The sequence below is a fragment of the Vidua chalybeata genome, chromosome 1, assembly GCF_026979565.1.
Source record: "Vidua chalybeata isolate OUT-0048 chromosome 1, bVidCha1 merged haplotype, whole genome shotgun sequence".
NCBI lineage: Eukaryota > Metazoa > Chordata > Aves > Passeriformes > Viduidae > Vidua > Vidua chalybeata.
Genome location: NC_071530.1, coordinates 4,714,538 through 4,999,695, shown reverse-complemented (window position 1 = coordinate 4,999,695; position 285,158 = coordinate 4,714,538). Strand labels below are relative to the sequence as shown.

Sequence of the window (285,158 nt, the reverse complement as noted above, 5' to 3'; positions counted from 1 at the left end):
CAGCCCCTTGTCTGAGCCCAGAGTGAGAACAACACTTCTTGCAAACTGAGACACTCCCGGGTGAGCAAATATCCTGGACTCCCCATCATTCTCCCTCCCTGGCCTCCCTGGCTGTCTCCAGCTATCCCAGCCCAGCCCCTCCATGCCCTGTGAAGCAGGATTTTCCCTCGGTGCTGCGGCATCCTGAGCCTCCCGGCGGATTCCCCGCGGGCCGGGGGGCAGCGTGCCCGGGGGGCTGCACGGGGCTGGCACCGAGCGCTCCGGAGGCGCTCGCTGTGAACCGCCCTGAATGAAACGCTGTTCGCTCACGGGCCTGGCTCCCATTGTCACCCGGTGATGAATGGGGCATCAGCGCGCCGCAATACTCTATTTGTTTTAGAGGTCAGTGTCACACTGAAGGGTATTCTTCACACACCCAACCGGGGGGCTGGCGCTGACGTGACCAGAGTGGTAAGTGCACCGGAGCCCCCGGTAGCTCCCATTGCCCCGAGAGGGAACAGAACTCCTTTGAAGACCTTGCCCATAAATTATCTGACACACACCCGCTCCCCGTGTTCACCCCACTCTCTGCCAGCTCCCCACTCATGCTCTGATTCAAACACCGGCTCAGAGGTGATGGGCTTGCGCTGTTGTTTAGGGCTTGCTGCTGTCTGGGGCCACAGCTTTGCTCCTGCGGGAGCTGTGCAGCCCCTGGTGTGAGCCCCCAGCCCTAGTGAGAGGATATCATCAGCTGGGGGGTGAAATTCTTTCTTTGTCTCTCTTTTCTCCCCCTCCTACCTCTAAGCATCTGTCTGATCTGACAGCCCACAGGGGAATGCACAGTGCAGGGGCAGGGAGCAGTTGCTGGGAAGTCAGCATCAAACAGGACAGGAGACCATCATTTTGCCTGGCTTTGGAAAAAAAGGCTGTTTAGATGTTTCTTTCTTTTCCTTTTGCTGGTGCTTTTGAGATTCCCACAGGAGCTACAGTCTGAGAGACCACGTTGGGCTGTTATTTCCAGACCACAGACAGGACTGGCTTGGTACAGGTATGTTTAAATCCTCACCTCTCTCCCTTCACAGGCAAAGGGAGGACCTACGTGCTGAGCTCCACCCGTCTAGCCAAATTTTGAAGAGGTTCTCCTTTCCCCAGTCTTTGTCTGTCCTGGCTGCAAGGGAATACACTGACCAGGGACCATGTAAAGCAGAGAAGGAGGCATTGCAGAAATAGACTCAGTTTTTTTCCTCATTTGGCCTGAATGCAACAGGCAGACACACAAAATGGAGGCAGAGGTCAGTATTATTGAGGACGAAGTTGAGACATAAAGCTTTCCAGTTGCCAGACCCACATTTCTTTGTTTAATTTTAGGATGATGCAATGCCAAGTCCATATGCCCATGATGCCTGGGGCAGGAATGCCTACAGATGGAGAAGACTCCAGTAGGCTTAAGCCTGATTGCAGTATATATTTATTAACATTGACCATACCAATCACTTGTCATGGCTCTCGTGTGCAGAAAGTCATGAGCCTTTGCAGTCAGACAGGTTAGAGCCAATGAATTTCCCTGGATTTTTCTGTATATCCCATCCTTGGAGAAGAAATGACCTTGATTGCCAGCAAGACATCCATGGTTCCAGAGCATCTTCCCCATTTGGCACAGCACACCAGAGTTATTGGAGCTTTCTGCTCCTTTGCACAGTAACATTTCTGCCATGTTTCTTATGTCAGGAATTTGTGACCTTTTGTAGTGCAAAGATCTGGAGAATACTTACCAAAAATAAAATAGTCTATAAACTCCAAAACTGCTGCATGTGCATTGCTGATAGAGAAGAACAGCGAGGCACCTCTCAGTCCAGCCTGATAGGATCTGTGGTTGGGGAGGGAGTGTGTGTGTTGCACAGCAGATACTCGGTGTGGGGACCATGAAAAGCCTTTTTTCTTTTCTCTCTGAGTGGCTTGTCTTGCTTCAAATGAGTCTTTCTGTCAAAACAACCTGGCCTGGTGGAAGTGTGATTAGATATGGCACCTACCCCAGTGAAGATATCTGCACGAGGGGTACAGGCTGTGGTGGGAAGGGGAGGGTGTGTGCTAATCCTTCCATTGCTGGTCTCTTCTCTGGGGCCTCAAGGCTGGCAGAAAGCATGGAGTAATCAAGTCCATGTCACAATCAAGTCCTTTCTCATGTGCCTGGCTTGTCCAGAAGAAGTAAAATGTAAATGAAAGTATGATCATGGTTTTTTTTTTTTTTTTTTTTCCAATACAAAAATGGAGTAGAAGGAAGAGTGGAAGGAACAGAAGATCTGTTCAAAACAAGCAGCAAAAAGTTCTTCAGTCTGTGCAGAGCTGGGCTTCAGGTCACCCAAACCCATGCAGTCAGCATACCCCTGTTCAACTAAGGAAGTAGTTTATGATACATTGCAGCAATGTATCAATGTATCATAATTCTCTTAATTCTCATCCCACAGCACTAATTCCAGGAGGGTCCACGCTCTTGGTGGATTAAGCTAGAATGCAACAAAAAATGAAAATTTAATCACTCTAGATAGCCTGTGTTGACAACATCAATCAAACAGATGAAACAGGGAGAGAGGAGCAGGTAATTAAACAGATCAGTGAAGAGCTCATGGCCCACTGAGGCTCACGGGGACAATTCTGTGCAGTCACTAAAGGGATGTAGGTGATCACAACTTCCCCAGATGTGTGGAGGCAGAATGAATTTCCAGTGCTGTGCACTGCTCAGAAGGCAAATATTAATGCTGGGTGTGTAAAAAGCGGGAAAGATATGACAGGTTGTAAAACAATGAGCATTGTCTTACCTGCACACGAGCAGGTCTGGGAACCCAGGAGATCAGGGAAAACCTCCAGTGATAAGAAATCTGGAAAACAGTCTGAAATATCAAACTCTTTAATTTATCCAGGACAGTAAAAAGTGACTTGAGTGTCCCTTCTGTTTCTGTGTGGGGCTGCAGGTGAATGCCAAAGAAAGAGCTGGCAGCAGCCAGAGGTTAGAGAGATGTGTCAGGCAGCATTTGCCTAAGTGTAGGCAAACACATCTCAGTTTAATTAGCCCTGGTATTGCAAACAGATCCCCAGCCAAGAGTGAGATTCCTCCCAGCCTAAAGCAAACAGGTGAAATGGGGAAGACAGAAACCACGACCAAGTGGGTCTTTTCCCCCTTTGAATCAGAAAGGATTCCCAGGCAATCAGTTCAGCTGTGGAGATCTACACTGTAAACACCCAGATTTAGGTAAGATGAATCCCACCAATTCAGGCTAGAAATGATGTACACACCTTCTGATGGCAAAGGTAATGAACCATTGCGACAACGTATCTATGGATACATGGATTCTCCATCATCCAGGGATTTTAAATGAAGACTGAGCATGTTCTTACAGAAAGTGCTGTAGTTCAATCAGATGATGAAAACCAGACACAAAGTGGCCCTGGACCATAAACCTTTCCCCTGTGTTGTGTGGGGGTCTGGCAAGAACCATCTTTTCCAGTCTTAAAAAGATTTTGAATCAATGTCACAAAGAACTACTAAATATTTCATCAGTTCAAGATCTACAGATCATGTTTGATATTCAAATACACCTTGCACAAGGCCACTTGGAGAATTAGTATTTTCAGCCTCTCACACACTCCTTTTCCTTTTCTAAATAAGAAAGCAAAGCAAGCAAGCAAGAGGACCACTGTGCATAACTATGGCTTGGGTCTTTGCTAGAGTTGAAATTATTTGTGTCTTGTCAAAGGTGCAGCAAAAAAAAGTAGCAGTGGTCTTGTAAAAGCCGACATGAAAAGAGCATTTGGTTCTGTCAGGTTTTTCCTGTGGTGCTTTGTTTTCAAAAGTTGCCTTGTTTGAAAGAGGGAAGCTGTTTGGCCACAAAATGCAACTGTCACCCCTTGCAGCCCTGAGACTTAGAGCTAAAAACATCAGTGGGAAGAGGGGGAGGGGAAAGGATAGTACAGCCTGATCTTGAAAAGTGGTCTATTTAAATTCTCCTCCAAAACCACAGGGGAAGGGGGCAGCCATCTCCATCCCAACAGCCAGAATTGTGCAGAAATGCTCTTGGCACAAAGGACTTTTCTCATTTCTGGAGTGTCCTGTTGTGGGAATCACACCCACACTGTGCCTGGATGCAGATTATCTGCTAATTTTTTTTTACTTAAAAAGTGCCAGTTAATTGCACCTCTGGCTTTCAAGGAAGTATCTTAATAAGCATGTCCTCTCTGCCAGCATGGCTTGTCCCACAGGTGTCTCTTCAGCCACTCCTCTTGGAACTGCTCCACTGTGCTGGTGGCTCAAAGCCCACTGGAGGTGGGACTGGGATCTGCCACACGCTGTGCTTGAAGGAAAGAGGAGCTGACATACACTCCAGCTGTCCTCTCCTCCCAAGTTTATTTGTATTTTTCTGAGGTCAAAACCCCAACATATTCAGATAAAGCAAACTCAGAGGGCTCTTTAGTGTAGCATCAATTCCTGGCTTACAGATAATGTGATTGCATGTAAAAATCGTGCTTGGCTCACCACATTTTTCTTGCAAGCATAACAACAACATGATGGTGAGGAGGGACCACAGTTGGATCCAGAGCAGCAATGCTGTGGTGAACAGTGCTGGATGCAGTTATCTTTTGAGTCACCCTTCCTGTCAATATTTATAGAGAAATAAAAGGCTCTGGCTGGAAATGAAGAAGGTTATTTTACTGGAACAACAGGCACATTTTGGCTGCTAAAATTATCCACAAAGCCTTTTAAAAGTGATCACAGGCTGTGAATCTATCACTGGGCATGGTGACTTAAAAACAACCTCCACAGCTTGAAACACTGAAATGTGGATGGAAGGCTTTTTTCTGTATTAGTGGGGAAACCTCACTCAAGAGGAACAGTCAGTCCTGCACCACCTTTGCTCTCAGTTTCCTGGTCCATCATTTTCTTCCCAAGGTATGACTTTCCTCACAGGTTTCAGACAAGATTAGCAGATCTGAAAGCTGGCTGAAAACTTGAATACCATAGAATCATAGAACTATCAAATTATTTGGGTCAAGGGACCTTAAATATCACCCTGTTCCAGCCCCTCTGCCATGGCCAGGGACACCTTCCACTAGACCAGGTTGCTCAGAGCCCCATCCAACCTGGCCTTGACCACTTCCAGGGATGGGGCATATCTCTTTTCCTCATGTCAAGGGGTTCAAGTAGCCCTGAACAGGGGAAGAGGGAGCTATTAAGACACCTGGCTGTGACCTTGCATCTTTGTTGCACTGATTGCACACCTTGGCTGGCAGGTTCTTCTAAGGTGGTTTCTCAGAGTCTTCTTTCAGGACAGTTTCACTTTGTCTGACTGTACAAGCGTTTTGCATTCAGGAGTTCCAAGCAGAAACAAGAGTATAAGATAATAGAAGATGAATATTCTACCATGCCATGTGAGAGACCAAAGTGAACAGAAGAATACAAATAATTCCTCCAAAGATATTAAGTGGAGAACACGCCTCTCTTACCAAGTAAGCAGGAGAGGAGTAAAATATGCTGTTTCTGGCTTGATCTGTGGTAGTAAGTTAGGCAGTGCCAGGAAATGTTCCCTGCTCATGGAACTCGATGAGCCATACTTTTAGATCATCAGCACAGTCCCTGGCTGGTTTATGCTCATGCAAACAAGCACTGTCCCAAACAATTCCTGGAAAGACCCATTTCCAACAGTCAGCTGTGAACTCCCTTTTCTTCAAATGCTAACTGAGATTACTAAAATAAAAATGAGGTGTTCCAGGCTGGTAAACTTTGCTATCTGGGTTTGACTCAATAGTGCAGGCAAGCTGCTAAGACCTTTTGGTTTCTTGCCCAGATCCACCCCCTTCTGTCAGGAGTGAAGAAAGCACAAGACCCAGGTGGTTCTGGAGCCTCTCACATCACGGGAATTCCTTCCAGAAGATGGGTATGGGTTGTACCCTCAGCATCATTTTAGGGTCAGGAAAAAATAGAGCAGGACAGACTATCTTCCCCCAAGGTCTAGTAAATAGTGTCAGCAAGGCCTGGGAGCTGTTCAGCCCATCAAATATGGGCAGCTGTGGGCTCAATGGAATTGCTCACATACAATGTGTAAATGTCCAGGGGCACAAACACCACATTGGTTCCAGAGGTGGATGGAGAAGCTGCTCAGTGTTGGATCCCAGGCAGAGCCAATGCACTGGAAGGCTCTTAGCACTCATCTGTTTGTGCTGTTGTATCTCTAAAAGACACAGGAATTTAAACTCTTCCAGTTACCAGCTTGATTCCTTTTGTGCATAAATATCCTCATTTATTAAAAAAAAAAAAAAAAAAAAAAAAGAAAAAAAAAAGTTTGTTTATTCCTGGAATAAATCTATACTGGTATAACCAGTATTTCATAAGGGAGTGCTACTGGTAAAACAAGAGCCAGTAGCAATTAAATCAGCATATCAGAAAAACTAAACTAAACTAAACAAAACAAAACAAACAAAACAAAACAAAAAAAAAAAAAAAAAAAAAAAAAAAAAAACCAAAAACCCAACAAAAAAAACCACCACACTATGCTTATCAGCTGTGGAAGCAAGAGACAGCTGCTGCTCTCTGCTCTCCTAACCAGAGTGGAATGAATCATGGCACTCAACCTGGCTTTGCATCTAATTCAACTCTCCTTCTCTTCTCTCCCAGTGACTGGGTTGAAGCCCATCCTGCTCCTACACAGTGAGAACGTTTTAGCTTCACCCAGCAATTCCTCAAGCTAGCAGTAAACTTCCCACTGCTACAGAGGGCTTTAATATGTTTTTTAAATGACGAGCAAAGCTCTGCAGAGCAGCAGCAGCAGTAGCATGGCATCTGCAAGCAGCCAGTCTTATCCCTCCAGCTCATTTTTCAGCTCTAGTATGCTTCTTGGCAAAATCAACTCAGCAAATGTCCAGATTTATAGAGTTCAGCCACACAGCAACCTTTTTCAGGGCCGCATGAACAGCTATTATTTAAAGCCTTTTACTGTGTTCGTAGAAAGGAACAAAGTGCACTTTCCCGTTAAAGATTTAGAGCCTTTTTGTGGCAAAGCACATGTCACCCTGAAGGACATCTTGGGTCTTGCATATAGATGCATCCTGTGCAACTTCTACTGCAGGACAAACGGTTTGGCTCCTGGTAGTGGGAATTTTTGGGAATTCTGATCTTACCATTAGGTTGTAGGACAAGATCTTTCGCAGGGCATTAGGAAGTGTCTCCCACACTGGTATAAAAGGGGTTTGTATTCTGCATTGTGCAGAGCAAAGCAAAAGCACAAGAAATATCTTGGGGACATGAAACAATTCCCCATGTCAATGCAGTGCTCTTCCCAAGGACTTAGCGGTCAGCAGCAAGGCACAGACAGACATTTCTGGGCACGTAGAGTTAGGAGGCATTAATGTGCTGTCACTTCTTCAGCAGTTTGTTACACCCTCTGCTGAAGGGCACTGCTCCCCACCCCTGAGACCTGTGAGCATCTTTAACAACATCTCCTGGATTATCCTGGCTGAGCAACCTTTACCTAGGCCAGGCCAAGGCAAATGGGAAGAAATGCAGCTGAGCTGACCCTGCCCAGGAAGAGAGGACAATGGAACAGTTCTGCTTTTCTGGGACTACAACCAGAGCTTGAGCCTGCAAACTTGGCCTCAGGCAGACTTTCAGCTCACCTGGGCTTGAGGAGCCTGTCAAGGTGGGCTCTGAGGGAGGATACAGGGGTGGATTCTATGCTTGGCAGAGACAGCATCCCCCTTAGGAGCAGAGCTGACTTAACCTGGGAAAGAGAAAGGGAAGGAGAAGGGTTTTGGGCAAGAATAGATCCTGCTTATCCTTGTGTTTTGCCCCCCTCTGTGTACAAGCATCCCTGTGGTCTCTTCATTCCCGAGGAAGTTGCTGGCAAAGGGAAAATCTTCCCTGCAGTCTGCTTCCTCCCAAAGGCATAGATAGAAGTAAACCACATCCCCCCCACCACACACTCTTTATCCTTTCCACCTCCTATTCCACAGCATTTCCTATGACAGCTTGATGGGAAGGTGGGGGGGATGTTTTTGTAGGGCTTTTTCCTTGAAGGCAGCTCAGTCCCCATTTATCTGCATCCCCTGGGCTTTAGTGCACACAGTGCTAATGGAATGCTCCCATGAGGAGATTATTCCCGGCTCTGCACAGCGGACACAGTGGGGCAGCAGGAGCAGGCACTGGGACAGCACCTTGACTGATCGCCCCTCTCCCCATTCCGTGCCCGGGTGGGATTGTGGAGGGGAGAACTCTGCTCTGCTATGAACAGACTCCCTGCCATGCCAATAGTGATGCCAGTAGGAGAGCTTTAGTGATTTAAATGATGTACGTGATGGAGAACAGCTTGATTAATTCATGTGAATTGTAACTACTTAGGGCTCCATTCATCTGGAATGATCTGTGGCCCTGTCTGCCCGCAGAAGTCACAAAAGTTGCCTGGCTCCAGCTGCAGGTGATGCATCAGTCACCCCCTCCCCAGGACAGGGAGCACAGAGAGCTGCTTTGTTGCTGCATCAGTCACTGAGAGCCAGACAAGCACCAGGGATCTGCTCCACAATGAATGGTGAGCCCCACCAGGCTCCTCTGCAGGGAAGGGGCTGCAGTCTAGGGATGTCTAAGCCCAGCTGGATCCTTCCAGGGTGAATGGTTTTTCAGAAACGCTGCTGACTCTATCTGAAAAATCAGCTGGCAGCACGTACATCCTGTGTGAGGACATCTGGCTGAGGCTGAACCCTGGGCCAGACACGGCTTCGACACAGTGCTCATGGCATCACCGAGTTTGGTCTCATTACTCCTGCACTGGAGGGAAGAGTTTGGCCACAGACCCCAAGTGAAACACGTGCATGAAGGATGGGGCTGTTTGGGTGAAGAAGCCAAGGTCACACACAGACCCTCACCTCTATCCAGAAGCTGCTGGGCCTTCTGGTTATGTGGAGGACACAAGGTCTTCATCCTCCTTAAACTTAAATCTCTTAGCAGCAGCAAAAGCAGCAGTGGGCACGTCCTGGTCAGCTGCTGAATCCAGCACGTCCCTTGTGTCACCTGCAGCTTGAGGAAGATTTGGCTCTTGCTGGCAGCACTGGTGAAGACAAAGCCAAGCCCTGGAGAAGGCTGGTGCCTTGGTGGAAGGTGGAGCCGGGATTCCTGCTCCCAGCACGGCCCAAGGCTCACAAAGCCGGGGTGAAGCTGTCGCACACCAGCCCTGCAGCCGGGTTTGTACCTCCCGGCACCCTGCGACTGCGGTCACCACCTGTCCCCACAGAGAACAATGGTGGCAGTCCGGGACTCTGGGTCGCAGTGCCACCGTGTGGGCTCTGCCAGCTCCCAGAGCACCGAGAGAGAGACCTGGGCTGTTCTGACCTGGAGCTGGGCGCCTCCAGCTGCTGACTGATGGACCAGGGAAACAAAGATACCCCGGCCTCCCTGAGGATGCAGCGCTCGTTGATTGGGATCACTTTTCCCACTCAAGTCCTGCGTGCTAAGGTCAAACATTTGCTTTTCTTCCAGGTTTCTTTCGGTAGTCCATGAGGCAGGACCCTCTTCAAACTCTCCCAAAATGTTACCACCCTTCTGCACTCGCTGGGCTCGGTGTCTGCGGGGCAAAGGCCCTTCACCACCTGCAGGTCAGCTGTAGGAAGCTGTACAGCTGTAGAGCTGGGCTAAAAGGAAGCACAAACCCCCTCACACCTTTCAATGTTTGGGACTTTTCTGTCACCACCCCATCTGCATAAACCCCATGCATGCTCTGAGGCAAAAACACCCTTCCCTTGTGATTTTAATACCAGCCAAGTGAAACCATGTGGCAATGCCTTCGAGCTCTTGTGCTGCTACTTAAGGGGCCTGCACGAGAGACTGGGAGCAGTTTTCTTCCCAAACCTTCCAACCCTGTGCATATGTCTGGTGAAATCCTGCTGCAAAGCTCAGCACCTCTGGGTGGGCCCCAAACACTCTTCAGAGCTGACACCCATCTCTAAAGCCACCAGAAGACCTGGGTTTGCAGGAGCTGGGAATCAAAGTAGCAAAATGTAACAAAACAGAATGGAGCAAAAGAGATTAATTTTTTAGGTCTTTTTTTGGTGGCAAAGAATTACTCTCCACTGACCATTGCCTTTGTAATGGATGGCACTTCCCCTCCTCTTAGCCCCCACTGTCAGGACAGGCTGCAGAGTGCCCTGGCCTGCAGCTTTCCAAGGACCTGTGTCCCCTCTTTGGAGCCACAAGAATGTCAAAGTGTCCAGCCTGCTCCCTGAGATAGCTGCAGGAAGCCTTCAGCCTTGGTGACAGTGGCCTTGGTGAAGGGAAATGACAGAAGGTGCCTGGTCCTGGGCAGGAGGGTCTGCTGCTGGATCTCCTGCCACTCTTCTCATCCTTGGTGCAGCAGCTCTCTCTGAGCCTGTCATCACCAGGATTTTGCTGGAGGGAGTCTCTGGAGACAGGAGCAATGCTCGCCATGCCACAGCGCTGAGTCAGCAGCAGGATTCCCAGCCAGGGCCTTCCAGGGGACACAAAGCTTTCCTTCCCCAGGCCTTCCAAATGTGTCAGCTTCTTGGAGACTCTCAAGCCTGGAGCTTCCCCAGGAATTTCTCAAGGAGCCTGGCTGGGCTGGGACTCAGCACCTTCAGATGATACTGACAGCAGAAGAGGCTCTGCAGCCCCCCAAACACCCCTTGCCCTCGTTGCCACTGGCACCTGAACAGCCTCAATGCAACCATCAGTGAGGAAGGAGACAGCAAAGGCAGCTTTTACCTCCAACCCAACCCACTCCCACAAGAATTAAATGAAAAGTGTGTGCTCCATGGCTGACACAGCTTGTGTCTGAGCTGCACCTCTGGGAGATGCCCCCTGGAAGTTCTTCAGGGCACAGCTCCAGCTGTGGGGTGCCTCTGGCCAGGTGGCACAGGGAAGATGTTCTGGGCTTTCAGAGCTGCAAAGACCTGCCTGGTGCTGTCCCTCTGTTCTCATGGACAAGCTGGGCAGTCCCCAGGGACCCTGTGGAGGAGCAGAGAAGTGGAATTGGGGATGTGTCAGCAATTACTTTGCCTCCTCACTGCAGAACAGGCCAGTGAGTGACAAGAATGAGCACTCCTTGGAAGTTTTGACCCAGTGGTGTGAGGTGGGGCAGAAAGTGAAGGGCAGGAGGACACTGAACTGGGAAATTGAGGGCTTATGCTAATATTAGTTGGGTGTGGAGTGTCCAGACTGGTGACCCCATGAAACTCAGGGTTGAGGCTGAGCTCTCCAACATGCCTGGGGCTACCAGCATCAAACACAGCACTCAGAACGGCTCCCCTGTGCCCATTTTCTCATATTTTGGCATCCATCAGAAAATTCCCCACTAGGGAACATAGTAGGGTGTTTTTTAAATTATGAAAAAGTATATTGTGGTTACAACGACCATGACTTAAGACCTCAGCTCTCCCCCCTGGGGCCCTGTGGTGACCAGCCCCCACAGCTGCCTTGCAGAGTTGTGTCACATAAAGTGAGCTCTCATGAGCAAAGAGGTGGCCTGGAGGTTCTTGTGGCCAAGTTAAACTCAGCAGCTGCCAAAGCCCTTGGCATGCACAGCTACAGGTGAGTCTGCCCTGCAGCAAGCCCAGAGAGCTCTTTTGGAGAGCAAGCAAGCCAAGTGTGGGATGTGGCAGAAGGCACAGCAGAGAGACAAACTGCACCAGTCCAGCAGGAGTGAGAACAGACTTCACTTGACATTTGCATTCATTCAGCTCTCCTTCCCAGTAACTGCCCCTGGAGAGCTCCACACACAGACCAGAGCACTGTGGCTTTTTTCCCCGCCTTGATCTCTCTGCTCTGGAGTTCTGTCCCTTTCTCACCTGTTCACCCAGGACTTCTTGTTGGAAAGGATCACAGCCTGAATAATGGATCCAAGGTCACTTTCCCCAAACCTTCTGGCAACAGCTCTCACAACTCATCCTTTAAACCTGCCCATTCTTACAGTCCTTCCTACTTAGCCCTTAATCAGGCTAAACATCAGATCCCATCCTCACCCCAAGACTTTATCTCCCAACTTTTCCTGCCCATTTCCCTACCTTGTGTCCACCTTACCTGCTCAAGCTGGGAGTGTTGCAAGGGTTACTGACAGCTGTAGCTGTGTAGAGCTCACCAGCACAGAGTTCAGCTGCTTCTTCTTCAAAAATATGGGTGAATAATTATTTTCACGTTACTTTCTTGTTAAGATGTTTACAGCAGGCCAATAAACTTCAGAGTGAAGCACAAATAGGCTTGAAAGTGTTTACAAGCTTCTCCAGGCATCCACCACTCTGGCTTCTGTATGTCACCTCCTCCTGCTGGGGACAGGACTTGTAGGGAGGTTTTTCACCAGTTTGGATGGCATTTCCCTATGGAACAGAACAGTAGCACTGAATTAGGGCTGTGCAAGACAGTCCTGCTGCAATAACACCTTTAAAATCCCCTCTCTCTGTGACCTCCTGAGAGATTATTCCATGTTTTGTGGTGACTTGCAGCCAGGACTAAGGAGGCATCACAGTAGGTTGATGTGTGGCCCTGCTACCATCCAGGACTCCTGGCATCCCTGTCTCTCTCTAGCAGTGCAGACAGGAGCCCTGATGCAGTATTTTGTTAGTAGAAAAGAAATACACCTCCAGAAAGCTTCCAAAAAACCTAGGGATTTAAGATGTTAAAGAAACCATAATTCATAGGCAACAAATGCTGGCAGACTGAGTGCCAGAAGTGCCATCTAACAAGAGAGTGATGGAGCAACTGCTCCCATTCCTCATCTCCAGCACCCAGGGGCTGTTGCATGCTCTAATTGAAAATGTGAGTGTAGAGGAGTCTGTTCTGTACAACCTTCTCAAGAAAAGGCCTATTAAGTTTAATAGATCTCAAGTGGTCCCAAAATCTATAAACAATGAGTCCTCAGGGAGCAGGGGGGGAAAGGGTCCTTTAAAGCATTGATCACTGGAACTGTAAACCACAAAACACAAATCGTGAGTGCTCTATTTAATTTCATTCAACTCTTTGGTAGAAGGAGACTTCACTGAAGACTTGTGCCCACAAACCTACCTGGTTTTCCCAACAGTATCACATGGTGTGAGAAAAACTTATCACTTCTGTCCCTGTTGTGCTGTTGGAACAGCACAAACCAGTGCTGAGCTTTCCTTAACTGCACCCTGGCATCCTTGTGTCATAGCCTGAGAGCTGAATCCTCCAGGGGATGGTCCTTTGCACTCCCTGTGGATACTGCAAACCTGAGAGTGTCCCAGGAGCTCTGCAGCCCGTGCTTAAAGCTCCCACAAAGTGCTAATTTTGCCAAGGTTAGGGATGATGCTGTGAGTAGCAGTGGTCAGAGATGAGCAGGTTGAAAATGCTGAGCTGCCCATAGTGTGGAATCCAGAGCAGCATGTGATATATGCAACCCTGATGCATCCAGGGGTTTTGCTTTCCTCCAGAGGGTGCATCATAAATGAGGTTGTTCCAGGCTGTGAGCTTTGCTGGAGCTGTAGCTCTCTTCAAGGACAACTGAGGAGTGCTCTGGGTCACATGATGGAAGAGTTAATGGAGCTGCTCTGTAGAGTTGGTTCAAAAGAATCCTTTTCCTTGCCTCATTTGGGAAAATGAACATTTGTTCTACTTTAAATTTCCCATTAATTTAAAAAAATCTTATTTAATTTACAGGACAATGTTCACAACTCTTCAATGGGAGGACAAAAAATGCACAGGGAAAATTGATAACAAATGGGCTGTGTTGCATGTGTTATCACATGGAATGTGATCCTGTGATCCCTGTTCTCCATAGCTCTGCCAGCACATGGATACCTACAAATCAACCTCAGGGGCTCACACCTCGGGCAAAGGTGCTTTTCATTTTGCCTGACACGGGTTAGAGGGAGTTTTCACAGCTGGAACCAGGGGTGGGTGAGCAAACAGAAGGGCAGGAACACCATGATTTGGGAGAAGACAGCTGTCCCCAGCCTTTTATACTGGGACATTTTTCACTAGCATGTGCAGCCATTCCTTTTATTGACTGGGAAGCCAAAGATAAATCAGTCCTTGGGAGTCCCTCCTGCATTATTATAACACTGCAGGCTACTGTTTGAAGCAGGAGATGGATGCGAAGGCTAAAATCAAAGGGTGGAAGAATAGTGGGAAATTGCCATATTCAGAGACTTTTAAAAGAAATAGGTGCTGAAACACAAAGCACTGTAAGGGAGCTGCCAGTGTCACCTTGGCAGAGCAGGCTGGGCAGGGAGAGCTCTGCCTGGGGCAAGTCAGGTACCAGCTGCAGAGACTCTCCTCACTCTTCCCAACACCAGGAACCACACAGGGCTGCTGCCTCCAGCCCTGGTGCCACAGTGCTGGGCACAGCATGGATGGAAAACAAATGGCAAGATCATTTATTCCAAAAAGACCTCCCAGTCTAAACGCCCGGAGACACAACAGGGAAGAAATTCCTTGGCTGAGCTGTAATCCTGTGCACAGGATCTGGCCACACAAATGCACTCCATGTGGCAGTGCTGCTTATGAAAATGATGGATGTCGCATCCTCTCCTTTGCAACACACCAGAAGCAAAGCTCAGGTGGATTTCTGTGCTGGGAAATCTGTGCCTGCTGCCAGGCAAGAGCTGTACCTGAGCAGATGTGCTCCTGCCATCCCTCACTGTCAGACCAGAGGGAGCAGAGCTGTGGCTGAAGAGCATTTGCAAGAGGACTTTGCAGCTTGTCCCCAAGGCCCTCCCTCATGTCTTTGTGGCTTTTCCAGGGTGGGACATCATTGTTCCTTACAGAAAGGCGTTTCACATCTCTGAGTTCACATACATGCCATATATTTGCTCGGTGAGCAAAGACTTCAGCTTCCTAAGGCCACAACTGTGTTGGCAGCTGGCAGGGAGGGGCAGAGGGCAATGTGAAATATGGCCATGGTGGGAAACAGTCTTCACTTCACCAGAGCAAACCCAGAAAGGCTTCTCAGGCACCCAGGCAGTGCTAGGCATTTTCAGAGCCTGGGGGCCCCACACCAAGACCCTGCTCTGAGTCCACAGCACCAACATCTTCCACAGGAGGAAAAGCCTCTTGGGTTTTCACCCTCTTGCTTTTGGTTCCTTTAAAATTCTAGGGAAAGGGGATTTCCAAAGAACTGATCATGTTCCTGTGTTATCATATATTCTAGCCAGTGTGCAGCACTACCCTTTTTTTTTTTTTTTTTTTTTTTTTTTTTTTTTTTTTTTTTTTTTTTTTGCCTGTGTTGGAATTTGTGGCTCTTTCCCTTGTATTTCTTCCAAATTTTCATTCTAAAATCCCTTCACTGAAAAGACTGGAATCTGTTAGTCAGGTAGGGTTATGTATATCCAGCAATCCTCTCTTTCATAAGCATCCTTGCCCTGGTGCAGCTGCTTGGACCATCACCAGGAATATGTCCCTGTCTATTTGGATCATGAGGGAACATGATCTTTCATGTTGTAGGAGATTTACATATGGCATTTTCTTTACAGCAACATAACAAAACCCCACCCAAAGTCTCAAAGCTTCCAGGAAGTTCAGATTTTACAAATTTTACAACTTGGGACCTATTTTTGTTTGGCTTTGTTTTTAAAAACCCTTTATTTTCTCCCTTTGATGATTTTCCCTGCTGTTGAGGACAGATGAAAAGCCATCAGAGACAGCACTTTATGGCCTGGATTTGCTCTCCAGTGCCCTGGTCCAGCTCTGCACCCCATCCACACCCCAGCTGTGTGCTGGGAGGAGGCAGGGAGTGGCATGTCCCCTTCCCCAGGCCACAGTGGGGAGGTGAAATGTGTCCTCACGTCTGGATGATCAGGGGACCACAACTGCACTTAACCTGCACTCTGGATGCCACCACTTCAAATGGGAAAGCAGGAGGGAAATGATGGCATTTGCAGGAGAAAAGTATCCTCTACCCTGGCAGGGTAGCACAGGTCTGAGCTCATTTTCAAAATATGCAAGACACAGAGAAAGCCCTCAGGATTTCTGTGTCAACAGCTTCATCTCCAGAGCTCTCCAGAGTGGAAAAGCCTCAGTGTGAGGATGTTGTGACAGCACTTCACAGGAGTTAGGCCAAGATTAAGCCGTGTGTCCTAAAGCCATCTCACCTGCAGTTCCCCCTGGTTCAGCATCACCTGGGGCTGTGCAGGACCCTCCAGGCTGGGGTGCAGGTGTGTGGGCAGCCAGCAGGAGATGCACACCTGCCTCAAGCTGCTTCCTCCCCCATTTTGCACCTCCTGGCACAGGAACATCTGTCATAGGGAGAGCAGCTAATTTGTCACAGATGAAAGCAAACAGAGAAGTGTCCTCTCCCATCTCCTCCTCCCTGGGGATCCTCACAGACTGGGACTGTCTGCAGAGGTGCTGAGAAAAGGAGCTGCTCTCTCATTGTCTGAATGAGAGCATCCCCAAGAGAAAAAGAGGTGGGGAGTCCAGATATCTGACACTTGGTGTGACTTGGCTGTTCCCCTGTGGCCTAGACACCAAGAAGACTCTTTGGCCCATGGAGCTGGTGTCCACAGGTGTCTATTCTCAAGTGACAGGGTCATAAAAATTATTCACAGGGATTTGTCAACAGTCTGTGAAATCTCAAACAAGCCCAAACCTTGGAGACCTGATGGCTTCATGCAATTTCCCTCCTCTCACAGAACCACTAGGATTAGCTCAATAGTCAGGCTGAACCAAATCAGAGCTCTGCCTGGGCTCTATGTAAGCACAACTACAGAGCAAGTGTCATAAAGTGACATAAATGCACCAATAAAGTAGAGCCATCTATCTAAACACATGCACACACACCCACAGAAGATTTTTTTCCCCTGACATTGTATCTGCACATCATCAGCATTTGGCTTATAACATTATTTCTGTTATCAGAATCTCACTTGTAAAGTAATTTGTCTGACCGTCGTTTCTGTGGAGAATAAAAATGCAACTTGGGGAAATGAGAGGGAGGAGGCAAAGTGTTTTCCAAGTGATCTCAGTGGCTGAATTTTTTTTTTTTTTTCCCAAACTCAGTAATGGGTACTGCTAGGGAGAAACCTTCAAGAGCGCATGAAAACATTAATGAAGGCTGGAATGATGTCTAGTATCCAACCCAATAATTCTCCTCCCAGTAATTTCTTTAAGCCTCATACTTGGAGTTCAGTAGGTCATAAATTTTGCCTGCTCTGAAGTTAACTGGATCCACAAGATGCAAATGTATTACTCATACACTGGTTAATTTGTATGCTCATTGCTTTCCAACCTCTCCACAAATTGATTTTTAGATTCGTTATTTAAGCCAGGAAAATATTTCCTGCCTCGTCCCTCAGAAGGTCACAGCACAAAGTGGTGCTGCTGGCTGCCACGGGGAAGCAGAAGCCAAGCAGAGGGCTGGAGAACAACTTTCCCCATCTCAGGCTCGGACAAAAGTCAATCAAGATGCCAACTGCACCTGGGAGATGCCTGTTTGGACTTGTGCTGGGGCAGGGGAGCAGAACTGCAGGGAGTGGCTGGGCAGAAGGGAAGCAGGGCAGTGAAACAGCTGAGCAGCACAGGCCTGGCTGAGAGGGTGCAAGCTGACAGCTCCAGGTGCCTCCTTTCCTCTCACTTTCATCTCTCTTGATTCATCTGCCACCTTGAACCCCACTGGAGGCTTCTGTCCTCTCTTTTAGTAGGGATACACCGATTTTTTAACCCATTTGAAGGGTGTTGTGCAGGCTGTAAATGTCCTTGCTGGCACTCTGCTGTTGTCCAAAGTCCCCCTCTGCACATTTAGAAGCTGGCTTGAGATGCTGCCAGGCACTGAGGTGAGATGTCACTGCTTTTCTCAGGCAGGGACTGGGACCCAGGACCATGGTGTGACCATGGGGTCAGCTCCAGGGCTGCCAGCTTCCAGTGCCTCTCCATGAAAAGCTGTCAGCACTTGGAAACATGCAAGTCCACCAGCTTGGAAGCAAGGCTGGAACATGGCCCCATTCCAGGCCTGACCTCCCTGGCTCTTAACGGTGCTTTGGGATGATTAACCTTCACCTGAAGCAGGAGATTGTAACAAAAGGGCACAAAGGTCCAGAGTATCTTCAGACTTAATGAACTGAGTCATTAGCAGAGTTCACCTCTGATTTGCCTCAGACACAGACCCCTGGAAAGATCTCCTGCCTGTCCCTGTGTGTTCTTATTAGAGAAGTTCCTCAAATACTTTAAGGAGTGAGTTTCACCTTCTCACAGGTTCTCATTACATTCCTCCCTCACCCTCTCCAGGCTGTCACATCCATGTCTTGGTCTCTGCTTTTGCTTTCTTTTCTCATCTGATTACATTTTCACAGTGATTCTGCAGCCTTTATGTACTGGCTCCCGCTCTGTTTGTATTCTAGGAAACATTTAGTGCCTGTCTGCCTTGCCAGCACTAGGATTGCTCACCATCCCTTGGGAACAATGAGAAATGATGTGTCAGGACTCACCCGCTTCCCAGCACTCCCTGTTTACTACGAGGACCCCATGGGCAAGAGAACAAATAGATTACTACAATTTATATCTCTCTGGATAATGTCTTGCAGCTTATCTTCCCAATTGGGATATTGTTCACTCTGTTGGGCCCCTTTCAGCTATGGAATTGTGTGGTAGTGGCATCCATGGTGGTGAAAAATTGCTGGCTTGAGAGCAACAGCATTGTGGGAAAACCAAGATTTCCCCCTTTTTTCTATCCTCAGAGATGCTTGTTATAATGTGGTGGAAATTAGGGCTTGGTGGGAAACGGTTTCTGGGTCACATTAAACCTTTTTATTATTTCCAAAGGTTCCCCATTCTTCAGTGAGACAAAGCACAGAACTCCCACTCCTTACGATGGAAAAGAAATTATCCTCCTGGCCAGGACCCAGCATGGTGACAGGTTGCTCCTGCCCCACTTTAGGATGCTTGGGCTCAAGTCCCTGTTGCTGATATTTCCAGGCCAAATGATGAATGGACCAGGGTGGCTTTTGGTTGTCCTGAAGTGGCTCTGCCTCTTAAACTGCCTGCTGGAGGTGCTTCATTTTGTATTCAAATGTCCTTTTGAAACCATGACTTGATGCTGGGATTTCCACACCCCTTGGCACTGAAGTTTTGGAAAAAATATAACCTGGTCAGTGGTATGCAGATCTGAGCAAGGTCCTGCCTGTTCCTAAAATAATTTCCAAGACTGCATAAATTTGTAGTTGGGCTCAATGTTCTTAAGAGTCTTTTCCAACCTAAATGATTCTATGGATATATGTTTCTAAATCTGATGAAAAGTGGTTTATGACCATCATAATTTTCTGCATAAAAGAGGTTTGTCTGAAAAATTCCCAACCCACTCCAGCAACAGTATAGCACAGAAGCTCAGCATGTATTGAGTGATTAGCAAAGTCCTCCTCCCCTTCATCTTTTACCTGCTGTCTTTATTTTCCAAAATCTTCCTAAAACTAAATCAGCAATCATTCTCAGGGTCCCCTTCACCTCTCAAAATACCTTCAAGGTCACCAAGCGACCATGTCATCATGTTCTGCCCTAAGCCACCACCGTGGTGGTCTCAGGTGATGTCACAAGCCAGGTGGCCTCAGTTCTTTTCATCTCAGACCTCAGCTGGGTCTTTGGCTATTGCTGCCTCCATGGTAACTGGACTTGGGAGTTCTTTGACTGAGGACTTTTTAATTAAACCCATTGTGCTCTGCCCTGCCAAGATGGGCGGTTTGAAGGAAATGGTGAGAAAGGAGGTGGCTCTTCATGCCCACAGAAGCCGCTGCTGCTTGTTTAGCCTGCAAATCCCATAAAGAAATTTCACTGGGAGAGCTCAGATTCCCATTGTTAGTCAGCCTGCCCTCAGTGAACACCAACAGCTTCTGCACCTCCCAGCCTGCACAGCACAACTCATCCCTCCCCACACTCACCTGGAAAGGCCTGAGCATCCTTGTCTGAAGGCTCCTGATGCAATCAGTTGGCTGGAAACCCTCATTTAGCATTCCCCTTCCTGCTGACAAGGGCAGCCTGCCAGGCCGACAGCCCTGTGTGTCCCTGAAGGGCAGCACTGACACCAGGAACCCTCTCTCCCACAAGAGCCATCTCCTCTGGCAACCTCATTCGCTCTGCCCAATCAATCCCAACCCCATTCCCAGCAAGGAGGCCTCGTTAATCCTGGCTGGATGGAGAGGGAGGTTTGTGGTCCAGAAGATTTTCCTGTAGGAGCAGGAGCAAGACCACCAAGCCTTGCCCAGTGACCACCCAGATGGAAATAACCTTTGGCCAGTGTTGGCGTGGGCTGGGCTGGATGTTGGACAAGGTGCTGCTGAATAGAGGGGTTGAAGCTGTCTGGGGATGAGGATGCAAGGAGACTGTGGGGAATTGTTTAGGAGAGCTCTGAGACATATTGGTTGAGTGCTTCCATTTAATTATTCACTCTGCTTAATTTGCTCTTGGACAAGATGAATCGTTCATTGACTGTGCAGTCTGGAAGCAAGTCCTTCCTGACTAAACAGACTCAGCATTAAATGGTAAAATAAATGAAGGCCAAGCAAAGAAAATTCCTCTTCTGTGACTGATCACGTCAGAGCAAGATTCTTTTAGGGAAGCCAGAGGTGATAGAAATATAAACACAAATCCTACCACTTGGCAGAATAACTTTCCCCAGTTTTCCCTTTATTTTCCAGTAATAGATTTTTTTCAGGCAATTTTGGTTTTTTTCAGAAAACACTGCACTGACAGTGTTGTCAATGTCACTGCAGATGATGTCAGCTGGAGGTCTAGATGGCTGAGTAGCAAAGGCAGAGCCAATCTAAAAACGCTGGGATTTATTTTAACTGGGGTGTCAGGAGGCATGGTGGGAATCCCCTTTACCTGCTTCAAAAACCTGGAAAGTAGAATTTTCAGACTGTCTTCAGAAATTCTTTCAGAATTTTCCTCCTGTCTTCATGGTCTTCATCATCTCTGCTTACAGAGAAGTAGCACCCCTATGGGGCACCTCCTCTGACCCTTCCACCTCAGGGGTCTGTCTGAGGACAGGAGGAATCACCTTCTGGCTCATCTCAATGGTCTTGGCTGCAACCACACAGCTGCAAATTTCTGGTCCTGTCAGCCCTATTTTGGGGCTCCCCTTCTGGATCAGGCACTGGCCACCCACTGGCAGGATATGGGCAAGTTGATTCCACCTTCTGCTCTGTCCTAGGGAGTTATGAAATATTTCAGGGCATTTGCTAAATAGCTGCAGGTACTTATGGGCTCTCCAGCCCAGCAGGATCCCCCTCTACACTTGGCTTCAAAGCAGTAATTATATAAGTAATGGATGGGTGGATTTACACAGGAGTAAAGCAGCAACATCTTCAGCCCTTAATTTTTAACCACTGACTACCAACAAAGACTTCTGGCAAACTGGAATTACTCATTTACTAACCTCAACCCTTGAACTAAATGACTGGCAATCATAACTCCAGTGTGAAATCATTCAACCCTCATTTTCAGGTTTTTAAAATAAACAGGACCAAGCTTCACACAATACAGATGTGAAAATTCTTCCAACACAAATGTCTGAGCCCAGCACATGCTACATTAATTTTATTTTCCTTCTTTCATTCTGATTAAACTGTCCACTAGTAATTCTTTGCCTCTGGCCAAATGCAAACACAACTCTGCCACTAATAGGAATTGAGCATGTCTGCATAAAAATACAATTAAAGTAACAGTACACTTCACATTTCATGCCAGTCAAATTCTCAAGTAGGTCTGTTATTACAGGATTTCTCATGCATTGTTAGAATTTTTTTGCATTACACTCTAAGCAACTGATTTTCTCCTCCGGTCAATCAGCATTAAATATAATGTCATGCCTTATCTTGGCTTGAAATAATAACAATTAAAAAAATCCTGTCCCAGATGTTTAAGATGTTTTTTCCTCTTCTGTGAAGGGTTTAGAGATGTGAAAAATTTTCCCACCCAGCATTTCAAGAGACCTATGGATTTTTACATTTTCTGGCAAAACCCAGAACAACCCAGACAGTTACACACTAAGGAAGCTCTGATGAGGGGAGTGAAGGCTGATTTTCAAATCACTGCTCTGAGCAAGACAGAGAGGAGGTTTGATCCCAGCACCTGTAACTGGAGAGGAGACTGCTTTCAGCCCTGACCCAGTTATCACACCACAAGAAGGGAAAGGGACGAGCCTTTTCCTCCAGCTTTAATTCCTACTCTGTTCCCAAAGCCAGTTGGACTCGGGAGCCAAAGCTTTGGCTTTGAAAATGATCATTTCCTAATGAAAAAAAAAAGGGCTGTTCAGAAAACTCCTACCCAGCAGTACTGCCATCTGAACTGGGCCTGGCAACACCAGCACAGCCAACCCAAGGGTCAGGCCTGTCCTTCAAAGAAAACTTCTCCATCCACCAGGGAGGAGAGCTCAGCCTTCAGAGCTCTTCTTCCTGAGCCAGTTCACTCTAACTCAGCATTCTCCAGTGCCTTTCCATCACAAAATCATTTGCACCCTACTAAAGTGCTGCCACTTGGGCTGGGACAACCCTGCATTCACACTTTGCAGCAGGGGCAGGTCGATGTGTTGTGGACAGTGCAGAAAAAGCTGCATTTATTTGGGTTTGGAAAGGTCTTTCTTCTAAGAAACTTTCAAACATGACACTGAACAGCTGTGAAGGAAGAGAAAGAGCTGGAAAACCAAGAAAAGGCTGGTTGAATGAGCTGAGTTGTAAGAAGTCTTTGGCTCACATGCATGAGGTTAAAGGCCAGAACCTCTGCAGTGTTTGTGTCAGCCCGGTGTTATTTAAACACTTGTGGAAAATTGTAGGTTTATCTGTACTGGGTGCATTAAAAAAAAAACCTTGATGCAGCAACTCATCTCACAGCTCCCTCTAAGCAACCTCTGAACCTCATTCTATAGCCAATTAATTCAATTGCTTCTTTTATATCTGCTGGAACCAAACTTGAGCAAAAAAAAGCTCAGCCACCCTTTTCATCGCCTGCCAGCACACAGCAGTCATCAGAGAAGGTTCCAGTAGGTCATAATTTAGTCAATATTTTACTTTGCAGAACACATGAAAACCCTTTGACATCAAAAGCAGTAGATTTACAGATGCTGGGCATTTACAGATATGGCTGTTCTGCCAAACTATGAGCATGATCAGATTAAACGTCTGGTTTTGCCTCGGAGTGGAAATTGGCATTCGTCCATCGGTTCCCCAAATTCAATTCAACAGCTCCTACAGATTGCAACCATGTTTCCTCTCTGGCTGGCCTGTACCAGGGTCAGGGGTACAGATGCAGGGGTCAGATACCTGCCAGCCCTCAGCATCACCCAGAACTGTGTCTTGTCCTTAGCTGCTTCACAAATGCATCTGTCTGTAAGTTCACATGTCATGGAGTAACGGGGCAGGATGCCTTAACTGGAAGCAGACTCACAATTATCTGTCCTCACATCCCCAAGGACAGACCCTCCCAGGTATCTGGTGGTGGTGGGGAAGACTCAAGGGATCAGGACAATGGAAAAATATTTCTCACCACATCAGGAGCTTTTTCCCAGTGCATTTTTCAGAATGAAAGTGAATAGGGTGGGGAGGGATATGGATGGCCCATCTAGCACAGCCTTTTACTTACTGCACTTCCATTAAGGCATGCAATCGAAGAGTTTTAATTTTATGGTGTCTGCATTGGGGACAGAAAAGCTTTTCATTTCCCCTTTTTTATTGATACTTTGTCTGTGAACCAAGCATTAACAAGTAGGTTTTGCTGAAGATGCATCCACCAGTAAATTGCTCTGCTACAATATGGGACTAGAGTGGATGGATTTCAATTTGCAGAACTCCTGGCTTCTGTTTCAAAATCTGCATTAACTCCTGAGTTGACCCTTGGCCTATCATGAGCTGAAATCTTCTTATCTTATTGAAGTGGCAAGGAAGAGAGTGCCAGTCTCATTAGACCCTTTCTGAAGTCATTTACTCTGGGTTCTGCCTGCAATATTTCTCTCTCAAGTCTCTATTTTCATTACATTAAATTTGTCTTGGGAGGGAAGAGCTCCTTTAATTCCTCACTCGGCCCAGTACCACTGGGCTTCCTTTCCTCAAGAAGGACAGGGGATATTCCAGGTCTTTGCCCTGCTCTTCAGCAGTCTCACCTGCCAGCTGTTTTGGGGGAATGATCTCAGAAGATGAAGCTCTGTCAGTGGCAGCCCAGCACCACTCTTTGCCCACAGAAGTTTTTAATGATGCTTCTTTGAGCCTGTCATCTTTTCTGCATGGAAGCAGAGACCCCACCAACCCACCAGCAGCACCCCAAAGTACCCTTTTGGGTGCCTGCTCCTGGCACTTGATGAAGAAAGGCAGGATGCTTCTCCTCCAAACACTCAAAAGTACAGGAAATCTTGTTCCACCAACCCCTGCAAAGCTAAAAGTCTCATGTTTTACCTGCAGGTGCTACCCCAACCAAATCCCCTCTGCCACCACTTTTGTGAGAGCTGAGATGCTGTTTTCCAGAGGTGCTGTGTGGTGAGGCACAGATCTGCTCTGCCTGGTCTTCAGTGGATCACAAGTATTGTAAATGCAGGTGAACTTGGTGGGAAGAAATGCTGATGTCTGACTCCAGTTCAGAAGGCTGAATGATTTCTTTATTATAACTATGCTATAATACATTAATATGCTATTTAAAGGAGATACTAAAACTACAAACCTACTTTTCTAACTACCAAATCTAACTCACTCACAACTCGTGACCCTCTCTGAGAGTCCAGCCACAGGTGGGTTGGATTGGCCATCAGGCTCAAACAATCCTCACCAGAATCCAACCAAGCAATCACCCCAGGTAAACAATTCTCCAAACACATTCCACATGGGAAAAACAAGGAGCAGAAATAGAAATTGTTTTCTCTTTCTTCTCTCTGTGCTCCTCTATGAAAAATCTTGAGAGAGAGAAGAATGTGCCTGCCACACACAAGGGCTTGTGCAATGCTGCTGCAGGATTTATTCTGCTCTGAGCTTGTTCTCAAAGTCCCTCAGCCTCACCAAGCAGGAGACTTCACACCTTCATGCCTCTCCTAAACTTCATGCGTCCATTTCCTAGACACCCTCTGTCGTTATTGCTGCCCAGATCCCCCCCAAGAAGGGCCCCTCCACCCCTTGAAAACCTCCTGGTCCTTTAACAATCAGTTCAAAGCACGAGGCACCGCTGAAAGCCCAGCGATGGAGCGCGGTGCCGGCAGAGCAGATGTGCCGGGAGGCAGCGGGGCAGGGGGCCCTGGCAGAGGAGGGGATGGCAGCTGGAAGACAGACGGCCTCTCCACAGCCTCGTGCTGGGGACGGGGGAGCCCCTTCCAGCCTGTCCGTGCTGCCGCTGCACGCTCGCATCCTCGTTAATAACATCCAGAGGATGTGATGGATGGGTAGCGCTCGGGGATGAACTGTGGCCAGCTGCCTGGAGTGCCCTGAAAAACCATATTTAGCCAAAAGGCTGGCAGGATATCGTCCCCATCCAGCCAGGTTTGGAAGTACAAGGGACATCCTCAATGATACTGTCCCCATCCAGCCAGGTTTGGAAGTACAAGGGACATCCTCGATGATACTGGCCCCATCCTGCCAGGTTTGGAAGCACAAGGGACATCTTTGATGATACTGTCCCCATCCTGCCAGGTTTGAAAGTACAAGGGAAATCTTCAATGATACTGTCCCCATCCTGCCAGGTTTGGAAGTACAAGGGACATCTTCAATTCCCTCGCTGAGATGAAGTTATTTGAACCGCCTCGTGTTTCCCGTGGGGTGATGCTGTACTCCAGAGAGCAGAGAGGGATGCAGCTGGATCTCTTTGTGCCAGAAAACAAGGAATAGCTTCTCCTGAGTGGATGTGTTGCTGTTACCGAGGTGTTTTGCCTCTCAGTACACAAAAACGCCTCTTAACTGGGAAAATAACCCCCAAATTTGAATATTGCAGTTTCAAGATGTTTGTATTTGTACCTCTGATTTTTGAGCTGCAGCTGGGTGGGTGAAGACCAGAAAATAAAAGCAAACCAAGCAACTAAAAACCCACACAGGCACACAAACTGGAAGATGCAGGCATAGAAATGATAGAAAATGAAATCCATAAAGGCCTCCTTGGTCTCAACCAAGTGTGCTATATGATGGGTGAGCATCATCCTCCTATGGGTCTTCTAAACAGGGATGTTTTTAAAGTTCACAGTTTCACACAGGAACTGGATATGATGCCAATAGCATGTCAAATTGAAAAGATTCATTGAAACAGCTTTAAATGTTTATTTGCTTCTCTGAAACAACTCTGAGGATATACAGAGTTATTTCTGACATGAGAGTATCATGGATTCAAGTAAATATAGTCCTGCTATCAATAAATAAAGAAATTAAAAAAAAAATAAATAAACACAACAAGTGCATCAAAGCTCCCCTAAAATAAGATATTTTAGAGGAAATGGGCCAGATCTTCCAGTGGTGTAAATGAGTGCCTGCCCACTGAAGCAAACCAGCCTGTGCTGATTCACCTTAGCTGAGTACCTGGTTTTAATTTCAATATATTTTATATATGAGAGTGGCAGACACTGAAAATAGCTGCCTGTCTTTAACAAGGGGTTGTCATTGACCTGAGCAGATGGGAAGAAGCCAAGCAGTGCTGCAGAGCTCATTGCTCCTACCTGGGAGAGGCACAGTCAGACACAGTTCTTGGCATCAGCTGGGGTGTTTTGGCATGCTGGGGCTTGGGTGGGAGCCCTGGAAGGTTTATAAAAGCAAATGGATGTGAGTGGCATTGGGAATGACATGATATAAATCACCCTCCTAGCAAAGCTGATTTAATTGCTGCTGAGTCTCTGCTTCCTCTCTGCATTCCCACAGCCCCTCACCAAGGGGCTACAACAACCTTAGCACCTCCTCTGTGGAGTAGGAAATGGTGGAGATAAGGACATGAATTCCAGAGCTGGAAACAACTCCCTCATGTCAGGATAGGACCCTTTGGGGAAGGAGACAGTCTGTCCACTCTGAAGTTTGGGAAACTGAGGCAGGGATGTTATGTCTTGCAGGTTCATCCACCAGAAACTATTCCATTTCCCAGGGACTCTCTTCCTCTGCCAGGAAAAGTTATTTCTTTTAATGTCATCCCTGCCAGACCTTGAGGGAGAGGCCAAGGGGTCATGATCACATGGGGTTTGATTTCATGGGAACATAGGATAAAAACACACCGAGATTTGTATTTGATTCCTTCATTTGCAACTGATTTTGAAACCTTTGGAGTTGTATTTCCAAGCTTTTCCCACAGAGAGCAAAGCTGTGAGATTTCTTAAAATATATATCACACAAAGCAAGGAAACAGATAGTCCTCGAAAATCTCAAGACTCCAGGAGGTGGGGATTGAAAAAAGAGAGAAACTTTCCTTTCTTACTGCTCTCTGAAAGCTCACACTGTAACCACCACATCTACCAAAACAAGCAGCCCTGCAACACATGGTCCCACCACCCCATCTCAGGGATGGGGATGATGCTGGGGGCTGAATGCTGTCCCTAAACCCAGCTGGCAGCTTTGGGACACTCACTTTATCCAGACAGAGGCTCCCAAGGGTGACAGGTTTAGTGACAGCCCACACTGGGTCAATCCCTTTCTTCCTTCCCCTTCCACCTGTGTGGGATCACACACCTACACCCACCTCTCCAGCGCAGCGTTGTGCAGACAGTGATCTAAAATTAGCTGGCTGGATTTCATGTCACACAGCTTCCCTCTGCTTTCGAGTGCTCGGCTTCCTGCTAAATTTAAATCAAAGGCAACTGGTAAACAAAGGTTTGGTGCGCTCTGCTCTGACAGAAATAGGCACTGCAGCTATTTTTATCCTGCAGACTACACACAATGTGTGTCCAAGTTACAACCAGCAGCAGTAAAAATATCCCAAAGACAGTCAAGACACCACTGTGAGCAGTGAACAGCAATGAAACCACTCTGCTCTCTGAATGCCAGCGAGGCAGCCTTATCTAGACCCTAATTTCTCCCTTTGAGGCTCATCACACAAAAGCCTCACAGGAAGGAGATGGGGTTGTATGTCATGCTTTGCATGTTTGGGTTATTTTTTCCCCTCAGGTTTTGTATTTTAGTTTAAACTGAATGGTGCACTGGAAATATCAAAGTATCTTGATCATAGGCTGGATCCACAAGGGCTATTTCAGCTCTGTGCAGTGCTGACACACATGGATGAGATGCTCAAGATGAAGATAGAGTTTTTGCCTTTGAGGTGACTTTCAGGAGAGGCTCAGGCTCAGATGCTCCAAGGCAAAGGCAGGAAGTGGTGTTTATAACACTCTTAGGGTTGATGATGTTTATTCTGCTAACCCTGGGTTAGCTTCCCTTGTGGGACATCACAGGCAGTGCTGAGCAGGACAGAGTGCACTTACCTGGTGAGTCACACACAGTCACCTGGACACCTGTGACAGGAATGGACACTGGATTCAGACCCTCTGGGAGAGGGTACAGAGCACGGATCAGCTGGCCAGGACTTCCCATCCTCAGAGTCTGCCCTCCTGTCTCAGTCCCCATAAGGTTTTTATGTCATGTCAAGGTCAGGCACATCCCTGGCCTCCAGCAGGGCTTTGTGGAGCATTGCAAAGGGGTCAGACCAGACAGTGCTGTGTAAAGATGTTTAGTTTTCTTCCTATTAGCTGGTATAGGACTGTGGTTTTGATTTAGGATGAGAATAATTTTGATAACACACTGATGTTTTGGTTGTTGCTAAGCTGTGCTCACCCTAAATCACAGACTTTTCAGTGCACAAGAAGCTGGGAGGGAGCCAGGACACTGACCTGAATTCCTGAATGGACCAGAGGGACATTCCATACCACAGAACATCCTGCTCAGTGCATAAACTGGGGGCAGCTGGCTGGGGGACCCTCATTGCTGCTCAGGGTCAGGCTGGCACCAGGCACTGGGTGGTGAGAAATTGTGTTGTGCACCATTTGTCTTACTTGGGTTTTATTTCTCTCTCTCTTTTTGTTGTCTGCCTTTTCACTACGATTATAATTATTATATTTTATTGTTGCTAGGTTTTATTTTATTTCAATTATTAAACAGTCTTATACCAAGGCATGGATTTCACTTTTTCTTGCTCCAATTCTTCTCCCCTCACCGGCAGTGGGGAATGTGAGCAAGCAGCTGTGTGGTACTTAGTTGCCAGCTGGAACTAAATCTCAGCACCACCTTGGTTTGGACCTGCCTCTGGAGCCAGTGTGCAGGCCAGCTGTCCCCAGGCAGCAAGCCCACAACAGAGCAGAGATGGCTTCTCCCTTTCTCAGCCCTTTCTTCCCACCCTGGAGACCAACCCTGTGCCTGCCATGGGGGAGCAGGCGGTGATGGAGGGGTTGCCACCTCTGGCAGCAGCTGGGAGGGCAGTGCCCCACAGCTGGCACACTGGGCACAGCTCAGAGCTTGGGAAAGGAGAGACCTGGGTCTCCCACCAGCCCTGGCTTCTCCCTTGGCTCTCATTTATCACCAGTACAGGCACAGCAGGGGCCTTTTATTTTAGGCAGCAAATCATTAAGAATAAAGGAGGGAGGAAAAAAAAAAAACCTTTTAGTAACAACTGTAAAGAAGAAAAAGGGAGCAGGGGGGAGGCAAGCATGCAACCACAGACAGATAAATGGAGTCTGGTTACAGAAGGCTGGAAGTTCAGCTGGGAAAGGGGACCATAAGGAGGGTGAAGCTTAACAAAAAAACCCTGGGGCAGGGCTGGTCTGGAGCCAGCAAAGAGACCCAATCTCCTCCTGGGGCCCAGCATCAGCGATCACAGCCACATGTGAGGCTTTCAATTACGTTTGTGTGACCCTTCAAAGGAGACCTGAGCTCATCAAGACCTGCTGAAGGCACACAGGGAGGAGACAGAGTGACCCACTGAGGATAGCTGGGTCAGATCACTGGGAGGCATCTGGAGTGGCTTGGCTTGCTGCACCAGGCTTAAGGTAGGGCTGTGGGAACCTGTGTGAGTTTGTGGGGTACCAATGAAATATATCCAGGTCTGTTTGCAGCAGAAGATTCTCACCCATCTGCAGGCTCCTTGCACAGAGCCACGTGTTTTGTTCACCCTCCCAAAGATTTAGTAAAGTCAATGTCCTGAGAAGGGCTTGCTGGGCTGGCTTTTACAACATCCACCTCCTTGAGACTGAAGGTTGGGGTAGGCAACTGCCAGAATCTGTCATTACCCTCTTTCCTGCTCCTTGCCAGCTTTATTTTATACAATTTTTTATTCCTCAGTGTAAAAGCTTCCCTAACTAGTCATTAACCTCAGTCACAGGATACAACCATTAAACATTATTGTGGCTGTAACATGGTACATTGCTTGCAAGCATTTCCTCCAGCAAGGGAGAATAAAGAGACCTGCATTAAGGTCAGGATTCTCCTGCACATGTATTAAATCAGCATCTGGCACCACAGACCTGTTGCAAGGAGTGTGTTTGAATGGAAAGGACATTTTATGGGAAGAGTGCATCTTTCTTAATTAAACACACAAGTGAAGAAACCCATCTTCAGTTTCGTCTCAGAGAACAACGCAGGCATTCAGATCCCATACTCAGCTCTCCCCATGACACCACAGCCCACAGCTATGTGGGTGATATGTCCTTGTGGAGAGACTGTCCTTAACCTGCTTAAAACCTTCTCTGTACTCACAGCCCTTCCTGGGCTCTGGAAATAGCAGCTTCTACAGGAATCAATTTTGTGAATGGGACATAGAGGGGTCCTCTGTGCCACACACTGCTTTTAAACACCAACTGAGGGATGAAAAACTGTTTTGGAGCTTACAATAGACACAGCTTTTTCTGCCCACCAGCTCTGCAAAGCCCCTAGGCTGGACCTCACAGTCCTGAAACATAAAAAGAGGGAGGGATGCTCACTGCAATCATTCCTTCATGGAGCACTCTGTGCCAGCTGATGCGGCAATCAGCTGTCTGGGAACGTCCTGCATTATCCAGGGAGCCTTCCTGAGAGGAAGACAAACCTCCTGTGTCTCGGTGCAGGAGGGAGCAGAGCACGTGACCTCCTGAAGTGAAATCTCTGCGGACGCAGCCCCGGGCTGACGGGGAGTGGTTGCGATGGGTCCTGCCCGTTTCCATCCGTCAGAGGACCCAGCGAGACATGACTGATGTGAGTGGAGCTGACAGAGGCTGAAGACCACTTCCCCATCTGGGGACGTGCCACCAGGCTAGGGGGGAAAGTCTGCCTTTTCCCACGTGGGGGCTGTTTTCATCCAGCACAGGGATCCTACAGCTGCAACACCTGCCTCAGCGGCTTGGTACGAGCTCCCCTTCCACCTCGCTGCCTCCAAGAGCACATCCTAAATTGGAAGTGGCACGACATGAATGGTTCCCCCCTCCAAACCAGGCTGACTTCCCACGGCAGGCTGGGGATCCCCTGGTGCTCCTTGTCACGCATGGACGCCCATCAGGGAACACGGCCCCGTGACTGGCAGGGTTTAATGAAGACCTTTGATGTTCAAGGGAAGTGATGGCTGCTCGGCAGGGTTGGTTGAGTCAGAAGAAAGGGGCAGGCCAAGGCTGGCCAAGCTGAGCCCGTTGTGCTGGCAGGGCCCCATCTGGAGCACTTAAGAGCTGTCTGGCCAGAGCCAGGCAGGTTGGAGGTGGGCAGTTTTTGGGGGGATGGTTTCACACCGAACGCTGGCTGCCTCCCCGAGTCACCGTCCCCGTCACTCACCTGGTGCCAGCACCACTGCCTGCAGGTCAAAGCCTGGAGTCCTCTCTCCTTCCTTGTACCTCGCAGCTGAACTCACACCTGCTTTACAGACAAATGAAAATGTCAGTATTTAATCAAGGAAGTAGTTAACAAGAAATCTCATCAAGAAAGACCTGGGAATTCCAGTTAATGACCCCACAGTTTCAGCCTCTCACTGGGGTCATTGATGTGGTGAGGGAAGCACTCATCTTTTTGCAGTCCCAAAATATGACTCTGTCCAGTGAAACGAAACAGCATCACCCATCCCTGTGGTTGAGCACCCTCCATGCAGGTGTCCAGCTCAGTGTCCATGCTCCCACACACATGCCCCATCCCTGGAAGTGTTTAAGGCTGGGTTTGTTGTGGCCCTGGGCAAACTGATCTAATGGGTGTCATCCTTGCCCATGGTGGGGGAGTTGGAACTAGATGGTCTTTAAGGTCCCTTCCAACCCAAGCCACTCTAGGATTCTACAATATCATTCTATAATTCTATGAGTTAAGGCTCTTACACAACTGGAGCAGCTTTGGTGGGAAAATGAAGAAAAACTTGTTTTGCCCAGCAGTCTGGGAGTTTTCCTGGAGATGACAGTGTAGATGAAAAATTCCTTTAAACAACAGGGAATTTTGCTTCCTTAGAGCATGAAGACCAAGTCCATTCAGAAGTTTGAATTAGTAGCTGTTGAAAGAGTCATCTGGATGTTTCAGAAGTATGTCATTTTTGTCAACCATAAATATTTTTTGACAATAACAAAGGAAAATTAACAAAGGACACAACAGCATTTTTTTGTCCGACTCTGGTGGTGACATATTTCAAATTTTTCCCCTGACAGAGTGTGTTTTAGCTACTAATTGCATTCCCATGTCCTTTCTAAGTGCCTTTTTCTTGTCACCCGTGATACAAAGGCAGGAGATTAAGGTAGAAGAGCAGCCCAGTTTTACCATGATGGCCAAATCTACAGGCACTGCACATCAGCAGAATGGGATCTTCTCAGAAACAGCAGTGTTTGCAAACAGATAAATATTTTCAGCAAAAGGAGAGGAGCTGAGACAAGTTTGAGCAGGACTCCAGGCATGACCTGGTAAAGCCAGCAATTGTGGGTTTGCATGTCCAGAGCAGGAAGGAGGGGACAGATGGAGATTTGTGAGGTAGTGAGCTTTGTTATTTCCTAAAAGGTTTTTCCAAGATTTTCTGCCCAAGTCCACCACGTGGACAGAGTACAAGCGAGACCCAGCCCCACCAAACTGCAAAGGACCTTGACTTTCCCTGTTAAACCCCACACTACTCCAGTGAAGAGTTCATTTCTCACTCAGAAGGAGGTTAAAATATCCCTATAACTGCTGGTGTGGTTCAGGCAGAGTCTGAGCCCCCTTTTCTGTACAGGCTGTGGGGGAAGGCAGTCACTGCTCACACCAGTCCTGTGGAGGACGCAGGTTGGGGTTTTTCTCTGAGTCAAACTTATGGTCCAGAGACTGTCAGTGTTTTGGGGGAATGACATGGACATCAGCCTGCTCCAGGGGAAAGGGCTGAATGCTGCAAAGTCAGGGAATTCCTCTGCTCCTGTCACCAACCTCATGAAGTGGAAGAAGGCATTAATGATAATTTGTCTTGTAATTTCTGCTTTGGGAAGTCATGTCAGGGTAGCACTGCATTAAAACCACCTCCAAGACCTTTCTGGAGGCTTCATTACAATTTAGAAAAAGATTTGGTCTAGTTCCCTGGGAGAGTGAGGCTTCTGTGAGTCTAGTACCTGTCTATGCACATCTCAGACATGGCTTTTCCAAAGACGTCCAAAACCCTGGAGCAATTTTGGCCATTTGACCACCAGTCCACAAAGACATGAGGTTGCCACCAGCTCGTGAATGCAGGTGGGCAGGGAGAGAAGGGAGGCACAAGAAGCAACACAAGCCCAGAAACACCAGCAAAGAGCAGAGAAGCCTCCTGGGTGAGAGACAAAAGCTCTGGGGATGTTCCAGTCAGAGCAGGTACCCCATGAGAGGTGGAACACTCTCTCCACAAGGCCAAAAGCCGTGGGAAGATTACATGAGACCTGAATAAACATCTTCCTCACTGAGGAAGAGAGAGCCTGGCAGGTTGCTCATGATGGTTTGGGTCTGAGTCCTTCAGACTGGCCCCACAGGCTGATGCAGGAGCTCTGCCCTCCTCCCTGCACAGGCTGGTGGACAAGTGATTCATGTCACGAGAGGGGAAATGCAAGAGCAGAGCAGAAATGAATCACCCTCCGCCGCAGGTCACTTAATTCATTCTCCCTCCAGGAGGCAAGTGCCTTTGCACACTAATTAGATAGTTCATCCTAATGGCAGCTACATGATCTTTTTCCTTCCTTCTTTACAACTTTCAGCAAAATGGCATAAAACCTGATGGGTGTTTAAAAGGAGAAGAAGCAGTGCTCCCCTGGAACAAGCCCCATATGGCTGAGACAGGACAGTTGCAAAATCCCACAGCGTGCTTTCTCCATGGGTTGTCTGCACTGTAGTGCTCTTGTCTGCTCACTGCCTCTTCTGCCCTAGTTCCCAGACTTTGGGGTATAATTATAGAAAAACAGCAACTGAAGCTGGTTTAAAAAAGATGGCCTTTTTCCACTGAAAAAAAAAAAAAAGAAGAAAAAGCTCTGAATAAAATAACAAAAAAAATCTTGGCAATCTGTTAATTTCTTTATCTCTCTCTCTTTTTTTTTTTTTCTTTTTTTTTTTTTTTTTGAGATAAAGAAAACAGAAAATGTTCTATCTTCTTCCCCCTCCCTGCCCACTTGTATCTGGGAGAAAGTGAGGAGGAGAGAGAAAGGAAAAATCCTATGTTTTTAAGCTTGTTGTTTTCAAAAGTATTAAAACATTTCTACCGAAGCTGACACTTTCTAAGGAAATTCTCATTTTACCTGAAAACCCCCTTTGAATTCAGGAAAGCACAACTGCTTGTCAGAACAAAAAGAAGAAGAAAAGAATGCCTGCTTTTTAACTTTCCTCCCCAAAGCTATTGCAAGGTGACACTGAAAGCACAGACACTTCTGGGTGAGGAGCCTTAGAATGCAGATTGTGCAGCCTGGGAGGTGAGGAGTATTTTTCCTATGGATAAGATATCCTGAAACTTTACCATCATGGTGAGACTTCTGTATGGGGGCTGGCAAGGCTTAGTCCTTATGATTTCAATCACATTTTGTTAAATTAAGCACAGGATTTGGGGCAGAGTCAGGGTCCTCATGACTGTTTGAACCTCAGTCTGGGAGGCTGCAGAGCCAGCAGGGTCCATCCAGAAGCTCACTGGGATGCAGAGGCTGCAGGACCTCACTCCTGCTGAAAGACACCAAGAAATGCCCAGGTGTAGATCTGGTGGGAGGAAGGCAGGTGTGGCCCCACAGGGACGAAAAACACCTTTATTTCCCCAAATAAAGGATGTCTCAGCAGCACTGTATGATCCATACAAGGTTTTGAGACCCCTTCAACACTGCAGAAGTCACCTCAGACTTGGGTCTGTTCACTGCTGGGTGCCAATCCATCCCATCCCAAGAAAAACCATGGGCTGCAGTGCCTGCCTCTTTCTCTGTCATCTCCACCCTTCCCTTCCCAGCAGAACACTGAGGATTCTTGCTGGTACTGCCCCTCATGGAGGAGATCTCAGACCATTCCTGGGCTACATTTGCATTTCTACCAAAGTGTTGAATTTATTGTGGGATAAATAGAGGAATGCAGGGAACTGGAGGCCAAATCTCTCGTGCATGAGCCATGTCCTTGCAGAAGAGGACACAGCCTTTCCCCACACCTTCAGCAGGGAAACAGGTGAGTGCCCAACCCTAAACCCACCACCACCAAACCCTACTGCTGGGAGGTCCTGTCCCCTCCATCCAGGTGTGGGCTAGGAGGACAAGAGCCTTGCAGTGAAAGCAAGGCTTCTTGCAAAGGTTTCCCCCAGCAGCTCCCACACTTGGAAGCACAGTCTCAGCCCCAGTGCCCTCATCTGTCGCCTCGAGTGCTGCCCTGCCTTTGATAGATGACTTTCATTAACATTTCCCTGCTGAGGCTCCCGCCGCAGCCGCTGTGCCAGTGACACAGCGTGAGAACTCCCAGAGGGGTAGGTGACAAGTGATGAAATGTCGCTGGTCAGGCCAGAGAAAAGCTTTTTTGGGACTGCCCAGTGCTGTCCTGTGCATGCTTGGGACTAATATCAGCCAGTCCAAAGAGTCTCTGATGGGAGAGGGAGGGGTGATTCTGCTCCAGCTCCGGCTGTGTCCTGCCTCAACCCTTCCCTGGTTGATTTGATGCCTCTTCTCCACCATGGGGATTGTCTGTAAATCCCCTGGGGACAATTAAAGCCCTGCTGCCTGCACATGCCCTGCATTTCTAATGTCCTTCTGCCCTCCACCGACAGAGGATGTGCTGCTTCTTCTGGGTCACTTGGAGGGACTGTTGTTCCCTGAGGAATGAAGTGTTTTGCAGCATCTGATTTGGTTTATTCTTGGTTTTGTATCACCAATTCATCCCATTCCAATGAGAACAATCAGCCACTGGAATAATCTCCCCAGGGAAGAGTTGGATTCCCCAGTGCTGGATACATTTAAGATCTTTTACCAAGAAAGGTTGAACCAGCTCATCCTTTAAGTCCCTTCCAACCTGGTATTCTGTGATTCTATAAAATTGTCATCTTAGGAATAAAGCAGCAAGTAAAACACATGAAAATTTACTTCTTTACTTTTTGTTTCTCAAGGGAGTGCCAAGGAAAGCTTATATTTATGCATAAAAACTTTTTGGACGATACATTTGGAAGTCAAAAGAACCTTACCAAGAAGGTGCAGAGAATGTGTTTAGGAAATGTCAGAGCCTGTGAGGTCACAAAAGGCCCCTGAGCCACACCAAGCCACACAGGAGGCATAAAGGAAATGCAACAGCAAAACCCCGGCGTGTTTTACAACACCCTCTTCAATTGCTTAGCACCCATGTCTGACATTTCACACCTGAGCCCTCCAGCTGCACGGGAGGAAAAAGCTTTTCAGTGGGATTACAGCTCCTAAAAGGCTGATTGTCACACACCCCCAGGCTTTGATCCAGACCTTCTGCAGCCTCTCAGGGGCCAGGCTCCCTCAAGAGCCATCTCTCCCCTGATGGGCACCTTGCAGGTGTCGTGTCTCCTGTCACCAACACTCCTGTGCACACGCTGCTGGCTCCCCAGGCGTGGGCTCCAGAAATCCCAGCAAAAGGCACGACTCCATAGGCTGAAACAAATCCATTTGGGAATGTGCACCTGGATTGAACACGAGCTGTGCTGATCACAGGAGTGACCTGTGCTCCATCCATGGTGAACTCTCCTCAGCCTCTCACCTCCCCCACAGAGAGCCATCCCAAACTTAAAAGGCTACAGCTCTTCCTTCCCCGGGAAGTTTTGTTTCTGAAACTTCCGAAAGTGGCATCAGTTCACGTAACACACAGATTTTTTTTCCATTTCTCTGCTACAGCAGTATCTTGGCAGCATAGCAAAGAGCCCCCGGATCCCCCTGGAAAAGCAAAAGGAGAGAAATGTGAGTGAAAAAAGAGCTGGTGGTAGGGCAGGAGGGTCTGACATTTTTCCCTGATCCAGAAAACTCAGATTTCCTATGCCTTGTTAGGAGGCTGGAAGCTGCTGTTTAGTCAGAGGTGTCAGCCAGCAGTGCTGGCAGGAGATGGATGAGCTGCAGTGTGGCTCTGCAGAAGGTGCTGTGGAGCCAGGCTGCCCTGTGGAGCAGCTTGGGCAGAAGGCAGCAGGAGAAGGCTGAGGCAGGACCAAAATGCCAGGGAAGGGACTGTGTGACACAGCTGTGTACAAGAGCCAAATGCTCCTCAAATAGCCAGAGACAGCAGAGCTCTGGGATATCTTCAGGCTGAGCTGACAGCTTGGCTCTGGGGAGTCATGGGACCCGCCCTTGGTGCCTCAGGATCTTGATCCTGTCTCCTGCAAGGTGCTGATGGGCCCTTGGTTGTAGTCCCCAGCCACCCATTTGGGCTGTTTGAAGAGAAGGGAGATGTGTCCTCCAGCATGTCCCAGCAGGACCCCACCACACTGCCTGCTGCCAAACCTTTATCCCAAACACAGCGTCTCAGGCAAACCCACAAGACAAAGATGCTGAAAGTTCTGCTCTATTTTTTAGAGTGTAACATTAATTACGAATTTACTTTGACATTCACTGCACTCCTAATGTCAAGGATGTGATCTCCCCCTGCCCTGGACTTGGGTACAATGCTGTCACTGCTCTGATGCAAATCTGGAGGTTGCTTTTTTGCTTCCCTGTGATCACTCTCAAGACATCTGACCCTGCCTTTGTCAGCTCTGCAGTGATGCTCTTGTCACGCTGCTGCTCTTTGCAGGACATCTGCAGCTGCCCTGATGCAAGCCCAAAGGAGTCAGTGATCAGTGGCAGTGTAATTGTGCTCCATGAATTGTCACTGAAGCGCCTGGGCTCTTTTGTGTGGCTGTTTCTGAAGCGGAGGCTTGACTTTGTTTACACCAGATGTTCAGAGGCTTTGCCCTGTCAGTGTCCCCAGTCTGTTCTGGCCAGGAGAAGACCTCCTGCATGGACACTTCGTAGGTGGGAGAGCAAATGCTGACAGAAGTGTGCTTTGGGAAATAAGAAAAATATTTGCCTCCTTTGTATTCAGGGCACACACAGCCCCTTCCCACCCCCAGGACCTCCTGCTGCAGAGAGAGCCCTCAGTCCACATCTGCGGCAGCCTAAAAAGCTGCAGCTGTGCTCCTGCACCAGGTCCTGTGCTGGAGCATTGGTGGGGTAGACACTCCAGCTGAGAAGTAAGAGAAATCCCTGGCTAACACCTGCCCTGGGATTTGGGAGATTTTTTCCTCTGATGTGCCAAAGGTTCCCAGTTACTTAACCCCTCAGCTCCTGGTCTGTAACGAAGGTATTGATGTGCCCACCCCCCTCTGCCTGGAGAGCTGTGTGAGATGCTGAGGCAGCAGCCACAGAGGCAGCCTGAGCAGTCAGGCAGAAAGAGACAACTCATGCCCAAGACTTTGATCTTGCAATGGTCTCTTAGGGTAAAATTCAGCCCCAAACTGCTCAGAGGTGATCTATCCTTGGCTTGATCTCATCTGATCCGTGCAGCATGGTTTGTTTTCTGTTTGGCTCCTACCAGATGTTTTCAGTTGGGAAGCTGCATTTCCATTTCCATGTGCTCCCTCAGTTTCACAGTCAGGGTTTTACTGAACAAGGAGCCCATGTCTATACCAGTAAATAAAAGGGGCTAAGAGCAGTTGTGCAGCCAGATGGCACAACACAGGCCTACAAACCAAACCCTCTTCTCCTCTCCAAACCCTAACCAGGGTGGCCTCGGCCATGCTGACAGCTGGGGCAGTTCCCTGTCCCATGCCAGCCCTGAAGAGTCCCCAGGCCCTCTCTGGGAGAGGAGGACACCGTGCCAAGGAGCTTGATGACAATTTAACAGTATGGACATTGTGACTGCCTGGTGCCTGGCTTAGTGCAGAATTATGAATGTTACCTCAGAGCTTTGGGGTTCCCCAATGGTGCCTGTCCTCTCATGACATGGAAGTCTTCAGGTGGGCACACCCAAGCATGAACCAAGCTTTGGGGTCCCACCTTTAAACCCTCTTTGTGGGCCTGCATAGAATTCCTGCATCATGGAGCAGGAGGATGCAAACCTTTTACCCTGACACTGTGCAATGCGAAGGGATGGTGTGTCCCAGTGACTTGGCATCCCACTCCCAGCAGGTTAAGACTAGACCAGAGGCTGTCACACAGAGTCCAGGAGCTGGACTGAGTCTGGCAAACATTTCTATAAAACCCTGCCTCTAGCTCAGCTCTGCTCCACAGCTCCAGTTCTCTGCTGCTCTGAGTCTTCTCTCCTTTCTGCTTGAGAGGTGTTATTTTTCCCTGCTCAGGGTATCCAGGATGGGGTCTGGAGGGGTTACTCAGGATACCCCAGATGTACAGTCAGTGTACAAATTGCCTTACTCACAGAATCACAAAAGGGTTTGGGTTTAAAAAAGGGATCTTAAAGATCATCTAATTCTCAACCCTTGCCATGGGCAGGGACACCTTCTGCCAGGCCAGGCTGCTCAAATGTGTGCAAACTTACCCAAAATGCACCTCCTCTCTCAGGGTCATGGTACGTGCACTTTGCTGTTCATCTCCACTCACCCAGCCACTGTTTTTTCCAGGAGAATCCCAGGTGAATGTGGCCAGGAAAATCCAGATGCAGCAAAATCTAAACTGAGACAGGCACCTCTTGGAGTGCTTTACAACCCATTTGCTCAGCTCAGAGGGGCACGAGCTGCAGCACAGCAAAGAACAGGGATCTTGATGTCTCTCTTGGATCAGATACAGACAGTAGCCTGTCTGGTTACAGAGAGCACTTTCTTTGATTAAAAGCTAATAAATATTCATCCCTTTCCTCTCCTGCCATCCCTCCCAAATCCCCAGAGACAAAACTTAGACAAGCAAAACTGGTTCATTTGTGATGTATTCCAGTGCATTGCTCCAAAACACTTGGAATCCTTCCAGATAACAGTGCGTGGCTGCAAGGGCTATGGATCACCAAGGAAAGGGCCAATACCTTGCATTCACTTCCAGCAAGGCTCAGGTCATAAAGGACATGCTCATTATTAATGGTGGGTGTTGGGAAGCAAAGTATAAAGCGTACACAGATCCTTATCCACAGCTAATTCCTCAGTAAATTGGCAGAGATACATCACTGCCTGCAGAGCTGGAGACAGAGAGGAATTGGATGCTAAGGACAGCTCAGTTTCCCAGGAATACAGATGTGCCCTCAGCTGATGAAAACTACAGTGAGGAGCAAGGGAAGAAGATATATCAGTAGTGAAGGCTGTCTCCTTTTAAGGCAAGGAAAACTAAACTCTCACCAGGAAAGAACAGATGCAAACAGATGGAGAGATCGTGGCCGGTGCAACAGCGCAACGCCTGCTGAACCGATCCTGGTGAAACACAGACTGCCAAACCAAGCCACTGTCACCCAGGAGGAGACCAGAGCAGCCAAGGGCTTATTCAGCACAGAGATATTGCTGGAGAAAACCAGCCCTGGCAGAGAAATATGGAATACATGCAAGACTCTGCTGTCTCAACACAGATTTAAGCCACAGCAGACTTTCCTGCAGGGAAAGTCCCCTGAGGGCGCTAGACTGTGGATGGAGAAGAGCTTCCCATCTCTGCACGGAAGCCTGTTCCATAGTTATCTCTGAAGCTGCTACAAACCTCTGTTTTTCCACTTCTTGACTTCCAGTCAGAGTATAAAGCAATTATTTCTTGGGGAAGGGTGGCCTTCAGCCCATATTGGTCAGGGGGTCCAGAAGTGATCAAACAATTATTAGTATAATAGTATTATCAGGATAATAATTGATATATAAATAGTTATAGTATATATCAGATATAATAATCTGTAACTATAATTATTATTTCTTATGATTATTACATCCAGGCTTCTGCATCCTCCTGCATCGTGGGAATGTGGTGCTGGGACCCCAGGCTTGGTCTGTGCTCAGAGTGAGCAGTAGCATATTATCCATGTGCTTCTGCAACCCACCAGCCCCCAGCTCTGCACAGCACTGGACTGGATGCAACCCCACCAGAATCACAGTCCTCAGCAGCCCAGAGACAAACCTCCATCCCATGATCTCTGTGCTGTTCAGGCACAAGTAAACCTGTGTCCACTGCCTGGCCCTGTAGAAACCTGTGCCTTTCCTTGAATGCTCAAGGCTTCAATCTAGAGACTGACAGCAGAAGTGGGTGGAAGATTGTCTTGGTTTGAAAAGACAGGAGTCTGTGAAGGAAGGCAAGTGCCTCCCATGAAATGGAAAAGGTAAACCCCCTCCCTCCAAATTACCACAATTTCAAAATAAAAAGGCTCTCAGGCAAAGATATGGGCATGGGAATAACAGTTCTTTACTAGGAAAAAAAACTAAATTAAAAAAAAAATGTAATTAGGACGAACAAAACTATTGATAGAGTCAGAAACCTGACACCCTGAGGAGTCAGGGTGTTGGTGATAGTCCAGTTAAATGGTGGCTGCTCCTCCTGGAGTGGAGGAAATGCTGCTGAAGCAATGATCCAGTAGAAGGGTGTAGTTTTCTCTGAAGGTCTGGTGATAGAGTAGATGGGCCTGGTCTTCCTCTGGGAATCCAGTGAAGAGGCTGAGCTGCTGTCTCAAGAAATGCTGATTTTATGCAGGTAGGGATGCTTGGCTCCTCCCTCTGGGTGGAGCATCTCACAATGGGAGGATGTAACTTTCTCAGTCATGCAGTGAGCCATTCAATGGCCCATTAACAGAAGATATCTCCCCGGAGGGAGACATTGTTCTTGGAAGAGATAAGAGAACTGCCCAACAGAAGATACCTGCCCCACCTCCGACAGATGGCAAATAGAATATATGCTTATCTTACAAGCCAGGACAAAGATGAAGTATTGCAATTTTCCAGCAATTTTCCAGCTTTGTGGGGGCTGTTGGGCAAACAAGAAGCAAGCAGCTTCATGGTTGGGTTTCAGCTGGCACGAGCTCTGCAAAGCCCATACCGTGGGCCATTCTCTCTGCTGAGCTAAGATTTGCTTGGCACGTCCCTGTGGTGGGTCCTGAGGGAGCCCAGGGTTGCTCTGTGATCCTCCAGCTGGGTCCCAGCCAGGCCCTGCCAAGACATCCCTGGTGTGGGGTCAAGCCTTGTCTCAAAAACAGCTCAGCTAATCAAAGAAATAGAGCGAGGAAAAAACAGTGGGAAACTGAGGATCCTCATCACTGAATGGAAAATCCCTCCCCACGGACAGTATCCAAACACCCAGGTGGTACTGGAGAGCACAAAGGCACCACATACATGGCAAAGGGACTCTGGTCCTCAGTTTGCAGAGACCCAGGCTCTGGGGCAAGAGCAGGAAGCTTTAAAAAAAAAATGCAAACTCTGCCCTTTCAAAGAGCTTCCCAAGGAAATGGGATGCTTGCAGTGATACCCACATAAATAATCCCTTTTTCCAGGGCCCTCATGTTCCCTTTGCCCATATAAGCTGAAAGAGCTCTCAAGGACAGAACAGCCCCATGAAATACATGACCATGCCATCATTTTGGGATTTAAAATGATAAGGGGGAAAAACATAAACTTTTTTTTTTTTTTTTTTTTTTGCTACTGTCACTGTTCACTGTTTCAAACCCCTTTTCACATTTACTTCCCCTTCCCGTGTGGGGTTAGTCAGATTTCAGCACTTTTAGACCTCTGGTAGATTCTCTTCATAGGGGTGTCCTACAGCACAGACCTCAGGAGTCTTGGAGATGCTCTGCATGTTTCAGGGACTCAAGGGTGGGACAGATCTTCTGTACCAGGGAGTCAGTCAGCTACACTAGGAAATTTGAGCTTTTCATTTCTTCTGTGTACCCCAAATTAACAGGCTGGCAAACTCCCCTACTCGTGTGCAGGTTTCTCCTTTATGCCACAGAAGAAAATCTTGGAGCAGCTCGAAGAAAAGCACTCAAGGCTCCTCTAAGGCTGCCAAAATCAGTTAAATCTCATGCTTGACTTCATCTTCAAGGTCCTCAGTTCAGCAGGACATAAACAAGGAAAATCCTTCAGTAAATCTGGCAGGGGAGAAGTAGATTTGGAGGGGTGGGAGGAAAATGCTGTATCATCTCCTAGTTAACATCTTTTTTGTGTAGTCTATATGTGCGCATATGTAGGTGTGCATGTATATATCTATATCTATATATATATATAGATAGATAGATATGTCATATTTGAGGCTGTTAGGCAGGTCAGATTCATTCCTATGAGTAATTTGCACAGCTTTGCTTAACAGAAAATATTGTGTCCATCCACAAGCTTAAAAAAAAAAAAACATAGCTTTAGACAGGCAAAAATTAATCTTGGATGGGGACAATTTGCAGAAATATTCTCTAAAAGGTCCCAGATGTATTTTTGCATTTGTTTGCTGTTTTGCAAGACCCTGGCTATGGTCCTTTTGTGTTCAGAAGGTTCAGACTTCACAAATGGTGTGGTTTAATGCATGATTGTTAATGAACTTATTCAGGATTTAAACCAGCACCAAAATCTGACCCACTGCATCTATATGCAAATACACTCTCAAAAGTACTGTGCAGAAAGTGACCTGCTTCCACTAATGCCCAGATAATGAGGAAATGAGGATTTATGCCACCAGAGACACTCCCCCCTTGGAGCACATCTTCTGAGACATTCAGTCAAGGAATCGCTTCAGCACAGCCTCCAGAGGGAAGCCTGATCATTAAGAAATGACATTTCTGCACCGTGTGATGAATGACAATTGGGCTGGCAGCTCAGCTTTCATCCAGGCTGAGGATTCATCCCACCAGAGCACTGATGTCAAGAGAAACAATCCCTTCCATTTAGAGTTTGGGCCAGGCTTCAAATACAGGGAACGAGGGCAAGAGCTTGGTTTCCTGGGAGTCCCAGGCTCTGTTGCAGCACATCCTCAAAACCTTTCCACTTAACTGCTTTGAGTCTCTTTTCACTGCTCCCAAAGCAGGCATGTTCCAGGTTATCACAGGTCATACAGCCCCAGCAGTGTCAAATTCCAAACCACAAACCACTGTCCCTTTGCACCCTAACCAAGACTCCTGAAGGTGGACACTGGGGGTCAGGGTGTCTTGTTCAAAATCTGTGCCTCCCTCACAGCAGGTGTGACGTATCCAGAAGGGCAGGGGTGTGATACAGATCCCAGCTAGGAAACACACCCATTCCCCAAACCCAGATTGCTTGGGACAGGAAGACAAGTTTATCCTTCACTGTCGGGGTCTCAATGCTGGGCTGACCCCAAGATTGTAAAAGTCCTTGCTTCCTAACCCGTGCAGCCGAAGTCTGGAATGTGTGAGGTCGAGTTTTCAAGGTTGTTTATTTTTCCTTATCTATAACATTCTTTCTCTGACCTGCTGATGTCCATCTAATAAAGAAGCCACAGCAGTCTGCTCTGCCCTCAGGGCGGTGTTTACCTTTTTTATCAAAAGTTATGCATAGTCTGTTTACAATAACATGCCAATACCTATCATGTATGTTGGACAGTGTGTCTCTACCTTAAACCAATAGAAAAGTGTCACCATCACACCAAGATATGGAGGACAAGGAGAAGGAGAAGAAGGTCAGGACATGCCCAAATTCCTCCATCTTGACCCCCTGAATCACATTCTAAAAATCCCCAAATTCTACTTTTTCACCCTATGTTAATTCAAATATCATACTGCTCAAAACCTTGTGGCTTGTAGTTCCTCATACAAAGTTGGCAGCTTTTTCCAGGGGCTAAAATTGAAGCCACAGGTGTTTTTTGACTTCATGCCAAGGTCTCTGAGCCCCCTGCCAGGGTCTCGAGACAGCCAAGGCAGCCAGAGGGATGTCCTGAACTCCAGCACTTCACAAGGGAAAAAGTTGGGGCACTGTTGCACTGGTGTTTCCCTTCAGTGGTAGAGCTGGGGTTCTGATGAGCTCAGAGCTGATGAGTTGGGAACCAGGATGCGACAGATGTCACCCAGTGAAAGACATCTGGGCTGATGTTGTCTTTCTCAACACCTCATGTGGGACTCCCACGGGAGACAATGGGGAAAAACAGATCCCTGCAAAGATCCCCCCACTTTCTTCTACTTTGGTGCCCATCTTAGATGAGAAGAGTCACACTCTGGGATGGACTTTCACATAAAAAGGGCTGAGGGCACCAAATCCAATGCAGACCTTGTAACCTATCCCAGAGGTGACTCTGCCTGCACATCCCACCTCAGGCTCTGAGCTCTGGAGGTCCTTGTCCTGTTTTGGAGGCCTGTCTAAATTCCCCACCAAAACCAAGAACCAGCTCATTCTCTTCTTGTGCTTCACCACAGCTGGGGCCCACCAAACTTGCTTTTCATCCCAGCAATTCCTCTTCATGATCCTGCACATTGAACAGCGCTGAGCTGCCACCAGACACTCCAAATGCTGAGATGTCATAACCAGCCTTGTGTCACATCCTAGCCAGGACCATGCCATCCCTCTAAAGAGGAAGACACATAAAAGTGTGAGGAAAAGGGAAAATCCAGCTGTGGTAATTCTGTGGGAAAAAAAAAAAAAAAAAAAAACCAAACCTGAAACCAATGTAATTGGATTATTTAAGACATTCTTAACCAGTTTTTTTCTGCTTTCCTTCCATTGCAGCTGGAGGTGCCAGATCCCATCACATTTGGTAGTGTGCAGAGCAAGTTCTGCATGGTCCCAGGAAATTTCTTTATTGTCAGTACATTGCCGACCCCCTTGGAGATTCCTGGGGTGCCTAACTCAGCTGAAGAGTGATACATTGAAGAGTTCTACATTTTTTGATTGCCAGTCATAGGGGAAAAAAAATTGGCTGTATCCACCAAAGCTCTCAGTCACTTTGAAATGGAAAGTTTTCCCCTTTGCACAATCTTCCAAGTATTGCGTGTGGCCTAATTCTATAATTACAAAATAGATCTGAATTGCTTCAAAGGAGCTGTTGTGTTCCAGCAGGTACATAACAAGTTTATAGTATCAGTTAACTGCACTGTTATATAAGGGTTCAGAATGACTTTTGAAACCAACAGACAGACCTGACAGGTATCAAACATATATTGTTTTGTTTGGGGAATTTTTTATTAATACTTCGTTATGAAGGTAACCTGTGCTTTCTCCATCCATTCCAGAGAGGATATAAACATTAATACTGTGCAGAAAGTGCTGGGCTTGATGGACATCATCAAGCTGGTGCACATCATCTGCACTGACCTCAGTGGTTAATTTTAGACACCAGCAAAATCCAAATAATGCATGTAAGTCGACGGCTCAGAGCCCACGTTCACCAGAGCTTCCCATCAAATGGGAATTACAATGGTTTAAGCTGTCCATCTTGAGTCAGGCTGGTTTGAGCTCATGTCTTCAGCCTCACTGGTGGGGATGATGTGGGAGCACCCAGCTGAAGGGCACATCTGGTCTGTCACAGCAGCTCAGTCATACCCAGCTGTGACCTTACACCCCTCACCCAAAGAGGACATGGGAATAAAGGTGGGGTTTGCCACAAAGAAACTCTTGCTGTTAACCTCTCTCACGGGTGAGACTCTTGAGAGCTCTGGGTCTCACAGTTATGAAAAAAACAGTTTTTTATAAAGACCATCAGGGCCAGGCACCACTTCATCATACAGCCTCAAGGATAAGTGGCCAGAGTGGATCAAAACAATGCAGAAGGCCTTGGGAGGAGTCACAGTACTTAGTAGATGGGATGAGGGACAGCGTCCTGATTTTCTGCCTGGCTATCCACACGTAGAAAGTTCCCTATCCAGCAGGTACCTGGGCATTATGTTCAAAGGAACTTGAATTCCTTCCCAAGCCAGAATTCCCCATTAGCCCCCATCTCTTAATGTCTCCTTACAGGGCACTTCCCTGCTACAGCTACTGCCTGTCCTGGCAGAAAAGGAAGGTGAAATCAGGAATCACCCCATCCACCTCCTCAAAGCTGCTGTGATGTGAAGCCAGCACAGCGGGGGTGACCCTCTGACCCAGAGCACACATTTGCACTTTGTTATCAGCTATTCACCCTCCAGAGAGCAGCTGGGATTCCCCAGTTGCAATGGGATATCTGTGGAGCTATAACTTTGTAAACTCAGCTCAGCCTTTCAGGAAGAGATTTCTAATTTTATCCAGGCCATTCATCCACCCTTAATTTGCAACAACAACAACAAGAAAAAGAAAGAAAAAGAAAAAGAAAAAAAGAAAAGAAAAGAAAAAGAAAAAGAAAAAGAAAAAGAAAAAGAAAAAGAAAAAGAAAAAGAAAAGAAAAAGAAAAAGAAAAAGAAAAGAAAAAGAAAAAGAAAAGAAAAAGAAAAAGAAAAAGAAAAAGAAGCTGTTGCAGGGTTATTATTAACTATTGGCCAAGACAGAATGAACTCCAGGCTTGGCTGACTCCCTCTTTGGTAGAGAGCAATTGCACAGACAGCAGACACATTGCTGGTTTGCTTCCCAAGTGTTTCTACTCCTGAGTGAGGATGTCTGAAAGCCAAAGCAGAAGAAGAACCTTCATTTCACAGGTGTTGCCATATTGTCCAGGCTCTACTTCAGCCAACTGGGTTTGGAAACTTCAGCCAGCCTGGAAACTTTGGCTCAGCCTTGCTCCCCTTCCACACGTTTATAACGCCCTTGCCCTGCAAAAATGAGTGGGAAAAGTCCCCACTGGCCTCACTCAGGCTCTGAGATCAGATCTCAGACGCAGGGAGGAGTGGATTTTTACCATCAGCTTGTGAGGATCATGTGTCCCCACTTCCCTCTGAATGCTCACTGAGAGCTCAGTTCCTTGTAGTACAGAAGGACAAATTCAAACTATTCCATCAAGCCCACGAGATAATCCTGGGCCTTGGTAGCAATGTTTTAGTCTTCCCCAGCACTGCTTGCCAGGGCAGAGATGTAAAATTCCCTAACCTGGATACCTAGAGCCAGCCAGGAGAGGATCTCCAGCCATATCCTCATATCCAGCTTTGCCATTAGTCTGTGTGCCTGTGACATGTTGGCAAGAGGTGATTAATGACAAGTGTTCAGCTGTGAGAAGCCTTCTCAATAAAACAGCTAAAGTAACAAATAATAGCAGAAAGAGAAGTCAAGAAAGCCACATCCTTATTAGCTGAGGTGGTAGCCCAAGGATTCAAGAAAACCTGAACAATCTTAACCAGAAATATTGCAAAAGTTGTTACCTTTTCCCTGGAGTGTCCCAAAAAAACCTAGCTATTCTTATGCCCATTGTTGTGGGATTTGCCACTTGCCTCATACTTTTGACTTTGATGAGATAGAGGTTTTATCTAGATTGAGCTTTTAGAACATAATGAATACTCTGAGAGAGAGCCTACTATTAAAATGTAATATTTAAAAAGCACTGATACATGGGCACAACCATTTATCTTGAAGAAATTAATGTACAGCTCCCTTGATTTTATGTATTTTTGTAATTCAGGTTGCCCTCAGCTGATTTAAGTAATTTTTAACTATTTATTGTAAACATAAAACCCAATACAATTATAAGTTATTCTTTCCATACAGCTGCAAGAGTTTGTGATGAATTTTTTTTATAGTGCTACTTTTCCCCAAATTCACCCTAGAAAAATTTTCTTGCTAACACAGCAGGTAATCTCATGGCTCCAGCTGCTCTTGCTTGCATCAAGAGAGGATCCACACAGCGCCCAGGAAATCCTTCACCACAGACATAAATCAGTTTGCATCCCACATGCACCCGAGAACCTCATCCCAGAACTTCCTACCAAATCTCACCAAAGTGAGAGGGGACACAAATCAAGTCCAGGAAAAATGCACCCTGGATTTGTGAGTATGCAAAGCTCCGGAACCTGGGGACTTCCATGGTAACTCTGTGTATAAACAGGACCAAACAGCTTGAAGTAGCTGCTTTCCTTGCAAGGCCGATGAACAAAATATCTCTGTAGCTTGGCCAACACAGCAAGCTCCAGCCAAATGTAAATAGCCCGTGGGGCTTTTTGGCACTTTGCTCTCTATTTTGCATACAGCTGGTAATGTTTTAAAGGCCAGGCCCAGCCAAGGGTAATGCTTCCAAGAACAGAGCAGGAAACACTTTGTGTACAGAAAAGAGTCCCAGGAGAAATCAGTCAAATCTTAAGGCCTTTTGTGTTTCTTTCTCCCTCCCCAAATCAATCAAATCATTTTTATGTTAAAAATTTCCAGAGCTCCAGGTAGATGCGGCCGCCTCGCTCCGTGTCCGGGTGCTTGGTGGGAAAGGGAATATTTTGGCTCCTGCAGGCACATAAACTCTTGCTGTGTGTAGGCAAGTCCTGCAGGGCACATCCATGACGTCCTTCAGGGCAGAATTTCTGGAGCTGGCTGGCAGGAGTGCCAAGTATGAGAGACAGCAGCAAGGGAGGAGCAAGGTTGTAATAAGCATCTGGTGACGCTCCTTGAGTCTTCCACAGTAACGACACCAAGGAAATGCCACAGTATTTCCAGTTACCTGGATATCGCTCAGCATTTTGGTAAAAATTAGCAGGACCTAGGACTCAGGATGGGTTAGTGTGATAAAGTGAGGCAGTCACTACTAAAATGCTACTAAATCCTTGCTCTCCAGGGGCTTATCCTTGCAGGTGGGATGGGATTTCCCTCTTGATAGAACACTGAGGAACTGGGATTCCACTAATTTTTTTGTCTAGCACCACGATGTAGGGCATGGAAAGGAAAAATCTGGCTCTCCTGCAGCCTCTCCTGTGTGCAGAGGGCTGGGGAGGGGATGCAGATGAATTGGACAGAGCAGAACCACACCGAGCATGCAAGGCTGAAACAGGCAGTCACGAGGATTAATATTGCAGCAGAAATTTTATTATCACGTGTTTAAAATCACAGTGTACCATCACACATTTTGCCCACCTGGTCCTCTCCTTTTCAGCCTCATTGTGTGTGAGCACATTTGAACATCAGGACCATTGTGTCCTAGGGGGAGACTGTCCTTCTGTTAGCTGTCCCAGTCCCTTGATTATTCAGGTTTTAGAGATGAGTGCTGGCTGAGTTAGCAGAGCCATCAAAGCTGGCAGCAAAAGGGAATATATGTCAGTAACTCAGAAAAGGGAAGCAGAAACAACTTGGAGAAGAGTCATTGCTACACCCACAAGAAGTGAAATCGAAAGCCCTGTTTATCAGAATTTAGTGTCCTTTACTTTGCATCTTACAGATGTCTGTCCTTCCACAGGTAATTCATATCTGCAAAGCCAAATCACTGCCCTGCAGACATGGCTGGAGCACAATGGGAGGGTCACACTGCAGAGGGACCCCAGGGGACAGATGGGGGCTGTGTGCTGCTGTCAGATGGCACAAAGGGCTGTGTTTCATGTCTTTGTGTTGTGGCTGCACATGGTGGGCCAGCCAGGGAATAGAGAAATGGGGGGGAAACAGAGAGGGATCTATAATGAAAACCATGCATTTGACCCCTCTGGCTGGGGACATGGCCAAAATCTCATTGTTGACTTTAAAGATGACAGAATTGTGTCCTCTCCCCTCTGTGCTTTTCCCTCTGACTGGATTTGACACATGGGTGTTGGACTTTCCACAGGATGCAGAAACTCTGCTACTGCCAGATCTCCAGGCACCAAACTGTCCTTGGCCATGGGGACACGATGATACACCAACATCCAACCAATCCCTTCCTCCCAGAGCAGGTACCCATGGGCTGCAGATATGGTTCCAGATCTCATCAGGCTGCTGAGCAGGTCCTATCCCAAACTGCTGAGAGAGGCTGGGCTCAGCCCCAGCAAGGGCCTGCAGAGCCACTTGGCTTGAACCCATAGGAAGCCAGCATTAAGCTCAGTTGTCCCTTACTGATGCCAGAAGAATTTTTTGCCTGGATGTCTCCAGGGAGCTCCAGTGCTACCCAGCACAAGCTGCAATATCAGAATTCATCCCTTTGCTGGTCTCAGGGAATGGAGGTAAGATCGCCTTGCAAGACAAGCAAGCCCAAACAGCTAAAAAAACAAGATAAATATGGGACATAAATATGTGATGGTACAGGAGGCGGTACCATAAACTTATTTTATTGCCACTTGTCTGCAAAGGCCAACATAACTCACTCCCTTTGCCTCACTCTGTCATTCCTGAAAAATGAGATGGCCCAAACATGCCAAGAAATACTTCCTCACACCCTGCACCTGGGTAAGGAAACAAAAGAATGGGGATTTTTAATAATGATCAATGCCCTGCTCTCCATATCCTGCATATCTGATGTGGTTTGTACTGATTACCAATACAATATGGTCATTCATGTTAGCTCCTCTCCAGCTGCCCCCTGACTTAGCCCCTCTCTCAGGAGTTCTTCAGGGGTGATCCAAGTACAGCAGAGCCCAGATTCTGCAGGCAGAGGGTCACAGTGTCCCATAAACAGCTCTCAGCCAGCACAGCCCATGCACTGGTCTGTGCAAAGACAGCCAGCACAGTGACAATACCTGTCCTGGGGCTGAATTAACCTCTCCTGCCTCTCTGTGGGGCTTTTGGTTCACCACAAGCCATACAGGAGTACTCACAGAGCCAGGCTGTGCCCAGAGGTGCTGACCTGTGCCTCCAGCAGGAGCAGGGAATCTGCCTCGTGGTTTTAGAGAATTGCAGACACTGTGCTAGTCACACTGGCAGATGAGAAATTAATATTTACTACACTTCAGCTGAAAATCATCTCCTTCCTACCTGCCCCAGAGGACTGTGAATACCAGTGGTGTTCTCCTCCCTCCCTGCCCTGGCCAGCCACAACCCCACAGCCTGCTCCAGCCCCTGCATAAACCAACACACACCAGGAAATGTGACAGGCATGTGTGGGATCAGCTGTGCCAGAGCCAGAGGGGACAAAGAGGGATGAGGTTTGCAGATATGCAAAGCCACAGAGAGGCTCTCGCTGCCTGTGGTGGGGCTGCCCTCCCCAGCCCAGTGCTGTGGCACAGGGGTGTGTGGGCACGCCAGAGCCCACATCCATCCCCAGCCTCTGCCTCCCGAGGGCAAAGCAGAGATGGATCCTCTCTGCCCTGTGCTCGCAGCCTCCACAAGCAGGAGGAGGAGTCAGAGCCAGGCACTCACCCTCTGCCAAAGGGCAGAGCAAGAACAAAGGGAACAGGGGTCAGCAAAGGGAGCAGGGCTTTTTTCCAGAGCCCACAAGGGGAAACTGCTGTGACACCATGCACAGGATCCCACTGTGCAGGCGGTGCCTGCTGGATGAGGCACAGGCAGAGAGCTGGTCCCCAGCACTAATCCTCTTCCCTCCTGTTACTTCTGAGCCACCATGGTCCCAGGGACAAAGGAAAGCAGGCAATTCTTGCTGCCTTCCCACAGGTGGGTGACAGCAGCATTTCCCCAGCCTGCTCGGGCTGCATCCCCTCCTCTCTCTGGGCTGAGAGTTGGAAGCTGTAAATCAAGGTGTCCAGTGGAGGTTGTAAGGGGATAAAGCATCCTCAGTAAAATTTCTCTGACAAGTAGTCACAGCTGAGATATCACTTGATGAATGGCAGCAGAATTCCCAATGCGAGGTGATGGATTCTCCATGGCTGTGAGCAGACTGAGCTCTGGTGAGGCTGACAGGGCTTTAGGACATCTGTCACTCGAGCAGGTACATGTGAGGATGTACCCAGCCACACACCCCTGGCATGTCCCCCTACACCCCTCAGCAGGAGCAGCACAGGCAGCTTTTCTCTCCCAGTCACCCCCAGCTAGGGAGAGCTGACTTTGCCATTGAGCCATCAAACATAAAATCATTAGTTTTGCTCCTATCTGGAGTACTTTTCTCTGCTCCACTTCATGGTCCATGTAGATAAAAAAGAAATAAGCAATTGCCTCATCTATCAAGGGTGGTTTCTCCAGAGCAGAGCCAAAAATAAGTGACAGTCAAAATGGGCACCTCAAAATGGTTTGATCTCTTTAGATTGGTTTATAACAGATTGAAAACGTGTTAAAAAGTGGAGCTACATGGACCATGACACCCACACCAAGTGCCAGGACATGGGGCTCACACTTTATCAGATTATGTCCCTAGAACTGGACCAAACACCACAGCTGAGCTCTGCTGTGATGGGAAGGTTCCCAGGGGTGAGTTCAAGAGATACAGGAGAAAGTTCATGTCCTGATTAAAACCAAGAACCCCAAGGGTCATTTTCAGGATGGTGAGAATGTCCTTGGTCTCATGGAACAAGCTCCAGCCAAATCAGGATGTACAGCCACCCTGCAATAAATCCTCATCCCTGTTTATGACATGATTATAAATGTTATAGCAGGAACTGTAACAGAAAAAATAGTCCCAGATATGGCTTGGGAAAAAATAATCAGAGCAGGGCTTTCCATTTCTTTTTGCTCTCCTGGAGATACCAGGAATTTCAATAGATGTGCTACATCTCTGAGATATTCTGATTCTCAGAATATCCTGAGAATTGCCTGCTGAGCAAGAGTTCTAAGAATTATTTAGGCCATAAAGAAGTGAGGTTGTCATAGGCATCTTCTCAGAACTAAAGAATTGCATTTCAACTTCAAAACCACTTACAGTATCTCAAAAATAAAATACAGGTGCCTAAACTCACCCAGCTAGAGCACATACTGGGTGGGGTTTACTTTGTCTGTCTTCTACCTTCACATTTTTTCACTGCCAGCTTCATGTGCCTCAATGTCCTGACTTTTTATCTTCCCTCTGGGGGCATGTACCTGGCACTGCCTGCACAGAGAGGTCCCACTAAGAGCCAGCTCTCACCTAAAGAACAATATCATGGTCCTGATCTATTCATGACACCAATATGCCCACGTTGCTCTTATCAGACCCAACAAAGAATTATCTTCTACATTGGGGAAGAAGATTTCCAAAAGGTGAGTCCTATTTTTCAGCTCAAGACTTCAGTGCTCAGCAGATGTGCTTGGTGGAACAGGAATTTAGGCAAAAAAACACTTGCTTCTCACTAAAAAAGAAGTATTTTATTTTTGGGAAAGGTCCAGTGTCACTTTGTGACTGGCTGTGGGTGATGCATAACTCAAGCACACTGGAAAACCAGTCTGGTTTGCACCAAGGGACAAAAATGTGCATTACAGATGAGGACTTTCCATCCATATTTCCTTTCTGCCAGGCCCAGCCACGGAAGCTTGTTCAGCTGAGAAGGAGAGTGATAGAGCAGCTTTGATGAGTGTCTGGTATCCAGTCAGGGCCAACACACTACAACATGCTGCAGTGATGCTCCAGATACAACCTGCACTCAGCAAAAGTCTATAATAAACACCACTGCAAGGCAATCCCTCTAATTTCAGTGAGAGTCTTCTCAAAGAAAGCAAAAATATTAAAATCCAGAGATGCATGAAGATACCCACAGACTAAGATGACACTTGGATCAGGTCCTGTGTTATGTTCTATTGGCTGGAGCAGAGATCCAGCTGTGCTGTGGGATGTCCAGACCCCCAGGTGAGGAACTTCTGAAAGTCACTGAGTGCCATGAGCTGCTAAGCAGCATCTGAGAGCTATAAAAAAGTTACCAAGCCTCTTAAACTCTCTTCTTTCTTCCTTTTCTGGATGATGAGAGACTTTTTGGAGGACTGAACCGACCTTGTACTTCCTTCCCTTATCCTTCCACTCTCGTGCCCTTCCCTGGGTTTGGTACCAATCTACAGTGACAGCACATCATTTAAGTGAGGGGAAGGGTGACATTTCCTAAGCACTGGGACTTTCTGAGGTTTGATAGAGATGACAAACTTCATCAGGATGAAGATCTGGGCTTTCTTGTGCATGACCCTAAAACAGGGAGCACAAGAGACACATCTTGGGCAGAGGGGACACCAAGGTGAAATTCTTACCTGGCACCAAGTCCCCAAATAGTCCCCACTGGTGTGACAGCACCAGGATCCGCTGAGGGGGCTGAGATGTATGAACATCTCAAACAGGGGTCAGCTCAGGCGCTCAGGAGGATCTCAGCTGTGCTTCCTAGCAGATGATGCTCAAGAATTACCTTCTTCTGACAGACATTGAGTTGGAACTGTAATCCAAAATCTGTCACTGCTACAGAAACTGCTGTACAGGGGAAAAAAATCTAATGTGGCTCTTACCCTTTAGCACTTTGGCTTTATCTTCACAGTAACTTGCCTTGCTGCTAATATGGATTAGATTAACACTGACAAGGAACATGATGGAGTCTAACCATGTCAGGCAGCTGGAGAGCTGCTCTGGTGATGTTTAAACCAACCAGCACATTTTGGGAGGGATGTTGGTTTTGGTTTAGTGTGGAGGACAGGGCCAACCCAAGGCAATGGGAAATAAGGGGGACCTGACAGATTTTATAGGCATCTTTGCCTATATCTGTATTTTTTGCATGCATTTATACGCCCTTAAAACCTGCAGTGAAGTGGGAAATTCTTAGAAATACCTCTTCCCTTTTAAGGTACCCTCTGTCTGCAGGGTCACATCATCAACTGGAGTACATGGAGCTACTCTGAGAAACTCTACAGTGAGGGTGGGGAGGCTGCCCAGAGAAGCTGTGGCTGTCCCATCCCTGGAAGTGTCCAAGGCCAGGTTGGACAGGGCTTGGAGTAACCTGGGGTAGTGGAAGGTGTCCCTGCCCATGGCAGGAGATTGGAATGAGATGACCTTTGAAGTCCCTCCCCACCCAAACCATTCCATGATTCTGTGGTTCCATTGCAGATGCAGCTTGGAGTCTTTGTGATGGCAGAGACTGGTGTGGAGTATCTAAGTTGCGCCAGCTGGATAACAAGGAGGAAGATTGATTACTCCTGTGGGGCATGAAAAGTGCCCTGGGCTCTTTGATGGGATCTGTCTATCCTACATTAGGTCAAAACACCCAAGGAATTTAAACAGTTGTTTTCAGAGGGGGTGACTGCAGTAACCAGCCTTACAGACTCAGCTGCCACTTCCCAGCTGCTGGAAGAGGTTTTCAGAGATGGTCAACTGAGTCTGGGGATTTGTCTGAACCACCATCTGAAAATTCTTCAGTGCTTTCCTTGGACTTTGGCCACTACAGGCAAGATCCAGGTTGGCACTGCTGCACTGCATTTTACATTGTTTTGGTGTCTGGCTACAGTCTGCTTTGAATAAGTGAAAGATGCAGCCCTGATCATATGTTGTAGTCATTTCGGTGTTGGCCAGGGGACAAAAGATTAGGACTGGCCTTGGAAGTGCTACCTTTTATCCCTTTTACTCTTCCTGTGCCAGGTGGCCTTGGTAAACTCACTCAACACTTCTTTTGCAGCATCTCATTCACAAGAGGAGCATTGCCTTACTCCATCTTTCCAAAATTTGTCCTCTTTCAGTGTTAGGCTTTATTATTGATGATATTTTTCCTGTGCTCAGGTAAAATACTAAAAGGTTACATCTTTTAAAGTACTAAAAGGTGTGAGGAACCTCTTCTCCTTGCGTTTATAACTTCTTGCATACTCGGGGATTGGTGTAATTTAAATAAAAAAGGGGGTTGGAGGAAAATTCCAACCTAATTACACATTACAATGGTGTTGTGCTGCTTCTGGGAGACCAGCCAGGCATTTGGAAAGAGGTTCAGCTCCCAGCGGGGATGAACTGACAGGACAAAGGAGAGAGGGCTGGAGAGTAATCAGACATAAAATACAACCGGAGGAGGGTGGCCCAGCTTCAGCCAGGAGCTGGCAATATTGCCCACACCAGGCAGCATGGACACAGCAGGCACGTGGCCAGCCTCAGAGGTAAATCTGGGTCATGGTGGTTTGAATTCAGGTGCCCCAGGCTGCACCTTCATTGAAAGCCTGGCACCAGGAGCGCCCTCGAGTCACAGCTGAGCCTCTCACTTGCCATGGGCCACCTCAGAAGTTGTTTCAGTCATCCCAACACAGTTCCTAAGAGCTCTGCTCCCTTTGGAACACCTCAGATGTTGTTTCAAACAGTCATCCCAACACTGTGCCAAAGAGTTTTGCTCCCTCTGGAACACCTTGGAGAACCTTTCAAAGTGCCATCCTAACACAGTGCCCAAGACCTCTGGTTCCTCTCTCATCAATGCAGCAGCTCTGCATGTTCTGGCAGAACCTCACTCACTTCTGAGATGCTGTTAAAATCATCTCCCAGCTTATCCCTCTTGCACAAATCCCCAGGGCAGAGATAGGACTACAGGACCACCTTCCCCATATTTTCCCTATATCCACGAGGTTTCCCAGCTGCTGAGGATGGTTTATAGGCAATGTACTCATTCCCTTGCAGGTCTGGACTTCCTTGGCATACAAAGCACAGAAGAGGGGTGTCCTGGCAGCTGCGTTTGAAAGCTCTGCTTAAGTGACTGTGAAGGGCCAGATGGACTCCAGCCCTGAAGACCTGAGTGCCCTATTTAGTGGGGATGCAGTGAGTTTTGGTGTGCAGGCTGTCTCAGTATTATTCTCCAGCCCTGGTTAGGAGCACTCCATCCAGGCTGGATGTCCAGATCCATTTGGCCAACAGACTGCAGGAACAAGTCTGGTGAGCTGAACAGTGAGGAGCCAACCCATTTCACCAGCCCTTCAGATGGTAACAATCCTTTCCAGACCACAAGCCCGTGAGCAGAAGAGGGGAAAGACTCCAGATTTTATCCTTAATTCTGAAAGTTATTCACACTACCCCTGTTACCCAGCATTAGGAAGGACAATGTTCCCTTATATGGTGAAGAAGAATTGGGGGAATATCTGCAGTACATTCTCACATCTGTGCTCAGCTGAGCCTGGCAGCACATCCTTGGGAATGCAGAGGTTGGAACCGCCAAGAGCTGTGGAGCAAAATGCCTCCACCCTGCTGTGAAAAGGGGGGTGAGCAGATACGGGTGGACACACTCCAAAATGGGTCACGTTGAGCAACGCTGCTCCATGGGCCTGTGGTATCTGATCTGGGATGTTTTCCCCTGTAAGTCTGGAGCCCAGTGGGAAAAGGAGACTTGCAAATGTGAAAACAACAATAAGAAAACACTGCAGGGCCAACTCCTGGAGAAGTCACTAACATGGGGCACGTAGATCCTCAAAAGACCCAGAAGGAAACTGGTCCTTACTAAAATAGATGCAGGTTCCCCTAATGAAATCCTTCAACACCTTCTTGTCTGATATGAAGGTCAAGGTTTGAAATTGTGGAGGCTTAGGAGGAAGAAGGAAGGTACAGAAAACTTCTCTAGGGAAAAATGGACAAGACCTTTGAGGAGATCCTTCCAGCAGATAGCATTAGGGATATAAAGAGGGAGATGTTGCCACATTTCTCTGCTGATGAAGAATTTTGGAGTTTTAAATACAATACCTCATGCATGAGACACATCTGAAGGGTTGCCCAAGCAGTTTTTGCCTAATTATTGACAAAGTTCTTCACCACGTTGATTTCTCACACCCAGATGTCCAACCCTCTTTCAGAAAGGATCAGCTATTCAGTAGAAGGGCTTAGGTTTTGCAGGACCTTTGTATGCACATTAAAAAGACCTAAGCGTGTTTTTAAGTGCAGTCCACGAGTCTGAGAGTCCACTGGGACAGCAGAGAGGCTGAAAGAGACACACAGAGTTTCAGAACCCACCAATGCTGCTCAGAAGCCCCCTCACCACCTCTGCCCCCAAGGATCTACAGATGCTCTGGAAATCAGAGTCTGCATCAAGCTCCATATTTGAAAAACTAAACAGAGGCACTCTGATTTTCAAATGTGCCAAGCACTTTCAGTTCCTTTTTCTCCTAATGGCCTTTGTTGCTTTTTTAAAAGTAGAACACTTGAAAAAAACCTTTAACATGTAACTAGTGTTTGGGGAACATCCTGTTCCAGAACACAGCTCCACACATCAGAAAATGGTCTGATTTGCAGGAAAGACCTTTCCTCCCATAGAGCAGTTTTTGAAAGACAAGCATTTTAAAAGTATCTGGATTCAATAGCCTTTAAAACAAAACCTAATACCAGGCAGTAACCCATCCAATGTCACCCAGCACAAAAGCCCACCACCTCCACATGCTGGAAATCATGCAGCCCCAGGAAATCCTAAAGCCCTACTGTTGTGATGAAAGTAGCCCAGCACTCTGATTTCCTCCTGCAGATTGTATGAGATGTGTCTGGCAGCACACTGTGCCTTCTCCAGGTCAGCCCTGTTCTGGTTGTAAAAACTTTGTCCCTTTCTGCCAGCTCTGTAGCAAAATCATCCCAGTCCAAACACCTGGAGGGAAAACTGCTCTCCCTGTGTTGGGACAGAGGTGATAGGACAAGGGTGCAGAAGAAAAGTTGGGTGCTGGCTAATTAGGCTTTATTTATGAGCAGGTAATTAGGTGCAGCTGTAGTCATGCTGCAATGTATTCCTATTTCATGGATGTCCCTTAACTCTGTAATTCTCTAGGAACAGCCTTGAAGGATGATGGAGGAGGGAAAGCAGACTCCAAGGCCCAGGAGTGAGCTAGCACAGGAAGGGAATTCTGAGACTGCCTGTGTACAACCCCTGTTCTGCAGCCTGGACTTTCAGGCTGTTGTTCAGACTCCAGGTATGGAGCTCTTGGGCACAGCAGCAAATAAAAAGTTCCTTTCACTGCCAGTGCCATGGTGTGTGTGTGCACTGCAGGGCAGCCTGGAGCTCAGGGGTCCTGTGCTCTCCATCTCCTGAGCATGGCTGGGTGCAGCCACCAGCAGCTAACAACCTTCTCAAGAAAAGAACACTAGGGAGGAAATGGCCTGAATAAAATGGGTTCAGGCAGGTTCCCCAACCTCTGGCTGTTTTCTTACCTGTTCTGCCTCCTCCTTGGTGAGGGGATGTCACATGTGTGATGTGTTCACTGCACACCCTCTGCTGCCACACCCAGCAAAATCCATTCCCTCTCCCTTCAAAGGCTCCCAACTCTTGTTTTTAAACCAAATTTCCTCTGGATCTGTCAGTTCTGTTACAATCAGAGAGGATGCCAGCAGTGATGCCCTGACATGTCTGTGTTTCTCACAGTGAATAATCAAAACCAATGACATATCTCAGTGCTAAGATCCTCTGAGACATCCTCTGAAAATCCACCAGATCCTGAAGTGGAACAATCCCTGTTTCATACACATAAATATGATTTAATTTGCTCTGTGTGGGGCTCTGGGGATGCTGCAGGGATGGAGCTCCTCTCAGCCGAGGGCCTTGCAAACACATATAGAGACAAGTTCCCTGCTCCAAGGACCTTCACCCAACCTTCCACAGCTGATGGGGTGAAGGCGAGAGGAAATCCTGCTAAAGAAATGCTCCCAAAAAATGAGGTGGAAGCGCCCTCTTGTGTTTTTGGAGGAGGCTGCGTGGGATCGTTATCCAAAAATAGGTGCGTGCACGTTCTCTTCAGATCGTTTTGCAGAAGCAGGAAACACCTTGGCTACCTAAAGGGTAAAAGGTGGAGAACAGGGAGTGCTCCCAGTGTGACACCGCGTGATGGAACCGAAGCTCCATCTCTTACTGTAAACGCAGTGGAAAAGACCTTGCAGAGGTAGAATGGAAATGGGTTCTGTCACAACAGCAAGACACCCAGCGAGGAGCCCACCACACTCAGGCAGAGAATGTGGGCAGGAAAATGCCAGATGGGGGACAGCAGTGAGGGGAATTGTGAAAACAAACTGCACAGAAAGTTAAAATAAACTACAATTATATTTTCAGAGTATTTTTGCCTTCTAAATCCTTTCCAGAGTGGGATGTGGTTGGGAGGCTGGCTCAGTGCATCGGCCAAGGAAGATTTTATGCCCTGAACCAAATAAGCTGCTCTAGTACCTCCCACTCCCCACTCTCTGCTTGGCACAATGCTCCTTCAAGTACAAGGAGAGCAGGGAGGTGTGGAACACTGATGCTCAGGGAAAAAGGCCCTGAGCAAGGCTCTGCCTCGTCCCTGGACACCTTTGCAAGCAGGACTCTTGAGCATCAGTGGAGGAGCCATGTGTTGGGCTCTGTCCCCTGTGCTCACTCAGCTGAGATGCATCAGGGGGAGCAGGTGGGTGCAGGTGGCCATGCAAAGGCAGAAGCAAACTCTGGGCAGGTGGTTCAGGACAACCCCCATTGTAAAAAATCTGTTTGGAAAAGACCTACCTGGAAACAACACTTTGATAGCCCCAAAAATCCTACCATTTTTAATTGTCTGCCTTCTTTGGGTAGACAAACTTTCCAAATGCACTTTGGGGCACCCTTATCTATTTTACAACGGACCCTCTGAAGTCAGTGGAGCAGTGAACAGCAGTCCTTTGAGGTGAAGAAACTGTAACAACCCAATGTTGATTATGGAAAACGTGTGCAAATCTCATGACAAACACCCCATTTAGAGTATTTGCCTCTGCAGGCATGAAGACAAGACAGAGAACAGGGCTGTAAACAGAGAAACAAAGCTCAGAAATGCAAAGAGGTCACAAGCAAGGAGAAGGGAGAATGAATCAAGGCTTTGAGCCTCTGCAGCTGGGGGTTTATCCACAGCATCTGTCCACAGGTGACTCTGAGTTTCCCGTCCTGGCAGCAGAAATATGTGGTTGAGCAGAAGGAAAACCCAACCTTCCCCCTGCTGTGTGTGCTCTGGGCTCTCTGACCCCTCTCCATCAACAGCCCACATGTCCCAGAGGGTTTTTGTCTTGTCAGAGGCACAGCAAGCTCCCGAGGGCAGAGGCTGCCAGCACACTCCTCCCTGTGTCCCCACGTGGCTGCAGACAGACTCTCTCCCCTGCTGGGGATATCCCCAGGCTCCGTGTGTTTGGCAGCTGTGGGATGCACTCAAGCAGCCCCCACATCCCTCAGTGCACCATTTCCTGTGGCCAGAGAGCACTTTCTGTATTTTGAATTAATGGTGGCACCTCGGGCTGGGTGGTTTCAGGCTTCACAAATCTATTTACAGAAAAAAAGAAGAGCTGGAAGCAATCTTTTATTTTTACCTTTTCTGCCCCCCAGAGACTCGCAGAAGCACGCCACTGTTAATAATAACAATAATAATAATAAAAATGCTGAATAAATCTCACTTGAAGACTACTTTGGTATGCAAATGCTCTCTCCTTATTTGCATCTTTCCAAAGATGCATGCAGATATGAAACCAGATCTATTCCTCAACAGTTGCATAAGGTTGGCATGGGAAGACCTTCAAGATAATTATATAGGATTCAGGAATGCAGCTCCTCAGTGAGGACTTGCAGGCATTAAAGTGAAATAAAACTGATACCCAGCCAGTTCCTCTATGGTCTGCAAGCCCTTGCAGCCCACTGCAAAAAAAAAAACCAAACATTTGCACCTTTCAACCTTACAGTTCTAGCTGATGTCCGATCTTGAAGGTCAAACTAGGCTTGATGGAAAAAAAAAAAAAAAAAAAAAAAAAGGCTGTTTTTTAGGCTAACATGAGCAGTTTGGAGTGCTGGCACATGGAAGACTGATGAAATCCTGCCCCATTCCCCATCCCCTGGCCCAAACCCCTTTTTCTGCTCCTAACCACGCACCGGGAGGGAACTGAGCCCGAGGAGCAAGGGGAGGGAGGCAGTGACAGCTGCCAGTGCCCTGGCCAGCTGGAGGGAGGCTGAGGATGGAGCAGGGCTGCGAGCCCGGCCCTGGGGAGGTGCCCCAGCACCTCCCAGCATCCCTGGGTGCTGTGCTGCAGATGCACTCAGGGCCAGACCCAGCTGAGAGCGATGGAGCAGCACACATTTTCCTCCTCCTGAGACGAGGGAAGCCGGCTTTGCTGCCGGGCTTTCAGTGATGCAGGGCTTGAGCTGCTCCTTGGCTCCCAGCCCACTCTGCTGAGCCTGGAGTGGGGAGCAGCTCCCTCTCACCCAGATACACCCTCGCTCACATTGCCCAGGCAGATCTTCGCAGATTTCTCACCTCTTTTCTGCAAGGCTCGAGGTCAGGGGCTGGCAGGCAGCAGCCAGACCTCCCAGAGTTGCTCCCTTTCCTCCGAGTCTGCATTTTCAGGTACAAGAGTTTGGGCTGCCAAGAGTTTCTACTGCAGGCACAGGGGGGAAAAAAAAATACACAGTCGTGGTCACCAAACCTTTGCACTCTTTTCAAACAACCCAAAAATACACTGCAAATTGTGCACAAGGCCGTGTTTACAAGGGATGCTGAGAGGCTGCTGTTGCCTTTCCCCTTCCTTTATCATCAATCAGGGCAGTGTGTATGCTCCAGGCCCTTAAAACAGGGATAAGCCTTATATTGTGTGGCTTTTGCCTCATTTTTGCCCAAAGAGTACAAAAGCACAGGGTATGCACACTGTGCAGTTTGCAGACACACACACACAGAGCCCCCATGGTGTCTTAGAGGCAGCCAGGAAATATTTCCTCCTCACAAGAAATGTATTTTTGCTGGTTTTAATTTTCAGAGCTTCCCAGGGGGGAAATAAAAAGATACTTTTCAATGAGAAGCTGAAGCCTGAACAATCTGCGGTTTCGTGTTTTGCTGGGTGGAAAGAGGGTGGAAGGAACATCCACCTCCAAATACTTTCATAAAACCATCACAGGCAATCACCCCTTTTCACAGGGAAAGACCTGTGAAATAAAAACATGATCAGCCTGATGGGACACTGCAGCCCCATACAGTCAGAGAATGATGGTTTATACACTAAAGATTGAAAAGATGAGGTTTTCCCTTGAGAAAAAGCAGTGCCTGGGATGAGCAGAGCACTCAGCATAGGAGAGGCGCCCAGCTTTTAGCTGCGTGGGCTTACTGCATTCAGAATTAAAGGTAGCTCTGCTTCTTCCTTTCTTTCCTTCTTTTCTTCCTTCTTTCCTTCCTTACTTCCACATAAACAGGCAGTTTCCCTGCTGTCATAAGCGAGTGAAGACTTAGGGGATGTGACCTGTGCCAATGGAAAGGCATGGGAGAAATTAAGGGGATTTGGGGGACAGTCATTTGGCTCTGAGAGCAGCTCAGGAAAGTGTGGGGAGTTGATCCACAGACATGGTTGCAGCAGTGTATCCTGCTGTGTGGGGGAAAGCTGAAACGTCAGCATGGGAGATCCACGGTCAATCAGTGGATCCAGGAGGGGTGGATTCAGCTCAGGATTCCCCCAGATTGAGACAGCCATGGGGGTGGGCACAGAATCCACCTGGGAGCAGGGCAAAGAAGGGTTTAAGCAGCAGCATTTTGGGGAGATGAGTCACGTTCTAAGTTCATGTTCTAAGAAAGAGATCTCACACCCCTGGGATTAAGTGGCACCACAAGAGGTGGTGGGCATTGAGAGGAGCCCATCAAGGTGCAGCATCTGGCCATGGTGGAGATGGCTGAACTGCAAGTGCCTGGAAGGAGCACTAGAGAGGTGGGGATTGGTCTCTTCTCTCAGATAACAGGGATAGGATGAGAGGAGATGGCCTCAAGTTGCACTAGGGGAGGTTGTGGTTGGAACAATTTCTTCACCAAAAGGATTACCAGGCACTGAAACAGGCTGCCCTGGGAAGTGGTGGGGTCACCATCCCTGGAGGAATTTAAAAGGCGTGTAGATGTGACATTTGGGGACACATTTTAGTGATGGACTTGGCAGTTCTGGGTTGATGACTGGAATTGCTGCTCTCGAGGTCTTTTCCAACCTAAATGATTCTCTATTCTCTTTCATTCAGAGTGGGATGCTCTGCTGTGACAAGGAGAGACATCATCAGGTATTGCTCGAGGCCAGCTCTGCTCCTCAGGGAGGTGGAGGCTGTGTGGGTGCAACCCCACACCCTCAAAACCATCAAACACCAAAAGCCATCAAACACCAAACAGACCTGCTGCTGTCCCACAGCTGGGTCCTGTGCTCCACGAGACAGTCACATTTGGGCAGCATTCTAGGGTGCTATCTACTCACAAACCCTGTCAGGTCCTACAGGCTGTGCCAGTGCTGTTCTCAAAACCAGACCCTCAAACTCTAAATTAAGGGCACCAGAAGCCTTCTCTTTCAGTGTTTCATTTCTTACAGTTCAGAATGAACTTCAGTTCACACACCCTGTGGTGGTGAGTGGATCTATCACTGATGTCCTGAGAGCCACATCTTGGCTCCACTGAAGTCCAAGTGCATTTCACTTACTGAGGCCAAACAGGAGCTGGAGTTGGCCTGGGATGTCCCCATACCCCTTGGCCATCTCTACCAACTCAACCACCACCTGAACTTGAGAGCATGGAGTCCAAAAATCTTCAAAGTTTGTATCTTTTCATTACCCTGGGGAAGCCAGGGGCTTCTTGAAGTGGAAATTGCCACCACAAAGCCCAACAATTACAAAGTTCCCCCCCAGAAAAGCCCAAGCTTTCTAACCTGCATGAAAGAAAATCAGAAGAAAAACCTGGCAATCAGGGAATATTCAAAGGGAATGTGCATTCTTGAAGGCTCTTGCAGCAGTTTTCCCATGATTCCCACAGATAAGGTATTTGTGTTCCTACATGTTGGGGTGGAACTGGAGCCCCACTGTCCCAGGGGGCACAGAGTGAGCACACGTGGGCTCCCTCCCCAGCACGTGCCAGGGATGTGGAAGCTCATTAAAATGGACCAAGAAATGTGCCAGCTGCAAATGCAAAGACAAGTCTTTTCAAATAAGCCCCATTAGTTCCACATGTGCATTTGATAGATAATTTTTATTTTTTCGGGTTACGTAACATGAAACCAATAATTATGGAAATGAGCGTGAGGATCCATATAGTCTCCAGAAAAAGAAGGCAGAGACAGGGAGAGTGAACAATACCAGAGACCTTGCAGGGATTTTTCCTCTCTTAATGCAACCATCCTTAGCAAACTGCTCGTGCAGAGCCCTACTCAGCAGAGCAAAGGAAAGGAATTGGCTCTGGGAGCTTCATCTCCCTGGAGCAGCACAGAACCTTCAGCTGCAGGGTTAAAATCTGGCTGTGCAGTCACATATCCAGCCCTGAGGCCACACAGGAAAATGGCTCTCCTCACACCCAAAAAATGTGGAGAATGTGCTGGAAAGAGTGCAAGATCTGGTTCTTCCCTCAACTGCTTGTAGCTAGTTTGCTGTGAATTCCTTGGTTGGGGATCAAATCTGGAGGAAACAAACATCACAATCAGTATTTTTCAGAAAACCATTTATGCATCAATCTGTTTATAACAAATAGCAGATCTCTATTCATGCCCAAATTGATTTATTCTCTCATGCTTGCTCACACCCCACCATCCCCACTCACACTCCTCTGACAAGCAGAGTACAAATCTGTGTGCAGCAAAGCTGGGCACATGGGGAGGAAAGAAAGAGGAACACGCAGGTTTTTAGAGGGAATACAGCTATCAAAACAACATTATACAATTAGGGGGAAGAAAAGTTTAAAAGGAAAAAAAAAAAAGTAGAGGTGATTGTGTAAACTGCTGTCCCTGTCTGGTCAGCACAAATCTCATGTGGGCTTAGCTAGAAACACTTGTCTGTGTTAACTATTAGCAGCTTCCAGTTCAAAGTTCCCTGTGAGCTGCCTCTGTGCCCTGCCAGCATTCCCTGTGTCTGCCTCAGGTAAGGTGCAGGCAGCACTGCCCACCCCTGTCCGTGTCCATGTCCATGGAATGAGGCATCAAACCTCCCCTTCCAGCCAGAGTATCTGATTACAGCAAACAAAACCAAAAAGCAGAGCTTTTTCTTCTTAGTGTAGTGGCCAGGAGATGTCCTGGGCGGGCGGTGAGGCCTCAGAGTAACTGGAATAAAACTCCAGCCCCTACCCTGGAAAAGTCCTGGGATGCAAGGAAGGGTGGGTGGTCCTAACAGGTAAAGGTGTGATCCAAAGGAGAAGCATGGAAGTGGCATCATCTGCTGCCTGTGGAAGCATCTGGAGGACTTTCTACCACCCTTCTCATATTCTGCAGGGAAACCCCCATTGTTTGAGGGAAAAGGGTGTGATTTGGCTGTTTGTCACTAGAGGAGAGAAAAGGAAGCTTGGATTCTTAAAACCTCTCAGCTGCCTTTTCTGTCCAGGTGTCATCAGGATAGAGACACACAGAAGTAACGTGGTTGTTCCCACCTTTCTGCAGGAAACTGAGGAGGTATTTGAGGTTGGCTGCTCTTTCTATCTCAGCCACCAGTTTTTAATTAGAGTTAAGGACATCTGGAAAGGCCCTTCCAGAGGTACAGTCAGTGCTGAACTGTTTGTTTCCCTTGGAGAACAGGAGCAGATCAGCCAAAACACAATCTGTGTCCCAAATATGTCAAGGGTTGCTGGAAAGAGCATTTGGGGACCAGAGAGGTGTTGAATGATCCTCACAGCACCTCTTTACCTCTTGTCCTCCACCTGGGAGAAGTATTGAAGCTCAAAAATCACATCCCAGCAAAGCTTCCAGTTTCTTCAATGTATCTCTTCCAACTTCTCACAAGGCAAGACACAAACCCCAGGAGTCTTCAAGAGTGATTCTTTCCCTTCCTTGGTTGTTGGAAGAAAAGTTGTTTTGCAGACTCGTACATCCAGTCCCTCCATCCTCCTAACTAGTGCCCCACTGCCTTGATTTGCTTGATTTGCCTTGCTACTTGGAGGCAAATCAATGTGATTCAGGCCCCTCTTCCTTGTAACATCTCAGCATCAAGAATTCCTGCCCATCTTCCCACAGATCCTTGCCAGCAGAGCAAAGCCAGAGCACCGCTAATGGCGAAGGCTGAAATCGCCGTGAGATGAGCAAGGCCCCCAGCAGAGACAGTAGCTGAGGAATCAGCCTGAGGCTCTGTAATCCTGGCAAAAAACAGTTTCAAAACACACTTTATCTGTGAGGGTGCCTCAGAGCTGTGCAGGGAATTGTTTCATGCAGCCCTTTTATGGAGAGAGGAGCTGGAGAGCAGTAGTCCCCGAAATAATTCACGAGGCTTTGAGCAGCCTCTGTTACTCACTATTGGAAGGACTGAAGTGCTCATTGTTTCATTCTGGCAGCCAAATCCCCCTCCACTAAAACAAATAACTATCAAGGATGTATCCCAGCTTCAGAGCTTTGGGTTGCCCACAAAATTAGAATCCTTCTATCCTCCATCAGGTTTGTCCCTTGATAATCCAGCAGCTGCTACAGTCGCTGGAATTTTCCCATTACCATGCAGGGCATCCTGCACAGTCCTCCAAGAAGAATTGTCCATCAGTTCAGGGAGACCCTGGGAGAATGTCTGGCACAAACCTGAGCATGTACAAAGCCAGGGCTCAGCTCCAGACTGGTCTCAGGCCCTGCAGAAAGGAACACAACTGGCACCATGAGCAGAGTCCACCATGTGGAACCAAACTTGTGTCTATCCACGGGACAGAGAATTAAAACCATTAGTGCTTCTCCTCAGTTGTTCTAGATGCTGAAATAAAAGCTGAGTAAGGAGGTTTGTTCCAGTAAGAGCTGAATCAGAACAGATGGAGAAGTGCAAGCTATTATTTCCTACAGCAATGACACGGACACTCCGTTTGTTTGTCCAGATCTCTGCCTTGCCCTGACTCGCTGGCTTCCCATCTCAAAGGTTTCTTGCTTAGCTTAGTCATTTCTGGGTAAATTATTTTCCAACTTTTAATGTCAAATGAAGCTTTCTTGTTTATTATAAATGAACACAGTGATCTGCTCTTGTTTGTGCACTGGCTTTGCTGCTTGGTCAACTTTCCAGCATGAGCAGAATAAATCCCAGGGAGAACTTTGCAGTTAATAACCTAGTTATTGTTAGGTGAAAAGCAGCTCTTTTTTGTGCCATGGTGCTCTTTGAGAGGTTTTGCCCGATTCTGACTTTAATCAAATTTAGATTTTGGCTAAATCAAATCTCCTCAGATGGTCCTGCCTCTCTTTCCCCTAATAGTGAATTATTTCAATTCATTTAATCTGGACCCTGGCCTGCTTTTCATTTTTGCCAGGAGTGTGTTCCCTGGAGCTGTTAACACGCCAGAGAGAAGCCTTCTCCTGCAGCTCCTGCAGAACCTCCCCAGCAAAGCCACAAGCCCAGGGGACCACAAATTAAACTGAAAACATCCTCTGGTTTGGAGTATGGGTGTATGACCTGTGCCAGAAGCATCTATTTTTAAAATCCCCTTATTACAGTGGAGCTCATTCTGAGACAAGGTGGGGACACAGATTCCAGCAGCTTCCCACCTAAATCAGACTCCAGCTTTGGGTCTAGATGGCTGTGGGTGCCCAGCCAGGGTCTGAACTTATCTGGTGATTTTATGGAGAGGAAGGAGACCTCATTGATTGGCAAAAACCTGACAGGAGGAGGGAGGAGGCTTCATCTCCTCCGCTCTTCAGTGTCAGCTCTCCAATTCAACACCATCCCCATCTGCACATCAGCTTTTAATATTTAATTGCAGCTCTGCCAAGGGACTTTGCCTCCTCTCCTGCACAGGAGGGGGAGAGGAAGGAGGCAGCAGCGTGGTGCTGGAGAGCCCCAAGGAGACTATCAAATGGCAGATCTCAGGCAGAGGGAAGCGCTCTAGCATGTAAGTGATTTTACACCAAAACCCCTCCCAGATCACAGGAGATGGAATGAATTAATATCAGAAAAATCCTGTAAACCCTTAGCAACTGGGGGGATGCTGTGCTGGCTGTGGGAACTGCTCAGGGTGGGCTGAGAAGGGCATTTTCATCGACTGCCTGTATTTAAGGGAAAGGAGGGATAGGGAATACTGCTCCCTAACAGGCTCATTTTGCCACAGAGGAAATCCCTGGCGGGCCCTTAACCTGGAATTGTTTAATGTTAGACACCACCACAAAAATGGGAAACGACCCCTTAACTGTGGGAGGTAGGAGCCTCTGATCTGACAGATCTGTCTCTCCTCTAACACCATGGGAAATGGCCTGGAAAATTTAAAAAAAAAAAAAAAAAAACAACAAGCAATAACAATTTTAAAGCAACTAGTGAGAGATGTATTTCCCTCCCTCTGGTCTTTATTTCAAATGTCTTAACAGGCATAAGAAGGGAAGCAGATATTCACAAGTTGCTGAATTATATTCTTATCTCCCCTAAAATCTGTCCCTTTTGAGTGCATCTGGAAGTGGACACCCAAACATGGGTGGACAATGACTGGACACTGAATAATATTCAGGCCAGAGCCACAGAAACTGCTGATGAAACATTTTTTACAAGCAACGTGGCTTTTAGAACAAATACTTTCAAAATATAAATACAAGTACTTCATAATCCTGTAATTCAAATGTCTGTGTCAGTAATTAAAAAGCAATTACATATAATTTGTAGGTCCCCAGAGCTCTGTCTACATTCAGAAAATGAACCCCAGATGACCTAATGTACTTCCAAGTGTCAGATCAGTCACTGCAAATACAATGCCTGAGACTTCTGCTGCACATTTTTGAAGTCTGGAAAACAAAAACATTTTTGGCAGAAGAGGCCAAGGGATTCTTAAATCTCCAGTAACTGTCTGAATCCAGAGCTGGTTCAGGTCTATGTGATACTGGAAACATCAGAAAATTTTAACTGATGATGCATATGCAAATTACATTAAATAACTTTTAAATTATTTAAAGCTAATTTTCTTCACGTCTTTTCTTCCTTCACATCTCTCACTGTCACGGAGATGAACTTGGGGATCTAAGGGAATGAGATAAGTGATAGACAGAGTAGAAAAGACCAATTCCCTACATTAAGTGTGATTTAATTTAACTTGTGTCTGCTTTAACCCCATTTTGTTTTTCAAAAGTGAATTTCAGTGATAGGTTTGCAGATGGATCCATGGAGACAGCATTTGTTCCACAGCCTTTTGCTGATGCCCTGGTCACTTGAGTGGAGATGGACACACCAATTTTTGGCCTCTTTTCCCTGAGTCTTCACATCCAGCACCATAACCTTTGGTCTCTTGTTTCAATGCCAGCAGACAGAAAACATGGAAAAAGCTGAGAAGCTGAGGCCAGCTCAGTCCTTCCCTTCCCTGTGCCATCCTCCAAGGAGCAATCCAGAGCTCAGGGCAGTTCTCCTGAGGAAAGCTGTGTCTGTCTCAGAGCTGGTTGCCAGGTGGGTGGTGTTTAATCTGTGGTTGAAGTTCACCTCAGATCTGAGGGGTTCCAGAGAGGACTCTCCCTCTCCACCTCTGTAACAAACAAATCTCACTCAGATAAGATCTTTCCCAAGCACAGCATCCCAAATTGTCAGGTCTCAAGTGAGAGGTGGGTGTTTTCTGTCACAAGTGCTCCTATCTGTTCTATATTTCCAAATAATGTCTTGAAAGACAAGTCCTGATTTAAAATCCAGACACACTCGGCAATCTCCACTAAATAAAATGACACAGAGGAATTTGCCCTTGACCCCGAGGGCTGGAGCATTCCCAGGTGGACAATTAAAGTTTTTAATCTTGGTAGTTTGTAAGGTGCCACAAGGGAAAAGAGCAAATGCTGGAGAGATGAGCTGATGGGGAGGAAAGAGGGGTATGGGCACTGCATCCCCTCCTGGTTTCTCTCAACTGTCTCTTACCAAAAGGCTCCAGGGAGAGTCACATTTCAGCCCAAGCCTCTTAAGGGCTGATTTCTCTTCTTGTTTCAACCCATAACTGTGATCAGACCAAAACGCTGCCAAGCGTGAGACAAGATTAGGAACAGAACCTGAAGTACATCTCCCTCTATGTAAGAGTGACAGAGCAGCTGTCAAGTCTGTCTCTTGAACTTCCCCTTGGGACAGTTTGGTTCCAAATATCCCAAAATTGGTTCGTTTCCACTGCAAATAGCCATCTCTCTGACAGGGTCTTTGGAGAAAGCTGAGACTGCACTCCCCAGAGCATGGAAGGTGGTTTATTCTGCAAAGGTCTCACTCACCACTGGTGTTATATTAGGTCAGGTACCAACTTAATAAATCCCTTTACATTAGATTAAAGCTGAATAAATCGACCTTCTGGAAAGCCTGACTTCAGCTCCAAGCTATAAATCAGTAAAGTGCAATAATACACCTCGTTCAGGCAATGTAAACCCCCTGCACATCCCCCACCAGTGGGGACATGGATGCTCCAGGGGCACTTCTGCATGGAGCTTGAGAGGAGAGGGCTCACAATGGCTCTGGCAGTGCAGCCCTGAGCTAAAACCAGTCCTCTTCGGGAGATTTCTCACCTCTCTGTCACTCTTCAAGCTTCCCTTTGGAGTTTATTGGCTTTGATGTTTTCCAGAGGGTAGGGGAAGGCAGAACAAGCCTGTCCACAATATGCAAAAACATATTCAGACTCAAAAGGGACTGAGGTGCCATCTCCTGTCTTCCCTGCAGGTACCAGCGCATCCTGAATGGTGAAAAAAACATGACCAAGCAAGAACATGCCAAGGTGAGAGCCAAAGGCTCAGAGCTGTTGGTGTGGGTTGTCCTCACAACATAAAGCTGCAGTCCTTGGCAATGAGAGGCAAACAAAAACCCAGCATTTTCTGCAAAAACCAGTGCTGTTCTGAGAAAGCCCAGGACAGGTCAGACCCAATTTCCTCTTAGCATGTACAGATGGGCTGGCATACATAAGATGCCCCAGGATGGAAATTTCAGGTTGCTGTGGAGTGAAAAAAATTGTGGAGGTAGAGAATAACAGAAGACAGTCAGGAAGTGAAGGACCTGGCAGAGGATTTAGTACTGGCTTGAAAGTCATTAAAGCAGCCAGAGAGCCACACTGGGCTGGCAGGGATGATGCTGGGTCATCTCTGCCCTCCTGCACCACCAGCTGGAGGTTTTTTGATGTTGCCCTCTGTGCTTGTTTCACTTCTGCCATTCTACTCCACCATTCTAGCACCCTCTTGGTGTTTTTTACTGTAATGGGACTTAAACATCAAGTTCATGGGTAGATTTTGCATGTAGGGGTCTGCAGTTCAGGATCTTAAATGGAATTCCCCCCAGCCAGAAGCTGTGACAACTGTTCTCACATCGTGGCAAAGGGACACCTCCCACCTGCCAGTGCTCCTCATATTTTGATTGCAAACTCACTGGCTTAATGTGCAGTTCTCAGCTCTGTGTTTGCTCATTTGACCCTGCTTTGTGATAAGGGGCCTCTTACAACCTGGAATAAAAAGGAGACGATAACACACCGGAAGCCAGATATTCTGGACTTTATCCAGCTTTTCTGCTAAAAATGGGGTTGATTCCCACTGATTACAGAAAGATGAATTCCACCTAATTAAACAAAAGGCAGAATCTGAAAATTTTTATTTTCAGTCCAGATTTCTAAGAAGAAATGGAGATTTCTTATTAAATGATAGAGATGGGGATTTTTTTCAGACTGTTTGGAAACACATTTTCATAGAATAGGAGGAGGGAGATGGGAATAAAGCAATGATCCAAGAGAGGAGACGACCACTGGCCATATTTTTTCTCCACCAAGGCTTTCTTGCATGTTCATGGACAAGTCAGGAGGGTTCACCAGAAACAGGCAAGACAGAAACTTCAACACTTCAAAAACAAGCTATTGTGTCTTTAACATTCATTTCAGAGAATATAGAAAGTGGTGGGGTACTCTTTCATTTCACAAAGTTAGAAAATCAACAGATGTGATGCTTGAAGTAGAAAAGCAGGAAGGAAAAAATTCACATGGTTTATTATTGTAATTATATAAGAACCTATTTTGATGGTTTGGGGTTGTTGTTTTTTGTTTTTTAGCTCATGGAAGTAAGATATCCATCACAGAAAAATGCCATTCCAGTGGGGAAAAACTGTGCCTTGCCTCGAAGTCGTCCCTGTGATATTTGCCCAAGCAAGCCCATGGAGGGTGTTCCCATCCCAAAGATTGGTGCTCCAGCAAGGAATTTCAGAGGACTCCTGGCCAGCTCTGGCACCCCTAAAATCACCCCACGCGTTGAGAGCTCACCCTGTGCTCCACTGGAGGCACCATCACCCACAGGGCCTTTGAGGAAGAGGGAGGCTGATCACACCAGCATCCTGACAACAATCCAGCCCCTGAGCTTGGAGAGCAAGCCCCCCAGAGACCCAGCCTTCCTTTCCCCTCTGCAGAGCATGCAGAGGAAGGCACGATGGAGTCCTGCCACCACCACAGGGAAGGAGTCTGCTGCAAAGGTCAGTAGGTGCTCTTCTTCAAAAGGCCCTGGAAATACTTTTTATCCTTATAAATTCCTGGACTTCATGGTGGTGATTCATCACCCACTGATGTCAATCCCTAGGCACAAGGGACAGGTTTCCCTGTGGATGTTTATGTCTGGTGCCATCCAGCCCTGGGTGATTTAATGCCAGCAGGGGCAGAGGTCAGATGTTCAATAAAATGTTCCTCATGATCATCCTCTTCCTGGAGGGAAGGAGTTGGTAGGAATGGGCAGCCTGGAGACACCTACATCCAGAAAACATGGGAAAGTCTATCAACCATGTTGATATCATCTGGAATATTAATTATGGATGAGATCTATCAGAAATTATCTTGTCCATCTCTTTGCTGTATGCTATCAACCCACGTGAGGGACTGGCCCTTCACTGGGAGTGCAGCAAAGGGCAGCACCTGCCACTACTGGGTTTGAGACACAAAAATCATTGTGGGAATTAATAAAGGAAATGGATGGATGGATAATCCTGTGTCAGAAATCAAAGCCTGATAGGAAAAATACCACTTAGCTCTGGAAATGAGGCAGAGCATCAAAAAACTGTGAAGCACAGCCCTTGGAGAGAATAGAGCAAAGCTAAGGCTGGGTTCTGCAGGGAAAAAAAAAAGCCACCTTTGGCTCTGGAAAGCCTCTGGTGCTGTCACTTTCCCCACACTGGATTCTTCTCCTCTATTTATGGGAATTTACCTGTTTCCCTGCTGTTGTTCCCACACAGGAAGGGAAGCAGTCCTGGGACAGGCAGGGGATCATCTCCTCGGTGCCAGATCCAGCTGATGACTCAGCCACGGGCAGAAGCTGTGAGTTGGATTTATTTTGGTTTCCAGGCATCATTGCTACCCTGTTTCCACCTCTATAGATGCAGCTGGGAAGGCTCTGCTTGGTCCTTACACGGAGCTGTGGTTCCCACAGAACCCCACAGCAGACACTGACCAGGCGACGCTGGCTGGGGACTTGTGGGTCCTGCCAGGAGTGGACACTCAGGAATGTGACCAAGGATAGGGAGCAGCCCTGAGCAGTCCCACTGCATGGAGCTGGCAAATCCCAGCACAGCTGGGATCTGGACCAGTGATGAGTCCACAGAGCCATGCTGGCTCTCCCTGTGCTGTTATCCCAGCACTTAAAAAATAGCTGCTATTAAATACCAAGGAAGAAATACATCCATGTTTAGTTTGGGATGAGTAATATCTCCCTGCACCTCAGCCTTGAGGAGAGGAAGAGGGAGAGGTTCCTTTGTACCTAACTAAGGAGCCTTGGCTGGGCTCCTCTTTGAATTTGGCAGCAGTGGTGTATCAGAGAGAGTCATCCTTGGCTTAAGATAGGGCATGTAAGTGATCCCTAATGTTATGATATCATCGGGACTAAAGCAGGTCAGGGATATTTCAAGGCAAGAAGCATCTGTCAAGAGTGAAAAATCCAAGCTTTGCATGGGAAAGAGTAGAATTTGATGTTTGACTTGGTGCTTAAAAAAACAGGTCTCCAAAAAATCCCATAATGATTGGATTAGAAACCTCTGGACCATCCCAGGATTTTTGGCCCTGGATCAGGAATCCAGGGTCCCCTTAAACCATGTATTTAGGATTTGTTCTTTTTTCTTTCCATTTCTTTCTTGCCTTCACACAAGAAGGGGGAAAAAGGATCACATGCTGCCTGGATTTGAGACCCTGTATTTAATTACCCAGCTGCATGGGAAAAGAAGTCTCATATGAGCGCAGAAATGATGGAGTTTTCCACAGCATTGCAGGGTTTCCACAGCATTGCTGGGATTTTTTTTTTTAGTACCAGAGCACATGATGTCACCAGGCTATCTAGCTCAATGCTCTCACAGATTTGTGTGCCTTTTCCAGTGCCAGGAACGTCTTTTCCCTGGCTGGCCAGGGCTGATTCATGGCCTATCTTAGAGCCTTACACCACTCCCCAGCCCCTGACTCAAAGGCCTTGTAATAGCCATGGCTTCATGTGGTCGTGCTTCATTGGAAGGGCTTTGTGTGAGGTCCTTCTGGGGAGGCAATTCCATCCAGGGAGCTGGGAATACCACAGCTACCACTGAGGTGGGTGCTGGATTTGCTCAGAGACAGGAGTTGTAATGCTTCCTAAAAAAGTCCAGGAGCCAGCTGTCCCAAATCTCTCCAGGACCAGACACATCCAAGGCTGTACCTGTGCTGTGCTCTGTCATTCCCATGGAGCCAGAGAGGTGCTGGTGCTCCACGAGCCCCAGCAGTGACCAGGGCAGATCTTCCCTGGGAGCCTCCTCACCACCCCACAGCCCCACTCCTGAGGGATGAGGAGGAGACACCCCCAACTTGGGATGGGGAAAGCAGTGTTGAGTGGTTTGAAGCCACGCAATTAACACAAGCTCAGCACAGACCACAGTTCTCAGGGGCTGGGGTGTCTGATATGGAGGGCAACAGCTTGGCAGTGTGTGAGTTTGTGGGCCCCACACTGGGCAACTCCCTGAGGGCTCCCCTGGCAGGGGGAAACTCTCCTGAAGCAGTTCTTTGTCAGGAAAAGCAGACGCACAGGACTTTTTAGGTCTTCAGGTTCTTGTTTTATTGTTATCTTATCAAGACTTCAGCACACTGTCTGCACCCAGACCTTGCATGCAGGAAAACAGCACAAAAATGGCTAACAACCTCGTGTTGCAAGGCCCTTTAAGTCTAATCAAAAACTAAACTACCCAATTAAGAAGTGACACTAAGATTATTTCCCTTTCTAACCCAATAACTGACCCCTAAAGACCCGCAATGCAGATTTTTCTGCCCAATTACAAGATACCACCCAAACCCAAGAAGAAGAAGGAAGAAGAAGAAAGAAGAAAGGAACTCAAGAGAACACCCTGTATCCTTCATCTTGTGCCCATATACAATATGCCAAAAATCCTAAAACCTAAATTTCTCACCCATGTGACATACTAAACTACCCTCTACAATCTCTACAATCTATTTCACACTTTTGTGGTCTCTAGTTTAATTTCAAGCTTAGGAGGCCTTCTCCATGAATGAGGGTCAAAGTCAGTGTTTTCCTGGGAGTCAGAGCACCCCAGGGCAGACAGGGAGATATTCCCCTTGCCCTGGGTTCCCACAGCAGTGCTCAGCTCTGCTGACTGGAGCTGGGTTATCAGCAAACACATGTCAGTGTGGAGCTGAGTAACTGCACAAAGCAGCAGTGGCTGCATCTCTTTCCAGGCACAGCACAGTCACACCTGAGACACTGCTGCAGGCCTGAGCAGTGCTCTGGGGGATGGCTTTTGCACCCCTTAGACAAGTACATTCCCAGGCAGCCAAACCAGCTGGGCTGTGTGCCCCTGGTCACGCTGGTGATATCAGATGATCTGGAGGAAGCTGCCACCAAGGACGTCACCAAGTCACTGATTAAAGAGGTCCAAGTGGCCGTAGTCCCCAGTAATGAGATTAAACTGAGCGCTGGAAGATTTACACAGCAGAACAAAAATCTTCCCAGGAAGGAAGACAGCAAATCAAGGAACCATTTTTCACAAAGGGAAATAGTTGAAAGCTTGAGTCCTTTAGTATTCAAAAGGAGAAGGCACCAGCTAATTTTTTGCAGGTAGTCTTGTGAGTACTCTGGATTTAAAAATCAACAACTTCTAGATGGATTTTGGCAATCAGAGAGAGGGAATCGTGGCCAGGGAAGAGAGGAGAGGGGCATGCACACAGGTTTGTGTGTGTGTGTGTATTAACACTGCTCCATTACCCAGGGCTGAAGGGAACACGGGGATGTTACCTCGGTGCAGAGCAAAGATGAAACAGGAGCCTGAGGTGACTGCAAATTGCAGAGCATCGAGCCAGCCTCAAACCCACCTGCAAACCCCTCCTCCCCTATTCTGTTCTGTTCTATTTTATTCTATTTCTATTTCTATTCTATTCTATTCTATCCATTTCGACCTCTGCACGAGGGGAATTTTCAAAGCAAGGAGAGGAGGCGAAGGAGAGGACAGGAAACAGGGGGGTCCCTCATCCTGCACGCAGGGAGACTCGGGTTTGGCTCAAGGGTTTGCTGAACAGGGGAGGCTTCATCCCCTGCTGGCTGCAGCAGCCGCACGTTCTGCTGCGAGGGGGTGCGGTGCCATCTAGCGACAGCGGGACTGACTCACTTCCATCCCAAAATCCGGCTCCGCAAGGATGCTCCGGACACTGCGCCCCAGCCCCAGCGGTGGGGGAGGATGCCGCCCTCCCTCTCGCCGTGACCCGGGGCTTTGCAGCCATCATTCCGCCGTCTGCACCATGCTGCTCAGCAGATGGGCTGGGCAGAACATCGCTAGTGAACTGGAAAGGTCTGAAAGGCGGCGGGGAAAATGCTGATTTAAGGTAAAAGGCTGTGCTCATGCCAGAGACGGCTCCGAGTTCAAGGAGGCTCCAGCACTTGCCATGACAGAGGCTCGTACAATCAAAATAATCCTTAAAAGCTCATTTCCCTTCCAGCATCATGGGCATGAGAAGCAGGAGCTGAATGTCAGGGCTCCTGTAAGTGGCCAATCTGTCCAGCCCTCGCTGCTTTGTGCCTCTGCAACTCGGGCAGGAGGGAAACTTGGGGTGCTTAAGCACGAGATCCATCTTGTGCCCCGACTCAAACACCTTACATCACAGAAAGAAGGGGCAGCAGGACGTGCCACCCATCCCCTGTCAGCTCTCCCAGCCCCTGTGACCGATTAGGGAAGCAGGGATCACAGGCATTTTTTGGGGAGGCTGCTGTGGGAGCACACAGTAGTTCCCAGGGATTCTTGGAGGGCAGGGGGGGGATCAGCCTCTGCTGATCAGCCCAGCTGAGATCTGCCAACAATCAAAGCAGACAAGCTTGTCCCTCCTAATTGGCTTTTCCTGCAAGCCCCGGTCTCTGCTTTCACTCAATCTAAGCTAAGGAGCCTTTCCCTTGCTCAGACCCTCCTGCCCTCTTCACTGGGCTTCCAGCAAGAGCCACCCCATCTCAGCCAAGGGCTCAGGGCTGCCCTCTGCTCCAGACCTGGGGCTGCTGATCTCTCTCCTCACACACTCAGCGCCTCTCAGAAAACCCCAGTGCCTCCGTGATTTATTTTTTCTCATTTCCTGCCTCTGAATTAGTTGCTGTCTTTCAGACAGGAGGACAAAAGCCTCTCCCCAGGAGCTGTGCAGAGCTGCCAGGTAGCTTGGATCTCTCAGGGCTGCAGGAGCAGTTTGCAGGGGCACTGATGGGGACACACGTGGAAGTCACAGCCCACAGCAGAGCAGGTCCCTCACCTAGGGATGGAGAGGGACAGCAGGAGTGTGAACAGCAGCCATGTGTGCAGACAGAACACACAGATGTTGCAGATGAAAACAGAACTCCCCACAAATACACTCTGTGTGCTCCTGCCAGGCACAGGCAGCCCATGACACACAAATACCCACTGCCAGCTGCTGACTGAGCTGATTTGCTCCACCCTTTGCCTCCTGCATTTATGTGCCTCCATCCACATGGAATAAGTAAGATATCTCAGTTCCCAGTGTGCTGCTGTGTTTGCAGACACCACTATCACCCACTTGGTGCTACCTGAGCAGGTGTGTGCTTGCTGACAGCCCCTGCCACCCCCACCCTCTGCCCCACCACCTGGCTGGCCATCAAGGACCTTCCTGTCACCCTCCTGGCAGCTCTTTTTCTGATCCTCATTTATGGAAGGAAGCAACAAAGAGCCCAGAGACCACGTCAGAAGGAGGGGTGATGATCTCCAGAGGCACAAGGGTAACACAGACAGCAGGGGAAGAGCAACTCATGGCCCTGCAGGATGGGTAAAGAAACTGGGCTGTGGTAGAGAGGAGCTGGGCCCTGCCAGGAGCCTCAGTGAAAACAGATGTTCATCTGCAGCTGGACAGGCTGTGATGGGATGTGATGCCACGTGATGTTGGCAAGGAAACCACAGCTGATACTGAGCTGCGGCCTGGGTGAGGTGTGGAATCCTCTCCTGGTACCTGCAGACCCACAGGGATAAGAGAGGGGCAGCAGCCCCTCCAAACACCTCTGGAAAAGTCCAGCAAAACTACTCAGGAGAAGTGCATGGAAATACTTAAACATCTCAGTGCTTAAAGTGGGCATATAAAATGAGGGAAAGGAACCTTTTACATGGGGATATACTGAGAGGACAAGGGGGGATTATTTAAAACTAAAAGGGGAGAGATTTAGATTAGGTGTTAGGGAAAAAAGCCTTTACTCAGAGGGTAGGGAGGCATTGAAATTGATTGCCCAGAGAAGTTGTAGATGGTCTAGTGGAAGGTGTCTCTGTCCATGGCAGGGGCTTGGGAACTGGATGATTTTTAATGTCCCTTCCAACCCAAACCACTCTGGGATTCTGTGAAACGGGAAAATCAGCATCAGTTGCTTGGCTCTTTGCAACAAGGAACATGGAGTGTTTTATCTCAGGTGATGGGGACTTCTGGAACTGATACAGCCAACCCACATCTTCCATTGCCACGGGGTGGTGTTCTCAAATGTACACTCTTTAAAGGTGCCAGAAAAGCAAACCAAAGAGAGAACAGCTGGGCCTGGTTCAGTATTACTGGGTACATCAGTCAAATTGTATCCCAGCCTGCTAAAGCTGGACTCTGAAAGCCACCCCCAGAGCCTTTGGTTATGTTTGTATTTGTGAATTAGCTTGGCCAGGCAGGATCACAAGCTCTGGCACACAGTTTTACCCACCATTAACATGCTAAAATAGTACCCTTTGCCCAGCTGAACTTTGAGGGCATCGAGAGTCCTCCAGGTTTGAGTGCTCCATTATTATCCCTCTCCAAACTCTTCCCAAGCAGCTTCCTGTGACACCACATTGCTGCAATGATAGGAGCAATTCCCAGCTTACCATAAGGCATGTAGAGTGGCTGCCCTTCTTTAGTCACATTCCCAAAGAAATTTTTATCATTCTTGCCTCTAAAATACTGGAACTGATGAGGAAATAGGGAACCAGGAAATGTAGGTAGTACCTCTCACCTTCCCAGTGTTTCTCTCAAAACTTTGGCTGTGGCCAGAGGTGACAGGGGGGTGCCTGGCTGTGAGGATCACAGCCTGAGGACATGACAGTGAGTCAGGGAAATGCCTCTTCCCCATTGCACCACCGCCTGGATGCATCCCCATCCCGTACCAGGTTACACCAGGGGTATTTTGAATGAATAAATTCTGAAAATAAGCCAGGGCCCCAGCCTTTCCCGACCCCCGCGCAGGATTGCTGGGACTCATGATTGACTCAGCCTGGTGGAAGAGCAATTTCACTGTTCCCTAAAAATAGACCAAGTGGTTCATCCTCTCAACATAGCCCAGCACCCTGAGATAAAACCAGCTGCCAGAGACCACTGGGAGGCAGTGAACAGGACTGAGGGTGTGGAGCAGGGCTCCTTTTGGGATACACAAAGGGCTGCCTGGCCCTGGGTTTCACACAGATTTTCCACTGGGGCTGTCTGAGACGTGACTCACCTGTTGGGACTACAGAGACCTCCCTGTAAGTAATTTTGGGGTAGATTAGAATGGGGTGAAGTGTTGCATGAATATGAACCTCAGACTGATCCTAAAAGGCAGGGCAAAGGAGGATGCTTAGTGTTTCACGCTATGAAAAGGGTGTTGCAGCTCATGGAAAGCCATGGATTTTATTCTGCAGGCCTGGATCTTGGTAAATCCTGCTCTGTGCCAGGTGTGTTCCGTGTAGGGTGGCTTTGGTTTGGTTCAAGACCACGGTTTAGGGCACCTGGGTGTGTTCTAGACAGAACTAGAGCATTGTAACTGTCTGCTTTTATTCTGTCCTAAAATACTGAAAATCCCGGCTTTGAAGCTTAAATTCATGGGGACAGATCTTAGTGTCTACTCTCTCCCCCCCCCAAAAAAATACTATTATTTATGAGCACAAATAGTGGGAAGAATCTATATGGGATCCAGCTGAGCCAGAGGGATGCTGGGGGTGGAAGGGACACCTTCCAGACCCAAACCCTATTCAGAACTGGTAGTGGGTAGGCAGCAAAATGTGAACTGTTCAGAATGAAATGAGCTTTGCTTCATCTTACATCCCTAGGGAACACGAGACAGGGAGGATTAGTTAAGGAGGGAATTTCTTTCCCTCTTTCTTCAATTCCCATCTCCAGAGAGGACTGAAAAATGTGTTTGTGACCCTAATCCAGGCTTCGGGAGCCTGTGGGGTCAGCAGCACTAATATGGCCATACCCCACTCCCTGTTTGTGCTCACATGTGTGGAAGGACGCTCCAAGATGGAGCAGAAATGTGCCCCTGTGTCTCGTGGTCACCAGCAGAGCCAGGACTTCAGGTCCAGCCCTGGGGATGCCCCTCAGTCACTGTGGGAAGAAGGGCCTGACCTCAGTTGAAAGCAGCATTTTTTTCAGCTCATGTGTTTGTCAGTGGCCAATATTTCCTTCTGAGATTCATGTCTGGCTGATGGCTGTGAGAATAACAGAAATTCTGTAGCTTTCCCCAGATCCCTCCAGGCCTCCAGTTTTCACCCAAATCTTTGTATCAAAAAAAAAAAAAAAAGAAAAGTACCTTCAGATTTTTGTTAGGAAAAAAAGGGATTTAGGGAAAGAAATGTAGAGTTTTCTTCCTTTCACTAAGCCTCAGGTACAGATATCACTTAGTGAGAAGAGGCAAAATCTAAAAATCCATACTCTTGTTCAGACAAAGTGGTAAATTATTCACTAGTGGCAATTAAGGGATTCAGCATGGGTGGAAATTTGTGGGAACATCTTGCAAAGGCTGTTTTCAGCCCTTGAATAGACTCAGTATTTTACAGGATACAAAAGCTGGTTTTGGGGGGAAGCCCAGCAAGGAACCAGAATGCCCTAAACCTGTTACTATGAGGAGAAAATCCTTCTTTAGCACTGGTGAAAGTCCCAGGACTGGGTCTGAACAGAGTAGGAATCTTTCCTTGAAGTACTGTGCCTTACTGGTATCTTCCACTTTCAAGCCAACTATTTCTCTCCTCTTCCATATTCCTGCTGGCAATTTGCCTCACTCAGAAACAAATGGAAATTCCTGGGAATCTCAGTAGCTGCAAGTGGGTTTGGGGTTTTCTCTGTAAAGGATACTGCCAAATGGGTTTGGGGTGTGACTTTTTCGTCCAAAACAGCGTTAAGTTTTCTTGGCTGTCGGCGATACAGAGCCGACAGCAGCATGGAAACACCAGGACAGGAATAGAAAGGCAAGGCAGGGCCTTGCAGCTCCTCAGGGCACGTGGCATCCCTGCAATGCCCCCACGTAAACACCATGGCATGGCACAGAAATGCTGAGAGATGCACGGGCCCCCATCCCAGCTGGGCCCTGCATCCCAGGCAGGGTGTGAGGCCGGGGATGCTCACGGGGCTCGTGCCTGCACACGCATTCCCAAGGTATCTTTTCAGAGGGGTGAGAGAGGGCTGCCCTTAAAAGGTCTGGTATTTGTGGCATGCCAAGAAGCCCTCTCCCCAGGCTGAGGCTATTCCAGTGGGGAGCTGGGTGTTGCTTTTCCTGGGGAAAGGGGTTTTAGAGGAAGGGAAGCTGCTGTCGTGAATGGTCATCCTGAGCTCCGGGCTGTAGGGGCTGAGATGCTGTGCTGCAGGAGGGAAAAGATCCTGGGAGAGGGATTAGGGACAAAAGTAGTGCTGATGATGGGATAGAGGAGACAGAGAAGCAGGGGAATGGATGTCAAGCAGGGGTGTTCATCACCATTCCAGTGACAAACCCCTCTGTGAATAGCAGATAAAGAGTCACTGGAGGGTGCGAGAATGAGCGGGGCGTGATCCGCGATGTGTCGGGGGCAGTGCTGGACACCCGCGGTGACACACAGCCAGGGACAGAGTCACTAAACATCCACTCGGCCTTGATTAACCCTTTATTAACTTAGCAGAGAGACACAGAGGAGGCAATGCCGAGGGCACAGTCGGGGCTGCACCCACCTCCTCCAGGCCCGTGGTACCCAAACCTTGGGGTGATGCTGGAACCCTCCCTAAGGAAAGACAAGCCCGCAGCAGTTGGCCCACGCGGGAAGGCCATGTCCCCAGACAGCAATGCCACTCGCAGCTGTCTCTCAGCAGAGCTTCTTGGCATTTTTTTTTGGTGCCCAGAATAGGGTCCTCCACATTCCTGGATTTTTGCAAAGCCCAGAAATAGCCCTGAGCTGCCTTGGGCTCCGCCTGAGGCTAAATTTTCCCAACTCTTCTCAGAAGCTCTTTAAATTACCTGGCGGGTCATGGTGCAGCTCCTGCAAAGGACATTCCAGCTCATACCAAAGAGCCAAAAACATTTGCAGAAGTGACCAAAGATCATGAACCTTCAGTTTGGAGGTGCTGGAAATTGCAAAGAGATCTGATTTGGCAAATCAAGGGCAGGAAACAAGACATTGCTCAATAGATGTTTTTTCCTTCACCCCCTCCCACCCTCTCAGATTTGCAAATGCAGCTTTATACATGTGCAAAACGTTAATTATTTTGCTATAATTAGTGGACAATTCCTAAAAGCATGAAATGATAATTTAAATCTTATTTCCTCTTCAACGCAGCCGGTCTTTAGTTACATTATTTTATTTTACCTCTTTGCCTAGCACCTTCTTCTGTTTCTGGTGCTTTTCTTTTCAGCCAATTTCCCACCTCAGAAATCACCTATTAATTCTATGTACCAGAGCTTCTCTAATAATTGCAAGATATGGCTTGCAAACAGGGCAAAATCTCTCTTAAATCCTTTCAAAAGGGAATAATTTCTATTTATTTGATATGTGTTAGTCATTACATTTATGTTCTATACCAGCAGGGCTCCCGACCTCCAAATCAGGGATATATTGTATGTGATGCTGGACAAATTTATTTAAAAGGACAAGGTGTGCTCATGAAAGTTTGGAATAAAAAAAAAAAAGCCTTGTTAGGTTGTATGATTTTTATTAATCATCCAGCTGTGATCAGTGCTGTTCTTATATCTGAGTTGGTAGGTGAGCATGAGAAAATCTCAGTAACTTAACTTTTAAAGGTTGATTCCTAGCCTGTACAGTTATAACAGGTACTCTTCTATCAAAACAGTAAAAAACCACATGAATTCTATGCAAAAAAGAGCATGTTTACAATTGCCACTCTGGCACAAAATGGGCCGATCCACGGCAGAAAGAAAAAGCTTGAATTTCAAACACTCACAGTCCTTTGTAGGACTGAAAATGAGAGAAGGTACTGCGGTTTGAAAAGAGAACAAAGTGTGATCCGGGCATCAGGAGGGAGCACTCGTGAGGGTGTGCAGAGTGTTTTAGAGCATGACTGGTCCTCAGTCTTTGCTAGGTTCTAAAATCCCATCCATGCTCCCTGTTGCATCTTTGTCCCACCTTTTTTCCCCCTTCCTTCAGAAAAAACAGATGGTATTTTAACATTCTCTAAAGCCTCATGAGTGGGTCATAAGGGCAATGAGGAACAGCTAGAGATTCTCTCCTGCCCAAATCCTTTCTGTCCCAGATCTACCCTTCCCTGCCCACCCATCACTGAAGCATCCCAGATCCACTCACCTTTTCAGCAGCCTCCAAACTGAAGCAGGGAGCCTGCCCTGCTTCCCACACCTCCCTCAGAATGTGTCCCCTCTGGCAGAGCTTCCCTGTGGACCAGGGCTGCTGGCAGAGGGGTTAGGGCAGAGATTTAAACCTTCCCCCACTGGCTGAGCACCCCCAATGGGCTGCCTGGCTCCTGGATTAAGCAGCAGCACTGATTTCCCAGCCAGCTTTTATGGGTGCTCACCCATCTGTGCAAATTCCCCCAGCCCAGCCATGGAGCTGTGCCGGTATTTAGGAGTCACTTTTGTCAGGGAACTAATTCTCTGGGGAGAAAAACTGGGAGGAGGATGGGACAGATGTGATTCTGCACATGGAGCTGCCACCTCCAAGGGCAGAGGCACTTGGGGTCCCCATCTGCAGGGATGTGCTTCCAGCTTTGGGACAGCTCAGTGAGGTGCTAATGTTTCACTGGGATGAGCAGCAGGGACAAGCAGGGGGTACTGGGGACATGTCCAGACACACAGGGGTGTTACACACTCCTGGCTGAGTTGGTAGTGACCGTGTGATGGGGGAACCCATGGCTGATCCCAGGCAGGGGGGAATACCTGCCCTGAATTCCCAGGAAACAACCAGCCCAGAGAGCCACAAAGCAGCACTTCCTTGTCAGTTCACCCCCATCCCCTTGGAACAGAAAGTTGTTTTCACCATCTGAGGAAATCACTTGTTTTCCTGTCCTGACTCCCCCAGTGCTAAGAAGCTCCAGGACAGGAGTCCCTTTGCTCCTGCTGGCCTCTGAGAATTGGGTTTGGGTCCCGCTCCATGGCATGCACCAAATGTCTCGTGGTACTGGAGGCACGGCATAGCCAAGGCATGAGGCCACAACACATCAATGCTCCATGGCACAGGACAGGCCAGGCCCAGCAGCCAACACAGCAAACCCAAAATTGACCTGCAGAGCAGCGAAGTCAAGCAGACACTGAGCAGGGGATGGGGGATGCCACATTCAGGAGGAGATGCTCTCTGCAGCATTGCTCCCATCAGTGAGCAATGGAAAGGGGCAGGACCCTGGCAGAACTTGCCCCACAGGGCCATCCCTTTCCCTCTGACTTCCACAAGCCCTGTGCAAGCCCCCGTCTGATCCCAGGCCCCGTTACACAAGCCCCAGCTCCCGGAGCGCCATGGGGCACGCGCGGCGGCACAAAGGGCTTTGCTTAGCAGCTGTGTTTGCTCAGGGCGGCTGATTTTGGGAGCACAGCTGATGACATGTGGTTGGCCAGGCGACCAGGGAGACTGGTGCTGAGCTTGCAGCTTCCTTTTTTAAGAGGTGACTCAGGCGCTCGGTAGCTCACTGGGGTTGGTGGTGGGAGCCGGGCTCTGAAGGAGTGCCAGCAGCAGAGGTGGTGGACACCGACAGGTGGGTAGCGTTGTTTGTTCATTGGATAAAGTGGTTTAAATAGAAAGTAGAGTGAGACAGAGCTGTCCTGTTACTGGTGAGACGGGGTTTTCTCAGGGGAGGGAGGGCACAGAGGTTTTGTTGGTGATTTGTTTTCCACTTGTTAGGAGTTGGCTGCCAGGTGTAAGATGATTCTGATTCAAGAGACCTGCAATATTATCTCCAGCAGGAGACAAAGCAGTTGAGTGATTTATGGGCAATAATTGGAGAGGAAGTGAGTGAACATTTAGATGAATATTTAGGAGTCTTTTCCCCCCACTGCCTTGCGTATTCCCCTTGTGATTAGAAATATCAGTGAGTACAAACAAATACAAGGAATTATTTTCCCCTGTTGCAAGTTTCCTCCCTGCCTGCCTGCGGTGTGACTTTACGGGGCAGAGAGGCTGTAAACCAAGCCCGACCTGCGCATACACAGGGCATGGGAAGAACTTAAGAAACCCGACAGCTGCTCCTTATGGGCAGTCCAATCATTGCAGCCCCTCACACAAAATGTGCAGATTCATCCGGCGCCAGACAGTGACACGAAGGACATTTTGCCGACAAACGCCAGCAGGGAGGAGCATTCCCTGTATCCTCCATTTGGACAGCAGCGCCGTCGGCCGCGGTGCCAGCCACTGTGTGGGATGGGAGGAGGGGGGCTTCAGGAGATCTTTTCCTCCTATTTTAGCTCACAGGGGATGCTTTAATGCCTGAAGGATCGTGTTTAACACCCCTGGGGCCGCAGTCGTGCAGTCAATCAGCGCGGCGCGGGATGCATCACTCAGCGCTGGAGCGGATGCCGAGCGCGCCAGCGGAGCCTTTTCGCTCAGCGAGGCAGAAATGTGCAGCCTGGCACTGGTTTCAGACTCGGCTTCCACCTCACACACAACAAATATCACCCTAAGCCTGGTGTGCATAGCGACCTTTAGCTGTGCTTCAGCATCTCCGGCTGGGAAGCTCCCCGCTCCCTCCCAGGGGATGCTGTGAAGCCGCACCTCGCTCCCAGCTGCTGAGGTGGCCTCGGTGCCGCTCGGATGTCGCTATCCGCGCACACGTGACAGCTCAGCCCTCTCATTAGCGGAACGAACTGCTGTTCTTCGGCTCTTATCTATAATTAGCGATTTAGAGGGAGGCAGCAGCCTGTTTCGCCAGGCAGAGACCAGATTTTTGTGCAAGCGCAGAGCCAGCACAGAGGGTTGGAGCAGCCCTTCTCCAAGGCAGGAGGCTTTGTGAGAAGTGATAAGCAAACGCAGGGCTGTGCACAGCCTGTGCACCCAAAAAAAAATCAAAAACGAAAAGAGAATAATAAAAAAAAAGCAAAGAAAACAAAGGCAGCCATAAGGGGATGCCTTCAACAAAAGCTTTGTGTCTAATTATATATGTCATTAAAACAAGCCCTGTGGCCTTTCATCCATCCAAGCTAAAGGGTGAAGGAACGGGCACCACTGACACTGTGTTATTTCCCACTGCCTGAACTGGAAATCTTCCTTCAGCTGCACTATTTGTTCATGGCTGGAGGGGCACGTTGCTTTTCTTTGTGCAGTATGTGAACCTACAGGCCTATAGGTCAGTATAAATTATATCATCTCAGCAGCAATGCCCATAGCCTGGGGTGGGAGGAGACCATCAAACACCACCAGCCCAGCTCGTGGACACAGGGATGCTTTTGCTAAGCACTTCTCACCAAAATGGTCAAGCACAGGAAGACTTGTGTCAGCCTAGACAGGGTCCCTGCCATGCCATGAGGTGCTCCCACCTCCTAGATATGGTTTTCCAGACAGCCAAAGGTTTGTGTTCATTTTCCCAGCCAGAAAGGCTGAAAATGTGTGCTTGGTTTCCTTTCTACCTTGAAGGTTCACTGTGCCCAGTTCTCCCCATTGCTCTTACTGCAGGACTTAGCCAAATCTCGTTACCATGCAAAGAAGAAACTTGCTGTTTGCCAGAGTGATTGGACTCCTTTTTGCCTCTCCAGTAGGTAATTCAGCAATGTAGGATGAAAGAAAGACATTCCCAGACAAGATTTTTCAAATTCCTCAAAAAGGAATTTTCTCAGATTCCCCAAAGGTTTCTGAAGTTAGTCCAGCACACGCTGCAAGGACCCTCCTGATGTCCCTAGGACAAAGGGGAACAGTTTTAAATGAAAAGAGGAGAGATTGAGATTAGATATCAGGAAAAAAAATCTTTACTGTGAGGGTAGTGAGAATGGGTTGCCCAAAGAAGTTATGGATGTCCATTCCTGGAAGTGTTCAACAGCACTTGGACAAGGCTCAGAACAACCTGATTTAGTAAATGGCATCCCTGCCCATGGCAGGGTGTTTGGAACGATGTGTTCTCCAAACTTCCTTCCAACACAAATCATTCTATGATTTCCTGGATGCTGCTCATGTCAAAAATACAGGATCTAGTCAAAGTTTGGGGTGTTTTGAGCAGACTGGGGGAAAATGATGCAAGCAGAGGGTGGTTGCAAACTCACAGCCTATCTCAGGATGCACCAGGTCTGCCCCATCCTTGCCACTCTCTGCAGTGGCTGTAGACAGATAATTAATTCCCTTTGACTCAGTGTTTAAGCTGTGGACAGCAGAAATCAGGGAGAGAGGTGATTTAGATGAAGATTTAGAGGGGAAAAAGGCATTAAGGAAATACCTTCTGTTTCCTTCTCTTGTGTCCTAGTGACCTCCAGCAGAACTGGGCAGCTAAATCTTTATTGCATCCCACTGCTTCCCCATGTATCCAGCTTTGGTTCTGCATCAAAATGCCTGCACACCTGCAGGAGCAGCTGGAATAAAGGGCAACAGAAATCTTGAGGTTTGGCACCTTCCAGCAGCACAGCTGGCAGGGTCTGACAACTCACTGAGGTCCCTCTGCTCTTATCATCACGGCTTTCTGGTGCATGTTTGTGCCTATAGAAACTGGTATTTCATTTGAAGCACATTTTTAGTTGTTTCCCATCAAATTAAAATAAAACCAGAGTTTCTTTCAGTATTTTAGAGAAAAACTTCAAAATCTGAATTTAAAATTCAGAACACAAAGAAGAATCATTAGGTTTGTTGTTTTCTAATTCTCATGATTTGAGGGCTGAGGCTTTAGGGCAAAGAATGCTGGAATGGCTGCAGTGCTTCTAGTGGGCACATATTAAAAAATACATCAGCCCTTTCCTGCCTGTGCAATAGCTGGATTTGTGGAGAGAGAGCCCATTGTTCAAACCAAAAGCATTGCAAATACCTCACTAAATCTGAATGCAGCAGTGCAAGCCCTGCAGAGAACGGGAGAACCTTCTCGTGTTTTTACAGTGGGAACAGAGAAATTACAGCCCTGACTAACCTGGAGGGCTGAGATGCACCCTGTAGGTGTAAAGCTCTACATATTATGTATGTCTGTGATGGGAGGTGGTGATAACCATCCTCACATCTGGCAGATTAATGCAAAAAGAAAGTTATTGGCTACATTTTGGAGTTGCTTCTTTCTTTGGAAACTGAAGCTCCAGTGGGGGGGACCCCATGAAAGCTGGTGTAGCTCAAAATATCTAAATTCAGAGCAGGGTTTGAGGCTCTACCGAGGGCTCCCTGGTACATACTGTGGCAGATCTCACCCTCTTCATCTCTCCTGAAATGAGCGCCCAGGGGAGAGGCAAAGATAAGTGGATGTAACTGCTTGTGAGGCACACCCACAGGAGAGTGGTGTAGCCATGAAGCAAAAAAAGTAGAAATTGGCTCAAGTTGGATATGTGCAGCTCCTCCATGTCCTCTGACTCGCTCCTGCTTGATGATGGCCTTGCCCAGGGGAGCAGGAATGGGGCCATCAGGTCACTGCCAAAGTGCCACTCTCATCCAGGCTCAACGATCCACCTCAGCCACGAAGGAGATGGGAATGTCCATGTTTTTTCCCTGAGCCAGAAGGGTGTGATGTTAAGTTTTGGGGGACCAGGGAGGGGGTTGTGGGAGGCCTCGGTGTGCAGTGCCAGAAGCCCAGCAGAGCCTGTGGTAAGCGATGCTGGCCCTGCCCTCCTGCCTGTGGCTCACACACCTCTGTCCCTGTTTCAGATGATCGGGCACGGTCATTTTTAGACCCATCAGGCAGCACCAGCCACACACTTCAGCAAGGACGAGGGAGGTCCTCTGCGCCCTCGGTGAAGGAGCTGTCGGCTCTGTATCTCTCGCAGACAGCTGCTGCTGCCGGCGCCAGCCCCGCACAGCCGGTAAGGACCGGGTCCTCCCCCTCCCCAGCCGCCGGCGGCATCCCAGCAATGTCCCGTCCGCAAGTGGCTGTGAGAGGGTGACAGAGAAAACGTGTCTGGTTTTGTAAATCTGAAGAAACACCACGTTTGGTTTCCCAAAAGTGACCATTTCCCCCTTGCTGCCTAAATGTGTACAAACACATGCGTATATCACATATTTATTAAATTCACACATGCACACACACACACCAAGCACACACATCCACTATCCTGTACATTTACTCATAATAAGATTTCCTCTTTATTTACACATTTATATTCACATACATCCATGGAAGAGGTTATCAGTACAGAGTAACATATGTCTCCATGCTATCCCCATTCTGACACACACACACACACACACACACACACATATATATATATATATATATATATGTCCATATATGCCACATTCAAGCATAACTTTGCAGTGCAACCTGCCTGGGCTTCCCTACTAATATCCCTTAGTCTGGGATCCAGGGATTTAATCCCCCACTCCAGGCTGATCATTGGGTCATAGGATAACACAGGTTTTAAGGGTTATGAGGCATATTTTTTCCTCATTTTCCCAGTTCCACTGGTGATCCAGGAGTGACATGGGATGGGATTTCATATCTGGACCCTTCCTGCAGGCATGTTCAGATTTCCCCACTCTCTGAACCTTTTATGGGGCCCCTGTTCAGAGATGCAGTCTTTCGAGTGTTTATCAGGGAGAGGTCCAGATGAAGCAGCCTCAGTTGAAAATAAATAAGTGGACACTGCAATTGTAATTTGGAAAATTACAGCTGATTAGAGAGCCAAGAAATTTTTTTTTAAATTTCAAAGCAATAAATTACACAATTCATAATGCAATTACAAATGTAGATCAGATACATTTTTTAAAATATTTAAGTATAAGAAAAAATATAGGCTAAATGAAACTTTGGAGAAATCAGTGCTAGTTTTGTTTTTCCCCTGACTTTAAAAAAAATATGTTCGGGGTTTTGCTTGTTGACTGAGACATTAGGAAACATATATCGGATTAACCTGGAATAAGTCTGCTTTCTCAGCTGCTCAGAACTGCCAATGAACCAAAGGAGAAAATCACACCTTCATGGTTTTCAGTTCTCTGTAATTGATACACACATTAGTACATATAAGTATATAAAAATATATATGCAGATAATGCGTCTTGCTGGGTAGTTTAATGGCATTTCTACTCATATCTTTTCCAGAGTACTGTGAAGGACAACTCCATTCACTCTCCCCACAGACAGAAAGAAAGCAAGGTAGGAAATGTTTAAGATAAGCACTGTTATCTAACCAAATATTTGTGGCCTGTGAGTGTGATCTAAATACCCACACAAGGCAGACAGGAGCACTTACATACTGAATATAGCTATCAGCTGCTCGGCTGCCCTTCCCCACATTCAGAAGTTCTTCACAGATTAAAAAAAAAATAAAAAACAAACAAACCCCTTATTTTAAAAAGTGCATTCCAACTACGTTGGCTCATGTGAAAGATTTGCATTTTTCACTCACTGCAAAATATGCTGATTTTGGTGTTCTGAGTGTGGGCTTCTTTTACTAATGTTTGAGACTTATTTTTAGCCAGAACAATCTGTGTGTAACAGAGTGAAATAACACCGTGCACCATTGCTTTGAGCAACAACTAATAATATTCCGGGCATAACTCTGCAGACGTAACTGCACAGGCATGCCAAGGGTCAGCAGATCTGTTTACTGAAAGGAAAGCCACCAGGATTGCAATCTCTTTTAGACAATGATTAAAGGCTTCAGCTACCTTCCTTGTGGATAAATGCCCAGGCAGTGCAGGTTGCAGGTATTCAGTTCAGTGTTCGGTGCCCAGGATGCACAAACTGAGGAGAAAAATTGCAGAAATGGAGGCTCAGAGGGAGACTGGATAACCACAGCCCACTCTGTTCACTTCTGTACCAACACTGCTGTGAATTTGAGATGAGCTCAATCTGACTGAGTATAAACTATAGACTCTGACTGAGTCTAACTCTCCTGACCCCCAGCTATAGGTGTTATCCCTCAGCCTTGCTTTTCCTCCTCAGGCAGCACAGATCATCCATCCTGCTGATTCCAGCAGTTTGCAAACCTCAGTTAGCCTGTACAAGTCTGCAAGTCAGAAGGGCTTTATTAAGTCACCAACTGTGTAAATGTGCACCTACTCTTGTGCAAATGGGGCACACTTCTGAGTGCAACAGAAGAAATCATTAATCAGATGAACATCCTTCCCCAAGCCCTCCCTCCTGAGCAGTGAGTGGGCACCCCGTAGCGCTACCAAAAACTCATCATGTTACCTCACCAGCCAACCTCACCAGCTCAGTTTGACATTTTGGTTCCTTCTCCCCATTTTCTTCTTGAGACCTCTTCAGAAATAGCTCCTTGGCTTTCTCCTGCACCCAGATCTTTTGTTCCCTGCAGGTCCTCAGCCAGGGACACAACATCTCTGGACACTGGCCAGCAGGAGGGAGAAGTTAACTTTTCACTGAGTTTCCTAAGCCTTATCCTTCTTGTGGTCACTCTCTCTTGGTCACATAGCCCACATCAGGCACCTGTGTTGTGCTCTAGCTGGACTGAATCCTGGGAATTGTAGACTAACCACCTCACCTGGATTAGAGACCTCGCTTTGCTGTGGAACCAGGGCTAATACCAAGCCTGGAGCGTGTGCAGTGATGTGATGTTTTGGAGTGCTGTGTGCTACTGAACCAAAGGTATGCAGCTTACTGGGTGCATGGATTTCCCCTGTTGGCTTTTCCCTTTGCCATTCACTCCATTAACAGCCATGGGGATGGGGGGTGAGAGGTGATGCTGACGTTTAAAACTGTTTCCCCAAAGATGTCAGAGGCTCAGAAATCATCTAAAGTTGCCATCCAGAAAATGGAAGATGACTTGCCTCCCCCTCCAGCCGTTGGCTCAGTCCAGGTCATCGCTCCAGGGGGCCAGGATCTCAATGCACTCCCTGTGCCTCCTCCAAAGCAAGCCTTCTCCAAGTTCTACCAGCAGCGCCAGGTGAACGAGCTGAAGAGGCTCTACAGGCACATGCACCCCGAGCTCAGGAAGAACCTGGAAGAAGCTGTGACTGAGGACCTGGCAGAAATGCTTAACACCGAGGATCCCAATGCACAGGCCTCCGTGAACCTGGATAAAGTTCTCCCGGGAGAGGTTCAGTCCATGCGCTGGATTTTTGAGAACTGGGCACTTGACTCCATTGGGGACCATCAAGCAACGAAGAAGCTGACAGAAGAAGAGATCATTCCCAGTGGGGATGTGAAAAGCACTTCCCTGAGGTTTGAAAGCCAGTCCATAAATGGATACAACCTGTCAACATCAGCCAAGGTGTCGGAAACGGACCTTGCCAGAGGGGATGTTCGCACTGCCCGGTGGCTCTTTGAAACCCAGCCACTGGACACATTAAATAAACTGTATTCGGATGAAACCGAGGTGCAGGAGGCAGTTCTCAAGGAGCCTGTCCAGGGAGGTGACGTGAAAGGGGCCAAACAGCTCTTTGAAGCACAGTCCTTGGATGCCATAGGACGCTGCTCCTCAGTGGAGGAGAAGAGCATCCTACAACTCAAGTCAGAAATCCAGGAGCTTAAAGGCGATGTTAAGAAGACTGTCAGGCTCTTCCAAACAGAGCCCCTCTGTGCAATCAGAGACAAAAGTGGGACTATCCACGAAATCAAGTCCGTCTGCCGTGAAGAAATTCAGACCAATGCAGTCAGGACGGCTCGCTGGCTCTTTGAGACCCAGCCCCTTGATACCATCAACAAGGACACTTCCAAAGTGCAGATAATCCGTGGGATTTCACTGGAAGAAATTGGAAGGCCGGATGTCAGTGGTGCAAGGTGGATATTTGAAACTCAGCCTCTGGATGCCATCAGAGAAATCACAGTTGAAGAACAGGACTTTAAGGCTTCAACAGATTTTGTCACAGGAGCAGATGTCACTAAACAACGATTGCTCTTTGAGACCCAGACTCTTGACTCCCTGAAAGGAGAAGCTTCAGAAAGTGTTGTAGCCAAAGAACAAGTCATTGGAGGTGATGTGAAGTCTACACTCTGGCTCTTCGAAACGCAGCCAATGGAAACCCTGAAAGACAATTTTGAGGTGGGACGTTTGAAGAAAGTAGAGCTCTCAGCAGAGGAGAAGGGAGATGTGAAGCAAAGAAAACATGTCTTTGAGACCTGTCCCCTTGGCAGTATCTCCAAGGCATTTGAGGAAGAAATTCCAGCCACCAGCATGGAAGAGGTAGTGAAAGGGGATGTGAAGTCTTTCAAGACCCTGTTTGAGACTCTTCCCTTAGACAGCATTAAGCAGGCTGATGCTGAGCCCGCCACCAAAGAAGAGGAGGAGAAGATTCCAGCTGGCAACGTCAAAGCCAACCAAATCCTGTTTGAGACAACACCCCTGTATGCCATCAAGGATAGCTTTGGCAATTTCCACGAAGTCACTTCTGTAAGCAGAGAGCAGATCATCAGCGGTGACGTCAAGAACTACAAGTGGATGTTTGAAACCAGGCCCCTGGACCAGTTTGATGAAAGCATCAAGAAAGTGGATATAATACGGGGGATCACGAAGCAAGAGGTGGTGGCTGGTGATGTCAGGACAGCCAAGTGGCTCTTTGAAACTCAGCCCATGGATGTCATTCATCTCCAAGCCACAGAAGGGGAGAAGCATCCCTCAGTGAAGCGGGAGATCTCCCAGAAGGGGGATGTGAAGACCTGCCGGTGGCTCTTTGAGACCCAGCCCATGCACACCCTGTACGAGAAGGCTGAGAAGAAGCAGGAGGAGGATGGCAGCATGCCCCAAGCCGATGTGAAGTCCTACACATGGATGTTTGAGACTCAGCCCCTGGACTCCCTGAAAGGCCAGGAGGAGCAGTATTTGCAAGTCAGTAAGGCCTACAGTCAGGAGGAATTACAGGGAGTGGACGTCAAAACTGTCCGGCACCTGTTTGAGACTGAACCCTTGGGCAGCAGCGCTGTCAGTGAAGCTGACCGGAAAAAAACCATGCGGTACTCCAGCCGTGTGGAGTTCCAGTCTGGAGAAGTGTCCAGAGTGAAAGAGTTCTTTGAAGCCAAGCCCTTGGACACAGCCACCAAGCCAAAATCCCAGAAGGATGCTGGAACAATTGAAGCTGGGTCTGTGCACAAGTTCACGTGGCTCTTTGAGAACTACCCCATGGACACCCTGAAGGACAACTCTGAGGGCATCCAGGAAATACCTCCTGAAAAGGATGCCAAGGGGGGAGATATTGGAGGAAAAAGGTTCGTATTTGAGACCTATTCCCTTGACCAAATCCATGACAAAGTGGATGAGACAGAACTCCAGAAGATCCAGAAAGACACCATGAGCAAAGCTAATGTCAAGTCCTGCACAATGCTCTTTGAAAGCCAACCTTTATACGCTATCCAGGATAAAGAGGGAGGATACCATGAGGTCACTTCAGTGCAGAAAGAAGAAATCATGAAAGGTGACATGAAAGGTGCCCGGTGGTTGTTTGAAACTAAGCCCCTGGATCAGATCAAGAAGGAAGAAGAGGTGTTTGTGATTAGGGCTGTCACCCAAGAGGACATCAAGAAAGGGGATGTGCAAACTGCGCGGTGGAGGTTTGAGACAGAGCCTCTTGACTCCTTCTCAGAGGGAAAGTTGTCTGTGCCCAGAACAGTGGATGATGTGCAGAAGGGAGACGTTCAGTCCAACAAGCAGCTCTTTGAGTCCCAGCAAGTGGGCCAGAAGAAGTACGTGAGGATGGTCAGTGTCAGTGACGTGCAGCGGGGTGACGTGAGGACATCCACTTGGCTCTTTGAGAACCATCCCGTGGACTCCCTGTACGGGGATGCAGAGAGAAGCTCATCCATGAGCACAGTGCAGAGAGAGGACAGCCAGAAAGGGGATGTAAAACGCTGCACCTGGTTGTTTGAAACCCAGCCCATGGACACCCTTAAGGACACAGAGGTGACGACCAGCGCTGGGGCCCAAGAAGAGATCCCTCGTGCAGATGTGAAAAGCACAACGTGGCTCTTTGAGAGCACGCCTCTCGATAAATTTAGTGCTTCTGAAGGTAACATAGAAATAGAACTGAAAGAAAGAACCATGAAGGAGACTTTAGAGACCCTCTGCACTTGCCAGGCTATCCAGCATGATGGGATCCTCATTGAAGCTAATGATATGGAGAGTGTGAAGATGGTGAAGTACCAGCTCAGCAGCCCAGGAGCTCCAGAGATCCTGAAAGAGGAGATTGTGGGAGGCCACTTGCAAAGGATTATGCTGCAGCTCCTGCACAGGACCAATGTGGAAGCACAGAGTATGCTGGTGGAGGAGGACAGGGAGGGCAAGATCAAAGTAAGCCCATTGCAGCTGCTGGACCAGAGTGAAGCTGTTAAAGGCAAAGAGGACTTGAGTGGAGATGTAGCCAAGGCCTTACAGGGTCTCCTCAGTCAAGATGCTTCCATCAAAAAGGGGATGGTCCTACAAGAGACAAAGTCAGGATCACTGAAGATGACTCTCTACTCCCTCCTGTTCCGTTCTGTCCAGCAGAAAGTCGTCAAGGGGGATGTGAAGTCAACAATTGGGAACTTGTTGGCTTCTTCTCAGGAGCAGAAAGCAGCAGCCACCATCAAGCGTGAGGACAATGAGAAGGGAAACGTCCAACTTTTTGCGAGCTGCATTGAGAAGGGAGACCTCAGCTATCTGAAGAATCTCCAGCAGGAGTCAGAGATACAATCCCTCATCTCTTCCCAAGCAGAGGAGGAGGGGGCAGATGAGAGCAACCCACGGGTTGTGCAGGGGGCTAACATACATGTCTTGACAAATAAAGAACAAATGGAGAAAGTAATTGCAGGAGGGGAGCCAGGGGCTGTGGAGGGAGCGAAAAAGGGATTTGTATGTGAAAGCATGGGCAGAGAGGGTATGTTAGAGAGAGAGGCTGTGCATGCAGCAGGTGTGGCAGGCACCACTGTGCAATGTCTTGGGAAGCCCCTGCCCACAGCGATGGGAAAGGAAGAAGTTCTGTCTGGAGGGCTTAAGGTGACAACAAAGTCAATCCAAAGGGTTGCTGATGCCAGTAAGAAGGAAGAGAAAGGAGAAGCCACCGCTGCCCATTTGAATGAACCAAAATCTATGATACAAGGCACATTTCCAACACAAGTGACAGCTCAGAGGGCAGAAGTGGATGGGAAACAGCAGAGTGTGGTGCCTGGGGAAGCCAGCCAGACTCAGGCAGAAGAAAAGGCTCTGGGGACTGATCTCCAGGCTGCAATGCAAAGCCTGAGGCTGGCAACAGCAGAAGCAAAAAACATTCAGCACCATGTTCAGAGCAAGTTCCAGAGGAACAGGGAGGAGGTCCACACAGCCTGCAGGCAGCAGACAGTCAGCTCACAGGGGACCACGACCCTTCAATCAACCGTACACCAACAGGACTCCTCATCCACCAAGCAGGAGAGCAGCAGCACTGCCACCAGGACCACCACCACTAGAGTCCAGGAGGCATCCAAGACCCACACAAGCGTGTCTCAGAAGAGCATAGCATCACACAAAAAGGTCAGTGCTTCTGAGGAAGTACAGGGACGACAACTATTGAGCCAGGAAATCCAAGTTGTGCCCAGTAGAGATTTTAGCATTAAGGATGGCCTTTATACTGCCACACCCGTGAAAACCTATATAAACCCTTGTGTTGAGTCTGATTACAAAGAGCAATCAGAGCAAGAAGAAAGAGATGTTGGTGTCAGAGGGGATGTGCAGACAGCTATCAGAGCACTGCAAAGTGCCGCCACAGAACAGCGCCTGGTAGAAAAGGAGGATGTTGTCCGAGGTAATTTAAAAGCCACACTTCAGTCGCTGGAAAAGTCTAATGTTAATGTCTCCAGAGGGGATTTTAAAGCTGCTATGATATACAGGAATGCAGGGCAGTCCTATTCTGTGTGTAAAAAGAAAAATGAGACTCAACTCGCTAGTAACGAGACTGCTGTAGTGGCTTCAGGGTCACAGGCTGATAATGACTTTCCTCCTCCTCCCTCAGTTGCTGTGATGAAAGCAGAGCATTGCCCACCCTCAACTAAAGCAGCAAGAGAAGGTGCCCTTCCATTACCAACCAGCAAAGATGAAGCCCCAGGATGTTCTGCACTACTCCAGACCCCTCTTCCTCCTCTCCCTTCTCTGTCCTGTAAACCCAGTGACCAGAGTCCTGCAGAGAAGCCCAGGACTCCTCCAAAACCAGAAACTACTGTCCCACCCAGGAAAAAACCTGTTCCCCCTCCAAAACCTGAACACCTCTTACACGAGGCACATTCTGCCTCTGCAAATTACAGCACAAGCAGATCAACAAAACCCATCCCTCCACCCCTGCCTCCAAAACCTTCAGGCTTCAGGGACATCAACAAGCCAAGGCCTTCCCCCACAGAGCTGGGATTAAGCTGCGTGGAAGTTCATGAACAATCAGGCTATGAGGAGGTTCAAGCAAAATGCTGCAATTTAGAGACATCTGTGAAGAAGTCTGTCACAGTTCAGGGTATAAACCCAGAGAGAAAGCTGCCAAAATACACTGCCAAAACCCCTCTTCAAATAGCAGAAGAAAGGTACAAGGCCAGCAAAGGAGGACAAGGAAAGGTAGAACCAGACAGTGCTAAGACCTCAAAGCCAATGAAAAATGGAGTGGTTGGCTTTGAAGTCAAGCAGGGAATGATGAGTGATAAAGCAGCTGCTCCAAGGAGATGCCCAGGCGAGGTGGCTCAAAGGCAGATAGAGCTGTGCCGAGAGGAGAATGGGTGCTCTTCACTGTCATCTCCAGCCTGTCCTGGCAGATCACAGAGACAGGATGTGCCAGGACAAACTGAGCCAAGCACCTCCCCTGTGGGTCACAACAGCCCTCCAAAAAGAGGAGATGGCACTGCACAAAATGCCTCATCCAAGGTGGAAATGGAAAGTGTATCTAATTCTTATGGATTGTGGGATAGTCAGAGAGTCGTGCAGCAGGTGCATGAGAGGAGGCAAATGTCTCATTCAATGTCCTTCCATCAACAGTCAATGAACTCCTTTGAGGAGCACCAGCAGGGAAACAGCAGGCAACTGAAATGTCCTGATAGGGAGGCAGAGATATCTGCCCAGGAGAAGCCAGCGGTTGTTATGAGAGAGAAAAAAAAGAGAGAAACAGAAGATGAGCGTCGGAAGAGGCTGTCAGTACACAAAGAGGAGATCATGAAAGGCAATGTCAAGGAGGCTATGGAGATCTTTGAGAACCTCAGGAGACAGGAGCAGCTGCAAGAGATCTTGACCCGAGTGAGGGAGTTTGAGGAGGAGACAAGCAAAGTGGATGTGAAAGCTCTGAAGAGCTTCTTTGAGAAGGTCCCCGAGTGGGTTGTGCGCCAGAAGGCCAAGCAACAGGACAAGGCTGAGGCAAAGGAGGACGCTGACAGCGTCTCCTCAGTGGACCTGGTTTTTGAGGACCTGGAGCGAGCAAGTGCTGAGATTCTCCACCTGAAGGAGCAGACGCTTGCCCGCATCCAGGACATCGAGGAGGCCATCAAGAAAGCTATTTATTCCGTTTCTAATCTCAAGTCTGAGTCAGACATTGCAGGGCTCTCAGGGCTGTTCAAGGAGTCTCTGGGGAGCGCCCAAAGCTCTGTGAGCAGTAGCAATATCCGTAAGATCAGCATTGTTTCAAGCAAAGCCAGGCAAGAGGAAGTCATGCTGGAGTCAGGGGAAACAGCATCTGTGGAAAGCGCAAAGGTGGCAGAAAAGACAGAGGCAGCCAAGACAGAGCTAGAGGTCCCCCGCCTCGTTCAGTCTCGTGTCAGCTCTCCCTCCTCACCTTCCTACATCTCCATTGAGTCTGCTGCCAGGAAACCAGCAGAATCACCCAGGACAACACATTCCCCCCAGGATGGCCCTTCACCAGACTGTCTTGACTCTCCAGGAAAGAGGGAGGCTTTTACTCAGAACAGCTTTAGCTCCTATAACCACCCCTCAGCAGGGTCTGCTGGGCACGACACAAAACCCTTAGAGAAGAGATCAGACCCTGTCCAAACAAAACCTGGGCTGAGCTCCGTGAAACAGCACACGCTTGGCAATGCCAGCCATCCAACCAGCGACAAAGAGAAGTGTTCTCTGGACACCTCCAAAGACAGCTGCCACTGTGGGATGAAAGGCAGCTTTTCAGAATACCGCTCCAGCCCACAAAATCCACGGAGGCAGAAAAGCATCTTGGAGCTGCAGACAGGGCCCGATGGGTCCAAGCTCTACGGAGCCACCCGGACTGTCATGGAGCAGTATGAGGAAATGGACCAGTTTGGAAACAAAATCATCACTTCGTCCACCACAGTCACCAAGCAATCCGAGACACAAACGTCTTCCACACGCGATGTGGTTTCTCATCCCCAGTATGAGGTATCTGCCTCACCTGTGTTTCGGAGGTACTTGAAGAGCCCAGGTGAAGACTTCCACACCAATGGGAGTTTTCAGGAGCCAGGAGTGGTCTTTGTCACCTTTGGCAACTCCAAGCCAAAGAAATAGGAGGTTCTGGAGAACAAGAGAGGACTGTATAAGACAAAAGAGAAAGGCCACGATAAATATTTCTCCTGTTTTATCCACATTACTTACAGGGATTTACCTACACCCTAAGGACTTCTCAGGGTCATCGTCCTGGTGTTTGCACACAGACAGGACAAGTGCAGCCTGCCTTGACACTGGAGAACAGCCCTCACCTGGCCAACCCAACAAACTTGGTGCTGCACCACAACCCAGAGTCCTGGCACTGTTAGAAGCACAAAGGAAAAATCCATCCATGGGCACCTTAGTGTACTTCCCCTAGAATGTTTGGTGGGGGTGGTTGGAGGTGTTGGATCAGGCTTCTCTGACCTACTGCAGAAGGAAGGATAGGTAGGATCAATTAAAGAACCAATCAATCTGGTCATTGGCAAACAAACACCTTTATGGTACCATCTTTTACTAATAAGGGCATCCTACACACACACACACACACACACACACATAGATATATATATATATATATATACACACAAGCTCATATTGATGGGTGGGTTGGATAGGTTTTCTCTTAGCCAGTAAGAAAAGAAAAGGAAAAAAAAATCTTGAGTTGTTGTCACTCTTGGACTTGGGGGAGTTATTTATCAGTTTGTTTTTCAGTTCCTGGAAAGTGTTTGATGATACTGGAAATAGTAAAGCTAAGACCTACAGTTACTATCAATGCCATTCCCCCAAAGAAAGATGCTATAAAAGATTCTTGAGTCAGAATGGTTACTGCTTTCTTTTCTTTATTTCTAGAATTGTAATTTATTATTCAGTATACACAAACCCCTTAGTTTAGATTTTCCATGCTTTCCTACATGTTTACTGTTTAAATTCATTTTGAGACTTTGTAAAGTAATTTTTCTTATTATGACTTTGTTTTGTACATTCTCAACTCAAGATTTTAGATCTTTTGTGGCTTTTTTTAACTTCTGTTGCTGCGTTCTGACGGTAAATTTTACCTTTAAAAATACTTTGGTCTGGTTGAGTTCCTTTTGTTCAGTGCTTGTTTCCTCTGAAAATACCTAGAAATCATGTCTCAATGGACCAGTTGAATCACACATTGAGAGCAGTCTGAGTCACTGGAGGGATTTGGTCTACATCTGCTTTACACTGTGGGTGGATCATCAGCCCTGCAGCAAAGTGTTCATACTCTTATCTGAAAAATTAGTCCAGGATGATACAGACCGCCCCCCCAGTCCCGGACTCTGGGTAGGATGGGTACATCAGGAAAGGTCTGGACACTTGTGTGCATCCCTTTCCCCCATGGGAGAAGGCAGCTGAGGTGTTGGACCCCCACAAGCCTTACAAGGAGGAGCAGCTGATGACCAGCCCTTCCTCACTGCTGTGCCTCAACTCACCTCACACTGAGCTCAGAGGTGGGAGGGTGCAAGGAGTTCACTCCCGGTGTGGGGGAATGTGAGGAGCCCATGGAGGGACCAGACTGTTTCTCACAGAATCACAGCATATTCTGAGTTGGAGGGGAGCCTCAAGGATCATCGAGTCCAGCTCCAGGCCTTGCACAAGAAATCCCCAAAAATCCCACCATGTGTGGCTGAGAGCATTGTCCAAACACTTCTTGAGCTCAGGCTGGTGCTGTGACCACTTCACTGGGTGCCTGCTCCAGTGCCCAACCACCCTCTGGGGAAAGAACATTTTCCTGACATCCGACATAAATCTCCCCTGACACAATTTCAGGCCATCCCCTCAGTTCCTGTCACTGGTCACACAGAGGGGAGATCAGTGTCTGCCCCTCCTCCTCACGATGAAGTTGTAACTGCAATGAAGTCTCCCTTCAGTCTCCTCTTCCTCAGGCTGAACAGACCAAGTGTCCTCAGCTGCTCCTCCCACTGCTTCTCTTCAAGGCCCTTCACCTTCTTTGTTGCCCTCCCTTGTCCTTCTTGTATCGTGGTGACCAAAACTGCCCACAGGACTCGAAGTGAGGCTGTGGACCTGTGTCCTACAGCCTGGCTCAGACTTAGACTGCCAACCTCTGGGTCTGACTGTAGCTCTTCTGACTGATCTACAGGCAGACATCCCATTGCTCAGTCCGTCAGTTTATCTGAGAATGAGACAGTAATTTCATTAAAAAAAAACCAAGTAAGCTGCCACAGTTAATGTTTGCCTTTTTTCCTCTGAGGAAAAAGAGCCCACACTAATGAATTAAGAGCAGGACGCTGGAGAGGAAGGGACAGTTCAGAGTCTACCACTCCATATCCCTAAGCCCATCGTTAGGTTTTAAATAGCAGCTGTCATCTTGTGTTATGAACACCTTGTTCGAGGTGTTCTAGACCACGTCGGAGTTCTGCTTCCCCAGAAAAGAGGTACATTTCCAGAATGCATTGATTTGTATCTAGAACCCCATGAATTTGAAAGACATGCCAAAAGAAGAATAGGGACACCATTTTCAGTTCCACACTGAAAGCTGAACTGGAACAGCAGATCATAATAAACTGAGCAGATCTATTTTCAGGCAATCAGAAAAAAATAACTACTTAGACCTTCCCAATTCCTTTAGTAGGACCAGTCACAAAAATAAGGGAGACTTAGTTATCTGGAGATCACCTTCAAAATTTTTTCAACACTCCTTTCTTCTCCCTGTTTGTTTCCATCTCAGCTTCCATTACACGTTTGTTTCATTCCTCTTGAAGGACCGTGGAGCAATTTTAGTAAGCTGCATACAGGTTATTTGGGCAATGAAAATTACTCCACATAAACTCAAATAAACCCAAATATCCTGCACTGCCACTGCTTAAAAATGCCAATCTTATTGTTTGTGTTTCTGGTTTTACAGGATTTTTAAATGTCTCAAAGAGCCATTTATGAGGCTATGATCATTTAAGACGTGTTTTTTTCATGGTATTTCCATCAGCTAGAAACTGAAATATGATGAGGAGACAGATGCTGCATTATTTCAGCACCATACATGGCTCCTTGAGACACTGAAAGAGCTGGAGAGAAAAAACAAATGCAAAGATTTGAAACTCAAACACAAGCTGAAGGATCAGTTCACATTCAGACTTTGCAATAATAAACCAGCAGAGCACATACAAACTTTCAGATCCCAAATGAGTTGTCACAGATTTTCTGTGATTTTGGGGTACAAGACATGACATTGTTCACTGTTCTTTGCCCTGGTGGGTCTCTGCATTCTCACACAGCAGATATTTTCAAAAGCAAGCAGGATGGGAGAGTTATCTGGACCAGGAGACAGAGGACAGGAGGTATTGTCAGACCTTTACCTCCTTGAGAGGTCAAAGGACAAGTTCAGCTACAGGTTTGGTTCTTTTGCAGCAGTGGACAACTTCATTTGAAGTGCCCACAAAAAGTACTGCCCTTCCCAGCTCTGTCAGTCACTGGCCTCCCTGAGGACACTCAGTCTTCAGTCTGACAGATTCGTGCTCACCACGGAATCACAGAATCATTAAGTTTGGGAAAGCTCTCTAAGACCATCAAATCCAACCATTAACCCAGCACCACCAACATGCCACTAAACCCTGTCCCCAGGTGGCCACATCTACACATCTTTTAAATCCCTCCAGGCATGGTGACTCCACCACTGCCCTGGACAGCCTGCTCCAAAGCCTGACAAACCTTTCTGTGAGGAAATATTTTCCAACACCCAATCTAAACCTCCCCTGGCACAACTTGAGGCCATTTCCTTTGGTCCTATCACTTTCTACTTGGGAGAAGAGACAACTCCCACTGGGCTGTATCCTCCTGTCAGGGAGCTGAAGAGAATGAGAAGGTGTCCCTTGAGCCTCCTTTTCTACAAGCTGAGCCTCCCCAGCTCCCTCAGCTGCTCCTCACAAGCTCTGTGCTCCTCACCCTTCCCCAGCTTCTCTGCTTATCAATAACACAGGCATTTTCAGGCTGACCTCCACTGCTATATAAAGGTTTTAATTCACACAAGGAAAAAAAAGGCAACAACTGATAAGCCATAATCCAGCTGCAGCTTTCAGCGCTGCAGTAATCAGCAGTGTGCTGGAAGAGCCTTCCAGGAACACCCTGTAACTGCTTTCCACACAAGCCTTAGGATAATTTCCTTGCCCACAGTGCCATTAATTTGCTTCTAATCACCTCTCTATCTTCCAGACCACTGACAAGTACACCTCTGAAGAGCAGGAGTGTTTGCCATGTGTCAGAAAAGGATCATTGAAAATAAATCCCCCTGTGAAAGAAACCAATATCCCCTATTAAAGGTTACCCCACTTTGGAAACACACTCCAGGAGTTCAGACATTCATTCCCAGCTCACAGAGATTCCGCTTGTTTGTTAAACAGCTCTGCTTCCTTCTTTGCTCATGATTAAAGGAAAGCATATTTTTTTCTTATGTAATACAGGCATGTTAAGTTACTCTCTTCTCTGCCAGGACACAGACCCCTGTGCTGGGTGAGAGCTCATCACCATCAGAGGAAGTTCTGCAGTCACACTGGTGAAATTCACCTTGGAAGCAGATCAATTTTGTACATCTACATGGGCCTGTTTCAGAGTAGATGTTTTAGATTCTTTAGAACCTTTAGATTGCCTTAGCAAGAACTCCACTGAGAATACTGGGAGTTTAGACACCCATTACTGCTGTAGTCACTTACAGACCTTTGCTCTCTGGAAGAGTAGAGGGGTGCTGGGATCATTTCAGACTGAAGGAAAGACTGGGACTTTGCTTACATGCTTCCCTCTAGAAGGAAGAAAGAAACCTCAAGATGTTAAACTCATCTTCTTGAAAGTCTTCACAGGAAAATAGAGATGACTTGGCCTTAATGGTATGTTCAGACAAATGGAAGTTAAATGTTAAAAAGTTAAGAAGTTAAAAATTGGTTCCCCAGGTGTCTGTTGCAAGTGAAAGACAAGGTTTTGTTCCCTGTCTTGTTCATGTCCACTCATCTCTTGAGATACAGAAACATCTTTTCTGTTTCATTGAAACACAGAGCCAGAGAATGTTTTGGTTTGGAAGGGACCTTAAAGATCATCTAATTTCAAAGCCATGGGCGGGGACATTTTCCACTAGATCAGGTTGCTCAGGGTCCATCCAATCTGGCCTTGAACATTTCCAGGGAAGGGGCATCCACAGCTTCTCTGGATGCCAATTTGTTTACTCTGGTCACAGCTAAAATCTGGCCATCAGCCACTCCACATGAGAGCAGAAAGTGCACTTGCCTTTTCTTTGAGCTGAAAATGCTGCAAACCAGAGTAGGAGCATATGAGAAAAAAAAACAGAGGGATCAGAGAGCCCCAGCAAAACTGTGGCAAATAAGATCCATACAAAAGAGGCAGAGTTGCCCTGATGTGAGGGAGTGCCAGTACTTAGAGCATTGATCTTGTCAGAGCTAGGCTGGGCCCAGCTGTGCTCCTTCTGGGGTTTTGGAAAGACCTGCATTCCAGATTAACTCACCAGCTGAGCCTCTGCTTTGCACCACAGGGAGGGATGCACTGAGACATCCTCAATGCCACCTGCATGCTCTGGGTCACTTGACCATGCAGAACACCTGGAGATATTTCTACAGCTCAGCTAATAGCCAAGGTTCTTTTTCCCCCCTCTCTCTCCACTACTGGGGCTGATGCTGGCAATGAGTTCCAGAGAGATTCTCTGGGTTTTTCACATAAAGAGATGTTTGGGGAATCAGGTTATGGCACACAACACAATCCAGAGAGTAAAGACAGTGGAGAAACCACCAGATCCATGGAGCTGTGGAAGTTTTATGCTGATATGAGCTGCCTTTCCAGGGCTTGGACTATGTCTGTGTGAGCAGTCATAAGACAGCAGTGATTCCAGGAGTTTTTGAGTCAGAGCAACATTTCTCACCTCACTCAAGGTTTTTAAATAATTCAACTGAATGAATCATTTACTCTCAATCAAATGAACATATTTTTTCTCATCAGAGATCCAAAGGTGTTCTGTCTTTCTGTTCTGACTGAAAATTAACACTGACAATTTGAGTCAGACAGGAATCTGAACTCTCACAATAGATCTGCAAGAGAACAACAAGAAAACACAACACAAGCAGAGATTCAGTAAATTACCTTGCAGATGCACTTCCAGGTGGTCATGATTCAGTTATTTAACTTCAGTTTCTCCTTCTTCAGCCCATGTTGAAAGAAATGTGTGCCTCCTGCCTGAAGCCTGTCTACCCCATGGAGCGTGTGGTCACTGACAAGGTCTGTGTGCACCGCTCGTGTTTCTGCTGTCGGGACTGCGGGAGGAAGCTGAGGTGAGTGGTCGGACTCAGGTGCATTTATTTTTAAGGGATGCCCAAGTGGTTTCCATCAAATTTGTCCAAGGGTAATTCTGACAGGGCAGGACTCAAGAAATGAGAAAAAGGGCAGGCAGTTTCCCTGATTCCATCCGCCTCTCCATCACTGGAGGCTGAAGTCTGCCTACCTCAAGCCTGCAGACATGTCCAGATCAGGAATCTGCATGGATGGTGGTGCAAGGGTAAGCTGAAGTTACAATAAATATTTACAGTTTGGGAATACTGATAGGAGATGCTGTTAGAGGAGTCATTTGGGTGCCTCCTATGTTCATAGAATCATTAAGGTTGGAAAAGGCCTCTAAGATCATTGAGTCCAGCCATTCACCCAGCACTGTCCAGCACCAAATCATGTGCCCAAGAGTCACATCAAGCCAGGTAGGTTGGAAAGCACCTCTGGAAGCCTTCTCAGGCCAAAGGAGGGCAGGAGTTCAGGAACATGTCCAGGAGAGATGTGAATGGTTTCAAGGCTGGAGGTTACACAATCTCACTTGGGGCCCCACTTTGAATATCTGACCACCAGTGAAAATGGCTTTTCTTGCATCTCATCACAATTCCCTGTGTCACAACTTGTTCCCATTGTCTCTCATCCAGTCACTGCCCGTCTCCAAGAGCACTCCAGCCCTGTCTTCTCTATAACCTCCCATAAAATAGACACACACAGCCGTGAGTTTCTCCCTCCTAACCTTCTCCTGGCTAACCCAGCTCTCAGCCTCTCCTCAGATGACACAGGTCCCTCACCACTTTAGTGGCTTTTTGCTGGATTCCTTCCAGTACAGCAATGTCTTTTTTGCTGTGAAGAGCCCAAAACTGGATGAAGTACTCCACACGGAATCCTAAAAACGTCAAATATAGAGGAACATTCACTTCTCTTTGCCATGCAGCTCAGGACATAGTTGGCTTCCCTGTCCCCAGGACACAATGCTGACTTGTTTTAGCTTGTCAGTGGCTGAGACAGCCACCCCCTGTGAGGCTGCTTGAAATCCTGTTGCCCCCAGCTCTGCAGACACTTCCTCCCATCCTGCAATTGCTGTATCATGGGAGCCCTGGGCACTTTTACCCATAAGGTTCATGCTGTGCATGCGGGGGCAGAGATGGAGTGCTGGTATGTAGCCTGGCCTGTAAATGAGAAAGGGCTTGCACATAACCTGGGCTACAGCCCCCAGAGGTATTGCAAGGAAATGTTTAATTTTTCATGTTGTTTTGGTGTTTGAAAGAAAAATCAAACATATTCTGAGAAAGCCAACACTACTTTTGAAAGGTTTCATTCTTCAACCCCCTCCCTCCCTTCTCCACTGAGAAATGATTTTGCTGAAGGCCTGTCCATCAGTGCCACAGCTCCCCTCCCACACAGCCACTGACAGCTGTGCCCATGTGTGTTTTCCAGTTTGCAAAACTATGCTGCCCTCCACGGGGTGTTTTACTGCCAAGTCCACTACAAGCTGATGGCTGGGGCTGGAAGCAGAAGTGAGATGGAAAGGCTGGAGCACCACCAGGTTCAGCATGAACCACAGCCCTGGGACTGGTGTAACAGGGCCAAAAAGACTGAAACAAGAGAGAAACCCACATCCTTCAATGTACAGTGTGATCTGCAGCTGGCTGAGCACAGGAACAGCAGGGCTGTCCTCATAGGGAACAAGCTCAGAACAGTCTGGCCACCTTCAGAACCAGCCTTGGCTGTAGATGGGAAAGCTGGAAATGAAGTGTGTTCCTGGAAAAAGCCTGCACTGAGCCTGCAAACCTACCAGGCTGCAGGCAGCAGAGCAGGCAGGATGGTGCTCAGGGCTCAGGAGGGAGCAGTGGAGAAGGGAAGATTCTTACCTGGAATCCCCTACGCCAAGGAAAGAGAGCAGGCGTGTTCCTGGCCCAAGAACAGAGAGCAGAGAGGCCGTGAAGAGTCAGGGGATGGGGATGTGCCTGAAGGGAAGCAGGGTGGGAAGGTGTCCCAGCGAGTGGCTGCAATCCAGCAGAGACAAGCCCAGCTGAAGGCTGGACCTGCCTGTGCCTCCCTCCCTCCCATCCTGGAGCCTGTGAAACCCTTGCCTCGTGCCTCACTTGCTCCCCACCCCACACACCACAGCACTAAACCCACCCCCAGGATGCACCTGGGGGGCACAGGGGGCTGCACTCTCACTGCCACAGAGGTCCCAGCGACACAAAACAAGGTCTGTGGGTCGCTGAGCACACCCAGTGAAGGAGGCACAATCACAGATGACAAACCTGAGCTGATCGCAGCCACCCCAGACACTGCAGGGGCCAAGCATCACCTTGGAGAGGGAATGAACAGCACACAGACCATCCATGTGCCAGGAGAGCCCAAAACCAGAAACACCACAAATACAGAGCTAAAATGTATAGCTGAGGATGCTGATCCCTCTGAAGATGAAGCTGAACAAGGCCATTCCCCCTCTGGAGTGTTGAGGACCTCTTCTGTATCTTCTGGTTCCCTGGAGCCAGGAGGGTCGGGTGTGTCACCTGAGATCACTGAAATGTTAAATGATAAATCAAAGGCAAACACCAGAGAATTCCCGGGAAAACAGATGCCATTAACTTTGGGGGAAGCTATACAGCCATCCAGCAGAAGTGATTTGCCTGGAACTGAGAGCAAAGGGGCAGAATTTGAGAAGACAAAAGAAGTGAAACCAGTAACTATGTCAGATTCTCTGGAAGAGCCCAGTCCTGAGCAGGAAAATGAAAAGAACAGAGTCTCTTCAGCTGGTTGTCCAGACAGGACAGATGATCACAATGTGTCCTCTTTACAAGAAACAGAACCTCAGGACACATGTGGCCCACTGAAAAGTAACACTCATGAGGGTATTTGGAGACATGACACTAAATCATCTGGCAAGGATTTTCTAGTATCAACAGACACACCTCTGAAAGGAACTTGTGCCCCTTGCCCCTCACATGATGAAGTCAACAACCCCAAGTCAAAGGAACCCAGGGAAATTCTTAGTGAAAACACCTTGCACATTTCTGAGCAACCAGCCAAGACATCAGAACATTCCAAACCAAATACATCCTTGGACAAATGTGGAGGTCATTCAGAAGGAGAAGAAAAAGTGAATCTGAAACTTCCAGGGGAAAGCACTGTGCCTGTGTCACAGACTGGGGCCCAGAGCAAGGAGGCCAGAAGCAGCCAAGCCTGTAGAGAGACATCAGGTAAAGGTTTCAGGCTTGGGAAAAACCCCTTCATTACCCTTTTTGGCTCTGAAGACAAAGGCAGAACTCCCAGGAAAGAAGCAACAACCCAGAGGAAACCCACAAAACCCCAATCAGCCCTTGCCACTTTGTTTGGTCACTCCTCAGAGAAGAAGCAAATTCCACCAGAAAAACCTGCAGGATCCTCAGAACAAGCAAGTATTGATGGCAGGAGAGAAAAGGTCCAGGGCCTCCTCAGCTCCTGCAGCCAAGCAAAGCAAAATGCCTCTAAGAATGATCAGCTGCCAAAGCCTGGAAAGGTGGAGGTGTTGCCTAAACACATCCAGGAGAGCTCTGGAGGATTCTCAGGCTCTGCTGAGGGCAAGGAGACTGATGTCCTGCTGTCAGCTCCCAGCACAGCCATGTCGCATGATGATAAATGTGAGAGAATTGAACTTAACATTCATGAGCAAGAGTCTTTAAATAGTCAGATTTGGCAGCAACACGACAGCTGTTGGTCCCCTCTCATGCCAGCACAGAAAAGTCAGAAAGAAGCTGCAAGAAGCTCAAATCATGGAACAAACCCTTTACAGCTTCCTCCAGAGCTTGTGCCTGCAGCTGAAAACAGCAAAAGTCTTGCCAGGGAAGGGAATCACCATGATGCTCATTTGCCAGGAGCCCAGAACCTGTTGAGCTTGGATGTCCAAGACACAGTGGCACAGGATGGGATATTTTTTTCACCAGGCAATTCAGAAGAGTTACCCAAGGATGCCGAGCTTCAGTTTGGCAACATGGATTTTCTGGGTGGCGGTAACTTGTTCTTTTCTGGACGACAAGATTTCCCCAGTGTAGCAAATGAAACTCCAAATTCAGATTTGCAAAACTCAGAGGCAGAAACTCCACCTTTCTTTGATCCAAATCCTTCAGATTTATTCCAGGAAATCTCATCAGAAACAAACGTCTCACTAGAGCTCTGGGACACCTCCAGCCTCTCGCTTCTTGACGGGCAGGATGAGATTAATATGAGAGACCTGGAAGGGATTCAGAGCTGTGAGCTCCTGCTGCAGGTGGATCCACAACGCCAGGCTCCAAAGGCAGCAGAAGAAATGTTTGGAATGGGTCTCAGTGCTGAAGGCTCCACAAAAAAACATCTCCCTACACAAGATGACAATTGTCCCTTAACATACATGTTCAGCAGCTGTGCTTCTGAAACCTCTAATCAGGGTGTCTGTGATCATTTTCATGTTGATTCAAGCAAAATGGGCCAGGAGGCTTCTGAAAAAATGAACAGGAGCAGAAAAACATCAGGAGACAAAGAAGATTATGACAGTCTGTCTTCTGAAGACTTGGAGATGTTAAATTATGACCTTTCAGAGAAGGAGTTCTTTATATAGGTTAAAAAAAAAAAAAAAAGGTTGAAAAAACACACAACCCTCCCTTCAGCACAAGTTTGCTGATACAGGACCAAAAGTGATTCTTGAAATCAGCTGCACAATGATAAGCAAAGAAAAGTGAAATGAGTTTGCCAAGGTCAGAAGGGCACAGGAGGGAAATGAACCCTGGTGTCTTGAAGTCTTGGGGTGTGGGGACATTGCTAAATCTGCTCTCCCTGTGCCACTGCACTCTGCTCCTCCCTGAGTGCCCTTTGCATATATATTACATAAATTACATAGCATAAATGCTATAGGAGTTAACAATTATAATCATGATAAACAAGCTCATGAGAAACCCCAGAGGGTCAAAGCATGAACACATGCACTCTAAAAAGGGTCATAGAGCATATCAATCCACATGTTTTAATCAGCTGTCTGTAAAAAAGAAAAAAAAAGATAAAGGTGTTAAAATGATTAAGTTTTAAAATAGAATGAAATGAAATAAAAAATAAAATAAAATAAAATAAAATAAAATAAAATAAAATAAAATAAAATAACCCAACAATTACCCTGCCTCACCAGTGCCAAAATAACCCTAGCTCTGTCAGATCTGCTGGAGGAATAAAGCTGCTTAATGACTGCATCTAGTGCAAAGCAATATCAGTGCTCTGTGCAGGGAAACTGCTCAATCAGCATAAATCAGGGAAAAAAAGGATATCCTTGAAATTTATATGATTCATCAAATGCTGAAATTAGTCTCACCTTGGGGTGGATTAAGGAGCTCAGGGTAAAGGAACTGTTGGCTCAGAGCTGTGCCTGAAACCTGGCCAGGCAGTACTTGGTGGTGGAGAGGAGAGATCACAGAGATCAGACACCTCTCACTGGAGCAGCGGCCGTGTCACCTGTGCAAAGGGGCTCAGAGTGGTGGTCCAGATGAGTTGTCACTACCAGATGACACCCATAAAGCTGATCTCTCCCTGCCAGCTCTCAGAGGAGGAGGAGGGAAAAGGCAGGAGCACCACAGTCAGTGGGTGTGAATCCATTTCCCCACAGTTCAGCCCAGCACAGAGGTGTCCAAAGGGGGCTCCAGCCACTGCCACTCTTGATGTACAGAGAAAGCCAAGTCCATGAATGAAAGCATCAATGCTCTATTTCCTGCACTAGGCCTCATTCCCAGGCACTGGTTTCTCTTCCTGAACTTCTCTCTAGGACGCTCCCCCACCCTTGTCCTTGACATGGATGTACAGGTTTCCAGCTGTCCAGTCCTGGCCTTCCCTGAGGCCTACTGGTCTCTGATGCCCCCTCACAGAGGCTTCTCCATTTTCATGAGGCTTTGCAAGCCTTATTGATCCCGGGCAGAGCTGCTGGACAGAGAGGAATACGCCCAGGATCCTTACAAGTGGTGCTGCAGCAAACAGCAACTTGCAGGGCTGCCCCAGCCTTTCTTCCTGAGAGATCTCCACCATGTAGGATTGCCCCACTCAGCCCTAGATGATGGAGACAGTTATGAAGACATCTTTCCATGAGAAATGTCATCTGAGGGTGACAAAGGACTGAAGCTTTCCCAGGGCTTCAGAAGAGCCTGTCTGGTCATGGCTGGAAGAGTTTTAAGGAAGGAGTCACATCTGTATTAGCACAGGAAACTCACTCAGGTCTGGGTCGTTCTCAAGGAGGTTTTATAGTCATAAATTGGACCTCTGCCAGAGAAAATTCTTCAGCTGGGGGCTGAGAAATGGCAGGGAAGACCATGAGCCACACACAACAGGGTGAGCCTGAAGACTTGAGCTTGTTGCACACTGATAGAGAAGGGAGGACAGGGACACAATGTCTCTGCCAGAGCAGATCTCCTCAGCCAAGCCATCCCACCAAACGGCCAGAGATGCATTTAGGGTAAAAGGAATCTCTGGAAATTGTGTAGCTCAGCCTCCTGTTCAGGGATTTTCTCTGAATAACAGCAAGTCCACTCATCCTAGGATGAGGATGCAGAGCTGAGTGACGTTTGGCTGTGTGGTGGGTGCAGATGATAAATGCACAGCACTGGTGTGAATTTACACAACTCTAGGTAACTTTTACTCCTCTCTTCCTTTACTCTGAACAGCACTAACCAGTATGATCTCACTCTCCCACTCCAGCTTAGAGGTGATGCTTAAAAATAAAATATTTTTCTCCTTTACTGACTTTCATAAGCACAACAGTGCTATTCCCACTCATGAAACACCAATCCAGGTTGTGTGACCGAGGAGTGACTTTGCTGGAGGCTCAGATATACTATGGGCATTAAGAGTGAAAAACAAAGCATTGGAGAGGAGATCTGAAATGAGCACATTAGTGGCTCTGGTAAAAGCAGCCAGGAGCTCTGGTAAAACCAACTTTTGACAAATTACACACAAAATTTCACACACTAAGGGCAATCCAGCTAGCCAGTTGTGACATTCACATTCTCTGGACAGAGAGACATAATTCTGTCTCTCAGGAGAAGCACAGAGAGAAGAAGAGAAAACAATCTTTATCTCTGCTCCTTTGTTTTCCCCATGTGGAATGTGGTGTGGAGATTGTTTACCTGCAGTGATTTCTGGGTTGGATTCTGGTGAAGGTTGTTTGGGTTCAGTGACCAATGGATCCAGCTGTGGCTCGGACTCTCGGCGGAGAAGTCACAAGTTGTTAGTTGATAGGTAAGTAAGAAGTACGTATGTAGAATAGCATAGACTCTCTTTAAATAGTATATTAATGTAATAAAGCTGTTTTAATAAAGCTATCCTTCAGCCTTCTGATCTGGAGCCAGACATCATCATTTCTTCCCAGCTGGGGTTGCCCTTTTTTACTATAGCCAGTTTACCAGGAATAAAGACACAAGCCACTCAGGGAGTCTACCCAAGAAGCAGCTCAGATGTGCAGCAGAAATCAGCTCAATCTGCTTTTCAAGTGACATCAGAACCTCAGGCAAAGCCAAGCTGGTGTCATTTCCCAAATCCGGTGTGCTCTGAATGTCTGTGTGTGTAACCTGCTGTTTTCCCTGAGGGTACTCACTAAGCTAGGTCTATTTTAGGATTATCAGCAAGAAACTGTAGTTTAGATCTAGTTTTATGACTAACCAGGGTTTCTACAAATGAAAACAGAGAGCTTGGGACACAGCTGTCAAGAGCAAGTCTATTGGACTACCAGATATATTTCCAGGTCCAGAGGAGAAGTGTTCTTCTGCTTCTCTCACATACTCTCTTACATATCTTTGTCTCCAGGATGCGCTATATAGTCATTAAACCATTAATGGGAGCAGCAAATTTACTCTGTTTGCATCCCCACCCCCAGCAAAATTAACCCTCATTTGTTGAATCCCAACTTCATACCTCAGACAAAAACCTTGTGCCACAGCACAGTCGCCTTCAGGAGGCCTTGTGACACTTCCCAGGCTGGATATGGACAAGATGTCACTATACTGTCTCCAAGAGTGGCAGAGCTCTGGCACTTTTGTTGTATTCCCAAGAGCAGGGAGGGAAAGGCTGGTGACAAAGTGCAGCCTGGAGCACTGCACTGTATCATCATAATATGGACTGGTGTGCCAGTCCAGGTGCTTATTTTATCACACTGGATTAGGGCTTTAGTGCTCACACAGTTTAAACATTAATATTTGCCTATTTAAGCCATAGGCACCAGTGCAGCCTGGCCACAGAGGCACTTGCCATGGCTGAGTTTGGGGATCTTTTATGTGCTCTGGGGGAGTGTGGGCTCTATCAGAAACTGCTGATCCTGCTCCTCTCCCTCCCACTACTTCTCAATCCTTTCCAAATGGTTGGCCAAGTGTTCATGGTTGTGGAAGTGCCTCACCACTGTGACACCAGCTGGATCCGCGCCATCGGCCCCAACCTGACGGAGGAAGAGCAGCTGAACCTCACCCTGCCCCGCGGCGCCGACAGGCAGTTTGAGCAGTGCTCCATGTTCTCCCCGGTGGACTGGGACCTCGATGCCATCCTGGCCTACGGACTGAACGACACGGAGAAGTGCAGCAGTGGCTGGGTGTACCCCTCAGACCAGCCACCGTCCCTGCTGACCGAGGTCTGTACTTGCTGCTTGGTGAGACAGGGGCATGGAAAGGAGGGGATGGGAATATCCCGGCCTGTGGTTTGGTCAGCCAGTGCCAGCTGTGGTGCAGGCAGGTTGAGATTTACTGCAGGATTTTGCCTCCATCACACAGATGGCAGCTGGAATCCCTGGGAGCTTGTCGCAGGAAGGCCATGATGAAGATGCCTGGAGAGGGCACAGGCAGTGACTATGGGGGTGTGAGTCCAGCACATGTTGTGCCCACCATCTGTCCCCTTTCCACTATCCAGACCCTTGACTTTATGATGTAAATGCCTGGAGAGACTTTTTGGGCATCCCTGCCACAGTATCCCCTGTTCTTCAGCCTGGTTCTACTCACATCATCATCTCTGTGAAAGACATTTACCTTCCAAGTGCTGGTCATTGATATTTCTTGGGCCTCCAGAAACCTTCAGGGCTGCAACAAGACATGCCAGGGCCCATGCAGTTGAGCAAAAGCCTTGTTTATCAGCATCCTCAACTTCTCCATTCTGCCTTATCTCCCACCTTCTAGTTTATAGGTAGTGGTCTGTCAAAGGTTGTACTTGATGCTCTTGGAGGTCTTTTCCAGCCTAAATGATTCCATAATTCTGTGATTCTCCATCTGAGGGCCTTTGTTCCTTTCTCACTTTCCCTTATTCCTCCTCCCTCCTTTCCTACCGGCCAGCTCCAACATTTTCTCACACGTACCTTCCATGGAGCTGGGACAGAGGAGAAAGTCCAGCCTCTGGCATTTGCAAAAGCTCCTTGGTGTCCCTGAAGCACCAAGTCCATTTCAGACAAGGCTTCTCTGGAGTGTCAGCAGCTGCATCCCTTCCCATTCCTACGCTGGTCCTCCTTTATCAGTAAAAAACACTGCTCTCCTCCTCTTTCTGCCCTGCCTTTTCAGTCAGAGAAGAAAGCTGATACAGATCTCACCCCAAGGCCACACTTTAAATAAAACAACCAGGACACTCCCTCAGGGACCTTTGGGCTGGAGGGGAATCCTGCAGATCCCTGCACCCAGCGGATGGGTAGCAGCATGCAGAGGCATGCTGCACACCTCGTGTGCCCATCCCACCATTGATTGGTGTCCTAAGTGCTCACCATGAAGAGCTCAAGCCCTTGTGAGGGGTTCTCTCCTTCCAGGGGCTGGAGCAAGAGCTCAGGAACCCAAATCCTGGATCCACCATCAACCAGAAAGGCTGCCAAACCCCAGAAAGCAGCTGGAGTCTGTCAAAAGCAACAGCATCTGTCTTTTCCTTCCTCCAGTTTGACCTGGTGTGTGACAGGGCGGTCCTGAATGATGTCTCCCAGTCCATCTACATGGCTGGGCTTCTCATTGGAGCCATGATCTTTGGGATGCTGAGTGACAGGTGAGGAAACACAGTTCCTTCCCAGAGACACCGCCCAGCACCCAGGGCCAGCCCTGATCTGGGTGTAGACTGTACATGCACTGCTCCCTTCACAGGATGCAATCCCCTTGCCTGAGATAGGGCATCTGGGCCCACCTGAGAGGTCTGGAAATGTCTGAGGGTTGAAAAGAGAGGCAGACACAGCCTTGCTGGGGGGGTTCCTGAGGAATCATAAGTTTAGCCCCTGCTGGTGTCTCAGGCTTTGCCAGAACCATGATGGGTCAACATTGGAGACGTTGATGTTTCTGTACATTATTTCTTGGGGTGTATAGAAGAGCTATGTTCACATGGATGTCAAATCTCCTCTGGTTCTCAAATCACTTTGCATCCCTCCTGGGCTCTTCCCTCTCCCCTTGGGCTCTCTCCAGGTACTGACTGGGTCTTCCCTCTTCTTCCACAGGATAGGCAGGCGGCCAGTCTTTCTCATCTCCATCCTCATCCAGGGGGTATTTGGGCTGGGAATTGCCTTTGTGCCCCATTTCTATGTGTTCATGGCCTTCAGGTGTGTCGTGGGAGCTGCGTTGTCAGGAATTATGATTACAGTCGTATCCCTGGGTGAGTGGCAGGCCCTTGCCCTGAGGCAGCAGATGTGGCCTCACAAGATACAATAACAAAAGAGTGCCCAAAATAAGCCTGAACCTTTGTTTTTTCCTTTTAGCTACAGAATGGGTTGGTGTCTCCTACCGGACAAAGGCACTGTTGATTACTCACACGGCTTTTGCCATCGGGCAGATGTTGGTGGCTGGCTTGAGTTATGGAATTCGCAATTGGAGGCTGCTGGAGATTGCAGGATCTGCTCCTATGTTTGCCCTTTTCTTCTACATCTGGTAAGGAGGAGAAGGGCAGAGCTTCAGGAGAACAAAAAAATGATGTGAAGGGTGTGAGTGAGGAGGAGGCAGCAGCTCAGAACCAAGCTGGGTCTTTCCCATTGGAGTGCGGGTGCTGGAGGAGCTGCTGCAGAGCTCAGCACATCTCCCTGGGCACTGGACTGCTGAGAGCAGCAGCTGCTTTGCTTCAGGTCTCCAAATGTGGCCTTTGGAGCCTAAATTTAGGGTACTTAGAGCCATTGATCACATGAACCTTTGACTTCAGAGTAGAGCTTGATGATCCTCGTGGGTCCCTTCCATTGCAGAAGATTCTGTGGTTGTGGCATCTGATTCTGTGGTGGCCAAGGCTTGCTGGACACGGTCCCAGAGAAAGGGGCTGTGGGGGAACTCAGCAGGACACAGCAGCATGTCCTGGCCTCCTCTCCTGGCAGGGTGCTCCCAGAGTCAGCTCGCTGGCTGGTGACCAAGGGCAGAATCGAGGAAGCCAAGAAGGTCCTGCAGAAGGCGGCAGCCACCAACAAGCGCAGCCTCCCTCCAGAGCTGCTGGAGCAGGTACTGGGGGGTTCCTGTCCTCAGACACTGCCCTGGGCCTTGCAGCAGCCCCTGGAGCTCAGCTCAGCCCAGAAACATCTCTCCATTCCCACTGGGGATGGTCTGGGCATGGCCTGGGGGGACTCCAGCTCCAGTTGGGCTCCACAGGGATGAGGTCCGGGAAGAGGCCCAGCTTCTGCTGAGGCTCAGCCTGGAGCTTTCTGGGGTCCACCTGGGGATGTGGGAAGGACTGAAATGCTTGCCTGGCTTTTCTCCCCTGAGGATTGTGACTGATGAGCACAGAGTCTCTGTTTAGTCTGTGGGTTTCCATGCAGGAATGCCTGAAGGGGAGTTCCCTCCTTGCCAATCACAAAGTTCCTACACTGGGGACATGTTCATCCTGAGGAACCTCTCAGTCACCACCCCCTGTGCTGGGCAGCCAGAGCACAGTGGGGCTGCCCTCCCTCCCAGAGACTGGGGGTCACAGGCCTGTCCTACTGGGGCTTTCCATGGACTGCAGGTGGAAAAGGAGCTGGACATGGGCTTCCTTTTCCTGCTCTGACTCTTTGACTTTCTGTGTTTTGAAGTTGAAGCCCGAGAAAGAGGCCAAGTCTGGAAGTTTCCTGGATCTCTTTAGGAAGAAGCACCTGCGGAACGTGACTTTAATCATGTCGTGTGCCTGGTAAGACATTCCCTGGTCCCCTCTGTCAAAACTTCTAGGTGAAAGAAAATAAGTTGATGGTTGAAAAGAGCAGTAAATTAAAGTGATTTTTCCTGTAACTTACATTTGTATGTCTTTATCTGTTATCATTCTACCTCCACATACTGGACCAGATGTACCATGTCTGGGCATGGGAAGAAGATCATTATCCACGATACTGTGGGTTTTGTTAGAAAGGCTTGAGTATTTCCAGCTTTGGCAATCCCTGGGCCCTGGAGGAGTTTTGTACCTATCTAGAAGCTTTGGGTTCAGTCTAGAATTTGCTGACCATATGGAAATCCATTCTGCTTTATCTCCAGCAACTACGTTTCACACAACTGTCCAAGGTGCTGACTAGAACCAAAACAGAGATTGCTGGGAATTTAAATAAGTTGCATGTGTCCTAACCTTTCTAATTTTTGGTTATAAACCCTCAGAAAACATCTGGTGACATGTTCTATTCTGCTTTACTTGAATTTCAGGTTTGCAGACAGCATTGTCTACTATGGGCTGAGCCTCAGCGTGACAGATTTTGGTCTGGACATCTACCTGACACAGCTGGCCTTTGGGGCAGTGGAACTTCCTGCTCGAATTTCCTGCATTTTCCTGCTGGAGTGGTTTGGGAGGAAGAAAGTGCAGGGCATTCTCCTGCTGCTGGCTGGCCTGATGTGTCTCATCCTCACTGGCATCCCTGAAGGTGAACCTTCCCAGCCTGTGAGCAGAGCTGGGCAGTGCCCTGCACGTGCTGACCCTTGTTAGAGCCATCCTCCCATCCTGGCAGACCCACACTCACTCCCACAGGCTCAGCTGCCCCCACTGTCACAGCCCAGGCTGCTTCATCCCCAACATTCTGGCTTCCCCTCACCTTGGATTCCTTCTCCCTCAGGGCTGTGCCTGGTTCTTCCACAGCTCCTGGTCCTTGGCTGGCAGTGTCCATTAGACACCACCCACCCACTAGACACCACCACCATCTGGCAGAAAGCTATAGCAGAAGAAGTGCTTTAAAGCCACCATATCTCCCTTTCTTAGATGAAGAGAAAATCAAATGCCCACTCCCTGTCATCTGTTTGCATCTGTTTGTGCCCCAGTCCATACCCCACCTCTGTTACTGTGCCAGGGCTGTGAGTGAGACTGAAGGTAACAGTGGGACTTCCCAATGCTTTCCAGGTTAGGGACATGGCATTTCCAACCAAGCACTCCCCAAACACCTGTGCTGGCTCAGCAGCTCACTTCAGTTGCAGATGTAGAAAATGCCCAAGGCCTCAGGAGAAATCTGGGTTCTCTTTGCCAGAGGGTATTTTCCGGGTAAGGGTATGCTGGGCATCATTTCCAATGGGTCAGGTGGTACGTTTGCTTAGCAAGTCTATTAGAAAGGACCATCCCAAGAAATCCCACTGCAGAGAGTTCTGTTCCCAAATGAACCATCCCCCTGGAGGCTACAGTGGTCGTCTCTCCTCCTCCCCTCAGACCAGCCCGTGGTAATCACCGTCCTGGCTATCCTCGGCAAGTTCACAGCCACAGCCGCTTTCTCCACCTCCTACGTCTACGCCGCTGAGCTCTTCCCCACCATCCTCAGGTGAGATGTCCCCACACATCAGAGCTTCCTTCTGCCATGGCTGGAGGTGGCCATGGGGCCACATTCAGTGCAGGAGTGCTGACCCCTGCCCACACCTCCCTCTGCCCCTCTCTCCCCCAGGCAGACGGGTGTGGGGCTGTGCTCAACCATGGCAAGGGTGGCCGGGATCCTGGCCCCTCTGATCATTCCCCTGGACCAGTACCACCGGGCCATCCCCAAAGCCATCTATGGGAGCATCCCTGTGGTGGTGGCCCTGTTCTGCATCCTGCTGCCCGAGACCCGTGGCATTGACCTGGCAGATGACACAGGGAATGAACATCCTCTAGATGAGGTGGGTACAGGGAACTCTGAATTTCAGGAAAAAAAATATCCAAAACCATAAATTTAAGGCAAAGAAAAAATGTCAGAATCAGGGATGAATACAGTCTCATCTCCTCCTCTTTCCTTCTTATCTTCAGGAGCAGAAAACTGAAGTGTCTCTCTGAGACACCAGAGATGATGACAGACTTGGAGAAGGACGTCTGCAGATGCTCAGAGAGGAAGCAATGATTGGACAGGCATCTACCAACAGTCTAGTCTGATTCCATCATTCTCGAAGCAGACCAGGGAGGCATTGCTGCCTGGAAACTGGTCTTTCAGATGGTGAACACAATATCCATGGTCACAGGGAGAGGAGATCTATATCACTCTGCCTTTGGAACAGATGCACTTCCAAGTGTCCCTGAAACCCAGTTTGGTCATGCCTGGCTGGCCTCCCAACGTGTTCCCCAGTCCTTTGCAAGCTGGTACCCGTGGAACCATCCCTGTTGTGTGTTACAGCAATAAAGAATCACTGTTGCAGTAGAGACACACGTTTCTTCATCCACCATAGCCAGTCTTTATTCTTCACAGCTCATATCCATATGGATTTCTAAAGGCATTGTGTTTATTTCTAATTGGTTAGTAACTTATTGCAACTCAGTTCATTGGTTTGTAGTTGCTCATGTCCATGCATGCTAAAGGGTTTCTTTTTGACAGCTGTTTACTTCTGTTCTTCACGGATTCTCACGAGTACAGACTTCTTATTTTCACAGGTGTTGGGTGGTTCTCACGGGTAAAGGCTGCCAGGCTGATTCTCACAGATACCTGTCAGACCAGCTGTTAGCTGTACCCAGCCAAAGCAGAAGGCCTGAACTATGATTTTACAAGGCCTTTCATTGTAAGGTTTTACCCGTGTGCAAGAAATCACCAGTAGAGTGGCTGTACTGGGCAAAAGCGGGCGCTGGGTTTGTCCCTCCTGCACTCAATCCCTTGGGTCGTCGGGCTGCACGTCAGCCCAAGCCTCGACGTTTGATCAGGATGTCACTGCACCCCTGTCACACACGTATTTAGCTTTTCTTTCCATGTGGTGTTGAAGTTGAGTTTCTACATGAATAATATAAATTATGCTCTGAGTTTGATAAGAGACACTTGTAATGCAATATGTGAATAATAAATGGTGTTGACTCTTTTTTTTTTCCTACTGTTTCACAGTTGGCCTTTGTAACTGCTCTTGGCTCTGGAGTGTTTTCTACACAGAAGTTGTAAGTCTGTAATTTAACATGCAGATGGAAATGAGCTTTGTTTCCATCAGACACAAACAATGCAGAAATAGAGTGTTAAAGCAGAGTGGCTGAGTTCAATAAGGACTTTTTTCTTTTTTCAAAGTCTTCCAATGAACAATCTGCATTTATTTTCTCTACTAGCAGCTGCAGAAGTTTTCTGAGTTGCATGGGAATGCTGCAATCCAATGCCAAACTGTGTGGGCATTTGGACAGTTTTCCTCAGTCACGGTGAGCCTTTTGCAGTGACCTTTAGTTGGCTGCTGCCAGCTCAGTCACGACATTTTAGTGTCATCTAGTGTCATGCAAAAGGAAGAGAAGGGTGGACTCCTCTCCTCTGCTATTTTGTTTGCCAGCAGAGGATGTATTTCAGTGCCCTCCAATGAATCCATCTCCTCAAACACATCACTACTCTCAAAGAAGGAGGCTCGCTCAGATTTGCTGCACCCTTTGGTTTCCAATGTCTTTGTGCTCTAGTAAAGGGTGTTTTGAGGGCTGGGGTCTCCCAAGTCCAGGCCAGGAGCTGATATTCATTTTGTGCTTTGACTTTGGTGCACAAAAACACCCCAGTCATGTGGAACTTGGCCATGTCTGGAGATGGGATAGGGAGTTTGCAAGATCTGGGCTTTGGCACTGGAGGGAGCGGAACTGGGGAAGGGGCTGGAGCACCTGGAAGAGCTGAGGGAACTGGGAGAGCTCAGCCTGGAGAAAAGGAGGCTCAGGGAGGACCTTCTCACTCTCTACAAATCCCTGACAGGAGGATGCAGCCAGGTCTCTTCTCCCAAATAACAAATGATAGGACAAATGGAAATGGTCCCAGGTTGCAACACTGGAGGTTTAAATTGGATAATTGGGAAAATTTCTTCTCCACAGAGTTGTCCAAGACTGGAAGAGGGTTCCCAGGCCACTGGTGGAGTCACCATCCTTGGGGGTATCTAAAAGCTGTGTCATTTAGGGATGTGATTTTATGGTGGATCTGGCAGTGCTGGGATGATGGCTGGAGCTAGAGGTCTTAGAGGTCTTTTCCACCCTAAATGAATCAATGATTTTATGTCTTCTTGCAGAGTCAGGAGAGCAGCTTTAATGCTCATCTCCTCACCTCCTCAGCCATTCCCTGCTGGGCCCCTTTTTGCAAGCTTTGCTCTTCTCACAGACCTGGGGCTTCCCAGCATGGGGTCAGGTGAATGGAGAGGGTGATGTCCTTTAGGTAAAGGGGAAGGTCCAGGATCCTGACACCTCTGCCCCACAGCACAGTTTGTTGGTGTCACTGACACTGAAGATGTGCTGATTATCTCAGTGGTCCCTGTGGGGCTCCTCTGACAACAGGAGCTGTTTTGGCCCTGCTTCTGTGTCTTGGGATGATTTTATGATGATACTCTATTCCTGTCATGTCCTTTATGTTCAGAAATGGCTGCTGTACTTCATGGTTGGTCTGGGGGATGGTTGTGAGCCCTGGGGGCTCCTGCACGGCTTTGTGCAAAGACTCACTCCAGGGTGTGCTGGGTGCAGTGCAGACTGGAGGTTACTTTGCTGCTGTCTCAGTTTAGAGACAAATTTAGGAGAAAACGGCCTGGAATTAATGTTTCCTCCAAGAGAAGGGCTTCAGTAATGCCTTTTGCAAATGAGAGAAATGAATACCAGTGGGTGAAAGTGAAAAAAAAAAAAAACCTGATTATTAACAAAGCAAGGTGCCTGCAAGGCACAGAAAAGGATTGAATAAATGCTAGATATTTATTTTCAGAACCTTACCCCCTACCCAGCAAAAAAACTTCAAAATGCTCAGAGAAGAAATAAACAGGCTGGCTGGCCACATGGCTGGGAAGGCAAAAACAGTAGTGGCCCCTTTGTCTCAGGGAAGGGGAGAAAGAAACTGAGTTCATGCAGCAGCCAGATGGGAACCTGCTGAACCTCTGGCATTGGTCTCCTCCTCACAGCAGATGAAGTTGATGGATTTTGGTGAGCTTTGTCTTGTTGGTTCAGCTTTTTTTTCCAAGGTCTCAGGCTTGGAGTGGCTCCCACCAGTCCCCTGCAGGTCCTGGTCCATCTCGGTGATTGTCTGATTTCGGACCAAAAACCAAGCCGAAAGAGTTCAAGAAAAACAAAAGGAGGATCGCTGCTGCAGATCAGGGAAAAGTTAGCTAAGCAACAAAGTAGCTGCCAATGTCCACCACAGGGCACCGAGTGGGCACACCTGGGAGTGAGTCTTAAATTGCCATGCAAGATGTGGCTGGGGGTGTGTATTCTATTGCCATCTGTTAAAACCAGGTGGGGCAGTTTTCATCTCTTCCAGGACCTATCCTCCCTTCAGGAGATCTCTTCTGTTCATGGCCACTGAGTGTCCCTGCATGGCTGAGAAAATTCCATCATCCCATGGGAAGATGCTGTGCCCAGGGGGAGGAGCCAAGCATTCCTACCTGGATACAATCTGACTCCTGGAGCACCACAGCAGCCTTTGCCCACTGCATTCCCAGAGGAGCAGCTTTCTTCCCACTGCATTCCCAGAGGAAGCCCTGGAGCTTCAGAGGAAAACTCCAGCCTTGTCCAGGATCCTGCTCCAGCAGAAGCACAGCTGGCACTGCAGGAGGGCTGAGCCACCCTGGAATGGGACTGCTGCCACCACCCTGACCCACAGGCTGCCAGGGCCTGCTCTGACTCTGGCAGTGTTGTTCTGTATTACTGCATTTTTATTTTCCTAATAAAGAACTGTATTCCTACTCCCATATCTTTGCCTGAGAGCCCCTTCATTTCACAATTATAATAATTCAGACAGAAGGGGTTTACATTTTCCATTTCAAGAGAGGCTCCTGCCTTCCTAAGTAGACACCTGTCTTTTCACAAAAAGACAGTTTTTGTGAAAAAAAACCTGTTTGTCTTTGAACAAAGCCCCCACTGGGGCTCCCAGGCTCCCAATGCTTTCCCCAGATCCATCTTAAAAGCTACAGCAGCCATTTCTGGGCATAAAACAGACAGGGAATAGAGCATCATCAAAAAATCACCCCAAGACAGTTGCTTAGCTAGCTTCGTTTTTTGTTAGCTTAAGCAAGAAGGTTTTCTTTCCCCTTTTCCTGACCTGAAGAGACTGCAGCAGCAGTCCTTTGGTGGCCTTTGGTTTTTTTCTTGAATTGTTCAGCTTGGTTTTGGTCCAAGATCAGACAATTGCTAGGAGCCAATCAGGCAGGAGTGATCCACTAAAATCCACCATCTTCATATGCTGTGAGGAGGAGACCTATGCCAGAGGTTCCACAGGCTCCCCTATGTTTTGCCCAAGCTGATGCATGAATTTTTTTTCCCCTACCCTGAGACAAAAAAAAACTGGTGCCATTTTGTTCCTTCTGCCATGCAGCTGGTCTGTTTGTTTCTTTCCCTGGCATTTTGGGGTTTTTTGTTGTGCTGTGGGGTGTGTGTTGGGGTTGAAGTTCTGACGGTTCAATATCTAGCATTTGTTCATTTTTTTTTTCTTTTGTCATGTGGGCACTTTGTCAATAAACAGTTCGTTTTTTTCACTTTCACTCACTGGTATCCATTTTCTCATTGACAGGAAAAGGGATTCTTGAAGCCTTTTTTCTTTAGCAGAAACACTCATTCCAGAGCATTTTCTCCTAAATTTGTCTCTAAAACGAGAAAACCTGCTCTTCCCAGCTAAACCTCTCTACCCTATTTTGTCCTCATCACTTTGTCAACTTTTTGGCTCCCTCCCTTCGATATGGAATCATCCTCTTTGCTTTAGTTACTCCTAAGGTCACATTTTACCGTTTGCCCATGGCCTCACAATCATGAGAGCCCAGAACACCCCACTGTGTGCATGCAAAAGTGTATTTGCATTCCCACAGGTTTATGTTTGCATTCCCACATGCTGTTCCAGCACTCCTGCCTCCACTTTGTGCTGTCACCTCTACTCATTACAGTGCAAGGCCATGTGTGGGCTGGCTAGGAGTGACAATTAAGGCACTGCAAAAACATTGGACATCCTCCCAGTTGTCCTGAGCTGGGCAAAACATGAGTCAAGCTATTCAGGTGCTCTTCAAGTGCACATTCCAGGGGTATTCAAACTCACAGGATTCAGTGATCCAGAGAAGAGCAGATATAATATAATACAGAACTGTTGGAATGAGACCAGAGGAGGCCACAAAGATGATTAGAGGAATTGAAGAACCTCTTCTCTGAGGAAAGGCTGAGAGAGTTTGGATTGCTCTACCTGAAGAAGAGAAGGCCCCAGGGAGACCTTAGAAGCCTAGAGGGGCTCCAGGAGAGCTGGAGAAGGAGTTGGGACAAGAGCATGGAGTGACAGGACAAGGTGGAATGGCTTAAAACTGACAGAGAGGAGATACAGATTAGATGTTAGGAAGAAATTCTTCCCTGTGAGAGTGGTGATGTCCTGGCACAGGTTGCCCAGAGAAGCTGTAGCTGCCTGTCCTAGGGTGGCTTTATGATGCTTGTATCCCCAACCATCTGTTCTGTTTGTGCTGGATATTAAGTTCTCCACCTTTAGACTGGTTCTGAGAACAAAGGAGGCGAGAAGAAGCACGAAGTTTGTTATCAGAGACTGCACTTGCTCCCCCACATCCTTCTCCTGGACTGTGTTGTCTGCAGCACGGACAGTGGGAGAGAGCTCTCCTTTGCTTTTAGTTAGTTTTTAGCGAGCTGAGACAGAAATGTTCCCCAGGCTGTGCTTTTTCTTTTTCTTGGAACTGTTCAGCCCTTCTCTGGACTGAAAACCCAGAAAAACACCGGGAGCTCACACCTGTGGCCCACCGGGGCCCAGGATGTGGCATTTTCCAGAGCAGGAAGGACTGATAAGAGACTGAGTGAGCCAAGCTACACCCCACAAAAAGTTCTTTCTAAATTTGCCATCTCTTCAGAACAGGGAGAGTTTTTATTGTTTAAAATTATCAATTTTCTATGCTTGTGAATACTTTGCTTGTTAAATAAACAGGTTTTTTCCCACTTTTCTCCAAGGAAATATTTTCCTGAACCAGCTGGGGGAGGGGCCATTTGAATCTGCTTTCTAGAGGGACCCCTTTGGAAGTTTCCTTCCAAATTTGCCCCAAACCACGACATTGCCCCATCCCTGGAAGTGTCCAAGGCCAAGTTGGATGTGTCTTGGAGCAACCTGGGATAGTGAAGGTTGTCCCTGCATGTGGCAGGGAGGGATTGGAACAAGATGATCTTTAAGGTCCCTTCCCACCCAAACCACTCCAAGATTCCATGAAATGGATCTTCAGCCCACTGGAGGCACAAATGAGCTGGAAGCAGAAGTACATCAGCTGTGCTTGGATGCCTTTATTTATGAAATGAGCTAAAACAGAGAGTCTCAGAGTACAATTTCCAAAGTGGTTCCTTCAATAACTGCACATTTGGCTCCAAGCTCTTCCCTCAGCCTTTACCTTCAATGCCTTGTTTTCCATAAAAGCCCGAAGGAGGCACTCCCCAGCCTTTTCCGAGGAAAGGACAAAGGACTGAACTCCCTTGTTCTCAGGGTACTGAAGATGAGCACCACAGCAAATCCTCTGAAAAGCAGTGCCAGAGAGAAAATGGCACCACAGCCGGTCCCCTCCTGGCAGGACAACGTCACATGGCACAGATTTTATCCAAAATTCTGTCTTGATCAAACTGAATATCCATGAGGTACTTTGGTCCATGGAAAACATTTAGGCATGACCATGGAGAGAAGAAATACTCTGGTTTAACATTTCTTGATACTACCAGAAAAAAAGCTTTGAGCTATACGGTCAAAGATGAAGAACCACCATGTGCAACTCCCAGGCTTCTTCTGTACCCATCCAATGGGAAAAGACAGTTGGACTGAGGGGCGTGAGATAATATGAAGGGAAGCACAGGAAAAACACTTTTTTTTCTTCACAGTATAAGACAAAAGCGGTCCTAAATCTTTTAAAGACAAAATGGATCCAGCAAAAAAGGAATAGATTAGAACAGAGTAGAAAAGACTTAACATTTCCCAGAAAGATTTAAACTTTTTTCTAAGAGACCAACTGCCACAACATCCCTCAGTTTCCTGGAATGGACAAATCAATTTGGTCCCACACTGCAGCCCAAGAGCACCATTTTCCATGCCCAAATCATCATGACAGGCATCAAGTCAAAGCCACTAGCACTGAAGGGAAAATTCTGCTGCCTGTTAAACGTCCTCGCTCTCTGCATGCTGTTTCTTCCATCACTTTTTTTTTTCTCAGCTGAGTATCTCAAATTAAAAAAAAAAAAACAAAAAAAAAAAAAAAAGGAGTGTTTTTATGAGAGAAGGGGATGATCTTGCTAGACAGTCACGATAAATCACTCTTTGCAAGTGTGAGATTGTTTTCAGTGCTGCATCTGCTCCAACTCTCCTGTTAGTGAGCCCAGTTCTCTCTTGCAAGTTTATTCAGTGCTCTAGTGGGTGTTTCACTGGACAAAGTTTACAGTCTCACCTTCCTGGAGACATAACAGGAAAAACAAAGAGGAAGTGCCTCCATTCTAATTCTTGATTTCTTTCTTTTTTCCTCAAGTAAAAAGCACCTAGTTTTCTCTGGTGAGAGCACTGTTGGACACCAGTGACAGCCTGCAGTGCCTGAGGACAAGCTACAGAGGGAGGAAGGCAAAAAAGACAAGGAAACCCAAGAATTGGCAGTGATGGCCTAAGCAAAGGTAGTGTCCTGCGGTGGAGAGACCCTGCCTGTCCTCAGTGCCCACACAGCACTGGGCTGCCTTTATCCACAGCCACCTGCAGACCCAGCTAGAAGTATGTGGTCTTCGTGCTCTCATTGTCCTCGCCACCGCCTTTCCCTTTCACTTGCCCATTCTGAGAGCCGCTGGTGGCATTTTCGCAGACCTGATGAAAGGGAAAAGGGTGTAAAAGCAAGGAAAGGTGTGCGAAGAGCTGATGGCAGCTGTCCCTGACAAGCAGCCTTCAGCAACTTCCTGACTGTTCCTGTGACACCCTTCTCCCAGCAAGACAACAAAGGTATTGGGGTGCAATTCCACTTGGTCCCATGGGGAATGAGGGCTGGGAGCTATGAGAGGGTGAAAGCCAGAGGATGTGGCTACAAGGCACCAGCGCTTCCCTGAGGAGGGCAGAGGGAGGAAGCACTGGCTGTTCTATCCCGTGGACAGGAATGAAGGGATGACCTTCACATGCAGGGTTATGGGGTCTCCTCTCCTCCCTCCCTCTGCAGTGGGACAGCCCCACTCCGTGCCCTCCCACCTCTGTAACTCCTGAAGAAACCCCCAGCGCATGCAATGCCAAGGGGCTCCCCCCGCGCTGGCTGCCCACATCCCCACCCCAGAGGCAGCACCAGGGACCCACCTCAGCCGGGGGGTGGCCGTCCCCTGTGCCATCGGCCAGGTCGGTGCCGCAGGTCTCGGGCAGCAGCACACAGAGCAGCCCCCCCAGCACGGGGCCGCTCCCGAAGACGGCCATGGGGATGGCCCGGTGGTACTGCCCCAGGAGACGGACCAGCGGGGCCAGGATCCCGGCCACCCGCGCCGACATGGAGCACAGCCCCACGCCCGTCTGCCTGTGGGAGAGAGGGGCAGCGGGAGGCGTGGGCAGGGGTCAGCACCCCCAGGCCACCACGGGGATGAGCGTGGCCATGGGGAAAAGTGGGATCCTGCTCCATCACCACTGCCAGCCACGGCAGAGGGAAGCTCTGATGTGTGGGGAGAGCTCACCTGACGACCGTGGGGAAGAGCTCGGCAGCATAGACGTAGGAGGTGGAGAAGGAGGCTGAGGCAGCAAACTTGCCAATGGTGGCCAGGACGGTGGTTGCCACGGGCTGGTCTGAGGGGAGGAGGACACACAGCTGCTATGGGATGGGGGAGAGCCCAGCACCACTCACGGATGGAGACTGGGGATTGCAGGGACAGCTGTGTCACCTGCAGGGAGCCATCGCCTCTGACAGGGTCTGAGCATGGACCAGACTGCTTTGGCCTGGTGGCCACTTTCAGTGCACTCTGGGTCCATCGTCTCACTTTCCCAGGGATTCATTTTGCCAGAGCACAGCTCTGTTGACATAGGGCCCACTGGACTCAGCTCTGCCCTCCGCTATCACCATCAGCAAGAAAAGTTTTGGTTTTTTGGAATGGGCCCTATGGGTTCGGCCAGGCCTCTGCAGCCACAGTCAGCTCAGGCCTAGAGGGACGTGAGCCACCCTGGCTGGGAGGACAGAACCAGCAAGGGAAGGGTTGGGGCTCTGTGCCTCCCTGTCCCAGAGGATGTCCTCTCCATGTGGGACGAGGTGGTTCACCTTCAGGGATGCTGGTGATGATCAGACACACCAGGCCACTCAGCACCAGGAGAACGGCCTGCGTTTTCCTCCTCCCGAACCTCTGCAGAATGAAGATACAACCAACACGGGCTGGGATTTCCACTGCTCCAAAGGCCAGCTGAGTCAGGTAGATGTCCAGGCCAAAATTCGTCACGTTCAGACTCAGCCCGTAGTAGACAAAGCTGTTCACAAACCTAAAAGCCAGGCAGGGTGGCACTGAGCAGGTATCAGCTATGAGGAAATGCAGCATTGATCTCCAGTGACAACATTTTCACCAAGCCACAGCATTTCCAAGGAGATGTAAAACCAGAGGAATAGCACAGGCCTGCCAAAGCTGGAAATGCTATAGCCTTTCCCACAAAGCATCTTAAACAGCCAGAAGCAGAAGCAGCCATCAAACACTCAAAACCCACAAGATTAATTTCTTGATGACTAATTGTCAATCCCTTCTTTTCTTTCACCTAGAAGTTTGGGAAGAATGCACCAGGGAATGTCTTACCAGGCACACGACATGATTAAAGTCACATTCCGCAGGTGCTTCTTCCTAAAGAGATCCAGGAAACTTCCAGACTTGGCCTCTTTCTCGGGCTTCAACTTCAAAACACAGAAAGTCAAAGAGTCAGAGCAGGAAAAGGAAGCCCATGTCCAGCTCCTTTTCCACCTGCAGTCCATGGAAAGCCCCAGTAGGACAGGCCTGTGACCCCCAGTCTCTGGGAGGGAGGGCAGCCCCACTGTGCTCTGGCTGCCCAGCACAGGGGGTGGTGACTGAGAGGTTCCTCAGGATGAACATGTCCCCAGTGTAGGAACTTTGTGATTGGCAAGGAGGGAACTCCCCTTCAGGCATTCCTGCATGGAAACCCACAGACTAAACAGAGACTCTGTGCTCATCAGTCACAATCCTCAGGGGAGAAAAGCCAGGCAAGCATTTCAGTCCTTTCCACATCCCCAGGTGGACCCCAGAAAGCTCCAGGCTGAGCCTCAGCAGAAGCTGGGCCTCTTCCCGGACCTCATCCCTGTGGAGCCCAACTGGAGCTGGAGTCCCCCCAGGCCATGCCCAGACCATCCCCAGTGGGAATGGAGAGATGTTTCTGGGCTGAACTGAGCTCCAGGGGCTGCTGCAAGGCCCAGGGCAGTGTCTGAGGACAGGAACCCCCCAGTACCTGCTCCAGCAGCTCTGGAGGGAGGCTGCGCTTGTTGGTGGCTGCCGCCTTCTGCAGGACCTTCTTGGCTTCCTCGATTCTGCCCTTGGTCACCAGCCAGCGAGCTGACTCTGGGAGCACCCTGCCAGGAGAGGAGGCCAGGACATGCTGCTGTGTCCTGCTGAGTTCCCCCACAGCCCCTTTCTCTGGGACCGTGTCCAGCAAGCCTTGGCCACCACAGAATCAGATGCCACAACCACAGAATCTTCTGCAATGGAAGGGACCCACGAGGATCATCAAGCTCTACTCCGAAGTCAAAGGCTCATGGGATCAATGGCTCTAAGTACCCTAAATTTAGGCTCCAAAGGCCACATTTGGAGACCTGAAGCAAAGCAGCTGCTGCTCTCAGCAGTCCAGTGCCCAGGGAGATGTGCTGAGCTCTGCAGCAGCTCCTCCAGCACCCGCACTCCAATGGGAAAGACCCAGCTTGGTTCTGAGCTGCTGCCTCCTCCTCACTCACACCCCTCACACTGCTGTCATGTCTGCAGGAGCTCTGTCCACATCCTACTTACCCAACACAGAGGAAAAAGGCAAATATAGGAACAGATCCTGCAATTTCCAGCAGCCTCCAGTTGCGAATTCCGTAACTCAAACCAGCCAAAATCATCTGCCCCATGGCGAAACAGCAGTGAGAAGTGAGCACTGCCTTTGGCCGGGAGGAGACACCGATCCATTCTGTAGCTGTAAGGAAGAAGGAAGGCTCAGAGTCATCTAAATTATGTCCCCTGAGGCAAACATGTGTTTCCCTGGAGAAGAATTATTCTGGAGGTGAGGATTAGACTGACCTCCTGTGCTGGAACACTTGCCCTCCTCTGAGCACTGGCTGGAGAGAGATGCTCCCCAAAGCTCTGACTGAGGGCTGAGAAGTTGCCAAAGTACCAAAGGATAGTGAAGATCAAGACCTGTCCTCACCATGGTGTTTTTCTAGCCAAACATGAATATTTTCATTTTTTTTAAGACTTTTCTATTGTATCTTGAGATGCCCCAGGGCAAGGGCATCCTACTCACCTAAGGCCAGTATTGTCATGGTGATCCCTGACACGGAGGCCCCCACAACACACCTGAAGGCCATGTACACATAGAAATGAGGCACAAAGGCAATTCCCAGCCCAAACAAGCCCTGGAGGAAGATGGAGATCAGAATGACTGGGCGGCGGCCGATCCTGGGGAGAAACAGGGAAGACAGGATCAGTGTCTGGAGAGACCCCATGGAGATGGCAAGGAGCCCAGCAGGTTATACAGTGATTTTTATCACCCTGATAAGGCTCAGAGTAGACTGTGGGGTGACAAGCAAAGCACTGTACACACATGCTGTGTCTCTCTCCCTTCCCCTCCCTGTGTGGCCATGTCCTCATGGGACCTGAGGACTTTAGTCAGGGTCCCTGTAGTGAGAAGTGGCAACAAAATGCACAGGGTGCACAGTCCAGACAGGCTCACACCACCTGGTCAGTGCTGTGCTGGCTTTGCACAGACCCTGGGCAGAGGGCTGTGGCTCCTCACCTGTCACTCAGAGGCCCAAAGATCATGGATCCCAGGAGCAGTCCTGCCATGTAGATGGCCTGGGCAATGTCATTGAGGTCCTTCCTGTCACACACCAGGTCAAACTGGAGAAAGGAGAAACAGATGCTTTGGTACTCCCTCTTCCAAGGATGTGAATCCCCACAGTATGCACAGGGCATACAAGTCAGAGGTGGGACAAGCCTTTGGGGTGCTCAGTGGGGTCCCTCTCCCATGCACTGGGACCTGCAGGAGTCCCTCTCGTCCAGCCCAGCCAACCCAGGGGAGCCTCCTGGTCGGCAAATTTTGCTTTAGGTGGGCCTGGGGACAGAAGCAGCAACTTGCTTCCTGCCAGACCACCTGAGCTCCCAGAGGAGAAAGGATGCAGTGCTGATTCCTGGGACAAGCAGTTTCTGTTAAAGAGATGTCCTGCAATTGCCAGCCTCCAGAGGACATCAGAGGAAATAGTGACATAGGAAGGATCACAGAACCATAAAATGCTTTGGGTTGGAAGGGACATTAAAGATCATCTAATTTGAACTCTCTTGCCATGGGCAGGGCACCTTACACTAGACCTGGCCTTGAACACTTCCAGGGATGGGACAGTCACATCTTCTCTGGGCAACCTGTGCCAGGGCTTCACCACCCTCACAGTGAAGAATTTCTTCCTAATATTTAATCTAAACCTACTCTCCTTTATCTTAATTTAGCATCTTTCTCAGCTGAAAATTGTGATGTTGTGGGCTGGACTAGACGACTTTTAAAGGATCCTTCTGAGCCGAACCATTCCATGATATTAAAGTGGAAAGGTTAACCCTTGCACGCAGAGGGATGGGGAAACCCAGGGGCAGGAGGTCCCTCCAGGAGTGATTCATCTCCCCACTGGCATTTCTGTCACAGCCTGCACCCTCTCCAGGAGCACACCTGGGGCCTGCATGGTGGGGCCAGCGTCCCCAACCCACACCTGCTGTAAATCCCAGCTGCACCATGGTCAGGCACGAGCTCTGGGGGAAGTGTGGCCATTGGGGTGCCTCGTCCCTTCCACATCCCAGCACATCAAGCAGCAAGTACAGACCTCGGTCAGCAGGGACGGTGGCTGGTCTGAGGGGTACACCCAGCCACTGCTGCACTTCTCCGTGTCGTTCAGTCCGTAGGCCAGGATGGCATCGAGGTCCCAGTCCACCGGGGAGAACATGGAGCACTGCTCAAACTGCCCGTCGGCGCCGCGGGGCAGGGTGAGGTTCAGCTGCTCTTCCTCCGTCAGGTTGGGGCCGACGGCGCGGATCCAGCTGGTGTCACAGTGGTGAGGCACGTACGGGACCATGAAAAGCTGGCAGAACTGGTGGAAAGCCACGCTGATGCAAGGGATCACGGAGAGCAGCACCAGGCATTTCTGGAATCGCCCAAAATCACCAACTACTTTCAAAATTTCCCCGACACCTGACATTGGTGGCTGTGTCTGGGACAGGACAGTGCCGGGACAGACTTCCCAGAGGGCTGGAATTAATGTTTAAACCTCAGATAAGCTCTGCAGTCATAGGCAGTCACTAGAAGTACACCATGTAATATATTAATCATCCCTGTGCCACCCACGAACATCCAAAGCTGGCTGGAGCAGAAGGACCCCTGCTTCAGGGAACATGGGCCACCTCCTCTGCCAGGGCTAGGTGGCATGGACAGGGAACAGACTTTTCTCCACAGGGACTACAACAGCTGCAGTTGCTGAACCACTCAGGAAAGCCAGGCTCAGAGGGGCCAAAATGAGCCCAGCAGTGATGCAGAGCTGGGAGCAGCCCAGAGGAATAAAGGGAATTATGCTGATGTCTGTCAGTCTGGGCAGAACCAGAGATGAGGAAGGGCAGCCAGTTCATTGTGATTCCAGGGGATGGGAGCTGCCATTTCCTTCATCTTTCGCAGCTTCCCTGTGCCACACAAGCAAGCCAGGCACAGGATGTCCCCTCCCACCAGCTCTGGGTCACCCTGCAGGCTGCTGGGGTAAATATGGGGAGGGCTTGGGGAAAGGGTAAAGGGATGGAGAAATTTGACACAGGGCAATGGTGCTTGAGGCCAAAATGCCTAAAATGATCACTGAGAAAGCGAGCCCAGCACTGCTCAGCTCACCCCTCATGTAGGTAAAGCATTTGCCTGGGGCCCCTTTGAGATGTCCAGGAGGTGCCCAAAAGCTACTTGGATACTCCTGCTGCCCACAGATCCATGAGAAGGGCATTGTAAAGCATGCTGGAAAACAGACCATGGGTACCTCACTGGGGCTGACCAGGGCACCCACAAAGAACAATTATTGTGGAGGAGAGGAGGGAGTGCACTTCCTGCTCTCACCACTTGTCAGGGTATAAATCCTTCCAGTTTCACACCAGCCTGTGTCATCCTGAGGCATTCCTGGACAGGGGAAGCTCATTCCCAGCGGCACAGGGCATGCAGAGCTTGGAGCAAACCTCTCAGCTGCAGACAAGCTCTCAGGGCACCATCCTGAGTGCCTTCCTGGCTCCATTTCTGCACATAACTCCTGCAGAGATGCACTCATGGAATGGTTTGGGTCGGAAGGCACCTTAAAACTCATCCAGTTCCACCCCTGCCATGGGCAGGGACACCTCCCACCAGACCACGTTACTCAAAGACCCCATCCAGCCTGGACTTGATCTCCCTTTCCCCACTGAGTCTTCCTGAGGGCTGTCAAACCTCCCACCACCCCAAACAGAAACGTCCCAGGGGTTGCAGACACCACTCAGACAAACCCCTTCCTCAAGACACACCAACCGACCCAGTGACAAGGAAATCACACATCAAACACCTGGCAATGGACAATTTGTTCTTTATTGATTAAAAATTAGACACATGCAGTAAAATACAAAGTCCAAAAAAGGAAAAAAGCCTGACTATTTTACATCTTTCATTATAATCTACAATACACCAAAGTTGTGAAGAGGATCCATTTTCATTAACAGAGCATTGTCCTTAAAAGTAAGAACTAACTTAAAATTTCCACCTGCTTCCAGGTTCAGATCAGAAATTTGCACAAAAACCAAATTCTTAATGACACTGGAAAACAATTATGAACAGCATTGGCACTTACTGGAACAACATCAGAAAAGACAGTTGTCTAGCATTGTAATAGCCCAAGTAAATATTCTGGATCCCTACCCAAAAGATCTGGAGATCCATAGAGCAAAACCCATCAGCTTCTTCCTCACTTATTTTCACTTATTTAAAGAACTATGGAACCTTGGGTTAGTGTGAGCTCAAGCTCTCTAAGTCCTGGCTTTGGGAAAATGGGGAATAACAATAAATAGATGCTGCATTGTTCCATTTGAGCAGTTTGAGTCCTAACCTTCCTCAGCACCAGTACACAAATGAATGAGGAGGTCCCCAGGGCATGCAGGCAGAGGGAAAATAATACTGTACCACAACTACCTTGTCTCTGTATTCTAAAGGCTCCCAACACATCCACACTGAGCACAGGGTGATGGGAATATCAAGGTGCCAGCCTGCTCCTCCCAAGCCAACAAGCTCAATGGGGGACACTGTAGGGAGTGCTTTGTGCCAGGCAACAGGGAATGGTGCCAACACACACTTGCCAACCCAGCCACCACCAACTCCCTGCTATCAGGCACTTGCTTCCGGGGCTCTAGAGAGCATCGGCTCAGCGCCCCAGGATGATCTCACTCCCCAGTTCTCATCTTCCTCTCCCTCCCCTTCACACTCACCAGCCATAGGGCTACAAACAGCCCATGGGGACACACCCAATATCCACCCAGAGGCTACAAGCAACAGGGGCAGTAAAAAAAGAACATGCACAATTCAGGAAGCTTCCACAGCTGCTCATAGAGAACAAGATATAAATACAGATTGTTCATCTGAAGACTTGGAAATTAAAAAAAAAAAAAAAGGAAACAAACAGAACAAAAGTCCTAATTGAACCTAGTCATTCCGCTCTGTTTCTGCATTGTTTGTGTCTGATGGAAACAAAGCTCGTTTCCATCTGCATGTTAAATTACAGACTTACAACTTCTGTGTAGAAAACACTCCAGAGCCAAGAGCAGTTACAAAGGCCAACTGTGAAACAGTAGGAAAAAAAAAAGAGTCAACACCATTTATTATTCACATATTGCATTACAAGTGTCTCTTATCAAACTCAGAGCATAATTTATATTATTCATGTAGAAACTCAACTTCAACACCACATGGAAAGAAAAGCTAAATACGTTGTGTGACAGGGGTGCAGTGACATCCTGATCAAACGTCGAGGCTTGGGCTGACGCGCAGCCCGACGACCCAAGGGATTGAGTGCAGGAGGGACAAACCCAGCGCCCGCTTTTGCCCAGTACAGCCACTCTACTGGTGATTCTTTATTGCTGTAAAACACGACAGGGATGGTTCCACGGGTACCAGCTTGCAAAGGACTGGGGAACACGTTGGGAGGCCAGCCAGGCATGACCAAACTGGGTTTCAGGGACATTTGGAAGTGCATCTGTTCCAAAGGCAGAGTGATATAGATCTCCTCTCCCTGTGACCATGGATATTGTGTTCACCATCTGAAAGACCAGTTTCCAGGCAGCAATGCCTCCCTGGTCTGCTTCAAGAACAGACTACATCTAAAATGCAGAATGAAAGCAGCAGGAAGGACTGCTGAATGTAAATTAAAAGGTTCAGCCCTCATGCCATGCCTGGCACTCATGTGGAGAGAACCAAAATGATAAAGAAAAAAGAAAAAAATTAAGGCAGTTTACATAGGGAAGCTGACTTCTAATACCTCAAAGTCAAGGAACTTCTCCAAAACAAACACAAGGGAAGGAAGTTCTCCCTCCTGTGGGTTAAGACTCTGCTTGCTTTCTCAGGTGCAACCATTCAAACCAGCGGTTTTAAAACACACAGCCAAAGAGAAGCAGATTTCTCAGCACTCCAGGTGACCCAAACAACATGTACATTGGTGTTTCAGATAGAAGGAGAAGCAGGTAAAGAACAAAAAAAAAAAAATCCGTTCAGTATTAAAACTTGTGCAAAAACAGCAAGTGAAAAAGAATGAAACCACATGTAAGCAAACACTTAGGCAAGATCATCAGAGCAGTGGAACCCCCTGCTTCGTACTCAGTAGTATTTTTCTTTAAAGTAAGGCAATAATAAAATGAACATGCAGGCAATGACGTGTTGGGTCTGCATGTTTGAGATGACAGATACAAAAACATGAGAGTTGTTTACAAAAGGTGTAAACGTCATCGGTAATTTCAGGAAGGTTTGTGATCCTATTAAGGAAAATGTTAAAGCTTCTAGGAAGGGGGCTGTAGTTCAATTCTTTGGCAGTAGTGGTTTTTTTAGGCTAACAGAAGCATTACGAATATGCACATGTGGGTTCTCTGTTGGGAAACATCTCCTGGGACCAATGTTTAGCTGATGCTGAGCTGTGCAAATCCTATAAGTTTGCCATCATCCGGAATTTCTGAGCCGTCGACACCAGATGCCTGAAACAGGGAACAAAGATCCAAATAGCAACACACATGCTCTACCTTCCAGCAGAAACCACAAGCAGGTGTATCAGGGTGGGGGGAGGAAGCAGACACAGGACAGCTTTGCACTGTATTCAGCAGCTTGCAGTACCCAAAGTTAAAATTGAGTGCTTTCGCATTTTTGCCTTTTTTTTTTTTTTAGATATGAAGGGCTGGGACTGAAGTTTTGCCAATGTCTGCTCTAACTAGATATTATATGTGCAGTAACTGGGATAAAACAAGTGAAAACTCCTTACAGGAAGAGTAAAAAATAAGAGCACTTACAGCTTCACGCCCAATAACCTGATTAAGTCTTTGCTTTGCCACTGTAACTCCTCCTGAATTTCACCACCTCAAAGATTCACCTGCTCTACTCCTAGTTTTGGCTCTCTTCTTTGGCCCACCACTCTTTTATTTTCCTTTTTTCTTCTTCATTTCCCCCTTTCCTCCACAGGGACAGTGTATCTGGACCTTCCCTCATTCTGTTCCTCCAAGAAAGGAGTCTGTGGCAATTCTTAGCCCATCCACCTACCTTGAAATATTTCTGCAAGTGCACATCCCAAGCCCCAAAAATACCCCTCTGCAACATTTACATATATTAATTAGCACATAATCTCATGCTTATTTATGCCAGGTACTGCTCAGAGGATACAAGCAGGGAGCCTGCAGTGCCTACAGTTATACAACCAGTAAGAAGCTTTGGGAAAGAAGGAGGATTTAGAGTGCATACATCAGATGCCTGCAGTAAACATCTACATGCAATGCCTTCTCCTTGCAAGGGACAACTTGATCAATTAGGGAACAGGAATAAATACCAGTCTGAAAGTGATGGATCTGTTTGCCTGGGGCTCTTCCACAATTTTCTGCAAATTAGCTGCAACTGAAATCACACAGACACAAAGAGAATGGGCAAATATTAGGACGGGCTGGAGAAAAACATTCCAAACTCCTTAGTCCTCTTTCTATTACTTCACAAACTTTAAATTTTTACACTGATAAGGAAAGGTTTAGGTCTCAGTCTACTTCAATCTAAAGCTTTGAACTGTGAAAATGCTGTTATTGTTCCTACATTACTCTTTCAGGGGTAGTTATTTTTCCCAGGATGTGATGGGATCAATAGTAATAACTGCCCAAGTGTACCTGGAAATCCAGGTAATTTTGCACTAGCAGCTTTCCTGTGTACAAGGAACAGCTTTACTTGCTGCAGTTGGAATCCACAGGCAGTGCTGACAGTTTAAAAGTCTCACCTGCTGCACAGGAGGATTCATTTATTTAGCAAACTGCTGTTTGAGGCAGCTGTTCCCCCCATACAACTCTGCTGCAGCCCCAGGGCACTTGCCACTCACACTTCCTTCCCCAGCCCTAATTAAACCCAAAAGGCCTGGCTGATTCCAGGCCCAGAGCTCTCTTGCACAGGATCTGTGAGCAGGACAGGCTTGTGCAGCACTTTGGTGATGTATCTCTGTCAGATGATAATGATTTGGCTAATGCATCAATTAGACTTCATTCTGCATTACAAGGAACATTTGCTTCACAATGTTACCAACTAAATCATCTTCCTGTGAACTGGGGGTTGCCTACGTGTTGGCACAGAACTGTCACCAGAATCGACAGCAGCTGTGCAGGGCCACTGGGGTAGAGACAAGGCCAGAGAAAATTTTCCTATCACCCACTAACCAGGTCATTTTTAAGATGGAAAAAATGACTGAAATGGTTAGAGCAGAAAAAATAATTTGTAATTACCTATTACCAGATCTCTGCCATCAACAAGACCTGCTGAAATGAGCTCCTGAGACACACCATCTGCAGTATCTGTTGGAGAAAAACCCAAGAGCCATCACCACAGAGCAGAAATTGTCCAGCTGGTGAAAGCACCACACAGAAACCTAAAGGAGCTTGTACAAACCAAATAGCAGAAGTGTCCTTTACAAAAGACAGAGATCAGGGTGCACACCAGGTGCTGTGAATTCACTGAAGGACTGCACTTTAGCCATATCTATGAGTTTCACAGCAGTGCTCCAAGCCCAACCACAATAAGCCCTTTAGAAAGAGACTGTGGACAGACACTCACACAACAGCACAACACCAAACACAGAACTTCCCCTTCACTCAATGGAATTTCCCACCAGCTCACCTTTCCCTGGGGTGAATTCAAACCGAATATCATGGAGCTCTTTATTTGAATTCCTGTGGAAAGAAGAGAATTTTATATAAAAGAGACCATTTCATGGCATGATAGGTGGCCAAAAGAGAGTGCTGTCACTGAATAATCAGCCTGTGAATTCATTGCATTCTACCCCCTCAAAGGCAGAAACTCATCACCTAGATGTGCATGTGGAAGCAGCACAGTCTGCCTCCCAGCCTGACAGAGCCTGGGCCAGTCCAGGATAGGCCAGTGTCACCTCTCTGCTACAAGGGCAGCTGTTCCACTGTCTCAACAACTCATATCCCTCAGCACAGATATCCTGGCAGCACACGTTTCAGAGGAGGGAAGTGCTCACTGGCTGCAGATGCACACACATTATGGATGTGATGCTCAGAATCCCTACTCCAATGCCTACCAACAACCAGGATGCCTCCAAAGATGAGAGGCAGGCTCTTTTAATGAGAAACAGCACTGTGTGTAATGAGTGTAGAAAGATTCTTTTTTCTGCCTGTTTCCAGTGACACAGAGCAGAATCCACTCCCTGAACTGGGTAAAAGCTCTTCACTCTCAGAACTGGCTGAAGTCTGAAGTTGTGCATGAAGATTAAGATGGTCCAGCAGAAGGCCAGAACCCCTGGATCCCTGAATCCTTTTAGGAAACCCAGCTAGCTCCTCTTTCCCACTCCATGAGAGTTTAGCAATGTTTACACAAATATCAAAACCTCTTTCAATACAGGTTTTGCCAAACTGACGTGGATGTGATAAACTGCTTTTCCAAGTCACAGTTTCAGAAGAGCAGGTGAAATCCAAGCTGACACACACTTCACCACCACCCTATTAATTAACAGGCACAGAAGAGTGCCAGTGGGCCTCTCCACAAAGGCTCATGTTAACAGAACAGGTCAGTTTTGTGTCCTTACCTTAACCTTAATACAAGGTTGATGGGGACTCTCACATCTTCCTGTACCGGAGCTGCAGCAGGGGCTGCAGGTGGGGCCTGCAACAGGATTACATCATTTTAAGGCAGGTTAACAATACTTTGCTCTGGTTTTAAAACTAGAGCTAACCTTGATCAACTATAGATATAAGTAAAAGTTAACTCATCATTGGAATCATGGCACTACACTGAGAAAGATAACAGGCCAATGAACCAGGAAAAGTTCACACTTAAAACAGGAGGGTCTCTGCAATTGCCTTGGAAAGAGTAAAAGCTGCACAACTCTGAGAAATGCCAAAATGTCAGGAGACTTCAGAAGTGCTAAATGTAAAATGATTACTGGCTTTGCATTAAAACTTAAGGTTTCTGGATATTCCCGACAGCTTCAAGACCTCCTGTTTTAATCCCTGCCCCAAACATCTGATTTAAAAACCTGATACAACTGTATCAGGAAAAAATTGAATTGGCAGATTAGCATGTACTCTCAGTTACCTTTTTTCTTCCATGAAATCAAAGTCTTTAAGAGCATCGAGCAGCAATTTTATAGCTGCCTATTTTCAATTCTAAATTACCTCTGAGTAACTATTGGAACATGTAATCAAATAATTTCATATTGGTTAGCAGCAGATTTCCAATAGGGATGATCCAGGAGTTGCCCTGCACTTGTTACAGCACTTGTGATATTTCCAGTACAGAGCTAAGTTTTATTCAATGTCCACCAAAAAAACCCAATAAAATGGAGCAGGGTCAGTCACCTGTACTGCCCATGCTGAGGTAAGGGTTTTATACCTGCAGGAACTAGACAGACACAACACCAGGCTGATAATTTAAGCACAGAAGTCTTGACCAAGTGTTTTTTTTATCTAGATTACTTGTTTTTTCACAAGAGAAAAAGAAAATAACACTTTGTTTAAAACTAGCATTTTACTCCAAGGTGCTAGCAATGCAGCTCAGGGCTTCTGGTCACAACCTGGTTTCTGTTGAAGCTGAAAACCACCAGGTCAGTGAAAACAAACAAGGGTTTGTGGAGAAGCCTAGAGCTCTGCAAAACAGTAACCACTAAGCAACAAGAGCCATAAAGAATAACACACTGACACAGAGAGCTGTGAGGAAGAACATATGTAGAGCTATAAAAAAGAGCATATTGACACTAAGAGCTATAGAGAAGAACACACGGACACACGTTCATGAAGTTCAGCTTAGGACAAGCTACCAAAAAAATAAGATATTGGGCACTAGTGGCAGATATGCTGCTAGTGCATATCCCAAGTGTCACTGACACCAACACTGCTCCAGCCTTCACTGCTGCTGGTGTTTCAACTGCTGCATAAAATTCAGGGATTAAATACTGGCCTTTTAAAGGAGATTTGAAGGGGGTTGATTTAAGTACCAAAGGTATTTTAATGTTGCCAATAATATGTCAAACTTCCACTGTTTCAGATTGTTCTGGCACATCTGGAATGGAACAGCTAAAGGCAAACCTGAAAGCTGGCAGGAAGGGTGTCTGCTCTTACCTGGGCTGCTGCTGGGGCTGCTGCTGGGGCTGCTGCTGCTGCTGGGGCTGCTGGAGGAGCCTGGCTGGGTGGAGGTACAGCAGTTGGAGGTTGTGCAGGTGCTTGTCCTGCAGCCTGAGGTAGTTCAGTAGGTGCCTGTGCTGGAGCATTGAGTGAAGGACCTTGAGGCTCAGCTGACGGAAACAGCTGCAAGCAAGAAGGAGTTTTAGTGAGAAAGGGAACTCAAGAGTTGTGATTCAAGCACAGGCTTTCCTAGAAATGCTTGTCTGCCACATAAATCACTTAGAGAAGTTCAGTGCCAAGGGCATTCCCAGGCCTCCAGGACATTAATGCTGATCCCAAGTTGGTGTTCAGGGGTTTAAGGTGTCCTTATGTCCAGGGACCCATTCTGGCCTGACATTTGCAAGTTTTACTCACTAGTAAACCAAGACACCAGCACGGCTATGGACAAAAATTACACTCTGTGGCAAGGCTGCATGTACATAGATATATCCAGCTGGGATGAGAGCACCCTCTCAGTCTCCCTCTTCCCTGAAATCTGAGTCCTACTTGTATTTTCAAGAAGCCATGCCCTCAGAGCAGGGCTCAAAGCCCTGCTTTGACTTGTAGTTCCTTTCAGAGAACAAACCCCAGCAAAGCAGTGAGATAACTATAGACAACTGAGCCTTTCACCAAGCAAATGTCAGAGTAATTTGGGTATCAATTGAAAGTAATTTCAGAGTTCTTCAAATCATGCTAGAGAAGATTTAGGATTGGACTTTACTTTAGTCTCTTGCAAAAAACCAAATCCAACCAATCAAACAAAAAAAAAAAATCCATATGAAATTAATTGGAGGGTGGGAGAAAAGAGCTAAATGGAAATTTAATCTCTTTTTTACCACTTGTTATTCAGTACAGAGAAACCAATTTTGGCATGGGAGCCAAAGAACTGTCAGCTTGATGGCACTTCAGTGTGCCCTCCAGCTTACTCAGGCAGGTTGTAGGAAATATAAATCACCTTCAATGCTGGAAACCTGGACAGGAGACTTCCAGTGGGAATATTCATCCCAAAGGGCTTCTGGTTTTCAGCTTTTTTTTTTTTTTTTTTTAATTTAGAATTTATGTCAAATTACAGTGCCAGAACTGTAGTGTTTCTCAAAATCTCCCTTTAGAAACAGTTCTTGGAAACAAATGAAGGAAGAACAGGACAGCCCAGCCCAAGACTAATTTCTAGGAGACAGCTCTGTTTATCTTTCAACACAGGTAGGGAAAAGACAGACATAGCAGAGTCTCTGGCAGATAAGCTGTCCCTATCACTGAAAGATGAGACATACTAATATTCCTAATGTAACAAACAGTTCAGAACTGAAGAAAGACGATAAATAGCAATTGAAGTTGTGTTTGCTATCAAATACTACTACAGAATTCTTTCACAGTTCTGAGCACAGGTTCCAAACCAGAGAATTAGACAATGCAAACCAGACATCCTAAAGTTGTGTTCTGTTGGGTTTGTGTAGTTTGGGGGTTTTTTAAAGGAGGAAATGAGAACACAGTTGTTTTGCTCAGATTATTCTTGTGACCGATTCATTACCTTGCAACAAACAGACTTTTGCCACAGCAAGCTGACAAGACATACAACAAACTTACCTCAAGAAGAGCTCTTGGCATTACACAGCCAAGGATTCCTTTTATAGGGAGCTCTTCAAACAGAGCTCAGCTAGATACTGGCTTCTACTTCACATAATATTGCTTTCAAAGGCTAATAAACATGTTCCTTGAAACATTTGCAATTATAACTTACCTCGGAATTCTGTACAGGTTCTTTCACTCTGGGAGACTAAAGAAAAAAAAGAGAAAAATATGTCATTGCCTAGACCACAGTGAAGCTTACTGACTAGAAGGACTTGTCAGAACCATACTGAACATGAGAAACCTACATAATTGTTTGAAGTTACACATGTGTATTAGGATGCATGATAAAAGGGACACCACACAATTTGTTGTCACATTGCACCACCCAGAAACACAGCCACGTTTCAGACCCTGCAGTCAGTGTTTCCACAGTGGCACACAACACCCTAAGTTGCTATCACTCTTACTCATTAGCAAGATCCAGGACTCTTGAAGATCACTCACATTGGATCAAATTACTTAAGCATCAAGATGGGAAAATCCATTTTAAGCTACTCAAGTCTGGCAGAAAAAGATAAATGCAGATCTGCCTGGCAGAATTCTGCTAGAAAACAAGTTCCCTTCACTTACTTAGGGTGGTAGTTTCCAAACCAACTTGCTTAAAACATACAGAACCTCTGTAGGGTGGGAGGGAGGGATCAGCCTTGCTTGTGCTGCTTTTTAGAAAGAAATCCCTGGCCTGCTCCCCCTGCCTTGGACCCAGCATTCTGCTGTGCTCTTTGTGAGAGAAAGCAGGGAACTGACAGGTAGGTGAACACTCAGCAGTGAAACAAAGAGACCAGTGGAACAATGGGGAAAGTGCAGGCAAAGCAATGTGACCAGCTTTTGCTTATCAGTAAAACAAAGATAACACTGCACTAGCTGTTTCACATGAGCAGGGGGGAATTGCCAAGTACTCCTGAAAAGCCCTGCGATTAAGAGAGCCTGCAACTTTGACTTCCAACAAGTTAGTGGAGATAGGTGGAATGGTCTGGTCCATGCTGGCAATAAAAAAACCCTGCTCCTTGTCCACATAATGGTCTAACAGGTTGCTGTTTGGACTGCACAAGCTGGACAACAGAACATTAAGGCACATCATGCCCTGACCCTGAGAGAGTTTCTCCACTAATAGAGGCCACTACCTTAATGAGTGCAGATCAAAGCAATTTGTAACATTTGACTCAGAGGCTTCTTGTGAGAAAAGGTTAAGAAGTCTTACTCTCAGAACAGCAGGTTTCAAAAAGGCCTCTGGACAGGGGGAAAAGGAACAGTTCTTTCAGTATGACTATGTGTAGGGTAACCCACTGTCAGGGTAAAAGTCACACAGCCAGAAAGGTAAAGCCTGAAATCCATTTCAGTGTGCTCAGCCTTCACTTGACAGTTACCAGGTGGGATGAAAAACACGGCATTGCTCCCAGAGAAATAGCCCTGCTCCACATCTGCAGGCCACAGCTGCTGCAGTGTTCTTCCAGGAACAAAGCTCATACCCAAGAGTACCCAGATGCCTCAAAGAAATACATAAAAGGAAAGATCAGTGTGTTAAGCACTGTACAGATGAGCATGGAAACACTGGCCCTGCCCCTCAGCTGACAACTGATCCAGATAAATGACCAACAGAAGTGGTGAGAGCCACTTGAGTATGAGCCAGCAAGTGCCCAGGTGGCCAAGAAGGCCAATGGCACCTGGCCTGTATCAGGAATAGTGTGGCCAGCAGGACCAGGGCAGTGACTGTCCCTTGCACTCAGCATTGCTGAGACACCTTGAGTGCTGTGCTCAGTTTTGGGCCCCTCACTACCAGAAGGACATTGAGGGGCTGGAGCAAGCCCAGAGAAGGGCAACAGAGTTGGGAATGGCTCTGGAGCCCCAGGAGCAGCTGAGAGAGGTGAGGGGGGGCTCAGCCTGGAGAAAAGGAGGCTCAGGGGAGACCACCTCAGTCTCCACAACTCCCTGACAAGAGGGTACAGCCAGGTGAGGATCAGGTTCTTTTCCCAAGTAACAAGTGAAAAGAAAAAATGGCTTCAAGTTGCACCAGGAGAGATTTCAATTGAATATTAGGAAAGATTTCTTTACTGAAAGGGTGCCCAGGGAAGTGGTAGAGTCACCACCTCTGGAGGTGTTCAGAAAATATGAAGAGATGGCACCTGGGAACAGGCTTAGTTAGTGGTGAACACAGTGGCTTCTAGGCTATCAGTTGGACTCAACAATCCTGGAGGTCTTTTCCAGCCTTAACATTTCTATGATTTTATTAAACACATGGACAGAAAGAAAACAGGACAAACATTAACAAACATTTACCTAAGGCACAAATAGGATGACTTTGGAGATTAGTTCTAACTAATTTTTGCTTGTGTAATCAAAGATGATGTGAGTAAGCAGTGAAATGTGGCCAACATAAATCACCACTGCACAGATTTATCAGGTAACAGAAAGTGCACAATTTAAAAGCACACAGAGCACAACTGCTTTTATTTTAATTCAAGGTTTTAAATGCAGAGAGAGAGTTCAGAAGGTCTTTATATCCAAAAAGTAATGTTGACCCAGCAAGTCACCATATTCAGTGAATCGAGGAGATATTTTTGGCTTTGGGTATAATAAATATTTGCCTGCTTTCAGGTGCAGTACTAGGAAGAGACTTGTAAGATATGTTTACACATATTAAATTCACCCTATTTTTTCTGTGAAGTGGAAATATGTAAAAAATACCAACACTTGCCATTTATGTAGATGATTTTATGCAGGTTAATACTTCAGTATTTTGGCACATTAAGTTAATCTGCAGGGCCTCCTTTTACTGCAGTAAAATGCAGGTACAGACAGAATCACAGAATCACAAATTGTTTTGGGTTGGAAAGGATCTTTAAAAGTCCCCTATTCCACCCTCACTGCAAGGGGCAGAAAAAAAAGGTGCCACCTAGTTATTCTACCCAATAATCTGGTTAAAATTGCAGAGGGATTTACAGACAGGTAGAATTTATACCAAGTGTTTGAAATACGACCAAAAACACGGGATAAACACTAATTCTCAATAACACCACTGTATTCATGGCAAAAAAATTGGCAGTTTGGATACAAGTCTTAGGACTGCTTGAAAAGGAATCAAATTCAAGTACCCAGGCAGACATATAGAGAGGTCTGAGGTTCCACAATGCCCTTCCTGACATTCTGGAACATACAGGTGCCCCAGAGTGCTGTGGTACACATGGGGTGCCTGCAAAATGATCATATACATCTACAGGGAGGTAACTGAATTGAGACCTACTACTCCAACATCCTTCCTAAAGGTTTGCTGAATGGGAGACCTACAAGTAAGGGTCAAGCACAGCCCAAATGAGAGTGATCAGGACAGGCAGCAGTACAAGAAAAATATATCAAAGCATCAAGAAAAAAACTCTTGAAAAGGAGGTTGTAAACATGTGTGTCAATCTGCTTTTTCCTGTCTAAGAGGAATAAAACAAGTAAGTACTGTTCAAAACACAGTAAACAGTGTGTCCTGGTTCAGGGCAAGTCTGGGGAAAGAATTCCCCTCCCCCCCACAAAAGGATTCCTTTAGGAAAGCAGAGTCAATTGGCCCCTCCCCCCAGCCGGTTCGGGAGAAAATACCTCTGGAGGAAAAAAGTGGAAAAAACCTGTTTATTACACAAGAGAACTTAGACAATATTAAACAATAGGACTTCTTGCCACTCCAAGAGAGACAAATTCAGAGCAAATCCCCCGGGCTGCAGCTCAGCTCACTCAGTCTCTGACCAGTCCTTCCAGCGCTGGCAATGCCGCGGCCCAGGCCCGGCCCGCTGGGCCACAGATGTGAGCTGCTGATGCTCTTCTGGTGTTCAGTCCAGAGCAGGTCCAGAGAAAGGGAAAAAAACCACAGTCCAGGGAAATTCTCTGCCTCAGCTAGCTAAAACTAACTAGGAAAAAAAGCAAAGGAGAGCTCTGTCTCGCTGTCCGTCCGTCCGCAGATAACACCGTCCCGGAGCAGGAATGTGGAGGAGGGAGTGAGTTTTTGAAAACAAACCCTGAGCTTCTTCCCTCCTCCTTTCACTCTTGGAACAAGACTTCAACATAAACAGGGCAGACGATTGGGGATAAAGGCATCATACAGCCACCCTAGGACATTCCACCCCTTATCCCCATATCGTCAGCTTACTACTAAAACTAATATATATATTCAAACCCTATAAATAGATACATTATACATCTAATATACAACTATACACAGACAATGGCAGCAGTATTCAGCAAACAGTGATATTTATACATAGTTCTCACCCAACAATCAGATCTCCCTGAGGTACACATCGTGTTCTTCCATCTCTCTGCATTACCCACCATGTACAACCTGGTCCCTGAGCAAAGACAATCCCACGAATGGGTTTGTCTGTACTTGAGGCAGAATTGATCCACACTGTTTTTCCTAACAAACCTCTAACATGCACTACTGGGACTTTGTCTCCATCTACTATATTCAAAAGCTGAGACTGGGCAGGGCCCCATCGACTGGTAGAGCCTCGGGTGTTAACTAACCAGGTGGCTTTTGCCAGATTCTGTTCCCAATTCTTGAGAGATCCCCCACCCAATGCTTTCAGTGTGGTTTTCAACAATCCATTGTACCTCTCTACTTTTCCTGCAGCTGGTGCATGGTAGGGAATATGGTACACCCACTCAATACCATGTTCCCTAGCCCAAGTGTTGATAAGGCTGTTCTTGAAATGAGTTCCATTGTCGGACTCAATCCTCTCAGGGGTACCATGCCTCCAAAGAATTTGCTTTTCAAGGCCTAGGATGGTGTTACGGGCCGTAGCATGAGGCACAGGATAGGTTTCCAACCATCCCGTGGTGGCTTCTACCATTGTGAGCACATAACGCTTGCCGTGGCGTGTCTGGGGCAGTGTGATGTAGTCAATCTGCCAGGCCTCCCCATACTTGTACTTGGACCACCGCCCACCATACCACAGGGGCTTTACCCGCTTGGCCTGTTTGATGGTAGCACATGTCTCACAGTCGTGGATTACCTGAGATATACTGTCCATGGTTAGATCCACCCCTCGATCTCGTGCCCACTTAAAAGTGGCATCTCTACCCTGATGGCCTGAGGCATCATGGGCCCATCGTGCCAAGAACAATTCCCCTTTGTGTTGCCAATCCAAGTCTATCTTTGATACCCCTATCTTTGCAGCCCGATCTACTTGCTGGTTGTTTTGGTGTTCCTCATTGGCTCTGCTCTTGGGGACATGGGCATCTACATGACGAACGTTCACCGGTAGCTTCTCTATCCTGGTGGCAATGTTTTTCCACTCATCAGCAGCCCAAATTGGTTTTCCTCTACGCTGCCAGTTAGCTTTCTTCCACCTCTCCAGCCACCCCCACAGAGCATTGGCTACCATCCATGAATCAGTGTAGAGGTAGAGTTTTGGCCACTTCTCCCTTTCAGCAATGTCCAGGGCCAGTTGAACCGCTTTGAGTTCAGCAAATTGACTCGATCCACCTTCCCCTTCAGTAGCTTCCGCAACTCGTCGTGTGGGACTCCATACGGCTGCTTTCCACTTCCGTTTCATTCCTACAATGCGGCAAGAGCCATCAGTGAAAAGAGCATAGTGTGTTTCTTCTGCTGGCAGTTGGTTATATGGTGGCGCTTCTTCAGCATGTGCCACTTCCTCCTCTTCATCTGCAAGACTAAAGTTTTCACCTTCAGGCCAGTTTGTAATTATCTCCAAAATCCCAGGGCGATTCAATTTTCCAATCCGGGCGCGCTGCGTAATAAGGGCAATCCACTTGCTCCATGTGGCACTGGTGGCATGGTGGGTGGAGGGAATCTTTGCTTTGAACATCCACCCCAGCACCGGTAGTCGTGGTGCCAGGAGGAGTTGCGCTTCTGTACCGATCACCTCCGAGGCGGCCTGAACTCCTTCATAGGCTGCTAAAATTTCCTTCTCTGTTGGAGTATAGTTGGCTTCAGACCCCCTATAGCTTCGACTCCAAAATCCCAGTGGTCGGCCGCGAGTCTCACCAGGCACTTTCTGCCAAAGGCTCCAGGACAAACCATGGTTCCCGGCTGCAGAGTAAAGCACATTCTTCACATCTGGTCCCGTCCTGACTGGGCCAAGGGCTACTGCATGGGCAATCTCCTGCTTGATCTGGGTGAAGGCTTGTTGCTGCTCAGGGCCCCAGTGGAAATCATTCTTCTTGCGAGTGACCAGGTAGAGAGGGCTCACGATCTGGCTATACTCAGGAATGTGCATTCTCCAAAAACCTATGGCGCCTAAGAAAGCTTGTGTTTCCTTCTTGCTGGTTGGTGGAGACATCGCTGTGATCTTGTTAATGATATCTGTAGGAATCTGACGCCGTCCATCTTGCCACTTCACTCCCAGGAACTGGATCTCTCGAGCAGGTCCTTTGACCTTGCTCTTCTTGATGGCAAAACCAGCTTTCAGGAGAATCTGGATGATTTTCTCCCCTTTCTCAAATACCTCTGCTGCTGTTTTCCCCCACACAATGATGTCATCAATGTACTGCAGGTGTTCTGGAGCCTCACCCTTTTCCAGTGCAGCCTGGATCAGTCCATGGCAGATGGTGGGGCTGTGTTTCCACCCCTGGGGCAGTCGGTTCCAGGTGTACTGCACGCCCCTCCAGGTGAAAGCAAACTGAGGCCTGCATTCTGCTGCCAGAGGAATGGAGAAAAACGCATTGGCAATATCAATAGTGGCATACCACTTTGCTGCCTTGGACTCCAGCTCGTACTGGAGTTCCAGCATGTCCGGCACAGCAGCGCTCAGCGGTGGAGTCACCTCATTTAGGGCACGGTAGTCCACTGTCAATCTCCATTCTCCTTCGGATTTACGCACAGGCCAGATGGGGCTGTTGAAAGGTGAATGGGTTCTGCTAACCACCCCTTGGCTCTCCAGCTCACGGATCATTTTGTGGATGGGGATCACGGCATCTCGATTCGTTCGGTACTGCCGGCGATGCACTGTTGAGGTCGCAATTGGCACTCGTTGCTCTTCTACCTTCAAAAGTCCTACTGCAGATGGGTTTTCCGATAGTCCAGGTAAGCTGTTCAATTGCTTGATGCCCCCTGTCTCTACAGCTGCTATTCCAAATGCCCACCTGAGTCCCTTTGGGTCTTTGAAATACCCACTTCGGAGGAAGTCTATGCCTAAAATACATGGGGCCTCTGGGCCAGTTACAATAGACTGTTTCTTCCACTCATTTCCAGTCAGGCTGATCTCAGCTTCCACTGAAGTAAAGTCCCGTGATCCCCCTGTCACACCAGCAATAGAAACAGGTTCTGTCCCCACATAGTTTGATGGGATTAATGTGCACTGCGCACCAGTGTCGACCAAAGCTTTATATTCTTGTGGTTCTGATGTGCCAGGCCAACGAATCCACACCGTCCAGAAAATACGGTTTTCCCTAGCCTCTACCTGGCTAGAGGCAGGGCCCCTCTAAGCCTGGTTATCCTTCTTTCCTGGGGCATATGTCTTGGAGGTTCCTTCAAGGGGATCGAAAATATCGTCATCATCATCATATATGGCAGTTTGGTTATGGGTCACTGGAGCTGCTTCCCTTTTGGTGAAAATTCCTCTCGGAGTCTTGCTTCCCTTCAATTCACGCACCCGCTGTGCCAGATCAGCAGTAGGTTTCGCATCCCATTTCCTCATATTTTCTCCACAATCGCGCAGGAAGAACCACAGCTCAGCTCGTGAGGTGTACCTCCTCTCCCTATCTGAGGGACGTCTGCGTTGGGTACCAGGACCTCTGATCTGTACTGCAGAAATTTTAAGAAGGTCCTCTTTAATCTCCTCTATCTTGTTCTCTATATTTTTTCCTAGTTTCTGCACTTGTGCTTCTACTGCTGCAATTCTCAGGTGTGTTGGGCCATGTACAGCATCTGCATATGCTCGGAGCTTCTTTGTCATATCAAGCACAGTCTCCCCACCGTCATCTTGCTTCATTATTGCTACAGCAGAAGCATATTCATCTGGCCCAAGTCTTACAAGTTTTCGCCACATCACAGATGTACATGGTACCAAGTCTGGATTTACAGTATCTAGATCATCCGAGAAGACAATCTCTACCACTGCCATTTCCCTCAAGCGTTGAATTCCTTGCTCTATAGTCTTCCACTGGGTTTGCTGCATATAAAGATCATCTGCACACAAGTATCTTTGTGCTACACTGTCCAGAACCCGTGCCCAGAGGCTGCGAGGATTAGCCCCCCTCATCATTCCTTGATCAATGGCAGGATCATGTGACAGGGATCCCAAATGTCTCGCTTCGCTACCATCCAGAATTGTAGCCTCCCCTGCAGCATCCCAAAGACGGACCAACCAACTAATTATAGACTCATCAGGTCGTCGAGTGTAATCCTTCCTTAGGCCACGAAGGTCCTTCAGGGAATAGGACTCAGTAGTGGCTTCTGATCCTGCATCAGTTGCCTTAACTTCGGCTTTTGTGTCAGTAATTAGCTTTGAGGGTCCTTCTCCTGGATCATCATCATCAGTCCCTGGCCGGTCAGTTTTGCTTCTCTTCTTTCCCGCAGCAACTGCCAGTGGTTTAGGTTCACTGTCTGGTTTAGCTACAGCCTGAGTAACTGGGGGGTTGGCTGCGGACTGAGTGACTGGGATTGCTGCTGGTTTATCTCCCTGCCCCCCTGCCTCTGTCTGCTGGCCTACAGTATCTAGCAGTGTGCGATAAGCATAAGCCAGAGCCCAGCTTATTGCAATGATCCTTTTCTCCTTAGAGTCATCATGGCACTTCTCTTTCAGGTATTTCCCTACCTCATCTGGGTTCTGAATTTGTTCACTTGGAAAATCCCACTCTACAGGGTCAGAAAATTCCTTCAGGGTCTGGCCTATTTTCTCCCATTCCCCACACCACTTAGGATTTTCCACATCTGGATGAGGGGTTTCATCAGTCCCTCTGGATTTTTCAGCCTTCACTCTAGAGAAACTGCAGGCTGTATAAAGGAAGTTTCCCAGGGAGTTTCCCAGAATAAATACCAGAAAGAGGGTCTCTTTAACATTCAGGGGAGACTGAACATTCCCAAAAAATGACATAACAGATTCAAAAGAGAAGAAGGAAAGGAGGGGTTGGAAAACCTCATCCTCTGCTCCTCCTCTAACAAACCAGGTGCAATTACTAATAAACTCCCAGAACATCCTACTGGAACTAGGATGCAGGGTAGGGTGAAAAAACCATAAAGCATACATATTTCGAACAGAATCCAGTATCTTTACAAGCGCCTTATAAATCACTATTGCCAAGGCCAGCACAATAGCTATTTTAATCTGTGCTCTTCTACTGTAAAAACCACGTGTAAGGGACAATCCTAGTGACCAGAAAAGTACTAAAACCTCAAAAAGGCCTAGTGACCAGAACCACATGAAGGCCTCCACCCCAAGAGACATTATGGATGTAAGCAACATGGCTACTGGGTGCTTTAGCCCACTACAAAACAAACACAACCAGCATGCAATCAGTAGAGGAATAAAGGTTTTTTCCACTTTCTCGAGCCCCACGTTGGGCGCCAAAATAATGTATTTGTCCTGGTTCAGGGCAAGTCTGGGGAAAGAATTCCCCTCCCCCCCACAAAAGGATTCCTTTAGGAAAGCAGAGTCAATTGGCCCCTCCCCCCAGCCGGTTCGGGAGAAAATACCTCTGGAGGAAAAAAGTGGAAAAAACCTGTTTATTACACAAGAGAACTTAGACAATATTAAACAATAGGACTTCTTGCCACTCCAAGAGAGACAAATTCAGAGCAAATCCCCCCGGGCTGCAGCTCAGCTCACTCAGTCTCTGACCAGTCCTTCCAGCGCTGGCAATGCCGCGGCCCAGGCCCGGCCCGCTGGGCCACAGATGTGAGCTGCTGATGCTCTTCTGGTGTTCAGTCCAGAGCAGGTCCAGAGAAAGGGAAAAAAACCACAGTCCAGGGAAATTCTCTGCCTCAGCTAGCTAAAACTAACTAGGAAAAAAAGCAAAGGAGAGCTCTGTCTCGCTGTCCGTCCGTCCGCAGATAACACCGTCCCGGAGCAGGAATGTGGAGGAGGGAGTGAGTTTTTGAAAACAAACCCTGAGCTTCTTCCCTCCTCCTTTCACTCTTGGAACAAGACTTCAACATAAACAGGGCAGACGATTGGGGATAAAGGCATCATACAGCCACCCTAGGACATAGTGTTAAGTCATGGTAGCCTGAGCTTTGAGACAAGATACAAGAAGTTCTAAATAATCTCTGGAACAGAATTAGGGTATTTTACAATACTGCCTCCTAAAATTTGATGGTATTCTAGCCTACAAAAAGAATTTAGAAGAATTCAGCGTACATCTTATAGCTTATTCATCAAAGAATTTCACTAGTAGCTACCTGGTACCAAGAGATTTTCCTTGATCATGTATAATACAAAGCTGGACACAATAAGCTCTTTAAGAAGTCACAAGAGTTGCTGTCACAAATAATGCATTTACTGTATCAAATGGCTTTTAAAAACTCAAGCATTTTAGAACATGCTGAAAAGATGCAAAATCTTGCATTTAATACTGATGTGTCTATTCACAACAGCAACAGATGCCAGACTAATGAAAGAGAAATGAGAGAAGTTGTAAAGGGATAAATGTTTCAAACCAATACTGTTTTTTTTTCCCTTTCATACTGAAAATCTTCCTCTAAACATCCTTCACTGTCTCACTAATTCAATTACAATTAAACCACAGTCCATTTCCAGCCACCTGCTGTGGTGAAAAGAAACTAGGCAAACCCACAGTCAAAACCACATAGTCAAAACCCACACAAGTGACTGCTGGGAGAAGACAACCTGAAAATTCATTGTAATATTTCAGCTGATCATTATACTTTACTCCTCTGAGTTGTTGGCGGGTTTCTATATGTGTTGGGAAAGGGGAAAGTGGTGTTTTCTTGAGGATTTTCAAGCACAAGACTAATCACTCCTGTGACTTCAGGGATGCTGTGAAGTTTTCTACCAGGATTAATCAATTTCAGTGTAACTGGGGGGCAGAACCAGGCCCTGCATGTTTCAGGAATCAGCCATAAGAACAGGCCCTATTGATTTCAGCTCCATCCTGGAGAGGGCAGTAGGATAAAACCTCTCCTGACAGTTCCAGAAGAAAGCATCTCAAGCAGTCAGCACCCTTAAAGGGAATATCCTAGCTGCAGTGTATTAGTATGCTGAGCTGGGAGCAGGCTGTCTGAATTAACATTTCCAATTATACTGAACTTTCCTGAATGAGACCAGCTGTGCCCCACCACAATGACAGAAAAGATCAATACAATTTCTTCAACCTTCAGTCTGCTTTCTTTGCTTCAGCTTCCAACTTGAGGGAAGGGATTACAGCTTGCTGTGTATCATGCTGAAGGCCATGTGCTCCCCAAATATTTTCAAACCTACCAAAATTGGACAACAAAGCAGAGACAGTGGAGTTTGAGGACCCACCCTGAGCTGTGAAATTGCTGCTCTGCCTTCCTCACTTTCTTCATCAAGCTCATCATCACTCCATTCCCAGCCACCATCTTCAGTCTTATGAAGACGCCCACTGGAGCCTGGGACTCTCCGGACCTGCCCAGCACAAGAACACAGAATTTACATCTCAAGCAAACAGTTTCTACAGTTGATTTTAGAAGAAATAGGCACCAGAACATGTTCCATCACCTGCCATGGTGTCTGATTATTTTATTGAAACTAATAGCTCTACCTAGAAAAAGCTGTACTCCAGTAGTTATTAAAAATGTGAATACAAGCACAAAAACTAGTACAACTGTAACAGCAAGAGCCCAGGAGGTTTTCAGTACCTTTTTGGATCTTTCAGTTATTGTTGGTGCTCTCTGCAACATCTTCTCTTGTAAAAACTCTTTATTCTGCAAAGAAAAAAAAAACAAACATTTGCATTGCTGAAAATGTCCTTTGATGCCTTCACTGTCTCTGATAAAGTAACTGCTAAGTTGTTTCTAGCAGAAAGTGGTTTACATGTTTCATCCCTATTCCCCCAAGGATATTAACCACTCCCCTCCTTTGGGCTGCAGTATGTGATGTTTCATCCTAAATACCTTTTCAGTTAACAGTGGCACTCTCCTTATGCAAAGTGACATGGAATTAACAACAGAGGAGCTGGATATTATTCTGATTTATTTGGAAATACACATATTATACTGCAGAATCTGGTACCCTGCTGAGGCATTTGGCTTTCTTCCACTTGCAGCTACTACACCATCTGGATTCAACCCCTTTGCTTTATCTTACTCCTAAATTTATGCCTGTCCAACTGTCAAAGACAAACCTCAGACAGGTTGGGATGTAGAATTCCTCTGTGCTGGAGCAAACAGAAATTGGGACAGCAAGATTTAAAGTGGCTGAAAGAATGTACAGCATTTATGTTTAGAGAGGAAGTAAATGCAGTGCTCACAATTGAATATTGGGGAACTGTTGTGATGCTTTATTGTATTAAATTTCCTCTTCAGCAAGCTGCTCCAGACTGGCCAATGTGGGCTCCTGAGAATACAATTTTCTCACTGCTGAATTGTGGGGCCAAACTTATGGCAGCAGGAGAAGCAGGGCAGTCCAGGCCAGCACCCTGGCATTTGGCTGGGTATTCCACACCACACCAGTGCATTTGGAAAGCTCTGCTGTCCCTGCCCACGCAGAGCTCCCAGAACTCCCCCAGGATGGCTGCCTGCAGGCAGGATGGAGAGTCTCAAGATACACTCTGTCATTCCTGATAAGTGGCTCCCAGCATTATCAAACCATACTTTTACATAACCTAGATGGTATTTACATATATGACTCAATATAGATGTATAGAAGCTGCACTCTTCAGCCCTCAAGTTCCAGGCAGTGGCTGATGTGCGACAGTAATTTAACCCTGTGTGAACTGGCACACATTTGCACTCCAGATGCTGGGTTAAGCAGTGCCTCATTTACAATAATGTTAATTTTCTATCACCACCCTGCTAATATGTCTCCAGCACCTTCATGAAAGCACAAAGGAGATTTAACACACAATGAAGTGTAACATGAACTAGAACTTGCAGAATCAAATGGAGAAAGGTCAGCAATGTGTAAACCATCTTGTCACTTTGGACACCAAGTGTGCACCCAGCATACAGATGCAGACTAATCAGCTGCCTAAAATCCCACTGTGGACAGTGAAACCCTAGTTAATACTGTCAAGAGCCCAGACATCAATTAAACTTGCCCTAAAGCAAACTTCTGCATTTCATCAACTGGATCACCCTCCAGACTTCTCTGGTTCATAGAATTATCAAATCACACAATACCCTGAGTCAGAAGGGACCCACAAGGATTGAGTACAACTCCTGGCCCTGCACAGGACACCCCAGCAATCCCACCTGAGAGTGTTGTCCAAATGCTCCTGGAGCTCTGGCAGCCTTGAGGTCGTGACCATTTCCTGGGGAGCCTGTTCAGTGCCCCACCACCCTCTGGGGGAAAAACCTTCCCCTAATATCCAAACTAAACATCCCCTGACACAGCTTCAGGCCATTCCCTTGGGTCCTGTCACTGGTCACCAAAGAGATCAGCACTTGCTCCTGTGCTTCTCCTCATGAAGAGGAAGTGCAACTCTCCCTGGATTGCACCTGTAAAGATTCCTGTCAGCTTTAATACGGCATCCAGCTCCTGTACAGATAGCTGGCATGGCCAATTCCATTTAAGCATCTTAATCTGGGCGTTGAAAACTACTCTGATTAATTGGTGATGCTGCTGTGCTATGCTAAGTATGCAGTCTCTTTTTGATAGTTTAATCTGTATTCTGCTATAAATCCTGTGCACTTTGATCACAAAAAAAAAAAAAAAGCAAACAGAAAACATTCCCCATGCTCATGGAAATGCAAATCCTGCCCTGTGCTACTGCTGTCTGTCTCCCGCAGTAAGACCTCGCACGTTGCATATGCACTAATCTCCGGGCAGTAATTACATAATGCTCGCTGGCAGCTCACTCCAAGGCTACAAATGGGAGTTTCCCACTGTTGTGTACCACAGGATCTTCACTTTCCATAAGGCAACACAGGGTGGAATATCTTTGGTAGCTCTTGCACAGTGGGCCTCATTCAGCCCCTCACACACAGACTGATTAGAGAGCTTACTAAAATCTAAGTTACACTCACTGCAGCTGAGACCTTTATGGGTGGACAGGCAGCCAGAATGGCACAATTACAAAGTAAGAACAAACCCAAAAGGCACTGAAAGACAGTTAAATGCTCAAGAATTCCTAGATAATTTCTGTTAACAACAGCATACACAGGAGATACAGAAGGGGGATTTTATTCTGCTCCTTCACAATGACCCATTCAACTCACTCAGCTCTGCTGGCTCCAAGTGAAAGAGCCCACACTCCTGCCAGTAAAGCTGTCACCCACACCTATCATGCTTCTGAAAAGTCCTTTCCACAGCCTCTGCATAAATCAGTTTAGGAAGTGTTTTCTTACCTTTGCTTTTGTGAAAAATTTGTGTCTTAGGAGTTCTGCTGCTGTTGGTCTGTCAATAAAAACAGATGTAGAAAAGACAATTATAAATGCTCCCTTTCAACCCAACGGTCTTCCAGGCTGCTGCAGCTTGTTGGCATCTTGTGAAGGCATCAGCTTCTCCTGTATAATTCCCCTAAAATCAATGTATTCCAAGTAAATTTTACACCAGCAATCTTTTAAATCACTCAGTGTATTCTGAACAAGGCCTATTCTGTTCAAAAGCAATGAATGACTTGGGACTGGTGGGGAGAATTTGCTCCCAATGATGCTGAACTTGAGACTCTTAGATAACAAGAGAATCACAGAAAAAATTTGCTCAAAATGGAAATTACAGAATCATCACCAGAGTGCAGTACTCACCCTGTGCAAGTAACAGTTATTTCAGAGATACCTGATTAAATGTGTGCAATTAATTCTATTAAACATAGGCAGAATGATCAATCTTGGCCTAAAAGAACATGAACAAGTATAAACTATTTTCCCCTTTAAGTCAGACTTCAGAATAAATACTGGAAAGTGAGACATCCCTTGGTCAGTTTAGGAGGAATTTGCTAAAGCCTCAAGCCTGCATGAGAAAGCAGCAGCTTACAGCATTTTCCACACTGCAAACAGTGCTTAAATACTAACAGAGTTTAATCAGTGACTTGCAAAGGCCATTCATCACAGAGTTTATTTCATCACAGAGTACTCCAACAAAACACATCCACCTCAGAGCAAGAGAGCCCCTAAAATAATGAAAAAGGAATTGCACTAAATTCTGCAACATGCCAACTTCCTGCTTCCACAGTCAGGACAATGCCAGTGGCTGTCAGAAGTGCTTGAGGGGAGAAGGGGTGTGCCACAATTCAGTGATTATGTATAAACTGATCAGCACACATCCTAACCTGCAAGGATAGGATACACTTTGGAAAGGGGAAAAAATGTCATGCTGGGAAAAAAACCCAGCTATCAACTTTTATCAAGCACTCCACTGGATTCATTATGTATTTCAAGTGTAATGCTTGTTAGAAGAGAGAGACTCATTGCACAGTGCGTGAGAAGCCTGTGTTCCTGGATCTGACACAAGAGGGAACTGAAAAGTGTCTTCATTATTATTATTTTATGAAAGCACTTTTTCCAAAATTAAGTCTGCTTACTGAGGAGGAAAAAAAAAAAACAACCTAAGAGGTATTAAAAATGGCACAGCACACACACCATCCCCTTGGTAATATTTCCTACGTCACTGAGTAGTCAAGATACTGCTCAAGGAAGACTGAAAGTGTCATCAGGTCACTTAAGCAATCTGTATTGATGAAAACATGTTGGTAAAATTTGTCAGTGTTTTTCCTGATTTCCCATCCAAACCAAATATGACATATAATTAAACTAGTCAAAACTACACTGAAAGCCTTCTCTGCACTGCTAAATTTTAAAAAGTTTATTTTTGTAGTTTTGCAAGTAAACACACATTCCTCAACCTGTAATTTCTGATTTGTAAACGCAAAGCAGTTTTGACTGGGAACAAAACATGAACTGAAGTCACCTGCTGGAGGTGGCCAAGGGAGAATGGCCCTACCCAGGCAGTGGACTGGGATGCACTCTCATTAACCCAAATGGAAAATGTGTGCCCTGGCCAGGCACAGTGCCAGACATTTATCCATAAAAATAAGGACAGCCAAGAGAATTTGTTGCCTGCCACACAGCAAGATTGCTGTGTTCCTTGTGACTGAAAGTTTGGAGGGGCAGAGAGTATACCAACTTCAAAAAATAGGGAACATAATGATGTTTGTGAGTTAGGGGGGGTTGTTTGTTTGCTTGCTTTAATTTATTTTGGTGTGATCCATTCTTACCTTTTTTCAGGGTCTTTTTGTAGGCACGATGAAATCATCTTCCTAAATGATTTCCCATATTTCTTCAGCATCTCCTTATCTTGCACACCAGTTTCCAAAGATGGAGGATCATTTTGTAGTGTCAGCATTAGAACCTGAAATAATTATTGCTATTGGCAATGAGATTTTCCTTGGGTTTTGTCACAGACAAGTCTTGGGAAAATATATTTTAGACAAGCACTTTCATCAAGCATCTGAGTCAACAAGGATGTGTTAACAACAAAGACCCCCAATTAAGTTACTGCTTTCCATCCCATCTCTTGGCCCACACTGCAGTCTGTGGGCCAAACACAAGGCTGGAATGTGTTTTCAGGTCTGTTTTGTGGAATTAAAACTGCAAGCAGAGAAGAACTTCTACCAGTTTTCCTCATTCAAGATGAGCAGTTGTGCAAAGCTTTTGATTCAATGTACCTCCCTGAGGTATTTCTTAGCTAGAAATCAAATTAAAGACAGAGGCAACATAAAAAAAATACATGAGTCCACTTTCATGTAGCAGTGTGACAGCAGGTGAAGGCATTCCTCACATAAGCAGCTATCAAGCCGAACTGGTTCTTTCCCTCACATCACTTAAATATTCTGAAGGAAAGGAAGAAAATTACTCATTTCCATTTCCACTTGTCACCTACATACAGATGAAAATCTATTTTTAGAAAAGGAAACAGCACATAGCACATTTAAATAGCTTTCAACAGCTATATTGCTTAGGGCAGCAAAAGCCCATCAATCTAGCTGAAATTACACAGCCCATGACAGAATTCCCTGATTTCTTCCCCATGCCTTGAAGGGTCACTTAATGCATAAGTAACTTTGCTGCATAACAAAATTAATCTGCAGTGCAATAAAATTACATTCAGTAAATAAAAAAGAGAAGTCTTCTTGCAGGCTGCATGACTGGAACCCAAACCTCACAGAACTGGGGACTCAATTCTATCTAGCATATGACAACACTAAGTAGGTGCTGTTGATACTAAATAGGTGATGTTGGTATTCAAAGTTTCATCCCATGCATTAAAACCACAATAAACTGAAGTAAAATTTGCAGAAGCTGCTGTAAAATGCTACCAATAATCACAGCCCAGAAGGAAATATCAATGAAACCAGCAGCATCTAAATCAGCAGCACTTTCCCCATAACTGCTCTTTGCTCTGGCACAGCCACTGATATTGTAAGAAATTTAATGGCATTTATGAACTACTGAGCCTCTCAACAGTGCCTGCACATAGATGAGAATTCTTAAAAGTAATTCTGTTCCACGAAGTTAAATCTGTGCAAAGTCCATCCATTTGGCTTGGATGTGCCTGCTCTGAGTTAGGAGTAGCTGGATTTCCAAATGCCATCGTGATTGTGGTGTGGAAGGGGATGCACCCAGGCCCTGAAGAAGTGACACCCAACTCCTACAGTACTTCAGCAGATAAGACTGAAAAAATGGGAGTTTGCCCACAGGGTCACTAAATGGTTTGGGTTAGAAGGGACCTTAAAGCTCATTTAATTCCAATCCCCCTGCCATGCACAGGGACACCTTCCACTAGCCGAGGCTGTTCCAATTCCCACCCAGCCTAGCCTTGAACACCTCCTGGGATAGTGCATCCACAGCTTCTCTGGGTAACATGTTCCAGTGCCTAAACACCCTCATTGTAAAGAATTCCTTACTCATATCTAATCTAAATCTCTCCTCTTCCAGTTTATAGCCACTCCCCTTTGTCCTATCACTATCTGCCTGTGTAAAACTTCACACTCCCAATGCCAGCAATGGAGGGACTTGACACCCACAGGCCTCATATCACTGCTCTAACCATGAGCCTTGGGGGTAGAACAGGCTCTCCACATGCTCGTGTCTGATCCAAAGGACCACACATCCCAGGGAACCAAAGTGCCCTTCAAGAGGATGGGCCAAAGGGGCTTAAAGTTTTGTGATCGAGACAAGGCCTCATCAGATACCACAAAGGAGATAAGGAAAAAGATCTCAAAGCTCAATAGAAGGACAGGATGCTTCAGACCACATCTGATGGGTGTCAACTCTTAACTTTGAGATGCATCCTCCCCCTGAAAGAACAGCATGTTAGAAGCAGCTCCTGGTTCAAGAGTCAGGAAACAGAGTTAGCCGAACTTATAAGGTGATCTAAGGTTCAAGATATTTGAAAAAGAATTTTGGTGTGTCACAGTTTAAATTAGAACATTTCTTTCATTTCAACCTTAATAAAATACTATTGTTGACAATACCACAGTTTCATACTGATGTGGTACTTTGAACTGGATCAGTGATTGACAGGATTGTCAGTGTTAAACAAAATTAAACATTCTTTCAGATAACTGGTAACAGGAGAGGTATCAAGAGAATGTCTGACAGGCATTATCAGTACAAGAGAAAGAATGGCTAGCCAAGTGTCACTGGGTGCCCATAAGGCATTCTGGATTATTATTTATAACCCTAAAAACGTCTGCTGACTTCAGAGGTTTAAAACACACAGCACTTTCCTTAAGAATGGTGAGACTCAGGATCTAAATAAAAACTGCAGTCTCAGATAATGCTGATGAAGTGGTGTATTTTTAAAAGGTGACTCGATACATCCAAGAACATCACGATCCACAAGTGCAGGTTGAAAGGACAAACTCTTCTATGCAACGTACTAAGCTGAGAGGACAAACTCTTCTGTGCAACATGCTAGCCAAATTCTTGAAAACATCCACAGAACACAGTGATCCCTTATCTTCCACAAGTATCTGCAGATCTGCTCACCTTCATCGGCGGGTATTTATGGTAAGGAGCTGCTCCTGTGGCCAGTTCAATAGCAGTGATCCCAAAGCTCCAAATGTCTGCCTTGAAATCATATCCTCTGACCTGAAAAATATTAGAGGATGTTATTATGTGCCTCTTGCTGTCCTACACTACCATCCCTTCCCCACACCCTTTCCCCACAGATTTGGAAAGACCACCACTACAGAGATGGAAACAATACTTTCTCCCTTCTCTCCCCTCAGCTCCTCATACCTTCCAGGAGGTGTTGTAGAAGTCACAGTCTGGTGAAAATCATGGCTCTGCACTGTACAATCAAGATTGCTCTGCCATAAACTCCACTGCAGAACATAAAGGGGCATTGGGCTCTGACTTCTACACACAGCCACAGCAGTCATTACACAGTGCAATAAAACTCTCATAGTTAATAGATGGACTGCTACCCCATGGGACACCCGCCTCACTACACTTTTAATCAACCTGACTGCAAATATGCTCCATCCTGGAACTTCATGACGCACCAGCCCAGTAAAAGCCCCTCATTCCTGCCTGCAGACTAATGTTTCCCTCCACTAATTAACAGTAGCTTCTGCACTTGACATTAAACACAGGCTTGTTCAGGAAAATTTATAGCATTTACTTCCCCTCCTGCACAGGAAAAAATATTTCATATGCCAAAGCAGTTACTTCCTCATTATCATTAGGTAATATTTTGGCACTTGCTTTCTCCACTGCAGGGGAGAGACATTATGTACTAACTTCAAGAGCAGCTCCGAAAATCAAAGCATTTTGGTTGCTTAGGATGGTTTGTGTTTCTTCTCACTACACTACGGAAAAATGAAAATTGCATCAGAGCAGACCTAACAGAGGTACTGTGCTCAGCTAACCTAACAAGCTTCAGAAAGACACTCCTTGTGATGTAGCCAAAAAGCATTCCCCAAACTACCTTAAAGATGATCTTGAATCTTGGCAAACTAACAAAAATCCCTCCTGCACTATTTGTCATATAATACTAGAGTTGGAATGAAACTTGTTATAGAGACAGGAATTTATATGTTGCACTGATTCTTCTACTCTGTAAGCACAATTTTCATGAGCCCTAAAAGTCTGAAAATGTTTCTTGAAGTGCCTCAGTTTATGGATGCCATGACTTTGAACAGATTTCAAGTCAGTTAAATAAACAAACAGATATCTAGTAACATTTAAAAGAGCACAGGACAAGAAGAAATACACTGTAAGGGTGGTTTTTTTTGTCTTCTCACACTATTTTTAGGATTTGAGAATAACTTCTGGGTATTTCTTAGCTCCATCTTTCAGGTACTCTTGCAGCACACCAATATTCTGCACATCTCTCCATTTGTTGACAAGATTTTAACAGTTTAGTGCGAGGGGTTTTTTTCACTATTTCACATAATCCTGCCTGCAAGTGAAAGCTACAAAGCTCAAAACTATCTGCAGTAGTTCATCTTGACATCTGTCCAATACATTAGTCACCACCCTGCAGTTAGTTTATATCAACAACATTTATTTTTCTCATCAACTTCTTTTTTTTGCCATAAATTCGTTGAGTGATCATACATTAAAAGACAATGTTGAGCAATCAAATATTAACATTCTGAAGGAATTTAATGGTGCTGAAGTAAACCAGATGGAATTGGGTCGATAATATCTACATGTGAAAGGCTAACAGAGCAAGCCCTCTGTCCCTCTTCCCGGCCGGATCCAGTGGCTCAGAGTGACACCTGCTGGAAGGCAGCAAGATCACCTAATGGACATTGAAGGATTTCACAACAGCATCATCAGCATCCCAAATACTGCTTTAACTTGATATTTGCAACTGGTTCGATGTGCACAACCTTGGTGGAGGTACTGCACTCCATAAAAACCTTACCTCCTTTAGAAACACATTTGTGGGGAACCACCCCTCACTTTGTCACTGAAACCTTTCTTTCCCATTTTTAGCTCCCTCCTTAAGGTATTTTTCCCTTTTGTCCTGAGGACTGCAGCTGCAAAGAGCCTGGAGCAGCATTGGCCAGGCTGCTGAGGTCTGGGCACGACACACAGGACAGGAAAGCAAGAGACAGCTCTGATCTAGTTTCAGAAACACCAAATACTCTATTTTTATTTATTTTTAACTCAACCTTAAATATAAAAATGCAGAAGAATATGACAGTGAGGTAGTTCAGAATCAAGTTTGCAAAGACAACCCTGACATGGGAAGTGTGGCTTTATCCTGCCCTGTTAGACCTGCACTCTGAGGAGGCTGCAGCAGTGCTGGAATGCACTGGCCCCTCAGTCCCACCATGGGGAGCCACTGAAAAGGCCAAACATTGAACAAGCTTTTCATCAATAATATATTTAAGCTACTCCAAAATTATCTCCATTCCTCAGGGAGTTTTAGATATTGGAAAAAATGCACTTTAATGCACTGGTGTTTAGCTGCATTTGATTTTAGATACAGATATACATGGGGGTCTTATTCAAGATCCTCCCAAGCTTCAAAATATTTTACTGAAAACAAGAGCAAGGAGAAATGTTTCAATGTGGATTTACTTTAATAAAACAAATCCTTAAATATTTTTGTTTAAAAAATTTGGAAAGAAAAATGGAAACCCATTTATAGCCAGTTATATTTCTGCTTAGCACACCTCTCAGAAACCCAGGCCTCTGTCAAACTGATTTTAAGGGGATGAGGGATAATTTTCAGAATGTTCATGGCAGTGTACATCAATGCCATCGACAGCTACTACAAATGCCTTGTTAAGACTGTGGTGTAATTTTCTCTGTGAATCTTGCTCAGAAATGGACAGCAATTTTACATTAAACGAAGTTTCCAGGTATCCTTCATCAGAAGTCACACAGACAAAGCTTCTGTAGTTTAGTCTAGAAGCGGTGGAGAACAAAAAGTGGCACTCTCCATGCAAGGGGAAGAAGTATGACATCCTTTAGTGAGCCAAAAGAGCAGAGGAAGAAGGGGGAGATGCAAGCATTCCTCAGCATTTAGATACTCACAAGCCAAGAGAAGTTAAAAACCTGATGTCAAATGCATGTTATTATACTGAATTAACTCCCCACTCTGACATATCACAACAAACTACCCCAAATCTTATGTTTGCAGATGCAGAAGAGCACGTTACTGAGCTGTGTATGGCATATTTACCACATGTGAAACTATTTATATTCTACCTCACCTTCATGCAAAGGGAGGGGCAGATTTATCTTCTTTATGCAACAACTGAGCTGTCTCATCCTCACCTTAGGCAGGAGCCTGAAGAGAAGCAATGGGGCAAAAATCTACTGAACACTTAACATTCCCCAGTACGAGTCTGGCTGCAATAGGCAAATCAAAGAAAATCCTGTGTTTAAGAAAACTCTTCAGGATGTCAAATTATCATATTAGTTATAAATAAATATAGTAATTGCTGGTAACAGGGAATTCCAGGTGCAGATCAGCTCAGAGGACACCGGGAAAAACAATTCACCTGTTCCATAACTTCTGGTGCCATCCAGCAAGGTGTGCCCACAAAGGTTTTCCTGACTTTATTCCTGGTAATGTCACCACCAGTGGCCAGGAACGCACTAACACCAAAGTCTGAAAAGAAAACAAAAGCAAAATTTATTAAGAACACATCCTGAGCAAACTGAAGGGCTGTCCCTTCTTTCCCCTCATATTCCCAGCCACCTATTAAGTACCAGACCATGCAGTCATGCATGAGGGGTTTCCTAATAAAGGAGGAATGATCAACAGTTAGCTAAGAGTGCTGGTATATGAACTGCCATTCAGCAGTTCATTCAATTGCTGGGGACAGCAGAGCTTTCAGCCCTGGCTGGCAGAGAGGAAAATTCCACTTTCCATTACAGCCCACTGGTCACATTAGAGCCTGCCCACACTCCTCCAGCAGCCCTGCTGTACAAACCTGCCCTGCCAGCCAGAGCTGTATTTACATTTGCACACACACATAACTGCACTGACCCTCAAGCAGCATCCTGTAACATCCACAGCAATCAAGCTGGGTGCACAAAAAGTCCCTCGAAAACATTTAACTGTCCTAACTGAGTTATCAGCCCTTTATTCTGGATTTTTTATTACCACGACATGTTTTATTTGATAATCCTCCATGGCTGAATTGCTCAGTGCTTTAACAGGACCTCGGACTGGTTCCTGATGATACTGAACGTGCCACAAAGCAGCCTGAGCATCCCAGGGAAGCCTCACAGACACTGATTCACACCCTGCACACATCACCCACCTGAAACACCTTTCAGAAACCAGGATGCTCATGGATGCCCTTTGTGCTCACTGGTAATTGCATTTCTTGGAACAAATAATTCTTTTATGTGAAAACTATGCCGTAACCTCGTGTTTTATGCAATTAAGAATGGCATGGAAAACAGAATCTGTTACCAGCAGCAGCATACAGGGATAGCAATAAAGTAAGTTTGTTCAGAGAAGAGCATTACCAAAGATCTGGCAACCGAGTCATTCAAGAGAGGATGGCACTTTGTTTGGAGAAAAAAAAAAAAAATCAAGTGACAGGGAAACTGTTAACACAGAGCTGCTCCAAACCACACTATGTATTGCTGAATTACAGGCCTGCAATGGGCCTGTAACTCAATATATAACTCAATTCCCCATAACTTTATCCACACACACTTGTTTTTTTTAAACACAGTACAAGCAATCAAAATCTCAAATGCCATTTTTGAGATTGATGACAGACTTGGAGGGCAAATCTCTGAAATTCCAGGGCTATTTAACATAAAACCAGAACATTATGGATCACAACTGATTTGAAAATTCTTGAAACTCTGTTGACAATGCAAAATGTAAAAGCCTTTGCCTCTGTGGCCAGAGGAGCCAGAGTTACTCCATGGCTTAAGGATGTTAAACTGGAGAATTAATTGCAAAATAATATCCCTCCTTACGATGTGTAAGTCATGGTATCCATATGAGGACTGTCCCAAGTTCCCTCTGCATCACACCAGCAGTGCAATGACTCACTTCTCATTAGAATTTCAATATTTGAGAAACACCTCTGAAGTTATCACTCAGAAGATGCTGAAAGCTTCCAGTTCATTTCAGTTAGAGACTTCCAGAAGAGGAACTTAGCGCTCACTGAAGTACTAAATGTGGGTAACTGCAAGGTGACATTAAATAAAGTTACATAGAAATCACAGGGCTAAAATAAGCACTAACAAAAGCCTATCGTTAGGATTCAGCTCTTCCAGATGTGCTGACCTGTTCTTTTCCTGTTCCCAAAGGCATTTTGGCTTCCTGCTAGGCTTGAAGTTTTAGCACTCCTAGATGGATCACTGTCCCCATCAGAACTGCAATCTGAATCTTCTGGAAACCCACTTTTTGCAAAAGTGACTTTTGCTTTGAGATCTTCCATGTGAGTATCCATCATTTTTGCTTGTCTCAGAAACTGCAGGAGCTCCCTAAAAGATTCAGAGTAAAGTTGCCTTTCACTACTCATTACAGGAAGTCTCCCAAGATCTATTGTTCTAAACACGAGAGCAATCAGAAGTTCTTTTAAATAAGATAATACTAACAGAAACTTGTCCAAATGCCATCAGCATTTTATTGTGATGTGCTGTATTTGAACTTGCACATATTATCTTACCTCAAGTTTCCATGCAGTCATTTTGAGGGGAAAGGAAATGCCATTCAAAGCAAAAGCATTCCAGCAGTAAAAGCACAAGTCCTTCACACAGTATTCACATCTCACATCAAACCCGCGTTTATAAATTCCAGATGGAAATCAGGCCCTTACATCTGCCATCTGAAGAAAGCTTAAATGGAATTAAAGTTTATTTCATTACATGGTTGATTTATTTAATGTTTTCCCAATTAATTCCCCTCATTTCCAGTGGGCTAAAATAGGCTCAAACAGCCTGTGCTACTCCCCTGTAAGGAATGACTTTGGGACCATCTTCTCAAATGTCATCTTACTAACTTTATCCAAGCCCTAGCCATTCAGATAAGAATGTGCCTGCTCTCAGGAAATATCTGCAAAGCAATAAAACACAACTCCAACCACAAGTTCAGGTTCAATTCCTACTTCTGAGCAGTTGGGACCATCTGTGCCTCAGTCTCTCTGCCCCCAGAAAGGTTAAAACAGAACTAGGTTATTGCAAATGAACTGAACTCTAGAAAATGGGGAAATCCATGAAATTCAGGATAGCTCTGAAATGTTTACACATTTGTACTCTTCCTTGGCAGCTCGTAGTTTATATTGGCTCACTACGGTGATAACTGGCAAGGACTGAATCACCACAGACAGGGAGGAATTGGAAACGCTTGGACCTGGCTTGCAATACCAGTAACCACCACTGCTGGGGATCCACAGACTCTCAGATATCCTAAAGGAGCCCAAAAACTGCAGACTTCCAGCAATCTGATAGCAGATAACAGTCTCCAGGGTGTCTGGATGGAAGCGGTGAGACCTTTTTTTTTCTTTTTTCTCATTTTTCTGAAGCAATGTAGAAAATATTCATCTGTTGAAGCTGTTTCAGTCATTTAAACCAAAGATTGAAAAAAAAAAAAAAAAAAACAAAAAAAAAAAAAAAAAAAAAAAAAAAAAAACAAAACACAAACCCAAAAAAAAACCATAAATATGTATATTTATGTTATTAATATCCAGACTTGCATATCACAGCAAAACCAATCCAGGATGGGGATTCAATTCTGCTGATGCATGCTCTACATAAAATATGGCCAATTTTTTCTCTTCCACTAGAAGTGTGTTGCAAACCACATATCCTACAGGATACTCTACAGTGGCATTGAAGTTCCAGAGTAGTGTTTGAAAAAGCATGCCATGAGGTAACAATTCTTGGTACTATGGTATCCAAATTGTCAAACTTCAAAACTACCCTGGCCACTCAGGAAATGTAGAAGTTGAAAAGGAAGACCCAGCACAAACAACTCAGAAACATAAGAATGCTGTGGCAGGACCACACCACAGCAGGCACCACTGCAGATGTGTCTCTCAGGAAGATACATTTCTACCATGTTCTATATTGTTTTATCCAAATCTAGAAGTCAGCTGTTAAAAACAATCTCTCCTTGGCCCTCTTATATTGTAACATTACCTTAATCCTAAAAAGCCCAAGTACCTGCTACTACATGTAGCTACCTACAAGGTACATAGAAGGGAAGGAAAGGAAGAATGTGCACTGAGAGCCAGGACTAAACCTGCTGATATCAGAGGGGCTTCTACAGAGTTTGGTGTGCTTGAATCAGACCCTAAAGCAGTTTTCAACTTCAACAGGGCCAGAAAAACAGAATAATTCAATCTTGACTTCAAAATCTCTTCGAGTTGCCTTTAAACAAAAAGCATTTCAGAAGACAGAACTAGATGTTATTTTCACTGGTCACCTTCCTTCTTGTTCAGTGTTCACCATCAGAAAATATCTGCAGTTGTACCTAGTGCTTTCCTGCAAACCTTAAAGCTTTTAGAGCACTGAAGATGAATGAACCTGGCAGCAAGAGGAAAGCAGTGATAAACAGCAATTTTGTGCTGAGAACACAGCAGGTGGTAGGATACCAGATAAAAGCAAGATTAGTGGAGAACAAGAATCAAAGGCTTCTTTCCTTTTCAAGTCTAGATTGATGCACAGTGGTATTGGATCTGTAAATGCACTTGTCCTCCTACTTCACAAAGTAACTTCAGGATGACAAAGCCCAGGATGGGTGATGCCACCCACTGCCCTCGGAGACGTTCACAAGTGGTTTCAACAATCAAACAGTGCAACATCTCTTCAGGAAACACAGATAGTACCAGTGACACAAAGAAAAAGTTATTTCACAACTCACTGCTGCAAGAGAGGCCCTAGAAGTCACCAGCAATCATAGAGAAAAATACTATTGGCCCTTTTTTTGAAAGACAGAAGAGGCTCCAAGGTGTTCATGATACAACACAGGCTCCTCAAGCGAGCCCTGCAATCAATATTCCCCTCCCAGGTTAGATTTGTGCCTTGCCCCTTGTTCAAGCAATTTAATCTCCCAAAGTTAGAGTTTCCTAAGGGAAAGTGGGGAATGACACTGCCTGCATCATAGCTCTATGTTTATGTAGAGTGCTATTTTAGTGCCATGAATTAAGAGCAGTCAGGAACACAGCGAACCGGTGACAAGCTGGCATGGATTTGTGGAAAGTTACACAAATTCAGTTACACAAGTTTTGCCTGGCCTTAACTATCCCCGTTTTATAAATAGATAAAGAGAGAGGGGTTAGGCAATTTGCCCAGGATCAATTAGCAAGTCCTGAACAACTTAGTGAAATCTCAATCTACTTCAACTGCTTGGCAACACGGCCTGCCCAGGTCAGGCTGACGCTGCAGGCACCTCTCAGGGGCGCATGTTCAGAATTCTTTGGTTTTAAATCCTGAAGAGATCATATTATTGTCTCCAGAACCAAAAAATCCACACATGGAGGGATGAGTGCCTCTCAGCCTTCAGCAGACACTTGTATCATCACATTCAATCTCAGAGGGGTGGGTGACGTGACAGCATTATTTAATATCCCAGTGGATAAAATCAGGGGAAAACAAAGATATAGTCTGAATTCAGTCTCAGTAGGATGCTCACATCATGCCATGGCTGAAGCGTGGCTCATACAGAGAAAGTCTCATGCACCCTGGGAGAGTTTCTCCTCAACCTCTCCCATCCCTTCCCAGTCTATCAAGATGTTCATTTCACAGTAATTTATAGGTCCTGCATAATTAAATAAACTGACAAATGCAAAGCCTTGCTTACTGTGAGAAGCCATCTCCTGGTTTATGCATCAATACTGATGCCGATGCAGTTTTATGTTGACAGAGTGTTTTTATCCATGCACTTTTAGACTCCAGGGAGCTGATAAATGCCAGAGCAAAGAGGTTTTATGCTCTGATTAAAAGAAATGAAGTAATTGCCATGGAGAGGCTGGAACACAAAAGAACGTGGCTATCTCCATTTACATTGCAACCACTGTCAGCACAGCTCGGAACAATGGTATCTGGGAAAGAGTCCTGCTCTCTCCAGAAGACAGATTAATCCAGTGTGAAGGAGAACACTTCAAACTGAGAAAGTGATACTGTGAATTGTAACAGGCTCCAAAAACTTGGTGCCAAGCCACAAGCCCAAGTGCCCTTGGGGGAAAAAAGAGAAATGTTAAGATAGAATCAAACTGCCCCACTTTAGGTCTCACTGATCAGCTGGATCTGTTAAAGGCAATTTTCTCCTTGGTTCAGTGGATGCACTTTTTGAAAGCCAAAAGAGCTACACAGTTAGAAATAGAGTCATGAGTAAAAATAAGACCTGGGGAGGAGTTTCAAGCTGGGAATTTGTGCAAGTCATTAGAGGAATTTTTAGAATTCCCACTTCCAGCAGATGCCCCCAAGCTTACAGATCTCTCCATCTCTTTACCTGCAGCGACCTCAACTCACAGTGCTCCCACAGTGGCTTTCCCCATATGCACAAACACCAACTCAGGGTTACAAACAGAACCTGAGAAATGTCTGACACACCTTCATCAGGTTGCTTTTTCTGTTCAGCCTTAACAGAATTGCACAGCCCAAAATTCACAAAAGAGGCTTTAATTTTCACTGGTTAGAACTGCGTAATACTGCAGCAAAATTACTGCCATGAATTTCACATAGTGAAAGTTTCAAGCAATTAAATTCACTGACACGTTGTGGAGGTGCAGTCCTGCAGTGAGATTTCCACCACTCAGACTCAAATGTACCTTTGCTTTTTCCCCCTCAAAGGATTTCCAGATTGAGATGTACATTCCTCATTTACATTTGAGAATTACATTTCATCTGGGACAAGGAACAGGAATTGTGTCAAGCAGGAGGAAATGCACAGGAACACAAGGTCACAAAGGCCAAAGATTGAATAAGACCTTCTTAACTGTTCACAGGCAGTTTGGATAGAGGACTGGCAGAGGGGAAGGAGTCATTATAAAAGAATGGAAGTCTTTCTTCCCTGCTACATGACTTAAATTTTTCATGTATACCAAACCAGCTCCTTGTGGGGAGGTGCCCCATTCACTCCAGCCCTCAAGGCTACATTCCACAGCTGATCAATCTTTTGTTTTTTATCTTGTGGTGTAACTTTCCAGAGAAACTTAAGAGCGCTTGTTTCATGGGAATAAAATTATGTCATCCAGCCCATAATTGAAGCACTCAACAATCAACAGAATTATTCATAATATGCATTAATATTATTGTCAAAGGCAAGTGCTTTGATCTTGCTGAAACAAATCTCATTTTATTTGGATTGGTTTGCTTCCAGCATTTTTTCCTCCTCAAAAAATTCCCCAGAAATTCTGCTACTTCATCCTGGGTCAGGAGGCAAGGAAGCTTAAGTGTCAGAAATTCCCACAGAAACAAAATCTCATGTTATGACCAGGTCAGGCTCTTCTCTATTATTCATTCATTTATTTTCATTTCTTTCAAGTCATCAGCTGCCTCCACAGAAACTAAAGTGCTTCCTGCCACTGCAGTGAACCCTCTGACCTTGGTTTAGTGGCCCTGCTGTGGCTGATGAAAGGTGGCAGGGTTGGTCCTTCTGCATGTTCAAAGAAAGAATTTGTAAAGAGGGAACCTTGCACATCTTGAAGTGCTGCTTTCACAGGATATGCAGAGAGATGAATTTCATCATTCAGGTGTTGCACATATAAACCACGAGTAGTTCAGTCTAGGGAACGTGTACAATCACAGACAAAAGTAAATCCTCTGAAATGCACAAAGCTATGACCAGTCAACCTTAAATCTTTTTATCAACTGAAAATTTCTCAGCAGAAAAAATACACAAATACCTATTGCTAGTGAGCCTTAATACAAAAAAGCCAAGCCCTCAGAGCCTTGTGGAAGAGAAACACGAGCAGTTCTCTCTAGGCTGGCAGAAACACTCAGTTACACCTTTTTGCAGCCTCTCCCAAAACAGCATCAAAAGCTCTGTGCAATTACAAGTCCAACATGTTATATCTTGGTCCTATTATGGAAAAAACTAGGATTTCACTGTATAAAGTTTGCTCCTTTGAGCATTTTAGAAGCCACTCCCTACCTTCCATCAGCTGCCACATAACTGAATTATTTTCACCTCATTAGAAACCTAACAGTAGGCATTAAAGGCACCAGGAGACTTAAAAAAGAAAACAAAGGTACTTCAGGTTTTTAAACAGAAATAAGTGTTATGCCCTGTAAAAGGGCTTATTGTCCTCTGCAGAGAGGAGAGCTACCCAGAAAAAACTGCATTGCAACATGTTCTACTTCCTGGTGGAAAATCTATGCCTTTCGTTCCAAGATGCAAAGCCAAGCAAAGATATTCCAAAGGAATAAACAATGCTACAGGCACTTCTCCCTCACACAACTGTCCCTGCCGCGTCCCTGAACTCCCACCACACTGGCCTGACCACTGCTGTGACTCTACCAGCAGGACAGGGCACTAAAGAAGAGACCTTGTCAGACAGAGATATGGTTCTTCCCAATTAAGTATGGGATTGAAAATGTTACACACGTACATATGTTTGCCAAGCTGGCAGGAGGGGACAGAGCTCTGCTCCCCAGCTAGAGCTAGCACTAGGACTGGAAAGGCACTACAAAATCCATGGGAAAGGCACTACATGATCCACAGGAAGAACACAGTACTGAGGAAAGGAGAACTGGAGAAAAATTGTGCTCAGGATAGGAAAACAGCACGCTGGGAAGAGAAGGAAAAACAAATATCACAGGTTCTAAATGTACTCTCCAAAAATCTTGGCTTAATTAATAGTCTGTAATAATAATAATAATCACAAACACAGAATAGTTGGGGTTGGAAGGGACCTTTAATGGTCATCTTGTCCAACCCCCTGCCATGGGCAGGGACACCTTCAACCAGAACAGGTTGCTCAGCTCTTCCATCTCGAATTCAATTGAATTGAATTCAATCTTGAATGTTTTCAGGGATGGGGCATAATTCTTGATTTCTGAAAAGAAGACTGAAGTCTGTAGGAACATGTATGAAATAAAATTTCAGAAGAGGATCAGGGGGGCAAAACACTCCACACAGCACCCTTTTCTATCTATGGTCTTTCCCCACCCAGGACTGTTCCCAGCACAACTCTGTTGCTGCAGCTCCTGTCAGCAGTGACTGCAGCAGACATCTCCAGACACATCAGTACTAGCTAAAGCAACTCTCATCGCAGTTTTGCTTTGCATGACTGCTTCCAAGACTTCCAGCTCACCCCAGTTTGGGCTGGGCCAGGGCAGCCACTTAAACACCCTCTCTGCCATCCAGCTCAACTGAAGCGGAGCAGGGAGCATCCACAGGAGCAGTTTGACTGGCTGATCTTTCCTTAAACGACTTTTACCATCAGATATGCCCATTTCCTTCTGATGGATCTGTCCACCCTTCACCAGAGACCTGTGGAAAACCACCTCACACATCAATGATAAATCAGTGAGGTCTCTGCACTCCACTTCCAAGCCCATAAACTTGCTGATGTAAAAACCTGACTAGCTTGTGCCAAGAACTTTATCTGATCTATTGATTCTGAGGACTTCACAATCAAATGATTTATATGTGCTGATTGTCATTATTCCAAGTAATAGTATTTTAAGATAACAAGACGTAATAAACTCTGGGTTGGCTTTTTATTTTGGTTTGTGGTTTGTTTATTGTTGGGGTTTTTTGTTTGTTTTATGAACTGTGGGGCTTTTGGATGCTAAAATTTTATGCAGGTTTCTCCTTAATCATTAAACTATTTCCTTGGATATGCAGTTATGCCTAAAGTTTACTCAAAGTTACCAGGGAAGTTACCTGCAATTTGCACTGAGCCATCTTCTCCAAGAAGAATATTTCCTGCTTTCACATCCCTGCAGAAAGATAAAGCAACAATAAGTGGAAGTCATTAAATCTTTACTTCAACCAACAAAAATACATTAAAAGGTTATTATTTCTTATACTTTGTTTCTTATATTAGTATTTCTTGCCTCAAATCATGCAGAAATAGGGACTTAATTGTAACTTCAGTAGGCAGGCATTAAGTAGTATTTGTATGATTTATATTTTAGGTACTACACACACAGAAGAAAAATTAAAATTTTGCAGAAGGTATCCTTAAAAATTCAAGGAAAGTGGTTTGTCCCAGGTTCTTAGAGTTAGCTAAAAAGGTGAAAAGTGAACCTAGCACTGGTCAGATGCTCATGTACCCCTTTACAGGGAGAGACTTCAAGAGACAGTGATTTGATCTGGTTCTCACCCAGCCCCACATCTCACTGCTCTCCAGCCCTGCAGAAGTTCTTGTGCTTCTTCAGGAAATCAGTTTAGCCCCATACACTGGTGAAAATCCAGAGAGCAGAAAAATGTTGTTTGCTTTTGGCTTAATGAGCTGGGTCAGTGAAAAAAGTTTCCCTGTTATCTTTTTTTTTCTTTTAATGAACAAACACACAAGAACATCCAGCATGTGCTCTGAATGTTTTGTACTTTCCTCTTTCTAGCCCAAAGCTCTGGTTTTCAGGTTAACAGCAACACTTCTCCATTCTTGAGGGGAACACTGCTTTCACTGCAAACACTTTGAAGTTTTCCAGTTTATTTTCACAGGCTGCTCCACATGCCAAACCAAGAGAAGCACTTCATAGTTGACACCCCTGTTCATCTGCACAGGTTGCTAAGCTTGCACTGCCCAGGAACCCACGTGGAATGGGAGCAAGAAGACAAAAACAACCCCAAAACAAGCAGATTTTCCTTCCACTGCCTTTGCCAAATATTCCAAATCCTTTCACATACAGAAAGAAGTCCAAAGCTATTTTTTTCTCTTCTCCCTAGTGCATCATGAGAACAGAACTGGTGTAGTGGCCTGGCCAAAGAGCCCCAGTCAGGCCCTGGAAATCTCCCCCTTCCTGGCTTTGCTATTCTGAAGAGGAGGCTGGGCCACTGCCAGTTACAGGCCAGGATAATTTTAAATACATCCTCTCCAGCATTAGCATTTGTCAGACTCTTCCCAATACCCAGTCTAGGACAGTGGCATGGCAAGGTTTTTCCCCAGCACACGTCAGTAAAAAACCTGTCCATAAGACAGTCCCACTAAAGATGAACAGCAAACGGCAGCTGACAGCACCTTTAGCCTTCAAACTGGTATTTCAAGTCATGCCAAATGTACACCTCTTGCTAGCAGTGCCCATCCTGGAGCCTAACCCCAGTTTGAAGCACAGGTGTGAGAGCAAGTACAGGAAAAATTCTGATTTGTTTTAATAATGAAGATGTGTCACATAACTTCAGAGTTTCATACAGATCTGATAGCCTCAAGAAGCTGACTTTCCCTTCCAGAAGCATGATTTTTGTTTTCTTCCTGCAACCAGCACCTGGTAGCCATTGCAGACAACACAGCATCAGTGGATGCTCTTAAATACATGAAGGACCTGAAGGGATTAAATACAGAATTAAGCAGGTGGCTCCATTACCCCCCTTAGCATCCATTGGCCAAATCCAGTATAATCGGTGCTGTTGAGCTAATTGCCATGAGACACAAACCTGACTGAGCCCTGCACTCCCAAAAACTGCTCATGGTCCATAAAAAGGAGGAATGGAAAAGCTCCCTGCCAATGTTTAGGTAGAAGATGCCTTTGGGATCCAGCCCCAGGAGCACAGGGAGCCACGAGAACACAGCACTGAAGTCTGCTGTGTCCTAGGTGAGGAGCTGGCTCACACGGTGTGAAATGTGCTTGGCACAGGCACAGCCACCTCCAGGAATCCCCCTGCACACCAGCACTAATTCAGAGGGAACACAGGGCGTTCAGGAAATTCTCCAGTCCTGCTGGAAATGTTTACCCACAGCTGATTCTCCTGTGACAGCCAGGATGCACCAGCCCCTGCCAGATCCAGGTCATGGGGAAAGGAATAGCATGCATGAGGTTACCTGTTGAAGTTATTAATTCTCTTACTGGAGTAAGAGTAATTTCCTCTTCCAACTGTACTCCAAGGCAGCCCAGGATGCTGCAGCCTTTCCCCAGTAAGCTGGGCCATGCACTATTGTGCAGCCTTTCCAAACTTCCCCTCTGGCAGAGCTGCACATGTGGCTCACCAAGCCCCCATAACAGACCACACTCAGCCATGAAGGAAGTGCCAGGGAAGATTTTAAGCAAAACTAAGGATGACATCTCAACTATCACACACTTCACAATCCAAAACAACTTAGGCAGGTTTCACTGGTGTAGCATCAGCAGTAAGAAACCAGGAGGCATTCCCTATCACCAAACCATCCCATCACAGCAGAGAAGCTGGACAGGTTTGGAATGCAAGAAAGTAGCAAAACAAGCACTCAGATTGAATCCCACAGAAAATTGAGCCAAAGGACTCCAGGCCCTTAACCCCCTCAAATCAAGAGGCTTGCTTGCTTTTTAACTTCAGCTTGGATTAATTAAAACTTACATATTTTCTCATTGGAATCAAAAGTCAGTAAACATGATTCTTAAAGCTGGTTTAAGAAATTAAAACAAGTCATGGCCACAATATGAAATCCAGGAGGCCAAAATAGCCACTGCCAAATATCCAAGTCGAACTACAGAATTACATTACTACTTCATGTGGCACTTCCTCACAGTGACCAGCCCTCTGCAAAGGCCGTACTCACCCCAGCCTGGCACAGTCCACCCAGAGCAGCAAAACTGATGGGGCAGCAAGATGTTTGGGGAGTCACTGTTCCATAGAAGCATTTTCCAGCTTTCCCATTCCCTATCCCAGTGTAACAGCACTGCAGCAGCATCAGGTGAACACAGAGCAGCCTTAACACTGTGTGAGCACTCACCCTTTCCTTTTAGCATACACTGGTGCAGTACAGCATCTTTGAAGGAGGTTCTCCTCTAAAATCATATTTTAAATTAAGTGCATTTGAAGCAATGGGGCAGCGGAAAGACGATCAGTGCTTTCCTGTTTATTTGCATCAGGAGATGCTTATAAACTCGTGAGCTGAATGGCGAGAAGTTTGTTACTCCAGGATATGGTTATTGCCAAGTGTAACAATTTGAAGGCACTTCCTATTAATGTGGTAATGACCATATCCTGGGCTGATACACTGGGAATAAATTGTGTGCCTCTGGCATAATTGCTATAGTGGAAACAGGAAGCAGCTTTAGCGTAAACAATAATTATATCACATTTTAAATGAAGTTACAGAAGGATAGAGTAAACTTTCTTGTCAATAGCTTAACAAATGCTACAGTACTTCTGGACACTCCTGCTCCACAGCTGTCATCTTCCTCTCTTCTAAAGTCTTCAGGAGCCTTTCCACAAAATAAAGACTATGCTTTTATTTACCTTGTACTTCATAACCAGAGTGGGGAGAGAGGCTTGGACTCACTCCAGTGCAAAGCTGGATTCTCCACATCAGCCTTGAAAGGTTTCACAGCAGGGCAGAAACCCTTCTTCATCTGCATTCCAAACTAGTTTAACTTCCCAGTTTGACCAGACAAGAGTTACATCACATTAATGCCTCCAGGATGGGGCTGGGCCCCAGGCATGAGGTGCTGTAAGAATAAATTTCATCCCAACAACAAAATTACGGCCAAGCTCCAGCTACAGGAGATTTGGGAGCACAGGAAGGCAATGATATGATGCTCCCCAGTTTTAAGTGTTCCCACACTCCCCTCAATTTTTCAGTAGGGCACAGGGAAAGTACATGAATTGTATCCTGGTGGCTTGTTCCCACGATAAGGAGTCCTTAAAATCCTGCTAAATGATCAGATCCACCCTCATCTGTAGCCCTCAAGCCTAACCCATAGTTACAGCCACTGCAACCACAATAGAAGGGACCTGAGCAAAGAGTGTCACTCCAGGAGCTCTGCAGCCCAGCAGTGAGAAGAAAACTGTCACAGGAGAGGGGAAGCAGATAAGCCCTGTTTACTCTGCCTCTGCTTCCAACCTGCTGGCATGTGCCTTTCCAACACAAAGCTGGCTGTAAGCACAGCCATGAGTCATTTGCCCATTAGATGCAATTTACATCAACTGCAACAATAAATTTTCATGGACTGAACTCTATAGTGCATAATTTGGCACGGGGAAGGAGTGGTTGGTCCTGCCAAGTTTCATTTAAAAAAAGAGAAGGTGCGAGATGCAACAATTACTATTTTCTTTTAATGGTAATGAATAACTCAAAATATTTATGCTGAATGCAACCAATTGCTGGAGTTGACATTGTTCTGAGTAATTTGTAAAGGACAATATATCTATATAGAGTTAGATATGAGGCAATCTGTGACACTTTACACCAAGTGAGTCCTATTGTCCCTCTACCATCAAACATTTCTCTCCCTTCAATAACATGCTGTTACCTGTGTCACCTCTTCCCTTTGCCTTATAAGCCAAGATATAAAAAGCTGGTGACAGGCAAGAGCTTTACCATTTAGAGCTGCGAAATGTAAACTAGGCTTGCAGTGTGCAGGCAGATCAGTATTTTTACCCCCTCAAATGTCAGCACGTTCAGTACAGCATAGGAGCAGGCATTTAAGGCAATTGTACTGGAAGTGCTATACATGAGCATGTCCCTGTTCCTGCTCAGAAAAGCTGTGTGCACTAATATTTTCAGGCCACAGGGTTGAACCTGAAGTCCCAAACTCTTGGGTGAGGTGCAATTACTGCCTGTTACAGTGCTGTACTGAACTGCAGAGCCAGACTCTGAAACATCTCCCAGAGCTTGAAGGTTTTCCAATGGCAGAGAGCTGGCAGAGCAGCTTCCATACTCCCTGCTGAGCCCAGCATAAGAGGAGGGAAGAGAGGGCCAAGTCCACAGCTTGCTTCATCCCTGCTCATCCACAGCCCTCTCAGCAGGTCCTCGTGGCCACTGGCAGCCGGGCCCAGCGGCAGCAGCCAGGCTGCCATAAATTCCAGCAGGGGACCAGCCCAGTGACATGCTTTATTGACCAGGATCAGGCAAGCACAGCAACTGCAGCTTCCCTCTTCTCCAAGCTGCTCTGTCAGCTGCTGGGCTGTGGTAAAAGACCACGGCCTCCACACAGGAACTGAGCCAGAGGCACAAGGCAATCATCATTAACTCCAAGACTCAAAACAGTGGAAACATTTTTGAAGCTACACCTTCATGGGGGCTACATAGGTGGGAATAATTAAAGGCTTCTGAATTATCATTTTAATGGCTGGAGAAAGTTAGATGAATAATCCAATGTTACCATGAACTTTAAAAGTTTGTGGTTTTTTTTTTTTTTTAAAGCAGTCTGAAGCAAAGCATTGAAAGGCAGAAGTGACTGACAGACTGTGGCTTTGCAAACAGAGCCATGTGAAGACAAAGACCACTGGAAAGGCCTGTCAGCTTCCATCACAGAGAGCTTTAAGAGTACAGCAAGTACTTGTTTTCTCCCTACCCTACCCATAAGATCCAGGCAGATCACTCTGAGTGCAGTGAAGACTTCTTGGGAGAGAACTCCATCCTGTCGCCTGGCACAGGCAAACAGAAACCCCAGTCAGGGCTGCTGCAGAAATTAATCCCCCATTGCACTTCATTGTAAAAAAATAAAATATCTTTCAGACGTTCCACGATGCACTTACTAGGTACAGCCCCTCAATTTTCTGCCCTCCAGTGCTGCAAAAGTGGACTGCTGCTTTACGTAGAGGGTTTGGGGCCCAAGAAACCATGACTCAAATTTGATTTCTTTTAGGTCAAGTCGCTCTGGCAGCTCAGACAAGGGACTACTCACTAAAAAAAGCTGCAGGAGATCTGCCTGAAATTCACTGTCATCTTGGCTGTGTGAATAGCTCCAGGGTCTGGGAAGATGCTGAGGAGGTACAGAAAGAGTTGCAGACCTTAGGCTAACTATTATGAAGTGAGACAGGCAGCAGTGTGTCACATCCCTCACGGTGTCCCTGTCTGTCACACAGCCACCGTTATCGCAGCGCCTGCAATTTTCCTTTATCTCAGCAAATTATGTCCAGCTCACACTTCTCATTCCTGTGCCAACTTCATCTCAGATGGCTTGGTGCTCTCATTAATTCCTTCTCTTCCCATGTGGTTCAAGCCTAACAGAGGATTAAAGGGAGGTTCAAGGATGGATCCTGCCTGCCTTGGACTCCACCTCCCATCCATGACCAAGCCTCCAGCCCAGCAGCAGTGTTCAAGTAACCTGAACTGCACATCAATTTAGCAAGTTGCTCCAGCTAAATCCAAACCCTTAAAAAGCAGTTTTCAGACACATCATGTCCTTCAGCCAGAAAACAGTGCTACAAGCACTAGACCTATGCTGCCTCCCAACATGGAGATCATCTAACCATACCAATACTTACAGCCCCACTTCTTCCTCCTGCAAACGAGGCCTTTGCTTCACACATTCACCCCAAAGCACACCACTGCTGTGACATCAGCTCATGGCAAAGAGGATTTGCCAAACAGCCCACGTTTCTAACAATCTTCAGCAGTTACTGCAAGAGAGAAGCTCCATCTCCAACTTCATACACCACTTTTCAAGTTTTCCCTATTCTGTCAGAACTTCAGTTTTTTCCTCTTGTATAAGGAAAGGCCTCTGCCCAGCAGGCTTTAAAATCCAGCTTTCATATGTTGAACAGCAGCTAAAAATGTAGCAGGATTTCTTCCACAAATGCATTTATTCAGCCTGTCCATTTCCTGATCCTACTTCCTAAGGACTGCAGTGGGGACAAGACACAAAGACCCTTTAACACCTGCTGCATGAAAAGCAATACACAGAATGAGCTATGGAATCACAAGGTCTCTTCCTACCCCTGGAGGCCAAGATATTTTTGGGACACCCTGCCTTAGTCATTGGTAACAGGGAAATTCTCAAGTTATAATGTGGTCTTATTTCAGTATTTCACATCAAATTCTTTCATGTGGAAGGAGGCGAGTTTGCTTCACATGGCAACACCAGCGACACCACCATGCTGCAGTATCTCCTGCATGTTAGAATATGTTCCTAATGTGCCCAGAAATAGGAATTTCCAAAAAATTATCATGTGTACATCACCCCAGTTTGAGTACAAGCTGCATCAGGTAGCAGAAGGAACAGGAATGTCAGTGATTCACACAGCTCTCTGCCATGATGGAAAGATGAAAGGCATTCTGGCAAATTCAGAACCAATTTGGATCAAATTAGGCCACAAAAAATTGACATAGGTGAGCTCAAAAAGGTCTCCATTTCCTAAAGGCAATTAGCATCCTGTTCTGGAGAAGCAGAAGTCTATCTCTACACACACAAGGTCCAAGGCATTCCCCATGCAGCCAAGAGCTGTCCCTATCTACAAAGCCACTCACAGCTCCTGCTCAGCCATGTCTGCAACATGACACAACAGGAGAAAGTCAAGACAGCCAGGGTTCACATGAAACCTATCAAAAAGACTTCCTTCTCCAAAATCTGTAATGTGACAGCTTTAAGCATGACCAGCATAGGAAGAAAGACCGCTATTTCATTCAGTTATTCCCATAAAATGGAGAAAGCAATTATAAAATCAGGTATCTGTACAATGGAAACTGTAGTTTCCATTGTACAAATAGTCCTGAAAATTGTTCTGAAGTCCTCACTGCACTCCCAATCTCACTTGGTGACGCTTTCCAGGCTACCATTAAGGGATAGATTTCTCTGTGGCAGTTCTTTCTTTGTTGTCCTAAATGTGTGTGGATTTTGTCTCACTTTTCTCTTTGAAAGTATTCACTTTACTTTTTAATACCAAAGTTTTATTAGAACTCCGCTAGGCAAGATATAATTCAATTTAGTAAACATAAAAAAATAATTTCTGATGCAGCCTTGCAAAATTTTCAAGTGTGTTTAATATATTACCACACAAATTTAGTAAGTGGCCCTTTTCTCCTGCTTTAGCGTAAGACACAAATGAAAAGACTGCAGTGGTATGAATAAATGTTTAAAGAATTGCAGATTTTTTACAATTACATATGCAGATTTTAGGATCTATGAAGGCCAGAAATTCTGGTGCACCAAAACAGGGAACAATATCCAAAGCCATCTTTTTGAAGTGAGTTATATTCATGTCATGCATCATCCCAGTAGAACAGATGAACAAGACAGTTTAAACAATTACTTTGCTGCTGGAGAGATGCTGCAAGAGCCTATATTGGGTGACCTGGTCTCAGCAATCTACACCAGACAAAGGCAGTGACATGAAAAAGATGTCACAAACAGTGTTGTACATGTGTGCATGGTGCTGGGTTTCTTCAGAGTAAAAGCTAAGAGTCTGTTACATTTTCATTTGACACATTTAATGCTGCAGACAGTGAATGATTATTTCCCCCTGGAAACACATCAAATTCAAATACTCCTGACAATTTGAGAATTGCTAGAAACCACCATTACTTGAGTGTACAACTCAGTCATGGATCACTGAACAAAACCTGTCACTGCTGTAGAACCTTTAGGAGATCACCCAACCTCTATCTTCCTGCTCTGAATCATATTTTTCCTGCTTCTCATCTCCATGTAGCAAAGCAGAGAGAAAAGCTTAAAAACTCCTCTCCCTTCTATAAAAGGCCAGAGTCATTCTACCAAACAGTTGGATTTTCCTTTGCACTAAACCAAAGTTACTTTGAGTATCTGCAGGACATCCAGTGACAAAGTTCAGAGGTAGCTCCTGGGTGTGAGGGAAATGACAGGGGGACAAACACCTGACTGCAGCAGCCACAACTTCAGGCATCACCCTGGAGCCCACCTGCACCACAGTACTGCAGGGAGTTCCCAAGGGTTGGGGCATCACCTGGAGCTGCTGCAGGGCCCCCAGCACCCTGTGATTTCAGCAGCAATGATATTTTATCATCAGAGGTTGAAATCTCATGTTTTTAAACTTTAGAGCAAAGACTGTCTTTATTCACTTTGAGGAAAACTGTCTCCACAGGAGTCATTGTTTCTGGCTGCAGATTTGGGAGTACATCTGGTTTGTATTATCTCTCCCCAACCACAGGGAAGTTTCTTTTTTTTTTTAAACAATGAATTTCTGGATGATGCAGTGGAAGAAACAGCCACCAGGAAAGCGTGCTGGTTTGCCAAACCACCACAATACACTCAGTCTGACTGTACAGACTGGGGGTTCAGTGGTCCTTGGGCCCTTGACACAGCACAGCAAGGTGTTTATTTGGGGAATAAATCACCCAATACAATCTAGAGCAGCCTCTTCTCTTTCCTACTGAGACACACAAGATAACATTTCTATTCTTCTGGCTTCTGAATTGTTTACAAATTAAAACTCTAGAATTTCTATTAACTACCAGCTCTAAAGGTTATTTCTACCCATACTATAAGAGAGAAGAGACCACAGTACACCTCTCTGAATAAAAAACTGCACTTCCCGTGGCTAAGCAATAGCCAACTTTCAAATTACTGCTGTCCTGACTGAAAATCAAACTGGCAAGTAGAGGTGGAAAGGCTCTGCATCCTGTTACCCATTCCTCAATCCTCCCCTACCAAAGTTCACTTCCAAAACACACTCCCCAAAGCAAGATCTCAGCACTGCAGAGAGGAGGGCCTGAAGCTCTCCCCCAGCATTCCTACAGAAACATGAAAGTACACTATTTCAGAGGCATATTGGAATCCCATTTAACCACAATACCCACCAGTATGGCTATCAACGCATTAATCAGCTACATGAAAATTAAACTTGAATCCTGTAGGACAGCCAAGTTCTATCAAAATACATCCATCAGCTCCTTCATCTTAAATGAAAAACTTGCTACTGGAGGTGAGCTCCTGCAAAATCCCACATGCAAGTATTGGTGATGTGTATGTGCAGATTGATAGAGGCCCATCTTTCAGAAGTTATTTACTCTTAGTATGGGTAAAGAGACAAAGAATTAAACTTTGAATCCCTGTCAAAACCATCCTAAGGTCCCAAAAAAAAAATTAAAAAGTGAAGCTATCTGGCATAAAAGCACAGCAAGAATATTGTTTCCAGGGTGTCTTCAAAGCCACAGTCAAACAGCTGTCCCAGCACCCTGCTGCCTATATTCTGATTTTGGAAAGACACCAAAAATGCCCCAAACGTTTTGTATGGCAGCACAGGCTGATCTAATTCAGCATATAAAATATGTTGCTGCTCCTCTCACCCTGTAAGAAGTAGAGCTGCAAACAAACTAATAGTTGGATTGCTGTCATGCCAATAGTTCAAGTGCATGCAACTCTAAACCACTTCCCAGGCTTTTTTTGTTTTTACAAAAAAACAGTACAGTATCACATTTATTGTGCTGCAATAGGAGAATCTGGTTATATTTAAGCAGTGTATTATTTCACCTGGACTAACTAAAATATTCAGTTACACAACAGCTAATCATGAACAGAAGATAAGCTCAGAGATAAAAATAGGGAGAAAGACAGAGAGACCTTGTAGCAGTTAATCAGCATGATTCATTTGTCAACCTGCCATACGCAGCACCACCTGAAAAATAAAGCCTTGAAGTTCCCTCCAATAAATCTTTTTAAACAATAAAACCCCTTGGGTTGGTTTTGCTTCGGTTTTATTTCCAAGTCATTCATCAAACTCCTGCTAATCCCCAAATACACAGAAGAATCAGAGTCTAAATGGGGAAGAGGTACAACATACCCTGAGTGTCACCCAGCCCAGATTAGCCTGGCAACGACCCCTCACAGCACGTCAGTCTCGTTTGACTTCCATAAAGAAATGTGCCCGAGCAGATTCCTGCAGGACAGCTTCATCCGAGGGCTTCCGAGTCTGGCCCTCTGTCCTCAGCGCTCTGGCTGGTGCCCAGCTACTTAACTCACTTAACATGAGCCGGATCACTGGGATTTCAAATCCTCACTGGGATCACCGTGCTACGCAGGAAACCACAACAGGGACAGTAGCAGCTGGCACGGGAGAGGGGGACAGGGACAGGCACAGGGCAGTGAAGGCAGGAGCTGCCAACTCCCAGATAAGGCTGGCACTGGTGATTTTGGAGGAAGGTGGGGACAATTTGTAATACATTGTTACTGTGGTATAGAGTGTTCATGAAAATAAAACTGATTTTGTCTTCTCCTTTGTCTTTGCCATAAGGCCTCAGACACTTCCCATCAGCCCTTGAAAGATGAAAGCCAAAAAAAAAATCACTTTGGGCAATGTGGGAGACTTCAGCATTTATTCCTGAACAATGGCGTCTATTCAAGTTTCAGACTCGCTCTGGCTGTTAATTAGGAAAGTAAACAAGAAAAAAATATAATTTAAGCCTTCAATAGATATTTGGCTTTTTAATCTCCTCTAGAGAATACTGTCAAACTCCTCTCCTGTCCAAAGCAGGGATTTGCACTTCCACACCAAGACAGCTCCCCAAACCTTAATTGGAAGTGGCATTAAGTTCAAGGCAGGCAGAGGCATAGCAAGATTCAGCAGTAGCAAAATTTCATTAAGCCAGTTTTTCACGTGTTAACTTCATTTACCCATTTAAGATTATGCATAATTTAGAAGTATTGAGCTGCTCCACTGACAGAAATATGTTCTCTGATCTCACCCGTGATTTACAGCCACACTTCTGGTCTACAGTGCCCACAAAATTACATTTGGGACCCAATATTCATCGTTTGGGCTGTGCCACTGGCCTGCCTGTCCAACTTCAGATGTGCTAATTACAGTCATTCACTCATACTGTGTCTCTAATTTTATCAAGTTGTTTTCTCCAAGGCGTAATACAAGCAGAGTTTGGATATTTAGTGTAACCAGCTGAACATTTTTTCTGCTGGATGGCTGCTTGCTTTGGGCTGGCTGTTCCAGGTCTTAACTAAAACCCTTCAATTTTGACCCTTCACAGCTGATCTGGCTCTGGCCTAAAGTTCACCCCGAGTACAGCTGCCCCACACTACAGATACAATATTTGCAGTTCAGCCATCACTTGATGTGCTTTCCTTTAGAGCCAGATACTTTAAGCTGACCCAGGGGACCAAAGTTCAGTTATTTTAAACACTTCCTCTGAGAGCATCTCAGGCATGGCTGCAAGATTTCCACCTGCCTTTCCCATCAGGCATGACCAGTATTATGACCCCTAGCATTAAGCAAAATGGGAAAACCATACAGATATTCCTAGGGATGAGGAAAGGTCCCAGCTGCACTACAGCCTTAAACTGTGTTTTCCTCAGTAGCACACGCACATCTGGATAAAATGGAACACAGCATGATGAACTCCATTAAGGAAACATGTTTCATCCCTCAAAGGCATGTCAGCTTGTCTTCTGCCAGCAGCCAAAACAGCTTTGCATCACAGGTAGGAAACCACACAACTTTCCTTCTGTATCCCACTTCTCCAAATTTCCCAGACCACTGTGCCCAGCACTATGAGATAATCCAAATCCTTTCCTATGATAAAGTATTACACAATTTTTGGAGCAGCCCCAAAATATAGGGATGAAACACATGCAAAAGTGCTGATGCATAACCACAACCTTAAGCTGCAGCAATGACACAGCTCTGATTTCTCTGCTGAAATTTGGGCAAAATGCTTCAATGAGCAGGATGAGAATGGTCACAGCAGGTTTGTCCAGTTCACTTCCAAATTATTCAATATGAATCATATTTTCTTCAAACTAGCAGTTTGAATTTTGCGAACATGGTATTTTTGCTGAGTGCACTAAAAAAAAAACCCCACACCACACTCATAAATATATTATCTCTAATCTTTACCACATCTACTAGTTTTGCTTTTCCACTCCAGCCAGCCAAATGGAGAGCCACCTCTCTTCAATACATGAAACATTATGCAGTATCTTCCAAGAAACTGAAATTTAACAGGTTTCTGCTGCTTTAACATATATATTTCAATTTCACTAGACCAGAAGATAACTAAATCAGCCAAGCAAACCTACTGCAGGTCACAGATGAGCACAGTTCTGTCAATTACTTATGGCAAAGTGAAAATTTACTGCCATATAATTGGCAAGTAAGTTGGTTTATTACTTTACTCTAAATTCCCACAGCTGCCTCAAGTCTTATCTCAAAAAACAAAGTTAAGCAACAAGCAACCAGCTATGAAATCAAAACTGTCTCCAATGAAGACAATGATTCTTGTTAAATCAGAATTTTAGTTGAGACTGGAAACTGAAATTTGAGACTTCCTTCAGGGAAAAGAATTCCACCTGAATCATTTCCATTGTTTCTTTCATTTTAATCCAAAATAACCTACAAAAGCCCGTCAGTTTGATTGAAACTATGAATACTTCTTGTATTTTCTAATTAAAGTAACATTTCGGCAAAAAAATTACCTCTTCTTGTGCAGCTGTAAGAGGACAGAAACTTACTCCAGCACAGCAGCAGCAATGCTTATAATGGCATTGTACCAGAAGAGAGCCAAGCTCACAAAATTCCCAAGAAAGAAGAGGCTGTTCCAGTTGCAGTCTGTGGCTGGGATTGTGTATATTACCCACAAGCAGTATATTCTATTTTCAGCACATATTTAGGATTGCAAACTCAGTCTTTTTAAACCAGAACAGACCAGCTTAGCATCATCTCCTACTGAACTACACCACACCTTGACACCAGGAGAAAGGAAAATGTGATTTAAAAACACAACCCAGACAAACACCAGAAACCCACGAATTTCAGTGATCTGTCAAATCACAGGCCATTAGTTAACTGGGCTTTGCCTACAGAAGAAGTTTTTCCATTATTTTTATTTCTTTTTTTAAATGAAATTACTCAAATTCAAATTTCATGATGTTGATCTTGCAGTTAACCTCAAAAAAAAAAAAAAAAAAAATCAGAGCTGGAAGGACTTTTTATTACATTGCTCAACTCTGCCTACACAGTGCTCTTGGTAATTTGTAGCTCTGCAAGAAACAAAACCAGTGGAAGTTTTCCAGCTTTCCATCAACTACACTTTGCAGCTGAATGTTGACATTTAGAAAGAGATTCCCTATATTAGAACTTTCAACACCCCAAAATCTACCCAAATTTGGCCTAGTCATTGAATGTAGACGTAGTATATAGAATATAAACATTTGAATTCTACATTTTAATAAAGCTCTCACCTTTACTTTCCTCTCTTTATGCCCTCAGCAAGTTATAGGATGAGACTTTGTGCTCAGCTACTCTGCTTCAATAACATTTTATGACAAAGTGAGAAAAACATAAAATACCTGTGGATTTGCCCGTTTTTATGCAGGTAGTCCAGTCCCTCCAGCACCTCCTTAAGGATTGTGGCTATACAGGCTTCATCCAGGACACCAGTCTTGTGTTCTCCTTTGGCCACAATGTGCTTGATAATATCCAAAACAGAGCCTAGAGAACAGTTAAACATCTAAGTTTAAACTAGAACAACTGATTCACAGTTAATTTGTGTAATTTATCATCATTTAATATACAAGAAATTCACTGATGATGGTCAGGATCAGAGTCAGAAGATGAAGCTTTTGCTGCAGGAAAGCAGAGGCAACAATGCACCCCTGGGGGCAGAGCCTCAAGGTGGGCTGCAAAACCCCTGTGAATACAAGCAACTGAGACGTTATTTGAACAAGCCAAAATGTTAAATGTACACACACATGACACTTGGAAGGTTTTTAAGTAGATACTGATGCTACAGCTGGCTTAGTGCTGAGTACTGGAGAAGCTGAAGGGGGAAATGGAAAAAGCAGGGGGCTGCCAGGACTCACAAGCTGAAGGCAACAAAAATTAGGCACTCTTTTTCAGCTCCTACAAATCCTGTGCAAAGGAGTAGCAGGAAAAAAAATCAACTGTTAAGGGCTGGTACAACCCTAACAGGAAAAAAAAGTGGAAATTATTAAATACAGAAGAAATGAAACTGAATTCTGACAATAAGTCCCTTCTTCACTGTGTACAAAACTGGAATAGCTTAGATCCTTCCCTAGAAGCATGTTTAGTCTCTCTCCCAAGCATGGTGTGAATTACATCATCTTCCATGACAAGCCAGGCTTTAGAGACCAAACCACTTCTTCAAACTGCACCCAGGAATAAACAGAACCAGTGACTCGCACCAGGCCTCTTGTGCAAGGCCCTGCTTTTCATAGACACTGGGTACTGCCCTCTTTGTGTTTGCATCTGGACTGAAGAGACTTCTCAGAACTTTTTATTGCTCCAGCACGAGATGGCTAAGCCTCTTTTCCAAAGCCTGTGCCCTTTAGCCCTTTCAAACTTGAGTTTCTATGGTTTAATGGTTGGATAGGGACTAGTAGGGTTTTTACAGCTATGGGCACAAAGCAATGTCAGCAGTTCTGGGAAGTTCCTAAAGAATGAGGAAAGCAGGCACAACTGGAGAGCACAAACTGCAGCTTTGTTTGTCTTTGAACAGGAAACTTACAGGGAAAGAACATCCCAGTACTAACTCAGCTAATTTAGAAAAGTTTAGAGAAGTTAGTTCTTCTTAACTCACAATCAAAAACATAAGAGAAAATTATTTTTGGATCTGAAGAACAGAAGCTCTCATGAATTTGGCCCATGGGAGAATTACAAGTTTCATCTTGTAAACTCCTGAAGCAAGTGAAAAATACAAAAGAGGTTTTTAGTTTGATTTTCTTTTCACCCTTCAGGTTCAGGTAGATAGAAATACCCTTCCTCTTTAATTTTTATTTTATTAACTATCCCAACTGAATTTCTAGGCCAAAACAATTGTGCAGATCAGTTTTCACTTAGAAGAGTATTTTCCTTTTGGACTCTCCTACGAAAGCAGAGCTGCAAGGTTTGAATACAAACACCATGTGGAAAGGCTCATTTTGCACAATTCAAACTGCACAGGAAACAATTACATGGGTCCACAGTGTCCCTCAGCTGGTGTAAAGCAGTATATGCTGAGCTCATCTAAAAGCTTGCTGCAGCCAGCAGAGCTATTATTTCTCACTTTCCATCTTCTCTGGCCCACTGGCACCAGCTTCACCTAGACACCAAGACATCCAGTAAACCCAGTGGAAATAAATTGAGGAATAAACTGGTTTCCCAGAACAGCAACTTTAGCTTCCTCTTACCAAAAAATCTTTGGTTAGTTCAAGATATTTGTAGAGGACACAATCTTAACACACAAGACTCTAACAAAAATAGGAAAAAACCCTAGAGGAAAGTGAAAAAAATACATAAATGAAGTTACATAACATTGCCCCAACATTTTATGCAAGAATACTCACTGTTCAGCCTGCCGTTACCCCACCCAAGCAGAGAAACACACTCATGTTTAGTGAATTTTGACATGGGTCCTGCCCAATGGTTTCACCCAGACATAACTCAGGTTGTTTTGACATATGTTGGACTTCCTTCATCTGAGCAAGGATATCTTTACTGAAGAAAGGTAAGATTTCAGATGTTGGAGATGAACCCCTTCACTGAAATCTCACCTTTATGTTCTGAGAAAATCATCTTCTGCCGTGTGCCATAAGGACTCACCTGGCCTTCAGCCTATCATATTTTCACATGTAAAGAGTACGTGCTTACTAACTTTGAGGCTTCTTATTCTGGACAAGAATTTCTATGACATCAAAAAAATCCCACCAAAGAAGCCCATCCACATCCACTGTTCAGGTTTTTCCTCTGAAATGAGCCTTAATCTGGAGAACAAACTGTCACTTGTTTTAGAAGTCCAGTGAAAATATGTGGTTCTTCACGTACTCGTTTTGTCCTCTTTCCACCCACGACTCCGTTAGCAGGCTTAGTTCACAAACATTTCCCTTCTCCTGCAAAGGGCTCAGGGAACATGAGGAGGCAGATCATATGGTGCTCAAATTCATTTGGTCAAAAAATCCTCTATTTAGCCAAGTTAGAGGTTGTATTTAACCCTGAAAGGGGGGTGGAGGGCAGACAGACAAGAGGGCATGCACAGAGTCAGCCCTCGTTGTGAAAAGGCTGATTCACACTCAGGCTATATCTGCTCCCAGTCCTGCCTGACACTTTTTAAGCACATTTATTTTAAAACCACTTTCACATTGAGATGTTCATAGAAGTGGGGGAATTTGCCAGTCCTCTACAGAAAGAAGAGCAGCAAAAAGGGATCAGCAAAATGCCCACCGCAGGAAACAACTGAGAAGCAACCTAAGAGCCACACTTCTGCTGGAAAAACTGTTCTTAGGACCATCCCCCTTTGTCTGCTCAGGGTTTGGCCACTGGCACCACAGCACCATGAAACTGATTTTTCCAACTCACAAATCAATAAGTTTCAGGGTTGGTTCTGACTCACAACTCAACTGCAACTTCATTAGGCACAGCACCAGGGAATACACAGAACAAAGCCAAGCTTCATTTGCCAGCACTGCTCCATGCAGTGTTCCAGCATTCTGGCATGGAGCAACAGAATAACCAAATCCTCAAACAGAAACCCACAGCCAAGGTAGGAGCTACTTTGAAAGGAAAAGTCATGGGAATTTCACTGTTAAGGAAAACACCTCCTGCTAGAAGGCCAGGATTGGATTGCAGCATGAGGCTGACAGATTCAATGCAAAGTTGATGCCAGAGGTCTCAGTTACGTGTGTGACACACTCACTTGGGTAAGACCTCCACTGCCTCAGGACACAGACAAATTCCCACACCAACTCCATTATACTGGACCAAGAGACTGGGGAATCAGAATCTAAAGGGGGAAATGACTCTTTTGCACAGTGGCCTGTTCCCAATCCAGCAATACAATAACTGCTAAAATTAACTGGAAACTACTGCAGCTGAACTGGAACCAGGGCTAAACCACACCAGAGGATGTGCTTAACAAACTGACCACACTGCTGAGAAACACCAGCATGACTGCAGAGACTGCCAGCTTCTGAGACAGCTTCAAACCAGTTCAGGAGTAACTGGGAAGGGAGAGCACATCCAAACACAGCTGGATCTCTGCTTACATGCAGTTTCACTATGGATTTGTGCTCCTTGTGCAAACTGCTCAATCTCACTTTAAGACAGAACCTAGTGGCCAGAGGATGAGGTTCACACTGGAAATAAGGTACCCTGCTCTGTATTAACAGTTATAAGATTTTCAAGAAGAAAACAAATCCACTACAATGTCTGCAGAAAAGAAAAAAATATCTTTGATTCCTCTCTAAAATAAAACCTCTATTTTAAATTATGCTATGAAGCACTCCGGTGTGTATTGTACATGGCATTAGGTTTGATTACAACAATTCCCCCATTTTTCTCATTAAAAATTCACAAGTAGCAAGTATGGACTCAAAGTACAGGGAGGTGAACCCTCAGTCAGAGAAAGGGAAAAAAAAAGAAATTAAGTTTGGCTGAGGCTGACTGGAAAGCTCTTCCAAGCCCAGAAGGGCCACATACCAAGAAAAGACAAAACAAGACACAGAGAAAAGGGTCAGAACTGGAGTCTAATCATAAATATAAATAATGCTGTCATTAACAAGGATGTTTAAAGAAAGCTGGTAATGAGCAACTGATCTCAAAGCCCAAAGGAAGACAAAGGAAAGGAGACAACGTTTAGTGATTGATATGGAAAAAATGCAGCTAAAACAAATTCCTGCCCATCAAATACACACTGTGCAGCACATTAACAGGAAGCCTACAGAGATACTGTGCAATCTGATAAGCATTTAGCATGACTTGTCATTCATCATCCAAGTGTCTCAGTGCACTCTGACACCAATGGTCATGGAAATGCACCTACTCAGTAAAGAGCAAGCTCTCAGTGCAAACTGTACAGCAGTTGAGAGGGAAGTGGTTTTCTGCTCAAACTCACAAGCTTCCCAGTTTGCTCCAAAAGCTGCTAATGCAGTAGCTCCTAAGGACAGCATGAGTCAGAAGGAGCCTGTACACAGACTCGCCCTCAGCTGAAAGAGCCCAACCTGTAACTACTTGTAAGAGAAGGATATTCAGATTTTGGATATTGACACCAGGCAGACCACTTGCAATGGACAGTCTTGGATCCCAGCAAAAGCAGTCTTGACTTGCACCCCACACATATCCAATAAAACTGACTCTTTCAACACCATGAATTATGTGAATTACCAAAGATTACCTATGGTGACAAAATGAGATTAAAGTTCCACAGCTCACCACCTCACTGTTGTGTCCCTACATCACTTACAAAGCCCTACTATAAAATGGGATCACTGCAGTAACTGGAAATCCAGTTTTCCAGGCAGGGTGGAGACCAAAGAGCCCGGAACTCCTTAAACCAGCTTTGCTGCTGAAGAAAACTTCTGTGTAATCGCACCCTCGGGGCAAGAAGTCCTAATTGTTCCACTGATTCGCTTTCAACAGCAAACCACCACAAACCCTGAGGCTTCCTGTTCCAAATCCAGAGCACGATTCCTTGACCTCACCTACACCAGCAAGCCCGTGGAATGGCATTTAGGAAGCCTGTTTCTGACGTTTCTCCTTAGCAGAGGAAGAAAACATCCACAGTCATCAGTGACACTGCTTAGTGCTTCAGCACACTGCGGCTGAAGCAGAGAAGAGCATGAAAACCTGAGCAGAAAGGAAAGCTTGTTTGGAACAAGATTATAGATAAATGCAGGAATATTCCAGCTGGAATTTTACATGCCCCCAGAGGAACAAAAAAATGTACAGCAGAGCTGGTTGCTATGGGAACCATATCTTGCATGTTATAATATAACTAAGTGGCAGAACCAAGATACACTTTAAGTTGAATGCAAAGAAAACTCCTCATTTAACTTTGTCTGGGAAGCAAAATGGGAAAAGGCAGGTAACAGTACCTGCATTGATTGGTCATTTGAAGGCATGGCACAAATAGGCTTGAAAACAGTGCTGAGGAATCACCACACAACTTTGTGAGAACCAAAATCTGCCCCAAACCTGACAAACATTAATGCTGAACAGGCTGAACCTTTAAGAAGGAGAAGTTGGCAGATTCACTGCTGCTTCTTTCAAGACACCTCAGCATTGGCCAGTGGTTTCAGTGAGCCTGGCTGTCATTAGAGCCAAGAATTAAATCTGCACCTTGTCAGTCTCTGGCAAACAAATGAAGAAAATGCATAAAAAGGAGGAACGGCTTGGATTCAGTACTTCTGGGACTGAGGAATACAGATACAGCTAGAGAGTAGCAAAGTAAAGGAAACAACAAGTTATTCAAAACAAAGGAAAAGACATTAACTCTGTTTAAACCTCCTCAGAGGGAAAGCTAAGGAAACATCCACTTCTTGCCTCCTTCCCCCCAGGGCATGTGCATGGATGCAGAAGAAATATGGAAAGATTAAGGCAGAAAACAAGATAATACAATAAAGGGAGCAAAACAGTCTATTGCTGTTGTGAGCAAGACATTTATAGGAGAAAATCTGAAGACAAGCTAATTTTTCATGCTTTTCTTATTACAGTTAGGAGTGGCAATGTATCTACACACTTTGCATTCTGCAATCATGTACAGTCCCTGCCATCCCCTGTTTCTGACTTACTCCATCCTTAAATGTTTGAAATTAAATTGTGTTTCTACAAATACAATCAAAACCCCTCCAGATGAATTTAAAATAGCGTATCGCTCTCCTAAGAAAATAATTCAATATAAACATGAAGATTTCTAAGGACGTGTGGTTTATGCTTTGATCATAACTCTCTGTTGGAATCAGGAGGAGCCAGATCAGAGATTAACACAGCAGAAGTAGAACAAGATGTCCTAACTCCCTGGTAGAGAACTAAGATTTGCCTACCTCTTTTGGTCTGGCATTCTGAGCTTCAGATCAAAGGTTGAGGTAAGAACTTGATTAGCTAATCTTAAAAACTTTCAGAAAAAAAAAGGTTTAACTATTTCAATACAGCAATTTCCTTAGCAGAATTCATCAGGAACCTTCAGGAGGGCAGAATATCCAAGAGCCCTATCTGGAAATGTTTCAGTATTTAAAGGATTTGCACAGTTTAAAAATATTTTGGAGGTTTCATCTGCTGCAGGCTAGGACAGGAAAAATTGTTTTGTCATGTAGCAAGTCACCAGGGCCAGCTGTTTCATAGGAGCAACTGTTTTATAGGTTATCTACAGCCATGGGTCACCTGTGAAATGAGAGCTCTTGTTAAAAGCAGGCAGAATTTAGAAGAGCAAGCAGGTCACAATCAGTAAAAGTACAAGAACAAAAGCACAGCTGCTCCTCTTCCTACTAAAAAGCCACAGGAGTTTGAGAGCAGGACTGGGCTTCAGCAGGCTTTAAAAAGGCACGAGTAAAATTCAGGACAGGAGAATGCCAGAGAGGCAAAGAGCAGGTCAGCAGCTGTCTAGAAATAGCCATTGGATTTTAGTTTGGAGTAACACTGGACTCAAAGGCTGGGGTGTCGAGTTCATGCTGCTAAGCTTAGAACCCTACAGAACTTCCAGCATTAGAGAAAAGGGTCTGTAATTTCTAATGAAGGGAACAGAAACAGCAAACACTTCACAAACCTGACACAGACACACATCACCAGACCTGAGAGAGGCTGTCAGTAACTGGACACACCAGCACCCCTTGTCTCTACCAGCTGCAGCTCATCACTGCCACGTTTCTGCCATCAGCAACTCCACACCTGCTTTGGGCTCAGGGCTTGCCAGCTCAGAGGGCTCTGAGCAGTGGCTCCCACCAGCCTGGCTGGGCTCTGGTGCACATCAGCTCCCCAGCACTACCTCCTGGCTGCTGACAACTTTCAAATATAGAAATCTCCCATCAAAAGAGTGCTTGTGGAGACAAATAGTTCTGTTTCAGTGACGATGTCAGTCAGGTAATTAAGGATCTTTGAGTGCACCCTCTGGTTGTCAGAGCAGCAAGGCACTGTTAGACAACAGCAATTCGTGGATTTAGAGTATTTCCCTTAGAGACATTTCTAAAACATTTGCATGTACGACCAGGTTAGGATTTTAACAAAAGACTGCAGCCAGAAAATAAATTAAATTGCACTTACAACAACAACAAAAAAGGCTTGCATTACAGATTGGGCTGTCTTGTGGGCTGTTTGTCAAATTAATAAGGTCAGTGTTTGTAGGCTGAAATTAAAACTAGTTTCAGCCTGAAATCACACACCACCATACACTAACAGAAGAGAGGCAATAAAATTCTGAACTTTACCCAGAATAAATTATCACAAACAAAAGCCACGATCAAAACACAGAATGGACATCAGAATGTATTTCATATGTACTTTTTGGGATGTACAAATCTTTTTGAACAGCTAATCAAAATGAACTCTGTTGTTCTGTACTCTGTTTTGGGTATGTTTTGGTGGAGGGCTTTTCGTTTGCTTGTTTGTTCTTGGTTTTGTTTTGAGGGTTTTTTCTTTGCTTTTCTTTTCTGGTTTACAAACCAGCCCAAAGGTTTTTCCTGTAGAGAAACCCAGATCATCATTTTTCCCACTGGATGACAGATGACTGCAAAACGAGCCACTTTATTACTGATAAGAACTAAGCTCAAAGGAATGAGAGGCAGTTTTAGAAGTGTCTCTTGTTACATAAATCACTCAGCCTAAGACCAACTGAAAATAGGCTCATTAAAAGGGAATGAAAATGCTCTTCAGTCAGAAAGCTCCAATCACGAGTTTCTTCCCCTGTCTTAAGATTGTGCTGTAGAATCTGCCTATGAGATCTAATATGAGATTCTTGAAGCACAGATAGAAAAAAGTGTGAAGTAAAAAGTACATGGAAGAAAACAGCTGAAAAATACCTCACAAGGTGACCTCCTGCTTAGAAAGGTCATTCTCAAACTCTTTCTATTTACTTTAGCAATTCCTCCAGCCTTCAAATGATTCCTTTTAAGTGAGAAAATTTAACACTGACTCACAGAAATGCTGGGGAGAGGGAAGAATTACACTCTTACTGGTCTGTCTTCTACTGTATGACCCTACTCTTCAACATATGAAACAGAATAAGAAGCAGGGAGATTTCCTAGCACTCCTTTACTGCAAATCCCCCACTAAATACCAGAGCTGCACATGGGTCAATTATCAGGCTGAAGAACATAAAAGCCCATTCAAAGAGAATATTAAATGAGAAGCAGGTCATCATTCACACCAGCAAGAGGCTGGTTCTGAAGCAATAATTAGTTTTCCAGAAATTTTCCAGTGTAGTCATTACATCTGTGTTGTCCTGATAATGATGGTCTGACTTTTCCCCAGCTTTATACAAAAAAAAAAACCACACACACACAAAAAAAAAAAAAAAAAAAAAAAAAAAAAAAACACACAAAAAAAACCACTCCACACAAAATTGAGAACAGAGACAAATTTGGAGTTTCAAGGATGAGCCTCATCGTGACAGAAAACTGCTGTGAAGTGATGGAGGCAGCTGTGCATTTTCTTCAAAGAGGTTGTATACTCTCCTGGAAAAGGCCAAACCCATTGCTGCTGCCTCTCCAGCACCCCTGAAATGCCATTTCCTCATGTTGTGGAAACTTTCCCATAGATACACTTTCTATACACACAGCAACACTGCTTGCTCTAAGCTGGCAGGGGATTCTTTTCCACTCACAAACAGTCATCACATCTTTAATGACCTGTTACACATCTCTAAGAAAACAGAGAGTATTGCTTAATGACACATGAGCACATGAGACATTAAAAACCCTTTGAGACAGACTTAAGGCTGGCATGGAATTTGATTTTTCCCAAGAGAACTGCTGAAATTCTCTAAAGAACACCTTCAAAGAGACATGTTTTATGGTCATTGTTGAGCTCTTGTAAAAAATGCAAACAGGTTTAGCCAGATTTTTCCACATCATCTCATGGCATTTTACAGTCCACAAAATTAAGCCAAGAATAGAGAAGCCAGGTTGGGTTTTTTTTTTCAAATGCAAGAAAATAGGGGTTATTTTTTTTTTTTAGTTTTCAATTCCTGTTTGCTGCACTGCCAGGAAAATGAAGTCTTCCTAAAGACAGGCCCAAGATTTAGCAACAGCCTTTTGTGTTAACATCCAGAACTTGATTCCATTTCTTGTCTCAACTGTAACTTAAACAGGGATCCTGGAAAATATTATGACTTCAAGTAAAACATTACTGATACAAAATTTTCAAACTCACTCTCTCAAAAGAAGTTATTTCTCCAGTGTCTGAGAGAATAAATCCAAAAAAGGGAAGTTTTTCTGGCTGTGTTAACCAGGCAGTGATTTTCAAAAGCCAGTTAGGTGTTACTACTGATGGACATAACATGAGAAGCTATTTCTGAGCTGAATGGGTTACCATCAAATATTATTCATACAGAATGGCTGGAAAGATGCCTGGTAGAAAGGGACCTGGGGGGTGCTGGTTGACAGTGGCTGAACATGAGCCAGAGTGTGGCTCTTGTGGGCAGATGGGCAAGAAGGCCAATGGCACCTGGCCTGGGTCAGCAATGTGGCAGCAGGGCCAGGGCAGGGATTGTCCCCTCTACTCAGCACTGGAGAGGCCACACCTGTAGTCACTTTTAGGCCCCTCATGACAAGGAGGACACTGAGGTGCTGGAGTGTGTCCAGAGAAGGGAACAGAGCTGGGGAAGGGTCTGGAGCATAAGGAGTGGCTGAGGGAGCTGGGAAAGGGGCTCAGCCTGGAGAAAAGGAGGCTCTGGGGAGGAACCCTGTGGCTCTGCACAGCTCCTGACAGGAGGGGACAGCCAGGGGGTCAGGCTCTGCTCCAAGGGAACAAGCAGTAGGACAAAAGGAAGCTGCCTCGAGTTGCACTAGGGGAGGTTTGGATTGGATATTAGGAAACATTTCTTCATGGAAAGGATTGTTCAGCATTGGAACAGGCTGTCTGGGAGGTTGTGGAGTCACTATCCCCACAGGTGTTTAAAAGATGTGTGGATGTGACACCTGGGGACAGGGTTTTAGTGGTGAACTTGAACCCCCAGTGCTGCGGTAATCGTTGGACTTTCTGATCCTAGAAGTCTTTTCCAACCTAAACAACTCTACAATTTATGAAATGCCTTAATTCACAGGTGGGAACCTTAAAAGGTAAAGAAGGGAGAGAGGAAGGAGGGAGGGAGGACCGGTTTTATGCTGCCTTTAGGGTAAAGAAATTGGACCACTCACCTCCACTAAGTAACTTCATCACCAGCCAAAGCTCATCTTTCACCACAAACGATGTGTAGTAAGATACAATGTTGGGGTGATGGCACTGACTCATGGCTTGAATTTCTTTCTGTAGAGAAAAATAAAACATTAGCAGTTGAACAGTAATAATCACCCCTCGGGCACAGAAGTTATATTCCTCAAAACACTGCAAGGGTGCAAAGAAAAAGGATACCTTGAAGGTAAATGTAGAAAGTACAGAAATACTGTAAACACTCAGGCTGCATTATACTAGAGCCAAAAGGTATTTTAGGGTGTTCTTCCTGTCTGTCTACAGGAAGAAAAAGTTAACCAAAAAAACCCATGGTAAGGACATCAAAGTGGTGGCAATCAAAATACCTCCACGCAGCTACAAGAGAATAGTCCCAAAAATTCCCTCCAGTTTGTGACCCAGGAAGTTCATGCTGACTTCTCCTTTCAGTAAAACACTATGCAACAGATGCCTAATCTGTTAAAGACTATCATTTGGATGAGAAAGGGAAATACTGGCCTCTGGGGGAAAAATGCCTCTTATTCCTAATGTTTCTTCCCAGCAGAAAGCAGATGGCTTAGCTCAATTAGGTTGAAGGCACAAAGGACAGCTGTATCCTTTGTCACACTGGAAGCAGAGAGAGATCACTTTGAGATTAGAAAGTCAGTAGCTACTACCAATTGAGGACAATATGAAATATGTTGAGAGATTAAATAGTTTTGAGTTTTGACTGTGCTTAGTCTTAGTTTTGGTGATGGGTTCAGGGCTGAGGTTTTCCAGGTTATAGAGGGAACAACACCACAGAAAACATTGATTGATTTCATTATGCAAGCACAAATCACCACTTTGGACAGAAAAACTCACAGTTTCTTAGCTGTCCATAGACAAAAGCCATCCACTGAGCCAAGCCAGGCACCCTGCACTGCACCCAGCTGAGCCTTTGTGCTTCAGCCAAGTCCCCCAACCTGACAAATTGTACCCACCCCAGACACTCATCCTCTCATACTCTGAACTTCTGCTCTCAGCTACAGCATTCCTCCATAGGACACACAGAAGGAGGAAAGCACAGGCCCTTCACCCCTGATCCTTCCCTCCCTCTAAGCACAAGACTTCCCTGGAACTGAAGTACAAGAAAGAGCTCTGAGAAGAATTCACTTGTGCCCAGGACACCCCACAAATGCAGCACATTTTCCTCCTGCTCCTGTACAAAGCTCTGCTTGTGACTGAGTTCAGAGCAAAGCCACTGCTTCCCCTTGGCAAGGCCTGAGCTGGCAATCACAGCTCCAAAGGAACAGGCTCATGTTGATTTATCCACTTAGCTCTGCTTTTCAGGGAGTAGGTGCCTTTGAGGAATCCAAAGCAATTGGTTCCTCTTTCTGCTTCCCCAGGAGAGGCACCAACTTTCCAGGAAACTTAACAAGCAGATTAAAGAAGAATCCTTCTAAACAGGAAAGGATATTTGAAGAGGAATAAGCTATTCATCTCCATGTAGCATACTCTGACTAAAAAACACTCTGTGAAAATAAATACAGCCTAAAACAATATATTTTGCTTACTCTGACAGCTCCAGCTCTCTTCCTTGCAAACTTTCACTTGTGTCAAGTCATTTTTCACAAAGGAAATAAATCAGCAACTTTGGAGTTTTCTTTGATTCTCCATAGTTCTCTCTCTGAAAATTAAAATATACTACACAAGATCAATTGGCACCAGGGGAAACCAAGGTGGAAAGCAGCAAGCAAGGACTGGTAATCCATCCCATCAGCCAGACTTACCCCAAATCCAACACTCTCATAAAGTATTAGAGGAGTTGGCTTTATATTTTCTCAGCTAGACTGCTCAAAATATTTTGAAGCAGTTTCCTGGGAGATCAAGAGAGTAATATGAGAAATGTATACAAACATTGCATATTTAATATGTATTTGTATATGCTACTGTAGTACAGGAGGCAATAAGACAAAGTCTGGACCAAGTTTACTTAAGATCCTAGACCTAGATCAGATTTTTGCTATTTAAGCAGCCCTATACTACAGAATTTTTCAGACATTTGGTGGCAGTTAACATTTTATTATTATTTTCTAAGAACTTCTTCTCTCATTTGCTACCACAGTTTGCTCCCTGGGCTGGGAAACACAGCTAAAAAAAAAAAAAAAAAAGAAAAAAAAACTGAAGTCTGTCATGTGCACCAAAGCATAAAGAGGGAAAATAAATAATCACAAACCTGATCTGTGCAATTAAACACCTCTGTCAGCCAGTGGATGTATAATACAGGCAGATTAATCCATTTCTCACACAGTGTAGCACAGCTCTGAATAATTAATTGCATCACAGCCCACGATTTTCAGTGTTTTTACATTATTACCAATCAGAAGGAGCAGCAGCCAGGCGGACTTTCCCTCCCACCCACAAACCCCCATTTCATTTTCAGCAGTTTTCGAGGCTAATCTCACACTGGCTACATCAAAGCTTGGTTTCTGTTCTCCCCCAAAGAGAGTACCAACATCCTGAAAGCTCAACCCATACAACTGTTTAAAGTGATAGTGGCAAATCACAGGGGCTTTGTGGTTAAAATGTTTCCTGGCATAACTGAAACCAAGCCAATTCTGTCATCTATCCACAGCCTGCTCCAGCAGTACAAATGCAGGGGCTAAAGGGCTGCAGCTAAAGCAGGGATCCCACTCAAGGATCACTGGGCAGCTCTGCTCAAAAACAGAGTAGGAAGGGATAAAATGCAGCAAAACAGCCATTTTGTGTGTAGTAAGCTCAGTTTAATACTGTTCCCAAAGCTTTTGGGAGAGTTTGCTGCTCATCAAACACAACAAAGTCACAGCAGGTAAAGGTTTCCTCTTCCCACTTCCCTAATAAGATTGCTATCCCCAGATAACAGAGTTACAACTGTGCTTCCCATATTTTCCCCAGCATCAAAACTATATTGGAAGACTGCTAATAAAAATCTCAGTGACTTCCTCACCTCTGTGATAATTTATTTGGGCTGCTTTATACAAGGTTGCTTTATTCCCTCTCTGCCAACAGCCATGGGTCACTTGATACAGACCCCCAAGCCATCCATAGATGCAATGGGTGATAAGCAGCTTTTCCATCCAACACCCCTCACACTCCATGGCTTCAGTGATGAGAGACAGCCTTCCTGCCAATTCCCATCAATTCCTCTGCTTTCTGCTCAGCTATGGAGAATGAATTCCCGACAAAAACATGTCTAGACACAGGCAATGGTCTGGAAATGGTTACATGCTCACCCTGGGCGAGATATTAAAAATATCTGTATTGTCAAATACCAAAAGCAAATAGACTGGGATTAGCTCTAAATGCCTCCATGGCTTCCATTAAGGGTTCTGACAAATGTTTTCAGTACTTCTACAGGCAATAAAAGAAACATTTCAAGGCTTGCAAACAGTCATAAAAGTGCAGTGAAGTACAATCTAGAATCATAATCAACCTATTAGTCTCCTGTAAGTCAGACATACTTCTGAAGACCAGCTATTTTGGATGAGGGTTTATTTGCCCAGTGACACACAATTGAAGTTTGAATTAATAGGAGCAGGTAAGGCTGTGTTTTAGCTACCAGCTCAAGTTTCTTAATGGTATTTTCTTTTCATATCACCACCTTTTACTCTGTGTTTACCTGCCCCTGAGGCTTGCTTCAGAGGCACTTGCTCTCAAATGCTAGGATAAAAATTATGCTTTATTTAGTTTTACTTCCTACATGTTGACATGAACTCCAGAGATATAGCACAGCAGTAGAGTGCTTTCATGTGGCTACCTTCAACTTCAGAGGAGTCCAGAGAGCTGTCAGCATGGCTACCCTGTTTGAAGAGAATCACAGCCATAAGAGAAGTGGGGAGGGAAAGCATGGCTGGGGCAGAAATCAAAGCAGGTCAGATGTGATCACCCCTTGAAAACACCAGTGCTTCAACTGTGGCTGGCAAAGACCTTATACCATGAGATTTCAGCTGAGAGATAAGGCATTAAAGATTCTCTTCATCCTTTTAAAGCAGAATTTAGAGCTCCAGTCCTACAGGCAGCCATAACCATTCACATTCTGCTCCAAATGAAATTTTAAGTTTAGCTAAAAGATTGTAAAATTGACAATAATAATTCATTTGCCTTTTGAGGTAGCAACACAACTAAAAATAAAAAACAAACCCAAACATGTTCTTCAAAATTAACTCAATAGACATTTTTTAAGGTGGGAGAAAGCACAAAATCAGATTCTGATTCAGCTCCCACTCCTTGGATTATCCAGTTCAACTCCTTGCCTTAAGTTGTTACAGGAGCAAACTGGCATGAGTGAAGAGGGGTTAGACTAGCCCTAGAACAACAGTGGAAAAGAAACAATTCTGAAAGGAATAAACACAGTTCATTCATTAAGTAATCTTCAGTGATGGGAACAAAATAGTCCCATGGCAAGTCATTCAGCAGTTGTCCATTTTAATGGCTACTCTTCAGACTCATTCAATGGTCAGTCCCTCTTTCAAAGTCTTCAGCATCAGTGAAAATGTACTGAAGGAAGCAGGTGTTTCTGAACTGTTGTGGTGTAGCAATTCCTAAATGGCCATTTTTTATTGGTTTCAGCCAAAAAGCAAATGGGTGAGTGACTGCCTCCCTCTCACAGATACAAGCAAGCCAGCTTTACCCACATCCCCAACTAACCTATCACTGATGCTTACAGTTGTTCAGGTCAATACCCAGTGCTTACAGCTCAACAATGCTTTCAATGTCATTAGTGCCCACAGACAGCTGCAAACTCTCTGAAGTTCTTTACAAGCACCATCTCGTGCTCGTCCAGTCCAAGAGAGGGAACACATCGGATGTTCAGGATTTCACTCACCATTAATTATAATGTTCATAGTGAACTTTACACAAAAAACCCCAAAACAAAACCTAAACCAGTCCAGTAATTAAGACTTCTGTTGCTGCTTTGATAAACAATACAACCAAGCTGTACCCAGCATAGGTTTAAGTCTTAAGCTGCAATCCCAACATGCAAGGAACACGTAACACAGCAGGTCAAATAATCATGCAGAAACCACATGTCATTTATCAGATTCCCTGGCACTGACACTTGGGGACTTCTTTTCCCTAGAGCAAGTGTGAAGGTCTCAGCCCTGGAAATGGAATTATAATGGCAATTCCTATCAGATGACAGACATGGATGAAACATCTGTACTACTTCCACAGCAATCTGCTGCTTTGTCCCCAACAACCTTATAGTCCGGTTAAACCACTTGTAGGAAGTGCTCCATCAGATCAAAGGCAGTTCAATATCCTGTCCAAGTCTTCAAAAGAAGGTGTAAAAACTCTATAAAAAACAGTTACACAATTATCTGCCCAGAGGGAAGACTTCTGACTAAGCCTGGGCAGTTAACAGTTGGCTTATGATTTAAACCAGGGGAGTTCATAATCCTTTTTTTGAATCCTATCTAATTCAACCTTCTCAACTATAGGTTGATTTATTTAATCTCACGCAATGTTTGATCTCCATGCTATTGGCAGCCAAGTTCCCTGGGTTATTTCCATGAAATTCTAAAGGACATTTCTGTTTAAGTGCAGTTCAGTTTGTTCCCTCAGCCTCCTTAACTGCCCTCTGGCCATAGCACTGAAAGAGTAGTACACTCACCTCTTGTGTGCAACCTGTCAAGCGCAGGGCAATCACTCTCTGGAGTAGGAAGAATTTGGAATCTTTCTAGGAACAGCAACGCCACATCTCCCATTCTCTTTCCTGAGCCTGTCTCCTGTTGAATCATCTTAGGGAATAAACAGGCAGCATTTCCCCCTAGCTGGGAAAGCCCAATGTGAAATATCCCATAGCTAATGTTTCCCTCTCTGCTGTTCAACATTCCTGGTAACTGTTAAGCTGACAACCCACGTCATCTGCTACTCATGGAGAAAAAAATCTCCATCTGGATGAAAGAAAACTCAGCTTTAATTACATGAAAATGAAGTAGAGTTTGTAGAACAGAGCTGGGATTTAAGGCCTTTTAGATCTGTAATTCTTTAAAACAAGAAAACACAAGAAAAAAGGCTGGAAGCATGGTTATTTTGAGGCAGATGTTCACCACTGTTTCAGGGATTGGCAACAGTAGCAAAGCAACCAGCATCCCCCAATGGAAAAGAGTCAGAGCAAAACACAGCTCTGAATGGTGTGCAGCTGTGAAATACAGCACATGAGCAAGCAGACTGTTTGCAAACCCACACCGGTGTGGCTGCTAACTACTGTGGGTTGCAAGACAAATAAAAAGTGGAACTTCAGCAATAAATCAAAAAGTCCAAAACCATTTGTATACAACACTGTATTTGACCACCTCTCCCTTCACTCCACTCACAGGCACACCCCTGAGCAAGAACCCATATAAGCTACATTGTACTTCTCTGTCAGATGAATCCCACAGGCAAGCTAGGAAAGATCTGTGAGCATTCAAAAATGTACAGGAAAAAAGATGAAAATGAAGCATGAAAATAAATTCCTGACAAATATCACCTAATTCAGTAGCTGGGTTAGAAAGAGGCACATCTCTGCATACCATTACTCCTGCTGTCTACGTTCTTTACAGCAATTAGCACTTCAGCTGAAGAGCTGAATGCCCTTGACTCGGCCTGCTCATGATTCAACAAAGCTGGCCCTTCCTGCATTTTCCATACCCCATAGCAGCAATAAATAAATTTAGTGCATTAACCTAGAATGTCATACAATATATGCAAAGTGTGCAGTTTATTCCTGACCACCCACACGGCTCAAATGTATATTGAGATAAAAGGATCAAGATCAATATCTTTAATGAGCCAAGTCATAGCACTTACTCTAAGCACAGCATCTCCAAAGCAAGGATGTGATCCCAGATTTCCTGGCCTCTGGACGCCTGCTAGGCTTAAAGGAAGCTCAAGGCCACTCATCCATCCATCCAGCTGGTGATAGAGCCACTTACTCTGCATTTCCCACTCCAAATTAACCTTTCTCTTCTCCTCCATCCCAAGAACTAACTACAAGTGCAAACCACTAAGCAGTACAGACATTGAAAGAGGTGTACAAGAACCAAATCATCTTTTTAAGGATGGCAGTATGGCTTGCTGGTCTCCCTACCCTCTCCCAGGCAATGTGAGACTGCTCTACCCTCTTGGCTATGCAGCTTCTGGGAATAAGGAAGCTTGTTTCAACAGAGAAATCTGCAAGTGTGAGGCACTGCAGAAAAATAATTATAAAATAATTTAAGCACAATTTTCCCTTTGCTATCACACTGCCCAATGAGTTGGCAGTGCTGTAACCCAAGAGCACTCTCCTGACCCCAGGCAGGAAAGCAGAGCTCAGCAAAAGCTGACTGCTGTGCCCAAATGCCTTCAGTGCAATAGAAGCCCCATGAAAGCCCCAGTCTGTGATTTTAACTGCACTGGAGAAGAGGAGAAAGCGAGGCAGGAGCATAACATACCCCCAGTGTGAACTCATCATATTTGTCTTTGTATTTGCTTCTTAAAACAACTGTAACCTACAACCATCTATAGTTAACTTTTTTTTTTTTTTTGAGTGAGGAAGGTGCAATCCTGCAATATTAAGTAGTTGCTCAGAAAAGTTAATTAAACTAATTGGGAAAACAGATACGGAAACAAGATAAAAAGAAGTGAAGCACACAAAGCTAGGAAATCAGGAACTTCCATTCTTTTGGGTCTTGCACTGAGAAACAACACTGGTGGTCCAACAGACTGACAAATTCAGAACCAACCCAAGGAAAACACTTTTCACACAACACAGCTACCTCAGCAACCCCTGCTCCTGCTCCTGGAAGCTGCTACAGCTCAGAACCATCTTCATGCCCTTCCACCCCTCCATGCCTTTTAAACTCAAGAATACTTAAAACTGCATACTTAAGCCCAGAGAAGGACCCACACCAGATCCGGTCACAAAACTGGAAGCTCTGGAGAGCTGACAACAGCAATACATTGCAGGCCCACCCATAACAGGAAAAGTCATTGTGAGGAACAGGTCAGTCAGAGACCTAAATATGCAATTAGAAGTACTTTTCTAAAATTACACATCAAGTCTCTGCAGTGTCCCTTTCTGAACTTAATGTTTTTAGTCAGAATTGGCAATTACTCAAAGAATCATAGTCACAATTACTACATCCTGATAATGCAGTCAGGAATACCACTGAGGCAGGGTAGTATGGGCAAGCCACACAAAAGGCTTGAAAAGGATACCAAGGATTGGTATAAGGACAAAAAGACCAACTGTGAGAAGAGATCTTGAACTCCTACACTAGCATGAGCCATAAGAGGATTTGAGCACAGGCCATCTTGAGTCCTACACGCGACCCTCCACAGGAGCACTGGCAGCCTGAATGGAGCCTTTCCTCTTAACCAGGGCAGATTTGCAGATACTCATAATGACAAAAATACCATTAGATACTAGATGGAAACTGGAAATATGTTTCAGATGATTTGCTGAAGTTTGTACAAATGTAGAGGTAGCAGGACTCCCAGATTCTGTTTCTGTTTACCTTCTAATTGCAAGCACCAAAACAAGTGCCTGAGGTAAACTACAGAAGTTGTTGAGGGGGGACAGAAAGACAAGGCAGCATTATTAAAATCCTAGAGAGGTGCTTCAGAAGAAAAGATGGCCTCATCTCCATAATGCCAGTATTTTCTGTGGAAAATTTTGCCCCAAAGAGCTTTCTCATTGTAGTGGAGACACCTGAATGTTCACAGGAATGTCTGTGTCTGCCTGGCTTAAATTCAGGGACCTTCCAGATGTGAGGTGAGGTGAATGAAACAACCACGGCACTGCAGAGGCACCAGCTCACACACACACAGAGAAGAAAACCAAACCCAAACACAGGAGCCAGATGAGAAAAGGAAAATTTCAGTTACCACAGCTACTGCAAAATTCTGCTTTTCATTGAGACAACCTTGAGAAAAGAGGCACAGAGCAGCAGAAAATTACAGTGCTGCAGCTCCAAAGGACTCTGTCTCCTGCCCTGAACTCAGAATTATGGGGTTTTCCATATGGGAGCCTGCAATATGTTAGTGATCCCTTTAGCTGGCATCAGTACCAGAAAGAGATTAGGAACAACAGCTAATACACTCAGTTTTTCTCTACAGGTAAATGGAAAAAAATGTAAAGAACTGCAGGAAAGGAAAAGAAAGTAAAGCCATTCCCTCAAATTTTAAATGTTCTGAAAGCATGTAGCTCTGGATCGCCCTCAAACTTCAGAGCTCTTGTGGGTACAGCAGAGCTTCACACTTGCACATTAACTCAGTTCAAAACAAAGGGATTATACAAAGTGCTGAGCTCTAAACAAACAGTCTGAAGTTTTGCAACAGTTGATCTTTTTAACATTTTAAGTACCATGTCCCACAGCCAGGACTACTGAGCTGCCTCTAATGAAGTCAGTCGAGTTCCCTCACCTTCACCCCACCTCAAGGAAGGTTTTAAGACACTTGGCAAAGAGACATCTCAGAAATAACTGAAATACAACTCCCCAGACAATTCTGATTGCATACCAGGAGTTCATCCATGCTCGTCTGACACTTCTCAAGATTGATCCGTTTAATCGCCACCTTCTCCTTCTTCGGAGCGCAGAAGGCTGCCTGGACCACCGCAGTCGCTCCACTCCCTGGGGGGAAAAGAGAGAGTTACCAACACCTTAGGGGCTTCAGCAGGAAGGGAGGGAGGCCAGACAACAAAATTCTCAGTGCCAGCTAGCACAGACAGCAGAGCCAGGTAAAAACCCAGTGAAAGCACTCTAGGCACTCCCCACTGCGCAGCTCCATGGGTTGGCTCAGCCATCACATCCAAGTGCTGGGCAAACTGAAGGAAAACAAGTGGATCTTTATGATCCCTTCCAGGGATCATTACAGCTCTGCAGACCAAAAACCTTCTCCAGACTCCAGCTTCTTTATAAAAGAGTGATTCTACTAATGTACTTTTAAAAGATATGTCACTGAGGTCACACAGACTTTTAACCTGATGTGTTCACCCAAAGTGTCAAAACAAGCCACTCTTTGCTACCTACACTAATGAGATTTTTCAAGTATTTTTATGTACTAACTGCTGTTCTCATGTGTCCTCATTTTATGCAAAGACACGAGGTGGGTTTCATTCAAGCAGGTTCAGCTCCAGCTCTCACACACTGCCTCAGTTTCTGGGTTGAAAACCACAGCCCCAGAACATTTAAATTCCAATAGGGAAAAAATACCACATTTTAACATACAGTCCTTCAAACTGCTACAAGTAGGGAGTTCTGGATTTAAAGTACCCAGCATCATCATATCCTCTGACATGCAAGGGAGTCTGCAATAGTGAGACTTAAAATCTATTTAATGTTAAGTTCATTCTTGTTGGCTTCCAGAAGCTGTTGCAACATTTACCTCTCATCATTAGGACGCTTTGTTGTTTTACTTTCTACCTTCATCATGGTTCCCCACATTTACACACTTCACTGGAAAGGAGTAAATCCACAGTAATAAAAAGGGGGTAGGATATGTAGAAAATAGCTCAAGTGTTCCTATTGCAAATACCTAAAAAATGCTAATAAAAATAAAGATAAATGCAAACAACTATTCTGTATTTTGGTGTAACACACCTATTTTAGCAGATTTTCCTATTTTTAACACTATAAAAACTACTTCCAGATTCTGCAATTCAGGTAAAGCACATTTTTGCAAGCTTTGTGATTTTTTTCTAGTACATTCACATAAACTGGGGGCAAAAACTTTCATTTTCAAACAAAGGCTACTGAAGCTCCCTACAATCACTATCAAGAGTCTTCTCACACCAAGTTGCACCAACTCAAAGTTCCAGGTGAGGGAAAGAGCTTGAAACTCAGCCCTAAAAGACAGAGGAAAAACTGCTCCATTTGAGTCACACTGAAATAAATTGAAAAGCCCTGAACTGTGGGACTCTGCTCCTCTAATCTTCAACAAGCACCTGCTACAGTGGGAGCTACAGGACTTTGACTTCACTTTATATGGCATGGCCAGTGCACCCTGGACATCAGCATCAGCTTGCCAGGACTCCCTGTACTCAGGAGTTTACATTTTAATGGCAGAAGGCAGAAGTGTGCACAATACAGAATGCTAATGTTGCTAAAGCTTTATTATTTCCCAAAGCAAATGGGTTTTTAAGAAGGTCAAGACTTAGGCCATTTATTACTTGCACATATTGCTTTTCAGGGACTATTCATAGCACAAGGCAAAACAAAGTTATTAGGAAAAGGACAGCAATAACAGCAAGAATATTTTAAAAGGGCTTTGAAAACTAAGTTTGATTGCTGTAAGCAGGTTCTAGAGCAAATAACAGATGATGGAAAGGTCTATGCAGATACTTAATAGAAAGAGCAAGAAGGGGAGGTTTTGACAGCAAAGTTTAGTTAGACTGCCAGGAGCATGGCTGAAATACACAACATTAGCACAGGACAAACACCCCAAAAGCAAAGCTCCATATGTACTCCCAGTAGTCACTCTGCCCAGCAGGTGCAGGAATCCAGCATGAAAGCAGCAGTCCCAGCATAAATGAATTCCCACTCACTGGGAATCCTGGGTGGCCCTGACCTACTCCTCTTCACCTAGTACTGCTTCTCTTGGTTTGTTTCTGCTGCTTCTTCGATGGGGAAAAAAAGTAAAAACATAAGGGCTCAAGACAAAGAGAGCAGCACACACAGAAGTAGTGACAAAAGGCAGAAGTGAGTCTGCACTTCCTAGCACTGCTGGTCTCCCTACAGCAATAGCCTTTTGGAAGTCAGAACAAAAAACAAACACTGTATCGGTTCTTTGGAAAGAGTTAGGTCCCAGAAGAAATGTTGCTGCTGACACATTCAAAGAGCCAGTATTATGATTTGTTTCTTTGGATGTCTTAGTGCATAGTAATAGAGGCTGAAAACACAAGTCAGATGCTGGAAGAATATATGACTGTGCACCTCAGAGGATTGTCTTGTCACACAATCCTTTTCACTCCCCAGTTGGTTTCTCAGTGTGTATTTATACCTCTAAAACTACCTGTCCTCATAAGCACAGGTATCCGTGTTCAAAGACTCTTTCTGGATATCTCAGACACTCAATAGTGTCAGCATACTCTTGCTTCCCCCTACAGCATGATGTCCCAGGATTTCCATGCCAGTTAAACCCAGTTTGTGTAAGCAAACTGGCAGAGGTGCTTCTTACAATCCAGATGCAACATCATTACTGTGAACCAAGTCCTTCACAAGATGAAGTCCAGGGCTTTAAAGAAGTCACCACACAAAGAATAGCTTTGTGTTTTATTCTTTTAGGATGTTACTACCAGAAACAATAGATGCAGCCTAATTAAAAGCAGGACCACTCATGCAACAGCTCCTTTCCAGTCCTCAAGTCTGCAGGACCAATGCTCACTAGGACTTCAGGGCAAAAACTGCTTTTCACTAAGTGCTGGACAATGCCCTGGCCTACAGGGACCCGATCTGTTATGAGTGTATGGCATTATTTGAACAGTAATGAAATCCCAAACTAAATCCTTCTGGGCACATGGCAGGGAATCATCTGAACTCGAGACTCCTCCCATTTAATTCCCTGCTGCTCCTACTTTTCTGGCAGCTCTCTTTAGTTCGATCACCACCTGCTCTCCCCACTCCCCCCTCTCCCGCTAATTCATCATTTCTTTCAGCTCCTCTGTAGCACTAATTATAGAGAAACAATGAAATCTCAAAAGCGTATCAAGCAAGGATTAAGCCAAGCTGCAGCACGATGTGCCACAAGCAAGCTGCTCTTTGGTGGCAGCAACAGCGTGCCATGCTTCTGGGACCAAACAAAGACTGGTTTCCATGTTTCTTTAGAGAGTTCAGAAAACATGGCAACATGGACACTTCAGGCTTTGCAGCCACAGAGTTTGTTTGTTAAATGCCAGGGTGGCAAGAGGAAGAAGGGAGAGAAGCTGCAGCAAGGATGCTGAACACATTGCTAAGTGAAAACAAGCATAGGGAGAGATGAAACCAACAGAGAAAAAGAAAAAGCTCATTGAGGAAGTTATGTAAAGTTTGGGAGCAGGTAACAAATATGTAGGCAACAGCAGGAAGAGAAGAGATTTCCTGGGCTGCTATGAACAACCTTCAATGAGGAAAAACCCCAAGGGCAGTTTGTGCCAGGGTAGCACAACTTGGACTAACCAAGTCTCCCAGCAGTCACAGATCTGCAGCAATCAGAGCCAACTGAAGTCCCAATGACACGGGCAGCACAGGGTTAATGCTCCTGTGCTGGGTTCCTGCTCACTGCCCACCTCAAGACACTCTGATCAAGGTCAGTGCTGAGGCTCTTCCCTCCGCCTCTCTCAAGATCAGCTTTCGGAGAAAATTTGCTCCCTGGTTAATCTCTTCCAACATAAGGGCTTAGCAAAACAATGAAAACTGGGCACAGCCAAATGCTTGCTGCTTTATTCCTGAAAAGCAGGAGATCATTTTGTTGAAGGATGATGGGGAGGAAGCAGACCCCAAATGGGTATGAGGATCTGCTTAATACCCCCTGCTTTTGCCTCTGTAAGGCTCTCAGATATAATTCCAACCCTTAGGATAGCAGCTGCAAAATTCCTGCATAAGAGGGTCATGACCTACTTTAGAAAACACCGCCTTAAGAGGAAAACATACCCTTTCTAACCCCTGCTTCTTTCATGTTTCTACGATTAAATGGCTCTTTCTGAAATAAAACCAACCTCTGAAAGGATTAAAATAACCCAAATAAAAAAGTCCCCAAGCACTCAGTTACTGAAGCCTGATTTTCCAGGTTATCTCCTCTGGATCCATGGTCCCTATATCTTCAGCATCCACAGCTCCAGCCTGAACTCCTTAAGTTGAGACAAACTCTCCATGAAAGCCCAGCATCAGCTTTCAAAGGAGGCTGGATACCATCTCTTCTGTGGTTCCACAATTTACATGAAGCTTCTGTTTTTGAAAATAAAGACAAACCTGCTGAGATCTCAGCTGAAGTTAATGGAAAGCAATTATTTCAAGGCTAACTGGAGGAGTGGAAAGACAGAGGACTGACCAGAGGACACAGCATATTCCTACACACTTTGTCTCCAATTGAACTGAATCTCTGCAGCCACGTAAGGACATTGCAGCTCTCCCAGTAAGACTGGGATGAATTGCACCAATGCCTCTTCCCAGGCAAATGCAATTGAAGCCAGAGATCCTCTTGGCAGAGAGATCTGCTTAAGCAATGAACAGTCATGCCAAACAGTCACAAGACAAGCATCAAATCCTGGCTCCAGGATAGTATTCTCCTACCACATGCAATAGCACTTTGAAGTAGTTACACAGAAGGAGGACTCACAAAACAGTGTTGCCCAAGCTCTACATTTATTTCAGGCACCCTCAGAAATGTAGAAGTTTCCCTTCATTGTAACTTAGTTGCTCAAAAAGCTGTTACAATCAGCTTTGTGGGGGCATGTTCCATAACAGTCTTGGAGCATCAGTCCTTATCCTACTGCAGTATCAAATCCCCCCTGTAGAGGATATATTCTTTCCCAGGGTCAAATGAACATTATGAACCATTTAGGTTTGAAGGAACCTCTAGTCCACACTCCTGCTGAAAGCAGGATCAAATCCCAGCTTTGATCAGATTCCTCAGCATTGAATTCAGTCTAGTTTGGATTTTCTTTAAGAAGAGATATTTCTACAATCTTTTTGGCCGTTTCTGTGTTTGACCACCCACATGGTAAACTTTTTTCCCCCTTGCTAACTAATCAGATCTCCCAGTTTTTCTCCCAACCTTGGCCTTTCACCATGCACCTCTGTACAATTCAGCTTCATCTCCTCTAGAACTTCCCACTAGTTGAGCACATCAACAACTCTCCTAAGGCTGGGGAAATCCAGCTCTCCAGACCTGCCCCATAAGTCACATTCCCAAGTCTTCTTCAGCATAGGGCAATGCTTAGCCGAACACCTCCGCACAGCCCTGCCCAGTGCTTCCACCCTCCCCTGCACACACACGACCTCTCTATTTTTAAGCATGATCTGGAATCCATCCTCCACTATCTGGAGTGCGGTGCCAGAAAGCCGCTCGTGACGCAGGCTCTGTTTATAATTGTGCCCCCGGGTTTTCCTCTTATGAACAATGCACACAAAACACTTCCCTGCAAGGCTGCTCTGGACCAAGCAATGTCTTTCAGGTTCCAGGTACCCCAAAGCCCAGGAAACCTTTAATGCTTTACAACCCAAGCTCGGTATTTGTGTCTCCGCAGGCTCACTCTATCTCTGGATGCTTCAACTCTTTGACAGCCTTATGCCAAAGAGCTGTGGGAGCCCTGCTCTGATTACTCATTCCAAGGACAATACAGCAATAAAAAAAGAAGCTATAAGACTGGGAATAGAACTTCTTATGCGTTCTTACAGAGACAGGGCAAATACACATCTAATTAAATACTGGATTGCAAATTCAGACCGATCTTGCATTGTTTGGTCCATTTCCTGTGAAGGCAAAATGATGCCTCTATTTTCTGCTCCTCGTTTGAGGCTTCTGGTGAGAAGAGTCTTGTTGCAAAGAATGAACAGCTTCTAAAAACAAGCTAGCAAAAAAAAAAAAAAAAAAAGCCTACTCTCGAATTTCCAGCCAACTCAGCATGGGGTGGGAATACTCCTTTCCCCAAGCAGGACTTGGTAACAAGAGTCCATTGGATGTCAAAGTCTTGCTGGCACAAGCCCCACGATTCAGGAAGAGTGAAGTAATGCAATGTTAATGGTCCTTGAATATGTTTTTCAAGCCATCTCCCCACTACACACTAAATTCTTACTACAAAGTAGAAGATATAATCTACAATAACAGCTACAAATAGCATTAATAAAACCAAAGGGAATTCATAACAGGACTCGGACATACTCCTAGTATTGCCACAGAGGGGGCAAAAAGTCTGCTTACCTGTGGAGAGGAAAAAGCTTTCACAGCAAAGTATCATCTACTCAGCATGGGACTGCAGGAAGAACATTAACAATTCTAGAAGTGGAGTTAAAGCCCCTGTTCAGCAGGAGGATCACTTGGGTGCTTCTAGCACTGCTCAGAGTGAGCTCAAACAGCAAGCTGGCTCTGAGTACTGCTATTAGAGACACTGGGAACAGCAGCAAAACCAGTAAGGGAGAATTCAGCTGGCTTTGCTCTGTGCCTTCTTGGGAGGCCTGTGATAAACTGAAGCAACAGCAGAGCAATAATCCATGGCCAAGACACAAAAAATTTACAAAAGCACAGGAGTGAGCACAGCTCACCTTCCACAGCAACATGGGAGTGCAGACATGCACCTACCCCCAGGAAGCTCCCAGAGCTGCGCCAACACAGCCACACTCACTCCCCAACACCTTTCCCAATACAAATTGACTGTGAATAGTATTGCCTATTGAGACAAGAACCAGGGCTTTACATTTCTTCACAAGCTGAAGGATGACACACCCACAGCACAAGCACCTATTTAAAACCCTGGCAGAGGTAGTAAGAGGCCAGGTTTAACTTAGTGCACCTTCTCTCAACTCGAGTCATGCAGTGTTTGATCAACAGCAGAGATGGAAAGATGCTGTGTAGAGAAGAGGGAGAGAAACACTTGCTAATACAGTGCAGGGAAGAAATAAATCAGAGAACCATAAGCAAAGGCAGAAAGTGAAAGGAGATTTAACTGGAAAGTTGTGAGGGAGCTAAATTTAAAGCCTATATGGGGGGGCTGGAGGAAAACCAGCGATCCCCACGGACTACATGTCACAGCCTAAGTATACACTATATATGAAGACACCTGCACTATGTACATGCTACAATCCTGCAGGCAGCTTAAGAGCTGAACTCTCACATTTGCAAGGCAGTGGCTACCCTTGTATTTCTGATGAAAAGGCTTTAGGAACAACAGCTCAAATCTGATTAAAATAAATAATTTTAAAAGGTTGCACTTCTGTGTGGTCAATGTCAAAATGTTGCCCCGCCCTTCAGCCCAGCCTATCTCACATCACTGCATGCAGCAGGTTCATTCGTGGTTCAGGCTCACCTTGAGCACAGCCCAGTGCTGGGAACACTCAGCTGGGTTCAAGCCAAAGGTGGCTGCAGGTACAGTAAGACACAGAACATGTGCTGGACAACACCCTGAGAAAGGGCAAGGATGGGGAGGTAACAAGTCCAAGAATTAAGACTCAAACACAAGTGACTTCCATTTCACACCAGCACATGTAATGACTACAGTCTAGACCTTTTACTGAAGAATTGGAAGGAGGAATAGGAAAAAGCAGTTTTCACTCCTGAATTCCCGTTTGTTTCATTTAAATTGCAAGTGTATCTCTTTGCAATGCTCTCTGATCATTTATTCCAGTACATCGAGAGCTCAAGTAGTTTGAGATTCTCTGCAAGTTGTGAGGCCAAGGATTTCAAATAGTACTCACAATACAAGGGATTTCTGTTATTAAGACACCATTATGTGTCTTTCTCAAAGCCTGAGAGTCTTTGCTGAATTTATGTCAGCACCTACAGTGTCCAACAGACAAGTGATATTCCAGTCTTAATCAAGCATGCTCAAAGAATTTCAGAAAATAAGGAGAAGCGTATTCTGAAAGTCTGCTGTCCAATTAGAAATAGAGCCAAAACATTTGAACAGCACATAAACTTGCTGACAGTGAGTTATTCAACATCTTGACAAGAGCTCTCACAGCTGAGAATACCACTGAAAACCACACACCATGTCCAGAGCTCAGAGGTTTCTGCCCATGTAAGACAATGTATTTCTCAAGATTCCTACTGCTCCATGTACAGTGGAGAAGGATGATAAGCAAAGACCACACAGCGCTGCCAGCACTTGTTAAAACATGCTTCCCCTCCAGTGGTCCATCAATAGAGAAACGCTCAATGCTGCAGACTTATTGCCCAAGTCTTTAATTCATGCCTCAGACTAGAGGAAGGAATATAAACCCAAATCAAATCACTCGTAAGAAGTCCAGTATTATTTTCAGAGCCATCAGCAACTGATGGGCAATACCCCAAACTAGGTACATCTCCCCATGGCCCCACTGAACTCTAAACTATAAATAAATAAATAACATTGATTTCTAAGCTGTAGAGAGGTTAGCTACTGTAATCTAAACTACTCAATACCAAGATTTCTGCAGAAAAGAAGCGGAGTCTTATGGAAATTTTCACCCTACCCCATACAGCATTGTTCTCTCAAAAATCTTTCAGTGTCTCTTAGGACCTGAACACATAAAAATGTCATCTGTTTTCCACCTTCGGCAAACATTCAGGTTGAGAAAGACATATCCTCACAGACTAAGCAGGGAATATATCCTCACAGATAGCAGATACATCCTCACAGACTAAGCAGGGAAGTGACAGGCTTGGAGAGAAAATGGTCAGTCTGTCAATATAAAACAGGCCAGGACTGGAACACAGGGAGGGGAATAGTGTTGGCCATGCAAAGCATGTCAGCAAGATATGTGACAAAGTTGCCACTGGGTCACTTTGCTGTTTAATTTCATCTGCACTCACCAGCCCACACACATACAGCCAAGGTGAGCTTTCCACTGCCTCCGTATGACAAAGAGCTGCAGCTCCTCAGCATCAGACTCCACACCAGAGCAAGACAAGCAAGGAAAACAAGTCCAGGGGAAAAGCCACTGGCCACAGAAGGTATCAGCAGAGAGAAAGATTGCCAGGGAGGAGCATCAGCCCACCTGACATTCCTCCAAAATTTCCACTGCAAACACCAAAGCACAGAAAAGAGCGTGGCAGAGGGTGCTGCTCTTGGCTGTATGCCTAACCCCCCGCAGCCCTCACGATATCCCAAATAAGTTCAGACTAGCAGATATTCGCATCATGCCTTTAATAAAACACCCTCCAGCTGTCCAAGGTACCCAGGTGATTTGGGGAACACCTCTGAGACCATTTTCCCCAAGGCAGTAACTAGAGTAAGCTGCAAGGGCCAGTTACACAAGTCCTGCGTGACCTGCCACATTTACTTAAGATGCTATTAGCATGCCTAAATTAGATTTTTAGTTTGAAACCAATTATATTTATTTGATTTTGTGCCAATATCTCTGGCTAATTTAAAGCGCACTGCAGCTATGCAGTGTTAATTCTACACAATGGAAAGCAGGCTCAAACATCTCATTTCCAAACACAGTAACTTTAGTGGAGAAAGTTCATCCTTCCCTTTTAATCACTGTCAGTTGCCTTTATGGTATATGCAGCAATGTAAATATCATGCTAGCTGTCATCAGGTATTACCAAGGCTCAAAACACAGCACTGGTACAGTAGCCAAGCCAGTATTCTCATTTCTTCCCTCCCAATTTTTATCTCTGAACTCTGTCTCAGATGTAATTGTCAGCTGTAGAGGATATTTTATTTGGCTGGGTTTCCACTTAACAGAACAATCTGCCTGCTTACAGTGCAGATGTTTGATAGTACCGTGGTTATTTTAGGTAAATAAGCTTTTAAGTATCAGATATATCCTCTCTCAAAGGCTATTATCCTTTCTTTTCAGCAAATATCTTGATCTAGTAAAGATTTTCTGCATCAGTCCATTCAGCACAAAAGATTAGCCCACTAGTTAAAAATTACATTCTTTAACCAAGAGTAACAAGAACCATCCTGAGCCTTAGTATCTAGACAAATAACTGAGCTGAGGTGGCCAGTTCATCAGGCCTCTCAGCTGTTGAAATAAGATTTGCATTGGTGAGTTATTCAACAGGAAATTCATGCTCAAGATGCTTTTTCCAGTGAAGTACAGCTTGCTGCAAGTCAATACGAAGGTATTTATTAGCTGTTAATACCAAGCTATTTATTAGACAGCAATTGGCATCCTCAATGACTATTTTTACTTTAGGGAAAGCTGGAACTTATGGCTTCACCTTTCAACTTGCTTGCTGCTCCAGGGGGGATCTTATTGCCCTCTACAACTCCCTACAAAGGAGTAGCAAGAAGGGAGCAAGGTGGGAGTCAGTCTCTTCTCCCAGGTAACAAGTGACAGGATGAGAGGAAATAGCCTCAAGTTTCACCACGGGAGGTTTATATCAGATATTAGGAAAACCACCTTCACTGAAAGGGCAGTCAGGCATTGGAACAGGCTGCCCAGGAAAGTGGTGGAATCACCATGCCTGGAAGTGTTCAAAAAACACTGGATGCGGTTCTTGGGGACAGGGTTTACTGGTGACCACAGTGGTGCAGGGTAATTGACTGGACTTGATGATCTAAAAGTTTTTCTCCAGTCTTAATGAACTCATGACTCTACAATTTTATGACTACTTCACATGGTGAGAGACAGAAAGGGTCACAAAGAAGTGGCCTAGGAAGTAAAGCCGTAAGACATCAAGTTTCCAAAGAAATCAATTTCCATTGGTAGATCTTGAGGAATCACAAACTGGAAGCACTTGTATCAACACCTTTAAGGTTTGCAGACAGCGCAAACACCAAGGTTCAGCTTCCCTGCACCTTCACAGGGAATTGTCCTTGCAGACACAGCCTGAACATAAAGCAAGTAGTGTAAGAAAACCACCAAGCCTCAGCCACATGCTATGAAAGACAAGGCATTGTTACTTCCCACTGTCGTGGGGAATCCATTAAGCAGCTGTTTCATCCAGCAAAGACAGAGTCTCAGGGAGGTTTGAGTGTTTAATAGAACGTGTGTCGGTAATTCCCCCGTGTGCCATTTCCAGCACAAGCGTTCATTAATTCGGTATAGGGATTATACAACTTGGCATCAGCCAGAGCAGGGGACTGAACTCCACGACCCTGGGAGTCCTCACTAGCAGTGTCTCAGCAAAGTAAGTGACAGGAGCTTTCTAGTTTTGTTCTGAAAATTGACATCATTAAATCCATCTCTCTAGATTTTGCAGCAAAGGTCTTTACTCTACAACAAGAAGCATTGTTTTTAATTGACAAATTTTCAAGACATTAAGATAACCTAATACTGTGTTGCCTGCCTGAAGCTGGAGACAGCCTGAAATTCCCAACTGCAGTTTCAGCTGCCCCACTTACCTCAACAGGTATCAGCTCAGAGCACAGCCGAGCCAATAATTTTGTTAAGAAAAATATTCTGTAAGTGCTCTCATCCCACAGTCATTAATGTGCTCTTTCACTTTTCCAATATCATCATTTTCCAATACCTTCTGCACTGTTTTCAAGGCTTCCTTTTCAGAAAAGCTGGAATGAACCCCAGAACTTAAGGAAATGGACTTAAAATCCCCTGAAGACTGAAAATGAACAAGAGCCTAGCTCAGAGAGAATCAAAATTGAAAATGCACAACCCGTCCAACAGTAACTATGGAGCTTTCATCCAATATCTAGTAAACCATCATCTTTACAAACATGTTGAACTGCCCCAAGATGCAATAATCTCACACCCTGCCACAAGTACCTCAAGATAATTCCACATTCACAAATAGTTTTTTCAAACATCTGCCTACCCAACAACACCCTCCCCTGTAATGAACTGTAAAATTTGTCAGTTAGCTCTGCTCTAAGGCAAAAGCCAACTTCAATTCTTCCACACAACAAGGCAGCAGAGGATACAACTGGACAAGCCACGTGCTCAGTCAGATCTCACCAGAAATGAGGTGGGTACTCAAGGTCAAATTTTCACTCTGCAGTTTTAACTTAATTCAACTCTGTGGATGGATGAAATGGGAACAGCACCCTCCCACACAGTTTTATTAATAGCAAGGTGCTAGCAATAAGAGTAAAGTTTGTCCTTAAATTACCATTCATGACTATAAAACAGTAAAACTCTGGCAAAAGCCAGGGAGAGTTTACTACAGTAAGAGATGATCATTGAACTATTTCAATTCACACTATTCCTTAACAGCTGCTTGTACCTTTTCTTTCCAGAATGAATTTACATAGGCTCATTTCCTGCCCAAAGGAAATATCCATTGGGAGAATGCTATAAAGTCAGTCTAGCATGGAACAGTGAAATGAAAGAAAACACTAATTTTTTCTCTCCCCTGCCCCAAACTCTCAAGACAAGGCAGTTGGAGCAGAAAATTGAAATCTGGCAAAAAATTAAAACCTCATTCAGAGAAACTTTTTTGTATTCCCTCACAAATGCATTTTAATTTGACTGAGTTATCAGACTTTGAAGGTGTCATTTCACAAGCATGCAGTACAAGCTGTATAAAACTGTAAGGGATGGGAGGTGAAAGGAAGATTTGCCTAATATGGTAATTTGGTGAGAAAGTGAACCAGTGCTCTGAATTTACGCTGTACTTCATTCACAGATGGGATCTTGAAGCCTTTAAGAGTGGAAGAGAATCATCCCCTGTAGACTGACCAGTGTGTAGAACCAAAGTGGTCTCAGAAATCCTGGCAAGGCACATTAGGCTCCAGTTTGATGGAGGTTGATACATAACCAAATATTTTTTTTCCAGGATGGAATTTCTCTTAATTACAAGAAAATTCACATTAAACAAGAATTCTGTGTGCAGTGGTGCACACCAGGAAATAACAATCTTTAAGAACCTCGGGGAGTGGTGAGAGAAAGGACTTAGGAAAAAAAACCTTTGCTGGTTGTTGCAGCTGTTGAGCAGTTGTGAAAAGAAGTACTGGATTTTTCATTTGTGCATTTGTATCACCACAAATCTCTACCTGCTTTTACAGTGTGACAGGACCACCTAATATAGTTAAAATCAATATATATGCAGGCTGTGATGATTAACATGAAAACCTCACTCATGAGCAATGTTTCAAGGCAAACAATATGCTCAGACAAATTAAGGGATCAAACTTAGGGCTGACAGAATCTCACACTAAGGTCAATCCCTTAATTTATGTTCATGCACACATGGGACATGAGAAATTCTCACTCAGTACCATGGACCCAGTCAGGTACTTGTATCCCTGATGCCATTCAGCGGTAGTTACACCATTTGCTAAAGTGATTTTGCCAAGCAAGTTGGATTTTGCTCTTAGTCTGGCTCCCTTCATTAGTATATGCATTGTTTTGCCTACCAGAGATACTCCATCTCTTCTCACACACCAGGAGCTATGACCTTCTGATTAAGAGCCTGGACTGCCTGTCAGCCAGGGACCTAACCCTGTCTCCAAGACTTTCCCGTGTGGCTGCCAGGAAGAGAGACGGAGTTCCACGTGTTTTTTAGAAATGTCAAGGCTGAACTCCCTTAGGTGAAGTCACAGGAAACTGCAGCAACTTTGAGAGCCAAGTCCGTCATATCTGCATCTCAGTTGTTTGATTCTAAAGGCAATGCAGGATAATAGGCTGAACTTGTCTGGAAAGCCCCAGCATCCTGATATTCCAAAGATTTTGCAATGCCAAATTCCACTGCTCCAACAGCTATTCTTCTACACCCACAAAGCCCTCAAGTCTGTCTCTCCCTATTAAGAAAGTTTAATAACACCAAGTTTACAAGCACTCCATTAGCATGTCCACAGCTAAATTTATTGCTGCAGAGATTTACAATGGATATTGTCCATTTTTGGGGAAATCTTCCAAGAAAATTTGACCAAGACACAGTTTGTTGCAACGCACTAATACAATTAGCAATAAGTGTTATTGCCATAATTTTAAAGAGCTCCATCTTTTATTAAAGATTACATCTCTACACTCCGGCTTAGTGGGCAAGCTGCTAACACTCAGAAAGAAAAGAGATGCTGCCAAGTTTAAAAAGACAAATGTTCCGGGATTCTCTTCAAGATTTCATCAGCTGCAGAAGCAAGAAGCCTCCTAGGCATGCATTTGTCAGGCAGCATGTACACCCCTCAGGTGTGCTCAGGAGCACAGCACAGCCACACTCCCCAGCATTAGCCAAGATATTTGCATTAAATTGAAACTATTTAAATGGATTCTTGAGAAATTGAAGTGTTAAACACTAATCAGTCCAAGTACCTAACAGTACTGGAAGCAACTGCTACATAGAAACCAACCCCAGGAAAGTGTGAACTCTTCCACATTAAACACCCTCCTGTTCTTTTTTTTTTTTCCCTTAATACCCTGGAATAGCTGAAAGCAGTAGGATCTGTCTCTGCTCTCCCCTCCAACCAGCAGGCAAGGCTAACAACCATATATTCTTCCCAGCCAGCCTCCATCATTGCTTAGCTTTGTAAGCCCTCATTTTGCTGACTTGTGCATTTTATCCTCCTTCCCATCAGGACACAGACAACAGAGGCACTAAAAAAAGGCACGTGCATAACCAAACACCTCTTGCTTTCACTTCCCCAGAGGTGAAAAGTGACTTAGTTCAGCTCTAATTCTAGCAGGGCAATGGTATCAAAGGTCTTAAAGAAATGAGATGTTTCAAGTATCCAGAGGAAAGGTAGCTTGGATGCAGGAGCAGCTTGGCTATTCTGTTGCACTCAGTATCACACAAGATATATTTGTCTATGTTCAAGCAGCAGAGAAACTGGTACCGAGCATCTCCCACTTCAATTCCCAAGCAGAACAAGTACTATGAATGACCACTCATTTTTTAACTTATCTACAATTGCCCAAAGTTAATTTCAAGTAAGTTTTAACATAACATAAAACAACTAAGGCTTTTCCACCAACTTCATGTGGAAAAAATGAGCACACAAAGAAAGTCTTCAAATGAATTAACCAGCCTGAGTACTGGGAATACAATATAGGAATCAATTTTGCTCAGCAAAGCTGGAGGGGGATGAGTGGGAATCCATGAGGAAATGCTAAAACAAAACATATGGCACCAAGACTGAATCCTAAACACTCCATTTAGAGCTCAGGCAGTTCTATTTTGTACAGTGTAACATTTTTCTTGAATGGATTTTAAATATCAGGCGTGTGAAACTGGCTGCAGCCAGCACACAGGCACCACAGCTAGCAATGAACACCACGCTCCAAAAAAAACCCCAACCCCTAAAGCTATCATTGGACAAGAGCCTCCCATTCCAGCCTGGTTTTTACAACCAAAGACCCCAATTGCTCCTGCTCAGCACCTCCAGGCTGCTCTTTTTCAACAGCCATGATTTCTCAGCACAAGACTCCTACACAAGCACCAGACAGATTACCATGGACATCTTGATAAAATTTGGGAGCGCAGATACCTTAATTCTAAGAAGTTCCTCTCTACCCACAAAAAAAAGTTCTCCCACACAGGGCTGGGATAAACACAGATAGAAATCTAATTTTCAGCCCCAAAAGATCAACATGATCACATGCAAAACCCAACTCCAAAGCTACTTGAACCACAGTCATTAAAAAAACTAATCATTCCTAAAATGGTGACTTCAATTTTCAATTTAGCCTTGATTTCTGATGGGATAAGAAACTCCCACCACATCTGTTCATGCAGCCTGCACTGTCCTCATCGCTGCAAAGGAATCTGTCAGGGGAGAGAGGGCACAGGAACAGAGCCTGGGAGCACTCCCACCACTAATTTATCTCCTGTTTCTGGCATGGGCTGTTTGTAGCAAAGGGGATGCTCCTAAATCAAACATCCACAGTCAGCAGGGCTCTAATCTTTCCAAAAAAGTAGCAAAAGGAGAATGACCCAGTTCCAAGCAACTTCACTCCTGCTACCAGCATTTCCAAGAGGAACTATGAGATCCAGGGGAACCTGAATGTGTGAGTATCTGATCAGCACAAGCAGCATGAGGTCGAATTTTTTTCAGGCTTCAAAAAGAAGACTGCAGTAATTTATATGCAATCCATGCTCAGAAGATCAACTACCTTCAAAACCACGGCACAGACTATATTCTGTGCACAGACTATATTCTAAATTGCAGCATCTCCAAAGGCCCTATTCACCCGCAGAACTCCTGCTACTCTGGGGGTACATTTCACTGAAATGCTTTTTAAATTGCTTCCTCTACCCCACCTGCATTTTATCCTTTTTTAAAAATGAAAACAGGTTCTCATCTGATCGAAGTTCCTTGATTCAGTGTACCAGAAGTTATTTAAGCCTAAGGAGGCTACTCAGCAGTTATTAACATTAACCAAGCATAATCAACATGGATTTTAATCCACACCTTTATAATGGCATGAGTCATCCCCAGTGCTGAGTAATCCTTTTTTATTTATATATTGTATTAGCCAGAATCAGGGGAGCACTTTTACAGTAGAGGTTCTCTTTGCAGGTAGGAAACTTGCTTTTTCTATTCCTGCACTTGAGTGGTATGGAACCATCCACATCCAATAAAAGCTACATATGGCTATTTTCAGGCAAAAACAAATTAAAGTACAAGTACAAATTAAAGAACTGGACTACAAACGCATTTCCATTATTCCAAAAAACAGCTGAGCTGGTAATCTCAAAATTTACTCTGAATTTTAAGACTAATGTTTTGTTTTTTTTTTCATCAGGAAACAAGTTAAATCCTTTAAAAGCACCGGTGCAAGGTTCATCTCTTCCGTGCTGAAGAACCTTTACAGCTCTTCAATTATAAAGAGAGCTAAAAAAAAAAAAAAAAAAAAAAAAAACCAACCAAAAAACCCTTGAGGTTTACAGGAGACATGAAGCAGGAGGCAAGGCAGTCCAGCTCAGTTAACACAGTGACATTTTGTCCCACAAATCATATACGTGCTAGGAAACTTGCGTCACATCTCCATCCAGGCCGCTGGCAGACACAGCAGTGTTTGAAACGAGTAAAGGGGGGGCAGGGGACAGGAAAGTTAAAAAGAGAAACCATATGTTTGCAATATACACATCTCAGTGTACACTCCATCACATGCCAAAATGCCAACACAACCTTTCAGTGAGCAGGCGACATCCAGAAATTCAGTTTGCAGAGGGACAGGGAAAAGATAAAGAAGAAATTAAACACTTTTTCCAGATTTCTCCCCAAGATCTGTCAGTTAACACGAGACAACACATCTCTGTGTGTCTCCAAGTACTCCGAGGCTGTGGGATGTGTGTCTCCAGCAGCAAGTTCTCCCAAGAGCAGAAGTGTATTTACATTCCCTTTTGTTCCAGCCCACCCCGCTCCCCAGCTACAAAGAGATATTCGCTCCTTGATTACTCAGGTCCAAATCCTTGCTTTTGCCACCAAAACACACCCCTTTGCAGGCTCTCAAAAGAAAAGGAAGGATTTCCTATGAAAAATTCAGTTCTCTTTCCCCAGGAAACTGGTGGCATGTTCTCCCCCTTCCTCCCCACACCTGTATCTCCTGCTCCTCAGGGAGGCTGAACATCCTCCTCCCCAGGGCACATTTTCCAGAGATTTAAAGGGTTGGTCTGTAGGATTACATCTTCCCTGTCTTTACAGGGAGTTGGTCTCCTTCCTAAAGCACTGCTGCTCCCTCTGAGCAGAGGGAGAGGACAAAGCCTGATCCCACAGAGCAAAAGGGATTTCCAGAAGGATTTCCCCCTCTCCACAGCTTTAGTTCCTTCCTACTTTTAAACAATGCTAAGAATTTAATCTCTTAAAACAGCATTTTCACAAACTCGCCCACCCTCAACAGAAAACAAGCCTCCCCACGAGGCAGAGTGGAAAGCCTGGGCATGACAGTCCTACGTCATCCAAAAAACTCCAAATAAAAGCACTCCACAAAGATTACCCAAAGAATTAATCTCCTTCCTAAAACCCTTTGGCCGGGAGCCTGCCCTGCCACTCTCCTGCTTCATTCCGAGTCTCTGGAGGGCTAGACGGGAGGCACCGACCTTAGAGTCACCTGTGGCACCACCTCTGATGTGTCACACACTCGCCCTAGAGCAATATATCCCTCAAACACACCCCGACAAAATGGTCGAGACAGCCAATAAATCAGTACAGCGGGAGGCCTTTGGTAACTGGGCAGTTTAACACCAAGAGAGAGTGAAGAAGGGGGAAAAAAATAATTTAATAGAGAGAGCAAGGACTGGGGCCTCGAGCTGAAGACAATGAATGAAAACGCACGGCAGCAGCAAAATCCCAGGGTAAAAGGCTCGTTCGGCAGCTCTACCAAACCCTCCGTGCAGGGACCAAAGCAGCGCGGGGCTCCGAAACTGCTGAGAGGTGTGATCGCCCCAGAATGAACCGGGCTGCCCTGGAAGGAGAGAGTCCACGCAAGCTCTGGAGTTCACTCCCGCCGACCACCTCAAGCCCAGCACATCCCAGACCACACCGTGATGGGAAGCAAAGCCCCCCAAAGCGGATCCCGTCCCACTCACGCCGACACCAGGAGACACAGACCCTGCCCAGGGAGCGAGCGGAGGCCAGGGAGGAGCCCCCCCTGCCAGGGGGGCATCCCCGCGACCACCACAATCCTCTCCTGGGATGGGGCAGACCCACATCCCCTCCCGTGGGCCCCACACACAGATGAGGAGGGGCAGCAGCCTCAGCAGAGGGGTCCCACAGACCCTCACACCCCTCAGAGAACCCCGCAAGGCGGGGGGACAGATCCTCTCACATCCTTCCTACATACGTGGCTGGAGGAGTGGGGGGTGGTCACACAGTCCCAGTCCGTGACGGGGTGTGTGCGACGGGACCCTTCCAGCTGAGGGGCACCCCAAACCCTCACACCCCTCAGAGTGGGGGGACAGACACCCCCCTCAGCTGAGGGGTCCCCCAGACCTTCACACAGCGTGGGGGAACGGACCCTCTCACACCCTCACATGGCTGAGGGAGGGGGAAGCCTCACAGTCCCAGTCCTTTGCGCGGTGTGTGACAGGATCCCCCTCAGCCGAGGGGGATCGGACCCCCGCTTCCCTCAGCGGGCTCACAACCCCACATCTGAGGGGCACCCTGTACCTCCCCAAACCCCAATGACCGCTCACCGATGACCTCCTGCAGCTCGTAGTCATCCTTGTTGATGGACCAGGGCAGCGCGCTGGGCTCCTCGGCCATGGCCGCGCCGCGCCCGCCGCCCTCCGCGCCGCGAGGGGGAGCGTCCCCGAGGGGCGAGGGAGCGGAGAGGAGGCGCTGCGGTGTCCCGGCTGTCCCCGAACCACGGCCGAGTCCGAGCCCCCTCCTCCTCCGCCTCCTCCTCTCCCGCCGCTACCGCCGGCCCAACTCCGGCCACCGCCACCTCCTGCACCTGCCCATGCCCGGAGCGCTAACGTCACCCGCGTGCGCCCCGCCCGCCACGGCGGGGCGCCGCCCGCCGCCATCTTGAGCGTGGCGTGGCGACACCCCGCCCGCCGCCAGAAGGCGACTACGCCACGGTCTTCTCGGTTATCACCACCGGCCTCAGGGAACGGGCCGGTAAGGGATGACTGCAAAGCGAAGGACGGAGGAGGAGCCCCTAAGGGAAGGGCGGGGATGCCACACACAAGATGGCGGCTGGGAACATCGTCCCCGCCCTCAGGCACAGGGCGGGAGCGGGTGCCGTTTTAAGAGCAGCGAGGGCAACGATTGGCTGCCCGCTGCCGGACCCGCTGCTCCTATTGGTCGAGCGGCTGTCAATCATGTGCTGGCGTTTCCCGGGTCCCTGTGCCCGAGGGGCCGGGCCCCGCTCATGCCGTGAGGGGATCCGGAGCCTGCGGGCAGGAGCGGGGCCCGGCCCGGGCGCTGCAGGGATGCACATTCCGTGTTTAAAAATAGTGTGTGGGTGTGAGGGATCAGGAGGCCTGGTATGCTCGCAGCCCCCGAGGATGGGCAATTCTCTGCTCTACGCTGCAGTTCCAGCGTTCGTGGATATGTCCGACGCTCTCATGGAGATGTCCTGCATGCTCATCCTATGGTTTAACGCTCCACACCCGGGGCTTTTTTATCTGGATGCACTCTGGTGGTGATCGAGGAAAAGAAATTGAAATTTAAGAGTGAGGAATACCAGGCTGAGTGGCACCATGCACTCACGAAGGCTGATGTTGCTCTCTAATATATATACAGTTAAATGGTTTGTAGTTTGAGGATTATTTGCTTTCCCTAACATGAAAAGAGATAAAATAGCATCTCACTATTGCAATGCAAGACCGTAACTATCAGGAGAACCGACTTGGAATCTGGCAATCACGTTTTATCCTTTGCTGATCACTGTTCTTGTGGCTTGATGTCAGGCCCTTCTGTGGGTCAAAGAACATCACTTACATGTATTTTTAGTTTATTAGGACAAATTCCTGAGATGCCTCTGGTGAACCAGGCTTTGTGGAGGGCCACTGCCAAAGGCATGGTCTGACCGCAGTGCTTTCACTCGTGCTCTAAAGCAGGACACCAGCTCCTTCCTTTACTCTTTTTTGTCTTTGCAAAAGCCCCACAGCCCCGTCTCGCTCGCTGCTGTACAGGCACTCCACAGCTCTGTCATAAGGCAGAACCTCCGACTGAAAAGCTGTTTGTTTTCCTGCTTGTCTGTGTTAAACATTCCCCTGCTGAGCCATTTTTAATATTTGCTAAATATGCCTTAATTGCTGCTCGGAACCGTCTCTGTGATCTTTTAACCATGTTATAGAAGGAGTTTATATAGCAATTAAAAACAGGTTTTACCCCAGAGCAGGCACCCGGGTAGCCAGTGTCGTATTTCTGATAGCTAACAGCATGGTAAAAATGGATCTGAGCCAGGCACCAACTACAAAAAGAGGCTTATACACTTAATTTTACCACATGTTTTTAAATTCAGAACCATCTTTTGGATTCTCTTATTCTGGACTGAAAACCCTCTCCCTGAAGGCAATACTAAAACTCTTTACTGCTTTAGACCACTGGGGTAGGATTAGGTCCACAATGTGCCTTGTTCTTTAAGAATAACCACAAGCTTTGATCAAAATTAAAATTTAAAATGTTCACTGGCAAGATCACTAGTGGCCACGTGAGCATAGAGAGATGAGGGCTACATTTTAGTTTTCCAGTTCTGCCATGAAAAATGCATTTCCATATTTTAAAACCCAGATCTCTCATTGACTAATAGTCTCCAGGTCTCATAAATTTGGCATTATTTTTTTTAATGAACTCAGCATTTTGAGTCTTAAAAGTCAGAAATTGCTGTTGCACTCATTCATTTAGTGGGTTGTTCCAACCTGAATCTGCTGAGGGATGAAAACATGGAGCTGGATTCCAAAAAGCTTTTATTCCTTAGCCAGCTTCAGACCTCCAAGCAGCACCTTCTCTTCTTTCATCAGTTCTGTTCATCCTCTTTTTCCTGATTTGCTGAATTTTGCCTGTCTCATGTAGGCTGTGAGCTCCTCAGGGCAGAGGCAATGCCTCTGTTTATAAAAGGGCTGTGAAGTGGTGCTGCTGAATCCAGTGCTCTTTTGTAATAACAAGAAATTTTAGTGGAAATATGAAGTGGAAAAGCAGCTTCCTGCTGTATCCACCTCCAATCTGGACTGGGCTTTAGGGGAGACTGAGAAGTGGAAAAACTTCAGATGTCTTTCAGGTGGAAAGGCTGCAGCCTGAGAAAAAAAAATCCCTGAGGGGAAAAAAAAAAAAAAAATCAGAGCTGGATTTCCTGCATTTTTTTGACTTCCAGTAAAACACCATGGATCAGGGCAGGCAGGGCCCTCCTCCTCCATCAATTCTACAGCAGAATGGAGGCTTTCTCCTGGCTCCTGCATGTCACTGATATCCCGGGGCTGGTGTTCCACTGCCAAAGCCTTGGCACACCAGGCACACAAGGCATGCTCACACAAAATGCTCCCCTTCTCGTAAGGCACATGGTTTCCTGCCTTTCTGGGCCAATTACTTATTGTTTCAGTGAAACTTCCTGGCACTGTCCAGCTCTTAGCTTGGTTTTTCCATCCATGTAATATTGTAAAAATGATGTTTAATACCCAGGTTGGTTTTTGATGCTCAGCACACAGGCATTGCTACCTTTAGTACCTGGAACCTTGATGGGTTTTCCCAGCAGGTCAAGGAAGGTGATTCTGCCCCTCTGCTGCAGTCTGGTGGGACCCCACCTGCAGAGCTGCATCCAGCTCCAGGGTCCCAGCACAGGAAGGACATGGAGCTGTTGGAGCGAATCCAGAGGAGACCACAAAGATGCTGGAGCAGCTCTGCTGTAAGAAAAAAGGGAACAAGCTTTTTAGCAGGGCCTGTTGCATTATTAGCACAGGGGCAATGGCTTTAAACTGAAGGGCTGCCAGTTTGGATGAGATATCAGAAAGAAGTTTTTTATCATAAGGGTGGTGAGGCACTGGCACAGGCTGCCCAGAGAGGTGGTGATGCCCTGTTCCTGCAAAATATTAAAGGTCAGGTTGGATGGGGCTCTGAACAACCTGGTCTGGTTGAAGGTGTCCTTGGTCATTGCAGAGAGGTTGGGCTGGATGTCCTTTAAAGGTCCCTTCCAACCCAAACTATTTTATGATTCTATGATCATCATCACAACTGTGAACATAAACTAACTTCATTTATGCCTGGCTCACAGAAAACTAATTTAAACTCCAGTTTGTGTATTGAAATCTGTCCTGCAGATTTCATCTTTCTAGTCATGTAGCCTCTCAGATATGTAATTTCCTTCTTGTCAGAGTTTAAGCCAAAGTTGCTCTTTCAGCACAGCCATGCAGAGACATTTGTTGTCACAGTTCAGCGGTGTTCGGGCCGTGGCGTTTGTTGCCGTGTTTATGGTTTAAGGCTCTTTAAGGCACCATAAACCTCTGTGTGTAAGTGCAGCGGTCCCCAGGGCTGGTGCAAACAATGGCAGTTAATGTGCCTGTGGAGCTGCCTGGTACAGGCCTGGGCTGAGGGAAGCCCATCAATGCCTGTTTTATTGCCTTCGGAGCTGGACAAGCCCATGTCCTCCAGCAGAATGCCTGACCTTGTTCCACTGCAGAATTTGCCTGCTGTTCTCTCTTCATGGAAACACTTCCAGGTTTATTGAAGGGACCTTACTCTATCAAACTGCAGCTGATTACTTAACTAAGTACAAGGCAGTTTCCTCTCCAACAAACAAAGGCAGGCACTGTACTTGATCTCCAGGGGTTTCTGCTGGCAGCTTTGCTTTGGAGAAATGATGTGAAGACCCTGCAGTAGAGGAAGGAGCAGTGATTTCAAACCCTCCAACTGGAGCAAGCTTTTAATAATAGTTGTTTTCAAACCACAAACTAAATTCCAGTCTAAACCACACCAGCAGGTTTTCCTAAGTGATCTCGTGTGCTACCCTGTATCTCCACCCCATCACAGAGCCATTTTAAATTCAGCTCTGAGGTCACTTTGAAGTCAAGTAGCTGAAGGCCCAGTTTTAACAGGTGAATTCTGGTTCTCACAGGGTGTTTACTGAAACCAGCTTTTGCTCTGCAAACACACTTCTCATCCCAGCACCCTGCCTCTCAACAGAAACTCTGTGCTGCTCTCTAACTTCCTTCACTGAAAATATCCCCCAGATTTTAAGCTTCAGGAAACAAGAAAAGAGTTTATCTCCAAGACAAGTTTTTTTTTTCTTACTCGTTTCTTCTAAGTTTATGATTTTTTTTTTTTTTTTTTTTTTTTAGTATATAAGTTGAAAGCCATTTAACCCTCTCTGTAACAAATTAAAGCTTTGCCGCCTCCTTCCAATCTAATCTAAAATCAATGCTGGGCTTGAGAAATAATTATAACAAGATCTTGATTAGCACATACCTGAACCACCATTTAATAATCAGCCCTTGCTCTGCTCTGGTTTACAATGATGCTGTCTTAATACTTCTTTGTCTTTACAGAAGCCAGTGAAAGACACTTCACATGCCTGTACCTCTCTTCACCCTGGGAATGTCACAGCTTCTGAGAACAGAAAGGTTTTCCCACCACCCTCTTCTGTGGAGGGTAAATCTCCATCATAAAGCATTTTCTAAGCAGCTGACCAGGACAGGGATGAGAATGTGTTTCAGAGCTTTTTCCCTGGTTCCTGAAAGTGCAAAATAAGCCTGGTGGAAGCAGCCAGACCCTGAAGGACAAGTGGATACATCTGGCCTGACCCTTCTGCAGCTGACGAAGGGTGGCCAAGGACTGAAATACACTGTTTGTATTTAAGACCATTTTGACATATTATAATTCAGCAAAACTCTTCTGGAAAAAACTCAGTCTGGGCATAATCCTTGACAGACCCTCAGGAGATTGAAGTACCTGGGGACACATGGGACTTGTCTGCTGCCACAGCAAGTGGCAGGGAGGGTTAGCCATGGCAGGACTGAGTACAGAAAGCAGCTTTTGGAGGTGCTCCCAGGTGGTACAGCATGGATATTCTCTCAGATGGGAGTGCTTGGATCCAATTTACAGCTGGCAGACTTGGAAGAAATCAAATAAAACTTCTTTTGTAATGTTACAGTGAAGTAAGAGGAGTTCTCTTAAAAGGCAATGAGAAAAGAAACCCTAGGAAGAGAAAGATAGGATTGAATAAGATGCCATTCATTTCTTGCCATCTGAGAATAAAATTTGTGAGGAAATACTGTCCTTATCCTTATAAATGGCCAATATCTTCTCAAACCCAGCAAAGCGGAGAGCAGGCAAGGTTTATGGTTCACATTAGCAGATTCTAGTGACATGAGTTTACAATAATGGTCTAATAGTTCACTGTAACAGTGACTCATGGCTTATTACTGTGGTGATAGGAATGCAAAGAGATCTCATTTAAAAAATATATATTTGGATAGTTCACATCCTTTCCTCCCTACTCATGAATTCCTGTGCCATTGACTGCTAGCTGCTAAAAATAGGATCCTTTTTGTGTATCTAAAGGAAAACCTAGAATCAGAGAGACAGTGGGAGGGGACCAAGGTCCTTCCACACAAGGCCTTCAGATAATATTTGTACTGAAATCCCTCTGAGAGTGCAGGAATGTTTTTAAAAGATGGGAACAATTTCAGAAGGTATCTGGAAAGAAGAAGGAGAGGAATTAATGAATCACAGCAGTTCCCAGCTTTGGTATTTTGCACCATAGGGGTGGGAGGTACAGGACCAAGCTGCAGCTTTGTCTTGGAGAAGCTGTTCTACTTCAGCAGCAGGAAACTCCAGGGAACAGCCCAGGAACAGCCCTGTGGGCTGATGCAGAGCCACAAGAGGAGACTCACTAGTAGTCATTTGAAGCTGTACAAGTCCCTTAAGGACAGCAGCAGGAAAGAGGATCTGGGAAGACATGAGGAAGGTATCTGCAAACAAAATGGATTATCACCACCACCCCTTCAAAAAAGAAAAAAACCCACGTGGCACCTCAGAAACAAACTGCTGAAGTGTGAAATCATGCAGCAGGGAAAGCTGTCACAGAGAATCAGAAATTTATTTAATAGACACAAATTGACTGCTGCATGATTTGTACAGATTGCTGCTTGCTGAGAGGGAGAGAGATCCACAGCTCTGGAGAGCTGAGCGCAGGCAATGCCTGGCAAAAGGTGTGGAAAGAAAAAAATTTGTCGTTGGTAATTGTACGTGTACTGAATGCTTCCTCTTCGGTAGGGAACAATTAAAATCGATGGCAGGATACAAGGTAACAAAAGGAAATGACTGATCAATATGCATGTCTTGGAGCTGAAGACAAGCCCGTCTGCCAAGAGCAGCATGCTGATGAGGCGAGATTCTGAGAGGGAAGCTGAAAAGCTTCCACTCCTGATGCTCAAAAACACAACACAGCTGAGCAGATGCCAGGTGCAGTGCTAGAAGAGAGGTGAGGGCACCACGGAGTCTAGAGAATAACTGTTAGGAAAAGCAGGGAATATTAATTTTAAGACTAAATAGATTTAAAGTAAAAAATGTGATGCTTCTCTATCTTTCTAAAGATCTCAAAAGCCCTTTACTGATATTGAAAAATTATGGTCTTTACATACCTGTGCAAGGTTTTAGAGATACTGAGACAGTGATATTTTAAGGCCAATGTCCAGTTTATTCCTTGGCTCAAAGCACTTGAAATCTCATTTCCCTGTATATTTCACTGGGTGGGTCTCTGTCAAGTGCTACCAAAAATCAAACACTAAATCTTTCATGATTCAGTAGTTTTAAATTTGTCACCCAGATTTCTGAATACTTTTGAAAATGTTGCTGTAAAGCCAACTGGAGGCTCTACCATGGCCCCAGTGGGACAGGGAAGAGCACATGGGAACTCCAGGTTTGCTTTCCCAGTTTTCCCCCTCCTGAGTTATGGTATTTGTTTCTGAGGCACCAGCCTCAGAAATGGCACATGAGCAGTTAAACACCTCAGGTCTTGCAGCTCATACATCTCATTCTGCTGATACAGACAGAAGGTGGGCACAGCTGAAGATCAGAGCCAGAAAAATGCTGCAAAAACTTTGTGAAATTTCACTTCATGGTAACCCCACATTTGCCTGAACATATTGCCCATGAATTCCTGACTAGCATCCTAAACAGTAGATAAAGACCTATTTTATCACCTCATGACTTTGATTTCATTAAGAAACCACAGAAGATTGGTAGCATTGAGCCTCCATGTTCTCACTGGGCTTGAAGCAAGGGTTCTCCTCGTGGTCCTGCATCATATCACCCACTGCCTGCTCTGCAAAGCCCTCCTGCTCTCTTGGCACAGGTGAATAAGCAGCCACTCCCCTGAGGAGCCAGCAGGACCGAGTGCATCTTTCCCTGGAGGCTGGCACCCAACCAGACACTGCTTTACTCTTCCCTTGTGGGAATGCATGGAAGGACTGAGAGCAAAATCTGTCTGGTCAGGGATGGTTTGGACTGTTGAGAAAACACTGGCATTTTCCTCCCAGTGCCTCTGTGCTCCCAGCCATCTGCCACCTGCCTCCTCACTGGGGGTTCTCTGTATTTGCTGGGAAGAGGAGGCTTGGAAGCACAGGATGGAACAGCTGTGCTGTCCTTGGGCTCAGCTGGACACACTGCACATTATCCTGCTCTCCAAGGCAGTGGGAAAGTGTGTGGAAACAGGAGGAAAAAGTTCCAAGCAACCTTTTATAGAAAGCCATAGTTAAGATACGTTCATTTCATCCTTCCAGTCCAGCCCTGCCAAAACCTACCCTAAGCAAGACTAGGAATTGGGAAAATGGGAATCAAAACCCCTCCACTGGCTGTGAGGCAGGAGAAACTCCACGAGCAGTTGATGCAGCCTTCATGCTCTGAAGTGCAGGGATGCATCCCCTGCCTTTGTGGAAACAATCTACCCAGCTGAGATGGAAGGATCAGGATGGGCAAGGACAGCCCCAACCTCTGCCATGGCATGAGCAGCTTTATAATGGGAACAGGATGAGGGAAAGGCACTGCTAAGCTGGGTTCTGCTGCAGAACAGAAAATGCATTGTTAGTAAATCAGACTTTGGAACTGCTTAAGACTTAAACACAGCTTCAATTAATTAACCTTTCACAGCACAACACAGCCCCAGAGTGAGTACAACACTATTCAGTCCCCTGACTGCAGATTTTGTTGCAAAATAAACAAGTTTTTCCAGGGCTGGGCTTGATAGTGCTGATCAAGAGGTTGGGTTGGGTTCAAAGTCATCTCGAAGTCCTAGTGGGGATACGAAAATGGTTGTAACACCTAGAGAAAATTACCTTTAGCAAAATATTTGTACACAGCACATGTTGTAAAGCCCCAAATGGTGTGACAGAGGTGCTCTTTAATAAATTCTATGAGCGTGTTTCCCAGCAGTGTGAACCTTGTGGGGTTTGGTTTTTATTGCCTTATTAAAATCTGTTTCCAGGATGCTCAAGTAACATTTTTCCAGCTATTTTTTATGCATAATTACTCTTTCTTCCCTATGCTAATTTTATTCCTGTAAATGTGCCCTCTGGACCAAGCAGTGCCTCCCCCATGGTAACACAACTCTTGACACATTGGTGAAAATGAAGGATGGAATTTGATCCAGTGAGGTCAATACTTGACCTCTCACCCTTTCTTTCTGAAGCTGAGAACATTCTGCAGCAGTTTCACCAGGTGAATGCTGTCCTCCAGTAAATGAAGAAATGGCACCAACATTCTTCCACCAAAGTAAAACAGAGGACTGGGAATAGTTCTTCAGCACAAGGGGAATGAGAGCTGGAAAAGAGCCACTGCTGCTGGACTCCTCAACCCCCCTGAATCGGAGTTCAGGCTCAAAAACAGGCAAGAATCATTAACTGCTCCAAACCACAGAACAGGGCAGTGTGTAAAGCTGCACTGGGAGTGATGGGATACCAGCACTTCCAGGGAATGGGACCCTCCTGGCAGGCTGCTCTTGCCAGCAGTTTCCATCTAGAATAATCCATGCAGGGATGGTTTCCATACTGCTGTCCATATGTTCATAGTAGCCATAGCAGAGACACGACTTCATATGCTTTATATGGCCCTGCAAGTGGCTTAGGGTATGGCCCCTCCCATGGGGAAGAGCAGCTCGGCCTCGACCTCCAGGAATTCCTTCACTTCTGTGATGCAGTGATCCTTCATCTTCTCCTGTGCAGGGCCTTGGCCTGACAGCTGCTGGGTTTCTGAGTTACTTCCCTGGCTTGGACTGACTGCAAGCCAAAGGAAATAAAACTGGCAGAATCCCCCGGATGGCTGCCTTGTCATAATCCCTGCTGGGGCCTCCAGAAAGGGTGTGGACCAGGAGCAGCATCCCAACAGAGCCCTGGCTCCATCCCCTCCAGCCTGATGGGCACCAGGGCTGAAGAAATCCAGGATGGCAACACAGATCACTAAACAAAAAATGAGACCTGGAGAGGAACCACATGTCTGAAGTATAATTCCTTGATACATTTTTCTCCTGGCAGGACGTAACTCTATTTCTCTCTCTCCCAGGCACAGCCAATCATCCCCTCTGATGAAGTTACTTAACCAAAACATGAAAAGAAAATAACTACCCCATATCATTCCTCACTTAAAATTCATTTTGAGACACAGTTTTGTTCTTCTATACCCAGAAAGCAGATTCAGCCTGCTGGATTTTCATCCTTTATTTTAAAAGGTTTTCAGAAGTAGCAAAAGTTTGGATTTTTGAGGAGAAAAACAGAAACATTGTCTATTTTCAGAATGCCTATAAAAACACATGCTTTCCCCCTTTGTATCAGGACACAAAATTATTATAAATATATACGTCTGTATATAAAAATAAATGATTTGGCACTAACAGATTCAACTAAGACACTTTCAATGAGGGACAGAAACAAAATAAACCCTGTAACATCACAATTTTATAAATCCCTTTTTTAAAGATGTCCAAAAATTTCCACCTTCCACTGAACATGAAAGAGGGGAGGAGCACCCAAAATGCCACTGAAATGGGCAAATGGTTCACAACAACTACATTCTGCACCATTTAAAATGTCACACTTCAAGTTATTGTGACAATGCAGATATGAAAGTGTCAGAAGTGCATAAACTCTGGGGTTTACGTAGAAAAAGATACATATTTAAAGCATATTTTATGTTTCTTTATCCCAAAATAATTATTTTAGCCTATAACATAAATAGTAACTTGTAATAAAGCAACAGCCTCATAACAGTAAGACCTTCCCAGCATCCAAGCCAAGCAGAGAGAAGGGCCAGGGCACCACAAGCAGGGTGGTAACAAGATCCCAACATCTTTCACCACTAACTGGAACATGGCATTTATCTATTTGAACTCAAAAAATTTAGAAATTCAGCTCCTCTGTTTGCTTTCCCTTCCAGAACCAGCACTTTCCCTGTTGGGTGATCACCAAATCATCTACTACAAACCTCATCATTTTTCCTGCTGTTACTTTCCCATCATATACAACACACCAAGTCCCAAACCATCAGGACTCTGAAGACACCGCACAAGGTTCAAGCTGCCAAAATTCTCGCTGGTTTTGGTGTACCTTGCTCAGAAGAGGGAGCAAGGGGAAGAGGAGGAGAACCCACTTGTGGTTTTTCCATGTCAGTGCCGTGCTGGCCCATCCCGGCCGTGTCTCCCCATCCCACCCGCATTCCCTCGCAGGGTGCAGCGTGGGCCATGGCCTCCCTCTAGCGTCCACAGCACAGGCTCCTCTGCCTCAGCTCCCCTGAACGAGCCACCAGAGCCCTTCCAGCTCTCCAGACAGGAGGAATCTGGTTCGGTCCTGCGAGTAATGACCCATAATTGATGTTTATAGGCTCTCCAGAGTATGAGAATTCACTGAGCCCCCGGAGCGCCTGGGGATCAAGCAGCCTCCTGAACCTCTTCTGTAATTAACATTTAACGATTATGCAGAAAGCCCGAGGCAAGCAGCTGTCTCCACTTCTGCAGGAGAGGCCCCAAGGCAATAAAACAAACTATTCAGAAACCCCTCATCAGCTTAACTTTTCCTCCTCCCGTGCCCACAGACTTCTCACTTGTTCTAGCAAGACAGGAAGGTGCAAATGTCACCTTGGCCCGATGGCAGCAGTTACTGTTGCAGAAGAAACACCCAGCTCCTGGGTCTATCCAAAAATGGCTCCTGCTGCCAACATGATGTGCGTGAATGAGCTTCACCATGCTCAGGTCAAGGGCTGCTGCTGTCAGCCGGGAGGAACCAGCAGCAGCACCTGGACAGGATTTGGCAGCATCCCTGCTAAGGGTTCATTCACTGGCAGGGAGTGTGAGGGAGGGGGCAGGAGCCCATTTCTGTCTCAGTCCTGGTAATGCTTTAAAACAAAGCTAAAATTGAAAAAATAAAATCACATCCAGATGCAACCTTAAAAAGGTAAACTAGTAAAACATTAAGCTGTAAAATCAACATTAGTCAGTGGCTGAAGTAATGAACAAAGGGGCAGAGTTCAAGCAACTCCAGACACATAAACAAGATTCATCTCTTCCCCAATTCAAAAAGTCAATATTTACTGTAAATCTGTTTAATACACCAATGGATTGCTTTAAACACTCCTTTGGGTAGAACTCCTGACCTCCACCCTGGAGCACTGATGAGATCCAGTAGTCACAGGCAGGATTCAAGGCCAAGTCTAACAAGCAGAGCAGTCTCGACATTGCTCCGAGCCTTAGTCACAGAAATACAGTAATTATTGTGGCAGTTAATTAAATTAGGCTCTTTCCTGTTAATGTAACATTTGCTTCCATATTTTAAACAGCCCAAATGTCAATTTAATACACTCCTTATTCAGTGTTTAGCCCTGTGCCTTTGAGGCATCCCAAAAGCTGCTGTGTTTTGGAAGGTTTTTAGAAGTGAAAGAATTTCAGATCTGGACCCACGGATGTGCAGACCTTGGTCAAGTCAACGAGCAACAGCAGCCCCTGATTTGTGCAGTAAGGACTGTCACTGAAAAGATGTATTTTAAGACTCTGAATTTCTCCCGAAGGAGAAGTAAAAATTTAGTAATATCTGGGAATATTAAATGCTGGTATAAGGTCACTGAATCAAACGTGACCTGAATAGATACAGACCGGTCCAATATGGTAAATCTCCCACAAGCCTCGATGTTACTGTAGCTTTAAAACACTGACAAAACCTGCAGTTTGAGGCTCTGAGGTCTTGCTAATTCTTACAACAGAATCTTCCTGTATCAGACACTCTTTAGATGTGTATTTTCAGTATTTTTAGTGAAAGTGACTACTCAATAAATGCTGGATGCTGCTGCTCACTGACTTAACCCGGAACACCCACACAGTTGCTTTATTTCCCCTCATAGCTGTGAAGAAGTGCTGGAGAGAGTTCTTTGTTCCCAATCTCAGGATCCAAGCAAGGATCCAGGTTCTGAAGTGGTGGAAGAGCCTGTGTCAAGGACACCCCTGGTCCGAAGGCACAGCCAGGACAGGTTACAAGAGCACCCAGCTCTCAGGACTTTGCATCAGGGCAGCATGAGGGATTTTGCCAGTCTCGTCCAGAACCATTTTTTGGTGCAAGGATTGGTGTAGTCACAAATGGTAATGAACCGTAAGATACTTGGAAACTCGTTCTTCATGGATTTGTACTTGACCGGAATCAGCCGTTTGTGACGAGCACCTAAAGAGAGGCCACACAGAGAGGGTTACACAGAGCCACAGGCAGAGCCCACATCCATTCCCTCCCCACAGCAGGCACATCACAACATCCAGGTGTGCTCCTGATTGAGCATCATCTGATTATATTGCAACCAGCTCTCACTCTGGAGAGCAAGTCTCTGAGTCCTGATTTACCCAGGCTGCAGATGTTCCCCAATGAATCCCCCTGCTAACATGGACTGCTGGTTTTGAGACACCATGAGGTGAAAGCACCCTCCCTGTGACTGCTGCTGCTTGAAGGAGCAGCTCTTCTACAGAGCAGCTTCTCCCCTTGTAGCTCTCCACCTGCCACCACCTGCACTGTGCCCAGCACAAGTGATGACACTGAGACCAGGATGAGGCAAATAACCAAGATTTCATAACTGCAGCAGATGCTGGAGTAATCCATGGAGCTCCCAGAGCCTGCCACCAAACCCTTTTGTGCATTGCTAACACCCCAAACAAACAGGAAAAGCTGTGACTTCTCTAAGTCTGTTACTTCCACCTGCGTTCTCACTGGCAGAGCTCAGGGCATGCCATGCAGATGGAACTTCTTTTCCTGTTCTAATGGAAGGTGTGATGCCCACAAAAAAACTGGTGAAGAACTAAAAGGACTTTTCTACAAATCTTGATGACTGGGGTCTGTACAAAGTCCTGGGAGTGTTCAGTGGATTAATTGGTATCATGTGAAATCAGTGTGTCAAGGAAGATGAAGTGAATTTCTGTCTCTGCCACCAGCTTCCAGTCTAACCTCTGGCATGTCCTTTATAAAGGCATGTCAGATGCCTGATCTAGAAAAGAGGCTTTATATCCAGATACTCTTCCCAGTTCTACATAGCCTCCATACTATTAGGCTGGGCTGCACTTACTCCCCAGCAACACAGACAACTGTAGAATGACTACTGGCTAGAAAAGAGCAATCACAACAGACTTGGCAAAAGTAAATTGGTGGCTTTTCAATTCAGAACAAAATATGTAAAAAATTTACCAGCCTAAGTTGAACATTCATTCCATATTTTGTTTACCTATCCACAATACTCAAGGATCCCTGCAAGAATCGTAAAATGGAATGGGTTGGGTTGGAAGAGGCCCTGAAGATCATCCAGTTCCAACCCCCCTGCTATGGGCAGGGACACCTTCTAGACCAGGTTACTCAGAGCCCCACTTAGCCTGAACTTGAAATCTGCATGTTCATTAGTTGTCACCTAATTCCAAGCTTTACTCACATCCTGGATTTATTATACTACTTGTCTCTTTAGCAGCAATTTTTCCTGTGGATCTGGAAGCCCTTCACAAGCCTGACATGCAGCTCTGACATTTCTGGAGCAGGCAGCATTATCCCACTGACAGCTGGAGCAGTGCAGCACAGACAGCTTCTTGCTCGTGGGGAAGGTAAAAAGCAGGGCAAGGGACTCAGCCCAAGCCCCTGCCTGCACAACCAGATTATGAAGCCTCTGTTAGTTCTAGTGGTACAGCGCCCACTGACCTCAGCTGAGGGTTTAGATGTCACTATAATAAAAGGATTATGTGCAGCTGTAAATGGGATATTGGTGTGATCTTACCTGGGGAAAGACTAAGAGCAAATTTTGTCTGGAAATCACATTCGTCGCTTTCCAGGTAGTCATCTGAAACAACAACCACCATCCTTCGACACCTGGAGATTAAACAGGGGGGGAGAAAAATAAAATGTCAAATGAGATGGTTTTCATTCCCACAAGCAGAAGCATGTACTGCTCTGAATTGCTCCAGTGGAGAAGGACCTGTCTGTGTTCCAGCAGGAATTAACTGCAGAGCAGGAACAACTGACAGACACATAGTGATGTTACACAGAAAAACTTGATTACAGATATACACTTATGTACCAAAAAATGAGGAAACAGTGAAGTCCAGACTGTCTGTGCAACCTTTATGTGATCCTGTGTCTTTATATGACGCACAAGGCAAAGAAAAGCAATTGAACATAAGCAGCATCACCACAGTGGCACCTTCCTCATGAACACAATGAAGTGACACACTGGGGAAAGCCTGAATCGTCCTCCTTGAGCCAAGAGCATAAAGCAAACCCCATTAAGACATTCTTGTGGATTTTTGCTGTTTCACTGGCACCACGCTGCAGACATCACTGTAAAATGAATGTGATGTTCCACTACACTCACAGCTGGCCCCAACAGCCACGGTTCACTTACCTCCTCTCTATAAGTTCTCCGCTGATGGACCACACGCAGGCTCCTGGCAAGACATCCCGATCAAATACACAGAGCTTCAGTTTGAACTCTGTCTGCTCCAGCTCCCTGATCATCTCCTGGACAAACTGGAGGTCTTTCTGACAGTAGCAGATGAAGGCATCGAATATCTCTGTTCCACTCCCTGAAACCATTAAAAATGTAGCTGTCATCTTCTACTATAAATGAAGTTCACTCCTGTAGTGAACTTTCAAGAGCTCCCACAGACTTTAACTCAGAGAATCATGAGTCTGACAGAAAAGCTCTGGCCAAACTTGCAAAGGTAATTTAGCCTTTTATTAGATGAGCTGCCCTTCAGCCCAGACTCCTGTCCTTAACAGGGCTGGCAGGAGGTAACACTCATCAGTGCCCTGGCTGCTTTCACTGGCCAGGCTGTTCACACACAACCATGTTGCCTGGAAGGGGTTAGGGAAAGGAGCTGAGGTGCAGACAGGCAAAATCTGTGGAGGCAGTAACATCCAGCTACAGGGAGTCTGGGGGGAGCTGGAGGGAGCAGAGTACCCCAGGGGATGCAAATCAGAGCCCTGACACTCTGGGATTTCACTGAGAGTTTCATATCTATAATATCCTTGTGGCTCTGGGTCCTTTTTCCCTAGTTCAGGTCACAGAGATTCAAACTTCCCAAGCAAAACAGCATTCAGCAATATCCTGCCATCTGCTGTCAACGGAGCTGTGGGGTGAACCTTGAAATTTGGAACCTGTCATTTTTATGGCTAAGATGTCAAACCTGGGTACCTGAAGTCATATCCTAATGGGTCTGTTTTCCAATTACATTAATGGCTGGCAGCTCTTGTTTATTTAACAGTTATCCAAATACTAAAGTGCTGCATTTTAAGGGCAATGTTTCTCATAATTAAGTGCCTTAGTACTGCTGGATAGTTTCCAACTGTGTTAGTTTTTTTCCATATCGATGTCACTACAGATATATTCAATTTTTTATGCCAGTTAAAGCCTACCACAGTGAAAAAATAGGTCAGGCTCTAAAAGCTGCTGAGGAAAGTATCAACCCAGCAGGCAGATTCAGCCCAAGAAGCATCCAGTGAGGCAGAAGGGGAATGTCTGCCAGGTCAGTCAAACTGAAGGCACTGCTGCAGGGGCACAATGCTAACCTGGGGGTCACATCAGGCAAAGCTGCCATGTACAAACACCAGAATATTGCTCTGTGGACATTTGGGGATGGTTAGTGAAGTCCACACATGCAGCAAAGGTGGCCACTCAAAGTCAGATTGGCCAGCACACACATGTGCACACACCTGGCTGCACATGCAGGGCTGCACACACACAGAACCCATTTCCTCTCTCCACCCACTGCACACCCAGTCCTATTCAAACCCACTTCCTTTTTCACTCAAGGTGGTTCCACCTGCCAAAGACAGGGCAGGGAAATCACCTCTGACACCATTCCCCCTGGGCTCCAACCCCTTGAGCTTTCAGCAGCTGCTGCTCTGGGCCAGGCTGGGCTAAGGGACATATTTCTGTGAAGTCTTCTCCCACCTGTGTCCAGTGGCTCTGTGCCAGCCTGTTCCTGGGTGAAGTGTTTCCCAGGGTTGCTTTCCCTCTCTGCTCTAACAATCAGGAAAAATGAAGAAAGCATTCTGGCCTGGGGTATGTAAAGTTGTGGGAATGATGAAAACAAACAGCTTTTCTGCACTTCCCATGGGGAAGGTGATTCCAACAGGAGGTATCAGGCTGTGGTGGAAGCAGGGGCTCTTACCATATGGATCATCCTTGATGGTGATGCCCATCAGTTCCGACGTCTTCGGCACGCTGCTGTCCACTGCTGGCACTTGGAGAGGCTGGTTGGCCTCTTCCTGCTTCCTCTGCAAGTACTTCTTACAGTCCTCCTCTGCAAAAACACACAACCAGGGCAAGAGGCTCCTGTGACGTGGGTTTACACTGCTGGAGTTCATTAAAACAGGAATAGCTATTTCATGGATCAGGGATGCTGGAGGGAAACCTCCTGTCAGGTTTTTTCAGTATGTAGAACTTCTCTCACCTCTCTCTGAACGTCTTGATGCTGCCTTCATCACCTCCTCTAGCAATTAATTCCCAAAAATCACTCTTGATATTTTAAGAAGTACTTTCTTTTACTTGTTTTATTCTTCCTCCTCCCCTTACCTCTACTATGTCCCAGTACATCTTTAATACCAGGAATAAGGTACAGAGCAGGTCCCAACTCTGCTATCTGCTCTCACTGTTCTGCATTTTGGAATATTTGAAATCACAAAATAGCTGGGGAGGTTTTCATGGTGTCAGTCTTTTTGCCCATGTAAAAAAAACATAAGACAAGACAAAATGGCCTCCAGATGCACCGGGGTGGGGGGTTTAGATTGGATATTAGGGAACAATTCTTCACTGAAAGGTGGTCAGGCATTGGAACAGTCTGCCCAGGGCAGTGGTGGAGTCAGCATCCCTGGAGGCATCTAAAAGATGTATAGATGTGGCCCTTGGGACAGGGTTTAGAGGTGGCCTTGGCAGTGCTGGGTTAATGATCCTGTAGGTCTTTTCCAACCTTAGCAATTCTCTGCAGACACACAAGAGCTGATTCACACCCCAGCCTTTGCCAGCCAGGACAGCTGCAGGTGGCAGTGACTATCCACACTCACCACATACAGTAGGACCATGTAAAATTTTAAGGAGCCCCTGAAGCAGCTTTTATGTTGTGCAACAGGAATAGGGATCCTCTTATCCCAAGCAGAGTAGACATGAACCCCACCTTGAGATAACTGAAGGACAAAGACCTGTCATAGTCACTGCTGTGAACTTCCCAATCAGGTCAGTGATGGGCACAGATCTCGGTTTAAAAATAAATCATAAATCTAAATGTGAGGCCTTCGGAGAACCAGCAAGAAACTCTGCAGCCTCTGCTACTCTGTAATTACAGAAGAACTGAAAGTAAAAGGAGATTTGAAAACAGGAATTATGAAAAAGATGAAACTCCATAGAGACTCTGCTTTTACTTAAAATTAAAAAAAACCAAACCAACAAGTGTTAATCAGTACTGATGAGCAGGCAAAGCTGACTGGTGCAAGAGCAGAGTAAAGGATCCCTTGGAAGTGCAGGATGGTGGTGGGAGCCCAGTGAGTACTCCTGTACCACAACCTGGCACAAGCAGGTCTGCAGGAGCCCCAGCTTGAGCCCCCATCCCTGCTTCTATCTCAGCTTTGCATCTTGTTACTGGATTATCTCCAATCTAATGAGGCTCAGATCTGATCAAAGCTTTTCCTGAGGCTGAGGCATTCCCAATCTGCCTTTCTCCTCCCCTCAGCCTCCCCAGTCCTGCAGAGGGGAGAATCAGCCACATTCTTTACCAGCAAGAAGGTTCAGATTTCACATCTTTCCTCACTAAAGCCCTAACTCAGGTCCCACCTCTCTGCCAGCTGCCTGTTGCATGAGGTGTGTCAGCTAAGTCAGTATCTTTGAAATCATGATTAAAGTCACTTTGAAGTTGCCAACGGGTTCAGCAGTCTCAGAGGGAGGACTGGCACACAGCCACCACCTCAAGTGTGCCTTGATTCCCTTGGGAGCCAGTTTCACAATCCAAAATACTGCTGAATAGGCAAGAAGAGGCAATTATTTAACAGCATTGCACAGTACTCAATACAGAAATGTTAGTTTTCAGTGTATTTGCTCTAAGTCCTCACTCCTTGCCTCTGATTTGGGATGGATCAGTCCCCAGCTGGAAACAGCACCTGATTGTACAGGTTAATGAGAGTGAACAAGGATCAGGGATGACTTTGGGACCATAAAGTGAAACTCCTCCAAGCTGTCCTCCTCCACCAAGCACCTAACTAGGCTTTATATGCCTCTGGCAGTCAAACAGGAATTGGAAAAAAACAGAATAGAATCATAAAATCTAAAGCACAAAATCTGCAGCATGATGAAAACACGGAGAAAACAGATCCAGGAACTGTCAGGCAGGAAAGCAGCACTTTTGTAACAGGTCAGGGAAGAAACAAAAATCACTGTGTTTCAGCAGGAAAGAGCACAAATGTATCAAAGCAAAAAGATTCACCTCCCTGAAGATTATTCTACAGAGAAATAAACTGCTGAGGAAGATCACAGTTAGAGCAAAGCTGCTGGGACATCAATACTGATATGTTCTGATTCTGAGATGGATCCCACTGAAGAAGTTCCAGTGATACACAAAGATTCCTGGCATCAGGAATACCGTGCACAAGAGTACATGAAAACTTTTCCTTTTTCTCCTTTCCATTCCAAGGAAATATCCACCTTTGTAAATATCTCTGACTTCTGCAAGAGCTCCCAGCAACAGGTCACAGCCTCTCAGTGCAGTTCTCAGCCAAAAATCATAAAAGAGGAACAGTCACACTGGTCAGGCCCCAAGCTTCATCCTGTCTCAAGCACTGCACAAAACCAGGTGTCCAGGGGGGAACATAAGAATAAAAAGCTTACAGAGATAGTTCCCTAATATATATATGTATGCATTTCCCTAAAATCTATTTTTTACATATAATCTACAATCTATTTTTATAATCTATCTTTTGGACTGTTCACAGTTAAAGAATTTCCTGAGCCACAGAGAGTATTTCTGTTGAACAGCCCTTGGTGGGCCCCTCTTCCAAGAATTTACCTGTCTCCTCTTATCAGCATGACCCAGCTCTGGGTAAAACTTGTGATTTCCTGCAGCCCAGGCTCTTCCCACTCTTTCTGCTGGAGTCTATTCCAGCTCTGACAAAGTCCATCCACCACTCTCCTTTCCAGTGGGACAGACAGGTCCTGAGCTCAGGGCCAGAACCAGCCTGGGTGATCCCAAGGTTTTTGTGAAGCCCCAGATCTCCTGCACAGCTGGAAGCTCCCCAGATTTGTTAGGAACCTCTGATAAGCAGATCACAAAGCACACTGATGCTTTTGTCCTTCCCAAAACCTGGCCTTCAGACTGTGATCTTAAGTAGGAAGAACCAAGGACCAAAGGGAAGTCCTCCATTGCTTTTTGGTCAGGCTTTCAACAGAGATGGATTTCTACATCTTCCTTTATCTCCACGAGTAACAGGAAGTGACATTTATTACTTCCTCCTTGCTAACTCAGTAAGCTCTATTATACAACACAGGCCTTCAGGGAATTCTCTGGCTTTGGAAATACTTTGGCAAAAAATTTCCCCTTCTGATGATAGCTGGGTTCCCTCTGAATTTCTCTGACCACAAAGAATACAAAGAGCCCAAAAAGAAGAAGATATCCAAACAGCACAAGGACCTTCATTCTTCTCATTGACCTGCCTCATTTTTTTCAGTTTGCATGGAATTTTTTTCCCTGACATTATCCAGTTCCACATATCCCTCATCTCCCCCAACAAACATCTTCCTATCACACTATACCCAGACATCATCATTTTCCCACTGTCTCCTGGCTAACCTGGCTAAGAGCATCTTTCGACACACAGAAACTTTTTAATTGAAGGTTTGGGATAAGATAGGGCTTTAGGTTACTTTGCAGGGCTCATGGTTAGCAGAAACACAGCACACGTCGCTCCTGGAAGCCAGGTGAGACTTCTGTGAATCACTGACTGGTTTGGGTTGGAAGGGACCTTACAGGTCATCTCATTCCACCCACTGCCATGGGCAGGGACACCTTCCACCATCCCAGGCTGCTCCAAGCCCCTTCCAACCTGGCCTTGGACACTTCCAGGGATGGAGCAGCCACAGCTTCTCTGGGAACCTGTGCCAGGGCCTCAGCATCCTCACAGGGAAGAATTTCTTCCCAACAGCTAATCTAATATCCAATCTAAATCTCTCTTTTAATTTAAAACCATTATCACCCTCTACCCATGCAACAAGTCCCTCTCTCTCCTTTTATAAGCCCCCTTTGGGCGCTGGAAGGGGCTCTAAGGTCTCCCCGGAGCCTTCTCTTGTTCAGGCTGAACACCCCCAGTTCTCTCAGCCTGTCTCCACAGCACAGGTGCTCCAGCCTTCGGAGCATCCGACAACAAAGAGGATGTCACTCCATCATCTGGAAAGGGCTTTTCTTCTCGAAAGGGATTTTTTCTTAACCTCACCTCCGCGGACAGAGCAGCGAAGAGCGACACGAACAGCAAAGACCAACACGAGGAGCAAGGACCAACACGAAGAGCAAGGACCAATATGAACAGAAAGACCAACACGAACAGCATCCCGCCCCCCCCACCAGGCATCAAGGAAGGGATTCCCCAGGTTCTCCGGGATTCCCCGGCTCTCCCCGTTCCCAGCGCCTCACCCACGCTGCCGGCCAGGTCCGTCAGGACATCGTCGCGGCCCAAGCGGCGCAGCACAGCGAGGAGCTGCCCCACGGTGGCCCCGCCGGGGCAGCGTCCCGGCCATTCCTCCAGCAGCGTGGCCGTGGGGTCGGGCAGCCTCTCCAGCCGCCGGATCTCCAGGAAGCTGCAGCCCAGCGCCTCCGCCAGCGCCGTCCAGTCCGCGGCCGCGGCCGCCCGCGGGTTGAGGTAGAGGCCGAGGCGGCGGCGGACGCCGTAGTTGAGCGCTACCATGGGCACGGCGTGCAGGTCCGGCGGGACGGGGCTGGGGCTGGGGCTGGGGCTGGGGCCGGCGATGGGGTCCGCTGGGGCCGTGGCCATGGCGGGCCGCGCTCCCAACTTCCCCTTCCCGGCACTTTCGCTTCGCGGCTCGCCCCGCCTCTGCGCCGCCCCGGCTCGGCCCGCCCGCCCTCCCCCGGCGAGCGGGGCCGCACGGCTCGGCCTCGGGATAGCTGGGCCTGCAGGAGCAGGGCAGTGATGCTTCCCTGAACAGCCCTTGGTGGGCCCCTCTTCCAAGAATTTACCTGTCTCCTCTTATTGGCATGACCCAGCTCAGGGTAAAACTTGTGGTTTCCTGCAGCCCAGGCTCTTCCCACTCTTTCTGCTGGAGTCCGTTCCAGCTCTGATAAAGCCCATCCACAACACTCCCTTCCAGTGGGACACACAGGTCCCACCTCGAGTGCTGTGTCCGGCATTCAGGGACTGGAGCGGGTCCGGAGAAGGGAATGGAGCTGGGGAATGGTCTGAAGCACACGCCCTATACGCAGTGGCCGAAGGAGCTGAGGGTGTTTAATCTGGAGAAAAGGAAGCCGGGGGATACATTATCTCTCTCTAAAACTCCCTCCTGACACGAAGTTGTAGGCAGCTGTGGGCTGGCCTCTTCTCCCAGGCAATAAATGATAGGGCAAGATGACAGAGTCTTAAACTCTGCTGGGTACGCTAAGGTTGGACATCAGGAAGAATTTTTTTCACAGAAAGGATGATTACATTGGAATGGGCTTCCCCAGAGAGGTGGTGGGATCACCATTCCTGGAGCTGTTTAAGGAAAGACTGGATGTGGCACTCAGTTGAGATGGTGATGTTGGGTCACAGGCTGGACACGATGATCTCAGAGGATTTTTCCAACCTAACTGATTCTGCGATTCTTCTGCTGGGCTTTGTCCAAAAGTAGTGCCCTGCCCTCTGGAGTGGCCTGGACAGGGATCTGTGCTGTGTGTCAGGAGACACTATGCCAGAGAGAACACTAAATCTGTTTCATTCTATTCCTCCCAAATCACCCCCTGATGGCTACATTCCTGCCCAGGCCCCTAATACAACAAATGGTAGAATTGTTCATGTGGCCCTGACAGGCCTTATCTTCAAAATCACTTGTTTTTTTCTGCTTTTGGCAGAGCAACTTGCTCTTGTGTTCAATGTCTGTTTATTTCTCACCCAGTCGTGAACCCATCAACCCAGAGTGATCAGAGATTTTACAGTATTGCAGTTATTCTTTACAGAAGGGGCCCAGTGGATCTCCAGTAGCAATAAATCCAGAACCATGTCCCATCTTTGGTGGTCAAAGTGTTCAGATCTGGGCTCCCCTCAGATGACAGCACAAATATGGCAATCTCCAAATTCCCAAACTCTTCCAGCAAGTACAACATTCTGCATAAAAATAAAATCCTAAAACTGGTTAGGGATCCATTTAAAACTGCTTTTGATACCGAGTACAAAACACAATTCTTGGCTATGAACTGAACATTTTTCAGCTTCCAAAAACAACAGGGTACGGCAAGGAAATTTTCAGGAGGAACACACTGCTTCTCCAAAATACTTCAAGATACACAGTAAAAGAACATCCTCTGCAGTCTCTATCTGTGGAGCTCTGTGGAAATGAGGAAGATAAAATATTCCAGTAGCAAAACTTTTAATTGCACAATGATTGGTGGGTTTGAAACTTTAAAAAAATGAAAAATAAGCATAAGAAATTTCAGTTCTGACTGAAAACACCTGCCACATAAACCACTGGCTCCAGATAGTAAGGAGAGGTGCTAATACACAACCTCCAAACACCCACATCCTGCAAGTGTCCCTGGGAACACCAGACAGGCAGATCCTCTGTTATTTTACCATGCCAAACGTACATCTTTGGCTTGTTCAAGGTGATTAACCATTATCCAGGCACCCTCAGCAGCAAAACCTCCTGCTGAGCTCTCCTTCAGCCTTCAGCAAGCATCTTTCTTGCGAGAGAAGTAAAAATCTATCCCTCTGTCCTTGCGCTGCGCTGGTCCCCTCCTGCCCCTGGGATGGGGACTTCCTCCCTGTGGCAAATGACAAGGAACAGCGAGATATTTACTGATGCTGCAGAGTGGGTTTGGTCACAAAGCAGTGCTGACATCCAGGTGAATGTGCACATGGAACTTCTGCCTCCCAAGTTCACTCACAAAGGCAGGAAGGTCTGACAGGCACTGCTGTAGGCTGGGATTTAGGAAACCAGGGGTTCTGGTAAGGTGAGATGGGAAAGTTGATCAAAATTGAACTTTTGCCTGATTGAGAAGCTTTTTGGCTTCAAGTTTCATCACTGCCTCAAACTGGTGTCTCACGAAGGTGCTCCTGCAGAGTCCTTTCTCTCATCCCAGGAGGTTGCTAATCCAGGCCCTCCAACAGCATGGGTGAAGCAGAAGCTTTGCTTCCATAAAACTCTCCACTCATGGCAAAGGAATCTGGCCTAAAAATTTGGTACTGTACCTTGGGATTAAAACCTGAAATGGGGGCATGCTTCATTCTTCACTGACTTGGTGCAATACCTAAATTTGAGCCTCCACAAAGTATCCTCACTCAGGAGGAGGCAGGGTAGATGCATGTGGGAAAGGCAAAATGCTGAACACTCTTATAATACACAACCCTTGGCTACATCCATTTCCTTCCATACCCATCTCCTCCAAGAACAGCATCCCAGGCAGCAGATAAAAGCCTTGACATGTTGCAGGATCAAGAACTCATTCTGCCCCTATTTTAAAGGGAAGATACGCTCAAAAAGCAAAGTGCAAGGAGCAGTCTCCATATTTACAGGTCTTGCTGACTCCAGTTTGGACACACTCAAGCAGGAAGTTGGTTGTTTTTACTTCCACCTCCTGAACAGAAAGGACACTGGGTTGTTTCTCTTCTGTCCACCTGTAGTGCGGGGTGGTCACACCAGTGGAGGTCCTGGAGAAACCCCATCCCTCTGGTGGGTCTGCCAGGGCATGGAAGGATGCTCAGAAGAACAAGCTGTGGCTAAGCCCTGCTGACTATACAAGGGACAGAGAAGCAGCAACAATTTACATCCTTCACCACCACGGGTAGGACAGACAGCTAAATAATCCTGGCTGCACAGTCCCTGCTGGGATGTAATGTGAGCTTGCATTAAAACAACTTTTTTTCCCCTTTACACCTGAGGAAGAAGAGCAGAACTCACAGAGACTGATGCAGAGCAGCCCCTGGAGCCCTCCCAACCCATCCCAGCCCTCCCAGTACTCACAGGCCCCTGGTGGATGTGTCGGCTCCACTCTGGGGCTGTCACCACTGGCTGTGGGTAGGTCTCACCTAGAGTTACTCCTGCCTGGGAGAGAGCAGCATTGCTCAGTGCCCAGGGGGTGTGGATGTCTGCTCCCTTTATGCCCTGCAGTTCTGGCACCCACAGCCGGACATAATCCCCCTGCAAACAGAACCAAAGGACAGGATCCATTCAGTGACAATCTCTAAGTGCTAAGAGCAAGGCTCTTTCTCAATGGGAAAGAGAGGAGCCAGATTTCCAGGTAGAAAAGCTGGTGCTGTACAGCATCAATTACCTCTGACAAGCCTTAGCCCTCTTGCTAAATCCTTCACCCAGAATTAGTGCCTAAAGAGAGACCTGGATGCTGGAGCTCTTCTCCCATGCTCACACTGCAGGCACAGGAGGGAGGCAGAGGTGCATTTTCAGCATTGTTCACATGTCCTGTTTAGGACATCCTGAAATGAAGTCACCCCCAAGAAGTTTCCCGTGACTGAAGGAAAAAAGGATGGCTAGCTCAGCTGCACACTCTTGTGTTCCTGAATCTCTCCTATTAACTCTACTAGGACTAATTTCTGATTTCTTGTTAAATCCTGCCAGCTACAGTGCCAAAAGGCAACAGCACAGCCTGACGTGAAGCTAAGGAATAGTGTGGAAACAGGTAATCCAGTATGTCAATACTGGCTAAGCACAAGGAAAGGGCAATTTATCTGCTCCTACCACTTCACAGAGGATAGTCAGAAGAGTCAGGTTTAATCTACTCTTCAGCACCTCTCAAGGAATGGTTCTGTCTCTCAGGTTACTCCCGAGTTCTCCAAGAAGCTGCTCTGTGCTCAGGGAAGCATCTGTGTGACGTTCTGATGGGATGTGGCTGTGACTTGGAAGAAATGGTGATGAAACACTTAACACACTGACCAGGGAGGGTGTGGGGACATCCCTGGGGACAGCAGCAGGTTGTTAAATTACATTGTCCTGTACACACCAAGGAACCTGCCTGACTGCTGGAGACACAAGAACTGGTTTTGTATCCACACAGCACATTGATCTCCTCTGCTCCCTGAAAACACAAGACCTTCCTGCACTCATCCCTGTAAAACAGCCACACAAGACTTACATTCCCATCATAATCCAGGCCTTGTTTGATCATGTTGAACTTCCTGTTGTCCCGTGGGTCATTGCCAATGCCAGCACTGTATAACCAGTTGCCATAATTGCTACAAACATCATAATCCACCTTGAGAAGAGAGGGAGAAAACTGTCAGAAGACATAGGCTGGCCCTTGGTCAATCTTCTCATCCATTCTTTAGCTCAGGGGGAAATTTCCTTGAATGGGATTCACTCCAGCCAGACTGGGGTGGTCAGAGCTCCCCCATGTTGGTACAGGCATCTGGCTCAGAAAAGGACTGCATGGCTGCTTTTTAGTCTGGCATCAGCTTCCCAGACTACTTCAGTTCATGATCCTTCAGTCAGAAAACAGGTAAAAGTCCAACCAAAGCCTTTCTCAGTTTCCTTCCTTTTAAAGGAAAATCCTTCTCTTTCTGCCATCGTTTGGCAGACTTCACAAGTAGCCCTAGCATTTGAATGCTCATATCCCAAAATAAAGTATTCAAATTATGAGAGAAAACTATTTCTGACCAGTTACCCAGACACCACACACTGGCAAAATCATCTCTGCAAATCCTACTAGGCAGTTTGGAGAGAAGTCTACTCAGACTGTGCAGACAAACCACACAGTGTATATGAGGATGCAAACAATACAAACACTGCAGTTTTTTCCCATTGTCAAGTTATTCCTTCTCTAAACAAATAAAAAGCTCTCAAGGATGCTTATATACAATGGAGCAGGGCTTTTGGAACAAGCACAATTGAGAGCAGAATGTGATCCCATCTGAGTGCTCTTCAGCTGGGCAGGGTGGCTTAAATCCAACTCCAGAACTTTTCCAGTTGTAGGACAATTCAAACCCAGCTCAGGAGGGGAGTGGCAGTGATAGCAAGGAGGGTTTGAGATCAGGGAGCATTCCTAGAGATGTCTGTGCTGCAAAAGCAGCAGCTGTGGCGGAAAGAGCTGGTTCAGTGCTGTTCTCTTCTCCCTTAACTGCAGCCACAGCAGCAACCAGTCCACAGAGAGATGTTTCCAAGATCTCAGCCACTCCTTGGAGTGAGGAGCTCAGTGTTCCAGGATGGCAGAAGGCTCAAGGAACGGGCTCTGTCAAGCTGCCCTTTCTCTGCAGAGCCAGTGAGTGCTGGGGTCAGGGTGAGCAGCAGCCAGCTCTGCTCCCTGTGCACCAGGCTTCCCCTTCCCAACTCACTTCCTCCAGCTGGTGCGATAAGGAGGGAAGAAAGATGCCATTGGAGGCCTGATTGTGTGATTAACATGCAGGAAAGCATGTGTGGGAGGTGAGGGCAAATCCGAGGGGGCCTGGGGGAGGCAGGCTCATTTCCCCCCCAGCCTTGCCCCTTCCTGGCATTCTCTTCTGTTTGTTTCTCTGCTTTTCCTTGGGGCCTGACCCTGGGAATGAAATCAATGAAGTCAGAGCTGAGATAGTCTCAGTTCAGGACACCAGTGGTCTCTGGCCTTATCCCTGGCTCCAGTGGGTTGCAGAGAGCTTGTGCCTCAGTTTCCCTGCCTGTGTGGTGTGGATAGCACACACAAACATTTGGTGGGCCTTTGCTGGCAGTACTGGAGATGAAATAGGCATTACTTTCCTTTTTTTAGAGGCAAGTGAGATTTCAGTTTCAGTTCTGTATTGGCCTCCACCCTTCTACAGCCATGTCTTCCCCACCAAGCTGATGTCTCCTGTGTGCTGCAGAGCTGTGTGACACAAGATGGGACCAAAGGGCACAAGGATCAGCCTGTGCCACACCAACCTACAGTGGCCATCAGCATCTGGGGCTTCCCGAGGTGAAAGGGCCAGTGCTAAGTTCTGCTTCCAGCAAGGCAGGTATTCATATTCCTTAGGAATAAATGTAGATAACACAGGCAGCATCTTTCTAGTGTGAGACCTCCCAGGTCTTCCTCACTTGTGGAATAGGACACACTTGTGGAAGGCTCTTGCTCTTATCTGTAAAAGCATCACTGCGTGGAGCTCCCCAAAACCCCTTCCTGGAGGATCCTGATGTCCTGCACTGTGTTGTTGTCCAATCCCACTGCTGCTCACAGCACTGGCATGGGAGAGCATCCAGATTTTCCTCCTGCAGCCAAAGCCATGTCAGAGCCCAAATCCAAGGAAGCTAAAAAAAAATTACATTAAAAAAAAAAAAAGTCTCTTTTAATTGCAGATACTGGCAAGGCAACTGGTCTTCTCTGCCCATCCAGCATTCCAAGTGAGTGGAAAGTTTTCTGATTGCCAGTGGCCTCCTGTATCCCACAGATGAGACCTTTAATGTGAGGCTGATGTGAGTATTTGGCCTTTTTTAGTCAGTACCATGAGAATCCATGGGGACTGAAGTCAGAAAAGTGACCCACCTATTTAACAAAGCTCATACAGCTGCTGACTGATATATAGAGAGGAATTGGTGCTCCAGTTGGCAGGGAGGCCTGTAACACCCCAGAATGAAGAAGGATGCCTCCAGCCAGGGTGGAGCTCTGTGGAAGCTGATCCAGCTATTGTCCCTACTTGCCTGTGCTTGACTAGCTGGCTTCCCAGTCCACAGCCATCAATGCACAGACACTGTGCCAGCACACACGCCTTTTTATATTCTATTTCTGGGCTGCCCTCCTCCCCAGCCTCTGGGGTGAGCAAATCAGAGCATTGGTAGCATAATTCATGTTTGAAAGTTTTGTCAAGTGCAACAGATCTCTGGCTAAAACCCTGCACAGAGGATCAAAGTTTACTGCAAACTTCCTAGCTGCATCTTTGTTGGTGGCAGCTCCACTGTGGCAAAATTCCTTTTACTTATGTGAGCTTTGGGAAGCTCTCACACTGCAAGAAGTATCTACACAGTATTTTATTGGCCTGAAAATTATTATCATAACCTGTACCCTTTCTTATAAATCAGGGCTGTCCTCCTGCCTGTCATTAAACTCCAGGCACACAAAGGGCCCAGTCTTACCAGCAGGTATTCAAACCATTCTGCCCCCATCCTCCAGTCCAGCCCCAGGTCCTTGGTGAGGAAGCTGGCGACGTTCTGCCGCCCTCTGTTTGACATGAAGCCCGTGGCACTCAGCTCCCTCATGTTGGCATCCACAAAAGGAACTCCAGTTTTGCCCTCTGCAGAGATAAAACACAGCACTGGAGTATCAGGATGCTTTGGGGCACTCATAAACCAGCCTGTGGTCATGTATTCACAGCCATTTCCAAGGCAGTGCCAGTGCACAGCAGCAGGGAGAGATTTCAGTGTGGTTTAGCTGGAGTGCAGCCACTAAGATCCACTGGAAATTAAATTGGAGACATCATACTGAAAATTAAGGTGGAGAGAAGTTTTGGCAAGAAGTAAAAAAAAAAAAAAAAGTACAGGAAAATCTCAGACTGGAAAAACAATCAGGTGGGTTGCAGGGAATTTTGCAGAGTAAAATAAATATGCAGACTATAGTAAGATGGGCCAGGAACAGAAAGATTCTTGACAGGTGACTAACAGAGGGATGTACTGGGCAAATCCCCCAGGGTTAGTACCTGAAAAGTAGAGTTTGTCTGTTGTTAAGGAAAAGATTTACTGTGCCTGGATGATTTATTTTATCCTGTGTGCAAATGGGTACACGTGGCATTAACACAAAAAAAAAAAAAAAAAAAAAAAAAAAAAGATACACAGGTGTGTATTACACTGATTATAATACTTTAATCTGTTAGTCCCTCCAAGTTCTGAGATATTATGCTTGCTATTCACGTTACAACAACAAAGTTATAACAGCTTAAGAAAAGGCAGTGGGATTACAAAAGATGTGATTTAGTCTAAATCTGTTGTAACCTTGTAACCAAAAGCAAACAGAACCAAACACAGCAGGCATGGCAATCTAGTATTGATAAGAAGGGCTGGTCAGCCTGTGTGTGACTAAACACAAAGAACCAGCAGGTCACAAACACTCCCTCCTGGGCAGGAAAATCCACCTGCAGTGCACCTCAGAAAGCAGGGTAACCCTGTGGGCTGCTCCTGTATGGGCTCAGTCTGGGAAGGGAAGCCACACACATTCATACCCTGGTGATGCCAGTTTAAATGCCAGCCCTGACCATGCTGGCAGGTCCCCTACAGAGACCTGAGTCAGTGTTAGGGCACACGTGAGCCCCAACAGACACGTGGAGAACAAAACACAGCCGGCCAAAGCTGCGGTTTCTACTGACCTTTCCAACAGCTGAAGAGCTGAAGGTCCTTTTTCCAGGGGATGTCTTTACTTTGAAGCCCTGTGGAGGAAAATCATGACCTGCTGATGAAGAAATACTGACACAGGCAGTTACTCAGACCACAACACAGCCAGGGGAGCTTGGTTGACACAAGGAGTGAGGGTGAAACTCGGCCTCTCAGGGCCATTACAAACAAACCTTCTGCACAGGTTTAGAGATGATCCAGTCCTCCCTTCAAGTGTTGCAAAAGGGTGTCTTTTGCACATAGAGGGTGCTCAAGCCCTAATGGATTTTGTCTATTTGTTTTGCTGATGTTTCCTTTTTTTTTTTTTTCCCTTTTTTAATTAAAACGACTCAGACCTCACAAGTGGACAGCTCTGGCCCACGCTGGTATTTTCTTTTTCAGCTTTACTCCAGGACAAAGTTTATGTGAAATGTGTTTCTGTAGCAGCGACTACACCCAGAATTACCTGGCAGAAGCCCTGGGCAACGCTTTGCCCCTGCAAATGGGATAGGAACAGATGAGGGGGATGATTTCATGTTTGCAGGATCCAGTGGCAATTACAGCCTTCTGTGCAATGGAGCAGAGGCAGCAGGGACAACTCAGCTCTAGCTACAAACATTCAAGATCAGGCTTCCAGTGCCATCAGAACAGCCACACAGGCCTGGCAGATGTGACACAGGCCCTGAAGGAAACGTGTCCCTGTGCAGCCACAGCTGGATGCCAGGTAGGCTGCCCTGGAGCATCTAAGCCAGTGCTGCATCACCTGCAGAGCAGTTCACCCAGCTCAGGCATCACCTGTAGGGCCTCCTGACACATGGACTGGGTCTTTGTTGTAGCACTGAGTGCTCAGACCCCCATTTCACATGCACACTCCTGTCACTGGGGCTGGAGCCAAATTTCCCTCTGATTCCTACGTAGTGCAGTATCTGGTTTCTTGGATTCACCCTGCTGGGTCAGTTCCTGCTCTGTCCCAGGTCCTCTGGAGAACTCAGGCAAGCTTGAAGCCTGGATTCTGCTGAAAGGTAGAATGTCTCTGGAAACAGCATCTTCACTCTCGTGCTGCTGTTTCCCACAGACATGTGTCAATAATACTCCCTGTATCTAATCAGATTTGGGGATCAGTGTCCAGGATGATGGTGCTGAGGCACTTCTGTTCTATCAGAGTTCCCAGCAGCATCCCAGGGTGGTGACACAAGAACCACGAGAAGAACATTTGTACATCTTAATGCCAACAGCCTCTTGTCCTACTTCCCCTGTTGTAAGAGAGTCCCTTTCCCCCTAAATCTAGTGATCCATACACACCTCTTAATGAGAAAATCCTCCTGCCGTACTTCAGGGCCACAAACCGAAAGTAATCCCTCCACAGCAGTTCAAACAAGACCCTGAAACACAAAGCCAGCTCAGCATTTCACTGTGGCTCACATATGATTACTGAACAAGGATTTTGCTTCCATAAACCCACCATTAACACTGTGCACAAGCAGCCATTTCAGGGACCTTCCCTGTGACACCAGCTCTTTCCCCAAGCCTGCTTACCTGTCTTCCAGGGAAAGCAAACTCTGCATGAATCACCTGGGAAGCTTTCCTTAGCTCACGTGCAGGAGCAGAGTTTCAGGAAACATGTTCCTCCTCCATCCCTGCTGGGATGCAATTCTCCACAGAGCAGGGCGAGGGCCTGATTGAGCTTCACACTTCCGCAGGAATGAGCACATCAGCACATTCCTGAGAGCTTTGTGTTGATTTATTTGTCTTGATTTCAGCAATAACCTTTGCAAGGGACTCTAAGACACCTTTCAAAACTGGTTTACAGTGCTCCAGCCCATTAGATCAGATGCTAGGCCACAGAAAAAAGGACAGTTTTATATAAAACTTTTATATAAAAAGAGCTTCTTATAAAATGATGGCACATCAGCCTCAGAGACCTGCTTCAACTCTATGCCATATGGGAAGCACTCTGCTCAGCTGATTTTTAGGCTGACAAGATCCTTCTGCATAATCTGGTTATGGAACAGAATCAGGGAATCAGTTAGGCTAGAAAAGACCTCTGAGACCATCCAGGCCCATCTATGACCAAACACCACAGTGTCAACCAGACCATGGCACCGAGTCCAGTCTTTCCTTAAATACCTTCAGGGACAGTGACTCCACCACCTCCCTGGGAAATCCACTCCCATGTCTGATCACCCCTTCAGTGAAGAAATTCCTCCTAATTTCCAACCTGAACTGGACACTGTCCAAATCCTAAAAAGTAGTGTCATAACACTGAGGTTCAATGAGTCCCTCATGTGCAGCCACCATGACCTGCACTTCATTATACAATTGACTTCTTGGGAGCTTGACAGCTTCATTTTTATAATTACTGAACACTTTAAAATGCTAAAATCACCATGCCAGCTGCCAGCAGGCTGGCTGACTGTTAGATGGAAAACAGGAGTATGTTCATTTCTTGAAATCTGTCCTCTCTTAACTGTCTTTGAAGAAAAAAAAAACAAAAACCAAACCAAACACTTCATGGGTGTTGATACTTTTTCTGTCATTTGAATTTTAATGAAACTGAGCATTTTGGCCAGAATGGTTGGCAATGTTCTGCCTGTTCCTCACCAACCACTGTGCTGCTTGGCATGTTGCAAATGTAACAAACCAAAATGAATATTTAGCTCTAGCGTTTGCACAGACCTTACAGTTTGGGATTTTTCCCATCCAGGTCTAGAGTTAAGCCAGGCTCTAACAGGAACCTGTTTCTCAATCAGATCTCCAGGTTCTGATTCACAGTGTCTGGGCAGAGCTGAACAAGTTCAAGGCCAGCCCAGGGATGGATAAACTGAGAGGTGAGGAAGAGCACAGGTGACAAGGTGGGATGCATTAAACCCAATTCCCAGTGCCCTCTTCCCCTCTGCTCTGATGTGGTGATCATGGCCAGGCAGCTGAGCAAACACAGAGCCACTTGCTGGACTTGTGGCCACAGGACCCTCAAACACCATGAGATTTGCACGAGTCACAGAGTCACTGAGACTTTTGGGCTCATATCCTCAGTCTGAGAAACCCTTTGGCTTTTATTTGTAAACTATTCCTCCTTCTCATTTAGCCCATAAGAACACAGAGATGGATGGTGCTGATTTGCTGAGATTGTTTTCAAAAATCATGAGCCACGGTTTCCCAGCAATAATAATGACAACTGGCATTGATAATCTTTACTTACAAAGTGCCTAAAGCCCCTGGGTGTCAAAGACAGACTAATAAATCTGTACTGAAAGAGAACTACAGTGCAACCCAGAGGAACCAGCAGGCAGGCACAGGAAAAAAAAACATGAATTACAAAGAGAGTTAACAAATCACTCTCCTGTGCATGAAATACCAGGTTCCTTTTCAGAGGAAGACATGCTGATGGTGCAAAGACATACCAGTATGTGCTCTGATTTGCTGTTCTCTCTCTCTCATACTTCTGGATCTGCTCATAGATGTATCGAGGTGAGATGCAGCCCAGAGCCAGCCTGAAAGCAGAGCAATGATGTCCTGAATGCAGTTTGACAAATGACAGTTTGATGTCAGCTCAGAGGAAGGAGAGGGGCAGTTTTGTGGTTAGAGTTGCTGTCTAAAATATTTCTTTGGCTTCCAGTTCTGACCCTGACTTCCTAAATGGCTTTAGTCAAGGTGTAACTTCTCTGCAACTCTTCAAGAGAGAAAATTCTCTTCCAAGAATCAAAATCCTCTCTTTCCTGGGGTATGACTGTTACAGGAGTCTCCCAGCTGTGGAGACAAATAATTTTACTCAAGTTGGACAAGTTTTGTCTAAATGATTTAACAAACCCAATGACACATCCAGAAAAGAATCTCAAATGTCAGCCTCTGCACCACATGTCCTACCTGTCCTTTTACCACAAACGTCCTTATCCCATGCCCAGGGCTCCTTTTCCTGCAGAACCTCAGTGGCTCCTTTGAGCAACCACAGAAGGCAAGTGACTGCTGAAAATCTGAGCCCTGGCAGGAAAACTAGGGAATCAAACCCTGCTCTGGCATTTCAACCCACTGGGCTCCTTCCATTTGTTCCAAATCAGTGCTGTTGCAAGACAGGAAAGAACTTGTAGACTCCAACTCCATAATACAGGGTAATAAAGAACAACTCTTACCTTGCTTTTCCTAGAAATGCATTTTACTGCCATTTCCACTACAGCTTGTGGAAACACTGGATGTTCTAATGAATTGTGGAAAACAGAAAGAAGGACTTTGAAGAGTTTTTCCTTAATTGCTGACCAGCTCTAAAGGCCAGTATGAGATGGGAATGACTGGCTGCAACCTGAACTGCTCTGATTTTGATTATGTGACAGGGGAACATTTTGGGGCAGGCAGATCAGGACTGTTTGCTCTGAGCAAATGGCCAGCTTGGAAAAACTCAAGTGGAGGCCACAAATAACAAACATCCACAGAGCCAGCAGTCCTGGGATCCCAAAGTGCCACCAGATGGAGCCATCCACTGCAACCATCACAGCGCAAAGCTCGTTGGAAACAAATCCTGACCTGCAACAGCCTCAGAAATTTGGTTCTCATTGCAATTCTGTTGGGAGAATCCAGATACTCTCAGCTTAGGCTGAACTGGGTTCTGCTGCTGCTTCAATTCCAGTCCAGAATTAACTCTGCCTCTTCCAGCACCAGGAACTAAAGCCCCTAATTAAAAACCAAAATATTTACCCGCACAAAAGATCCTTTCCAACAGGAATAATCAGAAGGGTCTCTTCACCCCGCAGAATGGCAGTGAGGTGGGGTGACCTGCCCCAGACTATGCAGGAAACCAGGATTAGGCTGAGTTATGCTACAGCCCTACCAACACACTGAAGCTGTGCTGCTTCCCTGCCTTTCCCTTCCCACACAAAGCAGCACAAAGCCAAAGGCTTTGGTGAGTCCCTCCTGATCCCTGTCCACACTGTGCTCCCAGCACAAACAGCTCTTGGCACAGTTCTGCCTCACTGCAGCAGTTCCAGGGAAGTGCAGCCTCAGAGCTGCTCTACCACAATAAAAAGGGCCAAAGGAACCACACCTAGACCCCTACCCATGCCCAGCAGCACTCAGCACCCAGGTAACATCTGTTTGGGATGGAAGCAGAAAAGGATTTTCAAGTATCAACAAAAACCTTTACCATGGTGCGAATTTCGTTGAGTAATCCATTCCCACCAGCCCATTCCGAGTCTCCTTGTAAGAAGCAACCAGATTCTGTGAGAGCAAAAGAAGAAAAAGTTTTAATACTTTACAAGCAACCTGCTAAATGTTCTTTCCTTCTGGAGCCAGAGCAATCTGGCAGGGCTGGGCTCCCTCTCATGGCTGCCTGCAAGGATTGCACAGCTGCCCAATTCCTGCCTCCAGCACACAGGCATGAATCAGGCCAGCAGTACAGCTCTGGGGTGTGTCACAAGCTGTGCTCCCTGCTTCAGCCTACAGCTCGTTTCTCTCTACAAGCACCGTGCACCTGGCCCTGCTGCTCCCTGCCCATTCCCATCTGATTCTGGATCAAAAACCCACTGAAAAGCACCAGTGGAACTGGCAGCCTCGTGGCTGCTTGCCTGGGGGTTATAGAATCAGTGTCACAGCTCCCAACACTCAGCTGCAGAAACTCTGACCGCTGTTGCTTCTGTGCCCCACACATTTACAGCAGGAGGCAGATCTTGCATGTTCTGAGCATTCCATGGACAATGCAGGTGACGTAGGGAAGACCAATCTGTCTTTGATCACCTTCACTACACAGGTTACAGTTGATAAAGGGCTGTTGTAGCTCACTGGGGAAGACAATATTTGCATTATAAAAAAAGAAGGAACGGGTTTTCCAGCTCTGATTATATTAATGCCTAACCAAGAGCAAAAGCTACACACATTTGTACATATTTTGGTTGGGATGGAGTTAATTTTCTTCACTGCAGCTAATCTGGGGTTGTTTTGGATTTGTGCTGAAACCAGTGCAGAGAGCACACCAATGTTTTCCTTACTGCTGAGCAGAGCTCACACAGCCTCAAGGCCTTTTCTGCTTCTCTCACCACCCCACCCTGAGTAGGCTGGGGGTACACGAGGATTTGGAAGAGGACACAGCTGGGACAGCTGACCCAAGGGGAATTCTAGACCATATGATATCATGCTCAGCATATAAAGCTGGAAGTCAGGATGTTGGAGTGATGCCATTTGTATTCCCAAGTAACTGTGATGAAGCCCTGCTTTCTTGGGGATGGCTGAACACCTGCCCACTGGTGGGAAGAATTAAATGAATCCTTACCTTGCTTTGCCTGTGCAAACAGCTTTTGGTTTCCCCCATTAAATGGTCTTTAACTCAACACGTGACTTTTCTCACTTTAATCCATCCGAATCTCTCCTCCATCTCACTGGCAGGAACTGAGGGAGCAGCTGCTGTAGGAACTGTAGGGCTGAGCTGCCTTATGGGGTCAAACCAGGACAATGCTCCCCAAAAGCAAAGGAATGCAGGAACTTGGGAAATTGAAGCTGAAAGGATGCCCCGGGGGCTGCCCCAGTGAGGCACTGGGAACACCACACTTTTAACCCATCTCAGCTGGAGAGGTGCTCCCTCCTTTATCCAGAAAACTGCTTGGGGTCTGATGCTGTTGGAAATCAGCACATGTACCTTTGAATTCAGACACGGCAAATTTAAGTTCCTCAAACTAGACCAGAAAGAAGTTCAAAAACTCTCTGACAACATGCAGTCAGCAGGAGCTTCACTCCACCAAAGCAAGGAAACCAACAGTAGCTGTCATTACTGGCTACAAGATTTTAAACCAGACTACAGAAACCTCCTACTATTTATAACTGCAGGCAGAACTTGGGTTGGTTGTTCCTCACCCCAGCTGCAATTCCAGCCCTTCAGGCCACTTTTCACTCCTCCAAAACAGAGGAGCTACATTGCTGATGATGTGGGACATGAGCATAGAAGGAGCAAATCAAGGTAAAGCAGCTAAAAAATTTTGTCCCAAGTCCCAGAAGTTAATGGAAAAAAATACTTCAGAGAGATGGCCAGTAAACTAGGTTCCTAAGTATTTGGCTTACATTTCCCAGTCCCAGAGGACTTCTTTTTGGTCTAGTTTGTCTCTCTGAAAAACTGAAATAATGCTAATTCCCTCCTTTGTGAAGTTTTATACGGGAGCTAAGGAAACATTATTAGGAAGTGAAATTGCAGCCTCACCCACTTGCACGGCCATGTGTACAAGGGGGAGGATGTAGGCAAGGAAATGTAGGAGTTACCGTGTCCCAAAAATAATATTGCAGCCTCATTAAAGCCTGGGTCTCTCCTCCACTGCACGGGAAGGCTGTTCGAGGATCAGCCACGGGATCTGCCACAGAAAACACCAACACCTTGTTACCCCCTGGGAAAGCATCTCACAGGCAGGGAGCTTAAAATCCAGGCATGCTCAGCAGTGGGGATGTCTGCTTTGGGGGCCATAAAAGATTATGTGGTCTTCCTTTAAAATAAGGGTCATATCAAACATATTAAAAATCACTAAGGATGTTTCCTACCCAGGTGCAGGGTAGGAATTTCCCACACAAGGATTTTACCTGCATTTGCAGTGTGAGTGAGCTGAGGCTTAGTGACAGTTTGAAGGGCAACCACTGCTTCTGTGTTTTGGTTCTCAGCAAGAGACATATCATAGAATCACAGAATGGTTTGGGCTGGAAGGGACATTAAAGATCATCCAGATCCAACCTCCTGCCATGGGCAGGGACACCTTCCTCTATCCCAAGTTGCTCCAAGCCCTGTTCAGCCTGGCCTTGAAGACTTCCAGGGATGGCACATCCATAATTTCTCTAGGCAACCTGTGCCAGGGCCCCACCAGCATCACAGGGAAGAATTTCTTCCTCACATCTAATCTAAATCTACTCTCTTTTAATTTGAAGACAAGTATCTAACTAACCCTGCAACTACAGACAGATGCTTCTATAGCACCTCCCAGACTGAAAGGGCCAATCCAGTCATCCTTAGGGACATTTCATGTATCTCTCAAGCAATAGTTGCCTCTGCATTTTTACAAAAAGATATTTTTTCTGTGACAGAATATAATATGCACTGCATGATGTTTGGTTTGTACTAACCATCAGAGCTCAGGTGCAGCCAGCACAGGTACCCGATTCAGCCTGGCTGGACATCTGGGAATCTGGAGCAGCAGGAGATTATTTACTTCGTAAACCACATTTTTCAAAACAGACCTAAGTAGGATATTTTTAAGAACAGAATCTAAGCAGGATTTCATTAGAGCAACTTCCAAATTCAGTTTCCTCACCCTTCTGCCCAAAATCCTCCATTGTAGGGATACTCCCTTCTTCCAGCCCTGGAGCCAGGGGCTTTAGCTGATCTGCCATCCGCAGGGTTGGCCGGACCTTGGCCCCGGATTCCAGCGCTTTTCGGAAGTGGGTGTAGACATCAGGTAACCTGAACAGATGGGAGCAGCCAGGTCACTGCCCTGGCCCTCCACACGCCCCACACCCCTTCCTCAGGAGCAGGATTAGCATTCCAGGCTGTCCTCTCACGTTTGTGATGCCTGCTTGAACACTGCCAGGCACAACAGGGGCAGATGCCCCCGGGGATAACAGCCCAGAAGCTCAGTCCTTTGCCCAGTTTCTTTCTGCTTCTGATGCAAATTGTGCCTTTTCAATTTAAGGTGTGCCCTGGTGGGGGAATCCCTGAGAGCCAGATTTATCTCACCTAACTTCTGATTAACACAGCTGATGTCAGTGTAAAAATCTACATCCTCCTGGTGCCTTCTCAGTCAAAGGAGAAAAACAGGCATTTTCATGGCCTGACTTGTCTGCCCTTATTATACACATTTGCTACAGAATACCATGAATCACTCAACTCCATCAACCACACTTCAGGTGACTACTGAGGGAGCAGTGAAGAGTACACACACCAAGGAGGGGCTGGAAATAAATAATCTCTCAGGTCCCTTCCAACCCAAACCTTTTAATGGTTCTATAAAGTTGCTTCAGGTGAAGTTTAGATTGGATATCAGGAAAAGTTTCTTCAGAGAAAGGGTGGTCAGGCTGGAACAAGCTGTCCAGGGAAGGGGTGAAGTCAGTGTCCCTGGCAGATTTAATAGATGTGCAGATGTGGCATTGAAGGATGTGATTTACTGGTGGGCTTGGCTTAGTTAATGGTTTGATTTGATGATCTGAGAGGTCTTTTCCAGTTCCTTAATAAATGGTCAAACACACACCTTGGCTTTATACATACAGAAGCATAAATCCTTCTAGTGCAGAGGGCTGAACGTGCCGCTTCCCCTTTGTGTGCCTGAGCATGATGGCACTGCTCCACAAAAGCACAAACAGATGGACTAACAGGTCCTTTCCCTGTGGGACCAGAGGACTGGGAGCCCTCCTGAGTGAGAAACAAATGGCACAGTGGAGGGGTGATACCACAGAGCAGCCCACCTGTCAATAGGCCTGAAGGGAAGATCATCCCGATGATACAGCGTGGAGCCCCAAAATGTCTGAATCTTCACCCCGTGCTGCCTACACACCTGGCACAGCCCCTTCTCCACATCCAGCTCCTCCTGCGTGGCCTAGGGAGAACCAAAGAGTGAGGCCAGGGCTGCACAAATGCAGCTCCCACATGCACAAAGACCCTGGTCCCTGGTCTTGCCCTCCTCATGCTTCTCCACATTGCCTTCCTCCCATTCAGGGATTCCCCATCCCAGGAACTACCCAGTTCCCCCGAGGTTAACAACACCACAGCCAAGAAAGGCTCTGAACACACAGGATCTGCATCACCACTTGGTCATGGAAGAAACCTTCACTGCATGATTTTATTTTTTAACTGTGTCACTCGAGTATTTCCCTTACCTCTTCATGGAAAACCACAGCAGTGACAGAGCCCAGCTGAGTAATCAGATCACAGACCACATCTTCCGGCTTCCCCTTCCTCACAACCAGGGTACTAAAATACAAAATATCGGCCTGAAATAGGTTTGATGTTATTGTTATTTATGTGCACAAGAGGCCATCATCCCAGTCCAGGCAGGCACTCGTGTCCAAGTTTTCTATGGAGCACAAACAGTGTGTGGAGGCAGACAGAAAGGATTTGATCAGCCTGCATTTTTTAGGAGCCCCTGAACAGAGTTTGTAAGCCTCTGGGGCTTAGTTTGTGTCAAACACATTTCTGCCATTCTGGATGCCTTAGAAAGGATGACTGGGCACAAAGCCAGGCTGTTACCTAAAAGTGAATCTGTTCATCCTCACACACTAAAGAGATTCAAGAGCTGGCTGATCCACCTTGTCCAAGTTCCTCAGAGAGTCCCTGGAAATATTCAAGGTCACACTGAACAGGGCTCTGAACATGATCTGGTTCAAAATGTCCCTGCTCATTACAGGGGGACTGGACTAGATGGCCCTTAAAGCTCCCTTCCAACCCAAACTATTCTTTGACTCCATGATCTTTTGCTCTGCAAAGCCAGATATTATCTGGTAGTGGATTCTTCAGGCCCTGGTCTACTCCAGTGATGGTTCTAAAGGCATCATAAACAAGGATATCTGAGTCCAGAGACTGGTTTAGTGGGACAGAGCATAAGGAAATATTACTCTCCAGTCTCAGAAGCCAGGCTCCATTTTGGTCTGTCTCAAGCTAATTCCCAGGGAAAGCTCCCCAGGAAGGCTCCTGGCCACAGTGGCTGCTGTAATTGCCCACATCTCAAAATTCTACCGTTCACGTCTCCCACTGTCAGCACTCTGGGCAAAGCACTCAAGGCCAACACTGATCAGGGGTACCTGAGACAGCAAAACCCACGTGGCACAGAGCCTGGATGGCTCTTTGTCCCCCGTGCAGGTGACCACAGCAGGGGCTACACACGGGACCCTACAGTATCTAACAGAAGGGCTGTGGCTCTCTGAAATATCTCTGAAATCAGCCACCACCGGAGCCCAGAGCACCCGACACGATCCGAGTCACAGCACAGGTACGTGCTGAAAGAGGGTAGGAAAATAGAAATGTATGTGGTATTTGCACGGTGCTTTCTCAACTACCTTCCTTTTTTCTTGAGCGTTTCCCTCAGATCCTTCACACTTTCCAGCAAAAACCTGAGCCTGTGGGGGCCGGTCTTCGGCAAGCTGTAGCAGTGGGTGCCCAGGTAGTGCCGCGGGTCGAAGCAGTAGAGAGGAATCACGAAATCTGCGTTGTGCTGAGCCCAGTGGAGCACCTGGAAACACAGAGATGGCCGTGAGAGCTCCCAGGGCGGGACGCAGGAGAATCCCTCCCCATCCTGCCCAACAGCAGGGCTGTTCCTACAGAAACCCGCGGCGGTCCCTACCTGGTTGTCGTGGGCGCGCAGGTCGCAGCGCAGCAGGCAGATGGCCGTGCCCGCTGTCCCCGACATTCTCACTCCCTGTGGCCTCTCCCACCTCGCCCGGGCCGGCTCCGTGCCCCTCTGCCCGGCCCCTCACCCCGCCCCGCCGGGGAGGAGCCGTCCTGCTCCGGGTCCCCGTGTCCGCCCCCAGCGCATCCCGCGGGACGGGCACGTCCCGCCCCGCATCCCTGGAGGGCAGCGGGACCGCGATCAGTTCGCTTCCCTCGGTCTGCGGTCCCCCTGCGTCTCAGCAGAGCCCTGCCCCGGCCGGTCGCTCTTATTGCTGGGTGTTTTCTTTAACCTCTTTATCTTTTAAAATCTCTTTATCTTTCACACAACAGCGCCAGGGAACCGCCTCGCTCCGCGCTGCAGCGCGGCCCCGCTGTGCTGAGGCTCAGCCACGGTGACAGCGACCCTGTGCTGAGGTCGGTGACACCGAGCCTCGCCCTGCTCTGACAGTGTTGATCCTTTAAATGCCACCGCTGCGATGCGATGGCCACTAGCACAGGAACCAGCTTTGCAGAGAGCTTGTCACCTGCTGACCGACAAAAGGCGAGCTGTAGATTAGCAATATTTAATGTACTTGGTTCTCAGCACTGACAAAAGTGGCTGAAGTGAAAAGGTTTTGCCTCATCCTATGGCTTCCATCAGCTGACATTGGGCACCAGTGGTCACACATCCCTTACTCACTGAATTGTCCCCCAGGATCCTTTTATTTTTTCATTCAGCTACTCTCATAAGAGGAAACCGAGCACAGGAACTGCCTGCTCAAGGAAGCAGTGGAGTCACCATCCTTAGGGACATATCTTAGTGGTGGATGTGGCAGTGCTGGGTTAATGGTTTTACTCGAGGTCCTTTCCAACTTAAACGATTCTGTGATTCTATGAAATGCTTGGTTTATGAGTTCTCCAGCCACCTGCTTCCCTTGTGTAACTCCACTGATTACAATGGAGAAGGGGTTAACACGTTGCAGCAAGGAGCTGGTGATGATTCAGGATCCAGGTTTACAGCAACGAGTTGCTGCAGCTCATTTAAGTACCTGAATTGCTGAAGTGGAGCTTTTGGTGAAGCCACATGGACTCTGACCAGCTGACCAGAGATTAAATGTGGTATCCAGACCCCAGTGGGTCCTGGGGAGTCCTGGCTTCATGTCCATCTCCTCCAGGCCTGGTGGTGTGCTCTGCATGCAGCCTGGCTGTGGGAAGTGAAGTGGTTCCCTGTGTAACCCACATGACACATCATCTCCTGATCCCTTCTCTGTGCACCAGGGGCTCCTTTTCCTGGCTCAGCAGCTGCAGCCCATTGAGAACCAGTGACTCATCCCAGAGGGCTCATGTTTGGTAAAAGAAAAGAGGAGCCAAAACTTTGGCTCGCGCCCAAGGAAAACACTGCTGTCGGATTGCAATGCTTAGAAGACAACACGTCTCTTTATCATATTAGAAATAATGAAAAAAACACAGTTTATAAATCTTCCCTGTTTGCCTTTGCCTTCATTTGGACGAGGACAAACAGTGCAGTTGGCTTTGCTTTTGTTTGCAGTCAGGCTTCCCCCACAGGGTCTTGGTTGACATTAAGCTGGGCCAAGTCTGGCAGTGCTGACATCCTCTCACAGCTTACTCAGAGCTGCGAGAGAGCCACCCACGTGCACTGCAATGCCAAGAGCCTCATCAAAAGGGTGTGCAAAAAAAGGGGTGCCCTGCTGCCTGCAAAGTGGGTATTTCCCTTCCCACTGGCAAGGAAGACTGGTTTCCACTAAACACACACCTCTGCAACATAACACTATGAGAAGATTTGAAACTCCTGACGTGACAGTGAGGAAAGAAAAGTGGGTTTAACAGCGAGTCTCTGCCAGCTTTCGATTTGTGTTAGAAAAGGTGTGAGGTGTCCAACACTGGCAGCAAGAGCAGCACAACAGACTCTGCACCCACACAGCTGTTGGATGTGGTGATCCAGGCAGCAAGAGTGGGCAGGAAAAACAGATGTCTCTGACATTCACATTTTCTGGACAGACAGACATAATTCTGTCTCTCAGGATTTCTTGGAGAAGCACAGAGAGAAAAAGAGAAAACAATCTCTGTCTCTGCTCCTTTGTTTTCCCCATGTGGAATGTGGTATGGAGATTGTTTACCTGCAGTGATTGCTGGGTTGGATTCTGGTGAAGGTTGTTTGGGTTCAGTGACCAATGGATCCAGCTGTGGCTCAGACTCTCAGCAGAGTCATGAGTTTGTTAGTTGATAGGTAAGTAAGAAGTAAGTATGTAGATTAGTATAGTATCTCTTTAAATAGTATATTAATGTAATACAGTATAGTTTTAATAAAGCTATCCTTCAACCTTCTGAGCTGGAGCCAGACATCAGCATTTCTTCCCAGATCCAGGGTCACCGCATTTTACTATAGATGTCCATAAGGGATGGGCAGTTTGCTCAGGCCCAGAACCCAGATTTATACCCAACAGCCTTTCTGTCACATGGCTGGAGGTTTGTTTCATTTCTTTTGCACTCTTGTAGGAGAGTACACATCCTGTTGCACACTCAAGCCAGTGCTTCCTAAAACAGTGCTGATCACATCCACTCTGGATTCTACCCTGAGAAAAAGGATAGGTTTTTTTTTTTTTTTTTACTTACACAGTTTCTTCTCTTCAGATTTTGTAAGTACATCTGCCTAGTCCCTGCTTCTGTGAGACCTTATGAAATCATCCTCTGAAAATAAGTGTAACAAGTGTGTTTGGGAAAAGCAGTGTGGGCAGGAGTACTTTGTTCTAAAATTAGAAACCAGGAGACCTGGCATTGTGAACTGCAGGCCTGCCAGTCTCCTTGCCTGGATTTTCCATTCAGATGAACACAGTCAATGAGAACAAAAGCTTTCTTTTTTTCCCCACTGACACCTGTCTCTTTACTCCAGGATGGTGTTCCAGCTTTCCATTCTCCCTTTGGGAAGCAGGGAAGCATTACTTGCTTGCAATACCAGCAATCTCTATGCCAATATGAGGGAACAAGCTGCCCACTGTCATTTTTGTTCTTCTAAGCATCCTCCAAGAACCAGCTCCTTTCCTGGAGTCCTGAAGTTAGGCAGTTCATGGGACTTGGGAGGAAGTCTGTGAGCTTTGACAAAGTTACACAAGGGACCTGTAATAGAAGAATTGGATATCAATGTGAACAGCAGCATGCGAGCTCTTTGTTTCTCAGGGAAAACCCTCTGGGATTACAGGTCATGGACAGACCCCAACTTCCAAGTCAATAATCATTCAGCAGTCCTTTTCCCCTGGCTTCTTTTGGTGCCCTTTTTCACTCATTAAAGCCATTTATGGTCTCTTGTTTATTCCTGGTGTTGAGTGTGACAGTCAGAACTGCCTGTCGTACCCATCCTGGCTAACAGAGTCAGAGCATTGTACCTCGTCACCCCTGCAGTAATGTCACCTTTTATGGCTTTTGCTGAACAAATACAGAAATATCTTAGAAATATAGCCAGTTTTGTGACATTTTTCTTTTCCTTTCCTCTCCTTCCCTCCCCTCCCATGTTCACAAGCACCTGTGCCCAATTTCATTCATGATGTGTACCCACCATCTTAATTCAGATGGTGTTTTACCTGTCAAAAGCACAAATTGGCCTGAAAATTTTCCTTTTTCTTTTTGGAAGCAAATCCCAACTGTTGATCCTTTCAAGTCTCTGCGAGAATGACGCGTTTGCATTTAGCTGGTCATGCATGAAAAGTCTGACATCGTTATTTGATGTTTTACTAATTCTCCCTCCGAGCCCTTCACAGAATCTTGAATCATGTCCTCGTTAGCTGTTTTCATAAAAGCATAAAAGCTCTAGGATCAACACAGAGTGCAGCTCTGCTCAGGTACAGACCAGAGATTCTGTTACAGTCCTGTTGCATCCAAGCATGTGCTCTAAAGGCTATTTGACTATGACAAGCACAGTTTGAGTAGTATGATAAATCCTATCCACCAAACACCTCTCTCTTTTCATGCATGTCTGATACTGCACTTAGATCTATCTTTCAGCTTTTGGAACCATTAGTAACAGTGACAACCTGCTTTTAATGCCAATTTCCTTCCAAAGACAATGCTTTGATGTTTGAACTGCAAAAGGCTTGGCACTCTCTTCCCTGGTGGAAGCAGAAGGACATTGCCCTGCTCCAAGGGTTCAGTTCTCTGCCTGCAGAAATGCAGCCACTCTTTCTACGGGTCAAAGGCTTTTCCCTGATGCCATTTGTCATTCTGGTTTGGAGGGGTCTTGCCATCAGAGACAGTGCAGGGACTGTCTGGCCTTGGTTCTGCTATGATTGTCCTTGTAGGAAAACACAGACACCAACTGCTCTTTGTAGTTCAGCTTGTGACCACTACTCATTAAATCTGTCATTTCCTCTTCTGCCTTTCAGCAGTGTTTCCTCCATCAGGAACCTAATGACCCTCTGCAAGCTCTCATCCACCTACAATTACTGGACCTGTGTAAGCTTTGCCAAGTGGCTTAAATACTGTTTAGTCTCCGGTGTCAGCTGCTGCTCATGGCTGGCACACAGGTTTGCAACACACTCTCACCTGGCTTTTATTATATCCTCAAAATACCAGAAAAAAATATCCACCCAGGCAAAGGATCAGACATTCCCCACTGCAACTGAAGTAGCTTAATATCAGTGGAGTGTACTCACATCCTTGGCTGATGGAATTCAACAGAGCTAACCAAGGATTTACTTCAACCCTCAGCTGACAAAAAAAATATCTCTGTTCAAGAGGCTTTTAAAGTGGAAAAAAAAAAAAATAGCAGCTGTGGTTTTGTGGTCACAACTAGACCTGGGAACACAGGATGTCTGTGTTGTTTTCTGCTCCATGTTTCTCCCTGTGTTCTTGGAATGGATAATTTGAACCCTGTGCCTACAACAGAATTTCTTCTGCTGGAAAATGGATGTAACATCACTTCCCTGTTGCACAGGGCAGTTTGAGTGGTGATTGCCTTCAGATCAGACACCCAGCCCTAATGATGCTATTAAAAGCACAGAAAATTCTAAGAAAAAAAAAATATATAGAGGGTTACAGTCAAATCATCTTAGATATTTAAAAACATCCAAATGTTCCTGTCCACTGGGTTAAAATTCAAGTGTCACCAGGCAATTTCAAACATGCAGGCTGTGACACAAGGACAAAGAGTGCAGCTCTGTGTCTGCCCAGCTCAGTGGGATGTCTACAGCAGATATGGGCACTGCCAGGGACAGAGGAAGAGGTTACAGACCTGCCATGGGTGCTGAGGATCAGCTGTCCTACACACCCTTTGCTTCTTCACACCCCCACTGGAAAGATGGTTCATGTTGAGTTTTGTTTAAAGGGGGCAGTAGTTCAGTAGCCAATAATTCTGGGGATCACATGAACACTTTTGCAGGGTAATCGTGATTAGAAGGAAATGCCCTTTTCAGGTGTCACAGCTATTGGAATTTGGAGACAAACCCCAGGGGGAACAGGGTCCTGCAGCCATCTTCTCCTTGTCCTGCAGAAAGTGAGGCTCTTTGCTGGAGATGGGGAGAACCAACATTGACCAGGGATGTGAAACACTGGCCTGCAGGCTCAGTATGGAGAGCTTAGTGCTGCTCCTGCAGGTGACACTGGAATTATGGTTTGGCTGAGGAGAAGAATGGCAAAGGAATGGAAACAAATAAAAAAAAAAAGACTTGGAAACAAAAAGCCTTCACTTTCTCCACTCCTCCCCAATTCATATTTACTGTAGTCCTTACCAAACTACACCTAAAATAGCTTTTGTCTGTTGCTATTTAGCCATTTAGGTTGGATCTACCAGCTGCATGAACTTGCCTCTATTGTACTACTGCACTTGGACTGTTGCCATCCTCCCCCCATGGGTTTTCTACAGATCTATATTTCAAAGTTATGGCTCTTGCAAAGCTCTGCTCTGTGAGTTCAGACAAGCTAAAAAAAAAATTAGTCATGTTTCCTCTAGTCCTGCTGCTTTACTAGGCTTCCTATTTGCAATCAAATTATTTTTAATTTTGACCACGTTCCTATTGTTTGCCAGGAAGATAATCATCTTATCTCGCCGCCGGGATATTTCTCTCCTTTCTCATGTAGTTTCAGATGGATTAAATAAATACCCCTTACACAAAGCACACCAAGCTGGGCAAAAGGGCATTTCACCATTGCTGGCTGATCTGAAATTTAGGAAATGTCTCTTTTTTGAGGGGAAAAAAAAAAAGTTTGGAAGGACCCAGACATGCCATAACAGCAGCTGTGCTAATTCTACACTGTCAGTTAATTTTTATCCATCTCAGAGTGGCTTTATGGAAATTTGTGGGTGAAGTTAAAAGTTAGTGAGTGACACTGGCTTGTTTCACCAGTGCCAACAAGGGCCACAGGTACAATCATCTTGAGTTTTTGGTCTGGGAGAAGCCAGAAAACTCTGTGTGGTCCTCTGGGACCTTTCTGTTCCTTCTTCCCAGATGAAACTGTATTTGGTCCATGCAAGGAACAAGGAATCCCCCATCTGTCCGTCCAAGGAGAAGGATTTTTCCAGGAATTCCAGGAAGGATTTTTCAGTGGGTGCTTTTCTCCCCCTCTACCTGCCTGGAGACCCCATCAATGGGACTGAAATGGGACCAGGTCAGTTCACTGCCGTTTGAGCTGGAGTCCTTTACAAGGGAAGGATTTCTGCCCAGCAAAGGCCAGCAAGCAGGCTGCCAGCTCAGAGCAAACCGAGTGGGGAAGACCAGGCACCCTCAGACCCTCCCAGTGCTCCCAGTATCCCCTCCGTGGAGGAACTGGTTTGTAAACACGTGAGCGACAGGCGCGCAGTGGAAAGTTGTGCGGACAAGTGGCACGGCTCGAACCCAAACTGTTCTGCTTTGTGTTTTGCAACCTTCACCCACATCCACTTTCCTCCTGCTGGATGCTGAGTGCTTTACCTCCAGCTTCCTAATTATTGGAGCGCCACCGCTTGTGTTTCACTGCAGATGAGGAAATGAGGACATATGGCTTTTGTGATAAGAGATTTATGTGAGCTGTCTGTGCAGAAGCCCTGCAACTTTCTATACAAGTCCATTTGTAAAACAAAACATGTGTAAACAGCCAGGTTTTGATTGTTTCAGTGATTTCTTCCCCCTCGTGACAGATGTAAAGGAAAAACTGGAGGTTTCCACTTGGTGCGTGCAGATAACTCTGTGGCAAATGGGAGAGATCCCACTTGCAGTAAATCACTCAATCCTTCCTTTGATTTCTGTCACCTAAAATCCAGCTCCATGTGGGTAAATGGGAAGAAATACAAAGAAACTGGGGCTCGATGGCTGCTCATACATGATCCCCTTTCAGCTGCAGGGGCACAAATATTCCTGAAAAACTCCTGGCAAGAGTACAGTAAATAGTGCAAAATACCAATCGAAAAGGCAGCCAAAATCCTGTGATTATAATGGGTGGCTTTGACTACACCCCTGTAGATTGGTTATCTTTCAAATCAAGAGACAGATTAGAGAAATAGGGTCATATTCTCAAGGAACAAAATCCTATTATCAGTGGGGACAAAGAGCAGGACAGTGTGGAGACACATACTTTTATCCATGTCTGGGCCATGCTCTTTCAAGTCCTGCTCTTGTCCCTTACACCCTACTCCAGAAAACTCAGTTGCAGGGTGGACAGTCTTGGCTCTTTTCAGGGAAAGTCTCAAGGTTTTCTCTGAAGTTCTTGGGGAGGTGAGATGGAAACACAGGATGTCCATTGCAATTTTTTGCTTTCCTGCAGTCTCAGCTGCAAATGCCACAAGGATAATATTTCTTGTGCAATTTTCCACAATATTCAGGTGCCAGATGAACCCATAAATATTCTGGAATGGTTCTGACCTTACCTGAGAAAGTTTAAACTGAGCCTGTTTGCAGATAAGCAGGGTAATTCTCCAGGGCTTCCAGCTTCACACTTCTCCGCAGTGTGACAGAGTCACCTTGCAAATACAGTTTGGTTTGGATGACATAAGTTCCAAGCACGACCCACATGTGAAAAAGCTTCACAGAAAAATGCCCTCCAATGACATTTCCTTAACAACCCACCCAGAAATCAGACCCTCTTCACTTTCATTCTGTCAGTTTTGGAGATGTTTTTCCCTCTGTTTGGGCAGAGAAGGTGAGTCATGGAACAGAGGCGGTGTGGAAATTTACATTCAGCTATGAAAGTGCATGTTATGATTACCATGAAAGAAAAAATCATCCACACAACTCAATCTCAGTGTAAGCCACACCCAACTTTGAAGAAATATGAGTTTAAACCTGTTCTTTTTGGCTGATTGACACTGCTGGCTGCTGCAAGCTGCTTCCTCTGCGTGTCACATGTAGCCTTCAGCCTTTGCTCTGTAAGATCTGAAATCTCTCTCCAGGCAGCTGTGTCCAACCAGGAGGATGGACACAAATGCTGGTCAGAGAGGGCTGGGGGGCATCTATTTGCTCTGACCCCCCCACGGAGCAACTTCCCAACCCCTCAAGATGGGGTGTTGCAGCATTCCCAAGTGTTTGATGGGTGGCAGTGCATGGAGAGTGGCTCCCTGCTCTTGGGTTTTCATGCCCTGAACCCTCTCCTCCAGGATGGGCACTGAGCATTTTGTCTTCAAGTGCAGGACTCGCCCTCTCCTTTTAAAATACGGTGCCTGCTGCTGCCACCTACCTTTTGTGCTGGAGTGGATCCTAAAAATATTCCATATATTGAGTCTGGGATTTGAGGATTTCCTCCTCATTCCAAAAGCTAAACCTAAGCTACAAACCACGAGGTTAATTTGTTGTATGGACAGGAGGCTTTATCTGAAAAACATTTCCTGCCATGGAAGAGGAAAGGTTTCAAAACTCATAAAGAGATCACTTCTTGCTCTTGCCTGGTTGTGAGGGCTTTCATACAGCAGATTTTGGCATCTGCCCTGCAGAGCAGGTGGTCATATCATGCAGGGAGAATTTCATGCAACAGGAGATGCAGAGAAAGGTGGCTGGGAAGCCTGTGACCCCACAGCAACTGAGATCTGAACCCAACTCTCACCCGTCTCAACCACTCCACGACATTGTGACAGTAAAACACAAGCAGAGGTAGAGATGAAATGCAATCCCCAAATGTCTGTCCCCAGAAAACCTCTGCATACCTGTGGGCATTTCTGAGGAGGAGCACAAAACCCTTAGAAATGCTGACATGTGTGCTTTGTGCCACGTTAGTCTATCAGGCAGCCCTCAGTTCGCTCAGAACACGTGGGAAATATTTAAGCAAAATAAATGTGGCTTTTCTATGGGTTCTAACAGAAAGAGGGATATAGGAGAGCTCTAAGTCTCCTTTTCCACCTGCTTTTCTGCAGCAAACAGCAGACCTGCAATTCATTTTTGGTGAGGAGGAGCTGCAGCCGACGCAGATCTGCCAAGCCCAGGTGCTGCCATGCAGTTTTGGCATCACAGGCTTGGATTTATGTGCTCACATCTCTTCAGGCCCATCCCCAGCTCCAGCCTTCAGCTGAGGAGCAGCTCGCAATCTCTGAGTAAGTAATTGGTTCCTTTTCTTTACCCCGAGACAGCATCACTCCTGTACAGTTTGGAAACTAAGTTTAGGAATGATTTCACCCACCATTCTCAGCCGTCTTGATGGGAGAGAAGGCCTGGCAGACAACAGCTTTATGCTGCTGCTCAGGGCAGGAAGCAAGAAAGGATATTATATCAAACAGAAGGCATGGGAGAATTTCAGGTTAGATGGAGCATACTTAGTCACTGAAGAATTGGGTCAGTGCTCTGGGACCTGTGTTCACTTCCTGCAGGAACCCTAACACAGCCCAAAATAGTAGCAGTTAGGTAAAAGCCAAATATCTTCCCATTTTTCTCCCCACAGCAAATACTAATGCTTTACGTCATTAAAGGAGAAGCATAAATAGAACAAGCCTGGGGCCGTGATTTGCAAAGTTCTTGATCTGTGGATGAACCATCAGCTTTTCTTATAGCTCACTATTACCCACTTGTGCCATCAAACTTTTCACTGAAGATGCTATCAGGATGAAACAGGCTTTCATATCTACCTGACATTTACACCAGTCAGCTAAGAACCACAGCACCCATCTATAGGTTTTATGTGTGATGTGGTTTTCATCTCGCTGACTGGGACAGCATGCACCAAGGAAAGTGTCCTTGTGGCAGTTTGGACAGTGTTTTGGAAAAGAAGGGGGAGTTTGGCTCTGTGGGTACGAGGTGTGGCACACCTGTTGTCCTCAGGGGCACAGAACAGCCCATGCCTGTTTAATGTCACCGTACAGAGCCACGACAGCCACTGCCTGCAACACTGGGCTTGGCCACTGCTCTCCACCGTGCCTTCTCCTCCAGGTGTTCACTCCTCTCCAGAAACTGGCAGCCAGCATCTGTAGAACACCTGGAACTCTGCACAGAGCCACACACCTCTTCTCATCCTTCCTCCAGGCTTTGGAAAATGTTTCCAAGAGCGACTCGAGCCGGCAGAATCCAGGGGCAGGTCCCCAGCACACCCATCAGCAGAGAGCTGTTGACATCAGTGGAAACAGCCTTGACACACACCAGGATATTATATTGTTCAGGGACACCCTAGAATTGAAATCCCCCTAGCAGGATTCCTGGGCCACCAGACACATTCAGGGAAGAAGAGATGCTTGGAAGAATTACGGCTTTCAGCAGTAACTGGTGTGTGCAGAATCAATTCCCATTAAAACCAGGTGCTTTTAAAGGAGCTGCTTGTCGCTTTAGTGCCTTGTAATACTTGAACCTCAAGTCCTGGGGTCCTGTGCCTGGTTCCCAAGGTAAACACATGTGATTTATTTCAGAAAGGCATCTGCAGCACAAGAATTCATGACGTACATCGCTGATGGGCAGCAGCCAACTTTTCAAATGTGCCAAGTTGCCAGAATTTTATTGAAAGCTGTTAAGAGTTAGAGAGAAGGTGCAGAGAAAAGCACCCTCCTTCCCAAAGCCAGGTGGCTTAGGCTCGACTCACGCTGCTTCCCGAATGGATGAGGCAAGCTGGAGTCAGAGGTTCCTTCCAGCAACAGCTCAGTCCCCCTGGACGTGTCTCTGTAAGCTGCACACATATTCTGGGGAGGGGGAGGGAGAGAGAAAAGAGTGAAACCTATTCAATTACATCAAGATCACGACTGGGCCTAGTAAAATCATTTATGGAGTGAGGGAAGCCGGAGCGGTTTGGGCTGGAGCCATCTGCAGTTATTTGGTATATACAGAATCAGTTTCTATGGATTTTATTAATAGGTCACGCGATTGTATACGAGGATGTGAGATCTGAATCTCTCAGGAGGGGTCCCTGGTTGGGGTTTCTATTGCCTTTATAGGCAGTAACTCCTTAAAAACTTGAGAGGAATGGGGCTGGCTTTAGCATCCAGCCCATTTTTTTTTTTTTCTGCCCCACCAAAATCTTGAATTTACTTTGTTCCTCTTCCTCTCCATAACACATTTACTAAATGGGGAAACAAGAAAATAATCAGAGAAATATTCTTACTTACTTTTTCCATTGTCTGCATGAATTTTCTCTCTTTCCCACCAGTTTGAGGGATATCTGGTACATAACTCAGCTCCCACTTCCATCTGTTTTTCAGCCTCTCGTTGGCCCTTTTTAGGGGTAATTTTGCTTCTATGCCATTGTTGGCTCCTTCTACACAGAGAGTAGAGACCAAAGGAACTTGGACACACAAAAGAGATTTGGGACAGTGGGTGTAGATCAGAACAGCCCAGAGGCTTCTCTACCTTCCCAGGGAACTGCCCAGGGAGCCCTGAGCTGTTCTGGAGAGCAAGCTGTGACTCAGGAACAGTCTAAAGCTCTTTGGTCTTAACTATGGCTCAGTTTGACTTTAATTGCCCCAAAGAGGCAAACCCAAACTAAGTTATCAGAGCAATTCCTGCACATCCCAGCTGTGTGGAGAAAGCTGGGCCCTGCAGAAGGCTACCCTACTGCAGCAAGATACCACCATCTTCACCAGCATTCCAGCTGATGAAGCCTCATCCCAGAATCAAAGGGTTTCACCCCTGTTTCTCATCACCTCCTGATTTTTTGTGTCAGCCCTAGGTAGGACAGCTCGCATCCAGCCCCGCACCTCAGCTGGAGCGCAGAGGTCACATTCCATCCTTCTTGAAAGCACAGCCGGGGATCCCATGGTGTCTCATCAGAGCTGATATGACCTGCGGGAGCATGGGAAACTGCACGTGGATCGAGCGGGGCTGAGGGATTGGGCATCATCCGGGCTGCGAGTCGGAGCTGCCCCGGGGTCGGAGCTGCCCCGGGGTCGAAGCTGCCCCGGGCGTCCGAGCCGA

At 46.3% G+C, this 285,158-nt stretch overlaps 7 protein-coding genes and 4 long non-coding RNA genes across 16 annotated transcripts; 5 read left to right on the top strand and 6 right to left on the bottom strand.

Annotated features, from left to right (window-relative positions):
* Positions 1-10,039: 10,039 nt before the first annotated feature.
* Positions 10,040-19,456, bottom strand: LOC128794970 (uncharacterized). The gene is made up of 4 exons (XR_008433343.1): positions 19,345-19,456; positions 16,069-16,212; positions 12,047-12,339; positions 10,040-10,975 (listed from the first exon to the last, which is right to left on the bottom strand). It is a non-coding gene; the product is annotated as an uncharacterized LOC128794970 (long non-coding RNA).
* Positions 19,457-36,541: 17,085 nt separating this feature from the next.
* On the top strand, positions 36,542-41,507 carry LOC128794123 (uncharacterized). 2 transcript variants are annotated; one of them, XR_008433000.1, is made up of 3 exons: positions 36,542-36,940; positions 37,098-37,160; positions 41,083-41,507. It is a non-coding gene; the product is annotated as an uncharacterized LOC128794123 (long non-coding RNA). The 2 variants fall into 2 exon arrangements; XR_008432999.1 differs by lacking the exon at positions 41,083-41,507 and adding an exon at positions 39,809-40,231.
* Positions 41,508-55,887: 14,380 nt separating this feature from the next.
* On the top strand, positions 55,888-59,549 carry LOC128801278 (uncharacterized). Its single transcript, XR_008435159.1, has 3 exons — positions 55,888-56,129; positions 57,321-57,572; positions 59,437-59,549. It is a non-coding gene; the product is annotated as an uncharacterized LOC128801278 (long non-coding RNA).
* An 11,261-nt stretch (positions 59,550-70,810) lies between these two features.
* Positions 70,811-102,549, top strand: XIRP1 (xin actin binding repeat containing 1). Its single transcript, XM_053947705.1, has 7 exons — positions 70,811-70,938; positions 72,172-72,226; positions 73,537-73,950; positions 74,701-74,782; positions 90,910-91,064; positions 92,300-92,353; positions 93,933-102,549. The coding sequence occupies exons 1-7, from the start codon at positions 70,811-70,813 to the stop codon at positions 101,604-101,606; spliced, it is 8,562 nt and encodes a 2,853-aa protein (XP_053803680.1). The 3' UTR covers positions 101,607-102,549.
* A 13,494-nt stretch (positions 102,550-116,043) lies between these two features.
* Positions 116,044-122,707, top strand: LOC128791346 (solute carrier family 22 member 13-like). The gene is made up of 10 exons (XM_053948940.1): positions 116,044-116,433; positions 117,709-117,812; positions 118,252-118,406; positions 118,510-118,678; positions 119,110-119,230; positions 119,797-119,891; positions 120,392-120,606; positions 121,377-121,485; positions 121,606-121,816; positions 121,944-122,707. Exons 1-10 carry the CDS (start codon positions 116,062-116,064, stop codon positions 121,968-121,970), a joined length of 1,578 nt encoding a protein of 525 aa, XP_053804915.1. The 5' UTR covers positions 116,044-116,061; the 3' UTR covers positions 121,971-122,707.
* A 5,618-nt stretch (positions 122,708-128,325) lies between these two features.
* Positions 128,326-135,729, bottom strand: LOC128800483 (solute carrier family 22 member 13-like). The gene is made up of 10 exons (XM_053965683.1): positions 135,095-135,729; positions 134,023-134,126; positions 133,531-133,685; positions 133,035-133,203; positions 132,484-132,604; positions 131,823-131,917; positions 131,303-131,517; positions 130,728-130,836; positions 130,363-130,573; positions 128,326-129,888 (listed from the first exon to the last, which is right to left on the bottom strand). The coding sequence occupies exons 1-10, from the start codon at positions 135,464-135,466 to the stop codon at positions 129,793-129,795; spliced, it is 1,647 nt and encodes a 548-aa protein (XP_053821658.1). The 5' UTR covers positions 135,467-135,729; the 3' UTR covers positions 128,326-129,792.
* A 1,103-nt stretch (positions 135,730-136,832) lies between these two features.
* Positions 136,833-231,857, bottom strand: OXSR1 (oxidative stress responsive kinase 1). 2 transcript variants are annotated; one of them, XM_053936167.1, is made up of 18 exons: positions 231,317-231,857; positions 212,180-212,292; positions 202,663-202,771; positions 191,893-192,034; positions 177,641-177,696; positions 168,333-168,442; positions 164,854-164,955; positions 162,078-162,211; positions 160,210-160,258; positions 157,561-157,626; positions 157,205-157,327; positions 145,894-145,929; positions 144,114-144,299; positions 142,583-142,659; positions 141,652-141,704; positions 141,261-141,329; positions 140,333-140,397; positions 136,833-139,493 (listed from the first exon to the last, which is right to left on the bottom strand). In XM_053936167.1, exons 1-18 carry the CDS (start codon positions 231,384-231,386, stop codon positions 139,419-139,421), a joined length of 1,635 nt encoding a protein of 544 aa, XP_053792142.1. In that variant the 5' UTR covers positions 231,387-231,857; the 3' UTR covers positions 136,833-139,418. The 2 variants fall into 2 exon arrangements, with proteins under 2 accessions (XP_053792142.1, XP_053792151.1); XM_053936176.1 differs by lacking the exons at positions 177,641-177,696; positions 191,893-192,034; positions 202,663-202,771; positions 212,180-212,292; positions 231,317-231,857 and adding exons at positions 170,090-170,289; positions 170,475-171,213.
* LOC128784515 (uncharacterized protein K02A2.6-like) lies at positions 149,380-151,002 on the bottom strand. Of its 2 annotated transcripts, none has more exons than XM_053936188.1 (2): positions 150,372-151,002; positions 149,380-150,106 (listed from the first exon to the last, which is right to left on the bottom strand). In XM_053936188.1, exons 1-2 carry the CDS (start codon positions 150,788-150,790, stop codon positions 150,082-150,084), a joined length of 444 nt encoding a protein of 147 aa, XP_053792163.1. In that variant the 5' UTR covers positions 150,791-151,002; the 3' UTR covers positions 149,380-150,081. The 2 variants fall into 2 exon arrangements, with proteins under 2 accessions (XP_053792163.1, XP_053792172.1); XM_053936197.1 differs by having other exon boundaries at positions 149,380-149,668.
* LOC128784525 (uncharacterized) lies at positions 231,665-239,992 on the top strand. The gene is made up of 2 exons (XR_008429516.1): positions 231,665-231,743; positions 236,108-239,992. It is a non-coding gene; the product is annotated as an uncharacterized LOC128784525 (long non-coding RNA).
* Positions 239,993-241,258: 1,266 nt separating this feature from the next.
* On the bottom strand, positions 241,259-253,125 carry MYD88 (MYD88 innate immune signal transduction adaptor). Its single transcript, XM_053959961.1, has 5 exons — positions 252,727-253,125; positions 248,230-248,361; positions 246,459-246,639; positions 245,835-245,926; positions 241,259-244,255 (listed from the first exon to the last, which is right to left on the bottom strand). The coding sequence occupies exons 1-5, from the start codon at positions 253,082-253,084 to the stop codon at positions 244,101-244,103; spliced, it is 918 nt and encodes a 305-aa protein (XP_053815936.1). The 5' UTR covers positions 253,085-253,125; the 3' UTR covers positions 241,259-244,100.
* A 911-nt stretch (positions 253,126-254,036) lies between these two features.
* Positions 254,037-272,907, bottom strand: LOC128800644 (cryptochrome DASH-like). 3 transcript variants are annotated; one of them, XM_053966003.1, is made up of 14 exons: positions 272,837-272,907; positions 272,553-272,725; positions 271,377-271,470; positions 270,966-271,096; positions 269,819-269,967; positions 268,785-268,873; positions 266,686-266,759; positions 264,956-265,045; positions 262,857-262,936; positions 261,551-261,610; positions 260,328-260,485; positions 257,389-257,508; positions 256,263-256,439; positions 254,037-255,063 (listed from the first exon to the last, which is right to left on the bottom strand). In XM_053966003.1, the coding sequence occupies exons 1-14, from the start codon at positions 272,900-272,902 to the stop codon at positions 254,968-254,970; spliced, it is 1,557 nt and encodes a 518-aa protein (XP_053821978.1). In that variant the 5' UTR covers positions 272,903-272,907; the 3' UTR covers positions 254,037-254,967. The 3 variants fall into 3 exon arrangements, with proteins under 3 accessions (XP_053821978.1, XP_053821987.1, XP_053821970.1); XM_053966012.1 differs by lacking the exon at positions 256,263-256,439; XM_053965995.1 differs by lacking the exons at positions 254,037-255,063; positions 256,263-256,439 and having other exon boundaries at positions 256,728-257,508.
* Between the last annotated feature and the right edge of the window lie 12,251 nt (positions 272,908-285,158).

What these genes read in the sequence shown, in the direction of transcription:
- XIRP1 (XM_053947705.1), top strand. Translation starts at nt 70,811, where the DNA reads ATGGAAAAAGCTGAGAAGCTGAGGCCAGCTCAGTCCTTCCCTTCCCTG. An exon ending in GGAAGGAGTCTGCTGCAAAG is followed by an intron (nt 73,951 to 74,700) that starts GTCAGTAGGTGC and finishes GTTCCCACACAG; the next exon opens with GAAGGGAAGCAGTCCTGGGA. An exon ending in ACAGACAGAAAGAAAGCAAG is followed by an intron (nt 92,354 to 93,932) that starts GTAGGAAATGTT and finishes GTTTCCCCAAAG; the next exon opens with ATGTCAGAGGCTCAGAAATC.
- LOC128791346 (XM_053948940.1), top strand. Translation starts at nt 116,062, where the DNA reads ATGGCTGAGTTTGGGGATCTTTTATGTGCTCTGGGGGAGTGTGGGCTC. An exon ending in CACCGTCCCTGCTGACCGAG is followed by an intron (nt 116,434 to 117,708) that starts GTCTGTACTTGC and finishes TCCTTCCTCCAG; the next exon opens with TTTGACCTGGTGTGTGACAG. An exon ending in CCTCACTGGCATCCCTGAAG is followed by an intron (nt 120,607 to 121,376) that starts GTGAACCTTCCC and finishes TCCTCCCCTCAG; the next exon opens with ACCAGCCCGTGGTAATCACC.
- LOC128800483 (XM_053965683.1), bottom strand. Translation starts at nt 135,466, where the DNA reads ATGTCAGGTGTCGGGGAAATTTTGAAAGTAGTTGGTGATTTTGGGCGA. An exon ending in CACCGTCCCTGCTGACCGAG is followed by an intron (nt 134,127 to 135,094) that starts GTCTGTACTTGC and finishes TCCTTTCTCCAG; the next exon opens with TTTGACCTGGTGTGTGACAG. An exon ending in CATGACAATACTGGCCTTAG is followed by an intron (nt 133,204 to 133,530) that starts GTGAGTAGGATG and finishes TCTTCCTTACAG; the next exon opens with CTACAGAATGGATCGGTGTC.
- LOC128784515 (XM_053936188.1), bottom strand. Translation starts at nt 150,790, where the DNA reads ATGGACAGTATATCTCAGGTAATCCACGACTGTGAGACATGTGCTACC. An exon ending in GCTGCAGGAAAAGTAGAGAG is followed by an intron (nt 150,107 to 150,371) that starts GTACAATGGATT and finishes GTCTTTGCTCAG; the next exon opens with GGACCAGGTTGTACATGGTG.
- OXSR1 (XM_053936167.1), bottom strand. Translation starts at nt 231,386, where the DNA reads ATGGCCGAGGAGCCCAGCGCGCTGCCCTGGTCCATCAACAAGGATGAC. An exon ending in AAAAACGGGCAAATCCACAG is followed by an intron (nt 177,697 to 191,892) that starts GTATTTTATGTT and finishes ATCTTTCTGCAG; the next exon opens with GGATGTGAAAGCAGGAAATA. An exon ending in AACCTTGTATTAAGGTTAAG is followed by an intron (nt 141,705 to 142,582) that starts GTAAGGACACAA and finishes TTCTTTCCACAG; the next exon opens with GAATTCAAATAAAGAGCTCC.
- MYD88 (XM_053959961.1), bottom strand. Translation starts at nt 253,084, where the DNA reads ATGGCCACGGCCCCAGCGGACCCCATCGCCGGCCCCAGCCCCAGCCCC. An exon ending in GGACCTGGCCGGCAGCGTGG is followed by an intron (nt 248,362 to 252,726) that starts GTGAGGCGCTGG and finishes GTGTTTTTGCAG; the next exon opens with AGGAGGACTGTAAGAAGTAC. An exon ending in TGCTCTTAGTCTTTCCCCAG is followed by an intron (nt 244,256 to 245,834) that starts GTAAGATCACAC and finishes GCCTCTCTTTAG; the next exon opens with GTGCTCGTCACAAACGGCTG.
- LOC128800644 (XM_053965995.1), bottom strand. Translation starts at nt 272,902, where the DNA reads ATGTCGGGGACAGCGGGCACGGCCATCTGCCTGCTGCGCTGCGACCTG. An exon ending in ACGCTCAAGAAAAAAGGAAG is followed by an intron (nt 271,471 to 272,552) that starts GTAGTTGAGAAA and finishes TTTGTATTTTAG; the next exon opens with TACCCTGGTTGTGAGGAAGG. An exon ending in AATGGTTTGAATACCTGCTG is followed by an intron (nt 257,509 to 260,327) that starts GTAAGACTGGGC and finishes TCTCTTCTCAAG; the next exon opens with GTGGATTATGATGTTTGTAG.